The 233338-nt window shown below is 40.3% G+C and overlaps 24 protein-coding genes and 1 long non-coding RNA gene across 37 annotated transcripts in view; 15 read left to right on the plus strand and 10 right to left on the minus strand.

Annotated features, from left to right (window-relative positions):
• The window catches only part of LOC132699083 (exportin-6-B), a 10106-nt gene extending 3509 nt beyond the window's left edge, over window positions 1-6597 (minus strand). Inside the window, exons 1-12 of one of the 2 annotated variants that reach the window (XM_060665555.1) lie at window positions 6434-6592; window positions 6095-6301; window positions 5845-6042; window positions 5608-5791; window positions 5140-5551; window positions 3880-4086; window positions 3717-3825; window positions 3567-3659; window positions 3327-3504; window positions 1924-2068; window positions 1340-1868; window positions 1120-1286 (exon numbers count right to left, since the gene is read on the minus strand). In XM_060665555.1, the coding sequence (XP_060521538.1) occupies window positions 1120-1286; window positions 1340-1868; window positions 1924-2068; window positions 3327-3504; window positions 3567-3659; window positions 3717-3825; window positions 3880-4086; window positions 5140-5551; window positions 5608-5791; window positions 5845-6042; window positions 6095-6301; window positions 6434-6436 (2432 nt within the window). In that variant the 5' untranslated portion in view covers window positions 6437-6592. Of the gene's footprint in view, window positions 1-1119; window positions 1287-1339; window positions 1869-1923; window positions 2069-3326; window positions 3505-3566; window positions 3660-3716; window positions 3826-3879; window positions 4087-5139; window positions 5552-5607; window positions 5792-5844; window positions 6043-6094 lie in introns of both variants that reach the window. The other variant, XR_009618471.1, reaches the window with a different exon arrangement.
• Window positions 6598-15138: 8541 nt separating this feature from the next.
• On the plus strand, window positions 15139-16819 carry LOC132699417 (COP9 signalosome complex subunit 4). Its single transcript, XM_060666106.1, has 4 exons — window positions 15139-15280; window positions 15330-15409; window positions 15456-16388; window positions 16576-16819. The coding sequence occupies exons 1-4, from the start codon at window positions 15189-15191 to the stop codon at window positions 16707-16709; spliced, it is 1239 nt and encodes a 412-aa protein (XP_060522089.1). The 5' UTR covers window positions 15139-15188; the 3' UTR covers window positions 16710-16819.
• Window positions 16820-19577: 2758 nt separating this feature from the next.
• Window positions 19578-23343, minus strand: LOC132699300 (importin subunit alpha-1). Its single transcript, XM_060665937.1, has 5 exons — window positions 23031-23343; window positions 22807-22978; window positions 22604-22751; window positions 22073-22552; window positions 19578-20449 (listed from the first exon to the last, which is right to left on the minus strand). Exons 1-5 carry the CDS (start codon window positions 23082-23084, stop codon window positions 19747-19749), a joined length of 1557 nt encoding a protein of 518 aa, XP_060521920.1. The 5' UTR covers window positions 23085-23343; the 3' UTR covers window positions 19578-19746.
• A 240-nt stretch (window positions 23344-23583) lies between these two features.
• Window positions 23584-25358, plus strand: LOC132699301 (rRNA N6-adenosine-methyltransferase ZCCHC4). Its single transcript, XM_060665938.1, has 4 exons — window positions 23584-24421; window positions 24474-24767; window positions 24819-25050; window positions 25105-25358. The coding sequence occupies exons 1-4, from the start codon at window positions 23682-23684 to the stop codon at window positions 25222-25224; spliced, it is 1386 nt and encodes a 461-aa protein (XP_060521921.1). The 5' UTR covers window positions 23584-23681; the 3' UTR covers window positions 25225-25358.
• Window positions 25359-25736: 378 nt separating this feature from the next.
• On the plus strand, window positions 25737-35268 carry LOC132699298 (vacuolar protein sorting-associated protein 18 homolog). 2 transcript variants are annotated; one of them, XM_060665934.1, is made up of 14 exons: window positions 25737-25953; window positions 26005-26188; window positions 26242-26573; window positions 26625-26672; window positions 26741-26945; window positions 27001-27107; window positions 28017-28421; window positions 30978-31137; window positions 31188-31462; window positions 31515-31741; window positions 31795-31930; window positions 33409-33613; window positions 33667-33821; window positions 34796-35268. In XM_060665934.1, the coding sequence occupies exons 1-14, from the start codon at window positions 25879-25881 to the stop codon at window positions 35264-35266; spliced, it is 2985 nt and encodes a 994-aa protein (XP_060521917.1). In that variant the 5' UTR covers window positions 25737-25878; the 3' UTR covers window positions 35267-35268. The 2 variants fall into 2 exon arrangements, with proteins under 2 accessions (XP_060521917.1, XP_060521918.1); XM_060665935.1 differs by lacking the exon at window positions 26625-26672.
• A 1411-nt stretch (window positions 35269-36679) lies between these two features.
• Window positions 36680-43825, minus strand: LOC132699297 (uncharacterized). Of its 2 annotated transcripts, XM_060665933.1 has the most exons (11): window positions 43740-43825; window positions 43612-43684; window positions 43395-43540; window positions 42961-43333; window positions 42457-42908; window positions 42138-42404; window positions 38595-38938; window positions 38338-38542; window positions 37523-38286; window positions 36958-37230; window positions 36680-36895 (listed from the first exon to the last, which is right to left on the minus strand). In XM_060665933.1, the coding sequence occupies exons 3-11, from the start codon at window positions 43522-43524 to the stop codon at window positions 36689-36691; spliced, it is 3015 nt and encodes a 1004-aa protein (XP_060521916.1). In that variant the 5' UTR covers window positions 43525-43540; window positions 43612-43684; window positions 43740-43825; the 3' UTR covers window positions 36680-36688. The 2 variants fall into 2 exon arrangements, with proteins under 2 accessions (XP_060521916.1, XP_060521915.1); XM_060665932.1 differs by having other exon boundaries at window positions 43612-43799.
• Window positions 43823-46479, plus strand: LOC132699299 (glucose dehydrogenase [FAD, quinone]-like). Its single transcript, XM_060665936.1, has 7 exons — window positions 43823-44093; window positions 44145-44513; window positions 44587-44712; window positions 44770-45114; window positions 45174-45416; window positions 45709-45978; window positions 46032-46479. Exons 1-7 carry the CDS (start codon window positions 43946-43948, stop codon window positions 46358-46360), a joined length of 1830 nt encoding a protein of 609 aa, XP_060521919.1. The 5' UTR covers window positions 43823-43945; the 3' UTR covers window positions 46361-46479.
• A 203-nt stretch (window positions 46480-46682) lies between these two features.
• Window positions 46683-49167, minus strand: LOC132699302 (ras-related protein Rab-40B). 2 transcript variants are annotated; one of them, XM_060665941.1, is made up of 4 exons: window positions 49011-49167; window positions 48749-48896; window positions 48238-48690; window positions 46683-46821 (listed from the first exon to the last, which is right to left on the minus strand). In XM_060665941.1, exons 1-4 carry the CDS (start codon window positions 49153-49155, stop codon window positions 46737-46739), a joined length of 831 nt encoding a protein of 276 aa, XP_060521924.1. In that variant the 5' UTR covers window positions 49156-49167; the 3' UTR covers window positions 46683-46736. The 2 variants fall into 2 exon arrangements, with proteins under 2 accessions (XP_060521924.1, XP_060521923.1); XM_060665940.1 differs by having other exon boundaries at window positions 49005-49167.
• A 544-nt stretch (window positions 49168-49711) lies between these two features.
• On the plus strand, window positions 49712-50715 carry LOC132699303 (translational activator of cytochrome c oxidase 1). The gene is made up of 3 exons (XM_060665942.1): window positions 49712-49874; window positions 49931-50171; window positions 50237-50715. Exons 1-3 carry the CDS (start codon window positions 49721-49723, stop codon window positions 50610-50612), a joined length of 771 nt encoding a protein of 256 aa, XP_060521925.1. The 5' UTR covers window positions 49712-49720; the 3' UTR covers window positions 50613-50715.
• A 690-nt stretch (window positions 50716-51405) lies between these two features.
• LOC132699887 (small ribosomal subunit protein uS2) lies at window positions 51406-55333 on the plus strand. Its single transcript, XM_060666850.1, has 6 exons — window positions 51406-51493; window positions 51781-51842; window positions 52020-52301; window positions 53116-53342; window positions 53543-53683; window positions 55065-55333. Exons 2-6 carry the CDS (start codon window positions 51809-51811, stop codon window positions 55290-55292), a joined length of 912 nt encoding a protein of 303 aa, XP_060522833.1. The 5' UTR covers window positions 51406-51493; window positions 51781-51808; the 3' UTR covers window positions 55293-55333.
• Window positions 55334-56006: 673 nt separating this feature from the next.
• LOC132699779 (uncharacterized) lies at window positions 56007-63928 on the plus strand. The gene is made up of 7 exons (XM_060666665.1): window positions 56007-56275; window positions 56332-56534; window positions 57905-58035; window positions 58092-58648; window positions 60016-61148; window positions 61207-61351; window positions 63375-63928. Exons 1-7 carry the CDS (start codon window positions 56050-56052, stop codon window positions 63716-63718), a joined length of 2739 nt encoding a protein of 912 aa, XP_060522648.1. The 5' UTR covers window positions 56007-56049; the 3' UTR covers window positions 63719-63928.
• On the minus strand, window positions 63756-65191 carry LOC132699780 (uncharacterized). Its single transcript, XM_060666666.1, has 5 exons — window positions 65015-65191; window positions 64789-64959; window positions 64524-64697; window positions 64099-64275; window positions 63756-64034 (listed from the first exon to the last, which is right to left on the minus strand). The coding sequence occupies exons 1-5, from the start codon at window positions 65144-65146 to the stop codon at window positions 63756-63758; spliced, it is 933 nt and encodes a 310-aa protein (XP_060522649.1). The 5' UTR covers window positions 65147-65191.
• A 222-nt stretch (window positions 65192-65413) lies between these two features.
• LOC132699781 (uncharacterized) lies at window positions 65414-66571 on the plus strand. The gene is made up of 5 exons (XM_060666667.1): window positions 65414-65557; window positions 65608-65805; window positions 65863-66027; window positions 66079-66237; window positions 66293-66571. The coding sequence occupies exons 1-5, from the start codon at window positions 65510-65512 to the stop codon at window positions 66542-66544; spliced, it is 822 nt and encodes a 273-aa protein (XP_060522650.1). The 5' UTR covers window positions 65414-65509; the 3' UTR covers window positions 66545-66571.
• Window positions 66572-66671: 100 nt separating this feature from the next.
• LOC132700048 (midasin) lies at window positions 66672-113234 on the plus strand. Its single transcript, XM_060667135.1, has 27 exons — window positions 66672-66831; window positions 66889-67133; window positions 67188-67418; window positions 67474-68002; window positions 68055-68218; window positions 70669-71431; window positions 74429-75511; window positions 75567-76332; window positions 79408-80636; window positions 80689-81639; window positions 82351-82501; window positions 82560-82777; window positions 85279-85490; window positions 85543-86638; window positions 89387-90210; window positions 91943-92450; window positions 93907-94325; window positions 96921-97671; window positions 97729-97955; window positions 99320-99731; window positions 101279-101572; window positions 101629-102006; window positions 103263-105164; window positions 105222-105587; window positions 105636-105834; window positions 109737-110326; window positions 112740-113234. Exons 1-27 carry the CDS (start codon window positions 66742-66744, stop codon window positions 113223-113225), a joined length of 15084 nt encoding a protein of 5027 aa, XP_060523118.1. The 5' UTR covers window positions 66672-66741; the 3' UTR covers window positions 113226-113234.
• Window positions 113235-113744: 510 nt separating this feature from the next.
• On the plus strand, window positions 113745-124511 carry LOC132699738 (SWI/SNF-related matrix-associated actin-dependent regulator of chromatin subfamily A containing DEAD/H box 1 homolog). 3 transcript variants are annotated; one of them, XM_060666610.1, is made up of 13 exons: window positions 113745-113905; window positions 113960-114189; window positions 114241-114554; window positions 114631-114802; window positions 117718-117902; window positions 117961-118154; window positions 119805-119943; window positions 119999-120134; window positions 120202-120552; window positions 120604-120831; window positions 122286-122497; window positions 122546-122832; window positions 124311-124511. In XM_060666610.1, exons 1-13 carry the CDS (start codon window positions 113773-113775, stop codon window positions 124415-124417), a joined length of 2688 nt encoding a protein of 895 aa, XP_060522593.1. In that variant the 5' UTR covers window positions 113745-113772; the 3' UTR covers window positions 124418-124511. The 3 variants fall into 3 exon arrangements, with proteins under 3 accessions (XP_060522593.1, XP_060522591.1, XP_060522592.1); XM_060666608.1 differs by having other exon boundaries at window positions 120202-120831; XM_060666609.1 differs by having other exon boundaries at window positions 113745-113899; window positions 120202-120831.
• A 926-nt stretch (window positions 124512-125437) lies between these two features.
• LOC132700137 (sialin) lies at window positions 125438-133541 on the minus strand. The gene is made up of 8 exons (XM_060667266.1): window positions 133120-133541; window positions 132387-132598; window positions 132094-132327; window positions 129499-129586; window positions 129056-129429; window positions 127800-127932; window positions 127506-127747; window positions 125438-125643 (listed from the first exon to the last, which is right to left on the minus strand). The coding sequence occupies exons 1-8, from the start codon at window positions 133226-133228 to the stop codon at window positions 125506-125508; spliced, it is 1530 nt and encodes a 509-aa protein (XP_060523249.1). The 5' UTR covers window positions 133229-133541; the 3' UTR covers window positions 125438-125505.
• Window positions 133542-134086: 545 nt separating this feature from the next.
• LOC132699192 (F-box-like/WD repeat-containing protein TBL1XR1-B) lies at window positions 134087-135822 on the minus strand. The gene has a single exon (XM_060665768.1). The coding sequence runs from the start codon at window positions 135627-135629 to the stop codon at window positions 134157-134159; it is 1473 nt and encodes a 490-aa protein (XP_060521751.1). The 5' UTR covers window positions 135630-135822; the 3' UTR covers window positions 134087-134156.
• Window positions 135823-135932: 110 nt separating this feature from the next.
• On the plus strand, window positions 135933-144520 carry LOC132700136 (serine/threonine-protein kinase/endoribonuclease IRE1). Its single transcript, XM_060667265.1, has 9 exons — window positions 135933-136333; window positions 136724-136909; window positions 137028-137264; window positions 137320-137557; window positions 137615-138176; window positions 140128-140599; window positions 141915-142108; window positions 142189-142464; window positions 143661-144520. Exons 1-9 carry the CDS (start codon window positions 136147-136149, stop codon window positions 144363-144365), a joined length of 3057 nt encoding a protein of 1018 aa, XP_060523248.1. The 5' UTR covers window positions 135933-136146; the 3' UTR covers window positions 144366-144520.
• A 2055-nt stretch (window positions 144521-146575) lies between these two features.
• Window positions 146576-150840, minus strand: LOC132700139 (tax1-binding protein 1 homolog). The gene is made up of 4 exons (XM_060667269.1): window positions 150619-150840; window positions 147567-147684; window positions 147316-147514; window positions 146576-147262 (listed from the first exon to the last, which is right to left on the minus strand). Exons 2-4 carry the CDS (start codon window positions 147612-147614, stop codon window positions 146748-146750), a joined length of 762 nt encoding a protein of 253 aa, XP_060523252.1. The 5' UTR covers window positions 147615-147684; window positions 150619-150840; the 3' UTR covers window positions 146576-146747.
• LOC132700138 (low density lipoprotein receptor adapter protein 1-B-like) lies at window positions 147620-160430 on the plus strand. The gene is made up of 5 exons (XM_060667268.1): window positions 147620-148383; window positions 152182-152286; window positions 155737-155923; window positions 158192-158564; window positions 160070-160430. Exons 1-5 carry the CDS (start codon window positions 148338-148340, stop codon window positions 160139-160141), a joined length of 783 nt encoding a protein of 260 aa, XP_060523251.1. The 5' UTR covers window positions 147620-148337; the 3' UTR covers window positions 160142-160430.
• Window positions 160431-161670: 1240 nt separating this feature from the next.
• On the plus strand, window positions 161671-183830 carry LOC132700142 (beta-1,4-N-acetylgalactosaminyltransferase bre-4-like). 4 transcript variants are annotated; one of them, XR_009618602.1, is made up of 7 exons: window positions 161671-161847; window positions 174588-174782; window positions 174837-175141; window positions 179672-179930; window positions 180785-181168; window positions 183249-183713; window positions 183780-183830. XR_009618602.1 is itself a non-coding variant. In XM_060667273.1 (6 exons), exons 2-6 carry the CDS (start codon window positions 174655-174657, stop codon window positions 183379-183381), a joined length of 1209 nt encoding a protein of 402 aa, XP_060523256.1. In that variant the 5' UTR covers window positions 161671-161847; window positions 174588-174654; the 3' UTR covers window positions 183382-183830. The 4 variants fall into 4 exon arrangements, 2 of the variants coding, with proteins under 2 accessions (XP_060523256.1, XP_060523257.1); XR_009618603.1 differs by having other exon boundaries at window positions 183249-183496; window positions 183556-183830; XM_060667273.1 differs by having other exon boundaries at window positions 183249-183830.
• A 129-nt stretch (window positions 183831-183959) lies between these two features.
• Window positions 183960-206943, minus strand: LOC132700140 (uncharacterized). The gene is made up of 8 exons (XM_060667270.1): window positions 206424-206943; window positions 206155-206374; window positions 201562-203211; window positions 198017-198386; window positions 196611-196885; window positions 195159-195350; window positions 191041-192061; window positions 183960-188333 (listed from the first exon to the last, which is right to left on the minus strand). Exons 1-8 carry the CDS (start codon window positions 206880-206882, stop codon window positions 188054-188056), a joined length of 4467 nt encoding a protein of 1488 aa, XP_060523253.1. The 5' UTR covers window positions 206883-206943; the 3' UTR covers window positions 183960-188053.
• Window positions 206944-207097: 154 nt separating this feature from the next.
• LOC132700141 (uncharacterized) lies at window positions 207098-214559 on the plus strand. Of its 2 annotated transcripts, none has more exons than XM_060667271.1 (8): window positions 207098-207207; window positions 207372-207697; window positions 207813-208020; window positions 208191-208935; window positions 210250-210417; window positions 210478-210749; window positions 211097-211475; window positions 213137-214559. In XM_060667271.1, exons 2-8 carry the CDS (start codon window positions 207553-207555, stop codon window positions 213230-213232), a joined length of 2013 nt encoding a protein of 670 aa, XP_060523254.1. In that variant the 5' UTR covers window positions 207098-207207; window positions 207372-207552; the 3' UTR covers window positions 213233-214559. The 2 variants fall into 2 exon arrangements, with proteins under 2 accessions (XP_060523254.1, XP_060523255.1); XM_060667272.1 differs by having other exon boundaries at window positions 207181-207305.
• Window positions 214560-215428: 869 nt separating this feature from the next.
• Window positions 215429-231263, plus strand: LOC132699386 (inositol polyphosphate multikinase-like). Of its 3 annotated transcripts, none has more exons than XM_060666053.1 (5): window positions 215429-215666; window positions 224432-224758; window positions 226550-226848; window positions 228396-228531; window positions 230393-231263. In XM_060666053.1, exons 2-5 carry the CDS (start codon window positions 224515-224517, stop codon window positions 231046-231048), a joined length of 1335 nt encoding a protein of 444 aa, XP_060522036.1. In that variant the 5' UTR covers window positions 215429-215666; window positions 224432-224514; the 3' UTR covers window positions 231049-231263. The 3 variants fall into 3 exon arrangements, with proteins under 3 accessions (XP_060522036.1, XP_060522037.1, XP_060522038.1); XM_060666054.1 differs by lacking the exon at window positions 215429-215666 and adding an exon at window positions 217059-217363; XM_060666055.1 differs by lacking the exon at window positions 215429-215666 and adding an exon at window positions 217369-217387.
• On the minus strand, window positions 224768-231382 carry LOC132699387 (uncharacterized). Its single transcript, XR_009618504.1, has 3 exons — window positions 231258-231382; window positions 227270-227671; window positions 224768-225597 (listed from the first exon to the last, which is right to left on the minus strand). It is a non-coding gene; the product is annotated as an uncharacterized LOC132699387 (long non-coding RNA).
• Window positions 231383-233338: the final 1956 nt, after the last annotated feature.

Genomic DNA, 233338 nt, shown 5'->3' on the forward strand with positions numbered 1-233338 from the left:
GTTATTAGGTGAAGTAATATAACTGTAAACTGTGGAAGTTGTTAAAAAGCTCTGTAGTTTTTTTTTACACAAATGGTACAATAGAAAACATAATGAAATCACAGTGAGTATGTTTAGCACCCCTCTCTTATTGGAAAGATGGCTAGTAACCAATATTAAATGATTTCTATTCTGTGGAGGAACATCAAAACCAAGCAGCACCACTAAGCTTTCGCAAAAAAATGCCTCTTGCAAGCAAAACAAAAACCGCATATCCCGTCAGTACTAGAACCTAACGAAATCGCTCATCCCCACTACCTGTGATAGCTTCTGGTGACCGGTGGGCGGGATCTGATATCACGCCTTACTTGGTCTTCGCGCACCTTTAGATCATGACGAGACAACACTATTTTTTTGTTTAACCAAAACCAAATTTAAAAAAACTAATAGTGCCTTGTGCCCCAAGTTTTATGACTGACCATCAGTTTACAGAGCCGAAAAACTACCTCAGCCTGAGTGACTGAACTCATAATGAACATTGGCTCTTCTCTCTAATAATTTCCGCATTAGAGATTCCGTCACAAAATACACGTCGCCGCAAGCGTCCGAAAACAATGAGTCTGACAGCAACCTCACACTTGCTACGGCGGTCTCCTTTCATTCAAACCACATATCATGAGTTTTTAAAAAATAGCGATTTACAGATTTACCACTGGTCCAAAAATCCGTCCAAGACAAAATTCCGTTTGAGATTTGCCAGGAGTTTACAGCATTCCATGCATATACGGCAAAGAACACGAATAAGCCTTAAGACTACGAAAAATAAACTAATAAGCAGTTACAGAACACAATCACGAAACCCGACATCAAATTCTTCTTCTCCCAATGAAAAATCTATAGAAATCAATAAGCAATCAAACAATATTAACTGCGACTCGGGTCGAGACAATGTTCAGGCGCCCTCATTCAGCTCCACCCACCTTAAACAATATATAAGTAAGTATGATCCAAAAACCAGCGAAGCAGGAGGAATCCAAACTTAGCACCGCACCATATATACTTAGTGGATACTAAGTTGTTCGACGATCGTGGCCTGCCACATCGATAAAATAGTCTGTGCCTCCTCCTTAAAGAACTTACCTGATAGCGACCTGGAGGAACACCTGTATGGCGTTCTTGGTGAACTCGAGCCCGATCTGCGCCTGCAGATTCTTCAGTGCCGCGATGAAAAAATGCGAAAACTCCTCGTGGACAGTCGCGTACTTGACGTACGTCGGGAATAGGCTCAACGCGTGGTCCAACGTCGGCTGAAACCGACCGCGTAAACACCGAACGACACGGGGGCGGAGTTGGGACTCACCCCGAGTGCGCACGTCAGCTCGCCCTTCGCCGCCACCGAAAATCCGCGGCAATACTCGACGACGTGCGCGAGCGACGGAAGGAGGCGGCGCACCACGTCACCCAGCCTGTTTTCGGGCGTGGTCGGCGTCAGCAGCCTAAAATCGCCCGTAAAATCGTTGAAGAAAGCCGCGATGACCGCTCGTTTCGCCTCGATCCCGACCTTGTCGGTTGACTTCAACGGTTTCAGCAAAACCTCGCAAACCACCGAGCATACGGTGTTGCCGGTGTCCCTGTCGGCGTATCTTAGATTGGGCGCCGCCCGGATAAACCTCGCGACGCCTGGGTGGCCCGCGACCGCGTTCGGTTTCCTAGCAATTTCCAGCAGGAGGTGGGCGGCCGAACGGCCTATCTTGACCGGCACCCTCGCGCCGTCCTCGAGGAGCGGCAACACCGCGTCCAAGATGACGTCGTGACCGGCGGTCACGTGGTTTTTGCCGCCTTCGATCCAACCGAGCCACGTCTTGAGCGACGCGAGCAGCTCGCTGTGCCTGCAAGAGGTCACGAGGTAAGATCGGATCGGGAGCGGTGGGGCGTGGCACTCACGCGTCAACGAAGCACTGGGTCAGGCGCGCATCCGCCACCTTCAGCTCGTAATACCGCACCGTGGCGGACTTGGAGGCACTTTGCAAGATATGGTCTATCAAAATGTATACCGTCGACGCCGCTGTCCTCTGCAGCTGTTCATCGTCTGTACGTAACAAATAAGTGTAAAACAACTATACCAAAAGACTATCCAAAAAGATGCCTAATGAAAGTCAAATAAATTGACACCTGAACTAACACTGATTCGAAAAAACATTTTTACCGACAATTTGGCGCTGTACGGGCGTAATATAAACGAATTTTTGCGCCGATTCATCACGACACTACTGAAAATAAGGAAGAGTCAAAACTTTGGGTTGCAAAAGGGAAACCAACTCTAAAGAAGGCTAAAACAATTTTATCGGCAAACAAGGTTGTGGCTACGGTTTTTTGGGATGCGAGAGGAATTATATACATTGATTACCTTGAAAAGGGTAAGACACTGGTTGAATTGATGCCGCAACCCCCTCCTCTCCAAACTTAGCCCCCAGCGACTATTACCTGTTTCCCAAAAAATAGCTTGGCGGTAAAAGATTTAACGGCAAGGAAGAAGTTGTCGATGCTGTAAATCAGTACTTTGCGGAGCTTGACGAATCTACGTTTAAAACTGGTATAACCAAATTAGAACACCGTTATGAGACATGTATCAGTGTTGATGGAGATTACGTTGAAAAATAAAGCAACAAAAATTAAAAAACATCGTTTTTAACAGTCGACGGCTGTCCGGCCTCTTACCTTGGTCAAGGTGTGCTCGGGATTGCTACTTAACTGCCGAAAAAGATCGATAAGACTGGCGGAATATAATTCTGGCAATCTGGTATGGGTACACTCTTATTGACAGCAACGAAATGGCAGAGAAGCTCAACCGGATCAGTTCGTTGGAATAACAGATAGAGGGAAGACATGTGGGAGTAGGTCTGAATGCAGTGCCCTAGGCACAAAAGACAAGGACGCACCACATATGGAAAACTAATAGGAAACCCAAAGCTTTCAAGATCGAAGGGCTTTCCATTTTTCATATTATACCAGGAAATGACCGTGTAGAGTGTTATCTACACATTATTTAACAATAATACATATTTTACAATAACCAAAAACCCTCTTCAAGGAATACCCGAATACGTTACTTTCTCCATTTAGTTCTCAGAACGACGCGATGGCGACGTAATGCAGAATATAAATAAACATAAATTTTGACACAAAAAAAAATTGACCGGACAATTCCACAACCCTTGGTTAACGCAAGAAGAAACCCGTAAAGTAACGAAAAGTAACTACTAACAATAATTTTCCAAATATCAAAATGGACGCTTTTTAGAGGTCCCTTTAACACAAAAATTATAACACTTGCAATTTTCACTTACCGGTGGTGTAAAAATGGTGGGCGAGGCTCCCCAGTGTAAAGCACGTGGTAGAAAAGTCCCTAAGTATATAATACAGTTGCTCAGTCTCAGAAGTTTCGAAGTTCAAGGCGCGCGTGCGCGCGTCCGCCGCGTTCTCCAGCTGCCGGTAGACGGCGTTGCACGCGTTCCAACCGTTTAACTGCGCAAGCGCGAAAACAAATGAACAACGGCTCCGTTTCACCCCACCCGCCCCCTACTCACAGCTTGGTTGAAGAGGTCGAGGAAGGCGTAATGCGCTGCCCGCGATATTATGTCGATGGACGCGTCGAGGAAGCGCTGCCAGTCCGTCTTGTCCTGCAAAAAAATAAGGCAATTAACAGGAAATCCGATAGGCTAAAACCCGCCCCATACGTCCTCGTCAGGTTCGGTGGTGTTGATCTCGATCAGCTGGGCGCAATTGTAGGTAAACTGGATCTTCTTGATCAAGGCACTACCCAGTCCAAGAAATACTTCCGAGTATCTGCAAAAAGTACAGTTACAGAGGGCGCCACTTGGAAGTGGCAAAATGTCGCACTTTTGCGCGTTTTCCGGTTTGATCTGCTTGAAAAAAGCCGTCCACACCGTCAGGCAGCGCAGGTAACACGGCACCGACGGTAGATGCATTGTGTATTGGAAAAACAAGGAGAGGAACTCAAGGGAGGAGAACGTTGGGTCCTTCTCGTACCTCCACAGGTGCTGTTCGATTATCAGCACCAGCAGCTCGCATAATTTCTTCACGAACCTACAAGCGCGCCATATCTTAATAGAAGGACGCCTTTTATGGTAATGTAAGATTTTCAGGTTATGGTGTACCAATGAGAATGATCTTTAAAAAAAAAACTGATCTCTCTTACCAATGTTGAAAATGCAACAAGAATAGTAAGAAAAAGTTAAAGAGGGTAAATTGAACTATTAGAGGGGAAGAAGTTACCACAAACGTTTCTCATTCAACAGAAAATATAATATTAGCATATGCAAAAGAGCATAAATAGGATAAATATAATTGAACGTTTTCAGCCTATACTTGGTGAAAATTAAACTCCATAATGGTTTTTAGAAAACAAAATGTAACTACCTCACAAAACCCACATAAACAGAAAATCTATAATCATTAAATCTAGATCATTTATAAAGGACGCAAAATTCCAGCTGGGCAATTAATAAATAAATTGATGAGTTATTAAGATGTAATTGATTATTTAAAAGGTCACTTCAATGTTTTAATTTACAAAGCCCGAAGTAAGTTTAATTTGTGCCGCCTACTTTTAAAATTTGAGAATCTAATCAAAATTTTCAATGATGACTGAATTATGATGTCCTTCCTGTTTGACCTATATTCTTTTTGGGATAAGTAGTACAAGTAAAGTTATATTCCCCTGATAGTAATAATTCTTTAGGAAAATTAAAAAAAGTGCTTTAAAAAAAAGTTAAAGAAAACATTAGAAGTATCACAATCCAATAAATAAAACGTAAAAATAAAATTTCAAATATCTATCTCTTTTTCAATTTATAAAATTATAAAAAAAGAATAGAAAAAGAATAGTAAGTAGTTGTAAGTTATTTTAAGGCCAACCTATCTAGGGGCAGTATTAGACCCCAATAGGTCTTTTACTATAAAAGATTTTTATGTAAAAGGAATTTTTGGCAATATAAATATTATTATTGTTATTTATTAGATAAAACACGCGACTTTTAGCCATTTCCATAGTTAGAACATAAATAAAAATCACCGGAGTTACGATTGCTGCGAAACTGGAAAAGCGCAATTTAAGGTTAGGAAACGCGAAAGCCTTACGTCTCGTCATAACTGTCGATACGGTAGGAACAAGAGTTGGCGAGGTTCCTCAGCAACTCGATCACGTGATCGTAAATCTCTTTAAAAAACGTCTCGCTGCCTGGCGGGCTGCATTTTCGGTAAAATATTTCGTTTATCGTCGACATCGCGCACACGCAAAGGTCGTCGTCGTCCTGGGAGTAAGTCGATACGTTAGTGAAGCAAAATATGGCCCTGATGATGCGAGCGGGCACGCTCTCGATCGGTACCCACGCGAACATGAATTGTACAGTGTTCAAGACCTCTTGGCTGAGGGCCTTGACGTCTGGTCGGAAAGTGGCAGTGGCGAGTTGCTGTTCCAGGCTCGGGCTGGTCGTCGGGTGCGTCGGTGAAGGCGGTGGCGTAGCCGTGGCAGCATGACGGGAGTTGGTGCCTTGGAAACGTCAACTCGCTAACCGAGCGGGGCCTAAATTTAGTGAACAGTCTTACCAAACTTCTCCAAAATATTGGTTAGTAGCATGAAAACGCCTGGAATGTAACCGTGCAGCAGTCTTGTTAGTTCTTTTTTTCTAGGACAGTTTTCAAACGTCGTATTAAAGCCGATTATCTCCTCGCAGGCGGTCCTTAGCATGATCAACCCGATGAGTTGATTTTGCTCAGTCGATTTTAAAAGCTGAAACGTTCGTGTCGGCGTAAGCATCGACTGGCGCGCGCGAATACAATTACCTCCAGTATATTAACAAAAAACTCCGGATATTTGGTCGGCCAATCGTACTTGGCAATTTCGACCAGGAGCTTGGCGTACTTGTGCTTTAAAAAGTGTGGGGTGTTGTGGCTTTTGAATATAAGATTCGTCTGCAAGGTGGACTTGATCTCCTCCTGCGTCGGCCAATCGGTATTGTTCCAATTTAGTTTTATCACAGACTAAAAAAATAGAGCAGTCACGCGGCATTTTTCAGAAGCGCTAGCCGTCTACCTCCAAAGTTTGTAAGGCAAACATCGTCACGTATTGACTAGACGTATGAGAAATGAAGTAAAGGCAGAGGCCGCACAGATGGGGCGTCGTTTTGAAAGAGTTAAGCTGTGCCTCGATATCATGTTTTCGGCCGTTGCTCGTGTACGGACTAAAGAATTCCTCGAGCAGTTTCTCCACCGCGAGCAGGGACCCGTTTTCGTTAAGGTCCTGCGCCAACAAACGCGACATTTATTAAACTTTCCGTTTGGAAAAAGTGCGAACGCGAATCGAAAACTGAGGTTATATAAATGTAAATCGCGATTTTCATGGGTGCAACGCCGTTGCGAGGGTTATACTTGCCATAGTTTTACGCGCGACGAATTGTTATTGGCATGACTCGCGGAATTTTTCGAATTTTAAAAGAATTTGTTAGAAAAATTTAGTAAAATATGAACATTTTGACGTTTCCGTTCGTTTCTTTGGGTACACCGTTGTGGTCGATGCGTGGCCTCTGTCGTCCGTGGAACCGAAACTCCACGATCTTTGGTCTACACCAAGAATCGGCAATATTTTTCGGATGGCAGACCATGCTCATAGTAAAACTTTTTATGCGGGCCCAACACCCAAATGTGTATATCATATACGAGTGTAAATATTAAAAATAAATATTAGAAAAATATATTTTTTGTTGACATATAACAATAATGCCAGGGCATAAAAATGTTAAAATTCTTTAATAAAGGAAACATAAAAAGAATATACAATCTCAATTACATGTATATTGTTGGAATACAATACTTTGCGTGTTAGGTACATTTATTTGTATAAGTAATATGCAATACATATTGCGTTTACGTCTCTTTATCTTTGCCTCTCAGTACCGTAGATATTTTGATTCTCTTGTCTCTGTACTTGACTGTCGTGTGCGCGTCTTGTAAAATATTGTGTGTTGTAACTTCTGTATAATAAACGGCCGGTTATTTTGTACGTACTTATTTTATTGGCAAACGTTGATACACGTAACGAATTCCGCTTGTGCTTATCGCCCTGCAACAGGTTATGGGCCCAGGGCTTTGAACTATTGCGTTGCCAATTTTTTTTTGTCGTTTGTGTCGTTTATTCAAAATGGCTGCCGATGTAGGTTCCGCATTTTCTGCGATCGAAAAATTGAAAGGTCGAGAAAATTATAGCGACTGGCGATTTCAAATCACTGCTCTGTTGAAACATGATGGTCTTTGGGAATGTGTGATGGGGCAGATGGTTACTTTCGCGACTATTGACGAAGCTCCAGCAGCGGTTGCAGCACGCCGGGAGGCAGCACGTAAGGAAGAAAAAGCGTTATCCAAAATAATTCTTTCCTTGGACAAGTCAACGTACCCGCACGTGATGCAGGCGAAAACATCGATAGAAGCTTGGAAGGCTCTCGAAAAAGCCTTTGAAGACAAGGGACTTCATCGACGTCTGCGCCTTTTAAGGAATCTGTGTTCCATTAAGTTGAGTAATTATGATACAATGGAGGATTATGTTAATGAAATTATGTCTCTCTCGCAACAACTTAATTCGATGGGTAGACCTATTGATGATGAGTTTTTAGGTGTTGTTATGCTCCAAGGGCTCACTGAAGATTATGACCCGATGCTGATGGCACTTGAAAGTTCTGGAACTGACATAACCTCAGATTTTGTAAAGACCAAGCTCCTGCAAGATAAAAAATGGCAGAATGGTAAATGCTCAAATGGAGGCACAGCACTGATATCAAAAACAGGTAAAAGGACTCCTTGGTTCTGGAGATGTCGCTCTAAGGGGCACTATAAAAATCAGTGTACCCAGAAACAATATAACCATCAAAATAACTTTCATCATGCAAAAGTTAAAAACATGAATAGCGACAAAGCTTTGTTTGCAGCTTTTAATATAAGTGAAAGACATGTTTTACCAAATGTATGGTATATTGATAGTGGAGCTACTTCTCATATGACTGGTAATAGTGCATTGCTACCTGTGCTGTCTGACAAAAATAAAGGACAGGAAATTATAGTTGCTGACAATGCTAGGTTGTCTGTTGCCGGAACGGGAGATGCAGTTGTCAAGTTGCAGCAAAATGGCAGCGAAAGACGCATTTCGGATATAAAATATGTTCCTAACCTGGCTGTGAATCTATTAAGTGTTAATTCACTAATTTCAAAGGGTTTTAGTGTATCTTTTGATTCGCAGGGTTGCCGAATATTTAATTGCAAATAATTCACCAACAGGGAAGAGTTGATAGCAACAGCAAGTAATGTGGATGGTTTGTACAGACTTGATACAATACCAGAAAGTGACATCTGTGCAAATACTGCAGAAGTCATGGAATCGCAAATGCTGTGGCACAAAAGGTTAGGTCATCTTAATCATTTTAGCATGAAGTTGTTGAAAGAAGGTTTGGCCTCAGGAATTAGCTATTGTGATACTCGACCTCCATCCTTGTGTGAAAGTTGCATTAAAGGTAAGCATTCGAAGAAACCGTTCCCCAAAAATAAAAATAATGGGGTTGCTGCGAATAAATTAGACTTAATCCACTCAGATGTAATGGGACCTATAGAAATAAAGTCCTGGAGTGGTGCTAGATATATTTTTACACTAATTGACGATAACACAAGAAAAGTTTTCTGTTATTTTCTTAAAAGTAAAGATGAAGTTGCAGATTGCTTTAAAGAGTTTTGTGTTCAAGTCGAAAATGAAACAGAAAGAAAAATAAAAATATTACGAACTGATAATGGTGGTGAATACTGCAATCAGAATTTGGACAAGTTTTTAAAACAAAGAGGTATAAAACATGAGCTGACGGTTCCTTATACACCGGAACAAAATGGTGTAGCCGAACGTTACAACCGCACAATAATGGATAAGGTGCGCTCAATGATGTTTGATACAAATTGTCCAAGCCAGATGTGGGCGGAGGCGGCGAACACGGCTGTCTATCTTATAAATAGATCACCAACTAAAAGGATCAAGGGAGAAACTCCAGAAGAAAGATGGACAGGCAAGAAGGTTGATCTTGGTCACCTTAAAGTGTTTGGCTGTACAGCCTTTGTTCGTGTCCCTGATGGAAAACGAGGGAAACTGGAACAGAAAAGCAAGAAATATATATTTGTTGGCTATTCTGATGTAACTGCAGGATATAGATTAATTGACCCCATTACTCACAAACTTCGAATTGCAAGAGATGTGATATTTTTGGAACAGAAAACTGTGAGTTTAGAACATCAAGCAAGTTCTCAGAACATCGGCGTTATTACCATGCCACTGGAGGGTGCAGAAGTTGGAATGGACCGCAAAAATGGTAATGTAGAACTTCTTCGGCAGACTAATGATGCGGCAAGTGATGTTTCCGAGAGCGAACTTTTTGAAGATGCAGAGAGAACTCTAGTTGACAAAGAAGACAGTTCTTCAGCAAGTTCCCCAGAAAAATTGGAGGAAAATGGTGTACCGTATGATGACGGGACAGTTGCTGTAATTGGACAGGCAGGTGCTATGGAACGGCGAATGAGTGATGTGCAACAGGTTCCTGATAGTGATGTGAATGTTACTGAGGACCGAAGGTACCCAAAAAGAATCTCTCGTAAGCCGACGTTTTTTAACGAATATGTTTTGACCGACTCATCTGATTCAGATATTGATTTTGCTATGTTATCTTTAAATGTAGAGTCAGAGCCAGAGACTGTTTCCGGAGCATTGTCTGCACCAAATAAAGATCAATGGATTCTAGCTATCCAAAGGGAGCTTAGTGCTTTTAGACAGAATAATGCTTGGGAATTAGTTGATAGGCCTGCTAACACCAATATTGTTAGAAATAAGTGGGTGTTTAAAATAAAAAGAGATCACAGCGGCCAAATTGCAACATATAGAGCTCGTTTGGTGGCAAAGGGGTTTACTCAAAAATATGGAGTTGATTATACTGAAACCTTTTCCCCTGTTGTCCGGTTTTCTAGTTTGAGACTTTTGTTTGCAATGGCAGCTGAATTGAATCTTGAAGCTGATCATCTTGACGTTGAAACTGCATTCCTTAATGGTGACCTGAATGAAACAATATATATGTGTCAACCTGATGGCTTCGAGGAGCCTGGTTTAGAAAATAAAGTTTACTTGTTAAAGAAAGCTATTTATGGACTCATGCAATCATCTCGTTTGTGGTATGAAAAAGCCAGTAGAGTTTTGAAAAAATTAAACTTTGTGCAGTCTGAGATTGAACCCTGTTTGTATTTTAAAGTTACAGATAACTCCATTGTCATTGTGGCTCTGTATGTTGACGATTTTTTCTTGTTCTATAATAATTTCGAAGAAATTAAAGTGCTAAAATCGGAATTGCATAAAAACTTTGAAATCAAAGACTTGGGGCCTATATCTTACTGTCTAGGCATGAAAATAGAAAGAAATCGTACCAAAAATGAATTAAAATTAAGTCAGGAGCAATATATAACTAAATTGCTTGAACGTTTTCAAATGACTGACTGTAGTACTGTGAGCACTCCTTTGGAGAAAAATAAAAAATTTTCTAATTGTAGAGACTACTATCATGCTCCCTATCAACAGTTGATCGGTTCTATTATGTATCTGGCTGTTTGTACTCGACCTGATATTTGTTTTCCTGTGTCTTATCTGAGTCAATTTAATATAAATCACACTAAGGAACATTGGCTAGCAGCTAAGAGGGTACTTAGGTATTTGAAAGGCACAAGGAATGTTGGTATCGTGTTTAGACAAAGCCGCACAGGTTTGTTAGGATTTGTTGATTCTGATTGGGCCAACGATAGTCTAGATCGTAAGTCATACTATGGTTATGTATTTTGTTTAACCAGTGGCCCAATATCGTGGGAAAGCAGGAAACAAAAGACTTTAGCTCTCAGCTCAACAGAGGCAGAATATATAGGTATGTGTGAGGCTACAAAAGAGGCATTGTATTTAAAATCTTTGATTCATGAGCTCTTCACTACTAATAGTGAGTGTCAATTTTTAAATGTATCACAGGCATGCAGAGTATATAATGACAATCAAAGTGCCATAAAATTAGCCCAAAATCAAATATTTCACAAGCGTACAAAACATATACATGTTAAATACCATTTCTTACGAGAAAAAGTTAGAGATGGTACTGTTACTTTTCTATACATGTCAACTAATGACTTGGTAGCCGACTTACTTACAAAAGGTCTGGCTAGTAATAAACACTTATATTTATGTGGTAAACTAAGCTTGCAATGATTTAGCTGTAATTTAGCTTAAAATGGGACTAAAATGTGGTATCTTATTGTACTCGCCTATGTAACGCAAATATTGAGGGAGAATGTTGGAATACAATACTTTGCGTGTTAGATAATCAAAAATTTCTTAAATTTTCACCCGTCAACCGCGTTCTATATTTTGATTTTATAAAATTCGGTGCTTGAAAAAATACAAAAAATATATTTTTTGGTAGATTTAAATAAAATGGAATTATTTTCATCAAAATCATTTACACATACACTGTTATCTGGTGCTATTACAATATAAAATTTTTAAGGATTTTTAAATATTAATATATGTTCATTTCTTTTGCATAAAAATCTTGAAACCGATGACAAAAATTTTCATCCGGTACTTTTAGTGACTCAATAAAAATATTCGAAGGACATTTTTTGTCGTTTTTGATTGAAAATGATCTTATTTTAAGCTGGAAACTTTTGATTTCTGTAAATAGCTCGTTGATTGGCTTTCCTTTGTCTGGTAATGTAAGTCTACAATAAAAGCTAACTCGCTTATTTATCCATTTAAAATTTGATAATTCTGGAATATCTGGCCTTTTTCTGTCAAAAACATTTCAATCTCGTCTTTCATCTCGAAAAATCTTTTTATAACTTTTCCACACCTGAGCCAACTTATTTCAGAAAAATAAATGTTATTTTCATATTCTGCGTCAATTTAATTTAAAAAATTACGGAATTTTCGATGGTTCATACCGTTTTTGCGAATATAATTGATCGATTTTATTACAATATTAATAACATTTTCCAAATTTACAACTTTTGCGCAAAGTGCATGTTGATGGATAATACGTTGAAGTTGTAAAGGACAGTGTGTAAAACTTTTTATTAATCAAACCCATCAAGGGAATATTGTGACCCGCCATATTCTTTTTCTACTCCCGTCTGTAAAATACCTAATTACGCACCGATCTAGCGTGCGGGAAGCGTCGCTTTACCACGTCAGTTTCGTTTCCCACGAATCCGAGCCACTTCGGACGTTTCCGGGATTTTACCGCACGGGTTTTGGAGCAAGCTTTGAATTTTGACGTTTCTCAATTCTGACGGTCACGTCAGTGAATGTATTCGTGTTGTTTTGCGAAAATGGACCCAAAAACTAACGGTCGTAGAAAAAGTATAGTATGCAACGCGTTCGGTAAACTTTTCAAGTCACTCGTTTAATAAACACTCGCTTCGCTGCGCTCCGTTCGTGTGAAATAGACTCTTGAGTCGAATGCCGTTTACCGCACTTGTTGCATAATATACTGTTACACCGTCAGTTGTCACATTTTTTTAATTTTTCCTACTTGAGATGGTACATATTTAAAAACATTTAATAGTTTAAAAAATAAAAAATAGCTCTTTATTGTAATTGTTAATAAAGAAATAATTAAAAGTCCACTTTTCATTAAATCCGCGTTGTTACTCATCAATTTTTGTTTTCTTTGGTATTTTATTCATTTTGTCTACGATGAAATATGAATTATTTTATTGATATATGACCCCATGGTATAAACCATAATCTATTTTCACGCTTCCGTGTGGCATGACGGAATCGCAATTTTAATACATTATTAACAATGGAATACCGCGTTTGCGTGGGTCAAGCTTTTACGCCGACCGATTCGGACCCGGCCGTTTTCTCAGATGGCGCGCGTTAAAAAATTTTTCCAATTTCAAATTGTTCACGTAATAATCTAATTTGATTGATGCAGGGGAATCCGACAGCTAACATATTGTCCGGTTCCTTAATGTCAAAATTGGATGTAGGTGCATTTATACGACATTTTTACGACCCTGAGTATATCCATCTGGTTCGATTAGAAGTTCAAATACGGTCTCGGGGGACAAGTGAAATATTATGACAAATATTCCTCGACTTGTAATACCTTAATATCGTGTCTGGGGTCATTTTTCCTATCGGGACAATAAATAAAAACCGCCCAAATTGAACCTATCAATTACGTCAATTTTCGAAACACACATTTTGACGCGACAGCGTTTCGGCGCGTAATTCGCCCTTCGAACATGATCCGAGCGGTCGTCGCACTTATCGCCGTCTACGGGAGGTGCGTGGCCTCCACCACCGACTTGAAGGACTTCCTAGTGTACACGTCCAGGTCGTCTAACGACGCGATCGTAGTGCGCGAGGACGCGAAATGCGAAAACCTAACCGACTGGTTCATCCGCAGCGCCTCTCCCACGTCGACGAAGATCATCATCGTCGACGAGAACGACCTAGACGTCGCCGTCACCGATGCGACGCGCGTCGTCGTCTTCGCCGACGACGACCGCGATCTCTCGACGGTCTTCGTTAATTTAGCCACGGCACCGTTTTTCCGCACCTATTGCGAGTTCGTGTTTGTGCTCTGCGACGAAGTCGTCCAAGACGACGAGCTACTCGCCCGCATCTTCGACGAGCTCTGGGACAAGAGAGTGATCAAATTCGTCCTGGTGTACCGTCGTCGCGACGGCGACGACGTCCAGGTGGTATCGTACAGCCCCTACGCGGAAGGTTCGAAGCTGCTAAATTTCAGCGGCGCTCAGAAATACGGCCCCCTTTTCCCCCAAAAACTGAACAACCTCCACGGCTACGCCGTCAATGCAGTCATCTTCGATGTCATCACGGGGAAGAGCGTCGACAGTACCCACGCTGACGAGCGCATGCTGTTCACGTTGATCGAATCGCTCAACGGTACCATCAACATGACGCACCTGGCCGGTAATCAGGGCCAGTCGACTAAAGCTATAATGCTCATCGCCAGCGGCGAGGTAGAGTTCTGCCCCATCATGGTGCCCATGTTGTTCTCGCTCACGCCATCGCTCGAGTTTTCGTATCCCAACACCTACAATGACATCGTGGTCCTGGTGCCCAGACCCCGCCTCGCGACCAGCTGGAAGTATATACTCGCGCTGCTGACAAAAAAGATTTTCCTCTCCTCCATTGCCATGATGGTCGCGATGACAGCGCTCGATTTCGCGTTATTTAATAATCGAAACGTTATCGACACTTTGCTCATGTACTACGGCAGTTTCATGACGATGCCGTTCAAAGAATTCGACCGTCGAAAATCGCCGATCGCATTCGGTTGGTTCGCTTACGTCATCGTCGTGGGCGCGGCCTTGCGCTCGATGATGATGACGGACATTTTGACGCCGCAATACGAGAACCCCATCGAGACGATCGACGATCTCGACGCTAGTGGGTTGGCGATTTATTCAATGATCGACGCGCAGATATTCCCGGAACCGCTTCGCGACCAACTCGTCATCGTCGACGGTAAGCAGCTCGGGGATAGCGTCCTCGCGCAGGTGCCCGGCGCATCATTCGTCGTCCCCGAGAGCTTCGCGAAAAAATTTTTCACGTATCACCGCGACCAGCGCAAGGAATTCCCTTACGAGATTATGCCAGAGCCGGTCATGCCGACGTTCGGCGGGTTCATTTTTCGCAGGAATTCGCCGTTCTTGGGGAATTTTCAGAGGATTTACCTGCTGAGCGCGCAGTCGGGTGACGTCGACAACGATCACACCGTTGACAAGTTTAAGGCGCAGTTCGCAGAAGTCAAGGTCGTGTTTACCGTACGTCACCTCGCCGGACAATTCGCGCTGCTCGTTGTGGGCTGGCTCGTTTCGTTCGTCACGTTGTTGATCGAGCTGGGGATATCGAAGAAAACCGCGCCTAACAAACACCAATAAAGTTGCTTTTTACCGACTATTTTTCTGCACTGCCCTTGTCCTTTACGTTTAACGGGAAAAGATGAGAATATACTTGGCCGTTGTCATTTGACTTCGTCTTTCTGTGACCAGTATAAACTTTAGTGTTCTCTGATTAGAAAAAAAATTCTTTAAACAAGAAAATGTCCTTAGCCGCGGGGAAAGCGGCGAATATACGCCTCACTTTGCAAAATATAATCCAGTCGGGAGGTTCGCACAAGGACCAAGCGGAGAAGTACGCTTTTACCATTTTCCGTGTCATTTCAATAAATTTATTTTCGCAGATACCGGCTTACGCTGGAATCGATCCTGAGGGGTCACGGCGACGAGCTCATTGAGTGTTTGCAAGGGTTTATCGAAGCCAGTAAGTTTTGTCGCCGATAAAACGCTATCTAACTTAGCCCTTTCAGTCGTCAATGAAAATGTCAGTCTGGTGATATCGAGGCAAATCCTGACGGAAATTAGCAGTCATCTGATGAAGTTACCCGATGAAGTGTCAAAAGCCGTCTCACATTACATGTTGGAAAAAGTTCAGCCCAGAGTAATTTCGTTTGAGGAACAAGTGGCAAGCATTCGGCAGCATTTGGCGGACATTTACGAACGGAATCAACAGTGGCGCGAGGCGGCCGCAGTGTTAGTCGGGATTCCTCTCGAGACCGGCCAGAAACAATACTCGGTCGATTACAAACTGGAGACGTATCTCAAAATAGCCAGGTTGTACTTGGAGGATGACGATCCAGTACAAGCCGAGGCGTTCATTAATAGAGCGTCTCTTTTACAAGCGGAATCGAGAAACGAGCAGCTCCAAATATACTACAAGGTTTGTTACGCAAGAGTGCTCGATTACAGGCGGAAATTCATCGAAGCTGCGCAGAGATACAATGAATTGTCATACAGGAGCATCGTTCACGAAGACGAACGCATAACCGCACTGAGAAACGCTCTTATATGTACCGTGCTTGCTTCAGCAGGCCAGCAACGTTCCCGAATGCTCGCGATACTGTTCAAGGACGAACGTTGCCAGCAACTTCCGGCGTTTGGCATTCTGGAAAAAATGTACCTCGAAAGGATCATTCGCCGGTCGGAACTGAGAGATTTCGAGGCCCTGCTGCAGCCTCACCAGAAGGCGACGACCGTCGACGGATCGACCATTCTAGATCGCGCCGTGATCGAACATAACCTTCTATCGGCGAGCAAACTTTACAACAATATCAGTTTTGAGGAGTTGGGGGCGCTGCTCGAGATCAATCCGACGAAAGCGGAGAAAATCGCTAGTCAGATGATCACGGAGAGCCGTATGCACGGCTACATCGATCAGATTGACTCAATAGTGCACTTTGAAAGTAAGTAGTATATTTTATTTATAATCATATTTGGATATTTAAATTGTGACCCACAGGAAGTATGAGGAATTAAAAGTAGTGATGGGCATTTCAGTATTAGTATTCGATGGTATATTCTAAAATATATTTGAGTTGATTTTGATTATTTATTTATTGAAGCCCTGCAGCGATTTTTGTGTTGTTGCAGCCCGAGAAACCTTGCCGCAGTGGGATAAGCAAATTCAGTCGCTGTGCTATCAGGTTAATTCGATTATCGAGTCGATATCCAAGAGCCATCCCGACTGGATGCTCAAAGTCATGGAAGAACAAATGATTTCTTAAGTGTTGTTTAAAATGTATTTATCCCAACTCCGCAACGTGTTTTTATTCTCCGTTCCTTGTTTGAAATTAAAATGCCCGTTTTTACACCGCTACCTTGTTTTTTCATGTCTTTTTTCGAAAACACAAAATTTTGATTTTTTTTATCAACAAAGGAACTAAAATAAACTGTACGGTCTATGAGACAATCACAAAACTTTTTTAGTTTTCGTTGGACGGTCACAAAAATTTGTTAGATCGTAAAACCCAAACCAAAAAAACAAGATTGCTTCCGAAAAATCCTGGCTGTGCAAATCGTCTGCTCCATACTATGCGCTGCGGAGTGTATAAAGTCACTACGCAGCTTTGTATTTTAAAGACGGTTTGTCCTAGAGGGACGCATTGTTTTTCTATCGTGCTGCTGCAGACCCCTATGGAACTTTCGCAAAATCGATGTAATTTGATTTTGAATACACCCTGTATAAAGTCTCCTTCATATCTCGTCAGAGTTTTATTTTGTGTACTTCTGGTTTTAGATTTAGAACCGGGAATAAATTACGAAGTTACCTGGTCGATACCAATCCATTGCAGTATCATTAACATTTTTATGGATAAGCAATTAGTATTATTTCAATTTTTTGAAAGAAATATACATTTACTATTTATTTTGTAGGAATGAAAAATAAACAAATAGAATTTTGCTTTACATGAAATAATTTTGAAATTTATTTGGTTTGGCTTTCTAAACGCAAACTGAAATTTACATTTCATAAGTTAACAAACTTTTTATGAAATTTTGAAAAAAAAGTGCGAACATCGTAAAATTCGTCACTAAAAATTCACACTTTTGAAAGAATAGTTTCTAAATCAGTATATAGCTTTGATCTTCACTTTTCTCTATTGTTTCAATTTTGACTTTTTTTGATGTCTCTTGTTTTCTATTGAAATTCATGTAGCGGAGGCCAATTTCATTGCAGCGGGATATTGACAACACTGTAATTCGCAACGGAATAAATCGTAAACACCAATTTTCCGATCGTCATTGTGGGAAAATTATTACGTCGGGAAATTAATTACGTCAAAGAACCCACGCGACTCGAATCTCAATTTATCGCTGCGGAAAATAAGTAGTTGTTTGCTTCGAATTTCGGGTCGCATGCTGATTCCGGGAAAGTGTACACAATCAAATATGTTTTGAGGGCCTTTTTGGGATAAATGATAACGTGGAAACGATCATAAGTAAAGACGAGAATGTTTTGTAATTTTCAAAATTTGTTACTTGGAAATTAACGCGAAAAGTTACCACTTCAAATCAATTTTATAATATTTATATACTTGTATAATACGACCAAAAATATAGTGCATTTATTGACGTTTGAAGTATTTTACAGTAAATTAACCGGCGACCTTCGCAGGGCCGGCAGATGTTTATTATGCATTAGGTAGGACTTTATCCTGTACTCGACACACCAGGTACATCATTGAAAACATGCTGGAAAAAAACGTTTCCTGGTAAAAGAATTTTTCCAATAGAGTACATGGTTTTCGAGAAAATATATTTTTTATCTGAAACTGTGTGTGGGTGACGTTATCACTTCCAGACTAACCGCGCGCACAGTGATTTTCATATGGATTTTTTTTTGAAGAAATGGGCTATATTTTTTACGACTAATAAATTACTCTGGAAAAGAACAATTTTCAGGGTCTTAGGTCTTAGATTTAAATTCTGTCAAAATATGACAGATAAAATTTTTGATTGCAGAATCGGATGGTTTAGGAAGAATGCTCCAAATTTAGGAATTTAAACTTTATCGTAGCATCAATATTAACAAAGTTATCCATTTAGTAATTTATAATGGGACACCCTATACAATTTAAAAATATTTTCGCTTTTTAATGTCCACCTCCACACATTGGTCCTACACTTCTCCGCCATCTTAGTCGCAAAGAAGAATAAAAAGTGTGATATGTAACCTTATCTTGGATACACTGTAGCAAACGTGTCTTTTGAAGCTCGAAATTGTTACAAAAATAATAATTAATATCTAGTAAAGGTCATAACTAATTTTTTTAATCATTTTATGATAATATGACAAAATTTATTTTTTTGTGAAGACCTCTATAACAGTAATTTGTTTGTTGTATTAAATAATACGCACTCGCCGAGGTTGAAAAGAACTGAAATGGTAAGCGGACAAAAAATGTGATTGGGTATGTACAATAACACTGAAGGTTAGCACACAACCAGTGGAACTTTCGTTCGTAGTTAAGGGCTTCTTTCCTTTACCTAGTTGGTACGTAAATTTTTGCGCAAAAACGGCAATTTTCAGGGTCTTTTTAATTTTTTGCGCATAACCGACACCCTCTATATAATTGAACAAATGAAGGAAATAGAGGGCCCTGGATCTCCCACGATTCCTGGTTCAAGAATTTTTCCAATAGAGTAAGTCGTTTTCGATAAAATAATTTTTTTTTCTGGAACTATACAGTGCGAGTACTTTTTCAAGTTATGTGATAGACGCAAACCGTAAATACAAAAATTGTAGCTCTTGACGCGGCCTATAGTACTGTAGCAACCAATCAGCCATATTTTTTACCAATTTCGATTTACATGCATACTGGAATAGAACAGTTATCAGGGTCTTTTCGATTTTTGCCTGTTACTGAAAAACGCTTTACATAATCCAAAAAATGCTTGCTTTTATTGAGCTATGTGTCTCATGGACTGCTTAAAGGGAGCCAAATGTGAAAGTTGTGGCCCTTTAATGCAGCGTTCAGAGAAACGGAGAAACAGACAAAAAAATAAACACTTTTTTGTTTCGTTGCCAATCGATTTCATCGATTTTTCGACGAGGAAATAAAACGCGCCGAATCTTACAAAATATAGCGTTTATTCATTATCAAATAGTAATTCAGTATAAGATGAAAATGGAACGACAAAAAAAACATTTCTGGCACTTACAAAGAGTAAAAAATGTATTCGGAAAAAAATACTAACAAGTGTATATAAAAAAGGGTACAAAACAAAAAAAAACATACGCAGAACTCACGTGGACCACCTTCAGAAAGAGAACCCGCCGCTGGGCACGTGGGGGGCCGGGCTGGAGAACTGTATCTGGCCGTCTTCGGCTTGGGGCGCGGGCATGTCCTCCGCCTGGTTGTCGGAGAAAAAGTTCTCGATGATGCTGAGCGCCTTCTCGTAAATCTTCTCGTTGTCATGGGTCTGCAGGGCTTCGATGCTGTCCAGACCTCCGCACTCTTCGACCAATATCGCCACCTTCTCGACCTCGCCCGTTTTGTTCGCGGCCGTCAGGATGTTGTTGAGGCCGTCGAGGACGACGGCGACCGTTTTAAAGTCCTTCGAGTTGAGGAGGTTGCAGAGCGGTTTGATCGCGCCCATCTCCACGAGTCTGGCGAGTTGCCTGATAGTGCCGCCGCTCGTGTAGTTTGTCACCGCCCACGCGGCCTCCTTCTGACTTTTGTAGTCGCCGGTCTGCAGGACGTGGAGCAGTACGGGCATGATGTCCGCGTCGAGCACCTTTTGGATTTGTTCGCTATTGCCCGCGGTCACGTTCGAGATCGTCCACGCCGCCTCCTTGACGATGTTGAGGCGCGGATGCTGCAGTAGTTTGGGCATCGCGAGGAGCGCGCCCGCGTTTATCACCGCGTCCGTTTGGGTGTCGTTGCCCGTGACGATGTTGCCCACGGCCCGCAGGGCCGGCGTTAACACCGTGTTCTCCGCGCTATACAGCAGCTGGACTAGGCTACGAAGTAAAAAGAAAAATAGATCTTTTTTATTGCCGATTTAATAATCTATATCGGACTGATGTGGCTTTTTCTTGATGAAAATCTACAAACACAAATTAAATTGGAACAAAAAATGTTCAGATTTTTAGTTTTTAATACTTTATGACAGCTGTTTCGCCAACACCGTGCCTTTATCAAATACAAAATATTACCATATTCTCACAATTATGTATGTTGTACTCAATCGGCGAAAACGGTCACTACCCGAAATGTATAAAGTCTGTTCATAGATATAAGAAAGTGACTAACTGATACGAATTAAGGAAAGACCCGGGAGAGCTTGCATTGTCCATTACAATGCCGCTAATAAGAGGAATGTTTGGAACTAGTTTGTTTTTAAACCAACTTTCAAATAAATCAGCGTTGGTGTCTTAATGGTAATCCAGAGAAGAATCTTTAATATTTTATTTATCGATTGAGGCAGTACGAAGTCGGCCGGGTCAGCTAGCATATAAAAAGAATGGACATAAAGGCGTAATAATCCAGTAAAAATAAAGCCGAAATTTGCATAGAACTGAAAATTGGCAGAGACGTTAAATACACCATCATACTCTTACTTACTTAAATGACCAAAATCCTTTTTGATTCGACTTGGGCAAAAAAAAATATATTCAAGGTCAAACGCACAAAATTGAGTTTTTTTTCATTTTGTATAAAAATAAAAGTTCCGATTCTAACAATGCCATTCATTTAAATTCAGAAACAGACAAGTTTGAGGATAATTTGATGTTCTACATAATGAAACAAAAAGCAAATTGGACTTAAATGCTTATAAATTATATATATATATATATATATATATATATATATATATATATATATATATATATATATATATATATATATATATATATATATATCATCCGTTGGCACACAACACAATTCAACTGGCTTGACGACACTTCCATCTACCATCCTTAATAAGAGGAAGAAAGGTGTCTGGTGCCTTGAGTTTATATAAAATAATTAATTCTAACGAAGGCCTTGAGTTTATATAAAATAATTAATTCTAACTAAGGCCCTATCGTTGGTTCTTCTAAATATACCTCAGGTCAATCTACAATTCAGTAAAATTCTTGGCATTCCTTTTAGAAAAAAAATACTGTTATGTCCAATTGCAAGAAGTGCATGACAATTGCACGCACTGTTCAAGTTCAACAAAGCCTAAAAAGTCAACAGCTTGAATGAAGTTATTAATATTATGATTATTTATTTTTATAAGAATTTGTTACAAGCAATAATTGTAGCTTAATATCTTAACTTCAGTTATGGTTAGCTATATTTTTTATAATATTGTACATATAATCATCCATAAGATGATATGTACAATGTGTGCAAACGTGCAGTATCCCTCTGGATCACCAAATAAAAAATTGTAGAGGTTTTAATACAAAACAGTTTTGTATATGGCAGAGATTTCAGCTAAAAACTTAAGCAATAACCTAACTTAACCTAACCTAAATTATATTAAATTATTATTTTAATGTTAAATTTTATTGGGTCTATCAAGGGACCACTTCACCGATATGGTCCTTAATTTGTCGTTTTCCCGCCAAAAAGTAAAATCAAATAATTGTTACCGATTAATGAGCCCAGTGTCCAACACGGCCTGTATCTTCTCGTTGCTGCCATCGGTGAGGTAGGACAGCGCCCAACACGTGTCTGTCAGAACATCCTTGTCCGAATAGGCCAGCAATCTGGCCAGGGTGGGGAGGGCGGGGCGCACAAGCTCGAAATCCGGCGATGGATTCTTGTTCCGGCACAGGTTTGATATCGCCCAGATTGCGTTCCGTAACAGCGACACATTCGTATCGGGCTTGATCAGTTTGAGCACGTCCGGTAGCACTTTGCTAGCCAAAACCAGGTCCCGGGTGGAAGGACCATCGCCCGCGATATTCCCCAAAGCCCATACGGCCTGTTCAGCAACTTCCATCTTGGACGAGTTGAGCAGCAGCTGCAGCCGCGGGATAGCACCCTCTTGCACCACGGCCGCTGTCTGTTCTGACGTGCCCGACGCTATGTTGGTCAGCGCCCAGCAAGCCTCGAACTGTAAAGCTGGACTGCAAGGAAATCATTACCACCACCTTCCTTTGCAAGCTAAACGGCTATACTTATGATTTTTGGAGAGGAATTCCACACATCTCGGTACAACACCCAACCTGATCATGTGATCGATTGGCGGGTTTTTCTCCCTGCTCAAAATTTTCCTGCAGGCTTGAGTGGCCTTGAATTGGATGTCCTCGTCCTGATTAATCATCCCTGTGAAGCGGAAAACAACGCAATGGTCTACCCAGGCGCCCCGCCCAGTACTTACCGAACATGATTTCCTCTGCGGACATCGTTACCGGGGACGTGGAGTTGTTTTCCTGGAGCGGCGACACCGGCTCCTCGGTGGCGACGGAAATGTTACGCCGTTTGAGAAGCTGGTCGTCTTTCTTCGCCTTGCGGAGTTCCACCGCCTGACCTATTCGCCTCCTCCGCATTTCCTAATCGGATTTTCAGTTACTAAAACGAGAGAAATATGCAAGCAAAACGTACCTCCGTGTCTTTGCCTTTGTTCTTGAACGAACGGATCCTGTTCTCGTCTCCCATGACGCTAGATTTTATCGTTTAAAAACGTGGCCCGGCTACGAGATCGCGGCCGCAAAACAAAAAAAAAGCGATCCACCAAAAAAAAAAAAACGAAGGAAAAACGTGTTCGTCGAGCTACAACGGACGAGCGAAATGAGTTCTTGCGTGATATCGACTCTCGAAGCGCGATCGAACGTTTAAAACATAAATTAACGACTCTAAGCCACCGAAACACAAAACCTTTTTCGAAACTGTCCGTTGACTCTCGGAGCCCAAGGAAACTGACCGGCAATTTTTTATAGAAGTCACTTGTCATTCGGCGGCCAATCCGAATCGCGCATCCGCATTCTTTTTTTCCATTGGTCAACTTTAAACTTAGAACCGTAAGACTAATAATAAAATTATAGTTTTTTTATGAACCAAGAAATTTAAATACGGTATACCAATAAAATGGTTTCTATATTTTTAAATCGCGGACAGCACCTTCTAAGACATTGGCAAAGTATAATTCATTCTGTGACATAGGAACAACATGAGAACATAACCTACTGATAACGCATAACCTCAATACATATAAATAATTCATCATTACGCATCTAAATAGGTTGAAAGATTATTATGCAATCTAAATCAAACGCCTGCAGTGATGCGGGCGTGGAAGTGATCCTTCCGATCGCGAGTGGGGCCCCAAGTTGTCCCCACGGCCCCACTTTGTTGTTTTCAAAGTTTTGCGGTAACGAGAAGCGGAATTTTTTTGCGTGTTCCGCGTGCAGGGATAGAAAGCTGTGCGGCTTCTTCCTTTGGCAGGACGAGAAGGAAAAGGTGTCTGCGAGTAGGCAAAAGTTGTGGAACGAAAGCAATCTCAAGTTTTTAAAAAATATCAGGCGTCGAAAGTCAATTACGACATTAAGTAAGGTAAAGCGCGTGCCGTGCGATAAGCGAATCTACTGCCAGACGTGTTCAAGGTTTTTATTAAAATATGTACACGAGAGGCATGAAAACCATTCTGTTTTAACGAACATCACAGACCATCAACTGAACCATCCGTCGGAGATTCTGGTACCCCTAAATAATCCAAAACAGGAAGCGCAATACTTGTTTTCCAAAAAATCGGTTGCAGTGTTGGTAGACATTTTAAAACAACTGAAATTCGAGTATGTCATATGCATAGGCACGCCGAGAATACATGAACGTATTGGGTCGGAACCCTCGCTCATGAAAAGCATCCTGTTGGATTTTGATAGCAGGTTCCACAATTTTTTCGGTCCGTCGCAATTTTGTTGGTATAACTTTTTCAACCACCATTTCTTTTTCAAAAATAGTAAATCCGTGTTTGGGGAATTCCTGAGATCGACAGGGTTAGTGTACCCTTCTGGCGATGTTAGATAATTTCATTTTACGACCTTTCAGAGGCAACAAGACAGTGTTAATTACGGATCCACCGTTTGGAGGTAGGGTGGAACCTCTCGCGTTCACAGTTAAAAAAATCAATCGCCAATACAAAAAACTGACAGGCGCCACCAGTGACTTACCCGTTTTTTGGGTATTTCCGTATTTTATGGAACCCCAGATAATTAATTCGTTGCCAAATTACCGAATGTTAGACTACAAAGTTGAGTATGACAACCACCCGCTGTTTCAAAACGGCCCCAAGGGCAGGAAGCAGGGTTCCCCAGTTAGGATTTTTACGAACCTGGACCCAAGGTTTACATAGCCTTTTGGTTTGCGTTGGGAATACACTCCGATTCGTTTTAGCATTATCAAATTGCCTAGCGACGATTACAGGTACTGCAAAATTTGCAAAAAGTGGGTGGCCAAAGAAAACAAACACTGTCAGGACTGTGGGTCTTGCACTTCGCGAAACGGTGAAACGTACGTCCACTGCGATTTATGCGGGAGGTGCGTGAAACCCAAGTGGAAACATTGTCGAGAATGCAACAGATGCGCACAGATAATACACAACTGTCAACAAATTCCATTTACCAAGGTATTGTTATGATTTGGACCCACGTTCGATAGAAATTCGCGATTATTCTTCCAGGCCTGTTTTAATTGCAACCAGTTGGGTCACAAGAGAAGTGCCTGCCCAAATTTGGAAGTGGCTCCCAGTAAAAGAAAAAAACCTACTTATAAAGCGACCAAGAAAATAAAGTTATCCTGATGAACATTTCTAAGGCCTTTTATTTTCAATTCCTTATAACTAGCCCCAGATATTGATTTTCAAAAAACACATCCCTGATGCTTGAATTTTCTGTTACATATATGCGTCGGAACTCACGAAAACTATTAGTGGGGTGTTACATTACATGAACTAAAAGTTGATCTAACCTTATTCACATATATCCCCTTGGCGATGTGGCAAATTTTTAAGTTAAGACGTGCCAAGTATTCACAAGTTTTGCAAACTATTTGACAGAACGAAGTAGACTGTAAACCACATTCAAATATACTAAAATCACATTACATTGAAACTAAGATATACTTATATCTAACATTGTTGAGTAGTGAAAATTTTACCGTTGATGACCAGGTAGCGAATGAAAATATTTAAAAAAATCTTTAATCCTTTTATTCGCCATCTGAGTCAATCAAGAAACGATAAAAACTAACCAAAAAATAAATACTTTCCAATTCGGAATCCCAGTACAATATGCAATGTCAAATCACCCATTCGGCTGTTTTAAAATAGAACAAACCGCCAATTTATAGAAGTGGCAGTGACAAATGTTTTGCGTTTCATAACCTCAATTTCGTTAAACGTCAACAAGTTTGTTTCATTAAACAAATCAGATTATTTTGCTGGTATACGCAAAAAATGACTTCATTGTTCGATCAGTTCGAGCAGGCGGCGTTTAAAAAGATGAGCAACAACGTCAGTTCAGCTGAATTGGTAATAAACTACTCCGGATTCAGTTGAGCCCTCCTGAATAACTCTTTGTAGACTAACTTGGGTTACATTAATATGGCTCTCGATCAAGAGAAGCCGATATTCAGCAAATCGAAAAAAGATTTTACGCCAGCGGATAAAATTACCCACGTGGCAATCGCCAACAAGTATTTGGTGGCGGCTATGTGCAACGGGATGTTGTTCAGGATGAATCTGAAGAATCCCCAGGAAAGAAACGGTAGGGTCTAATTCCTATTTCCAGTCTCCTCCCGTTTGATTGTGGAATTTCAGAAATTACTTTATCAAAATACACCAGTGGCAAATTAACCAACCTGTTTTTGGATCCCACTGGGAACCATTTGCTCCTCACGTTCAGTTCGAAAAACAAAGGGGCCGACAGCTCGGAATTGATGTACTTGTCCAGAAAGTCTGACAAGTTAAAGTCGAGCACGAAATTTCGAGGATACGAGTTTACAGAAGTAGCTTGGAATTACCAAAACGAATCTGAAGTCACCACGGGCCCAATTTTATTGGGCACGTCCAAGGGATTGATATTTGAGACCGAAATCGTCCTGGAAGGCGACAAATTTTTCTCGTCCAGTTTGGAACAGTACTGGAGGCAGGTAAGGGGTTAGCTTTCAGCACTTCTGTATTTATTAAAATGGTATTTCAAGCTGCCTAATTACCTGCCCTTGTATGGCAATCGGGAGGTTGAGGGTTTGGTAAGAATAACAAATAATTATAATTAAAGAAACGAGTCCTGAAAATTAACGCCCTTTTGTGTAATTAGGTCTTCGATGTCGGTAAGAATACCAATACACCAATCACAGGTTTGGAATATTTTCAAGTTACGGGCTCTGATAGGTACGCGATTTTTGCCGCTACTCCCTCAAAATTATACTATTTTGTGGGCAAGGCGGACGGCGAGGAGAAGCCGCTGTTGCAACAGGTATTCAATAAATATTTGAATGTGCCGGAGTCGGAGACCTTCATAGGTGAGCGAATGAAAAAATTTGCAAACTGAAACGCTCACTGCGATCGCCATTTTAGAGTGCGAAAGTAACCTCAGGTATTCGCGTTTACAATTGTGGTCGGAGAATTTAGTTATGCCAAACACTTTCGCTTGGATTACCGAGAAGGGTATAACCTACGGTTCCGTAAGTAACGCAACCGCGACTTATAACCTACAAAATTGACGTGGCAATTAATTAAAACTGTATAAACGTGGTCCTCGATATAACTGTGAAATTTTTTATTTTTGTTATTTAAATGTTTCATCGTTGCCACGGCTGTCAGCATGTTAATACTGCGAGATTATTGCGCATGCGCATCTGTATTATCAAACAGACTTACGTGTGCCTCATATTATGAGGATTTTTCGGATCAAATTTATAGTTACACAAGAAACAGCGTCTAATGGAAGGCGTTTTCACAAACCACAAAAATCAAAACAAAAATGGCCACGGCCCATAAGTTTCAGCTGACAGCGCTGTTGCCAATAACTGCGAAAGTTATAAATATATAAAGTTCTAATTCAGAACTGTCAACCAAAAAAATAACTGAAAATCTTTATAAATACAAATTATTTCTGATTAAATAAGCCTGTGTTGCTTTACTGTAAACTATATCTATAGGAGTTTATAATTAATTACAGTCTCATTATATATAGTCCGGCGCAGACGCATTATTAAAAGCCAGACATGTAATTTTAATTGAGTGTGCTACATGAACCGGCAACTTAAAGGACATATTTCCAGTATGCCTCTAATCTAGCAAAACTTAAAGCTAATTGTTATTTAATATTTCTTGAGTGACATCCAACAACAGAGCAATAAAGGCAATGAATCGCGATTCCAAACGATCATTTTTTTAAACACTATCAACTCATTGAATTGTAAAATCCGTAATGGCTGTCAATATTTACAAACGTCGAATCATCAACGTTGCCAAACTAAATTTTAGTGCGCTCACAGACCCTTGTCATTTTTGGTGCAAGTAGCGGTCGATTTTGTCGGTTATAGGTGCGCGCGCAAACCTCAAATTTAACAACTCGTGCCGTATCGTAGATCGATCCGCGCGTCGACGATTCGATCGCTTCCATCAATACCAAAGCGAAACTAATCGGTTACCCTAAACCGTTGTACGAGGATTATTCCCAATCGCCAAAGTACCCGACTTCGATGGCGTTGACGCAATTCCACGTGATTTTGGCTTACGCGGACAGCACGAAAGGCGTGTGCCTTCTAAATCAGGAAATCGTCTACGAGGATCATTACAACGAGGCGTTCGGCAAACTAGTTAACGTAATCAAGGATCCTCGAACCGGCGACATATGGGCCGTGACCGAGTCCGCGGTGTTCCGCTTCAGGGTTTACCGTGAGGAAAGAAACATTTGGCAGATCTACTGCGAGAACAACGAGTTCGAACTGGCGAAAAAGTATTCCAGGAACAACGAGGCCTGTTACAATCAGGTTATTGCTTTCATCATTCATAAAATATATAGCTCTTAGACAATATAGTGATGGATCTAAGCATATTTTGAGAAAATACTTCCGCAAAAATGAATCCGAACTTATTAACGATCGGTCAGCGGTCATGTTGCTTGTTGAACACCGCCATATGGCACATGCGCATGTTTAATTTAATTTAACAAGTTAACAAGTACAAATATGTTCCAAGTCCAAGGAATTTTACACTTAATTTCTTCTTAAAAATAAGATAATAATTATGTTAACACGCGCTCTCTTACCCTATTATATAAACTAACATAGCGTAATGCAGTTCAGCCACCGTCCAACTAATCCAACAAAATAAACCAGTTAAAAACAACGCACTATAAAGTTCCCTATTTTCAAATATAAATTTACGAGTTCCGTTTTTAAATCTACCTATTTTATTCATCATTTTATTTTTAATGGAAGGCTATTTTATAATGAGGTCCCAAATATTGAAAATTATTTCTATAGAATTCACTTCTAGCCATCGGTACCTGTACTTGTCTATTCATTATTGTTAAATGTATAATGATCGAACATCACAAACCTTTTCTCTATTAAGACGATTTGTTGGATATAAGTGAAGTTTTGTAAATCACTTTAAGGATTCTATTCTGAACCACATTCAATGGTCTCAACGCAGTAGTGTACCTTCGGCCCAAACTATTATCCCATACCTCAAAATCGACTCAACGAGACTATATAGTATTAACAGAAGTTGCTGAGTTAGACATTGCATAAAATTTGAATATTAAATACCTTAGCTTTTTTGTTAATAAGTTAATGTGACTCTCCCACTTCAAATTTTCAAATATTAAATGCCCGAGTATTTTACAGTTTTTGCTTCCAAAATTTGTTCATTTAAATTTTCAACACGTATACTTTTAAAAGTAGGACGATCAACAATAGTTTTCGAAAAAGCCATATAGTTAGTTTTATCTACATTCAGAGAGAGTCTGTTGCAATGTAACCATTCTTTTAGCCTGTGAAGTTCGCCGGTTGCCTGGGCTATCACTCCTGAAGAGCAAAACAGTATCATCGGCGTATGGAACAACTCTGTCCTTTATATTATCAATGTTAGTCCCTTAGTATACAGATTGAAGAGTGTCGGTCCCAGTGCCGTGCCCTGCGGTATACCTATATGTATAATCTCAGGTTCGCTTATTGCATCTCGAATTCTTGTCTTTTGTACCCTACTTGCAGGTAGCTTTTAAAAACCCTCAACACAGTGCCTGTAATTCCATTGCGATCAAGAACATCCAATAGTCTCATGTGATCACAGCGATCTCATCAATCATATATAGCTCCCGCATTGCATCGCTGGTGCTATGTCCCTTAGTGAGCCCAAATTGGTTTTCTGAAAGGAGGTTATTGATTTTTAAAAACTTAGTTAAGTCGTTCATTTAAACATTTTTCGAAAATTTTCGCAATGTTGCTTCTCAAACTGTAATTTTTAACCAATTTGGGATCACCCGCCTTAAATATTGGTGTAATTGGTGTAATAATCGACACTTTAAATTGTGGAAATTTTATGTGTTTTGAAACATTTTAATATCTTAATATATATGCCGTCATAGCCGGGGGCACTATCGGGCTTTAAATTATTAGTTGATTTTTGACTATCTTCATTAGAAGCATCTGAAACTAATTAATATATTTTCTTAAGATTATTCTTTTCGTCGATTTTATGCTTATATTAGTTATTCTTTACATTAGACAAAAAGTTTATTTCTGTAGTTCTTATATTGATTCTCTTTAGCAATGCTGTAATTTTTCTGAAGTTTGTTTTTAGTTTGTCACGAGTTTTAATAAAGTTAATCAAGGCATTAGAAATCCAAGGCTTCAATTTATTACGTACTTTTATTTTAACTTCTGTTCTACATTGATTTAAATTTGTTACGCACTGATTCAACTCTGACTTTATACACACAAGCACTCCATCATTTCTATTATTCGGACTAAAATTATAATGCGTTTTGTAATTAGGAATATTAAAATGTGAAACAGATTCAAGCTGAAAACACTGACACACAAAAATGCATTTTAAATGTCTCTAAAAATATGAGTAACTCCTCAATTTTTTTTTAACGTTTCTCATGTTAAACTTTGTTCCTTTTATTGCACCTACTCCTTCTGAAATATCAGCTGCACCAATCACATGTCTTCACTTGTAATGTCAAACAACTCTGCTGAATGGACCTTCTCAAGATTTTTTTCATAGTCGCTTCATAGGTTCCCTTGGCCCCTCGCTATCATTTTTCTTTTAGAAAGGTGTTGGACGGTTATTGTAATCGAGAGTGGGTGCTTTTTGTCACAATTTGATTAGTGGTGTAAGCCATGAAATTATATTGTTGACAAATAAGGGTTATATTGTAAGTTCATGTATGATCGGCCTCTATATCTCTAGTAACTATAGGGTTGTCGGCATTCTCGCCGACGACTGTCAAAAGTCGAAACCCGGTCTGTTGCCAACCAAGACAACGGCGGGAATTTTGAAAGGCGCACACGTCAGACGTCGCCTACTACTTTCAGGTGCTGATAAAAGAGGCGGACGTTTTGTTCGATGAGAAAAAGTACGAGCTCAGCGCTCAAAGGTACGCCGAAACGCAGTCGAGCTTCGAGGAGATCTGTTTAAAGTTCATCCAGGTGAACCAGGCGGATTCGTTAAAAATTTTCTTGAGGAATAAACTAGGTAGGTTGGCAATAAATTCGTGTCCCGCGGCTTATTTTCTGGGTTTTAAGACGCCCTCGGGCCCCAAGACAAGACCCAAATCACGATGGTGGTGATTTGGCTTGTCGAGCTGTACCTGTCGAAATTGGAGGAGATCCGGCTGAGGGGGTTGGAGAAGAGCGCCACTTACGACGACATCCAGAAAGAGTTCGAGACGTTTTTGGCACTGCGCGAAGTCGCGGATTGCGTGCGCAACAACAAGGGAACGATGTACGAGCTGATGGCCAGTCACGGCGACAAAACTAACCTCATCAAACTGACCATCGTCAATAAAGATTTCGAACAAGTAGGGGGGAGAACAATCGCTCCGAGGGCTTTTCCTTCTTTTTGCATTTCAGTTGATCCGGCAGCACATCTTCAAAAACAACTTCCACGAGGCGCTGGACGTGCTCAAAAGTCAAAACAACCTCGAACTGTACTACCAGTTCGCGCCGATCCTCGTCCAGGAGGTGCCCAAGTACGCGGTCAAAATGCTGATCGACAAAGGCAAGAAATTGGTCCCGCTGAGGCTACTGCCGGCTCTCGTCACCTGCAACGGCGACATGCACGCCCTCGAGGTTATTAGGTAAGGGGGTGCTGTTAGTATACCGATCATCAACTTAAGCCGTAACGCCTTAGATACTTAGAATTTTGTGTGGACAAGCTCAAAAACACGGACAAGGCGGTGCACAATTTTCTTTTGTCGCTCTACGCGAAGCACGAGCCCCGCAAACTGATGGATTATATCGCCAGCCAGGGCCAGGAGGCCAGCCTGGTGAGTTGCGCTTCAAACCGTCTCCCTTTATTTCCAATGGAATCATAAAACATGACCAGGAAACGTCAGCGAGGCATCAGGCATTACAAAGAAATAGCAAAACTTTATACATACTAAAAAAACTAAGCAATTGACAAAATCCAATTCTAGTAAAAGCATTTGCGATTTTAATGTTGGGATCATCACTCGTTTAAATTTCTCTTTGCAACTCTACCTACGTTGCAAGGCAAAGACTGATGCCCAAAGTGTCAGAATACGGTTTGCAGGAATTCTTTTCTGGGTTGATTGCATACTTGAAAAGATCTCAGAAAAGTATGAAGTGTGAGACTGGACGCAAGCAATATTAAACGAAATAACCTAATAGCATAAGATCACAAAAAGAAATAGCAAAATTGTATACATACTAAGAAAACAGGACAATTGACGATATGCGTACCATTAAAATTCAACATTCAAAAAGTAAAAGCGTTTGTGATGTTATTATTAGTATCACCACTCGTTTAAATTTCTCTTTGCAACTCTACCTAAGCTGCAAGACAAAGACTAATGCCCAAAGCGTCAGCATATGCTTTGCAGGAATAATTCATTTCTGAGTTGATTGCATACCTACTTGAAAAGACCTCAGAAAAGTATGAAGTGTGAGACTGGACACAAACAATATTAAAATAGCATAAGATTACACAAAGAAATAGCAAAATTGTATACATACTAAGAAAACAGGACAATTGACAATATGCATACCATTAAAATTCAAAGAGTAAAACCGTTGTATTCCTCCTGCCAATCATCCTGTTGGCTTCTTCAGAGCTTCACTGAAACTGAACTGAAACTGTTTCAGTTCTTCTTCAGGGCTTAACTGAAACAGTCTCAGTTTCAGACTCCTCGAACTGAAGATCGGTTCATCAACAACTGCCGGAGGAGGAACTCAGAAGATTTGTAAATAATATATAGAGTAATTCTTAAAAACAATGCGATCTGTCTTATCTGTGTTCAACTTCAGATAGTTTTGCTTGCGCCTCACCACGAAAAGAGAGCGGATTATTCGCGAAAAATGTCGGCACTTAACCACACTTTAACACCGTTAAAATGTAAAAATTCTACCGTATATTGAAATGTGTTATAAAACGCATGCACATTCGAACTTGAGTTTTCGCAATGACAGAAAAGAATTTCGGTGAGCGTTGCCAACTTTGGCAATCAAATTACTTATCCTATTGCGAAATAAAAAAGGTTTCTAAAACCAAGCCAAATTACGTGATTATATTGTTAGGTAACTGGGTTCAATTTAAGTCATCGTCGTAAACTTTTTTTTTACACAATTTACGCGATTCACTTTATTAACTGTCGCGTCGAATTGTCACTTCTAAGCGGTCCGTGATCGGCCGTAAACGTGACAACGCCGGCCGTACAAATGTCACTCGACAAGTGCATGGAATATAGACTGCTTCGAAATTTACGCGTGTCTTTTCCGTTTCGAGGTAAACTACGACGTGTACTTCGCGCTGCGGCTATGCCACGAGCTCGATCTGAAAGAAGCGTGCGTCCAGCTCTCTGCTTTGCTCGGTCTGTGGGAGTCCGCGGTCGAATTGGCGCTGAAGGTGGACCTCGATCTCGCGAAGAAAATCGCCGACATGCCTCCCGAGAACGAGGTCGAGTTGCGTAAAAAACTGTGGCTAAAAATCGGTGAGGTTACCGTGCGTGTGAGGTTCGTGCGCATGCGAACGCAGTTTTTTCAGCCGAGCATGTGATCAGCGGCAAGGACGACATCGAGCTGGCGATGTCGTTCCTGAGGCGGCGCAGTGACCTCATCAAGATCGAGGACGTGTTGCCGTTTTTCTCCGATTTCGTGACGATCGATCACTTCAAGGGAGCCGTATGCGATTCGTTGAAGGTGAGTGGGTGCCCGAAGTGTGTAATTGGTATATAACGCTTATAAGATGCACCAAATAACAATTTTTGACATCTCATAAACAAAACTACAAACTTCGCAAGATACCCCGTAAGTCTCTTCTTGAACACTCTTGGGCAAGGCGCGCCGTTAATATTATCCGGCAGTTTTCTGTAAATTTGTTGTTTTTACTATACAAACATTGAAGTGCTGATTGGAACGTATATTATACTGATAAAAGTTTTACCTTTTTTCCAACCATAATTTAAGATAGCCTGGTTGGTGATCGTGCGCAATTCCATAAACCAACATTATACTTACTTTTCTAATGAACTGCCCGACATTTAGCCAATTTAGCTGGTCTAACCTACTCTTTATACGAGTATATCTATCACAGTTCAGGATGATTTCATAACCCTATTTTGTTGTAACTGTAACTTATTTAAATCTTCTTTTGTGCAAGATATAAGCAATGAACAAACATATGAAAAATGAGGCAAAATTATACTATTATACACTAATATCCTAGTCCACTGCGATAAAAACCGCGATACACGGTTAAAAACCCCTATTTTCTTACCAATTTTTTTGCATAGATATTCAACATGATTACTAAAGCATAATTGTGGATCCAAGATCACCCCTAAATATTTAATTTCGGAAACAAACTCAAATGCACCAAGTTCTATCAAAAACTAATAGAGAAGCGAATCTGGGGACTCATTGTACCGGCCCTTGCTTTAATTTCGGTTTTCCCTTTAAGCGACCACGCCTCCTAAACGCCCAATATTTGATTCCCCAATTGTTCATTTTAAATTTTTCAAAGAAACATCGACAGTACGTTTACAAAACCTCTGGATTCCTACAGAAGTTTTGTAAATAGCGTTGAACACTGTTGATGTAATTGGGGCAACCAATGGCGATCAATATTCTAGTTTAAGGCGGCAGAGGTCTGAGGACCATGTGTTTCGTTTCAGGAATACAACAGCTACATCCAAACGCTCAAGGAGGAAATGGAGGAGGCGACCCGGAGCGCCGAACAGGTGCGCGAGGAGATCCAGTCGTTTCGCAATTGCTACGCGTACGTCCGAAGCGGAGACGCGTGCGAGATCTGCGGCCTCGCCCTCCTGGCGCGTCCGTTTTACCTTTTCCCGTGCCACCACAGGTTCCACTCGGACTGTCTGCTCGCCGAGCTCGCTCCTCATTTGGGGCCCCCGCGTCGCAACCGACTCGCCGATCTCGAACGTCAGTTGAAAGGGCTGACCGCGCGGGCCGACAACGTCAGCACCGGATCGGGGGGCGTGTCCACCCGAGATCAAGTCAAGACCGAGATCGACAACATTATAGCATCCGAGTGTTTGTACTGCGGCGAGAACATGATTCGGAACATCGACAAACCGTTCGTCGAAGATCGGGACTACGAGAGAGTGATGAAGGAGTGGGAGTAGACGTGAAGTGTACGCGTAGTGACGGTGAAGTTTGTGAAACGTTTGCAGGGTGTTTTAGTGTGCCGCTCTACGGATCTGGGATTAAGTGCCATCCGTTTCGAAAAAAACTCCCGTTGTGATTATTGGCTGCAAGTTTCTTTCCATTATCTTAATCAGAAGTTAAATATCGCAGATGTACCGAATTTTTGAGTCCTTATTACCCCTCCCAGCATCGCGTTGTTGTGTTGTGTGGTTTGATACTGCGATATAATCGTTAGCGACGATAAGAGAACCACGAACTTTAATCCGCTTTGATTGTTTGGTAATACAAATGTACAAATGAATATTAGTTTTCTTCGTTACGTTTGAACGTCTTATATTCAAAGAAAGTTAGTAGCGCTAAGCGAGAGCGCTTTAAACGGACGAAAAATTGACCTGGGACTCTGGGATAGTGTAAAGAGAGAGTGCGGGTGCTGAAAAATGAAGTGGACAAGCTACAAGCCGATTGAACAGGAGCCGTCTCTTGAAATTGCGGACAGTGTACTGAAGAGCGAGCTGCTGGGAAGTTTAGTTTTGTCTCCATTACGAGAGTTAACTAGATCTGAGACAGTCTAGGGTTCTACAGGACGCTGCCGTCTAAAAGGGCACTTCTAAATCGTGCATGTTGTCGACGGCAACAAATGTAGGCTGTATTGAGAAAAGTAGGAAACCCAACCATTAATTGGACAGGAGCCGTCTCTTGAAATTGCGGATAGTATACTGAAGAGCGAGCTGTTGGGAAGATTAGTTTTGTCTCCATTGCGAGTGTTTGCCTGGTCCGAGAGAGCCTAGGGTCCTACAGGACACTGCCATCGAAAAGGGCACCTCTAAATCGTGCATGTTGTGGATGGCAATAAATGTAGGCTGTATTTAGAAAAGCAGGAAACCAACCAATCATTGAACAGGAGCAGTCTCTTGAAATTGCGGACAGTATACTGAAGAGCGAGCTGCTGAGAAGATTAGTTTTGTCTTCATTGCGAGAGTTTGCCAGGTCCGAGACAGTCGAGAGTCGTACAGGACACTGCCATCTAAAAGGGCACCTCTAAATCGTGCATGTTTTCGACGGCAACAAATGTAGGCTGTATTTCGAAAAGCAGGAAGGCTTTAATTCATCGTCTAAGCGGCACGTTTCATTAAGACCTAGCCGAAAAAGTCCATCACAAGTGTCCAGGATTTTAGTGTTGTGTTATTTCCTTAAAAACTTACGTTATCGGCTTACCGGAAATAAAACAACGTACAACGAACTAAACCGCATTTACTCATAATCCAACAATAAAAAAAACAGTTTGCATGAGATCTCGCGATCGATACGAATCGATACCCGCGCGACACAGGAAAACTTAACAAAGGCCCGACCACCAAGGCCGGAAATATGGCAACGCAGCTTCTTCGTACAAATAAATGTTAATAGCAGTCCATGTCGTTTACGTCGGCGCCGTCGTTATAGTCGCGTAAAATGTCGTCCAACAATGACCCGAACTCGTCTAGACTGCTCAGCCATTGGGCTCTGTCTTCGACGTGCGTGTCCACATCCTTGTATGCGAACTCTATAAACTCGCCGGGTGATAAAACCCGCCTGGTCCTCATCGAGACCGTTCCTCCAATGCCGGCCTAAAAACACACAGCTACATGACCTATGACCGCGCGCGCGAGTGAGCGTGTCTTCAGTTTACCCGCTGATCACTAGGGTCGTATATGCTCTGCAACAAATTGATGTCGTTGGCGTTCACGATGTCGTCCAAAGCAGCGGGGTTCGAAGGTACGGCGAACCCGTTTGCGTAGAGGCTAGTCTCGTCGGAAAACTCCGGGGTAGACCCGACCCCCGGAGAATTAGAGTCCGACGAGACCGAAGGATGCGGGTCGAGGTTCAGCGAGGGACTTATGGGCGGTGCGCATTCTGGACTCACCGGCTCGAAAAATGAGCTCAACGTTGAGTGGGGCGTCACCTATAATGGAAAATCCGTTTTTACCCAGGACTGGATAAAACCCTGTAACTAGAGGGCAAAAACTCCATCGAACTAAAAGGTTAATGTTCGCATTACCGTACAAACTTCACATTACGGGACGTAACTTGATTTCCCCGACCCCAAATTCTGAAAATTACTTAAAAAAAATTACTCTACGGCTTATGTGTAGGGCAAGAGTACCTGAAGAGTGCATAGATCACCAACAATAACACCAAATCTCGAAGTATACGGTAGGAATTGGTCATTAACTTAACCAAGCTACGCAACATACCTCCAGTTCCATATCGGGTGACACGTCGGTTGGGGTACCATCGGACGACGTCATCGGCGCGCTGGCACCGCTCCAACAGTTCGGTGATGTCACGTTCGTAAGCCCGTTCGAGTTGACGTTCTCGACGGATACCTCGTACTGTTTAAGTAATGTGACGAACTTTCCTGCGATCCTGGTGGCCGTTCTCGACACCTCCAGGTCGCAGTCGTCTTGTATGGCGGCTACGAATACCGCGAGGCACCCGTTCGCGCTCAGTACGTCCAACGTTTTAACGAGGCGCCTGCGCACTTCGGCCGCGTTCAGCGTCACTATTTTCCGATTCTCCTTGGAGAACGTGACGCTGGGGAACGTGCCGTCGATCATACCCTGGTGGTGCAGGTGCCGGTTGACCACCTTCTCCCAGAAACTAAGCGCGTTCACCTTCACCTCCCAGTGGAGGTCGGCCGTGGCCGCGTGCGTCATCACGTCATATATTTTGGGATGGGCGTGGTCAGCGACTGCGTGCTCTTCGTAGATTTTGCACACGAGCAGGGCGGCCTCCTTCCGAACCACGCCCTCGGTTTCGTCGCGGAAAATGCCGAGGATTTTTTCGTAAAAGTCGCCCAGCTCATTGAAAACGCCCCATATGGTCGGCACCAGGATCGATTCCTGCAGGCACCTCAACGCCGTCGCCCTAACGAACGATTCGCCGTCTTTAAGTGCCATTTCGAGTATTAACTGAGGCAGACCGGCGTCTAACAGGATTTTCTGAAACGACGGATATCCTGGAAACAAAAGTTAGTCGCGTTCGTTGCGTTTGCTGACGGCACACTCACTCGTGTGGGCGTTGGAGCATAGGGTGTAGATGACTTCGAGGGCGCTGTCCCTAATCTCCCAGTTGGGGTTGTGACATTTCGCGTACAGCACGGGCCCGATGTGGCCCAATATCGAATCCCTCGGGGTGTCGATGAGCAATACCATATTGGGCGACATGTACTTTGAGATCGCGGTGTTGAGCAGCTTCAAGCCCTGCACCACCAGCTGCGAGAGAAGAACCATGCAATAGGTGGTGAGGGCGATGAAGATAACTCACCCTCGGCTCTAAGAGCAATTCCGAAATATTTAGAAACTCATAGGCGAGGTTCATGACGCATATGGTTTCGATGCTGTCCTTCCACGTCAAACTGAACGTTTCGATGTACACGACGATCGCTTCCAATAAGGAATCCAACAGCAGTTTCGATTTGGGCGAAGACAGCTGCCGATTTTTGCTGCAGTACTGCAGGCAATCCTGCAGGCAGTAAATCAGCGGCTGGAAAACGAGGGCGCCCGTTTCCCGAGAGTAAAACTGCTTGGATCTGAGGAGAAACTGGAGGGCGTAGACGGCGTGGTCGATGACGTTCGGTAGCGCCAGCAAACGGTTCTTGAAAGAGTACGCTAAAAACGACGTCCCTTATTTTTTTCTGACAACAAGAGGACATGGCCGATCCAAAGATCTATTGGCATAAAGCGAGCTAAAGAAAGCATAGAAAAACATTCTCCCAGAGAGAGGGAAAAATAAAATGGCGGACCCATAGCGCTCCTTTACTGAGAAGAATTTGACCACAACGGGTAGCATCTCAATGGTGGTATGGAAGCAAGATAGAACAAAAAAACGGGTTCTAGGGCTTCAGGGATGAAAAGGAATGGTATAGTTTTCCAAAATACATACCGTTTTTGCATCCTGTTATGGTTTTGACTTTGGAATGAATTTAAGACCCGCCTGTTGTAAAGCGGAAACGACCACAAGCCAGGGCCGTATTTAAGATGTGAGTCGACAAGAACGGTGCCGTGCGGACTGTTGTGTTTTAAGGGTAGGATTTAAAAGTAAGAATAGATTTTGCACTGCATGGCCTGATAATAATCGAGGTATCGCACCGATAAAACTCTATACAAATCCGTCGGCTTTCGGCATTTGTATGCACCAAGTACCGAAGTACGGTTCTGTCATTGTGGAATTGCGAATCTATTTATTGGGTGTTCCAAAGAGAAACCCAAGCGAGGTAGGCCTGCGGTTAGATCTTGACCAAAGTTAAATACCGGATTGTCGAAAAAACGAGATTTAGTTTGGAGAACTCTACCGTGCGTTCAGTTTATCGTGGTAACATTTTAATTGGCTGTAATTTTTTGGTCTTTAGAAATATCAAGATAAACAAAACAGAATGTAGGGATAGTAGCCAAGTGTATTTCCGAGTGACGTATAAAACAAAACACTACCAATTTTCTGACATATAAGCCTATATCATATTTTTTAAATGGAACACCCTGTATATTATAGGTGTTTAATAGAATAACTTATTTCGATTACAATGATGTGACACTTGCTATTTTAGTCCACTCGTTTTTGACAAATCGACAAAAATTGGAAATTTTTATATATGAGACTGACTGCAAAAACAATAATTATTTACAAATTGAAGTAGAACAAAAACACTAAAAATGACACACTAAAATAAAAAATCTTTAACTATTCTAAATACCGCTGTATGTGACTATAATTTTCCTGAATAAATTTCTCATTTAATAACGTTTCTTATTTCTTAACTGATTGATTGCCTCTGAAATCCTTTGCCGAAGTTTCACGACATTATTACAAGGAGTTCTGTGCAGAAAAAATCCATTAAAGTTAAGTCGGAGCTGTTGGCTGGCCAATCCATAGTTTCACCGTTTCCTATCCAACTCCTGGGATATTCCGAGTTAAGAAAATTTTTAACTTGCACAACATTGGTAGAAGAGAAACGCTGGATGGTGTGAACGGCCAAAGTTCTCCTTCGTATTCTGTAGTAAAAGAACGGACAAAACGTTTTCGAATGGGGCAGGAGTCCTTTGAAGATGATTCAAGAACTGGTCGACCAGTGGAGATCATAACGGATGATATTGTTGCGATTGTGGAAGAGGTGGTATTGAGTGATCCACGTTTAAAGGTCAAGTAAATCTCAGAAATTACTAAGCTTTTGATACAAGTGCTTGTCGAATCCTGCATGATCATTTAGATATGCATAAGGTTAGTGCAAGATGGCTTCCTAAAAACCCTGCGGCTATTCAAAAACAGTCGTGTGTGCGCTGTCTTTTTTGGAACTGTGGGTCGGAACCGAAGCCTGTGATAGAAACTATTGTGACGAAACTATGGTTCTCTATTATGACCCTCTATCGAAAAAAGAGTCAATGGAGTGGCGTCGTAAGGGTGAAGCACCTCCAAAAAAATTCAGAGTCTGCCAGTCAACAAAAAAGGTGATGGCCACGATCTTTTGGTATTGTGAAGGAATTCTTTTGATAGATTTTAAAGAAACTAATACCACCAAATATTACGCAATATTATTATATAAATTGCGAGACTGTATACGTGTAAAACGTCTAGGAAAACTGACCAGAGACGTGCGACTTTTGCACGCTAATGCGCCTGTCCATACTGCTGCTGTTACACAAGCTGTCATTTTAGAGTGTGGGTTCCAACAGATAGATCACCCTCGCTGCAGTCCAGATATGCCCCCCAGCGACTATTACTTGTTTGGATATTTGAAAGAGGACTTACGTGGCCGGCGGTTTAACGACGAAGTTGAGTTAAAAGAGAGTGTTTTAGCTCATTTTGCAGACAAACCAAAAGAATATTTTTTTAAAGGGATTGAGTTGTTAATAAAGATAATAAGTGTATTAAAGTTAAGGGGGATTATATTGAAAAATAATAAAAAATTGTTACTCTACTTTGTTTCTTTCATATTCAGGCCGGCAAAGAGTTGCAAATAATGTTCTCTTTTGATCTATAAATATATGATCCAGAATATGCCCTTCTATGACACCACACCATAAATTAATTGATCCCCTGGTTTGTATTTCGTGTATTTGTCTTGGAAGACGAATATCACGTATTTTATCTATTACAACCCTTGTAGAGAACGAACTTTCAATCCATATAATGTTTTTCAAAAAAATTTTCTCATTATATTTAAAAAATCCAAACAAAACTGCAACCTCCCTGGATATTGTTCTGCACTTAGTTTTTGAGTTTTACGAAGTTTCAAAACTGAGTAAAAATACAAATACTCTAGTAATAGAGGAAACTGGATGTGCTTCATATCCTATTATGTTTGCCTCATTTCCTTCATTTAAAACATTATGATCCCGGCATACCTTTTTAGCATTTTATACGTTACCGTTTTCTACAAATCTTTTTGCCGGCATTGGAAATATCTGTTTTGAAGGAGCTCTAGTTGAAGCACATCATTCCTTTCACGAATGCTAAAACATAATTTTAATTGCCAGTCATAAAAATTTCCTATTTTTGCCGATTTGCCAAAAACGAATGAACTAAAATATAAAGTGTGTTACGTCATTGTAATCGGGATAAGATATTCTATTAAACACATATATAATATACAGGGTGTTCCGTTTAATTAAATATGATGTCGGCTTATATGTTAGAAAGTTGATAGCGTTTTGTTTTATACGACACTTGGAAAAAACTTGGCGACTAACCCTACATTTTGGTTTTTTGTTTACCTTGATATCTCTAAAAACAACAAAGTTACAGCCAACGCATGGTACACCTGTACGAGCAAAGAACAAGGGTTTTTTTTGCACCTCCACCATTCAGACTCACCGAGCTGGACAGTTTGCGCGGCACTTTTTTTCAACAACTTAATCATGTATTCTCTCTTGAAGTCGTCGTCGTTCAGGCTGTTGGCCGAATACTGCTCGCCGATCGTATTAAAGCTGAACACCATAATAGGCAACAACTGAAATATCACCATTTGGTTTTCGAATTCGATGAGTTCGCCTTGGCGGAAGCAAACAGGCATGTTTTTGTCGATCTGCTTCCAGTAATAGACTCCCTGATGGCATAACTTTATTACGGTCCTCGGGTGATCTGAAAAACTTCCGTACTTAGAAGGTATTTAGACCCAGACCGATTTGAATACCTTTCACGATTTCCGACGATAACAAATTGAAAATTCCCATCACCTCTTGGCTGGCCTTCGTTTCCTGGATAACTTTTAACCCCCTCAAGTCTACGTGCAGCTGGTAAAACATCAGCAAAAGTTTAATTTTTAATAACTCAAACGAGAACTCCTCGTTTTGAGACAACAGAAGAACACTATTGATCAACTCTTTTATTTCCTGTTCGACGAACAATTTGAGGACGTCCATGTTGAGGTTGCGGAACAGCACCTCAAGCACTTCCGTAACGAACGCCAATGCCGGGTGTAGGGTGTCATACGTAGGCTGGCTTTGTATTTCCAAGTCCTGACTCGATTTCGGTAAATTTTTTATGAATTCTTTTATCGGATTCAACATGGAGCCGACGATACACAAGCCAAAATGCCGATTGAAGGAGATGGTTTTCTCCAAGAGCTTAATGAAAAATTGATACCTGGAATGTGTTGCCCTCTTATACCTATCGTTATGACGTAATTTCCGCTTACCCCTGTTTCCTAATATACAGAGTCTGGGGCTTCAGAATAAGACTTAGGATGTCCATCCAGTAACTGGTGGCTACTACCCATTGCACCCCTGACTTGTGTTCCAACAAAGAGTACAACAAATTTATAAATCCTAGTTTAACGATAGCTTCCCCGTCCAGTCGCACGACACTGATAAGGTTTTCGTAAGTGTTGGTGGTATTAAACTTAACGAATATTTGCTCGTCCTTGGACAGGCTTCCGGCAAGGTTCAAGGCGAACGAAAGAATGGAGGGCTGGGGTTTCACTTTTTTTTCTTTCCAAAGAGTAACAGCTTTAGTAATCCAAGCGTGGAATATTTTGTGAGATGGGATTGTGACACTCGAGTCTTTTCCATCTATAAATGGTTGTTTTCTTGGAGCCCGTTAGACATTTCACTTCATTTCATAATCGATTACCTGGAGTTCCAGTCAGATGAGTGAGCAGTAAATTCAAATATACATCGCTATTTATTTTAAAGCCCGGGTCAAGAAACCTCTCGAGTACCTGGTTAATTTTACCGCTGTAGGATGGCGTCTCGACATCCATTACTTCAGGGTCACAGCTGAGAGTAACGAGTAGGTAAACATTACGGAAAAATTAGACGCGAGTAAAAAAGAACACGGATGCACTTACCTTGTTATCGCCTGTGTGGTATTCACATTTTAACGTTGTTACAAATTTATGTATACCATTTTGTCACACAAAACTACAACATATGTCGATGCATTTCTTGTATATTTCCAATTCAATTAAAAAATTACTTATAAATAAAGTTAATAAATATGTACCACGAGAAAGAGACACACTTATCATAAAAACATTCATACGCCAGACGCATGGACCATTGAATGATAATACGTAAACAAGTAAGGCAGTTGTTAATTGTATCAATATTTTTAAGAAGAAGATAGATTGAGAAAGAGTGGTGAATCTAACCTCTACTAGCGTTTTAAAAAATCGAACAAAAATGTATTTGAATAAACGGTTCACGAGAGTTATTTATTGTTTAGTGGTATCATTATTCGCATTGGTGATCAAATACGTCCACGTTTTGAACGATTTGTATTCTTACTGGGCCCCGGAGGAAAATTCCCTTATTTTCGACTACATTGTGGGTGCGTAAATTGTTTATTGCGTTAACTGGGGTCAACGTTAATCGTAATCAGTCGGAGGTGGCTCGGCCGGATCTATAGTTGCCAGAAGGCTCTCGGACAACAAACAAAACAAAGTCTTAGTTCTGGAAGCGGGGCAAGACGCTTTCAGTATACTAAACGTCCCTTGTTTGGGTTTGTTGTTGCAAAAAACATCGTACGATTGGCAACATAGCACTGTGCCGCAGTACAACGCTTGTCTGGCGTTAGACAACAACGAAAGTCAGTGGCCCATGGGAAAAATTGTCGGGGGAACGGGCATGTTTAACAATCTAATATACGTCAGAGGTCACCGGGAAGATTTCGACGAGTGGTTCGAGTTTAAAGAGTGTTACGATTACGACGCGGACGTTTTGCCCTATTTCGAGAGACTCGAAAAACAAGGTAAATTAAAGACAGGCAGAAATTCGCCAACCTGTTTTAATTTTTTCTTAATCCAGTTTGTTTCCTCACGCAGTTGAATCTGGCGGATCTGTTTACGTAAGTAGCTTACCATTTATCACAGTGTTGCCGAGGTTTATCGCGAGGGCCGCGAAAACTTTGGGATGGCCGATCGTTGACAATACCGCTGAATCAACTATTGGTCAGTTTTAGTCGGTATAAGCGAACGTCGTTTTTTTTCCATTGCGTATTTTTAAAGGGATGGGTGTGCCGAGGGTAAACTTACGCAACGGCGCTAGGTGGACCACCTCTTCGACGTTAAAATCTCTCGGTAGATCGAATTTGATTTTGAAAACCAACAGGGTCGTGACAAAAGTTCTATTCAGCCACGATTTCGAAGCAGTGGGGGTAAAATACACTTACTCGGGCAGAAGCTATTTCGCGAGAGCCAGAAAGGGGGTGGTGTTATCCGCGGGCGTTGTCGGATCTCCGAAACTATTGATGTTATCGGGGATCGGCGATAAAAGCCATTTGGATACTATTAATGTTAGAACCAAAGTCGACTTGCCCGTCGGGGACAATCTGCAAGATCATGTTACTACAGGTGACCACGGCCAAAGCAATGTCTTTTTCCGTTATTCGTGGGGGGGGGAAAATTTGTAGGATTCGATCTAGTTTTGTTAAACCGATCGCTTGATCTCGGCATCGGGAGCATGTTTTCGCCAGTCTCCGCTCTCAGATATTTTTTCCATGGGTCCGGACCGTGGACCACTCTAGGATGCGAGGCTGTTGCTTTCCTCCGCACGGCTGTCGAAAATGCTACCTCCCAAAGGCCCGATTTGCAAATGATGGTGATGCCGTTAGCCATCAAGGAGGACGACGGGATCCATTTAAGAAGACTTATAGGTCAGTCGGTGTTTTCGTCATAACCTACGAGCGTTTGAGCACGGAAAACGCCAAGTTCGTTTTAAGGTCTGTGATTGTAATGGTTAACACTAATGGCCGATAAGTATGATAAAATATTGTTTATGTTCTCAATTTGGGTATCTGTAAGTATGAATTTATCGGTAAATAAGATAATCAACAATTCATATTCATATAAATGAGCAAAAGAAAGGGAATCCCCTGTCTAGCCTCACTTTTCTCGAGTTGAAAGGTGGCTGAGGTGTATTTTTTTTTATCTCGGCGACGTTTCTAGGCATATCCGACGAAACGTGGTCTCGCTATTTCGCGTTGAACAAAAGCCCCGCCCTGACGATCTTGCCTGTATTGCTCCACCCCAAGAGCAGGGGGAGGGTGCGGCTAGCTGATAAGAACCCCGCGTCGAGACCCCTTATCGACCCCCGATACCTGTCCAGCGACGAAGACGTCCGGACACTCGTTTTGGGCATAGAAAAAATCAAGCAGCTCACGCGTACTAAAGAAATGGCCGAATTGGGCGCCAAATTGAACTCCATACCTTTTCCGGGTAGGCTTACAGGCGTTTCACAACTCGTCAGATTAACCGGAGCCGGGTTTCAGGGTGCGAAAGTTACGAATTCGACTCCGCCCCCTACTGGGAGTGTTACATTCGTCGATTAACGGTGACCGCGTACCATCCGGTGGGCACGTGCAAGATGGGCGCACTGGAAGACCCGACGTCCGTGGTCGGCTACGATTTTCAAGTGAAACGGACCAACAACTTGTTTGTGGTCGACGGGTCGGTGTTGCCAACGTTACCGAGCGGGAACGTCAACGCGCCTATCATGCTGATGGCGGAAATCGCCAGCGACGTCATCAAACGCGTTGACCATTGGCGCGTGGGCAAGTGTCTGCGTGTTGACGCCTTGTTGCCAAAGAATATGTGTTAATTCCGTTCCACCAGTTCATTTGGTGGGGTGGTGGCGATCGCCAAGTATATAAAATTTATTTTAAAAAATGGATGATACTTTGGAACCTACTACATGTTATAATACTTTTCGGGTGGTACTGAAATAAACCTTTTTCAAATCCGATGTCCTGCCTTTGTTTTATTTTTCTATTAAATTTGTTTATTTATTAGATATGGCGGGTTTTATGTACACAATTAAATTGCCCGCGACGATAATGGATTACAAAAGTTGCCGCGGGGATGGGGAAACGGAAGAGTTATTGCCAAAAAAAAACGGTTCCTTAAAAACTAAAACACTGTACAAAACATTAAAATATAACGATATAGACACGAAAACAAGAGCCGGTCGCCGTTTATCAAGAAAGCACGCAAGAGTTTCGAGGCACGCAACTCGTTCGATCCTCCATGACGGTACCCGGAGAAGTAGGTGTGCTGGTGAACCTTAAAAAGTGAAAAGTTTCGTCACAACCCTATATATTTCAATCGTCAAAAATATCTAACAGTCCCTGTGACGTCGACTAAAGCACTTGCGTCAATACATTGACTTGAGAAGTGAAAAATTTTGAGAAGTGTCTTTAACGCAATATTTTCGCAAAACATGTCTAGATGTCATGAAAAGTAGTAGAACAACTATATTATTTTATTTAGATACACTGTTCAACAGGATAAACCCAACTACAGAACAGGAACGTAAGTGACAAATGAAAAAAAAAAAAAGAAAAAAAGAAAGGACAGCAAAATGCTAATACAACGTAAAATGGAACAAAAATAATTATATGCTATTTAAAAAAATATATTTTAACGTCGCATACAGAGGAACTAAACATATCAAGCTGGAAACTGTGTAACGGGGAAAATTTTAAAATATTCTTACGCGGCGTAGAAAGGTAAAAGGTTTGATCTACTCCTAAAGTTACCCTCGAAAACACCGAAGTTCAATTTTGATAAGAGGCCTGGATCCACAACCTGATTATGAATAATTTTATGCCTATTACGGAGCGAAGTATTGCTTATCAATTGGGGGATACTTATTATCATGCCTGAAAGACAAGAGTTTCGCGAATTTACATTGTACAGATTCCAGCTTCCTTGAATTGACTTGGTAAGACAGAATCCATATAATATCACCGTATTCTAATTTAGATCTAGCACACAATCTGTTAAGTCTCAGAGTTCCGCGCTATAAACGCGTACCTTTTATGCGCGTCTGACACAACGGCGTCAACATGTGGAATGAAAGAAAGTTTAGGGTCAAAAGTGACACCTAGATCATCAATAGTAGCTGGACGCTGAAGTACGATGTCATTGATGTAATCATATCGGATAATATTACTCTCAAGCGATTACGTCATGACATTACATTTGATGGGATTTAACAACAAGTTATTATGGGCACACCACGTTTCAATACTCTTTACATTCAACGATAGGTTTTCGCAGTCCTGAATACTATCAATTTTGCAGAACAACTTTAGAACGTCAGCGTATAACAAGCAATTAACATCAACCCTTTCGACAATGTCATTAAAAAAACATTAAATACAATCTAATCTCTATTTGAGATGTAGCAATCTGAGTAGGAATTTTAAAATAGTTAAAAATTACCCTTTTAAACAACCTATAAGGCAGTTTTTTGTGTTATGTCAGTGTCTGACTTTCATAAATCTAAAGCCTGGTACACAAGATGCAATTTCCGCGATTGCAAGAAATTTTGTATTTTTGCGAGTCAAATAAGTTAGATCCACTCTTTTTCAAAACTATGGGACGTGTTAAATATCAAGCGGAACGATCAGCAGCAGAGAACAAATGTAAAGAGGAATAATGCCGCAAAGAACCCGGCAAACTCTATCCACCCACCTCAGTTTCCTGTTACCATGGGCTTTCTTCTGACTCTGGGTGTACTTCAGCTGACCGGAGGTCGAGGTCAACGCGTACGACTTCAGGTGCGACTTTACGCACGTAGGTAGAGGGAGCTGCTCGATACTGTAGACTGTCGTGCGCGCAACTATCGCCCGACAACACAACTCCTGCAGGCTCAACACTTTGTTCGACCTCCAGAGTCGTTCCATGCCGTTCCGTTGCAACGCCATGCGCGACAACTCGCAAAAACTCTCGTGGATGTTGAAGTTGCACAACGGCGACACCTCGAAGAAAGCCATTCCGTGCTTGCTGGCGTAAGTTTCGGCGTCGCGCTGCCCCACTTTCCGCTTGAACGCGAGGTGCAGCCGATTGCCGACTAGGACTTTTGGTACGCCCGGGGCGTGGCTGTCCACCTCTTTGAGCCAACGATCGAGACCGTCGAACGACCACCTACCTCACGAGAAGTTCTTTTATGCGCCGGTTCAATTTACAATAGCGTTAAAACTACCTATTGGTTATGTCGTACACCAGCAACACTCCTTGAGCACCTCTCGAATAGGACCGAATAATTGTGCAGAAACGTCCCTGTCCAGAAGTGTCCCACAACTGCAGTTTCACCCGTTTGCCGTCCAGCAAAATAGTCGTCGTTTTGTACGCTACGAAATCAATCAAATAGTCGATAAACGCACCTTAAATAGAACTAACAACAATACCCGTTCGAACCACCGCAAAAGCGTTAGCTTGGGTCTAATAAAAATACGTACACTTACCGCTACCGCTACAAAAGGGGCTCTCGAGCGCCCCATCGTCTAGGTCCGATAATATCTCCTGTTTACCAACGTCGCTGTCTCCCACCAAGAGAAATTTCAACAAGTAATCGTATTGCTTTTGAGGTTTACAAACGTCCTCAGCCATAACAATGGAGATTGTCCAATTGTAACCATAATAACTTCGTAATTGGATACGCGCGAACGTTTACAGGATCTTCGTGATGTTAAATATTCGCCACCGTGGAGAGGAACCGTGTAAAAATAACTCGGCTAGTTTGTTTTAACGGCGATTCGCGTAAACGTTTTTCGCCAACTGGCAACACTTGCGGCGAAACCCGAACATTACGTTTCACTCGACTCGAAGTATTTGCGGGGAGGTTTTCCAATTGAACGCAACGTTTTTTGAAAAAAAAATAAACGTCAGTTGCAAAATGGCGTGAATTTTGTGGGCGCCACAGACCACACCAAGGTCGTATAAATATTTTGGCCACCCTCTCTACTCATTAAAATTGACGTGAAGTATATAACTTCCGAAGTAATAACTTTTCAAATAAGACGGAAATGTTAAAATAATTTCCTCAAGAATATTTGTGCTTTTTGTTCTATGCTTGCAATGCAATGATTTCGCTACGTTTTTTTCAATAATTTGAGACACTACTATTTTGCCTGTCATAAATTTAGGTTATGTCTGAAAACGAACGTTGTTCGACATGTTAAAGAAATTTTTAAACCTCAATATAATAATAAGACGGAACGCGGGACATTCCAAATGGCAAAATATCAGGCATACCAAAGGTGCCAAAGACGCCGAAAGGGCCACCATGTTTACGAAACTGTCCAGACAAATGAAAGTAGCTATACAGGGTAAAATAACTGGAAAGCTGTTTATGAATGTAACGTAAAAGAAAGTAATTTTGCAGAAGGTGGTTCTGCGGACCCACAACAAAACATAAAACTTTCTCACGTAATTGAACAAGCCAAGAGGTTTAATATGCCTGCTGCAAGCATACAAAATGTGCTGAAAACTACAGATAAGTCCAATGCCAAAACATTTCTTATCGAGATTAGAGGACCTGGAGGCTGTTTAATATTATGTGAAGTATTTACTAGCAACTTGCAGGGGTTAAGAATGACCGTGGCATCCATTCTAAAGAAACACCAGTAAGTTTATGATTGTGTTGTGCAGGTGCAAAATTTTGTTGGTTACATAATTCCGTTTGTTTAAGGGCAAAATTAAACGACAGTGGGATTGGAGCCCAGTTTACCGAAAAGGGCATAACCTACGTTGAGCCTAAAGACAAGGACAAATCTGAAGAAGAAATTTTGGAGGCCGCAACTGAGCATGCAATCGAGTGTAATGCCGAGGATGTACAATTTGTTGATAAAGATATTTTGCAATTCACCTGTGGTGCTACTCAATTCAGACCACTTCAGCAAAAACTGGAAGAGTTCGGATATAAGATTATTGACGCGAACATTGACTTTATTCCCACGAAACTACAAGAAATTAGCCCCTCTGAACAAGAGACTACTGAAAAATTATTAAGCAAATTAGAGACCTTGCCTGAAATAGTTCGCGTGTTTGATAATGTAAGCGCTTAAACAAGCCTGGCCTATATTTCTGTAAATATATTTTAAAGCGAATTAAAATAGATTGTTCGACTTGCATTTTTATACTACAAACTTTCAACCCAGCTTCTAATCACGTCAATCCTAAAAACAAAACCCATAGATAAAACATCCGTGAGTTTGAAGTCGTCGTATTAATTCACTCCAGATTTAATTTCCGAATATTTAAACTGTTCAACTTTTCAATTAGTCAAGTAATTATGTTAATTATATATTTCTCTTTGACACAAAATAAAAGATAAATAACTTAAGTTAATTAAATTAATATAGCGTTTCACAAAAAATGTTGGGCACAATTGCTAGGATCATTCGCCCATTGCCGACTTCCGTCGAGGATCTTCGCTTTTGATCATTGACCAACACGTACAAAGAAGGCATATAACCCATATTTGCTCAAATAGCAAAAAACAAATTTGACCGATACCAAAAAAACCGACACTCCCCGCTTCCGCTTAGGACGATCCGACCTCCATACCGGCGTGAACGGGGAAAAACGACGGGGCCGACGACGATTATCACTTTAAGACGTACACTGAACACTCAAAACACTAAATCCACACCGTGAAAACCGATATCAAACTTTTTGGGAGGAATACATGGGATTCTGTCAGGAGCGAACAGAGGTTAAACCGCCGCGTGCAATACTCCACCACAGAATCGATAAATAACTTTTACGCAGTGACTAAATATTCATTTCTTCATAATTTAAGCTGATTGGACTTGGTCGAATGGGTTTTACGCATTTTGCACAAAACGAGAATAAGAAGAATTATTCACTGCTTATAATACGGAATTTCACAATACCCTTCTTGACAGAACTCTGACTAGAGTCGTATCCCTGTGGCATTTTTCACGTAAGTTTGATGTTCCAATAATTCCAAAATATTGAAGACATCATATAAATTTTTGATGTTTTATATATTAATCACATGCCGCCGATGTTTTTTAACAACACACCAGTAAATATTTTTTTCATTTTGTGGTTATTTTGACCAATATTTCCAAGGTAGTGGTGTTCTTTGGGCAAAAAAGTTTTTAGATGGTTCAATTCAAATGTTTTTACAAAATAATCTTGCATTAACGTTTTTTTTATCAACAATTTCCGCTAGCGTGTCATTTTATTGAGAGCATGTTTTTTCAGGTAACTCGTTACGCAAATATACGTAAAGATGTCGGGAGGTTTAGAGGTCCTTAGCCTCAAAGGTGAGTGCCGACTACGAAAAACGATTTCGCCCTGTTTTGTAAGCGCGAATGATGACAAATTCAGCACTGGGTTATGAACCACCCTGATTACTTTTTGACATCTGATAGTATTTGCCGCGTAATCTGCCATAGAAGCGTAAAAAAAAGAGATTTCTGACGATTTCTTTTTCCACACAGAGGAGGATGTTACCAAAATGTTGGCCGCCTCCACCCATCTGGGTACCCCAAACATCGACTTCCAAATGGAGCAGTACATCTACAAGCGCCGTGCAGACGGAGTCCATATCATCAACCTGCGTAAAACCTGGGAGAAACTCCTGTTGGCCGCCCGCGCCATCGTCGCTATAGAACATCCCGCAGAAGTTTTCGTCATCTCATCTCGTCCGTTTGGACAGAGGGCGGTGTTGAAGTTTGCTGCACACACTGGCGCTACACCAATTGCTGGCAGATTTACTCCTGGTAAGTGATTGAAAGATTGTTCATCTTAATTTCAGCAGAGACCCTTATAATATAAAATAATGGCCTTTATTTATAAAAATTAAATAAATAAATTATTTCGTAATAAAATAGAAAAACACATAATTTAAAAAAAACAAGAAAAATAATAAAAACAATAGAAAAATGCATCAATGGTGAAGTTGATGTGCTATTCTTAATTATTTTGAGGTACTCACAACTAATTTCTAGTGAGGAAAACAAAACATGGTGGGAAAGTTGAAACTAAATACATACACGTTATATTATGGCATAAAAACTGTTTAATGAAAATGATGATTTAATAAGGTAAATCAATGATATGGAAAAGTTTTGGTTAGTTAGAAGTTACCATTCGTAAAAATACTTAGCCTTTTTCAAATATATGATGGTTCGAATTATAATTGAGAAACTTTAAGTACGCATTCAGCAGATAAAAATAAGTAAAAAAGTTCATATGAGCTTATGTTCAAAAATGCTTATTTAATAAAAATCTTCCCAATGTTTTGACATTTAACATAATGTGTTTATGATTTCGAGTTATTGCAGTACCATTTCTAGGTCTTAGATCTGTTTATTCTTACATGGTTATATGGTGTCGCTATGATCGTGCAGTTTGTTGAAAACTACCTCCGAAAGTGTATTTTCAGAGATCTGTTGGAATTTTGTGCCTGATGACAACCACTAAGGAACCTATGAGTGCCCGTGATTTCGTTTCAGTACTGATCGGTCGATCCGCCGCCATTTCCGTCTAGCGCGCTCGCTTCAGCCGCGTTTAATTTTATTTTTCTCCCGCAAGGCGCGTTCACGAATCAGATTCAGGCGGCGTTCCGTGAACCCCGCCTCCTGATCGTCACCGACCCGGCGTTCGATCACCAACCGATCACCGAAGCGTCTTACGTTAATATCCCCGTCATCGGGTTATGCAACACCGATTCGCCTCTGAGGTTCGTCGACATCGGTATCCCGTGCAACAACAAGGCGCCTCACAGCATCGGCCTGGTGTGGTGGCTGCTCGCTCGCGAGGTTAGTGTACCGAATCACGCCCATACCCTCGTTTTTATATGTTATCGGGACGCCAATGATGAGCCCGTTTAGTTCCCAATGTTTGTTGAACGACCGTGATTTGTCTAAAAAAAATTTTTCCACCTGACGCGTCTCGAGCGACGCGCGCTCGTCGACGCAAGTGACTAGGGGCGGTGCTAACTTTTTTTTTTTCCTGGAAGGTACTGCGGCTGCGCGGAATCATCCCGCGGGAGACCAAGTGGGACGTCGTGGTCGATCTGTTCTTCTACCGCGAGCCCGAGGAGGCGGAGAAGGAGGAGCAGGCCGCCAAGGAGGCGGTCGCGCCCGCCAAACCGGTCGAGGTGAGTGTAGCTACGCGCGCATGCGCCGAAGTCCTTTCTAATGCCGCGAAATGGTACGCCAAGCTTTGCGGTTTCGCTTAAGGACGAAATCATAGCGATACTTTACCATAGACTAACCACACCCCCGTTGGTAGTTTACAAAAGGGATCGCCACAGTTACATTCAAATGTCACGGGAATATATATATATATATATATATATATATATATATATATATATATATATATATATATATATATATATATATATATATATATATATATCCTTTTTTTTCGATGGTGTGGTATTTGTTGTTTGTTCAAATAATCTGTCGTCGTTCATACGCTGAACGGGGTGGCTTGTTTAAGAGAGTCTTTTCAAAAACAAATTCAAGCGATATATATGAGTATGGGTCTGTGATGCATCTTTTCGAACTTATCAGTCAGGTTATGTTTAAACCATCATTGTTGGGTTGCTTATTAACTTTTTTAACTATTTTCCACCTATTATTTTTACGAAAATAATGCTTTGCCTTAGGCAGTGATAAAATGTAAAATATTTTCTTAAAATGCGCGGTGTTGCCACGTTTCGCAAAATGATGCCTTTTTCAAATTTTCTTAAATGAGACACCCTGTAACTATTGGATTTTCGAATAGCCACTTTAATAGCAATTTCAATTAGATAATATAGTACGGGTCTCCGAAAACCTCGAACATAAAAGGGTGTATAAAAATAAGCCGGATTCTAACTATGCCATTCATTTAAATTCAGAAATGCACAACTTTGACGATAATTTTGATATTTTACATAATGAAACAAAAAGCAAAAAACTAAATTTGTTGGAAGCTAAATCTTCTAATACTTAATGACGAATTGGATTTAAGTGCGTATCCATTGTTAAATTTAAATTTATAACCCTTGAATGGTGATTAAAAATGTATTGCTACCGTTTTATATATATATATATATATATATATATATATATATATATATATATATATATATATATATATATATATATATATATATATATATATATATATATATATATATATATATATATATATATATATATATATATATATATATATATATATATTCTCACGTATTGATTCACGGATGGAAAAATATGATGACACTATATTCCGGGATATCATCCGTTCGCTCGTTGAACTCCGACTGGAATCCTGCATCCGACTAGAATCCTGCAAATCCTGCATCCGACTGGAATCCCGCAGACGTTTCGCCAAAATCTCACTTGGCATCTTCAATGCTCGCGCTCCGAGTGTTCGAAGTGTTTTCGCCCTCTTTTATATTTAGCGGATAGTTGTCATTAATGCTACACCGACTTCGTCATCAATCTCCGGTCCCGACGTGTTTTAAATATTTTGTTTGACGATAGGTGGCGCACGAAGCGCCCGACTTGGAATGGAGTGCCGGCAACGATCAGGATTGGGCGGAACCGGCGGCCGCGGCGGCGCCTGTAGCCGCGGCCCCGTTCGCGCCCGCCCCCGCCACCGAAGATTGGGCCACGGAAGTGGCGCAGGCGCAAGAACAGTGGACCGCCACGAATCAGGCGGCAGCACCCGCCGCACAACCCAACTGGGGCGGTGCCAGCGGCTGGGATTGATTTTGTTTTACGCGTTTTGACGAAATAAAGAACAGCCTTTACTTTGTCGCCTTTTAATTACCTCAATCCTCTGTACATATTTTTTTTAGTTAAACTCGCATCTGGAAAGGTGGCAGTATGGTTTTGGGATCGATTTATAAAGGTAACCAACCCATGGAATGTGTACCACGTGGTGTCTTGTGGTTCCCGGTTAGTCTTTGTTTTTTTTTTAACATCTCGTAGTTGCAGTGATTTGGCTTCTTTGATAATGACGTCATACGTAAGTACAACTAAAAACGTACAGGTACCACTTTCTTATTCTCATCTCAAGATTAATTTTCTGTTTTAAATTCTATTGATATAAAATAAGTAGAGCCGGAAGATTTTTTAAAATACAAGGGGTATTCACAAAATTGAGCAATACATTTGTAAGCAAAATTCGATATGCTCTTGCAATTATCAAATGCATTTAAAATATGCCTTAGAAAGACTTGTCCTAAATCTAAATTCGACAGGAACGGGGTTCCGAACAAAGAATTAGCGTGTATCCTTTTTTCTCGTAGATTTACCCATAAAATTAATGCCGGATTCAGAACTTAAACATAGAAAAAGAAACAAGAAATTTGGTTCTGAACTTCGCTATTAGTTTCTCGCATGGCACTAGATGGCGCTAGCGATGTTGTTTCTATTCTCCCAGTAAAGTTTCAAAAAATATCAAAGTATTTGTCAAAATTCGCACATTATCTGGACGTCATCAGCCTAAATTTGCGGTAGGGACATGTCTGTGTGCGAGTACATGCTTCGTGACGTGTCGGCGTCGAACTCCGACGATTCGAACCTGCGCAACGAACTGATTTGGGGTCGCAAGTACCGCAACCTGCGCGAGGCCGATAAAAGAAGACCGTTGGCGCCTTTGCGGGCTCCGGCGGACGTCCCCTTCCGCTTATGTCGCGCCCGAGCCACGAAGAAGCGTAAAAAGAAAACGAAATTACAGGGAAGCGCAGGTAAGCGACCACAGAATATAGATCGACGCTCGTTTTTCGGTCGGTTGCGTCGCCAGGCGGCAAGAAAGGCGCAAGCGACATCGAGAAACCGTCGTTGCTGGACAGAAGCATCATGTCCCAGAACGAATACATGGAATTTTTGTCGATACCGAGCCCGCGGTTCTGCGACAAGCCGGCGGTCAAAAAACCGCCGCCAAAATGCGAACTGGAACCGTGCCCGCCCAGATTGGTCAAGCTGGCTGTACCGAACAAGAGACGGGTTCGTAAGTTTTTACGTCACGCGCGCGCGCATTCACGATGGTCCTTTTACGACCGTTTCCAAGTGCAAACAACAACAACAACAACAAAACAAAAACAAACAGAAATGTCAAAGTTTGTTTATACCTTAATGCGTAAAAAAAAGATTGTGGTGTCATAGCCAACTACATTTTTAAATATTTCGATATTTCTTTATTGTTTCGATGCCAGACGAAACGAGCATTTTAAGAGGAACATTTTCAACGAAACTTTATGGATCGAATTAACGAACACTCTTTATTTAACTTTTTGTTTATTTATTTATTCAAATGTGTTACCTTGGTTAGTTAGCTTATAAACTCTAATTACTTATCTTTGTTATTTGTTATTTTCAATCAAGCCAGATAATTAACCATTAAATGTTTCTTTAAATTCTGAAGTTAACAATAGGTTTTATTCGTATATAAATAAGTAGGATTTTGTCTTTGCTATTTAAAAAATACCTAATATCTAAACTTCAAAAAAATGCAACAAGAATTTATACGGATGTTATCTTAAACCTCGAATATCTCAAAAGGTAAGTAAAATTTAAATATAACATAAATTACAAACTTACCTCGTTTTTTGTCCTAAAATTGATATCTGAATAAAAATATAGGGTGTTCCAATTGAAAATGTTAAGATTTTGTTAATTAGATTGGCCAAAACGGCACCACCTACTTGGGACATCCTGTATTAGCTGAGGCGCGTCTGTCAAACTGATCGAGTAGCGCATCATCTCCTTGGTCTGTGGTTAAATTTTCGTTGCAATACCTTAATCCGTAGCGTCACAAAACAATTTTATATGGGGCAATCAAAATATAAAAAAAAACATAACCTCAATTTCTGCCTAAACTATGCAAAATTCGAATAGGACTTTCTTAAGAAAGTGACCCTTATTTTAACCAAGGATTCAAAAAATATCGATATATACAGGGTGTTTCATTTAAAATAACATAGTTTATGTCGGAGGGGACACCCTGTATCAACAAAATTATAATATTTTAAATGTTCAGGAGAGTCCAAGAAACTTTATAGGTCGTGAACATATACAAGTTATCCTATTTTAGGGATTATTTTGTGTAGTGTAATTTCACAGATATAGAAAAATCTTAGATGGTTGATTAGGTATGATAACGAACAAGTTATTTTTCTCAATTGAAGCGACTTTAAGGTGCATCGGACGATATAAAATGACATCACTTGTGTATAACCGCGAGTTGAGTTTCTTCTTCTTTACTTATCTCGGCCAAAATCGCCACGACCGTCGGGTCGGTCGATTTCACATGTTTCGCCAATAAAAATATTGCGGTCTTTTTGATTCTCGGTATATTCCACGAAAAAAAAAAAAAGGTCTTCGCCAATTGGAAGGACTACCAGACACTATTGCCGGCCGAAATGCTCTTGAGGTACGAGCAAATACTGCACACTGACCACAATCTTGAACCCAGAGAGGCCCGGTACTACTACAAAACCCTAGACAGGTTACCAATGATGGTACCATAAATATTCGCGTGGTCCTCTTCGAACTCGGTTTCAGGCAACACCGTAAAAAAATGAAGGAAAAGAAACGCTCCGAAAAGACCAAAGAGCTGGAAAGGGGAAAACGCCCTAGCTGGACGACAACTCAAATCGACGCTCTGGCGTCGGCCGTCGTCGATTACGTCAGAGACGAGCCGCTGTTTGCTCTCAACTACAAACAAATGCTCATCTCGGATGGCGTTCTCGATGGACTAGACGCGTCCCGACTGTTGAAGAAACCGAGCAGGAAGACAGGCAACTGTTACAAGAAGACCGTCATCGAGATCGCGGATAAAATGGCGGTGTGGATCGACGCGATGACGCGTTTCGTCGACGTTCAGGCCGTCGAATCGGACGAGGACATTCCCCCACTGTCGATATCGTCGCTGTCCGAATACGAAGACGATGACGCAGAAGGGGAAGAGGAAGAAAGCGAAGAAGAATCGGAGAGTGAGATGACAAGAGAAGAATTGATGGAACGGGAGGAGGAGTTCGTGTTCAAAGAAGACGTGTGGATTGAGGAACACTTGGAAGGATTGGATTTGGAAGAGATGGTTGGCGAAGATAAACTGCCAGGTACTGGGGGGGTAGTCGGAACGACGTTATCTTCAAGTCATAAGTGGTCGCAATACTCTGCAGTGATCAAATTGTCATCCTTATGGAAACCACAATTTCAAATATATGGTTTAAGTTACAATGAAAAGATTGACGACAACAAAAACGCTAGTAATGCTATTGTTAAATGACCGCCATATGAGTTGAAATTAACGACTTTGATTGAAGAAAATGAGACTCACTCACTTAAATTGGGCCATGCTATGCAAAAAACTTCCGACCCTCAAATCGATAATATTGAGATATTTGTAAATGAAATTTTTTCTAAATAAGAAAATCTACGGCCAACGCATAAAAAACTGAATACAAAAAAACTGTAACAATAGTACAAGTACCATCTTACTTTGTAGTGTAATAAGGTATAATTTATTTTTTTTCAAAAATACCAAAAGTTTTGTGGCTTTGCAGGATTTTGCAAAATGAAAAACAGCAATAGGAAGTATCAACAAATTAGTACAATAAAGAATTTCTCTTCAGAGATTGGTTTACCATTTGGCCAGAAAGGCACTAGAGATGTGAAAGGTTGTGGACGGTCTTCCTCTTATATATTTTTTTTATATTTATTGCCTGGTGTTCATTTCCGAAATTATTTCCTAACATTATGAACGGGTCATTCTTTTGTAATTTAATCGACCTAATATGTAGGCAGTTTCTTTTCTTCCGCCTGTTTCGGTTTGTTGTCTCATTACAATATTTTTTCAATATTTGAAACGCCATAAAAATTATGGGGTATTTTGTAAAATATAAAGAATAAGATGTTTCGCTCCTTAGGAAATGTATGTTTGACTGTGCTTTAATATACATGATCCCCACTTCTTGAGACTGCCGTTTATAGAACACAATATTTGTGGGTATTCGTGGTAAAGGTAATTCTTTTCGAAGATCAAAAGTGAAGCACTCATATTCATCATTGCCTTTAGCTTTTTCAAAATCTTCTTTGCGCACTGTCCGAGCTTCATTGGTCAATTCTAAATGTTGATATTTAGAAATCTTCTAGATTCGAACTTGCTAACGTTTAGGCCATCATCCTGTTGGCTTCTTCAGAACTGAACTTAACAGATCGCGAAATTCAAATTGTATAATCTAGTGTGTCAACCAAGTGGATTGAAAGTTGAAAGAGTATGTATTGTTATTCCTCTTTTTTACGAATGGAAATTTTGAAGGTCTAGAGTCGACATTGGGTTGGAAAGATTTTGCAGAATAAAGAGGTATTAATTATTGACCACATACCCGTTCATCTAATTTTGTCATATAATGTTGGTCATCAACGTTTTATATCACGTAATTTCTTGTCCTTTGACGGTCAGCTAATAACGTCAGTTTGTTAGCTGAGCTAGAGCATGGTTTTGGTACTGAACGTGACGATCGGTTTGATGAGGAGGAGGTGTTTCTGGACGAAGAGCTGTTGGCTAAGCTCGTCCAGATACTCGCCCAAGGGCCGGAAGACTTCTTAGATAGTGAGGTCGACGCGGGGAAGATGCCGGGACTGAGGTACCGCGACATTTTGGCCAAGCTGGAGGAGTTGAGGCTCGGCGGTGAGGTGCCCAAGACGTTCCTGGAGGAGGTCGTGATGGAGTGGGCACTGAAGAACGACCCGGACAAGGTGGACCAGAAAATGATGGACAAAATCCGGGAGGTGTCGGCCATCTTGAACGATTGGGTGTCGGCGTTTCGAGGCGGGGTCGATGACGACGACGGTGCCGCGGAGGATACTGAAGGTGCAGTAGATCAAGACAAAAAAGAACGGGGAGAAGAAAAAGAGGAAGCGCCCGGCAACGTCGCCGGCGCAGAGGGCGAAGATGCAGAAGAAACTACAACGCAAGAAGCAAACGACGACACGACCGAAGATGTGACGGAAGAAACGAACCTCGGAACCATCGAAGAAGCGGCAAAAGGACCGGACCAGGAACCGATCGAGCAGGAAGATCTCGGGACCACGGAAGAGACGGAAGACGTGAAGCTGGTGGAAGGCGCGACCGACGAAGAAGTCGTTAAGAGCGTAGAAGAAGAGGAAGAACGAGATGACGACTACCGAATTTCAGAAGAAGACGATTTGTACGAGGCGGTTGCTACCGAAGAGGAGTTCGACGTTCAAACGGAAGAAGAAACGCCGAAAGTCGATGACTTGGCGGTACTGGATAAGGAACCGTCGCGGGTAACGCAGACGTTCGACTTCGTGGAAGATGTGCCGACCGTGGGCGACGACGTCCACCGCTTGCCGCCGTCGGTTCACGAAGAGACCGAGGAGGAACGGGAATCACCCCCCACGCAAAAACCAGAGATGGTGGCGCCCTCTAAAGTAGAGCCGGTAACGTCGCAAGACCGGAGGGGCGTGATCAGAGGTCATAGACCGGCGAAGGTGTACGAGCACTCCGCCGATGCGGTCTGCTGTCTGTCTCTGAAGACTTGGGCGGTTTGGTTGCTGGAAATCACCCACAACGCCCATAACTGGACCAGATGGGTAAGTTATCCGCCGATGAAATGGGCCTCCTTAACCTGGAACGTACCGAACGTTCTAGATGGGAAGCGTGATCGCCCACATCAAGGAGTTCGCGTTGACGTTGCGACGCGGAGGCGCCCTGAAGAAGTCCGAATGGCGGAGGTTCGCTAACGAAACGGAAGAGAACGTCGTCGCCTGGCGACAGTACAGCGCCCACGTCAAAGGTAAATTCCGATTGCGTAATAGTTTTATTTGTATTTATAAACATTCTCCGTTTTTCTGGTTATTTGTTTCTTTTTTTCTTATCTAGCTCCCCTTGTTTCTTATAATTTATTTTCGTTCATTTTATTTGTTCTACTTGTAGTTCCTAGTTTTTGTTTTCTGTGTCGTAATTAGTATTGGGGCTGGTCAATTGACCACTTCTTAATTGGTTAGTCAGATTCTTGCAATTGTAGAGTGTTATCTATCATTATTTAATAATATGTTCTTATAATAAATTGTTATGCGTTACACCCAGAAAGAAAAAATGATTTTAAAAAGAAAAGAGGGTCTGCTGTCGGGTGACTTCTACCAGCTAATAGAATAAAAGGGTGTAAGGTAATTTATTTTAAGTAATACTGTAAGTATTACAGGGTGCGTCCGGTATTTGAGGACATCCATATATGTGGCTGTAATTTATGGAGAACAATTTTTTTTGTTTTTTTTTTTTTCGGAGATCATCACTGGAGGACTATAAAGTAACGTAAGAAATGAAGAGACATGCAGTTATCGACGCTCGATACGCAAAAACCAACGATTTAGAAATCTCCAATTTTCTCAACTAACTAGCATCATCTAACGATGTAGAAACTATCGCGAAACGGAAAAGACATGAGGAACGTTGGGACACTACTAAAAATACCCAATTTGTTCAACAATTACAACAGATCGTCCATGAAATCCCTTCAAAGTCTCTGAGGGTCTAATCCGTCGAGTTGTCCACGAAGACGTCTCCTATAAGTCCTATGTTATGCACAGAGGACAGTTTATGTCTTCACAAACCCGGAGTTAGAGACAAGACACAAGATTGGATGGCCGAAAATTTGACGACGTCACCCCAAACTTATAGCCACCTAGCTCCCCAGATCTTAATCTTGATTATTACGTATAGGGTGCAGTTGAGCGACAGACCAATTAACATTCCCATAACACTATTTCATCGCAGAAGGATGCTATAACAGCCATGATTATATATAATGATTTCCAATAATATTTTGTTATGCTTATTTTATTATCTGCTCCTTTTCAATCCACATGCAGTCAATATTTTTGTTTTAATAAGAATAAGTACGGAATACCAGAACACGGTATTTAGCCATTCCATTTAGTTCTCAGAACAACGTGACGGCGACGTAACGCACGACATAAATATCAATTTAATTGTTTTTTTTTTAAACGATTTCACACAAAAAAACTTTCAAATAAATCTGCGGTGGTGTCTTCATGGTAATCTAAAGAAGAATCTTTAATATTTTTAGCAGACAGAGAAAATCCATTTGGAATCCAACCATCTTTAGAGCCAGCATGCAAAATAGTTATTCTTTTGCCTAGTTTTGATGGCGCGTTTTTTTTTACACTTATCAGTTTAGTCAACCCAACCCTTTTCTGGGGTATTACTTCACTTTCATCTACACTCGAGAAATTGTCAGCATCGCTTCTTTTTTTCCTGGCTGAAGTGGGATTATTCGCAATTTTCGATAGAGTAGATGTTGGAATTTTCGTCAATGTGGCCGTTATCTTCTAAAGATGCTTGCTTGCTGGCACCACGTTCAATGAGAGTCAAATAAACATTCTTTATAAGTTCCTTAGTCTCAATAGAATAGTGTTTTCTACATGTGGGCGGGAGCATCTCCTGAGATACACTAGATTCGCACATATTTTGCATAATTCGCACACGCTGTATTACAGCGAAATAAGAATGATTACTAATAAACTTAAACTAAGTAGTATACCAAACCAAAGAATATTAAACACAGGTAGGTATAAAATTATTTTTATTACGGACCACAATTTTACCTGAATTTAAATTCCGAAACTTTAGGTAATAATCTTGTTGCATTGTATGTTAATGCCAACCCTTGGTTAATCCCATTCAAAAGCAATTGGTCACTTATATCTATGAAGGAACCATACCGCTCCCTACTACTGCCCTCTCCACCTTATTCACACTTATTTTCGGGCAAATTAATGTAAATCTAATGCGAACAGAGCTGTCCCAGAGTATCGTCGACAACTTCCGCGGCCGCAGGGTAAGGTGCTGCCCCAAGTGCGTCGATGATCACCTGATCTCTAACGTGGCGACGGCGCACGAAACGTTGCGAGCTCTGACCGAGGCGATTAGCTGCGCGGAATATTGGCAACGGAGTCTGGACACTCTTGTGGAGAAAACTTCGCGTCTTGCCGGTACCGAAGCCCGCTACGATCCGGCTCGAAGGACCGTATCGTTGGAGGTCGTCCCGTCTCCCGAGCCATCCGGCTCGGCCAGTTTGGAGGCGCTTGCGGAGGAAGGAGAGTCGACAGGGGAGTCGGTTTACGAGATCGAGGCGATTTGAATAAATTAAAATGAAAAATAAACACAAAATGGCGTTTTTATTGAGTCCTCGCTTTGGAACCATAGACGGTGAATCGCCAGTCGTCGTTCAGGTGGTAATTTACAGTCAGACTGAAATCTTTACTTACGTAAGCACCGTCCGGTTCGTCGTCGGTGACGTAGAAGATGGTGGCGTCGTGTTTTTTCATAAGACTAGCGACGAGGCGGCTTGGCACCTCGCCCCGAGTTTTTGCGGACGCGGCGACCGCCGCCAGTTCTTCCAGGACGGAATTGATCATTTCCGCGTCCGGTTCGTTGTATTCTTCGTCCACCGAGGTCTACAAACGCGGACGCAAAACCCACGTAAACGTACGATTCACAAAAAAATATGTACGGACTTACCAGTAGTTCCGGTACCAACGTGGACGCGTCTTTTAAGAACTGACCGTCGGAGTCGTATCGTAAAACAGACAGAAGGGAAGAATCGATGGCCAATTCTTTTATGCGGTCCTCCAATACGCTTCCGTTAACCACTCTCACCGTTTTATTTACGAAATGAAGTCCATCCGCGTACTCGTACTGAAATGCCAAAGATATCGAGATTGGTTAGTTTAGATGTCGGTAAATGACGCACTGCAGCTTAGGCCTAGATCCACAGACCATAACAAGAAAAAACAGAAGTTGAACTGAGGTGGCTTTTACTTGATGAAAATCCATTTTTCAAAATAAATAAGAACTAAAAGTTCAGATTTTCACGAAATTTTAGTTCTTATTTATTTTGAAGAACAGAATTGTCTAACGTTTAAGGTCTATTATGATAAACTAACCACTAGGTTCTTATCAACGTAGACTTCTTCGATAACGTCGCCGCTTTTGCTCCACTCGTGGTGGCTGATTTCTGTCTCCAACCCAAGAACAGACAACACTTTTAGCAAATCCCTCAGTTGTGACGCCTTGTCGAAGTCGAGTTCGTCGTCGGGAAACAGAACTGTGGGTTTTTTCTGCGGGGAAACACTTAATTAAACAGACGACAGAGCAGGATATGGTTTCAGCAAATAATAAGTGAGATAAATAAATAAATAGTGATAGTACTGAGGATGTGGGAATAGACAGCTCAATTGTCCGAACTTCCGAAAGGGAACGGTCCAAGTCGTACACATTCTGTGAAGCTACAAACGACAGGTTGGTTTCTTCTTCTTTCGAAAATTTTTGGGCGTATTCATATATAAACTTTAGCCTGTTCTTCTCGTAACCACGTAGTAACTAAAATACCCCAAGGCCGAAATTAAAATTATGTCTTCGCAGTAGCTTAACTCACCATTGCGTGAAAATACTGAACCGAGTCTTGAATCTCCTTCTCCGTTAATGACGGAACTACCTGGTCGTTGCCGCCGGCGGAGGCTCCCGATAAAACGGTCATCGTCAGAATTAGAGATTTAGCCCAATTCATGTTGATTCCCACTCTTACGAATAGAAGATTTGTAATGGAAGCTTCTTATTCAAACTCGCTGCTAAATTATCACAGGCGTGAAGAGGTCATCGGACCCATTATGGGATTTATCTCTGTTTATAAAGTATGGAGTTAAAAATGTAGTCAAATGTTGTTTACTAACGCGCGAACTGAAAAATTATATAAGTGGGCATGATAAAGACTTGATTGGGGTTACCACTTACATGTGACCTTTCGTACAAATATATTTAAAACAATTATCGATAAATACTCTTATAACCCTACACAACTATAAGTTATTCAATATCGAATAACCTCTATAGTTTATATAAATCCGCCGTATTCTTTGTTTATTACAAAATTATGTCGAAATTTTGGATTAACGCTGTTTTGGGCATTTATTTGGCCGCGGTAATAAGAACTGCTCGTTCTATAGTAGAAAATAATAATTGCGTTTGCAGACAGTGTCGGCAAAGTCTGTATCGTCGGAAAGCAGCGAGGAAAGCAAACGCGACCCTCCGGAATCGTTGAAAGAGTTCGTCAAGATCGTCGAAAAATACAACCTAAATGTCACCCTCATCGGCTCCCAGAAAAAATACGCTCCCAAAGGATGGATTAAGGAACAGTTTGCCGTCACTCTGCATATGCCCACCAACGACGTAGACGTTTAAAGTGTTCATTTTTTTTAAACGTTCGCGTTACTTTTTATGTTTTAGGCATTCGTTACTCAGGCCACTTTAACCGACGAGAAACAAGCCAAGTACCTCGAAAAAATAAAAAAGATTACGAGAAAGGAAAAGGTGGGAGCCGTGGCGAGGGTGGTCGCAATCAAAGACGGCCGCGATGAAATTTTGAAAGACGACAGTGTCAATGAACAATACGTGAGGGAATTTAAAAGCGGCGTCTCCTAGCACAGACAATTTCTTTTCTAGCGCATTTCTTCCGCTAATTATAATTACTTTGTCGGCTATATAGGAGGCAAACGAGGTTTCCAGTTCCTGGAAAACGAAACCAACGCCGTGTTGCACAATTATTTGATTAAGGACGGGGACGTAGAGAGACAAGTCAAGGTTATTACTGGTCACGTCAAAGTACGATTTTTCTTGGGCGATGCTGTTGGATAAATAACTTTCCGATTCCATTCAGGTGAAAGTCATCGATAAGGGAGTCGATTTTCCAGAGGAAGAGTTGACGGAGGTGGATAACGTAATCCAGAAGCTTTGGATGTCGATCGACGACAACGTTCTGCTCGCCAGATTGTTGGTCCAGCATATGGATAAAAAGTTTCCTGCTAATAATCACCAAGCAATGATTGGCGTGAAAAATTTCGCGATCGGAACGGAAAAGTTTGCTAATTTTAAAGTGGCTGACAGCAATTTACTCTTATTCTCTTTGTAAAAAAAAAGTAAATAAACACTTGTTTGGAAGCCGTTTCTGTTAGTTTGCCTTATATTAAATAAGAAGAAGAGAGTTTCGGTCCCACCAATTTCATATCTGTGGTCGTCCTAACCTATATATTTTTCAAATGTTTTTTTGGTTATATTTTTCGCACGTTCTATATTTTTGGAGTGCCTTCAAGTCTTTTTGTTAATAAAATGGCCGTTAGGGCTGCAAAAAATGGTTCGCTGTACGAAAAATTGCACGTTTTTGCTAGCATAAACGAGCAGTTTAACGTCTGCTTCAAAGTAACATATAAACTCCACAATATTTCTCGTTTTCCGCAGTAACTAGTCTTGTTTTAGCAAGTAGACGTTCAGAAATTGAAGGAGTCTGCTAAATGCGACGTGCTTGTGGAGTACATCGCTAGAGAAATGCTCGTTATACCATATTACTTTGATATTATAATTGAACAGTTTCCGCGCGAGCTGCCAAGGATATTGCACGACGCTCTCACGTTCAATGATGAATACGAATTTAGTCATTCCAGACACTTGCTAAATTGCATTCTGTTGTCTAAAATCGTCCGACAGAGACGGGATTTGTCTAGGTTTAACCCAAGAGGTTCCTAACGCTTTGTAGATTATTTGCGTATTTTTCTTAGGTTTGCTTTAACGTATTTTACGTCGTATCCGGCTCCCTTCGAGACGGAAGACAAAGCGCCAGAAAAAGTTCGCAAAATTTCTTCGGGAAAGGTGCAGGTCGAATGCATCGATATCGTGGAGGCCACTTATTTCTTATTAAAAAGCAACCCCGAATTCTTCAGAGTGCGGTGGGAGTGGACTCGTTTCATCTCGGCGTTTATCAGTTCATCTAGAGATGTCCATGTTCGCTGGTAGTATTTTATATGGTCACTTTTATCCTTAACACTCACCGTTATTGTTTTATAGGTTAATGTATCAAACTCTAGCGCTTGCCTTGGGTTTTAACGAGCGCCGCCTGAAGCAACTGATCTTCAACCGAATTTCCGACGACATGAACCTAAATTTGACTTACCAGTTCCACGCAAATTCGGGTTTCTCCAAAAAAAAATGGGAAGCTCCTCCCGTCCATCCCGTTCCGCATTTGGCTCCAGGAAAACTAAGTAAAAACGCGCTCGTTCGCGTGGCCGACATTTATGTCCCGTCAGTCGGACGCGAAACAAAAGAGTTGCTAGTGGAAGTCCCCTCTACCCACCGCAATTTGCAAAAAATTGCTCTCGGACTCTTTTCCAACAGGGCGTTGTGCCTTCAAGGTGCGGTGGGGAGCGGCAAAACCTCGCTGGTGACCCACTTGGCGTTCAAGACGGGTAGAAAGTTGGGCGAAACCTTTATCAAGCTGCAGCTGGGTGATCAAACTGACAGCAAAACGCTGCTCGGCACTTATAAATGTACCGGTGCGCCCGGCGAGTTTGTGTGGCAGCCCGGAATTCTGACTCAAGTAAATTTTGTACATAAAGAAAATTCACAACGAACATTTGTTTTTTATTTAGGCGGTAACGGAGGGTCACTGGCTACTCCTCGAGGACATAGATCAAGCTAACGTGGACATAGCGTCGGTTCTCGGCAACCTACTAGAGAACCATGCCCTGACTGTGCCAGGGTACAGGGACGCCATCCCCGTCTCTCCCGGGTTCCAACTTTTCGTCACCCAAAGGTTCGTTTCTGTTTATATTTAGCAATGCATTATGTAGGTAACCTGTTACCAATCGCAATAAACAATTACATACCAAATAAACATTGGCTAGGATAAAACAAAAAGATGCAAAATTATGATATTACCCACAGACTGCCTGAACATTACATGTTACACACAATTACTAAACATGCATAATTCTTCTAGATAATTTTATTATAATTTTAACGATATCGCGATTTGAGTCTATGAAAATCACTGAAATAAGATAGCGGCTTATATATATATTATATATATATATATATATATATATATATATATATATATATATATATATATATATATATATATATATATATATATATATATATATATATATATATATATATATATATATATATATATATATATATATATATATATATATATATATATATATATATATATATATATATAATTTCACGTATTGATTCGCTTGTTGAACTCCGACTGCAATCCTGCATCCGACCGGAATCCTGCATCTGACTGGAATCCTGCAGACGTTTCGCCAAAATCTCACTTGGCATCTTCAATGCTCGCTCTCCGAAAACACTTCGCACACTTATGTTGCTATGATGTTACTGAGTTTAAGTGCGGACACGTACGAGTGACATGGACGCGCGGCCTCTGAAGATGCCAAGTGATATTTTGGCGAAACGTCAGGCGAATGATCCTACTCCAGGGTCAAACAACGAACGGATGAATACCCGGATTACCACCAATACACATAGTTCCATCCGTGAAGGACTAAAGCAAAACATATATATATATATATATATATATATATATATATATATATATATATATATATATATATATATATATATATATATATATATATATATATATATATATATATATAATTCTCTTGGGTATTCGGTCTCTCAAAAACAAATAACGTAATTCCTTTAAATATCTATTAACATTTCGATCGTGATTTCGATCTTTTTCAAAATATTCTAATTTTCTATAAGTGACATTTAAAAAAATTGATGCAATTTAACGTAGCGTTAATATATTACTTATTTAAAATAAACATAAGTTGTCAGCGAATATTTTATGCGAATTGGAATGGCATGCAAAGCAGGTACGGATGTTTTTTTTAAACAATATTGAATAATTTAATTTTGTTAGTTTAAAATTGAGTTATATATTTTGTTAAGGCGTTTAGAGTCGGGTTTGTAATTAATTTATTTTTTGGGTTTCTATACTTTCATAAAATTCTCTTTTTTTGGTGTTAGGTTCTGTTAGTAGGACTTTAACTTTTTGAAAATTAAATGTGTGTTTGGTGTTGTCACAATGGGTATGAAGAGCTGTTTTGTGTTTTTTGTTATACTTATGTCCTTTGATTCTATTTTTCAAATACTGACTTTGTCCTATATACATACTGTCATATACATATACCACATTACTTCTTTTTTCAACTGGAATTTTTGCTTTGAGTTTAGTGAAGAGATATGTTTTTCGTAAATTATAACTTTTGTGCCCTATTTGAAATTTGAAAATGGTTTGGAGTTTTTCTGATAAGTACATATAGTAGCGATATATATTTGCTTTGAGAATTTTGATGTTGGGTTTTTTAATTAAGTTATTATAAAATTTGTTGGTACGTGTACTAAAGATATTATTAATTAAGTTTTGGGATAATTATTTTCTAGAAGTGCGCGTTTTGCTTTTTCAATTGCGTCTGGTCTAGATTCTGGATCGGATAACATTATTGCTTTCTCTGACATAAAATTTAGATATGATGATTTTGTTTCCTTGGTATGGCAACACGTCATTTCATTTTGTAAGTCTAAAAAATTAATAGTATTTAGGTTTTCAATTTCAATCGTGAATTGTAATTTTTTGTGGAATTTATTGAAGGAGTTTAGTAATAAGTCTGTTTTTCCTTTTGAAACGTCAGCGCACGTGACGTCAATATTCTTCATATCTAGCCCTCGTTACTTATTCGGTTTAATATGCTCGTTAGCTCGACGTTAAAGTCAGCGTTGAACAACGGACGAATCCCGGGTTCGATCCTCGGTAGCAAAAAAAAAAAAGGTGAGTCATCACGGTTTCTTGAGGTTATGTTCGTCCGAACTTCCTACAACGGGGCCCCAGGGGCGGAGAACACAAGCATCGGTGGCGGAGCACACCCTACAAGCAATCGGGGGCGGAGCACCCCTTAGAAGGGGATTGTGTTTTGAGGTTATGTTTCATCTGAACTCTTGTTATTTATCTACTTATGATGTCGTGGACATATCGATAAAAAAACGATAAATTGAAATGAATGTTTTTAATACATTTCCTTCTAGATACTCCATAACAAGCTGTGCTACAAGCCTGTCTAAGAGTGAGCAATAATCATTACAATTGAATTATTGACAAGTTCTGACTTTTTTATGAAGAATTCGATCCAATTTTGAATTGTTTTCGTTGTGGTTTTTCAGACTTGTAACGACGTACAGCGGCCATCACAAGAAACAATCGAACACTATGGGCCTGCTGGAGAAGCACATCGTGCAGATAACCGTCGATCCTCTCCCCGACCACGAATTGAAACAGATCGTGACCGCCCGTCACCCGCAATTCGACACCATAGCGGATCGCCTCCTGAAGGTGTTTCGCTTATTTTCCGACGAAACGTCCTCCCCGGTCGCGTCTAAAGGCAGGCGCATATCGACCCGCGATTTTTTCAAGTGGTGCTCGCGCACCGCCGTCAATTTCGACGTCAAGAGCCAAGCGACCGCTCTCGGAGTGCTGCAGCACGCAATCGACGTGTTTTGTTGCTCCTATCCGAACCCCGTCGAAGCGCTCGACTTGGCCAAACAAATCAGCACTTATTTGGGGATCATTAACGAGAAGGCCGACTATTACTTCAACACGTACAAGCCCAGTCTTCAGCTTACGGCAACGGCGTTCGTCTCCGAACGGGTCTCGTTGCCCAGGGAGCACCGGGTCTTCAATAAGACCTCTAAGTTTTGTTTCACGAGACCCGCTTCGGTTTTGCTCGAACGCGTCATGTGTTGCGTCCGCCTTAAGGAGCCGGTACTGCTAGTAGGCGAGACCGGTACCGGCAAAACCTCCTCCGTACAGTATTTGGCCCAGGTCCTCGGCCAGAAGTTGGTCGTCATCAATATGAACCAGCAGTCGGACTCCACGGACCTTTTGGGCGGTTTCAAGCCCGTCGACCTGAAGCTCGTCATAGCGCCGGTACGTTTCTTTTTCGAGCCCGTCCAAAGTCGACGAAAATCCATTAAACGCAATTAAATTAGAACAAAAAAATTAATGATTTATGACAGCTAATTTTTCAAAGAAACTTGTGTAATACTATTTACGAAACTTCTGAATGCCTCCTGTTGCCTTACGAATTCGAATACTTTATTAATATTACTATCACAGGTGATTTACATACGTCGAACAAAAAGGAATAAAATAACATATACTTAAAATGCGCCCGGTACATTATAATTGAAATACAAATATTCATCAAAAGAATGAAAATGCTGATTAATCAAAAATCGTCTGACCGTTTGTTTATACATTTCAAATGGTAAATTACGAACAGTATTTGAAAGATAAATGACGAGGGCAATGTAAGAATTTCCAAGTCTCCAAAGGCATTTTTACAGTCCTCCCGATAACCAAGTCCACTAATAATTCGAATTGCTTTTGGTTCTAAGCAGCATGGCTCCATTATAAGGTCGCATATAGGAGGTGTGAATGAAAAAGTGCAAAATATGCAGTCCTTAACACAGGAGACACATTTTCCGTCAAGCGTCGAAGCTAATACAAATTTTTGGTCAGTTTCTGAGCAACAAAATCTATATGGGAGCCCCACTGAAGTTTTAGGTCAATATAGATACCACGAAATCTGGTATTTAAGTTATTAAAATTAACTGTACTTAAATTTCGCATGGAAAAAAAACCACTCTCTCCGTTTTATCACTATTTAAAACTAATTTATTTGCGCTAAAGCAGTGTTCAACCTTCAACGTGTCTTCTAATGAATCCCCAGAAACAGACACAGTGGTGTCATCATCAAAAAGTGTATAAACAGATGTCGGATCCACAAGGGGAATGTCATTTATATATATTGAAAATAGTATGGGTCCCAAAATTGAACCTTGGGGCACTCCAATGTTCACCTCACTCTTTGCTGTCACTCCAGAGCAGTTGATCACCTGGCATCTATTGCTAAGGTAAGATTGCATCAAACTAAGACTGCTATCTAAAAATTATAAGCATTTAACTTGCGAGTGCTTTAATGAAATCACAAAATTATACAGTGTTATATTGAGAATTCTGGAATGCATCTGTAATGTCTGAAACTAAATTGAGAATGCCTGAAAAAGTATTTTTATTTCTTCTAAAACCAAACTGATTATTATTAAAAATGCCATTAATTTCAAAATATTGAACTAATTGTTTGGCTATACATTTCTCTACAATTTTTGAAACAATTGGAAGTAGGTTGATAATTTTCAACGACATCAGGGTTACCTTCTTTAAAAACTGGGATTATTAGAGCTTTTTTTAAAATGTCTGGAAAAGTGTTGGCTCGAATTACTTAAGTTTATAAGTTTTGTGAGAGGCAGTAATATTTAATTCTGTCAAAAACGCACTAAAACCTTATATTTCTTATTACATCAACCTGAAGTCATGGCTAACTGGGACCGATTTTTTATGTCAAATATCGAGAAGGGATATTCGAGATTTCTTTAAGAATAAAACATAAATAAAAGTTAACTATACCAATTTCCATGGAGTTCTAATGCAGGGTGCTCGACATATCGCGGTCGCCTTGCTTAAGCATTACTCCTGTAGAACGTTTGTTTATGGCTCAATTGTGATAATTCTTTTTTGCTGGATAGATCGTAGTACAGAGAAATGAAACTGCTTTTTCATATCGTTTGACTAATATCATGGCTAACTGGCAGTTTTTCGAAGCGGAAAATCGAGAAGTAGTTTTAGAGATTTGTTCAAATTAAAAATGACCACCGATTCGCGTTCAGGACTACCTAAAAGTTGTTAATGTTTTAAAAAAATAAATATTGTAAGCCTTGTAAATAACGATTATTTTGTATGTGATTTTAAGATCTTGCAGATTTTAATTATACAAATTTTTAAAATAATGATAAAAAAGACTTTTTACCATTAATAAATGTCAGCATTCGAAAGATGTAAACAAAATTAAAATATAAATTAGCCAGCAAATTTGACTGGACTGACAAAGGAAACAGTATGGCGACGTCAATCAATTATTAATATTTCTGCTATTTTCATTATTAGATGAGAATCAAAAATCCTTTTTAATAAAAAAAAAATCAGCGTTGTAAAGACTGTTTAGTTCGTATCTAATCCTCTCTGATCTCTAAATTGTGAGTCTTGAATAAAAATTCGTTGACACTTCATTCTTAAAGAAATCCCTAATAGGTTTTAGTGCGTTTTTGAGAGATCTATCAAAGATTTTAGAACGATGTACAGCCTTAAGCTGGCCCAAACGATATTTCAAACATTATAAAAATTGGTATAATTAGGTTCTAAGTACTCCTGAATAAGAATTGGTTGCCAATTTGTTATTTAAAAAATCCCTAATAGTACTTCTCTCTTCTCTTTCGTGTGTTAAATAGTCTCAATTGGCAATGACTTTAAGTTGAAGCAATAAGAAAAACAAGGTTTTAGTGCATTTTTCAGAGACCTTTCCAGCAAAAAAAAAAATCAAAATCGAACCATAAACAAAAATTTTACAAGGGCGTACAGATTTTAAGCATATACATTTGGTTTTAATATTACTTTTAAAACTAAATCACGAAAAACTCAAAAATCTGGAATCTACAAGTTTCAATGTCGATCATGACCCAAAATTTATATAAAATTTATAACATAAACTGGCTTATAAAAATAAAAATGTACAAGTATGACGATAATTTTGATATTTTACATATCAATCAAAAAGAAAAAACTGAATTTGTTGGAAGGTATGGAGATTACGAAAGTGAGGTATTCGAATGTATTCCTTAAGGACCATTTGGATTTAAATGGGTCTCCGTTGTTAAATTTGTTGTGGTGTCGGAATATTATCATATCTTGCCATTTGAACAGCTGTCATAAATCTGGTCATTTTTTCTTCTAATTTAATCGTGTCAGTAGTTGTCGTAACGCGGTTCGGCGTACCCCGTCCCAAGCCACGCCCATTTTTCGTTTCAGATCCGGCAAGAGTTCGAGGAGGTATTCCGCGATTATTTCAACGTCGCGCCTAACAAGCAGTACCTGTCCAACGTAGCTCAATGCTTCAACAAGCAACGGTACTCGGACCTGGTGAAGCTGATGTTCAAGAGCACGAACGCGGCATTGCGTCGTCTCACTACGGAAACGGAAACGGAAACGGCCAAACCGCAAAGCGACGTCTTCCGCGAGCGTTGGCAGAGTATCAGGGACAAACTCTCCGCGATCGACGCTCAACTGAAGCAAAAGAACGCGATGGCTTTCGCGTTCGTCGAAGGCGGTCTGGTCAAGGCCGTACGCGAAGGCTATTGGATATTACTGGACGAGATCAATTTGGCGAACGCCGAAACCTTGGACTGCCTTTCCGGCCTGCTCGAGGACGCGGACGGCACGTTTTGCCTCCTGGAGCGCGGCGACAAGGTTCCGATTCCTCGACATCCCGGCTTTACCATGTTCGCTTGCATGAACCCGTCCACTGACGTGGGCAAACGCGATTTACCGCCCGGACTGAGGAACCGTTTCGCCGAGTTCTACGTCGACGAGCTCGTGTCCAAGTCGGATCTGCTGTTGCTGGTGCGCAGTTATCTGGAAGCGATGTCGCTGAAGGACAAGGACGTCGAGAATATCGTCGCGTTTTACACGAGGATCAGGCAGGAGGTGGCGACCACCCTGACGGACGGTTTGGGACACAGGCCGCATTTCTCGCTGAGGTCTTTGTGTCGCGCGTTGACCGTCGCATCGCGCAACCCCTGCGGCGCGTTCCGGAAGAGCCTCCACGAGGCTTTTTGTTTGAGTTTTTTGACGCAGCTCGACTCGGCGTCCTACGAAATCGTCGAAGCGTTGGTCTTTAGGTATTTGGTGGGGGATAAAAACAAAGCCGCGTTGGGACAACCGATCCCCAAACCGGACGGCAAGGAGTGTTTGCAATTCGAAGGGTACTGGGTGGAGGTGGGTACCGAGGAACCCCGTCCGCCATCCGACTACATCCTCACGCGTTCGGTGAGACGGAACTTGAGGGATCTCGTGCGCGTGGTATCCGTAGGGAAACTTCCCGTACTCTTACAGGTGAGCCCGCCTCCCGCACTTCTCCGCATTATCGACCTTTTCGAATCCATCGTAGGGCGACACTTCTGTGGGAAAAACGAGTCTCGTCACATATTTGGCGGCCGCGAGCGGAAACAAGTGCGTCCGCATTAACAATCACGAGCACACCGACCTGCAGGAGTACGTCGGTTCGTACGTCGCCGACCCACAGGGTAAACTCGTGTTCCGCGAGGGCGTCTTGGTCGAGGCGATGCGCAAAGGGCACTGGATCATTTTGGACGAGCTGAACCTGGCCCCGACGGACGTCCTCGAAGCCCTCAATCGCGTCCTCGACGATAACCGGGAGTTGTTCATCCCGGAGACGCAGGAAACGGTCCGCGCGCACCCCGGTTTCACGGTTTTCGCCACTCAGAATCCTCCGGGCGCGTACGGCGGCCGGAAGATGTTGTCCCGCGCGTTCCGTAACCGTTTCGTCGAGCTTCATTTCGGGGAAATCCCGGCGGACGAGCTCGAACACATCCTGCAGAAACGGTGCCAGATGGCGCAGAGCTACGCGAAGAAGATGATCGCGTGCATGAGCGACCTGCAACGTCGCAGGAGGGAGTCGGCCGCTTTTGCCGGCAAGCAGGGTTTCATCACTCTAAGGGATTTGTTCAGGTGGGGCGAGAGGTACAGGTTGGCGCCGAACCAAGAGGGTCTCTACGATTGGGACCAGCACATGGTCGACGAGGGATACCTGGTGCTCGCCGGGAAGGTCAGGAAGGAGAACGAGAAGAGGGAGATCGTGGACGTGTTGCAGAAACATTGGAAACGGGACGTGGTGCTGGAGAATTTGTTTACGCGTGAGTATATATAATTATAAATTTTGGTTATTGGTACATTTCTGCAATGCCAGGGGTAAAATGGACAGTTTAAAATTTCAAAAAAAAAGCTATTCCTTATTATTATTACCGAACGAGAGCTTCCGAAAATATTATAAATACCGATAGTTTTTTTTTATCTATAGAAAAATAGTTACTAATCAGAAACGTTTTTTTTTATTAAATACTTTTTAATAAATAATTATAATTATTATATACCGGGTGACACAAGAAAGTGGGAACGCTCTATAACTTTTAAACGGCTCGAGATAGCGATTTGAAATTTTGAAGGGTTAATATAGACCGAATGTCCATTTTTTCGACGATATGTACTCAATGGTTGCACTGCCGTTTTGAGCGGAAACGACAGTAATTTTTTTTGCATTTTTGGATTCGTAGGATAGGGCAGTTTTTTTTTGTTTTTTTAAATTTCAAAATTATTTAATTTTTGAAAATCGTGTTCAGCTGTCTGTGACCATCATAAAAATTGTAAATGAAACTTTTCTTTACTTGTCATTTAATGTAATGAACTATTATTTTTTTAGGATAACCTAGTTTTTTCAAATAGCACCCTAGTGGGAACAAAAACTTTTTTTTGCAAGATTTTGACATCAACATTTTCAAAATCCATTAAAAACTAAGCTCATAGGAAGGAAAAAACCAAATAAGTAATAGTATAATATGCAACAAGTGCGGTAAACGGCATTTGATAATAAACGAGTGAGTCAAAAAGTTCACCGAACGTGTTGCATACTATACTTTTTCTACGACCGTTAGTTTTTGCGTACATTTTCGCAAAAAAAATACATTCACTGACATGACCGTCAAAATTGACAAACGTCAAAATTCAAGGCGTGGGAAATATCTCCGAAAACATCCGATTGATCCCGAACCCGTGCGGTAAAATCCCGGAAATGTCCGAAGTGGCTCGGATCCGCGGGAAACGTAACTGACGTGGTAAAGTGCCGCTTCCCGCACGCTAGATCGGAGTGTAATTAGGTATTTATACATTTTTATAAAAACGAAATATTACTTAGGCGGCTTTGCGTCTATTCATCAAGTCGGCGCGATTGAAAATTCTGACAGTTTGTACATTTTGATCTGAATATCGATTTTGTCGTGTTATCGATTTGGATTATCATTGAACACAATAATCAATTTTAATATATTTCTGATATACGTGGAATGCAGAAAAAACTCTCGACAGGCCGAACGTCGCGTTCCTGCGCAATTCTCTCGTTAGAAAGCTTTAATTGAAAATGAGAAATCCACAAAATAATCGACATGATAATTTTATTATAAGTTGTGTGGCGTCAACCTAAATCCAGCTGAGACCCTAAAAGTGGCATTAGAATTAGACATCTCAAGAGAATCTTACGAGGAGAATTTTAAAATAATGTCATTCTTTTAAATATTACCTTCATCAACATCTTTATGAAGTTGACTTTGCAAGAAGACTTCGACATTGTAATTGGCTGTTAGATAAACATGACGAGAATAATAACCGACAGAACGACAGATACTGGTCTTTAAATAATCAAAGAATTATTCGTCCCGGACAGTTTCGAGAATGGTTCGGATTCAATGTTTGGGCAGGAGTGATAGGAAGGCGAATTATTGGACCTGTTCTTTTTTATGGTGCCTGAACTGGTGCACGATATTTACAATTTCTAACAAATGAAAATGAAGCCTCGTTAGATGATTTACCTCTTGTCGTGACATTAAATATGTATTTTCAGCAGGATGGGGTGCATCTCCATAATTTTAGAGATGTCACAGAACACCTATGTGATGTTTCTGGGGATAGACTAATTTAAACAAACGGTCCAGTCAATTGGCCCCCACGGTCACCGGACTTGACACCGTCAGATTTTTTGGTTAGGGGGCACGTGAAAGACCGTGTTTATGTAATTCCAATGTTCGACCTATAAGAATTACAGCAGATAATATCTGCTGCATTTGATAGTATAATCCCAGAAATGTTAGGAAAGTTTCCAGCTAATTTCTAGAGCCAGAGAATGTCGTACACAAGGAGGACATGTTGAAAACATTTTCACATCTTAAAATAAATTGTTTATTAAGCAAATATCTATCGCATTTATTTAATTCCAATAAATATAAAACTCCACTTCCAAAATAAATGAATGTGGTGTTTTGTATCAATGTAAAACTTGTCTTACAGTAAACACACGTTAATATACCACTTTCAAATCGATTCTACCGACATGTTGAGGTTTTATTTTCTGATTTTCAAAATATTATGTTGAATTATTCCAAAAAGTGACAGATTTGAAAAAAAAAATCCTATTGTCTTGTTCTTCTGAGTTTCCGGTAAAAAATGCTTGTAGCTTAAGATGTACATACAAATACATACAATACTTACGTTAGTGTTTGACTGTATCCCCGTATTCCAAACGCATATCAACTTTTTACCATAATAAAACACAAAAAAATTACAATCGTTGAATCCCAGAAGAAACTGTCTCTTGAATTTTTTTTAAAAAATACTAATCTGTTTTTTTCTTTTCACTGCATGAGCTTGTCGAGAGTTTCTTCTGCATTTAGCGACTTGACAATTAGTAATGAATATTTTTTAACGGATGATTGAAAATGTTGGTGTCAAAATGTTGCAAAAAAAAGTACCTGTTTTAAAAAGTTTTTGTAGCCACTAGGGCGCTATTTGAAAAAACTAGGTTATTCTAAAAAATTCATTACATTAAATGCTATTTGCCTTAGATGAGAAAGAAAAGTTTTATTTACAATTTTTCAAAAATGCAAAAAAATATAGGTAGTGCCAAGTGCAACTACATTTTGTTAAAAAATTGGACATTAACCCTTCCAAATTTCAAGCCGTTTAAAAGTTATAGAGTGTCCCCACTTTCTTGTGTCACCCGGTATAACATTATAAATAGGAGAGAGTGGGGAGATGGTTGAAAGTAACAAAATCCAATTAAAAACTTAAGTGGGCCGCCTTGCCCTACCCTAAGACGATTCAACCTCGATGCCTTTCTATTTCGTATGATTTGTTATCCCCCTGTATAAACCGCGTTTTTGCAGTGCACCAAAACACGTCGACCGTCACGCGGCACATTCTCGCTCAGCTAGAGCGAGGCGGCAACCGCTACCCCAACCTGGTGTGGACGTTTAATATGCGCCGTCTCGCCGTGCTCACTCAGAAAGCTTTCGAGTTCAAAGAGCCGGTCCTGCTGGTCGGCGAGACCGGCGGCGGTAAAACGACCGTCTGTCAAGTACTCGCCGACGTTCGCGGTCAGGAAATGCTCACCGTCAACTGTCACATGCACACCGAGAGCAGCGACTTCGTGGGCGGCCTCAGACCGGTCCGCGATCGTACCGCGGGCGCGCTATTCGAATGGGTCGACGGACCCCTCCTCGAGGCCGTCAGGCTCGGTCGCTTGTTCCTCGCCGACGAAATCTCTTTGGCCGACGACAGCGTGCTCGAGAGGCTCAATTCGTTGCTCGAACCCGACAGGTGTCTGCTGCTCGCCGAAAGGGGCGCCGACCTAAGCGTGCGGGACAACGCCGAGCTGGTCCGGGCCCATCCGGACTTCCTTTTCGTCGCGACCATGAATCCCGGCGGCGATTTCGGCAAGAAGGAGTTGTCGCCCGCGTTGCGTAACCGTTTCACCGAGATCTGGTGCGACCGGCATACCCGCAGGGAAGACATGGTGCGGATAATCGAACGGAGCGCGACGCGTCATCCGAACGCGGGGTTCGGGGACAAGATCGTCGATTTTTTGGAGTGGTTCGGGAGTACGCGGATCGGGCAGAGGTTCGTGGTGACCATACGCGACGTGTTGACGTGGGTGGAATTTATAAACAACGTGGACGCTTTGTCCGCCTCCGCGGCGTACTATCACGGCGCTCGCTTGGTGTTCCTCGACGGTTTCGGTTCCGGATTGACCGGTTCCGAAAGCGTCGAGACGCTGCGCGCGTTCGAGACTGCCTGCGAGAACTTTTTGGAGAAGCAGTTCGCGCCGGAAGCGTTCCCGCGCGTGCCCGACCCTCTCGACGTCACCGTTACAGAAACTACGTTCGGGGCGGGGCCTTTTTCCGTACCCTTCGGCTCCGAGAAACCCCAGGATGCGAAGTTTTCGTTCCGCGCGCCTACCACCCTCGCCAACGCCGTCGCCGTTCTGCGCGGTATGCAGCTCAATAAACCCATACTCCTCGAGGGCAGTCCGGGCGTGGGGAAAACGAGTCTCGTCACTGCCCTGGCTAAGATGTCGGGACATAAAGTGTTCCGGGTGAACTTGTCCGAACAAACGGTAAGCGTTAACTTTTTCTCCGGCTCGCAGGACCGTTTTATGTCGTTTCAAGGACATATCCGATCTGTTCGGCGCGGACCTTCCAGTCGAGGGCGGCGCCGGCCAGTTCGCGTGGCGCGACGGTCCGTTGCTACGGGCGCTGAGGGAGGGCAGTTGGGTGTTGCTGGACGAGTTGAATTTGGCATCGCAGTCTGTCCTCGAAGGGTTGAACGCGTGCCTGGACCATCGCGGCGAAGTCTTCGTCCCCGAACTGGGCAGAACGTTCCGCGTCGGCCGCGGCACCCGGTTCTTCGGGTGCCAGAACCCGATGAGGGAGGGCGGCGCGCGCAGGGGACTCCCCAAATCCTTCCTCAATCGATTCGTCCAGGTTTACGTACGATCGTTGACCGCCGACGACACGGAGGCGATCCTGACGGCGGAATTTCCCCTTCTGCCTCGCGCCACCATCGAGAAAATGGTCGACTTTGGTCGCAGACTAAACGACGAGCTCGACAAGAGAAGATTGGGTCACAAGGGGGCGCCGTGGGAGTGCAACTTGAGAGATTTGACCCGCTGGTGTCAAGCGCTCGAACACGGCGACGAAGCGGACTGCCGCGACACGTTGGAGATGATTTTCGCGAATCGGATGAGAGAGCCCGAAGACCGGCGAAAGGTAGTCGAGATTTTCGGTCGCGACGTAGTGAGGTACTCGAAATCGGTGGTCTACGTCGACGACGACCACGTGTACTTGGGCGGGGCGCGCCTCAAGAGGGCGGTCGACGGAGTCAACGAGCACGTGCTCCGAAACCCGAGGGAATCGTTGATCTTGAGACGGCAAGTGGACGCGTTGCGAAGTCTGACGTACTGCGTCAACCTCAATTGGATGGCGATCGTGGTGGGCGGGGCCGGTTCCGGCAAATCGCACCTGGTGCACACGTTGGCGGCCCTCGCGGGGAAAACACTGCGCACCCTTCCCGTAACCACCGCGATGGATACGACCGATATTCTCGGCGGATTCGAACAGGTAAAACCGTTTTACGTTCCAATTTCGACCTTAGGTCATATTTTCAGTAAAGCAAAGAATTACCTGTGTATTTGGGTTTTATTAGTTAAATCAACAACCAAAGTAAATTAAGTTGATCGGAGAGTAGGGGTGGATTATTGGGCGCCACTTGTCTGCGACGGAATGTACTAGAATTCCTCCTGTGTGGTATTGGGTATTTCGTTACACCCCTGAACCTTACTTACTGTAATCTCTAATAAAGAAAAAAAAAAAAAAAAATATATATATATATATATATATATATATATATATATATATATATATATATATATATATATATATATATATATATATATATATATATATATATATATATATATATATATATATATATATCTTTATTAGAGATTACAGTAAGGTTCAGGCGTGTAACGAAATACCCAATACCACACAGGAGGAATTCTGGTACATTCCGTCGCAGACCAGTGGCGCCCAATAATCCACCCCTACTCTCCGATCAACTTAATTTACTTTGGTTGTCGTCGAGCTAGGGCATAAATTTGTACACACCTAGACATCCGTAACGACCTGGTCGCTGCTTTACCGAGTGTTCCTTATATACATTTTTCTTTTTTTTTAATATTCCAATTTTCTAATTTAAATTTTCAAAAAAAACGTGGCAACCGTCCGTATGGTTTAGATTGGTTCCGATGCGTTCCGTTCGATTTGCAGACGGACTACGGCCGCCACCTGGTGGACATCGCCAAAGTTGCGGAGCGTCGAACGTTGGAAACGGTTCAGAACCTGCTGCTCGAGGAGAAGATCGGACGGGCGGGTCAGCTGCTCGGATTCTTGGAGGCGTATTTGACGGCGGACGCTCCAAGTAAGTCGAGAAGGTCGAACGTATTGCGGACATCGAATTTGTCCGTTGAATTTGTCAGATGTCGAAGCGAAAAAGGAGGTGGATTCGTTCCTGAATAAGTGCAGCAAGCTGGAGGCGCTGCTCAAGGAGCTTTATTTGAAGAGCGAGGATCCGGCGGAGGGCAAGCACATTCTGCACCTCATAGATCGTTGTGCGCAGATACAGAAGACAGTCGCCGCGGACGGATCAGTCAGCGCGGGGGGCAGGTTCGAATGGGTGCACTCCGTCCTGGTTAAGGTAAGGACGGAAGTCCTATAGGGATTGGAGGAAACCACCAAATTTGCAAGATTGCAATAACAATTCTTTTGAATTAACCAACAAAATTAAAGATATCAAAGTCCCTTCTAACGCCACATAAAACTTACTTCTCAGTATTCCACTTATGGATGTGATAGATTTAGTAGATTTCACCCAAATTCGGGAACAGGTTAACCCATTGGTGAAACAAGATTTATTAGATTGTTTAATAGTATTTTTAGACCAAAATTATTGTGAATTTAATGGACAGATTTACATCTCTAAGGAAAGTTTGATTATGGGAAACCCACTTAGTCCTTTGTTAGCCGAGATTTTTATGGATAATCTGGAAAATATCATACTAGAACATCCTTTAAGTGAAAGTTTTCTATGGTGGTATAGATACGTGGACGTTGTCTTTGCTTGCTTTGTTGGAAAGGACAGACAATTGAATTCTTTTTTAAATTACATTAACTCATTACATAATCGTATAAAATTCACTATCGAGATTGAAGAGGATAACTCTATTAATTTTTTAGACAACTATTACGAAAGCGCAAAACAAATTTATTTATCATAAACCTTCACACACGGACACAATCATACATAACAGCTCAAATCACCCTTATACACACAAAATGGCTGCATTTCACTCTTTTATATACAGACTTCTTAATACGCCACTTTCAACAGAAAATTACAACAAAGAAGTTAATATGATTAAACAAATTGCACTGAACAACGGCTACAATCCGTCTATTATAGATTAAATTATAAATAAAAAACAAATCGAGACAACAGTAAACTCTATTTATCCGAAACCTAATACAGAACACGAACAATTTAAATCAATTACATACATAGGAGAACCTGGTGAAAAAGTTTCAAAACATTTGTCAAAATGTGGTTTAAAAATAGCTTTCAGACCTAACAACACAATAGGAAATTTTTTAAAAAACAATAAAACGAAATGTCCAAAATCTCAAAAATCAGGTGTCTACAGGTTGAAATGCGGATCTTGTCCTAAAATTTATATTGGACAAACAGGTAGATCCTTCAAGAAACGCATTAATGAACATAAAAGAGCGTTTAAAAACAATAGCTTAGATTCTAATTATGCTACACACTTAAACACAGAAAAACACATTTTTGACGACAATTTTGATATTTTACATACAGCCACAAAAAGTAGAAAATTAAATTTATTGGAGGCCATAGAGATTAACAAAATGAGACATTCAATTGTATTGCTTAACGATCAATTAGATTTAAATACCTCTCCTTTATTGAAATTAAATTCTCACAATAACATTAATTAATGTTTTATGGTCATTTTTCGGTATATATAGTAGCACTTAGTTTGTAAATATTACATTTGATAAAGACACGGTGTTGTCGAAACAATTGTCATGTAAAAATATATAATTTCGTGAAAATCTGAACCTTTAGTTCATATTTACTTTTTTTTTTTTAGGTATTAATTCCCAAACAACTCAAAATGGCAAAATTCTCCTAAAAAGTATTAATTTTCTGAAATTCAAAAGAAAAGCGAAAAAGAATCAATGTATGTGCAAAAGGATGCCCACTATAAGACAAACGAAACATAACTCTACTTGGATGTTTCAAACAAGTGTTCAGAGTTTTGTCTAAGTCTAAGTTCTCCTCATCGAATTCTTCGTGGATTTCTTTGACTTCTTCCTGAGATTTAAAAACTCGTACATTCTTGGAAAATAGTTTAGGACTTTTTTTTAGACTGGATATTGTGCCGAATCTACAGCGATATTACGATATTTCGGGCTCCTTGAGCGTCCTCAGATAATTGCCAAATTGGAAATTCTACTTGGGAGATTATTTGGTGGCCGTGCATTAAAATTTTGGTAATTTTGGGGTGGGGTGAGCGACCTAATTTTCCGCTGTATTTATACAATATATACACGTTTACTTCAAGCACTTTAGCAAATGAACATTTTAAAGTTTTATAAATAAGATGGCGTTGAATTTCCTTTGTTCAAGTTTTACCGGACTGATGTCTTGTTCATAATTTTAGTTGAAATTATTTGAAATACGTTAACACTTAAGTGTACTTATTGTGAGATTTGTTTTTTATTATTCTAAGGAAATTTTAGTGACGGGTTACGACGAAAATGACGTTACTTCGACCTTGGGAAGATTTCGGAAACTTATTTTAACATATGTATATAATTACACATTTGCAAACATTGTTTGCTTAAAATTAGACTGCAGTCAAGCGCAGTTTTTTTTGTAGCCCCTTATTACGATCGAAATTGTTCGATATATTTAAATCACCATGTTGAGCATCAAAAGAGAGAGATAATAAATTTCGTTTTCATACCAAACTGACTTAAAAAGGGCGTGTTTACTATCTAAACAAAATAACAATCTAATACAGTAGTAGGTAAAGGTACCATCGCTAGTAGTGTAATATACAATTCGGGCGACCCCCGTAATGCCATTATGTTTATGCCCCGCCTCCGTTGCAGTGCGTGGAGGATGGCTCGTGGCTACTGATCGACAATGCGAACCTGTGCAACGCTGCGGTCCTCGATCGGCTCAACGCGTTGCTGGAGCCCGGCGGGATACTGACCGTGTGCGAAAAAGGCGCCGACGCCAACGGGAAAATGTTCGAGCTGAAGCCCCACCCCGAATTTCGCCTCTTCCTGACGATGGACCCGAAAAACGGCGAAATCTCGCGGTATAACAACAACACGGCGTTATTACTAACCTGCAATTCGTTCGTTTTCTAGGGCGATGCGCAACAGGGGCCTGGAGATTTACGTGGAGGAGACCGTCGACGAGTACGACGTTAAAAGTCTGCTACATTTGCGGGGGTTGTCGACGAACTCGCACCTCGAGCGCGTCCTCGACGTTCACCGCTTCGTTTCCGGGTTGATCCTTACCGAAAAACCGGGTTTGTCCGATCTGCTACGGTACGGGTCGCTCGTCGCCGCCCGTATCCTGCAAGGATTCCGCGTCCGCGACGCCCTCTACGAGTCCTTCGTCGAAGTGTACTTCAAGACGCGCTCTCGTGCGGAGTTCAACACCGCGGACGCGGAGCGGGAGGTCCGCGATCGGATCGAAAGATTTTCCGAAGGCGAAGTCAGTCGCTACGATCGTCACGTGACGTTGAACGTCGGAGATTTGGCTGGGCGGTCGACGTTGGCGCAGGTCATGCACCAGGCGGCCTTCTTCGAGCAGGCAATCGCGTCCTTAAATAGCCGTAAACGTCCGACGGCTCGGGTTCGCGCCAAATCGTCCCTGTTGATCTGGTCCGACCTGGAAAGACTCCGGGGCGTCGACACGGGCGAGTTTTACTTCGTCGCGAACCTGGTGGCGAACATTTTCACCGTCACGTCGAGGAACGACCTGCCTTACAGGCTAACACACCTGCGGTCGAAGGCGGGGTCCGACGATTGGCTCGCGTTCGTCGACCGCGTCGCCAAAGTGTTGAACGTTTTCGCCAGGGAGTGGGCGAACCTGCCCGTGGACTACAGGTGGTTGGAGGCGTGTCCGAGGACGGTAGCGGACGGCTCGATCGGCGACTCGCTCAATTTGGCCGTACAAATCGAGATACACAAGATGGCCGACGCGATGGAGGCGAAACGCGCCGGCAGAAACAGTCTGCTCGCGTACGTGGCGCAGAGGCAAATGAAGTCGGTGTCGAATGTTCTAGACGCGCCGATACTCGACCTTTATCCGACGTTGCAGAAGGAGTTTTACGTCTACCTCAGGCAGCTCGCGATCGATCTGGGGACGTTGTCGCCCGACGACTACGTCGACTTGGTGCTGTGCTTAAGTTGGCGCCAGTGTCTACACTCGTTCGTGGCGACCGTGGAGTTTCAGGTAGTACGATTTTCGGGAATTTTCGTTTCATTAGGTGACCGGGAAACAAAGAAGTAAGCGCCAAGTGTACTTGTTTTATAAAGCATTTAAACATTTTGAGATTCTGTGCGAAATGGCAAACATGCTTTATGTCTTCCAAGTTGGTTATTTTTTCGTGATTTTTGTATTTAATGTTTTCACAAATTTTACAGCGTGTTCGGTATATTTTGTTCTATATTAAAAAATGCGATAGGTGTCCTAAACTTGAACCTATCGACTTCAGATTTTTCAGGCAAGTACCCAGGCACCCAAACCTTTGAAGTGGTTCGCAATCATGCAAACATCGCAAAGTATTTCTTAAAAACGTCGAAAAAAATTTTTGGTTTATTTTGGCTTCCACAAAAATATTATTTTCTCCAAAACGATTAACCCGACCGGAAAAATTCTAGAAGCGCGGCAGATCTGGGACTAAATCTTTTATTTCATGCATTTTTCGGATTATCTGCAGGGTTTTTCAATTATAGAGACAAATCTAAAAGACTATGAAAATTAAGCTATTATCTTCATTCGGGTTTAAAGGCCGTCGTCGATTGGAATTACTTCCTAACGTTTCGCTAGCACGAGTGGCGAGCTTCTTCAAAGGTCCTTCCATCTCTGATGTTGGACGTAGACTGACCACATTGTGTGTCTACGACGACATTTTTAATGCTGACAAAATGACGCCAGATAAAACTCTTAAATTTCGAAACGAAAAGTGGAAAACTTTCTAAAGAACGTATAATAGTGTTAGTTGCTGCCAATATGAGTGGGAGAGAAAAAGGAAAGCTAGTCGTGATTGGAGAACCAACTAACCCACGATGTTTTAAGAACATCAAGCATTTGCCGGTCACTTACAAGGCCTGGATGACATCGCAAATTTTTAAAGAGGAGATACCGAAAAGAGATGCAGAATTAAAGTGGAGGAAAATATTACTTTTCTTAGATAACTGCCCTGCACATCCCATATTCCAAATCTACGGAATATTGAATTGGCATTTTTTCCAGCCAATACAACAAGTGTATTACAGCTGACGGACCAGAGCCTAATAAAAAGTCTTAAGAGTCAATGCAGGAAAAACGTTTTAATGGAAATGATCGAGTCTGAAGACAAATTTTCCATTAATATGCTAGATGCAGTCAACTTTATTAGTAAAGCTTGGAAAGAGGTGACAGCAGAAACAATTCAACACTCCTATCGTCATGCAGAACTTATTACTGAGACAGAATGCGAACAGGACTTGCCACTAAGCGAGTGGATAAAACAGTTTCAAATTACAATTACGTTTACAAGTGAGGAGTTACAAGATTTTATGGTGGTAGATCCAGGATTTGCCTACAACCGCAGACTTGACGGAGGAAGCCATATTACAACAAGCAAGAAAGGGTGAGGAAGAACACCAAGAGGAAGAAGGACATGAAGAAGTTGATCTGGGACCGCCACCAACATTAAACAAGCCCTATATTCAGTTAAACTGCTAGAGAAATTTTTTATGTATCATGGGGAAGAAGACCCTCTCGAAGAAATGCTGAAAATACAAGCCAAAGTATGAGATGCATGCTAAAAAACTCAAAATAAAATGACCGATTATTTGAAACATTAAATGTAGTTGTGCGAATTTGACTTATAATAAATATCTACTTAGAAACTTAAGTTACACTTTAGTATCAATAAGCTACTTAGTTAATTTTTTGTTTTTAAACGATTTAAATTTTATTTTATTTTTTAGTTCCAGAGGTAGTGCTTTATAAGTTTGTTGACCAGTATAAAAGTAATTTTTTTGTCCAACAGATAAATGCATCTCTTGTAAAATTACATTTTCTCCAAGTTTAAAGCGTGTTTCATACTCGTGAGTTTTTGAATTAACCAGTAAGTTATTTTTATCAAGAACAAATGGGATGATTTATAATATAATTTTTTTATGTGAAGTAGTTGAAATTGAGTAAAAATTAAGTCAGATGGAGTATCGGGCAGATTACAGCATTTACCTATGAATTTGTTATTCTTTCTTACGCTTTCGTACATTTAAATCGTACTCTTAAAATACAAAGTCGGAACGGCACAGTTCTTGTCGGCTAACATCTTAAATACGACCCTGGCTTGTGGTACACGTGCTGAAAAGAACGATCCCGTCCGCTTGACAACAGGCGGATTTTAAACTTATTCCGAAGTCTAAACCATAAAAGGTTGTAAAAGCGGTATATCGTTTGGAGAACTCTATCTATTCCTACCCATATTCGAAGTAATTAAGTTGTTTGATAGTATCGTGTTTTCTCGAATAAACATGTTGCCTTCACTATGGAAAAACAATTAATATTATACTATTATGATGATGATCAAGTTTTAAAAAACCCCACAAAATTTCCATTTTCAAAGTTCAAATATTAAAAAAATATATGTTGTGAATTTTACACAGGATCTCACAATGTAATAATATACGGGGTGTTCCATTTGAGATAGGCAAGTTGACGACAACTTCCGGTTAAACCGGATGTGACAGGACGTCGAAAATATTTAAAAAGGTAGTACACTTGGCACTTACTTGTTGGGTGAAAAAGTATTTAAATATCTTTTAATGGCAGTCATTTTGCGTCGATAAATAACCAATTTAACTCCGACTATATTAAACTGATTGAGACCAGTGGCGTCTCCACACATATGTTAACAGGTTTGATTATTTTTTGTCCCACAAAATTAAAGATACGAAGTTTTTGTTTTGTTGGTCGTTGCAGCCTGGCGGGTACGCGAACAAGTTAGTAGCGTCGAGCAAAACGAACGCCCTCGCTGTCGCCTACCGCTGGTTCTACAAGTACGCCGTGGTGCGCATGTCCGAAAAGATAGGCGGTCGTATCCCCGACTCCTTGACTAGCGTCTTGAAAGTTCTGAACCTAGCGGTTGACAAACATCGTCCGCTAATGCACAAAACAAGCAAAATTTACCGAAAATGCGACCACGTGCCCGCCCATTTTCAAAGCGAGGACTACAGGCACGGCTTGGAGCTGATTGACGGCTTCGAATCAGGGGCGCAGCCTCTGTCGTCGCATGCCAGAACCGAGCTGATCGAATTGCAGCGTCGGCTGCACTCGGAAGAGTTCGACGACTCGCGTTTAGAAACGCTGAAGTCGCTTCTGCGCGACGACGACGTCCCGTCGCTGCGAGAAACCCGAATCGCGCCTGTGCTGAAGGCGTCCACCCACCTGGTGCTGTTGAATGCTCTGGTCCGCATCGAACGCGGAGATCCGTTCGATTCGGAGCGCGTCGTAGCCGATCCCCAGGTGCCTGTCGCTCTGGGTGGCCTGCTAGCCCTTTACGGCCGAACTTTGGACCCGAGACTGCTTCACCAGATCAGGAAGTTGTATTTCGCGACGGGAGTGGGTGAAAAAGCTCCGCCCACAGGTCTGAACCCGACCGCTACGACTGCCGCGTGCACTCTACTGTCGTCCGATCGAATTACGACCTTGGAGAACTACGGAGCCGCCGTCGAAGAACACGGAAAGCTTTCGGCGTGTCTTTGGAAGAATTTCCGTGCGGCAGGAAACGAGTCGTTCGATTTCTTGTGAGTATATAAGTAATAATACAAGAGTGGCGATATTCGCAAATTGCGCTAAGGATATTTTCCAGAGAGTCAAGACATTCAAGTAAAGTTAAAAGTTGGAGGTCTATAAATTGTTCCTAGACACACCGTTTTTCTTTCGATCTTAATAGACAGCCCTATTTGTTCTAAACTATCATTATTAATATATTCCTATATATATATATATATATATATATATATATAGCTCTAACTGCGGTAATAAAAACTCACCCCTCCACCACGTGTTTCACGGTCACGCCTAATAATGCCATTTAGACCATCATTAGGTAGAAGAGTAGCAAGCTACGTTTCCGAAAGATCCACAAAATCAAGGTCCAGAATCCAAAATATATTGGGAAAAAAGATCAAAGATGCGTATACTAAACAACTAAATAGGGAATTTGCACGCAAAAAAGTACAAACAAGTTAGGAGACGCCCAAACAAAAGAGTAAACAAACATGACTGTTGGTTCAAGCAAATATAGTTCAGCATAAAAATGGAGGTCCTCATAAATCCTACAAAAAGAAAAGCACACAAATGAGAAAAAAATAATTAAACCTAGTTCCACAAATACCCAGTAGGGTTTTTATTAACAAATAAGCAAAATAATCTGCAAAAACGAGACGAGATCCCATATATTCCATACACCGAAAAGTATAGAACTCCGCAAGTCCCGTATTAGCAAATCAGTAATATAAATCGCAAAAATTATACCACCTGTTACAACATTAGAAATAAGTCAGTAGAGGAAGAGAGTCAGATCTAACATTAGCATGTTAAAATTTCATAAAAAAATTCCAAAGAAAAGTAGTATTTATAAGATAACTGAGATATCAGCGAATTTGTATGAAATAAGCCATAAGTTTACCGATAAAAAGTAAAATCAAGCGATAAGTTTTTCTCTAGATTTATACCAAGTGCAAACAAACATAGCACTACCGGAGTAATAAATGCGCCACCTGGATCTTCTGCTTCTTCTGGTTCAAAATATTTTACCGTTGACAGACCAGACCTGTCTATGCCCGTATTTAGTCGCTGTGAGTAGTTCATATCTTTAGGGAGACAGATCTGCGCAGACGGGAATAGCTGTACCTTTGAAGGCTCTTCTAACACTAAAAACTTCGTTCTTTTTAATATTTGATATAAACGTAACCAGCAATGTGGGAGATTTTTGGGAGTAATCTTTCCCCTCAAGTCGAAAAACAGAATATATCTCACAGAAACAAGAGATTTTCAGAGTATTCTTTATAAAACAAGTTATATCAGTCAGCAAATCCTCGTTCATACTTTACACCTACTATGCTGCTCCAAATTGTCAAGCCTCTCTTGCAGCTTAACAATTTGCTGAAATTTTGGTTAACGCGGTGTAAAGAGTTACCAGTTTGGGACAATTTGTTATCAAGTGCGGGTAAACTTCGAATCGATTTCTGTTTCGACGTGCGAGATAAAATTTGCACACACCGTGGACACAATCCTTTCCATGTTCTCGTGCTCCAATTACTATAAACTACTCACAACACGCTAATTAGATTTTCTAAGATTAGCCGCTAATTCCGGCACAAAAATCCTCAGGATTTGCAACAATGCATGCGCATATACACTAGCTATAACGGCGGAATAGGTAAAGAATTATTCACTGGCAACGGCCCTTGAAATAGTCTATAAGTCAATAAGCCTATATTAAGATTTAAGTTTAAATAATTAAATATTCAGAGCCCTCCACTTGGAAATATTGACCGCCCACGTACGCACGTTCTTCGATCGCCTGCAAAAGGCGCTAGATACCAAATTCTGTGACTTGGATGCGCCGCACTTCAGCGCCTCCGCGCTAAAAGTGGACGCGGACTTCGCGCTCTGCGCGCGCGACATCTATGACGCGTTTATATCGGTCGCAACCACCTTGGGTATGGATTCCAAGATGCGCGTCGTCGCCGACCTTCACATCGGCCTAGGCTACGCCCGAGCTTACTTGCATTCCCGCCTACCTTCCGTCGATCCACTAGCGAAAAAAGCGATGAAAACTGTACACCTATCCAAAGTCATCGGCATGTTCGGTCAGATGAAGAGGAGTTTCGAGGTGCAACGTGACGTACTGGGCGTGGCTCATCCATATTTGGACGCCCTCCACGCGGCAGCGACCAAACTGGAGCACAAGATTGACGAAATGACCGAGGGCGTGGCCGTCGGCCCGAAAGAGGTTCTCTACGACTACGTCGTCCAGGTAACGTTCGTAAAGTTGGTACTAAAGCAATGTGGGCATTCGGGAAATTGTTTCTTTATCTATCCGCAAGATGTCGGTTCCACCATCGAGACAATTAAACCCGCAAGGTATTATCAAAAGGAAGTTTCCATAAAAATAAAAAAATCCAAGCACAATTTAAGCTGCCTGAAAAATAAAGGCTTCAAATTTGAAAAGTTTTACCTGCTCTTAAAACGTCCTGGTTGTTTGCTTTATAAGTGACATCGTGGGTTAGTTGATTTTCCAGTCACGACTACCTTGCTACTAACACTGTTATACGTTATTTAGAAAGGAAGGTAAGAGACTCTGTTAATGGAGACTTAATAGTACAACAAATTTTGATCGTAATGTAGAGTTTTACGGTATACAGAGTTTCACTATAGGGAGTTTTCACACTTGTTGCATTATATACCATTTTCTTTTCATCAGAAAGTTATTCACTCACATCACATTACTACTACTACGAGCTTCACTCTTACCAAAAATTTACTGTCACCGTCATTTTCATTGAATCGATTTTCACTACTTTTTACACAAAAGAGTCTGCCGTACATATTTTTTAGAAGATTAATTTCTTGGTTTTTCGTGATATCTTATAAAATTTAATTGGAGAACGAAACCCTTATTTGTGGCAAACTGGCATCAACACATTCCACGTGGCCATGTCAGTTATTGGTTGGGGGTTGCTTTGAGGACTGACACTAGTTTGTAGTATTTCTGAGAGTGTTGTAGTAGAACACGAAGCTACTGCTTCATCAATAAGTCTTCTATTTGTCGTTTTAACAGCTGCTCTTGGAAGAACTGGAAATGATTACTTTAGCTTTACATATTTATCCATATCTTCCGCAATGTGATTTAAAAAAAAAACATACCTAATCAGATATTTAGTATAAATAATGGGTTCCTAAGTAATACTTTTACTAGATAGTTAGTTACCTATATCTATTAAAATTAGTATCTAGATATTTTTTATATTTACGTAAGTGCATATGTAATAGTAGATATATATATATATATATATATATATATATATATATATATATATATATATATATATATATATATATATATATATATATATATATACATATGATCTTCACAAACCAGAATATTTGTGCTCTTCGTAGAATAAACCTCCTCTGCGTCCTTTCAGCCATTTTATTCTCGTAAAAAAAGGAACGAGACAGTATTTATAACGAGTAATTTCCACAAATTTCTTAAAATTTAACACATAAAAATCGCGACTGACGATGCAACTTTGGTAAGAAATCAATGCGAAACGCTTGAAATGGCTGTCATACTCGTAACGTGCCGTGTACTTTCCTGCGGTGTGACGTCACACCGGCTGCCGCGCATTTTGCTTCATATTTGGTATAATGTGTTTATGTTTATATTAAAAAAAAAGTGGGTAAGTTTCCTGTTATGTAAACGTTTGCAGCAAATTCGACACGCGTTCGACAACATCTTGAACGCGACGCTGCTGAAAAATAACCGAGAAATCAACGAGTTACTAAACGGGATCGACGATGAGGAGACGAGGAACGGCTTGAAGACGCACATCGGCAAAATGGAGGCTTTGATACCGTGCGTCGAGACCATCGTCAACGATTGGAAGCCGTATCGGTACTCGTATCCGGATGTGTTCGAACCGTTGCTGAGCAACGTCGCTCAGCTTCTCTACGGCTTGAAAATCAAACTGTTCGTTTGCAAGCGTCGCATCCACCGAGCGGTACAGTTCGAAGAGCTCGCGATTGCTTCGTTGCAATTCCCGTCGCCGAATCCGGACGATTCTAGTAGGCGTGGACACGTGTTCGACGGCCCGCAGACCGACGCTTACATCAAAAGAAGACGAATAGGGTAGGTAAAGTCTGTTCATAGATATAAGAAAGTGACTAACTGATACGAATTAAGGAAAGACCCGGGCAAGCTGTAAGAATGAAATATGGCCGAACAGGTCCGTACTTTGCTTAGAATTTAATTATTTGGAGTTTTGTTAGGAAAGATACTAAATAATATTTATTTATTTATGTATGTATTTATATTTACATCTAAAATAAAATTACAAATTATTGGGTTGTTCGGAAAGTCATTTCGTTTTTTTTGGGGAACGTGAAAGACAGTTTTCGTATAATGAATAAATATTTTATTAAATTATATATTGGCCATTCTGGTCCAACACCTTTTGCCATCTTTCTGGCCGTAACATAATTCCCCTCTCATAAAAGTTTTGGTCCTTGCTGGCAAATAACTGGTTCAGGTGGTTTTTGACATCTTCATTTGAGGTAAAGGTTTTGCCATCCAAAAAATTTTTGCAGGGACCGGAACAAATAGTCGGAAGGCGCCAGATCTGGAGAATATGGTGGATGTTGCGGTTCGTCCCATTCAAGCTGTAAAAGTTTTTGGCCAGTGACCAAACTTGTGTGAGGTCCCGCATTATCCTGGTGGAACACTACACCCTTCCTGTTGATTAATTCGGGCCTCTTCTCTTTAAGTGAATCATTCAATTTGTCCAGTTGATGACAATAGACTTCTGAATTAATCGTTGTATTGTCCGGCAAAAGCTCAAAAAAAACGATTCCTTTGACATCCCACCAAACGGAGAGCATCACCTTTTTTTGGTGAATGTTGGCTTTTGACACGCTTTGAGCCGGTTCATCTTTTCTGCTCCATGACCTCTTGCGTTTAACATTGTTGTATACAACCCATTTTTCGCCCCCAGTAATAATCCGCTTCAAAAATGGATCATTTTCTTGACGTTTGAGGAGCGAATCACACACGTCAACGCGACGACACAAATTTCGCTCCGTAAGGACATGGGGCACCCACACATCGAGCTTCAAGGTTAAGCCCGTGCCTTTCAAATGACCATAAACAGTCGAATTCGACAAATTTAATCTCTCATCGATCTCTCGTGTGGTTATTCGCCGATTTGCATCAACTAATGCTTTTATCGCATCTTTGTCAGCTTCGACCGGCCTTCCAGACCGTGGTGCATCTTCGACATCAAAATTGCCGGATGGAAATTTTTCAAACCAGTTCTGGCACTGGCGTACTGTTAACACGCCTTCTCCATACACATCCGTAAATTTTTTTCTCGCTTGGACAGCATTTTTACCTTTTCTGAAGTAAAAAAGTAAAATATGACGAAAATGCTGCTCATTGCTCTCCATATTTAAAAGGGCACCAACCAAAAACTACTGCGTAGAATTAATAGAACTTTTTCACACACAAGCCTTGCAATATCAGCTCTCAAGACATATAATGGTTATGCGGCTTAAGTGTGAAGTTGGTTTCGAAAAAACGTAATTAAGTCCTCTGACGGGAAAAAACGAAATGACTTTCCGAACAACCTTATATTTTTATTTTTCCATTTTCCATACAGTTGATGTTGGAATTTTCGTCAATGTCGCCGTCAAATAAACATTGTTTATAACTTCCTTGGTCTCGTTTATAACTTTATAAGGGTGAGAATCAACTGATTAAAGGAACTTAGTGCTGTGGTATTCATATTTCTTCAAATTCAAATATTAACAAGTGAAGCCAATATAATATTTTGATTTGCTTATATTTGACGTATTATTAAAGCATATGGCGATTTTTCTTTCTTCTTCTTACCAAGAGATAAAAAAAGCAAAATAGTTTATAAAACACCTAAACAATTTCAACAGACACAAAATAAGATAATTTGCTAAAAAAATAACTTTGTTTCTAAAGGAAGATTATTTACTTTGTGTGTTTGCCCTGGGATGCCATATTCAATATAATTTGAGGAACGGATTGGATTGCCAAATTCAAGCCTTCGTTAAAAAAAATCGTCTACGTGCTTGTTTGAAATTGTAATTTTGGAAGCCTCTATTAGATTGTGGTTTGTGTTAAAATTTCTCATGCTTTAGATAAAAAGGAACATATTTTGCCTCGTTATGACGCGAAATTTCCATAGTTTTGTGAATTTGGTCTGTATTAAGGCAGTCTTAGTAAAAAAAAATAAAAAATTGAATTTGTTACGACATTTTTAGTAACTTTAATTATTAATATACGTATTTGGACCATATATTAAAACCCACCGTAACTTACGTCCGCTCTATAGAGGAGAGCTGTAAGAGTTATTGCTCATCTAAGGTATAGGGACGATTGTAGCGAATTATTCCAAACCCCGCGCCTTCTGACAGCCCCATAGTTGCCTATTGCACATGAAAGACAATCTCAGTTATTATACTACGCATGAAAACACACATCCTCATTTTACTCGGAAACGGAATTGATCGCATGAAATGTGGGATAACCTTTTATGGTCCTAAAAATGTTTTGCCACCTGATCTAAACGTATACTAGGTATATCAAATCTGTGAATCACCAACCTGTGTGTATGAATTGGCTATATATTTGTATATATTGACATGTGTAAACATTTCTATGTAGTAACACCAATGAAGTTTGTGTCTACGTTCTCAGACTGTTAAAATGCGCAATCTACGAGAGCTTCAATCTCTGTACGATCGACGCGCGCACTCACGGCGTGTTGACGGATCGCTTGATGACGCACTTCAACCGTCTCGTGGACGAGTTCGTCAGTTCGTGGAACGCGCAGAAAGATGAGGAGGAACGCAAGCAAAAGGAGGCGGAGTCATTGTACAAGACGAGGACCAGGTGCGACGAGAAGTCCGAAGAGGCGGAGTCGCACGAGGAGTTCCTCCAACTGTTCCCCACCACTTTCGAGGAGGATTTTCCGGACTTTCGCAAGTCCGAAGAGCCCGCGGACGAGTCACCCCCGCGGGAAACTAATCACCCATCGTCGGCCATGACCGAAGACGACCTCGCCTGCGTGGTCGACCTTCACGCGAAGCTAGTGAGAAATTTCACGCGGACCGAGTGGTTGGCGCCCGATACGACCGATAAAAAACTCATTCCGGACGTTTTGACGCCTTTAGTTGAGAAATACAAACTGCTACAGGAGTCGTTGACCGATAAGACGTCCCTGATGGGGTATTACGTAGACGAAGCCCTCGTAGGTGGGTTGATGGTAGTCACAAAAGCGTCGAAGGAGGTATACGGTGAAGTAGGACATTTAGGCGAGACAAACAAAGACTTCTACCATGATCCCAACGTCGGCGAAGTCGCTCAATGCCACGGCCTGCTCAAAGAGCTCCGGGCGAAGGTCGCCAACCTTTTGGAGCAGTGGCCCGGGCAACCGACTCTTCATTCCGTAAATGAGCGTCGGCGTTGATGTCGTCCTTCGACGATGACGGTTCGTATTTTCCAGATTCTCGTCATCGTGGATCGTATCTTGAACTTCGAGGTCACGAGCCCGGTGTCCAGGTACCTCGCCGGTCTCGAGCTGCTCCTCGACAAGTGCTACGAGTGGGAACAGGTGGCTCATTCGGGCGTCAGCGTTAGCGAGTTCTGCTCCGATCTCATCGGCCGGATCATCACCTGGAGGAAGCTCGAGCTGAACAAATGGAAAGATTTGCTTAACGGCGCTTACGAAAGGTAAACTGCCACTCATCTCTTGATCGTAACGATATATAAAAGCGACGCGAAATACCTTTTACAAAAGAAAAGAAAAAAAAGAAATAATTATGATAGGAAAGAGGGGAAAAAAGGTAAAAGTAGGTAGACAAAAATAAACTTAAAAGATTGAATTTCTTGCAAAACTGGGCCGCGTATTGCTCAGAATTCTGGAGCGATTGGGGAGGGAGGGCGAGAATAATAAAGAAAATATGGCACTATTTAACCTTAGGGCGCCAGGAAGTAGCAGACCTGAGGAACCCGTTGTTTTGCGATTAAAAAAAAATAAACGATGGAATCTACTATATACTACTACTATATATACTACGTTATTCCCTTAGGTAATCAACCACGGCTAACAAGGACAACATAAATAGCTGTTAATAACACGACAACGATCGTACTCAGTATTACAAGTACGTCAATTTCCCGCAAATAATTATATATACGAAGTATACGAAGTGTTCATACGGAAATAATATTTCGTCACTTCGTTTATTCCCGAGCAGTGCAGCCTACAAGGGGCTTCGTGCAGATCCATTAAGTGAGCCGATGGTGAGGCAATGATGCTCCAATATCCCGATAACACAGGAGGCCGTCTTAAAGGGGGTACGGCTGCTCCAAGGAGAGTATGGGTGCTCCGAAGAGAGTAAGGATGCTCCTAAGAGAGTGCGGGTGTTCCAAAGAGAGTACGGGTGCTCCAAGGAGAATACGGGTGCTCCAAGGAGACTACTGGTGCTCCAAGAAGAGTACGCGTGCTCCAAGGAGAGTACGGGTGCTTCAAGGAGAGTACGGGTGCTCCAAGAAGAGTACGGGTGCTCCAAGGAGAGTACGGGTGCCCCAAGGAGAGTACAGGTGCTCCAAGTTTCCGCTTATAAGCCGACAGCGGCAAAATTCCGAAAACGTGCCGTGAAATGTATTGACACTTTAAAGAGTGAATAGAACGGTAGAGGTAACAGAATCTAAATAAATAAATTATCTCGGTGGATGTTCTTGAGGATGAAAGCTTGATGGGCAGCAGGTAGTCGTCAAATACGAGAGTGATTGTGATTGTGTTCTCCAAAAGAACCAAAAATACGAACAGCAACGGAATTACCAAATAGCTAACCACACAGCTAAGTGAATTTAACCCTATATCCGCGAAAGATGGCTGAAAATACAGCCGGCAGGTTAATCATTTTTTGGCTAGCTACCAAATAACCAACCAACCAAATAACAGGAAAAGGATACGATACGACGCATGTCGCTCGGAGCCAGGAGTGGGAAAGGTTATTTACCTTTGCGAGCTCCTATTTTATTGTATGGATATTTTAAGCCTGAATTAAAGATTTATTTTGTTTGTCTAGATTACAGCGACCGTTGATAAAATGGTGGGTGTACTTGTACAACGTCACCGATCAGTACGCGGCTGGGAACCAGTCGAACACTAGCGAATTGATCGAAACGTTGAAATGTTTCGTGACCACGTCGTCGATTGCCGAATTCGAGGGTCGTGTGGAACTCTTGTTCGAATTCCATTGTCGCGCTGCCGTTTCGGGGCCAAGAGATTTGGCGAACGCGCTCTGGAACTTGTGGAACTACTACAAGCAATTCTACGCAGGCGTCAAGGCTAAACTCAAAGACATGAGGGCGCCGATCGAGAAGAAAATCAAAGATTACTTGAAGATCGTGAGGTGGAAGGACGTCAATTACTGGACCGTCAGGGATACTATTCAGAAGTCGCACAAGACGCTGCACAAGTTCGTCAGAGAGTATAGGGTGAGTGGCCGAAGAAAAAATATTAATTCGGATAAGGGAAAGGCCCTTGGAGCATTTATCAAAATAAATAAGAACTAAAAGTTCAGATTTTCACGAAATTATATATTATGACATGACAATTGTTTCGACAACACTTTGATGAAGAGACGGTGTTGTCGAAACAATTGTCATGTCATTATATATAATTTCGTGAAAATCTGAACTTTTAGTTCTTATTTATTTTTATAAATATATTACTTATACAATTAATTAGAACAAAAAATGTTATGTGAAATGAAAACTGGGCGTGGCTTGGGACAGGGAGCACCGAACCGCGTTACAATAACTACTTACACAATTAAATGAGAACAAAAAAAATGTTTTTATGCTTCCATGTGTAAAATAGCTACTCGCACACCGATTTAGCTTGCGGGAAGCGTCACTTTATCAAGTCAATTTCGTTTCCCACGAATCGGATCCACTTTGGACATTTCCGGGATTATACCGCACGGGTTTGGGTGCAATCGGATGTTTTCGGAAATATTTCCCACGCTTTCAATTTTGACGTTTGTCAATTCTGACGGTCATGTCAGTGTTGTTTTGCTTAAATGTATCCAAAAACTAACGTTCGTAGAAAAAGTATAGTATGCAACACGTTCGGTAACCTTTTTAACTCACTCGTTTATTAAACACTCGCTCCGCTCGTGCCAAACAAACTCGTGACTCAAATGCCGTTTAATATGCCATTAGCTTTTCACAGTTTTTAATGATTTATGACTGTTGTTTCGACGACACCGTGCCTCCATCAAATCAAAGCGAAGGTAACAAAATGCTTATATTCTATATATATACATATATATATATATATATATATATATATATATATATATATATATATATATATATATATATATATATATATATATATATATATATATATATATATATATATATATATATATATATATATTCTCACGTATTGATTCACGGATGGAAAAATGTGATGACACTGTATTCCGGGATATCATCCGTTCGCTCGTTGAACTCCGACTGGAATCCTGCATCCGACTGGAATCCTGCAGACGTTTCGCCAAAATCTCACTTGGCATCTTCGATGCTCGCGCTCCGAAAACACTTCGAACACTGTGTTCGAAGTGTTTTCGGAGCGCGAGCATCGAAGATGCCAAGTGAGATTTTGGCGAAACGTCTGCAGGATTCCAGTCGGATGCAGGATTCCAGTCGGAGTTCAACGAGCGAACGGATGATATCCCGGAATATAGTGTCATCATATATATATATATATATATATATATATATATATATATATATATATATATATATATATATATATATATATATATATATATATATATATATATATATATATATATATATATATATATATATATATATATATATATAATGCTTATATTAAACGGAATTTGACTCACGAGTTTATTGGACACGAGCGGAGCGAGTGTTTAATAAACGAGTGAGTGGGAGGCCCGTCTCAATCTTAAAGCAGCCGCTTTCGTTTCGGCTTCAAAAGTGAAGCACTAAAATTTCAGCAAATCCTGCTGAGGCCCGTTTCCCCGTACCTGGTGTCCGCCTTCGCGGACAGTTCGCCGGAAACGATCGGAATTTGGGACAGGCCGCTGCGTCAGAATCCAAAATTGTACCATTACCTATCAGACATGGACTCGTACTTGGTAAAATCGCCCCCCAAAGATCGCCTACTGACCACGTCGCGCAAACTGTGCAAGGATCTGATTTCCGGCGCTCAATATCCGACTCTTCTGCGTAATCTGGACGCGTTCGTTGGCCACGTGATCGACAACGCAGCACGTCTACGTAATTTAGAGGTTAGCCCCATTGCTCTTCGTCTTTTTGTCTTTGATTTCACGTCGCGTGCGTGTAGGTGGACGCCACCGCATCGCCCGACAAGCGCAAATCCCAAGCGAAGGCGATCCTGCGACAAAAGCAGCTTGCTCTCGCCGAACTGTTCAAGAGTCTGACCAAAATGGGGTTATCGTACAAGGCGGGGCTAGTCGAGGCGAATGCTCGAGACCCCGAAAACGATTTCGTCGCCGACCCCATCGACTTGGAAGCGTGTCTGAGCCACGTCGGTTACCATCGCGGCGACGAGAAGATTCTGACCATCTGGGAGCACTGTGAGACATACTACTACCGATGCCTCGTCCGGTTCGACGTTCTGGCGGAGGCGCTGAAGGCTCCGCTGTCGGAATTCGGGTTGGGGAACATCGAGCGGTGTCGCGGCTACGCCGCCCACCTCATGGTGAGTAAACCCGGAATTATTGCTACGTATTAGTAGGAGCGACTATTAGAACAGCCAAGTCCAACGGGGGCTAACTATTTATTATCTAAAAGTACGACATTGACGTACCACCTTAGTTGGACCTCCTAAAATAGTTTTGGGCTTGGTCCTTTATAACCATGTTTCTCTGTGGTGGCTTGGTTCTCACCACGCCCGTTAAGAATTGGTTCCTAGGGTTGACTAATCGACCGGTCAAATTTTTTTTTTTGTGTCAATTGAGCGAAATAATTTTAAAATTACGACGAAATTTATATTTATTTATTTATATTGTGCGTTACGTCGCCGTCGCGTCGTTCTGTATCGTAAAATGCTTTTTTTTTGCTCAATTGGTGCTTTTTAATAAATCAATCTAGATGTTTTCAAAAGAATCGTCCACTTCTAGAGATAGCCTTTTCAAATATTTCGCTATTATTTAGGGGTTAATAAATTAAATTTAATTAATTAATTAAAAAATAAATTAAAAATTAAAAGGTTGAATTAATTTTTACAAAACTTTTTACAAACATTTTGGCTTCTGAACCTGGCTCGCATTCTATTCTGCTTATTTATTGTTTCGAGGAGGGCGGAGCTAAATGAGACGTGGTTAAGATTGTTTGGCGGCTTATTTATTTCTATGGATTCTCGGATTTTTAGTTTTATCGAATAACACAAGTCGACTACCGAGAAGAGCACGCAGACTTTTTGGCTGGTAAAAATCACAGACCCCATTTTCTTTTTAAAATGTTGAAAAAATCGTTTAGAAGTAAACAACTGGCCCCTTAACATAAAAGTTTGATCAATGTAGTCATCTTAAGAGGGAATGAACAAGTAATAATTTGTTTTGAAACGAATACGCATTACATTAAATATAGGAAAAATGAAAATCGTCGATGTTTTAAAGTCACTAATAATTTATAAACAAATCAATAATCAAATATTTTGATTACTCCAATTGTAGAAAAGAGCTGATTTATTATAAGGTGTGCATCTTAAAACTCATTTTTTCCGAGCGCAGGTAAATAGGACACCACAAACACACAATAATTTATTATAAAATACACATTATTATTAAATAATGATAGATAACACTCTACAATTGTAAGACGTTATTTAAAACATTTTGATCGAATATGACTAGTCAATTAAGAAGTGGTCACGCGTTATTTCCGGCTCTTGGGCTTTTATTACCTTATAACCACGCCTCTTTTGGTAGAACTAACAATTTTTTCTGAATCCAGGCGTCGGTGCGCAAGCAAAAGAGACGACTGACCGCGTCGACCCGCCTCTACTATCGCCTGCGAGCGCGTTCTAAACAATTGAACCAGACGTACGACAAAGTAGAACGCGCCGACTCCGCCCACTTGTCCGACCTGAAAGCGGCGCTGACGCACGCAGCCGTTGCGGCGCGCGAAATAAAGCTCGTACTCGATTCGCGTCCATCGGACGACTGCCTAGCCGACATCGACGTCCCGGTACTGGACCCGAATGCTTGTCAGAACGACGCCTATTGGAAGGAGGCGGAGCGATGCGTGGACGGTATAACATCTTCCGTCGCGACCGTATCTAACTCCATCTCAAAAACTGACCCGGACGTACCCGGTGACGTCTCCGCGACTCGTCTCCGCGCTTTCGTCGACCGTGACGTTTTCGATCGTGAGATGACGTCACTTATCGACTACGTAGGCGAACTCGAACGACATCTGACGCCGTCGACCCCCGCGAGGGGCGTGGCCGTCTTAAAGGACCGATTAAAACGCGTCGTTGCCGATTGTCGACACGTGCCAGAGCCACAAGAGGCGGACCTGACGCGCCTCCACGCGGAACTCACGGCTACCATCCAGCTGGTGTTCCAGAAGTTGTACAAAAAGCACCGGGATGGGCATCCCGACGACTCCACCGATGCGGATCTCCGCGACGACCATCTCAAGACTCTGATCGTGGGCGAGTTGACCTCCGACGTGGCCGATCTCGATCTGGAACGCCTCCTCCGTACTGCGGATAAGCTGCTCGACGCGACCTCGAAGTCACCTACAAAAGGGGCGTGCCCGATGCTCGAGCAACTCCTGCTGCTCGCTCAGTATTTCATCACGCAGCAGGTGTCCGCGTACAGGATCACGTGCAAACTGACTTCGACGCTGCTGAACATTTTCGTCGAGCTCGTCTCCAAGGGATTCTGCGTGCCGCCCGAGCTGTCGTCGGAAAAGGACGGCGAGGGGCAGAGGAAACCGTCGGACGGACTGGGTTTGGGTGACGGTCAAGGCGAGAAGGACGTCTCCGACAGGATAGAGTCGGAGGATCAGCTGGAAGACGCGCGTCCTGCTGGAGAACGTGACGAAGGCGACGATTCCGACTGCGAGGAGGCCGGCGACGGCGTCGAAATGAGCGAAGATTTCGACGGGCGCATGCAAGATAAGCGACACGACGAAGACGACCAAAGTGAAGCCGATTCGGATAGGGAGGAGCAAATGGGCGAGACGGAGCGCGGCGCCGACGAATTGGACAAGGAGATCTGGGGATCGGACGAAGAGAACGAGGCGGACGGTGACGAGAATGAAGGGAGTGGCGACAGGGGTGAAGAAAAAGACAAGGGCAAGCTTGGTGCGAAAGAGGACAAATCGGGCAAAACCGGGGATCCGCAAGAAGACGACGAAGAGGCCGGCGGAGACGACGAGAGGGACGAGTTTCAAGACCAAGGATACGACGACCAGCAAGTGGATCCCTACCACGGGAACCAGCCCGAGCTACCCGAACCGGAAGCGATGGACCTGCCTGACGATCTTCAGTTGGACGACGGCGAAGGCAAGGAAGACGACGGAGAGGAAGTCGCGTTCGAAGAAGGCCCGGATAAGGAGCCGACCAATCCTGACGAACCGGCCGGTGACGACAAGGAGGAGAAACTCGACGACAGAGAGGTAGAATTTAGCAGCGACGACGAGGAGGTTAACGGGGACGAAAAGGACAACGCGGTCGAAGAAGAACGACCGGTCGACGAGGAAGGCGTGTCCGGTAACGAACCACAAGCGGAGGAAGGTGACGCGAACGGCGAGGAGAAAGATAACGGCCACGCCCCCGACCAAAACCCTTCGGGCGAGGACGGCGTCGAAGCTATGGACGCGGAAAATTCCGAAGCCGTCGATAAGGTACGCGCGTTTTAAAACGTCGATCGGACGGCGTTTCAACCACGCCCCTTTTCGCAGACGCAAGCGGCAGCGTCCGAGGATCTCCGGTCCGAAAAACCGGACGATAGGAGGGGCGAATCGAATGACGACGGTCTGGGACAGTCGGAAATGGAGGAGAACGCTGCCGGACATTCGGCGTCGGCGTCGAACGCGCGGCAGCTAAAGAACGCGGAATCCGGTCTCGACGAGGAGAAAAAGCGCAGACCCGGCAAGTCGGATTCGAAGAGGAGCCTGGGGGACGCGCGACACCCGGCGATGAAGAAACGGAAGACGTTGGAAGCGAAGCAGTCCGCGGAGGAGCAGGAGGAGGAGCCGACCCGAAACGACGATAAAACGGACCTTTTCGAGCATATGGCGGACGCGGGCGACGAGGCACCGGCTCAGGTACGGGCGTGGTCAAATGGGAGAGGAAAATAATTAATTACGAATTAGGTGGTAGACGCGGCGACCGACGAGCAAATCGAACAACGACGCGGAGTTTTGCACGACGAAGAAGACGACAAGGAGGAGAAGGACGAAAGCGAGGTGCGAGAAGATCGACCTATGGAAGTCGACGAAGAGGCGGAGACAAAACGCGGCGAGCCCAAAGATTCGAGGGACAAGGGCGGCAAGGCGAAGGACCATCGCGAGAGTAAGTCCCGGTTAACGCTTCCCGTAGCCTAATAATAATATACTTTATTTCCATACGACTTACATTGTAAGTATAGGATAATGTTTTTCAAGGAAACTTCCACAGGCTACTGTAATACTTTTTACAAAACTTCTGGATTATGGAAAATTATGGAACCGCTACGTCGATGATACTTTTGTTATTTGGCCTCACGGTCAAGAAACCCTAGTAGATTTTCTTAGACATTTAAATTTTATACACCCTAACATACGTTTTACCATTGAAATAGAAACTAATAACAACCTTCCATTCTTAGATATTTCAATCAATAGAAAATCAGACCTAACATTGGGTCATTGTGTTTACAGAAAACCTACGCACACAGACCTTAACGCATGGTCGCATCACCATCCGGCCCAAAAATTATCGGTTGTCAACTCTCTTGTTTACAGAGCCGTAAAACTATCTCAGCTCGAGTCACTGAAAACAGAATTAAAACACCTTACCTCTGCTCTTCTCTCTAATAATTTCCACATTAAAGATATTAAGCATGCCATAAAAAAATACACTTCACCACAACCTTCCAATTGCAATGAGACAAAAAGCCTTCCCTACATTCAAAACATCACGGACTACATATCAAAAGTTCTAAAGAAGTATAACGTCAAAACCAGATTTACCACTTGTCCAAAAATCTCTCAACATTTTCGAGAGACCGGACGAAAAATATCAACTAGGCTCAAAGAACACGAACGAGCCTTACGACTAAGACGTATAAACTCATCAGCTGTTGCCGAACACACTCATGAAACCGCCATAAAATTTTATTCTATAAAACTAAAATTCTTGCGCATGTAATCAGTTCTATAAACAACCTAACAATCTTAACCGCGACTCAGGTCTCTACCTGTCACCAATTTGGGAATCAGTCATCCGAGACGGTGTTTATGCCGCTCATTTAGCTCCGCCCCCCTCAAACAATATATAAGCAGGTACAGAGTAAAATACGAGCCAGTTTCAGTCAAGCTCTGAAGAAGCCAACAGTATGATTGGCGAAACGTCAGCAATTTCGACTCAGCAAAAACCGACGCACATACACCACCAATAAAGATACACAGCATTTTTAAAATAACACATAAGAATAATAAAAAACAAACACAAAGTGAAATGGACAAAAGTTGGTTAAAACACGAATTAAAAAGTGCCCTGCAGGTACTCTTGTACAGGATAAAATGCCTTTTGGATAAGCAATCGTTTCGCCTCAGCCTTAAACTGACCGCAGCCCGAAATCCGTCTCATCCCAGGTGGTAATTAATTAAAAAGTTTTATAGGAAGGACGACTGAGCTATTTGCTACCGTTATAATTATAATTCTGTCTGGAACCATAATATTCATTCATTCATAATTTTTGGAGAATTTAGTCCACCTGATGAGACCAATAAAGACAAGAATCGAAATAAACTCCCAGAAATTTCGCAACCCGCCTCTCCTCGATCCTTTTATTATTACACTTAACTAAGATGCTCTTATCTATGCCTCTTGGTGAGAAATGAATCAATTCAGTTTTATTATGATTTAATATAAGACTATTTCTGTTACAATAATCAACAATACCTGCCACCGCCTCATTAGAGTTCTTAGAGAGATCCTCCATGTCGGCACCGCAGGAAACCGCAGCTGTATCATCGGCAAATAGTAATAGATAATTATTATCTGATCCACAGGAAACTATGTCATTACTAAAGATAATAAATAATAGAGGCCCCAGTATCCTTCCCTGTCGAACGCCACTGGAGGTCATCTCATCACTAGAAAAAAAAATCTTATCGTTTTGTTTTAAGACAATTTTTGCACACGATCTTTTTGGAAACTCCCATCCTAGAGCGTTGCGACGAATACTATAATGATTTAACTTAAGAAGCAATAAATCAATGTTAATTACGCCAAAAGCTCGTTTTTGATCGAAAAGATGCCAAGTTGTTGGATTATTATAACCTAAATTACTAGTATTTTATTGTATAGAGCAACAATTGCATCATGTGTTGATACTCGCCTGAAAAAGTTTACTTTCTCTAAAAATTCCAACAGCCTATAGTTAGGGATTTCGTGTAAATTACCCTTTTTGTATATCGGTTGTACTATGGTTTTTTTTTTAATATAGCTGGAAATGTATCATCCGAGAAGGATTCATTAATAAGATAGGTTAATGGTTCGACAAGTAAATCAATAACGGACAACACAAGGAAGCGCGGTATTTCATCAAAAACTTGCTGAATGCTTTTTAGAAGATGGGTATTCCGCAAGGAACTGTGCTAGGGCCTTGATTATTTGATGTATATATAAATGAATCAGGAACGTTGGAAGTGGGGAGCAGGGTAGGGTGTCAAGGTAAAAGTTGAGAACGGTTTAAAAGTATTAAAAATGTATTAGTAAAATCGTAAAATCGTCCCAGCTTTTCAGAAATATATATTAGTAAAACCAATGAAAGAAACATACAAAATGCTATAATTAAAATTATGTTTAAGATATTTGCAGTGTTACCACATTGTCCATCTCGAGTGTGTATGTAGATATGTATGTACGAGGTGTGTTCAAAAACTAAGGTGTTGGTACACACGTTTACTTTTTTGCATAAAGTGTTGTGTAAAAAATGGAATACAGTGCTACAAAGAACTTGAAATGCTGAATCTACGTTCAATTTTTTCCGTGAAACGTGTAGCAGCAAAATTTGTTCCGAAACTGCTTAGTTTTGAACAAATTGAGCATCGGAGATGATCCATTTGTTCAATGTTCAATCAAGAGATGATATGCTCAATGCCCAAATGCTCAGAAAGGTCATAATTGGTGACAAATCATAGTTATAATATTGTTATGACGTCGTCCCCATGGAAGAACCCAGAATCGCGAAGACCGAAAAAAGCATGTCAAGTTCGATCAGATGTCATGGTTTTGCTTACTGTTTTCTTTGTAGTACATCAAGAGTTCTTACCACAAGGTCGTACGGTCAATAAAGACTATTTGAATTGAAGTTATGCGCCGTTTGCGTGGAGCAATACGAATAAAACGTCCGGAAATGTGGGAAAACGATAGTGCACCAGCTCACCCGTTGTTGCTTGTGTCTAACTTTTTGGTCAAAAACAAAACCAAAATTATGCCTCAGCCACTATAATCACCGGATATGCGCCCCTGCGACTTTTTCCTGTTCCCAAAACTCAAGAAACCCATGAATGATTGAGGAGGAATAACTGGAATAACTCAAGAAACTCAAATTTCTGGGAGGATTACTTTTATTAATTTAATTTAATTTAATTTAGCATGATTGCTTTCGAAAAATCATCAATGGGCATGGCAAGTTCGTAACGAGTAGCGCGGAGCAGCTTTTATTAAAAAGGAAAGAACTTCGCGGTTGCGTGTGGTAAAGGCACGCATTGTTTTTCTATCTTGCTCCTGCGGACCACTATGGAACTTTCGCAAAAGCGATGTAATCTAATTGTGCGTGCACCCTGTATAAAATGTCCTTCACATCTCGTCGAACTTCAAAGTTGCGGCATACTTCGGTAAATATTAAAATTTGTTCTGGTATTTACAATTTAAAATTATATTTTTTCAAATATTTGCGTCCCCTGCGACGAAACTTCAAACTCTCTCTCAACACAGTTTATGATACTGTTCATATTAGATACTATTAGAATTTTTTGCCCACAAACGACGTACACTGTATATAATTCCAGCAATGCTCGAAATAGAGGATATAGCTCGGGATCTCCTTAGTTTCCTGGTATCCGAATTTTTCCAATGGAGTAAATGGTTTTCAAAAAACTACTTGTTTTAACACTTGGGCTAGTTAAAAGCAGGTGCAGCCAAATTCATATCCGATATAGGTTTATTGTTATCAGTAAAAAATCGGGGCTCCCTCCTTATAGGTGACGTCACGGGTGAGTTTCAAGACGACGCCGCAATAGAGGGCGAGAGGGTGCGTACGACGACGGTGGCTCGCGGCACCGATTCGTACCATCACACGCGATACGACACCGAGAGAGATCCGGTGACCAGCGTCGATCCTCGGGAAGCGCTTCGGTTACGGTCGGAGGTCGAAGCTCAGCTCGCGGCGAAGGGCTGGTCGCCCACTTCGCCTGACGCCGATAGGGCGTGGCAAAAGATCGCGTCGTTGACGGCGAGCCTGGCGCAGGATTTGTCCGAGCAGTTGCGTCTGGTGCTCGAGCCGACGCAGGCGAGCCAACTGCGCGGCGATTTCAGGACCGGGCGCAGAATCAACATGCGCAAGATCATTCCTTACGTGGCGTCGCAGTTCCGCAAGGACAAGATCTGGCTGAGGCGGACCAAACCGTCGAAACGCGATTACCAGATCGTGCTAGCGATCGACGACTCGTCGAGCATGGACGACAGCCACTCGAAGGAGCTCGCGTTCGAGAGTGTCGCGTTGATATCGCGGGCGCTCTCGTTACTCGAGAGCGGACAGCTGGGCGTGGTCAGCTACGGCGAGAAAGCCAAGGTAAGTGAAAAAGCAAAGCGCGAGGGCAGCGCCAAAATTTCCCGGCCTGAATATGAAAGAAACAAAGTAGAGTAACAATTTTTTATTGTTTTATTAACAACTCAAAAAATATTCTTTTGGTTTGTCTGCAAGATGAGCTAAAACAGCCTCTTTTAACTCAACTTCGTCGTTAAACCGCCGTCCACGTAGGTCTTTTTTTCAAATATCCATACAAATAATAGTCGCTGGGGGCCATATCTGGACTATAGAGAGGATGATCTATCTGTTGGAACCCACACTCTAAAATGGCAGCTTGTGCGACACCAGCAATATGGTCAGGTGCATTATCGTGCAAAAGACGCACGCCTCTGATCAGTTTTCCTCGACGTTTTACACGTATGCAGTCTCGCAATTTATGTAATAATGTTACGTAATATTTACCATTGACAGTGGTATTAGTTTCTTTAAAATCTATCAAAAGAATTCCTTCACAATCTCAAAAGATCGTGCCCTTCGCCTTTTTTGTTGACCAGTTGACTCTGAATTTTCTTAGAGGTGCTTCACCCTTACGACGCCACTCCATTGACTCTTTTTTCGATAGTGGGTGATAATAGAGAACCATAGTTTCATCTCCCGTCACAATAGTTTCTATCACAGGCTTCGGTTCCATCCCACAGAGTTCCAAAAAAGACCGAGCACACTCGACACGGCATTGTTTTTGAATAGCCGAAAGGTTTTTAGAAACCCATCTTGCACTAACCTTATGCATACCTAAATGATCATGTAGGATTCGACGAACACTTGTATCAGAAAGCTTAGTAATTTCCATTCGTAAATACAAAAATTGTAGCCCTTGATACGGCCTATAACACTGTTTGAACGGATTATCTATTGTTTGTACGAATTTTGATTTACAGTTAATAATTTACTCTCTAAATGAACAATTTTCAGGGTCTTTTGTCCATAACTAAAAGACCTTGTATATAATCAAAAAAAATGCGTTATAAAAGTTATAGCCCCGGGTCTTCCACGTATTACGGATGTAAAATTTTTGTGATCGGATGAATGGCTTTGGAGGAAAATAGGTTTTTGTGGATGTCAAAATAACCACAAAAAAAAATCAAAAATAAAAAAAATACTTCGCGTTATTTTATTGCTCCCAATTTAAAGGGTCCAAATGCGGGTCCAGACTTCCACTTCTTTCCCAAGTCTGAAGTCGGTAGCTGAAGTTGGAGTACTTATTATGTTTTTTAATATTGCACGGAATATCGCGAACACCCTGTACAATACTTAAAAACCGTAAATACAAAAGTTTAAGCCGTCTATATGGGCTATATCGTCATGTACAGGAAACTGACATCTAAAACACAGATTTGAAATTATTGCCAATTTTCAATAATAGGGGGACCCATTTTTCAGTTTTTTTGAATTTGCGGCGCACCCTGTATATTTTTGAAAAATCGTCTTGTTACTTCCCGACCCCCCAGCCCACCCATTTTCACTGGATAAAGCTGCATATATGTGCCAAATATGAAGCCGATTGCCTCAAATTTCGGACACTTATCATGTTTCATAGCAGGGTCAAAAAAACAGTCGAAAATCGCGAAAAAAAGATGGATACCGGCTGTAATACACTTGTTTTGGCCGGACGAAATACCAATTCAATATTCCGTACATTTGGAATATGGGGATTTGCAGGGCAGATATCTAAGAGAAGTAATATTTTCCTCCCCTTTAATTCTGCATCCGATTTTCGTATCTCCTCTTCAAAAATTCGCGATGTCATCCGTGCAGACTTGTTTGCCTTGTAAGTGACCGGCAAATGCTTGATGTTCTTAAAACATCGTACTAGCTTTCTTTTTTCTCTTCCACTCATATTGGCAGCTACTAACACTGTGATACGTTCTTTAGAAAGTTTTCCACCCACACACCTTTCGCTTCGAAATTTAAGAGTTTTATCTGGCGTCATTATGTAAAAAATACCATTTTCGTCAGCATGGTGCTTTTCTGCTATTTTTGGCCACGTCTTCTCCAGCCAATCGTTAATGACATCACTTTTCTTTTCTCCCCGTTCTCTCTCCGGTATTAAAGCAACTATATTGAATTTATTAATTTTTTTTTTTAATTCATTAATTTTTTCTTTTACTTTTCTTTTATGTTACTTCTTGCTAGAACTCTTTACTGGCCCGGAAACCCACGATTTTTAAAGGAAAATTTTTGTTAAGCAACCACATGAAATTAGAGTAAAAAACATCAAATTTTTTATCAGTATCACCGGATGCACTGCAGACGTCTGACCAGGGTTCTTTAAATAAATCTAAAATAAAAACACTAAGATTGTTTTTTTTTAATTTCCGTCTAGAAACGAGCGCCTTTCTAGTGGTGCCCTGTGTTAAATAATACGGTATCGTATGTTTTTACGGTACGCTTGCAGGTGCATCACAGCCTCGCGGAGCCGTTTACTAACGAAAGTGGCGTCGAATTGCTACAGACGTTGAAGTTCGACCAGCAGCGGACGTGCGTCGGCAATATGGTGGAATTCGTGACGGAACTGTTCGAAGTGTCGCCATCTAGCGGGAGCGGTCGCAGCGCAAAGCTGTTGCTCATAGTTAGCGACGGAAGGGGTATATTTTCCGAAGGCGAGACATACGTCAGACGAGCTATAAGAAAGGCGAAGCTCGCCGGTATATTTATGGTGTTCGTGATAGTCGACAGTCCCAAAAATAATGACTCAATTTTGGACATAAGGCAGCCGGTGTTTAAGGACGGGAAACTCGTGGAGATGAGGTCCTACATGGACGCGTTCCCGTTCGGTTTTTACGTCGTTCTCAGGGACATCGACGCGTTGCCGAGCGTGCTGAGCGATGCGCTTCGTCAATGGTTCGAAATCGTGTCGAACGTCGACGCTTTACTTTGTTAATAAACGAATTTTTGCAAGTTACGCGTTCGTTTTATTCGCTTCGATACGAAAATAAATACGTGACGTCATAACGTCAACGGTGGATCTAAACATTCTGTGATGAAAAATTGGTACGGTACCATTTGATTACAAATGGACGCAAGTTGCTTTGCTTTTGCTGTCAATTTTTTGAGATTGGATTGGGAAAAATCTCAAATATTTACTTAGTGATTTGATAAATCCGAAATTTCCGACTTCTACACTAGTATGCGAAATTATAAAAGCATTTTTAAATTGTTTCGGCTGGCGTGCGCGACCTCCAAACATGACGTCAGAAATTCACAGACCAGACAATAAGCGGGTATTTTCGCCGGATCTTAAATAAAATCTTTTTGCGGAAATTTTTGCACAAACATTTCACTTATTAAACAAAATTGCCGCCTTTACCCATTTAAGAACAATTTGCGGTTTTCGCGTAAGGATCACTAGCGTATCCACGACAGCCATCTCGGCGACCATTGACCACAGTAACGTGACAGTTATCTCGTCGCGTTGAACACATCGGGTAATGGAAGACGTTCCAAAAATTCTCTCTGACGAAGGCGGTTCCGCTTTCTCCCTTAGGGGTTTCCGGTTCCAAAAAAAACCTCCGTTTTCACACACCGGTTACAGTTCCAACGATTCGCCGGACACCTGTACGTGTTAGTCCTGCCTAACGATTTAAATTTTGGCTAAACTGGCAATTTTAATTGTAGCGTCGGAAAACCCCAAAGTCCAGATGATGGAAGTTCGAAACCGGATCGTGAACCCCTTCAGCGACTCCGATTCCGAAGTGGAATTGCCAAGAAAGCATCCGATCGTGAACCACGAGACTACCGCTAGTACAGTAAGATTGAATGGGTTCCGGCCAAAAAACCCTTCAATTCTTGAGAAGGAGAAGCAAATGAAGTTCTTGTTGGAGATATTCCCCAAGTTGGAAACTATGGTACGTCAGTATTTAACCGAAATTAGTGGTTAGTAATAGCGCCTGTTGCAGAAAGTGCATGATGTGCTATCAAAACACAATTTCAACACGGACGCTGCCGCTGCCGAACTTTCGAGGACGTACAGTGAACAGCAACAGGCTATTTACGGCAGTTACAGCCAGTGGAAAGACAATTACGAGAAGAAGTTCGCCGCAAGACACCACTCAGATTTGATCAACGCACAGAAGATGAGTTTCAAGAGAAGAGCTGTCGGGGAACCGTCCAACCACAACAAGAAGAAGAAGGTTAGGAGGCGGAAATCGTACGACAGCGATGACAGCAACGGTAGTAACAATTACAGAGACACCAGAGTGTTTGATAGTAGGTAAGTGGGACGTGGTGAAATGTCCGATTGTTGTGCTTCTGTCAGCGGCACATTTAAATAACCGTTTCCTCCTAAGCGATGAAGATTCGGACGCTGAAATAAGCGATGAACTGACAGGCGACAAGAAAAAAGTGCTAGATTTTTTCACGACTGCCACACTGAACGAGTTGCAGCTCATGCAGTCGTGCTCTAAGAAGAAGGCGGAGGCGTTGGTCGAACTGCGCCCATTCCAAGGCTGGATCGATTTGGTAATATATTACATAAATTGTTTTAAAAAATGTATGATGAAATACATAAAAAATTAAGAAATATTCGCCTCTATGGCAAAGATAGAAAATTTAAAGTCGAACATGCTGAGAAAAATTATTAAATTTTTGTACATTTTTTATGTATTATTAATAACTGTTATACTGTTAATAACTTGGGAAAGTGTCATGGAAAATCTCAAAATATCAGGGAATTTTTTTGATAATTTGCTGTGCCCCCAACTCTGTAACAGAGCACAATGAAATATACCTGAAGAATTTGAAAATTTAAGTTTTTTATTCTTTTCAGTTTCTTGTTTTGACTATTTGGGATCTTAACGTCAAAAATTCTTGTTTTTTTTTTTTCGAAATGTATTTCCTATGGAATTTTCCCTGTGCTAAAGAAATTATTGTACAGATTGCACCATTTTATGGTACTACCAAGAATTCCATACTTAATTGAACTATAGAAACTAGATTGCTTTCAAAAATCTTAGCTGTGCGAATCGTCTGCTCCTTACTATGCACTACGTAGTCTACAAAGTCACTACGTAGCATTGTGCACTGCGAAATCGATGTAATTTTGCTGTGCATGCGTAAGTGACTTTACACATTTCGCTGAATTTCAAAGTCACGGTGATCTTTGATAAATGTCACTTTTAAACTGAATTGTTTGTCCCATATTTCATAGTTTTTTCATTCTCATATCCATGAAACGTTTATGCCTGTTAAAGATACATCCTGTATGTTATCGAAAAAATGCTGAGGGCAGGGGTAGTAGCCTTGGATCTCCCACATTTCCTGCTTCATGAATTTTTCCAATAGCGTAAATGGTTTTCAAGAAAATTGTTTTTTTCTGAAACCACGGAGTACATTGTAATAGTAAATAACATCATCATCGGCCCGAGGAATAGCGATTTTCATAATGATTTTTTCAAATATTTCGAGCAAATTGTAGCTCTTGATATGGTTTATAATACTGTTTGAAGAAACTGGCCATATTTTTTACAAATTTTGATTTACTCTGGAAAACGACAATTTTCAGGGGGTATATTCGAAAAAATGCTTAAAGTAAAAGTCATAACCCTGGATCTCCTGCGTTCCAGGATTCCAAAATATTGCCAATTTGTTGCATAGTGTTTGAGGAAACCATGTTGCTCTGAAAGCAAAAATAACCAAAAAATAATTTTCATTTTTTCTTTAAATTACTTGCTGTAATTTCATTACATCCAATTTGATGTGGATGCGAACTTCTACTATTCTGCCAAATTTGAAGTCTATAGCTGCTAATTTAAGACACTTATTACATTTCTAATATATGCGGAACACCCTGTACAATAGGTAAAACCTTGAATACAAAAGTTTTAGTTGTCTGTATATAAAATAAATGTCAGCACAGTTATTGCCAATTTTTATTAAAACAGGAACACAATTTTCAGTTTGTTGCGAATACCGAACACTCCCTGTATATTTTTGAAAGTTACCAAGAATAGCGGATCTTTTCGTCTAATAACGTTTTTCTTCGCTGTAACAGTTCTCGACAAATGATTTTTTTCTTAAATCCTTGCAAACGCTATTTTTTATTATTTAAAAATACTTCCCGACCCCCCAATCCGTCCAATTTCAAACTAACCAAAGACTCGCGATTCAATTTCGGCACTCAGCGATGAAAGAAGCGTTTTTTTTTATCTGTTTGTTCTCCGTTCTCTGTTCCAGGGGATTTCTACAATAACTTCCGAACGGTTTGAGCTACACGCTTCAAATTTTGCTCCTTTTTAGAAGTCCAAGATATGTAAAAATGGCTACGTTCAAGTTTCGGCGTCCATGTTTTTTTTTTTTTTTTTCGATTTTCGACTGTTTTTTGGACGTTGCTATGAAACACGATAAGTGTCCGAAATTTGAAATTATCAACTTTGCATAGACAGCTAAAACTTTTGTATTTAAGGTTTTGACCTATTGTACAGGGTGTTCGCGATATTCCGTGCAATATTAAAAAACGTAATAGGTGCACTAAATTTGCAGCTACCAACTTCAGATTTTGCGGAGAAGTAAAAGTTCAGACCCACATTTTAACTATTAAATTCGAGAGCAATTAAGTACCGCAAGGTTTTTTTTTGTTTTTTGGTAATTTTGGCTGCCAGAAAAAGATGTTTTTCTCCATAACCATTCACCCGATCGGTAAAATTCTTTAACTGGCAGACGCGGAGAATCCAGTGCTATAGCATTTATTTTAAGCATTTTTTCGATTATGTAATCGTAAAAAATATGGGTTCAAACAGTGTCATAGGCCGCATCAAGAGCTATAATTTTTGTATTTGCGGTTTTCGTCTATCACACTCACTGCTCAAGAAATTTGCAAAAATCCATATGAAAATCGCTATTGCGGGGGTTGTCAAGGCGCAATGACGTCATTGATTATTACGGCGCACTGCGTGGATTCAGAAAAATCTTATTTTCTCGAAAACTATTTACTATTTTAGAAAAATTCTTGCACTAGGAAACGTGGAAGATCCAGAGCTATAACCCCCATTTCCGGATTTTTTTCAGATATGTACAGGGTGTGTCGATTATGGTAAAAAAAAATCTAGAGAGAGAGAGAGTTTCAAGGTTCGTCTATCATACAGGGTCCGCGAGATACTTGGTATAATATAATTATCGTTATTAAAGTATGTTGTGACCTTGAACTTCGTCGATAAGTAAAAAACGCATTATACAATAAAATTACATCGATTTTGCCAAAGTTCCATAATGATCCGCTGGAACACGATAGAAAAACGATGCGTCCCTTTACCACAAGAAACCGAGAACACTTAAAAAAAAAAAGCTGCTTTGCGCCAGGCGCTACGAACTTGCCCCGCCCACCGACGATTTTTCGAAAGCAACCTTGTTGTTATGACGCAACAAGTCGTGTTTCGTAGGTCACCAAGTTGCAGAGCAACAAGAGTTTAAGTACCGACCTGTTGAATTCGGCGCAGCAGGTACTTGTCACGCGGAATAACATCCGTCATTTGATGAGGCGCTGCACGAACTTGGCGCAGCAAATGGAGCGCGCAGTGGCGGCGGGAGCGAGCGTCAAGGAGCAGCCTCGCAATTTATCGTCGTCGTAAGCAACGAAAATGATTTTCAGAACGTCGCCGGTTCACGTCGCCTTTATTTTTTAGGTTAAAACTGACCGGCTATCAAATGATCGGCCTCAATTGGCTGGTCGTGTTGCACTCGCAGGGCGTCAACGGCATACTGGCAGACGAAATGGGTCTGGGCAAAACGATCCAGATCATATCATTCCTCGCCTACTTAAAACTCACCAACCAGGCCCTGAATACTCATCTGGTGATCGTGCCTTCGTCCACCTTAGGTGGGTTCCCGTTTCGCGTTTTAAATCGACGACGATGCGTTTGAACTACTTCGGCGTTCGGCGCATCCGCCACGCGTTTAGTTTTATTTCGCGCGAGACTCGATTTTCACGCGAAATTGTGGTAATAATGTTGTAGTAATGGGTATATGTAATTTAACGTATACGAGGTGCGGCACAAATTTTAACAAATAAAAATTTAAAAATTACGAACACGAAAAACTTCAAAAACCTTTAATTCAATTTATCTTGATAAGATTAAGATATCGTGGTAAATAAAATAACGAAATGTAGGGTAGTAGCCAAGTTTTTTTTTCCAAGTGACGTATAAAGCAAAACATTTATAAAATTTCTGACATATAATATATTTTTTTAAATGGAACGCCCTGTATATTATCCATGTTTTTAATAGAGTATCTTATTCCGATTACGATGATGTAACACACTTTATATTTTAGTCCACTCGTTGTTGACAAATCGGCAAAAATAGGAAGCACCCTGACTGACTGCAACAATAATAATTATTTACAAATTAAAGTAAAACAAAAACATTAAAAATGACAAGACACACTAAAATAAAAAAAATGTAACTATTATAAATGCTGTTGTATGTGACCGCCATTTTTTGAACACATTTCTCATACACCCTAATTGCACGATGATTGATTGCCTCTGAAATCCTTTGCCGAAATTCCGCGACATTAATACAAGGAGTTCTGTGCACGTGATTTTTTATGTGTCCCCGTAAGAAAAAATCCATCCAAACCCTGGGATATTCCATGTCAAGAAAATTTTTAACTTGCACAATCTTGTAAGAAAGGGGCGGCATCTTGCTGCCATATAATCGGCGCTGATATATTTCGGGGTAAGTCTTCTATATATTGTTCTATTTGGTGCTCTAAGAGTTGCAAATAATGATCTCCAGTTAACTTTTGATCTATAAATATTGAACCCAAAATATGCCCATCACACCATACATTAATTGATTGGTACCTCTGGGTTGTTATTATGTGTATTTGTCTATTTGTCTATTCCCTTCCCCTTTCTTCATCTGCCCATAAAATGTTTCTACAAAAATTGTTATTCTCATTATGTCTAATCGGAATAGGATATTACATTAAACTAAATATAATATACAGTGTGTTTCATCTAAAAAAATATGATGTAGGCTTATATGTCAGAAAATTGGTAGTGTTTTATTGTTTTATACGTCAGTTGGAAAAAATACTTGGCTACTAACCGTACATTGTATTTTTTTGTTTACCTCGATATCTCTAAAAACAAAAAAGTTACAGCCAATTAAAATGTTATCAAGATAAATTGAACATCAAAAAATAGTCCTACCGTTACTGTTCCCTTCTTTAAATAATGCATTAAAATTTTATATAATAACGTGGCCTATAATGTACAATTGTATACAAAGTACGTCAAAAAAATTAAAAATTTGGGCATCGTGGCTGCACTTGGCAAACTTGCAATGAATCATATATTTTTTTAAATCCTATAAAAAAAAATAGAATTTTGTTGATTTACGGAGGGACTTTTATCTGCAAAATCCTTTTAAAAATACGAATACGTATGAAACATCGAATATACGATCAAAAAACCAATGAATAAAATGTTAGTACGAAAACAAGCCGTATTTTAATCCAGACAACTGGAAGAACGAGTTCGCGCGGTGGTGCCCGGAACTGAGGGTGTTTATGTACTACGGCGACTCGAAGGAGAGACGCTCGTTCCGGTTCGACCTCGCCAAGGGCATGCTGAAAGAGTTCGACGTCATCCTGACGACGTGAGTTCGCGGTATTCGAAAGGCGCGCGCCTAACCCCGCCCCTTTTTGCCCCAGGTACACGATGGTCGGCAACAGCCCGGAGGAGCGGAAAATGTTCAGAGTGACGCCGATGCACTACGTCATCTTCGACGAGGCGCACATGCTGAAGAACATGAACACGCAGCGCTACGAGAACCTGATCCGGATCAACGTAGGTGAGAGGCGCGCGCGTAACCTAGTTAATTTAAAACGGGGGTGGGCGGGGTCGTTTCCTACAGGCGAAGCACCGGATCCTGCTCACCGGCACGCCCCTCCAAAACAACCTGCTCGAACTCATGTCGCTGCTGATATTCGTCATGCCGAAGATGTTCGCGGAAAAGACCGACGATTTGCGTAACTTGTTTCAAAAGAACGCGAAAGCGAAAGACGACGAGATCGTGCCGGCGTTCGAGCGCGAGCAGATCGAGCAGGCGAAACGCATCATGAGACCGTTCGTGCTCAGACGCTTGAAACGCGACGTGCTCCAAGACCTGCCGAAAAAAATCGACCACGTGATCAGCGTCGCGATGGCGCCGACGCAGAAGGACCGCTATCGCTCGCTGGTGGCGGCCTACCAGAATATAGGCAACGTGAGTGAACCGGCGAGGTTTCGGGGCCCCATTTTTACGTCGCGTTCGCAGGAATCGAGCGAGCCGCAGTACAACGGCATGAGCATCATGACCGACCTGAGGAAACTCAGCAACCATCCGCTGCTGATGAGGTACCACTACGACCTGGACCAGCTCGGCGAGATGGCGAAGCTACTGGCTAAGGACCCGAATTACAAGGACACGGTGGTGCAGTACATCGTCGAAGATTTGAAGTTCATGTCGGATTTCGAGATACACACCATGTGCCAACAGTTTTCGGTGAGTTTGCTCCGGCGCGTACCCCGCACGTTTGTAGATTTCATGTGTCTATTACACTATTACAAACCTCCTGCGTCTGTTTTTGATGAATCTCGCTTGCCAACGTTTCAGAGCTTAGTTGAAACTACCACTTTATTCTGTATCTGCTTATATATCGTTATATTGTCATATATTGGCGTCTTCTCTATCAGGATCCTTGAAAAATCTGTCACCCCCCCATGAATTTGGCCTTGTCACCCCTTCGACCTATTGTCAGCACCATCAGTCCTCCGAATTATTCTCTAGCAAAATACCTAGCTTCTATACTATATTAAAAGCTATTACATTAGATCCAAAACGATATTCGGGTTGGTTTCTTTCTTTACTAAAGTCCTTGTTCCTGAAACTCTCTCAACATTATTTCAGATATATCAAAATCCGAGAATCTGGAACCAAATCATCTCGTTTTAATTGAAAAATACTTGTCTGGAACATATTTGTCTTATAACAATCAAATTGTTGGACAAACCACTAGTTATTGCTGTTACGAGGGCAGCGCCAAAATTTCCCGGCCTGAATATGAAAGAAACAAAGTAGAATAACAATTTTGTATTATTTTTCAATATAATCCCCATTAACTTCAATACGCTTATTACATCTCTTTATTAACAACTAAAAAAATATTCTTTTGGTTTGTCTGCAAAATGAGCTAAAACGGCCTCTTTTAAGTCAACTTGGTCGTTAAACCGCCGTCCACGTAAGTCCTTTTTCAAATAATAGTCGCCGGGGGCCATATCTGGACTATAGAGAGGATGATCTATCTGTGGAAGTTTCATTGAAAAATTAATGTTTTCGAACATTTGTAAAATTCGTTTAACGTTTGTACATTTTTACATATTTGCTGCAGATTTTAAAAAACTAATTCAAAGTAATTAAAAGCAATTATTTAAAATACATCACAAACATTTGTAAAATCGGCCAAAATATTTCATTAGGCGCTTAAATGTACATGGAAAACATTTGTAAAACCTTGTCCACAATTGTTAATTGAATAATTAATTGATAATTAATTAATTAATTGAATAATCCAAAGTAATTATTAGAAATGCATCTAACATTTGTAAACTCCTACAAGTGTAAGTAATAAATTTCATTAGGCGCTCATATTTATATTTTTATGTAATGCCAAAAATAATTATTACAGGAACGAACTTTATTTGACGTTTACGAAATTTCTGAAAATGGTTTATTTGCCAGTTAATAACTTTCCCGGTTTACCCTGTACATGAGTAAACTTCACTCAAAAGTAATTATTACAAAAGCGTCCCAAACATTTGTAAAATCGCAAAAAACATTAATAATACGTTTTACTCACCGGTTTACGTCGTCCGCAAATGAAAGAATAAAGTTCACGCAAAAGTAATCGTTACAAATGTATGCGGACCATTTTGTGTAAATGTGGCATTCGTTGCCAGTGCTTGGCCCGCTACCAACTTCCGGACAATCTGATCCTGACGTCTGGCAAGTTCCTCTACCTTGACCGATTGCTGCCCGAGTTGCAGCGCAACGGCCACAGGGTATTAGTGTTCAGCCAATATGTGATATTACTAAACGTATTAGAAGTGTACCTGAATTTGAGAAAGTACCGCTACCTAAGGTTAGATGGCAGCACCGCAGTAAGCATAAGGTCAGTACCTGATGACCCGCGGGCGGAGGTTTCACGGTTACTTTTCAGGCAAGATCTGATCAACGAGTACACAGAGGACAAGGGAATATTTATTTTCCTACTTTCGACTCGGGCCGGCGGTCTGGGCATCAATTTGACCAGCGCCGACACTGTCATCATCCACGATATCGACTTCAACCCTTACAATGATAAACAGGCGGAGGACCGGTGTCACCGGATGGGTCAGACGCGACCGGTGACGGTGTACCGGTTGATCTCGCAGGGTACCATCGAGGAAGGCATGCTTGCAATGAACAGGGAGAAGCTGAAGCTCGAGAGGGAGATCACTGCCGACGGTGAGCCTAGCGAGGCATCTACAATAAAAATACGGGGGGGGGGGGGGGCTGCAGCGGCGGCTATGGAATGAGACAATTTTTTTTTTGTGGCTCACGTCCAAAAAGACTAAAAGCAGTGGATTTAACATGATTTAAAATATATAAACTAACAAACTTTAATACTTACATAATAATTTTAAAAATGAACATCAAATCTTTTTTTAGATAGTATTGCCAATGCCGAAAGTCTTTCTTGGCCCATGGTATCTCTTGAAAATATTTTTATCCGTTTGAGTGTTATGATATCGCAATCTTCCTTTGCTTCCCGCCAATATTCCGCAGAGTCATCATTCACGATTTCTAATTTCTGTTAAGTTAGTTTCAGATGATAATATACGTTTTTTTGCGGTAACAGCGTCAATTTCTCTTTTTTGAAGCTTACGAAATAACAAGTCAACATGTGTAAAATCAGTTTAGCAAGAACAATAACCTGATGCTTGGGGCTGGAATTTTTCCATGTCCCAAAATCCTTCTACTGGCGTACCTTTATAATCTATGTAAAAATATAATTGCCATTTGGAATAGTTTCATCAGCAATTATAGATAAGTAATCGATTTGTTCCATTTAGAAATTTCCTCTTGACATACATAAAACATTGTCTGTAAAATTTCATGTTGGGTAGTTTTTAAGGTACCTTTGAATACCGTTGCTTTTTTTAAGTGCTGATTAACAGCACCATCCAACTCAGCACTAAAGTCAATTAGTCCTCGAAAAACCCCAGGATCTTGCAAGCTCCACAGAAACGCACACATTTAATATTCTCTGAGGACTTGTTCGTTGTGCAACTCAATATCACGCCGATAAGCGGTGCTCAACTGGTCAGCTACGTTTACAGTTAAAAAAAGTGTATGCTTCTTGATGCGGTCCCCTGAATGATTTAAGGCGGTAAAACCATTTTTTGTCCATGAATCTTCTCCGCCGAATAACAAACAAGGGAAACAAAAAAGGGCATTTTTAATTTCACAACCACATAAAGTTCTGGTAAAAGTTTGTTTTTAAATTTGGAATAGGCCTCCCAAGTCTCTTTATTTCGTCAGCCTTTTGGATTGATGATCGACTACAGAATGGCTTTGAAAGTAAACTTTCAACAGAATTCATATTTAAAATCACAAGCTAACAAAAAAAATGCGATTACGCAACACATGACAAACTAAAGTCCACCTAAAATCTGTAATCGGCGGGAAAACAAAGGACAAGTTTGCACTCGGTCTGCAACCTCATTGATTGATTGAAATAATTTCAATAATTGAGTATTTCTCGCGTATTGGCGTTAACAGAGAGAGAATTTTGGCATGACTAAGAATTAAAAAAATATGTAATTATTAGCATTATAATTACGGTTTTTGGAGGTTGCGCAAGCCTGCAAACCTAAGGAGAGCCGCCACTGGAAGCACCACCGGTCGTGAATGGGGCCCTTACACGCGTTTTTTTCTTTCAGAGTCAGACAATCCGGATGTGAAGAGCGTCGTGAGGCTTCTGTCTTCCGTGTTGGGCGTCGACGAGGCCAAGGCCACCATACTGGTGTCTCCCCGCAAGAAGGAATGAGGCGGAACGTTGCAGTTGAAATTTTCGTTAGTTTTGATAATGCAATCGCGCACCCACCCCCACTCCCATTTTTATATTTACTGATTACGTGTTGTGTACTTTATAATTAAACTTATTTTTTATTATGCCTCGTGTTTTCGTGGTTTCCCGGTGGGGTAATCGCCACCTTTTTTTTCTGTTGCCTCGACCAAAATTTGTTACTTACAAATAGGAAAACGGCCAAACAAATTAAAAATGCCTAACTAAAGAATACAGATTCACTTTCCCCGCTCAGCGCAACATACAGATTCTTAACCAAAGACGTTTCATCACCACAGACTTTCGAGATACGCTAGAACATACATCACGAAATCTTATCTGTGCTGCCATCTGTAGATGGATGGCTAAACAAAACCGGGTTAGAAATCTGTAATCTTTGTGCTGCCATCTACAAACGAGTAGCGAGACTAAATCCGAATCTTCGACTACTAGGGAATTTTTAATTTTCTTCCTGGGGCCGGAGGACGGTAAAGTAACAAATTCCCACTACTGTTGTTGCGTGTAATTTCGGAGAAAAGTGATCTCTGGAACCGCCGATTTGCCGAACTTCACAAATAACGGCTACATTTTTAAACAAGGGAGGAAGATAGGAGTTAAAACGCAACGCCCGTTGTTAAAAATATCGTTTTAATATTCTCTGAGCAGACACGTAACTGGAGCCATTTACAAAAGCCTGCGGGCAGGCATTAAAGTGCCACGAAAATTAAAAAAAAAACTATAACTATTATTTTTCTAGTATCCTTCGCGATACGACGCTGTTAAACGAGCACCCTGTATACGACCCATTCGTAAAATTGGCTACAACACTGTACACGGCTTAGATGTCTCGCAAAAAACACTTACCCTAGAACCTACGGTAGTAAGAAACGAATTCCGTATTCGGTAAGATCACATAAGTTTTCCTTAGCTATATTATATAAATATAAAGGTTCCTAAATACTTGTAATTATGTCGGAAAGCAAGACCGATTGTGCCTCATCACGCTCGCCGCCACTGGATTAGACCAAAGTCCGTTACGCGTCCACCAGCATGGCGAGGTAGAGCGCCTGTCAGTTAACCGAGCTGACCCTCTGCGATCTCGACCAGGATACCTCCTTAGCGCTAGCGAATGCCACGTAGAACAGGTTCGCGCCCATGTTGATACCGGCGGCCAGGTAAAACACCATCCGCCATTGGCCCAAAGTTTCCTGTAAAGCCACTCGCTCTCACAGTCTCTCATACAAAAAAATATCTCGCGAGGATTATAACTATCAGTAGTATCACATGCATTACCGAACGGAACATAGGAAATCCCACGTGAATTATTAGGTCCCGAAGTATGAGCGCCCCCGTACATTTTACAGCAAAGGGGTAACTCGTGTGCCGATATTGAATAAATTTTTATAAGCCAATCTTCGGTTATTGACTTAAATATGACGGCAAAATTGCAAAAGCTCGACACAACAAACACCAACGAAGGTTGGTTTGCCATAAAGACATACGCATTTAGTTTCGCACATTCAAAAAAAACCAAGGGTGTGGATTTAGGTGGGTAAAAAAACGAAAAAACGATTTTTTTTGGACCCGACACACAAAAACTAGTTGCCAGTTACATCTAGAAAGTACTTAAAATTAATGGGAAGTATCCTCATTATAGTTTTGTACTTTTTACAGAGCTTGACTGAAACTGGCTCGTATTTTACTCTGTACCTGCTTATATATTGTTTGAGGGGGGCGGAGCTAAATGATTGGCATAAACACCGTCTCGGACGACTGATGAGTTTATTTGTCTTAGTCGTGAGGCTCTTTCGTGTTCTTTGAGCCTAGTTGATATTTTTCGTCCGGTCTATCCAATGTATTCTTTGCCGCATATGCATGGAATGCTGTAAACCCTGGCATCTCAAATAAAATTTTGTCTTTGACGGACCGAAGATGTTGAGAGATTTTTGGACAAGTGGTAAATCTGGTTTTGACGTTATACTTCTTTAGAAATTTTGATATGTGGTCAGTGATATTGTGAAGTTAAAGAATGACCACAGTGGCAAGTTTAGGATTGCCTTCGTCCTCATTACTATTGGAAGGTTGTGGTGAAGTGTAATTTTATGATGGAACGCTTAGTATCTTTAATGTGGAAATTATTAGAGAGAAGAGCAGAGGTAATGTGTTTTAATTCTGTTTTCAGTGACTCGCGGGCTGAGATAGTTTCACGGCTCTGTAAACAAGAGAATTGATAACCGATGATTTAGTTTTGTATTTTCGATTTAGTCTCATATATAAATAATCATATCTTATCACCAGTGTGATCATTAAGCCAATGTTATTAATAATTTTTATAAGAAATTATATTTCGAACCATTTCAAAGACATTCGAGGTTAAAGATTGAAGAATTTAAAGAAAAATAACTTTTTGTTCTAAATTTTGTTATTGACTGAAAAATAATTATTGTGAAATATTTTCAATTATTCTTATATAAAATTTAATGATCTACAAAAAAGGACTCTTCTGATTTATCGAACTATTTTGAAGATAATTAAGAAATATTTTCAATTTATTCATTGAATTGTTCACATCATTAATAAAAATTAGATTTTACGTTGACAAGATGACGGTTTGTAAATTATTTTTTACCATTTGTTTGACAGTATACTTCTTTCTAAACAAACTTCAAACGTTATTTTCTTTTATAATTTTACTTTAATAACAACTGAGCATCATAATTGAAATTGAAATAAATAAAAAACCACAACATTCCTTGACCTCTAAAAAACAATAAAACGAAATATCCAAAATCTCAAAAATCAGGTGTCTACAGGTTGAAATAAGGATCTTGTCCTAAAATTTATATTGGACAAACAGGTAGATCCTTCAAGAAACGCATTAACGATCATAAAAGAGCGTTTAAAAACAATAGTCTGGATTCAAATTATGCTACACACTTAAACACAGAAAATCACACGTTTCTCTTTAAATAGAAAGTACGATGGAAAAGGTGGAGAAACAAAATGGTGTGCTGGATGAAAGGATTGAAGCAACCCAAAATAAAACCCAAATCAGAAGTAACACACTCACCCGGCCTTCAATTATGAGCCCTATGACGTAGGGTGCGATAAAACCGCACATATTGGAGGCGGCGTTAGTTATACCGTACATGGTGCCAGCGTACTTGGGACTCAGTGCGATGTGGTTCATCTGATTGCCGGCGTAGGTGGCGCCGCCGAAAGCGCCGGTTATGGCGAGCAATAGCTGCACGGCCAACTTGTCGCAGCCGACGTAAGCCACGCCCAGCAGACCCAGGGAGGGGATCACGGACGCTGGAAGGGGATCCTGTAGCCTTTGCGGGACGGAAGCCGGTCGAAAACTTACCGATCGAATTCCACAATTTGTACGACATAGAAAGTGAGACGTAGCCTTTGGTCAGCAGCCAATCGGCGACCATGCTGAACGCGATACCCGCCCACCAGCTGGTCAAATACGGGATGGCCGATAGGATCGCGTTCTGCAACGAAGAAAACGAGATTGCTTTCGAAAAATCGTCGCTGGGCGGGGCAAATTCGTCGCGAATAGCGCGAATCAGCTTTTTATTTTACAAAGGAGGCGCTTCGCGGATTCTTGTAGGGACGGCATATTTCGGTTAATATAAAAATTTGTACTGGTAATTCATATTAAATTATCACATCTTTAAAAGTTTTTGAAATATCACCAATAATTCACCCAGAAAAGCGGGAATTTCTAGGATCTATTCGAATTTTTTGCCCACAAACTACGTACCCTGTATATAATTCCAACAATATTCGAAATAGAGGATATACCTCTGGATCTCCTTGGTTGCCTGGTATCCGAATTTTTCCAATGGAGTAAATGGTTTTCAAAAAACTACACTTGTTTTCTAAAACCATGCAGTATGTGGTAATTGCAAATGACGACATCGCGTCTAGATTGAGGGCAAGAAATTGTGATTTTCATTTTGATTTTTTCAAATATCTCGAACAGCGTATGTGATAGACGAAAACCGTAAATACAAAAATTGTAGCTCTCGACGTGGCTTATTACACTGTTTAAACCAATTCGCCATATTTTTCACGAATTTTGATTTAAGGCTAATGATCAAGAATAATGTATTTTGATCCGGATCTTGCGCGTCGTTTGGTTAAAGAATTTTTTCAATGGAGAAATGATTTTTTCTCGATATCCTGCAAGTGCGGTTTTTAATTTTTAAAAAATACTTCTCGACCCCCCAGTTTCAATAGGCTTCGTTACGGAGTCAAGCCCTATATATTTGTCAAAATTCAAGGGGATGGCTTCAAATTTCGGACACTTATCGTGTTTAATAGAGAAAGTCCAAAAAACAGATGAAAATCTAAAAAAAAAGATGGGCACCTTGGTTTGATCAGACCCATTTTTTACTGGTTTATGTACCTCGTGCACAGCTTAAAAGGAGCCAAATTTGAAGGTCGTGCCGCAAACCGTTCAAAAGATATAGCCAATTAATGTCAGGTCAACAGAAAAACGGAGAACAAAAAAAAAAATTTTTTTCAACGCTGTTCATTTCTGTACAAATTCGATTTCATCGATTTTTCGAAAGTAACAAGGATAGGGCATTATATCGCTCATAATCTTACCGCTTGTATGTTGAAGTGGAGTATTTGAGCCATGTAGGTGGGCAACTCGGTGAGCTGGGTGTAGAATGCCCACGAGTTGCCGCACTGGGTGACCAAAATGGCCCAAAGCGGCAGGCAAGTGGCCATTTTGAGCCACGGGACGGATGATTTGTCGTCGTCTTGAGGTCCGATGCTCGCCAAAATATATGCTTGCTCTTGGCGGTCGATTCTCGGATGGGAGACGGGCGTATCGTAGACGAGACACATCCAGAACACGAACCAGACGATGCCCAGGGCGCCGAAGAGGTAAAACGCGAGCGGCCATCCCCCGTCCAGCTCTAACGTGCAGAGCCAACCGGAAAGGGGCAGGGAAATGATGGTGCCAAAGTTGGCGCCTGAAAAAAAAAAAGCCACGCCCCCGCCCCCTTAGGTCGACGACAACTAAATGTCGGAGAACATCTTACCCGCGTAGACGTAAGCACCGAATTTGCTCCTTTCCAGCGGAGGCACCCATTTCGCGAGCATGGCGTGCATCGAGGGAAACGTCACCCCCTACGAAATCTAACTTAGGAAACATACAGGGCGCGTCACCACAGACCAATTCCTTTGTAACTCCAGGGTGTTATCGAATTAACATTGTATCATTTGATGAGTTGCTCTTCGCGTGCATTTTAATTTTAGTTCTCACTTACGTATACTAAGCGTGTCGTCTTAGGATCACTGCGCGAGTTCTGGGGCACTTTAACATTCAATCCCAAAAAGTGACAAAATTGAGTCTAAATAAATAAGATTAATGTTGTTGTGAGAATTTAAGTTTTAGGACAAGATTCGCATTTCAACCTGTAGACACTTGATTTTTGAGATTTTGGACATTTCGTTTTGTTGTTTTTTTTTTTTAAATCCTATTGTGTTGTTAGTTCTGAAAGCTATTTTTAAACCACATTTTGACAAATGTTTTGAAATTTTTTCACAAGGTTCTTCTATGTATGTAATTGTTTTAAATTGTTCGCGTTCTGTATTAGGTTTCGGATAAATAGAGTTTACTGTTGTCTGGATTTGTATTTTATTTATAATTTTATCTATAATGAACGGATTGTAGCCATTATTCAGTGCAATATAATTTTCTGTTGAGAGTGGCGTATTAAGAAGTCTGTGTATAAAAGAGTGAAATGCGGCCATTTTGTGTGTATAAGGGTGATTTAAGCTGTTATGTATGACTGTGTCCGTGTGTGAAGGTTTATGATATATATTGAAAAATCTATTTTGTTTTGCGCTTTCGTAATAGTTAAGCCTAAAAAATTAATAGAGTTATCCTGTTCAATCTCGATAGTGGATTTTACACGATTATATAATGATTATATATATATATATATATATATATATATATATATATATATATATATATATATATATATATATATATATATATATATATATATATATATATATTTCTCACGTATTGATTCACGGATGGAAAAATGTGATGACACTATACTCCGGGATATCATCCGTTCGCTCGTTGAACTCCGACTGGAATCCTGCATCCGACTGGAATCCTGCAAATCCTGCATCCGACTGGAATCCTGCAAATCCTGCATCCGACTGGAATCCTGCAGACGTTTCGCCAAAATCTCACTTGGCATCTTCAATGCTCGCGCTCCGAAAACACTTCGAACACACTTGTTGTTTTCGGAGCGCGAGCATTGAAGATGCCAAGTGAGATTTTGGCGAAACGTCTGCAGGATTCCAGTCGGATGCAGGATTTGCAGGATTCCAGTCGGAGTTCAACGAGCGAACGGATGATATCCCGGAGTATAGTGTCATCACATTTTTCCATCCGTGAATCAATACGTGAGAATATATATATATATATATATATATATATATATATATATATATATATATATATATATATATATATATATATATATATATATATATATATATATATATATATATATATATATATATTTGTGAATTTTTGCCGTTTTTAGTTTTCAACTGAGTGGTTCGGGAACTAGTTTGGTCTCGACCGCAAGCAGGTGGATGTTCAGGTCTCACACATCTACTTGTGTCACGCAAAAAGATATTTTCAGCAAAAAGAATTTATGAAAAGCAATGAACAAGGACAGGTAAAGCAATACAAAAAGGCTGACCAAGACTGAGAAGAAAGGTCTAGACAACAAGTACTTTTGGACAATTTTTGAACAGTATGTAGCAAAATACTTATTTAATTTTTTTCCTTCTGAAAGCAATTCGAACGACAGCAATATTTTGCACTTAAGTCGGTGAATTCCATTAAATTCTGCGCGTTATCCGTGTTGAGTAGATTAAATCTGCCCAGTTCAGTTCCCATTAAAATTGAGACTACCGTAATGAACAAATACGAGGGTCACTTGAAAAGTTTCAGATCTTACCCTGAAGATGGCGGCACTTGTTACTGAAAGCTGTGCACCTCTTGATGGTTACTTACCAAAGTTTTGACCATTTGGAAGCGTGGTTTTTAGTTGAGAGTCGTTTAAGTGAGTCGATGTGAGCGTTTTCGCGCAAATGGAAAAAACTGAGTATAGCGCTGTTAAAAATTATTTGTTTTTTGAAACGCAGTTAAGTTGCACTCTGCGTATGGGGATTCTATACCACAGCGAACCTTTGGGCAGCTGAATTTAAACGTGGCCGTATGAGCTTAGGAGATGATGAAAAACTGTAACTACCGACGATAATATTGCTAAAATTCTGAGCAGAATGGATAAAGGTGTAGAAATCCTGCAGGAAGTGAAAAAGTGAAAGCTGCAATATGTCGGCGATGAGAGGTCCTAAATATATATGATATCCTGCAGCTCATAATCCAGGGAAAAATTTTAGGAAAAAGATCTGTTAGGTCGGAAACTATTCAACTGACCCTCGTATGTGTTTGCAATTTTATAATTAAAGTTTGAAATAATCAGGCGTAAAGGTACATTATGCGAGCACTTGACGACATGATTTTAGAAAAACTTTTTTATAAAATTGCGAAGGAAAAACGCTGTGGTGGTGCGAGCCCGATATAGCGCAATTAGTACCTCTCCCATTCCTTCCAAGACCCGCACCAAAATAAACAACGGGAAACTGGTGCGGGCAGCGACAGGACTCAGCAGCGTAAACACGGCCGTTATGAGTACCCCAACTCCGTAGACCAATTTGCCACCAAACAATTCCGCCAAGCGGCCGCCCGGTATTTGGGTGAGAACGTAGCCGTAGAAAAACGAGCCCAGGACGAGTCCCTGGGTTTGTTCGTCCCATGCGAAGGTACCGCTCTAAAAAAAAAAAAAAAACGCGTAGTACCGCAGGCAAGGTTACCGTTTTGAAGACGTACCGTTGGGGTTGTCGCGTTAGTTGCGCTGTTGTTCACCGGACAGTGGTCGTAACTGTTGTTGCTAGCAGGGGGAGGCGGGAACGCGGTGTTGTTTACCATAGCCACGATGGCTACCGACAGATTCACCCTCATCGCGTATACATTCGCGAACCCCAGGAACCCCAGTATTCCCAATATGTGCCTGGATTTGAGGCACTGTCTGCTATCTTCGACTGCAAATACGAACTCGTTTACGGTGGCGACTTTTTCGAATTCTGACGGCCCGTTTTTGGGCTTCGCCTTGTTACGACTGATAGTCACCATTTTGTGCAACACCGACCGCAGAAATAAGCGCGAAAACTGGCCGTCACCAGTCGCAAAATGTCGTTATCAGTTTTATCTAAATGCCCGAGAAACGGGCAGTATAATACTTTCATCGCAAACTGACAGCTGATAATATTTAATAATTTATTTAGTGTAATAATAAATAATAAATGTAATAATTTTTATTTCAATCAACTCCTGACGTCATCGACGGTTCTGTTTTAACCTCGAATCCAAATAATCATGCGCGGAGACCTTGCGCCCGAGTGTTAATACAGTTCTCTATCTTCGAAATCTACAATTTTTTTCATTGGTTAAAATATTTTCAGCGAGCTGCCGTCAAAGCCAACTATTTCCGCGAGAATAAAAATTAAGACGTCACCGCGTAACTTTTAAACGGCTTAAAATATTTTTAGGTCCCTTATAGTACCTGTTGGAGGTAAGATTTTCGTTGTTTCATCCTCGTCTTCGTCGATGTTATCGTCGTCACTCTCGGATTCTTCGATTTGGTCGATTGCGTCTATCCTAGGATCGTACATTGTCCGCACTAAAATCGGGTTAAAGTTCTTAAACGATACGCCTCCCAAAAAATCTTTTGTTCCTTTCCGGAGATGATTCACCAGTTTAAAGCGATGGACTACAATGGCATCTAAGTTCAAACACGGAAATGTTTTGTCTCCATGATGCAACGTGCAGCGCTGATACCAGTAGCAATAAGAAGGCAACCGCGAAAAATAAACAGATTGGATTATCGAATCTGACAAATCAGCTGTGTTTTTGTTTAGCACGTCAACGGCGAAGGTTAAGTTACGCGCGTCAACATGCCTGAACAATAGAAGGCACAGATCACAAACGCCTACCACCCACAGCAACGAAATATGGCCATGGGTGAATTCGGATCTGGCGACACTTCCATGATCAATGTGCATTGAGCATTTATCGACATCTTTTCTTCTGCTTTTTCTAACTCTTTTGTCACCTGCGACACGTATCATAGGTGAATTTATTTTAATTTAGTTAACTACCCATAGATAATAGATATTACCAACCAACTAAAAGCTAAAATTTATCTTTTTCTCTGCCAGTGTTCTAAGCTAAACGCAAACAATAGAACAAAACAAAGCAATTGTGGTGGTTCTAAATGTGGGTTTGTTTTTTTATGGATTAAAATAATAAGAATAAACTGTGTATGTATATTATAATTATGGACAAAAACTTAAATTCAAAAGGAGATGAGCGAGTAACCCTGATGACGTTACGTGATTCTGCTGCTTAAATGACCAGAAACATTTGAAATATGGAACAACTTGGGTAGTCTAAGAAAAAGATTTTTTTTTCCATAAAATGCCAAACTTGTATATTGCCATGTAAGAGTATAAATAAAACACGATTTCCATTCTTTTTTATATTACCAGCGTCATATTTATATATCTAATCTAATCATTAAAAAAAAAAAGAAACAATCTATTACAACTTTCGCAAGTCCAGGACGAATACACTGCCGTCGGAAGCGCTGGCGCCGACCTTGTCACCCCTCGAGTTCCAGCAGACTTCGAAAATGCCCCCCGTACCTTTATAGCTATGGACGAGTTGTCCGGACTGCGTGGACCAAATGTGCACGCACTTATCGAAACTTCCGCTTGCCAAAAACTTTCCGTCGGGACTAAAAGCTACCGAATAAACCGGCTCCGTGTGTTTCGTTAAGGTGTGAATACATGCGCCCCTTTCCACGTCCCAAAGTCTCACGGTCGAATCGAAACTCGCGGACGCTAATATCAGATTCATGTTGGGGTTCTGGGTACCGGGACCCGTCGGAGACCATTTTATCGTGTATATTTCTTTGCTGTGCGCCTGTAAGTCATGAACGCACGTGTCGTGTTTCATGGACCAAATTTTTAACGTCATGTCGTCCGAACACGAAGCCAAAAGGTTACCCTGAGGGTCCCACTTGATGGCGTTTACCTCGTTTGTGTGTCCCTGAAATGATTTTATCGGCTTGTCCATTGACAGTTTGCAAACGTGGATGCATTGATCTGTCGAACAGGACGCGAATGAGGTGTTGGTTTGCCAGTCAACGTCCAAAGCTGGGGCTGAGTGAAAACTAAACTGTTGGGTGCACTGACCGCTGGCCGCGTCCCATATTATGGTAGTTTTATCCACTCCCGCGGATAATATGTAATTCCCGCGTTTGTTCCATTTCAATGCGAAAATGGGGCCCTTATGTTGACCGAGTGTGCTCATAAGCATTCCGTCAGTGGTCCAAAGGCGAGCGTAACCGTCGTAACTACCAGTGGCCAGCAAACTGCCATCGCAATTCCAATCCAATGACGTAACATCTTTGTTACTCGGCACTTCGGTGCCTCCTTTTTGGATACAGTGTCGCAACACCAACTGGTTAGGACTCGCGCTACTATCAGACATATCCCAAATCCTGGCGGTGCTATCCCCAGACCCGCTCGCTAACAAATCCGTAGTAGGATTCCATGCACAGATAAACACTTCGGACTCGTGTCCTCGCAAAACAGTAGCCTTGGAAGGAGGTATTTCTATGGAAGTGTCGACCTCCATGTTCTCGTTCTGAGTAGACGCTACCACTTCCTCCCCGTTGGCCTCGGCACCTTCATTTTTGATGGCCTGTTTCTGTTGATTCTGTTGGTTCTGCCTGCTAGCGACAACGTCGGGCATGACAGCATCTATAAGGCTAAGACTTTCGACTAGTCTCTGCTCGGTACCATCTTCTCCTATGCTTATTTCCGCTTCAGTGTATTGCAGACCCTTTTGTAAGATACTAAGCAAAGCGGCGGGAGGGACGAGCGCCCCATTTATGTTGGATTGAGAGATGTGAGATTCAATGCCGAACGTATAGGCGGAATGCTGGAATCCGGACTCCTGGAGGTACCTATATACGAGAAAGTTAACTTCGTCGCTCGAGAAACTCATCTTTATTCAGTTTTATATCGCTGCCGCATAGGGCCAATGTGAAACGGGTTTAATCGCAAGTGCTCAGGTACTTTATTATTCGTCGGGTCCGCCTGCACCCTAATAAATCACATAAGGAGTTATTTCGCGTACTAAACGTCTCTAAATCACTAATAAGCTGGTAATCTCCGAACAAAACGATCCCGAAACACAAACTAACCATAAAAAAGGAGGTTTGGTCAGTTTCGATTAATATAACGGGAAACGAACGTACGTCCGGATTGCCTACCGACACCGACTGTCCATAGTCTGTGCTTTGACAAGTGTCAGCGTTGTCACCGTTAAACAGTCGTGTTTATCCATCGTAAAATGTGTTATTGGTTATAAAAAAATGGGCTGTTGTCATAACACAACCGTTGCCGTATATTGAAAAAATAGCGCGCGCGAAATCCGTCGTTTTTTCAAATATAACGTAGGTTCGGGTGGCAATTCGCATAAATGCGTACGCTCGGTCATCAAAAATTAAACGCGAAAAACGATGCGACGGAAATTCTGGTGGGTTTTCCAGTTGGCGCTTTGCAGCTACCTGGAAATCGTGGTCGCCGATCCGATCACCGAACTGGCGAAAGAAATTGACGACCGGCTCTTGATTTTTACGACCCTCGACGGCACGTTGGCTGCCGTCGAGAAGTACTCGGGAGAGATAAAATGGAAAATCAAGAACAGTACGTACGTCGAAACGATTGATTGTTTATCGATAAACGTACGCCTCGTTCACCTCCTCCCCTTCCCCCGTACCACGCTTTCTCTAATTTTACGCGAAATTGGTTAGTTTACCAACCATTACCAAAATTGTTAGTGTTACAAACTGGTTTTTTATCGCCTACATCTACCTTTTCATCTTTTAAGAACTTATTTATAAGACAAAAACCGGAAAAAATGCTTTCTTAACTTCTAACTTTTTTTCTGAAAATCTGACCCAAGTCAGAAATTTCTTATTTACTATCCAGTCCATACACATTTTATTTTATTCTATTACATTTTGAAGTTTTATACGGGGTGGCTCCAATTCCAATTTGGGACATTTTTTTTTAAATACGTTTGTTTTTTACTAGAACCCGTGATTCAAGTGCCGTTGGACACGTCCAATGCGGTAATCCCGATATTCCTACCGGATCCGAGGGACGGCTCCTTGTACCTAATGGGAAATATGGGCGATTCGTTAAAAAAGCTGCCCTTCAATATCCCTCAGCTGGTGTCTTCGTCGCCTTGTCGAAGTTCCGACGGAATTCTATACACAGGTTTTGAATTATTAACCATTCTAAAGTGGAGATATGCGAAGCCAGAGCTCTATTGATTTTTTCTATTTATTATTTAAATCGCAATAAACGATGGCGCGATTCAGGACTCCCGTTTTAGGTAAAAAAAAGGACACTTGGTACAAATTGGACCCCAAGACAGGCGACAAGGAACAGGTCCTCGGGTGGGGCGATTACAGCCCCACGTGTCCCGTCAAAGTTGATAATTTCGTGTATATCGGCCGAACCGAGTACAACATAATGATGGTGGACACCAGCAAGGCCCAGAGAAAGTGGAACGTCACTTTTTACGACTACACGGCCGCGTCGATGGCCCCCGACGAAATAAGCCGCTACGGTAAGTGTTTTTTCGGCGCAGAAAAAAAAACGTAACCTCAAATCGCCGTCGTCAGATTTGGTCCACTTCACATCGACTTCGAGTGGCAAAACGCTGACTTTGGACCGTAGGCGGGGTAATTTGCTGTGGGAAGGCGACCTCGGTAGTCCCGTGGTGGGCGTGTACGTTTTGACAGACGACGGATTGCTTAAGGTGCCGTTCACGAGTCTGTCAAATTCGACGCTATACCATTTGGCCCACGAGATCGCGTTGCACAGTAGCCTGGTGGACAATCCGAACCACATGAAACTCTAGTGGGTAAATTTTACGGTGGACGAAACAATCTGATACATTCGAGTTCCACCTTTTAGCCCGACCTTATACATAGGGGAGCACTGCCACGGTCTTTACGCGATCCCATCTCTCGTCGACCAAAACGCGATCACCATAACCGCGTCGGATTCCGGTCCGTTACTGTTAAGCGGCCCGAATGCCCCCAGACAGCCGACGCTGTATACGGAACACCCGCTCCCCGGGTACGACTACCAACTGCCCAAGGATTTGGTCAAAGATGGCGGTATCGATTATCAAAGTCTGCCCAATTTTGACAATCGCATCGTCATCTTCAAGGGGCACTATAACGTGCCCAACTATAGCAAGGCGAATTTCGTGGGGCCCAACAAGCCGACCGCTCACGTGCCCCTGATTACCGACGAGAGTACCGCCGCGCAGTACCCGGTACCCGATCGGCCGGGGGTCAAGTTCGTCAAAGTCAAAATACAGAACCGCGTGGGCAACATCACCGGCTGGTTCAAGCTGACCTACAAGGGGATGAAACAGTGGATCAACCAGCAGGACAACAAGGGGCTGAAGCTCGCGCTGATCGTCATGACCGGGATGGTGTTCGGCATGTTCTGGTACCTTTTGATGCAGGTACGGCGGTTTTTTTGGTTTTGCTAAATTCCCAAACTACTATTTAAGGAACAAGGTTGCTACATTGAAAGAAATAACCGAATCCGGGTGTGCTGAGGTCTAGTAAAAAATGTGATTTTTGCAAGATGAGAGAAATAGTAACAAGCATGTTTCTGTCACAGTACAATTATCCCCATAGGTTATGGTTTTCTAAATGCTCCTCATTTAGTGTTAGGAGGGATTGGGATTCTTAATTTCTAAGCGTATATCGTAATTTTATTGGGTATCGTGGAAGTGGGGCAGTTCTAAACAAATCGCAGCGGTTGTACAATTCCTTAATTAGTAAAGTATTTCTTAAAATATTATCTATTGCGTAGTTAGTCATAGTGTGACATCTTTATCTAGTTCATTACTGGATGTAATAAATTGATGCAGGAATTTTGTTTGTCAGTTTTGAAATCCAATTTTTTTTTTCGAAAATTAACAATATTTTTTAGATATGGCAACCTTATTTTGGATCACTAAACGTAGAAAAAATAAGAAAAATCTGTAAATTTATTCTGATTTATTTGAAATATAAGAGTTTATCGGTAACTTTTTTTGTGAAATTGCATTTTTGGCAAAATGTTCGTGGTTTTGCTGTGCAGTTCATCATTTGACATCTTCTTTGCTTTTTCCTCTTGAAAATAGAGTGGTTTCTTCTGTCAAATTTAATGTCATCTAGCGCAATTGTTTGCCATGGACTTGAAAGATCGAAGGGTCGTCGACGACCAATTTTCAACTCGTGGCCACTTTTCAAATGGGTATAGGCAGTATCCATACGAAATTCCTTGATTGACATCCCCTTTTGCCCATTGTGCATTGTGAAGTATGCAATCATTCACAATAGCTACATCCATCATTCTAGTGAAAAGGCACCAATACCATTTTTTCCCTTTCACAGAAATGTGATGTTTCTCTAGGTGGTCAACACCTTCTTTATAATTTCGAGATCGAAATTTTTACATATGACGCTTTTCACCATTTTTTGCACCATAGTTTGACTTAGCTTGAAAATAACACAAGATCCAGATTTTTTTTATTTATTGTGCCCTTCCATTAATGGTACTGGTTATTAAACGATCTTTTTACTGCGTCTTAATTAGGCTCACGTGAGATAATATTTTCTAGCATTGAGCGTTTGAATATGAAAATATATTCATGGTCGTCCTTTGAGGACTTACGTGGACGACGGTTTAACGACGAAGTTGAGTTAAAAGAGGCTGTTTTAGTTCATTTTGCAGACAAACCAACAGAGATGTAATAAGTGTATTGAAGTTAAGGGGGATTATATTGAAAAATAATAAAAAATTGTTACCCTACTTTATTGGTTTCATATTCAGGCCGGGAAATTTTGGAGCTGCCCTCGTAAATACGTACTTACTAGAAGGATCACAGTAAAATACCTCCTTAATATATACGAACATATTGCAATTTAGATAAAATTTTTGAGAACGGTACATATCACCTGATGTTAAAATAAACGCTTCTACTTATTCGAAAATACCCCGCAGCGCCAATGCTTAATCAAATTTAAAACGGTCCGTTTACGTTTTAAATACGTTACGGTCCATCTGATGCAAGACCTACTTAATACAGAATAAACATCTGTTGGGATGTTAAAGTACTGTAAAATACTTGAAACGTCAACGTAATAAATGCACTATATTTTTGGTCGTATTATAACACTGATTGTTCAGGCCACCCCCACGTATATATTTTGCAGTGAGGACGTTGGACATTAATGGGTTAATTGGCTACGGAATTGGGTAAACGTGTTTTAATATAGCGCATACGTTTACGATGAAGAGATGCGAATTAAAAATGCTTGGTTGGCCTTGGTTCCAAAATTATGAAAATCGGAGTTCATTAACTTTTCGTGGGAAGGGTGCCTAATTTACGTTTAACACGGTCGGTTTTCCGTCATCTTCAGGTACGGGAGGTGCAAAACATGTCGCAGAACGGGTCGAGGGGTAACGCGCAGGGCACGTTCGGTCGAAACGGCCAGGTGACCGCCTTCTCCGAGGAATTGCCCGGCGGCCTGGTCAAGGTGGGCAAAATCGTGTTCCATCCGGAGCAGTTACTCGGCAAGGGGTGCGAGGGCACGTTCGTCTACAGGGGCGAGTTCGACAATCGCAGGGTGGCGGTGAAACGGTTACTGCCCGAGTGTTTCACGTTCGCGGACCGCGAGGTGGCGCTGTTGCGCGAAAGCGACGCCCACCCGAACGTCATCCGGTATTACTGCATGGAACAGGACCGCATGTTCCGGTACATCGCGCTGGAACTGTGCCAGGCGACGCTGTCCGAGTACATGCAGGGCCAATGCGACGTGACGTCCATCACGCCCCTGGATATACTGAAGCAGGCCACTTCCGGATTGGCTCATCTGCACTCGCTCGATATCGGTGAGCTGGTTTTTCAACAATAGCGTTACCACTGACCTGGACAACTTGGAAGTCAGGCAACGGCCCCTAAGTCGCCCGATGTCGATTTTTATAAATGTGTAAATGATAATGGTGGAAAGTGGTTGAATTCGAGTTATAGAAAGCTGCCTAGTATCCCGTCAGTATAGAAAACGGACTTCCAAGTTCACTACAAAAATTTTATCATTACATTTTAAATAGATAAATTAAGCAAACTTGACTCGCTTTTTGGGGTTATGTAGAAATTTACAATAGATAATACTAAGCACTAATATATAAAACAAGAAAAAATAAGTGGTCCCCCTCATGAAACAAATATCGTCTTAGAAAATTGTTTTTTTACAGAGTAAATTATTAGCTGCAAATCAAAAATCGTAAAAAATATGGCTAATTGGGTCAAACGGTGTCATAGATCGCATTAAGACCTACAATTTTTGTATTTGCAGTTTTCGTCCATCACATACGCTGCTCGGGATATTTGAAAAAATCGATATTGAAATCGTTATTTCGGGCGCTGGCAAGACGCGATGACGTCATTGATTATTAAGGCGCATGGTTTCAGAAAAAACGTATTTTCTCGAAAACCATTTACTATTTTCAAAAAATTCTTGGAAATTCAAGGAAGCGTGGAAAATCCAGGGCTATAACTTCTACTTCGAACAATGATTGTGTCATATACAGGGTGTGTGTCGACTTGTCTAGACTTGCAATAACAAAGTTTTGTTTCGCAGATAAAAACAGTGGTGCATTCACGCACCAGTAAATATTTTCAAAAAATAAAGCATAATCAATATAGCATTTGCAATGTATGTTTTCTGCGTTGTAATCTACATGCTATAGGCTTAACAAAAATGACGATACAAATCCAAAATATTTTTTTTTACTAATTTGGATTTACTTGAAAATGTGATACCGCTTTTGTTAACTTTTTAGTAATATAAATAAGATCTTTCCTTCACCCATAAATTAGAGATTTCTACGGTTTTGTGTCCTTTAGTAGTGATAAAAAAATTCTAAATGGATGTGCAAAAATATAGCCTGGATGTGACAAAAAAAATCGTAGAATAGGTGGTGCACCACTGGGACAAAATGGGTTAAGCGTTCATATTTGGTATAACGTGTTTTCATACATAAACACAAACAACCGCATTGAACACAAAAAAATGAGCAAGTTCCCTATTGTCCAACTCAGGGAAAACCTGCAAGTCAGTGAATTATCAATTATTATATTTATCCCCCCTCCTTCAGTTCTTCCGGTTAAAGGTTTTGAATAACTTTTGAAGCCGGGCCTCTTCAGTCCACAGGGACATAAAGCCGCACAACGTGCTAATCTCTGTGCCGAATAGCCGCGGCGAAGTGAAAGCGATGATCTCCGACTTTGGTCTGTGCAAAAAGCTGCAGGTGGGCAGGGACTCATTCTCGAGACGCTCGGGAGTGACGGGCACGGACGGCTGGATCGCACCCGAAATGATGAACGGCGACGGCCGCACGGCAAGTCTTCAGTTTCTTTTTTTTATCTCTCTCTTTATCGGTCGTTTTGAATTTGTCTCTCGTCTCCTCCCACATTGCAGACGGCGGCGGTGGACTTGTTCTCGCTCGGTTGCCTCTACTATTACGTGCTATCGGACGGATCCCACCCGTTCGGTGACGTCCTACGACGTCAGGCCAACATCCTAATGGGCGAGTACGATCTGTGCGAGCTACGCGGCGAACACTGGGAAACGGAACTTCGCAAACCGCTACTAGAGGCGCTGCTATCTTCCGATCCGGAACAGAGACCCTCGTGCGGCACAGTGCTCGCCCACCCCATGTTCTGGACGAGCCAGAAGATTTTGGCGTTTTTCCAGGTGAGCGTGTTTTCACTTCAAATTACGAGGGCAGCGCCAAAATTTCCCGGCCTCAAGTTCAACACACTTATCACACAATCCCTTTACAGAATAAGAAGGAGAACTTTGGCAGTACACACCATCCAGCCTTTTTTTTAATAATTTTAGGTGCTAACCCTTCTTTTGTCAAAAACTTTATGACTGCTGTATACTCAATTTGGGTTATTTGCGACATTTTTTCGGACATCTCTTGTTTAAAATGCTGTCAATAAAAAACTATATCATACAAAAATGGCTCGTGCCAAGCTTTTTTGCCAAACTGTATAACCAAACTAATATCTAGGTCGCTCGCTTGCTCCCAGAACTCTAGTCAAGTCTTTCAGTTCTACAAGTACATTCGATTGCCTCCACCTCTGCCTACAGGTACATACTAAGTTGAAGGAAGTAAGGCACCTTCGGCATTTCTAAAATCACGTTAACATAATTGAAATTTATTAATACTTATGTACACATTTCTACAAATATTTTTATTACTAATAACTTCTTTACTTTGTCGCAAGTCTATTGCCTATATTCTTTTGGTCTCCTTTTTTACACATGTTTGCAACTCCTGTCTTGTATTTGGTCCTTCAAGTGTTCATGACTATTAATTAATTAACTTTTCCTGATGCTTGATATTTTGTTTCAGTGCTTTTGAGATATCTTTTTGCAATAACTCGAATATACATATATTTATTAACCTTTAATCCTATAAACTGAATAATGTTATAAAATACGACGTTTCTGCACTAAACATGCAAAATACCTTTTTTGTGAGCTACTATAATTTTACCTCGTTCCGTTACACCTTAATACATAAAGTCGTCGTGAAAAACTATTTGTTAAGGGGTTATGTTCCTGTTCTGCATTACCCTATGAATACCCTTCCACCCACAATTATCTGAATTCCTGTTTAAAAAAAAGTAATAAAATGTTAACTTAGTAAGATAAATCATTTTAAATAAGTTTCAAACTTGATATCCCTATAAAAATCGCTGGTTCTGACCTAAACATTCTGTCACTCGATCAGCCGTTGACGGATCGGCTTTTACAAACCGCCCTCCCGCCCGAACCCGAACGGCGTTCGGGATTTTCGATCATTTGAACATTCGTTCATTTGCTACCATCTCGGAGAAACGAGACACGTCGGGTTCATCCCTCGTCATATTTCGTCTCAGGACGTGAGCGACCGCGTCGAGAAGGCGGAGTCGGACGACAGGGTACTGCAGGCGCTGGAGGCGAACGGTGCGCCTGTCGTGAAACTCGATTGGCGCGCCCACATCCACGAGGAGGTGGCCAAAGACCTGCGCAAATACCGCACCTACAGGGGCGAATCGGTGCGCGATTTGCTGCGCGCGCTGCGCAACAAGAAGCACCACTTCCGGGAACTGACGCGCGAGGCGCAGCGATCGCTCGGCGAGATCCCGGACGCGTTCACCCGCTACTGGACCGGGAGATTTCCGTTGCTGCTCGCGCACGCGTGGGTCTCGATGCAGTGCGTCGCGAGGGAGAACGCGTTCGGGAATTATTACGACCCGACGTACCGGTACTCGTCGGACAGGTTCCGGCAGCAGGTTAACAGGTACGTGGGGGCGTACCCGTTGACGTCGCCCGGTGACGTCAACCTCAACCATTTCGAGAAGAAAAGAAACGACGCGGATACCTTCAAGGGTTACGGGACGAAGAACGAGGGAGGTTTGTACAGAAACTTGAGCCCCAGGACGGTGGACGCTGGAGATATACACGTCAACGTGGACGCGACGCAGCCCTCGAGGCAGGCGACGACGAGGCGGGGCGGGTTCGGCCTCGCGTACCGCCGTTTCGGCAAAAGGAAGAAGAAGGCGGACGAGCCGCTGCTGTGGGCCATTAGGGACGACAAGTAGCACCTCCGTACTCGTGTTTTTAGGTTAAGTTTCAACGCACTTTACTGTGATATGTGCCTTTTTAAATTTACACACGCGCACGCACGCATCGTGTATTTTTGTCTTTTTAAGTTTTTGGGTGAGCGGCATGGCGGACCAAATAAATTATTTTAAGTAAAAATGGCGTGTTTCGCGGCGAACTCCCCCCCCCCCGGAAAAATGTTTTTTTTTTTTTATGTACAAAATTTTGTAAACTACATATACCGAGTGTTTCAAATTCGACTCTCACCATTTGGATCTCGGTAACGTTAAAAGATACAGGGTGACTTAAATTAGGGCATAATTTCATAATATTCATTTCACGATCACAATAAGAATTACATTTTTTCTTGTTTCCTTCGCAAACTTCTTAAACATGGATGCCCCTCATATTTGTTGGAAAAACTGCTTGAATTGTGAGTATGAAATACCTGAAACCAAGAAGTCCATGACTAAAAGCTCTCATTGTGCTATTAAATTCCATTTAAAAAATATCTCTTACGGGAAACTACCTCGATTGATAATCAGTTTTTTATTGTTTTTCTTTTTTGATTTATTGCGTGATTCATATCTTTGTATGTAAAATTGGTATACTAAATTACATACTCGGTTAACAGCTCAGCTCACCTTCACCGAGCTTAAAATGAAAACGGTTTTATTTATTTATTTATTTAAAAAAATTAAACTTAAAACCAAAAGTTTCAGATTTTCTGTCGTATTTCCTTGAGTAACAAAAATAACTTGATTTTCAAAACAGAACATTTTTGAACTCTCCGATGCGCAACTCTGCCCTAATTTAAGTCACCCTGTATCTTACCGTTACCGAAAGTCGAATTTGAAACACCTGGTATAAAATATTGCATTTTAAAATTTTTAGAACCCCAAGGTCAACTGAAATTTAGAAAAATATTACTTTAGTCTACAATCAAAAAACGACTGGTTAATTTTTCAAAAAACAAAAACTTCCACAGGCTGCTGTAATACTATTTACAATATTTACAATCGAACTTTGTGACGTTCCGCCAATCATCTTGTTGGCTTCTTCAGAGTTTAACTGAAACTGGCTCACATTCCACGCTATATCTGCTTAAATATTGTCTCTGATGACTGATTCCCAAAATGGTGAAGGGTAAAGTCTACAGATTCTCGGATTTTTCGTTAATAGAATTGATTACATGCAAGAATTGTAGTTCTATCAAATAAAATTGGATGCTCGACGAGTTTATTAGTCATAGTCTTAAGGCTCTTTCATATTCTCTGAGCCTAATTGATATTTTTCGTCCGTTCTCTGTAATGTATTCTTTGCTGCATATACATGGAATGCTATAAACTCCTGGCATCTCATACAGAATTTTGTCTTTGAAGAATAGAAGATGTTGAGAGCCTTGAAGAAGGCAACAGGATGATCGGTAAAACGCCAGGAAGTTGGATTCATTAACAACGAACACAGGATAAATCCTGAAGATTTGTCAATACTACATTAGCCCGAGAAAGTTACTTTGAAAAAAAAAAAAAAAGTTAATTTTGATTTAAAATCGAACAAACGTTTCTGACTGATGCAATTTTAGGCAGAGACTTTCTTAAACTATTTTAATAAGAGATAAAAACAACTCAAATATAGTTATTCCTACTCAAAGTGGGTTGAAGGATAGCCGAAGAAACCTAGGTTGAGTTAAGATCTGAAGAAGCCAACGGGATGATTGACGAAACGTCAGCATATAAGCAACCGAGGCAAGAGAAATCCAGAAGTTTTGTACATAGTAATAAAAAAAGACGGTTTATTCTTTACCTGTTCCTCGAGTTTTTAAATTAAATTTCAGACATCCAGGCGACTGATATCTTTAACAGCATAATTGAAAACTTTCTTGAGTATAACTAAAATAAAATCGAAAAACATAGGAAAAAGAACCAAATAATTCACAAAGAACAAGAAATAATAAAAACATGTCTAAATTTTAACGGAAAAAAGCGAAACCCAATTTGAGACCTCAATATGAGGCGTTTCAAAAAAATTTAAAATTCAAGTAATTTTTTTCAGCACATTATAGGCGGGTACATATGAAATCATAATCCTGGTTCTCTGCCAGGTTCCTTGTAAAAAATAATTCTATCAAATAGAATATTTTTTCCATTTAGCAAAAAACGCTTATCTTGCAATTCGTAAAACAATTAAAAAGCGTGACAAATCAAGTTAAAACTTTTATTAAAATAAAACATGTGCTGGTACGTTTGGACAATTTTCTATCAAAAGCGAAACACCTTTAAATGGAATATATTACGTAACACTAATTTAATCACAAACGCTCGCGAATCGCGACAAATTTACACCTATATACAAAATAAATAAGGTACCCACAGACGCAATTACTTGACAAACGAGGGAAACGGGGGGATTGACTTTAGATCGCCAATATCGAAATTATCTACAGTCTTTTCCACCTTCTTAACCTTTAACTTTTCATATTTTTTTTCGACTTTTGCCTTCTCGAGGTACAGTTTCCTGTACTCTTCGCCGCTCTCGCGTATTTTGCCCTTGAGTGTATCGATCTCGGCCTGCTGCTTGACGACTTTCGAATTGATCTCCTCAACTAACCTTTTCAATTCTTTGATATCACTGTCGTGAGCTTTCCAGTGGCCGCCGTGTTCCTGGCCCAATATAGCCTTTAGAGACTGTTTCAGGATAGCATTTTCTTCCCTGAGCCTGCATATTTCCATATCTTTATCAACGTCGTTTCTATCGACGCATTGCGACGTATTTAGGCCGCTGGCGCTGCCGCATCCACAAAAACTAAACGGAGAACTGGCACCATGGACCTCGTTCTCCGCCCCGATGTAACACAGCTGGTAGATTTCCAAGGGGCTTTTCGGCAAATTGAGTTCTATAAACCACCGGCTTTAAACGAAACCCCGGCCGTTACGCCGCCCTACTTACGGTTAAAAGTGACGGAGCAAAGGTCGTCAACGGGCGATACGGGCGCCCACTCGAAAACGAGGTAGTCTTTGACGAAATTCCACCCTAGCTTAAATATGGCCACCCGATCGCCTTCCTGAGGACGGTAGTCGTTCAACTTGTATTTACAAAACAAATCTTTGTTGCAAGGATACTGGTCGGCAACGTTTACAAATTCGACCTGGGAAAAAGAAAGTGAACACCCCAGCCCCCACGTAAGGAAGCTCATTTACCGCTTGCCGCAGCGACGTGAATTTCGATTCCAGGCTTTCGGCAGCCATTACGTCGACACGACACTACACCAGGCCAGCGGAACGATTTCCGCCAATGTTCGCACCACGAAAATCGAACCTTTCTCAATCACACAAAGATGTTTATCAACAACGATAACAACGCAACATGGCCGCCGCACAGATCGAGCGGATACGAGCATACCGCGATTTCACGTTTTACTGTGCATGCGGCGCCATCTGGCACAAATATTTCGAATTATCCGTGCTGCACTGCTCGCACAGAATTGAGTAGCAGAATAAAAATTTAGTAAAAGATCTCGTACGCTGGAAAAAGTTATCTTAACAGTTTAGGATTCTGCCGGCAGTTGAAACATTTAAAAACGACAATTTTCCAAAACCGTTAAAACTAAGCAACCAGAATCGTGCCAGACGAAGTTACAAGCTTATTGGAACCGATATTTTTGTCGAGCAGCTTACACGCCGCGGGGGAAATCCAACCGTTCGAGCGGCGTCTTTAGAAAAGCGAAGAACGCGACAAGATGCAATCCTCGGTGCTGGGTACAGATTCGTACGGGCGACGGCGACCGCCAAGAAAACTATCGTCGCAATATATCCCTCATTCTTCGAAAGCCAGTTGATAAGGATAGGTCGCGCGCGCGCCGCTCGCGTATTTAAAGAAAGTGCGAACCGAAACTTGTTTTAATTCGTCGCGAAGTGTGCTGCGTAGCTTTTCCGTGTCCCGATTGTGCTTTGTCTCGCGCGCGCGCCGACATGTCGTTCTTCAAGACGATGCTGAAGGGAAACTCGAAGCACAAAAGTAAGCGAGTGCGATTTTTTTTTTATTTACGCGCGGTTAGAAACGCGACGGCCGAAATCGAATCGGGAGCGAATGAGGTCGCTTCCTATTCGCGACGTCGACGAAGGTTGAACGCGCGGTCCGACTCGATTGTTTCGTTACTTCATCTTTTTATTTAGAGATCGGCTATCCAAGCTCGTGTCGGACGATCCCGGAATTAATTTTATGCGCGTGTACATAGTACGGGACTTCTTGGAAACGGCGTGCGTTTCAAGTAAAAAAAATACACCCGCGGCTGTTGTCGCGAAAACCGCGGACGTCTCGACCAAAACGTTATTATCTGCGTTTTTAGTCGAATAAATTTACGAAAACATGAAATGTTTATTTGCAAACAGGACAGAGTTTATCAGTACAAGAAAATCGCATTAATATACAGTCGAAACTCGAAATTGAAGGGACTGCTTTTTTCGTTATAAGGTTAATTTGCCAATGCGCATCTCGTGCTTTGGCTTGTATTTTCACCATTTCTTCGAGAAGGGCACCTTCTCCATGATACATACATCTTCTTCTTCCTCTTGGTGGTCTTCCTCACCCTTTCTTGCTTGTTGTAATATGGCTTCCTCTGTCAAGTCTGCTGTTGTAGGCAAATCCTAATCCATCACCATAAAATCTTGCAACTCCTCACTTGTAAACGTAATTGTTGTTTGAAAGAGAAGTAATATTTTTCTCCCTTTTAATTCTTGTCCCAGATCAACTTCTTCATTTGCTTCTTCCTCTTGGTGCTTTTTCTCATCCGTTCTTGCTTCGCCACTTATCTGTCCATAATTTATGCAATGTCTCTATTTGAACTTCCCCAACCATTCTTCCGAAGACTTGAAATCGATAATGTCAAGCTGTTCAGCAAACTTTTCTGCTTTTAGTTTTACGATAGGTCCAGAGAGTGGTACATTTTTAAGACGTTGTTGCTGTTGGAACCACTGCAACATTGCCCGATCCACATCTCAAATTTTAGCGTTTTTCAGTTTTTTACTAGAACTGCCTGCCGCATCAGCCTAAATGATTTTTTCTTTGCACTTCTAAATCGTGGATACAGTCGACGGTGTAAGTCCGTATCGACGTCCCACATCACTTTTCTTTTCTCCCCGTTCTATGGGAATGGGAATCAGTCATCCGTGAATCTGAAAATTGCCGTTTTCGTGGACCAGTTTTTTTTTCATTTTAAATAATATCGTAAACAGTGTCGAGAGAGAGAGAGAGTTTCAAGTTTCGTCTATCAGTGGAAATCACAATTACTGGTGCAAATTTTTATATTGACTTCGAAGTTCGGCAAAACGAAAATTAAGTTTTATAGTGGTCCTCAGGAGCGAAGCGGCCTTTTTTAAAATATGAAAGCTGCCCGTCACTACGCAGATGCCCCGCTCAGCTATGAGATTTCAAAGCAATCTTATTTCGTTTTCAACGAAACTTCCACGGGCTACTGCAATACTATTTACAAATATTCACGTTGACACGTAGTGTTGCGACATCTATGACGCGAACCGCCAAGCTTCTACGCATTTCAGTTGTCCGTGACGATTGGAGACAAACGTCGTTGTTCTCGGAAGCGAAAACCCGAAACGTTTCGCTCGTGTCCATGGGCGAATCTCTGATTAATTTTAATAATTATCGTTTTTGTAATTACGAATGCTGAATGTGTAGAGACCGTGTCCGACCTTTAAACGATTTTATTGTTAGGCGCGGATTTTAATATGCACTTCCTTGAAAAAGGATCGGGTTCTGCTTGGTACCATTGTCTCGTGCGGGCGGCCGAAACTCCAGTGGCGTAGATTCTCCGAACGTTAAAAATGGCGACGAGAAAGGTAGCGTTTCGAAATCGCACGTCCCCGCAAACAAAAGTTTATTGTTATTAACTGAACAATATAATTACGCGCCGACAACGGCTTTTATCTGCGCCATAAAAAGAATCCCATTAAAAAAATATACTTATGGACGTAAACAATGTTCTTGCATAGAGTTTAAACAGATTCTAAAACATCTCGTGTCGCAGCTGAACGGATGACGTTTACAAGGCCAATAAACAAAATAAAAGTGAGGTTAGATTACTTCGTTGCTTAATAATTAGATTAAAAATGGTCTCGCTGCTTCGTTGTTTTTCTTCAACTGGCGGCCCAATAAAACTCGAGCTCAATCCAGTCAAAAAATGAAAAAAAAATTATATTGTGGGAACCTCCCAGATTATCAATTTCTACAACTTACCAATTAAAGTTTTCGGACGCTTTTATCTTTCGCTTGTTATTGCATCAAAACGCAAATAACAACTGTTGCTATTTACGAGCACACATTCGCGATTTGATGTGCAAACATAATGCCCGATGACGAACCAAAAGCTGACCTCGTGATACCCATTAGCAACTCGTTTCGCATTTGTTTGTTTTTGGACGAAACCGCTTGAATCCTATGAGCGATTTCGGCGCACGGTATGCAATGTCAAGAGGTTACGGTCTTCACAGATACTAAGATTATCCAGAGCACGGACCACGGAAACCAGTGGGTCTAACTGTCACCGCAAATGACAACTAAACAAAAGTCTATGACTTCATATTTTTGGTCTGCGATTACCAGATTTCTTCGGTCTGCGGCGAAGAACTATTGTCTTGCAATGGACGCCCGTTTATTAAAAAAAAAAGTTTAAAAAATATTAAAAAAAAAAAACACAAAAAAGACATACGTTTTTTGAGTTCACTGATAATTTTGAAATATTTGTAGGTATACAGGATGTTGGTATTTTCGTGGACAAGTAACCACTTTTGTATATTAAATGACACACCGTGTATATGAAGGTATTTTTAAAGTTTTCTTAATATTCATGGTTTTTGAAGGTTTTTATCCATTACGATAGTTTGGATCATATTTTTTTAAATGGAACACCATGTATATTATAAATGTGTTTACTGGGATATCTTATTCCTATTACAATGTTTTAACACACTTTATGTTTTAGTCCACTCGTTTTTGACAAATCGGCAAAAGTAGGAAATTTTTATATAACTTCAAAGAGTGCCCTGACTGACAAATAAAAATATGTTTATGTTTGATATATTAGTAAATAACGTTGGTGGTTGAATTATTTTAAGCATACGTAAAAGGAGTGATATGCTTCAAGTATACTTTCTGAATAATAAAAGTGTAACCGCAACACGTCGTCAGAATATTTTATGTCAGAAAATTGATAGTGTTCTGTTTTATACGTCACAAAAAAATTTGGCTACTAACCCTAGATTTTGTTTTTTGTTTGCCTTGATATCTTTAAAAACAAACAAATTACAGCCAATTAAAATGTACATGGGATTTAATGTGATTCGTTCGGCAGAATATATATATAAAATGCACCTAGATAGTTGTCTCTTAATATGCATATAAAAATTTTAAAAAAAGTTTGTTTGTGCAAGAGCTTTTAACTGTAAGTTTTTTCCTAACAGGTTTTTAATTTGTAGGGTTCCTTTTTTCTTTGGGAAAAAAAAACGTTGTTCTAAAAGCGACCATTAAATCACCTTCCGGGTCGTTTTCTGTCGCGAAAAACCCTTTTTCTCAACCCGATATCGATAAATACGAACCACGGCCAACTTTTCTGACGCAATCGCGAATCGGGTTGTCGCCAGGCCTCACTTACCTGCCCCAACGACTTAATAACCGAGCAATTTGGCGGACTTTTTCTTTTTTCGAAATGGGACCGGCTTACGCGCGGGCTCGGCTGTTGCGTCAGCCGGAATTTGGTGCGAAAACTGCTAATTTTAATTCAATTTGAATTTTCAATTGCAGAACTATCGGAGGAGCAGGCGCTGCAAAACGCGAAGGAGACGGCGGAAGCCGAACACGTGGCGGAAAACGACGAAGAAGTCGTCACATTCAAACTGAAATATTTGGGTAAGCCGCCGAAGGAATCTAATGGCGTAGTTTTCGTAGTTTTTTATTTGCTATAACAATTGTTTAGTTATGAAGCAAACATACATATTTCTTAAGCTTTTCGAAAATATATATTAGTATAAAGTTACTTTGAAAATTAAGCTGAATTTTTTTTTCATTTTTTACCGTATTTGCAACAGTAGGCTATAGTAAATCAACTAAATCAACTAACTATACCAGAGTGACCTAACTTAATTTCGAAAAAAGAGGATGAAAATATATATTTTTAAAATAATAATGTCTTATTAATATGGTACATATAAGTTGGCTCATCTATTAAAAACAAAAATGTGTCAAAAACTTAGGTGACTGTCAGTTTTTAATTATATTTTTATTACTTGTCTATGTGTTCTTTCTGTTTTAATTTAATTAATTTTCTGTAATAATGGCAGCGTGTGAACGTTCCGAAAAATATGACATGTTGGTATGTTCCAGCTGAGAACATGTAAGTTTTTTTTTCAAGGAAACTTTGACAGGCTACTGTAATACTTTTTACAAAATTTCTGGATTCCTCCTGAGTCGGTTTTTGCTTATACTTCTTTAGAACTTTTGATATGTGGTCAGTGATGTTTTGAATGTAAGGAAGGACCACAGTGGCAAGTGTAGGAATGATTTCGGCCTCATTGCTAAAAAAAAAGTACCACATGTAAGTTTTATAGTTAATATAATTTTTATATTATAGAAAAGTGTTTTGTCTATATTAGATAGTTTCCAGATATTGTCGGTATACAAGCGAAAGTGGCCATGTCCAAATTTTTATTTAATTTAAATTTAAAATATATTTTACAGAAATTATTGACCAGTCCCATTTTTTTATAAATGAATTCCATAAGTTGATATTTTGCAATTGTTCAAGTCCATATGTAAAAAAAAACTTACAAGAGAAAATGACCGAGTTCTCCTGATGTTATTACTTCGAAACTCCGAATACATAGCTGCCCTTTTTTATTTATCGTTCAAGTTTTTTCTATAGGAATTATAACACATAACTTTTTAAAAAAAGGCCATTCACACATGGAAGCAGATTCGATGCATAGTGCAATACAACCGACCAAAAGGTATATCCCTGTCTTTTATTTAAATGACTAGAAAAAAAAATAACCAGAGACGTAAAATCAATGCTGTATGACTCGCTGGTCCAGTTAAGGGTAGACCCAGTAGTACGGCAGATTTAAAAAAGTGCTACTCAGAACCATTGCCAATATCCAAAAAAGGATGACTGAGTTAAACTTTACCGAACTGTAGTTATTCCCAATGAGTATCATGGCTGGCACATGAACTTAAAACATAAAAGACAAAATGCCCCGAACCTGCACAAGATGAAAGCAATGATGATGATCGGTCCGGCCGATGTTACTTTTCAAGTTCGGGAATTTTTAATCTTCATAACACGTAGAATTTTAATTTAATTTTCGAAAAGACTCAACAAGGACCCTCTGGGGTTGGGATATCGTGTTTTATTTTTGGGGGCAACGAATAACCTACCGAATTTATGAACGAAGTCTTACAGCATGTAAGCATGACATTCTCGAGGAAGTCATTCCAGAATTACTCTCCCTTAGTATATTATAATTGCTTCAGCAAGATGGTGCCCCCAGTCATAACTCTGGACGATTTTTGGATGACAACTTCCTCAAAAATGGATAGGTACCAACGGACCTGTAAGATGGCCTCCACGATCCCTGGATCTTTCAGTTTTAGATTTTTTTTCTGGGAATAGATGCAAAATAAAGTATATAAAACAATAAGTCGAAAATTATTACAAATAGTGGTCCATAACGTATAAAACACATTTAAATAACGAATTTTAAAGTAGGGAGTTTCATGTGCTTAATTTTCAAAACAACTGTATACACTATTATATATATTTTTGAAAATATTTCCAATTAATGTAAAAAAATAATATACAGGGTGTTTCATCTAAAAACATATAGGTGTGCTTCAAAATTAATAAACGGTTAGGGCAAGTAAAAAACAACAAACTACGCCACTGGATTCTACGGAAAAGTTCTATAAGAACGTTTTTTAAACTCTTCGATAACTTAAAAGACAAAGGAGATACTATGGTGGTCCCAGTATCGATCGTTTTGGATTTCACCCTGTATCTCAAAAACCAAGACGGCCATGAGAATTTGGTTGACGGCATCTTTAATTTTACAACAAAATAGCACAGTGTCCGTTGACTTGAATGAATTGAATTAATATAATCATAGTTATATATGGTGTTTCACGGTTAATGGTACTTAGACCTTTGGATTGCTAAGATATTATATATTATATTATTACATATATGCTATAGAACCAATTTCGATATTAAGAAATAATGTATTAACCAAAAACTTTAACTTTCTTCTGGCTTCAGCGCCGTAGCAATAAAAATCAATTGTTTCGGTCGAAAAATGAAGAAAAAAATTAATTTCTCTAAAAATAAGTATAGGAAAACATTATTCAAAAACAATCATAAAGCGTTAAATAGCTGATCGAAAATTTGGATAATATATATGGTGTCCCATTTAAAATTTCAATGTTAATGCTACTTTTTCGGAGAAGCGGCAACGTCGCAGCGGCCAAAATATTTTAGATCGATGGAGCATCGCCGCTTATGAAACTCCCCGTACACAGTGTGCCATTTAAAAGTTCAATATTCAATTTCGATTCAAATTCGGAATCGCTGCGTCAAATCCGTCGAAAACTTATATACAGTGTTCGCATTTTTATGTTGAAATAATCAAAAAAGATATAAACTTTATTTTTCAGAGGTGCGATTCCTTGGGGGATTTTAAAAAACAACATTCGGTTTATTTGTGACACACAAAATACAAAAATAAATGTGGTTTTTAAAATCCCGATTCATTTCTTAAAACGATGATAAGAATGATCTCTTGACTTTGTTCCGTTCGACTCATTATAATTAAACTAAAAGTTAAATAATCGTCATTTACTATAAAATCTAAAAAACTAGCAAACCTAATCGACTGTTGAATGTGACCATTTCTTATCGAATCTTGTTCCCTTTGAAAAATCGCTTTTGTTTTTTTTTTACGTAAAATTGTTCCCTAATTATTATTTAAACCATTACAACATTATTAATTAAACTATTAGTAGGTATTCTACGTATACAAGATTTCCAATGTAAAAAAAGCCAAAATACAGCATTACCGATTAGTTTCCCAAACGATTTTGCCTCAAATACGCCCAAAAGATAGAAAAATTCAGATATAATATAAAAGAATCTTTTATGACAATCTGCACCTGCCAGTGCAGATTGCGTTCGCTGCTAATCCACCGTTTCCCATACGTTGCGGAATTTCTCGTAAATATGACAACGCTGTCCGAATCAGGTCGATATTTTCGTCGTTAATTTTTAGTTTTTCGAGTTTGCGAGGAATACGAGACGTTTTCTTTTCGCAGGGAGTACCGTGGTTGAGAAAGTGAGTGGTGATATCAGCACCGATGCGGTGAAAAATATCATCAAAACGGCGAAGGCGTCGAGGAAACAACAAAAAAAGTTGCAGAGGGTGGTCGTCGCCATATCCGGCAAGGGAATCGCGGTCTCGGACCTCCAAGGCAACGACATCTTCAAAGTTTCGATTTACCGGTAACCTATCACCTTCCAAAAAATTCAATTTTAGCGAAACCTAAGTAGTCCGGTCGAGAAGTGCATTTCCTGCGAAATTTAGTTGCCCGTCTCCTAAAAATATGGTTGGTGGTTCATTCGATCGGGAATATCATATAGAAAAAGACCTTTTTTGGATTTTTTTCGCCGATAAAAACTACAATTGTTATTAACAAAAAACTAAGAAAAGAAATAGGCGTTCAGCTTTTTGACAAAATCCCGAAAACTGTAAGTGATTGCTCAAATATTACAAACGATTCTGAAGGAGCAAGAAAATTCGGTAAGGAAGTTTCGGACACCCGAAATTGTGGGACGAATATTAATAATTTTTATTTATCGTTGAAAATCTTTAAATTAATTTTTGTATGCAATGAATTATTAATTTTAAAATGTGAAAAAATTCAGGTGCTACCTACAGACTTGAAAGAAAAAGATTCCGCGGTAATAAAAGTTGCATCGTTGTTTTTCAAAAAGTTATTCAATTGTTAATCACCGTTTTTTTTTTTTTGAGGGGTTTCTATCGTCATAAAAGACCGTATAAAAATTTAAATAATTTTTCTATAGATTTTTCCTTTCTTGGAGCCCTTTTCATTAATCTACTTAAGATGATGACATCATGAAACTTTTAAAAAATATTTTGTTTCATTAATTATTAATTTTTAAATGAAAAAAATTATGATTAATTAAGATTATGTTGATTAAATGATCTTTTTTTATTAATTTTAAACTATTGCTAGTTTCAACTTAGTGTTAGGCATCATATTATTATTTTTTTAATTTTTTCTTGCCCTTTGTTTAAAAATTGTTTATAAACAAATAGATTAATTTACTATTAAACTTTTTTTAGCATATTGTTCACATAAAGAAATAATGATTTAAAATAAAAAAATTCTTAACAATATCTTACTGTTTATAATCACTTTTATATTTTTATTTAAATAAATTAATAATAATAAACATAAAAAAAATTGTTGATAACAAATTGTTAAATGAATAAATTGTTGATTTTTTTTTTCTTTAATTATATTTAGAAATGCAAATAATGAATTAAAAAAAAAAGATTCCTTAAAAATTTATTTAAATAAAAAAATATAAAAAAGCAATTATAAACAATAAGATATTGTTATTAAGAAAAAAAGAATAAAAAAAAATCATTATTCCTTTTTGTTAACGATATGGTAATTTTTTTTAATAGTAAATTAATCTATTTGTTTAAAAACAATTTTTGAACAAAGAGCAAGAAAAAAATTAAAAAAATAATAATATGATGCCTAACACTAAGATGAAACTAGTAATAGTTTAAAAATTATAAAAAAATATTATTTAAGCAACATAATCTTATTTATTCATAATTTTTTAAAGTTAATGAAGTAAAATATTTTTTAAAAGTTTCATGATGTCATCATCTTAAGTAGATTAATGAAAAGGGCTCCAAGAAAGGAAAAATCTATAGAAAAATTATTTAAATTTTTATACGGTCTTTTATGATAATAGAAACAAAAAAAAAACGATTATTAACAATTAAATTTCTTGCTCTTTCAGAATCTTTTGTAATATTTGAGCTATCAATTATAGTTTTCGAGATTTTGTCAAAAAGTTCAACGCCTATTTTTTTTTCAGTTCTTTGTTAATAACAATTGTAAATTTTGTAGGCGGAAAAAATCCTAAAAATGTCTTTTTCTATATGATATTCCCGATCGAGTGAACCATCAACCATATTTTTAGGAGACGGGTAACTACTTTTCGCAAGAACTGAACTTCTCTACTAGATTAAAGGAGGACTAACCCCAAAAAAGCCAATAAAAAAATTCCAATCAATTAACGCACGCTTTTGCGTCTAACCCGACGCTTAAGGTTGCGACACCCAAGGCCGGTCCGCGTTGCGCGTTATACAAATTTTCGGGAGAATTTCGTCATTCGGCGACGAAAAAAATGACGCCGTAGAAAAAGCGGCCGCCGCGCCGTCGGCAGAACTTTTTGCGTCTCGGGGTTATCGTTCGCGCGATGTGGAAACGGCCCGAACTTTGCCCGCCGAGCGTTTCCAAATTAAATTTAAATGAAACATACGCACGCATCGCTAAAACTATAAATAGCGCGTCTCTACACTGTCCGATTATCGATAACTCGACCGAAAGTGTTTTAACGGAACCTTATCGGTAAAACAGAAACCTCTTTTACCTCATATCGCGGTTGCCTGGCAACGCGATCCGTGCCGCTTTTTTGAGGTTAGCGGTCGATCGTATTTTGCAGGATATCGAACTGTGCGTCAGACGGCACGCACCGGCAAGTGTTTTCCTTCATTTCCACCGACCAGAACGACATCAAGGAATGCCACGCGTTCCTCTGCTCCAAGAGGAAAATGGCGGAGACGGTGACGTTGGCGGTGGCGAAAGCGTTTAGCGCGGCTTACCAAGCGTGGCGAGTGTCGCCGGCCACGCAGGAGTTTCAAAACAACTTCAAGAACGCGCAACAAGCTCCGACGCACGCCGATCGCACCGACGAAAGTGGCAAGAACGCGATCGTCGAAGAGAAACTTATCAATTTCGATAGCGACGGTATCGACGATGACGAAGACGAGTTCGACCAGCTCTGCAAGAACCGAGCGGTGTCCAACAACTCTTGGGCGAGTATTATTTTGTTAAATAAAGTGTGTGTCGGCTTCATTACTTCGCGAATAAACTAAAACCAAATCCCACCTTGTTTGCCGCTTTAAGATTCCGATGCAGGCATAATATTATACTTCGACCAGAAATATAGTGCTTTTACAACCAACCCCGCGATTAACTTTGCCTACTGTTTATAACTCCGAAACCGCAGCACCCTGCCGAGCAGACCCTTACCCGTAACCATTACAGGACCGTCCAGGAAGTTCTTGTTTTTGTGTTCTTGGACTGTTCTGTATATGTTAAAATCAAGACTTTTTTCTTGGGTATATATTATGGTCCCTTACGTAAAACAAAAGAAAGTTTCAAATTCATAATAAATTTATTTAAGGTTTCGACCGGTGTATTCGGTCTTTTTCAAAAATATCTAAAAAATTGATAGGGTTTTATACCCTAATTTTGAAATCGATGTAGAAATAAAAACATTTAGATACAACACACGACGGCACGATTTAAAGTTGTAGAAATAAAACTGTAGATATAAAATTATAAAACAGAAATATAAACGGTGTAAATATTGACAATAACAATTTGTATGCGCGTGTCTGCGAATCTATCGTGGGATATCAATTGAGATTTAATTTTGTGTAACAGCTACCCTTATTTATTTAGTTTTTAGATTATACTTTATATTTAAATCAGAATTGTACGGTAAATTTTACTAAGGCCTTTTGCGTCGGTTTTAAAGTTTACGGATTTTTTGGCTTTTTGAATTTCTGTCGATTCGTAGAGTTCTCTTTTTTTAGTATTAGGCTCAGTATCTTTACATTTTTAAAATCGAATGAATGTTTAGTTTCACTACAGTGTGTATGAATAGCTGTTTTGTTGGTTTTGTCAAATTTGTGGCCATTCAAAAATATAAGAAGAAGAATGTCGTTAATCGATAGACACACAAGACAAAAATGATTATTTTCAAACTTACCTGTAAGTTAAATAGAGTGAAAACAGCCTCACACGGTCAAAGCTCGAGAATCATGTACATAAATACATACTTAATTATTGGAAGGATCGCAGTCGAATGCCTCCGTAATATGTTCAATATTGCAATTGAAATTAAATTCTTAAAAACGATACATATCATCTGATATTAAAATAAACGCTTCTACTTGCATCAATGCTTAATCAAATTTAAAATGGTCAGAATAAAAATTTCTCAGGCAACACCTACTTAATGCAAAATAAGCTTCTGTTGGGATGGGTGTTACCACGGTCATGGCAAGGACTGCGGTTAAGGTACTGCAAAATACTGAAAACGTCAAAGCAATAAATGCACTATATTTTTGGTCGTATCATACTACTTGAATGACATAACAAACGGTCAGCATTGAATGACAACGTTAGTGTTTGATCAGTTTCGTTTATCTGTGGGATCACAGAGAGAACTGTCCCGCCACAGCACAGAACAAGAGCGTTATAATAAATACACAAACTCGCAACTTTCATAACAAATTGTTTTCTTTTGCAGGTGTGTTTTGACGACGACTTCGTGAACGGCAACGCCAAACTAACTCATAGAAACGAACTGATACTAGTTTGAATATCTCTTTGGTCCGAGATTGAAATGCATTTAATAGCAATAAAACTGTAAATGTCTGTCGCGAAATCAACATTTATATTTGTATATAGGCGAAACTAAATTGGATACTTTTCGGGTGAAGAGTCCAAAAAAATATTTAACCCAAAAATAAATCCAGCCAAATAGGCGCTCGCACCGTTCGCTACAATGCTGGCGGACCCGTCGCTCATCTTAATACTCTAATTTTGGGACAGAATAAATAATTATTATGTTTAGTTGTTAATGTTTACAATAAATATACAAAAATGCCTCCTGTCTTTTTTTTATCTGCATTAATTGTATCTTAACATCAGCAAGTGTCATGTGGATTCTAATTACAACATGGATGGGATCTGGGGATTTTATTTGACTAGTTGTTCTCTTTTGTACCTCACATTACTACAATGGTTTCCACTGCAATGCAAATTTTAGGATTCGTAATAATTGCAGGCATTTTTGTAGTTCAGCTACTGTTAAATTGTTATTTAACTGACTATGACTCCCTGATATCGTCACCAATTTATAACTGCCACACTCAGTCCATTGAGAGTGTGCAGAGAAGGTTATTAAAGTATCTAATGTTCGGGGAGGACGGTTCCTATCCTGAGAGGGGAGTTGATCACGATCTTCTACTAAGAAGGTTCGCTATACTGCCTCTGAGCTTGCGCAGAGACTCGCAATCTGTTTCATTTCTCTATAAGTTAGTTCATTACGGAGTCGATTGTCCGTTTCTTCTGGAACAATTATGCTTTCATGTGCCGCGGCTGGAAGGGACACATCAATCAACTTTCTTACCTCAGTTACCCAGGTCCAATAGAACATAGAATCGTGATATTTGTATATAATCAAACGCTTTTGTTAGATCCACAAAACACAATTTATAATTATAATAACCAAATAAGAAATCAAACTTTTAAAAGCAATGTCAAAAGTTAGCGCGTATTTCCAGATACGGTTTTATACGTCCCTACATATCCGCCCATGCGGTTTAGGCTTGAAAAATCTGACCCAGTTTGTCGACCGTTTCGCGTAATCGTTTTATCGACGACGACGACCACTTGTCGTAATTCTCGCGGCCACCATAATTAATTAAAAGCTCGAAAGCCCTTTTTATACGCGGCGGCAATATTTCAGCGCTTTAAACAGCTCGCGCACACACACGCGCGCACACAACGCAACCCGATTAAAATGACAAACCGAAAGACGTGATCGTCACTAAATATCCGACGCGCGTAGCACGGACGTACGTCCGCCGGCTCTTCTTCGGTAGGGACAGCAGCAGCTGTTGCACGACAGGCACGTATTGATTAATTTTACCTGGCGGCTTGTTTCGGGAAAGCTCGTCTCGCCCGTGAGAAGAAATGACTTTTCCCGCGACGTAAACGATTCCGACGATATTTTCAAGTCGCCGTTGTAAACACGCGCCGTGAAGAAATAAAATAGTTCGGCGGTCGCAAGGCACGTAGGTCGCGATTTGGGTCGTGCCGCAGCGCGGCGCCAGTCGAGCTTGGCCGGCTTGCACACGCTGGAAGCTTCGCCTCGAAGGATCCAGTGAGCGGTGCGCGACTCTAGGGGTTGAATGTGTAGTTAATTCGCGAGAGTTTCGAAAGGTTCGGCGGCATGTAGCGCGTTCTCGATTCGTGCTTGTTTCGAAGCCTCCTGCCCTCTGGCGGAAACGACTGACCCAGGTAATTAAGGGATGTGCGGAAGGGGTGAACCCGGGAATAGCCGCAGTCGGGCGTCCCACGCGAAATTTGACGCCGACCGGCTCGAACGCGTATCGTTTATTTTGTTGCGGCATCGATAGTCGCATAGCCGGGGGATCGCGCAAAACCGAAAAACAGTGTCGGGAAGTCGATAAACTCGTTCGTAACGAATTCGATTATTACGATACTTGGAAGAACGTATTTTTTTAGGTTACGTTTGAAATTCGGAGTTTTCAATGCCGCCAGATTTTTTTTTCGCGTATCTGTCTACCCTGATGTCCGAGCCACGCGGTTGGTTTTCGTTTAACCTTGGCTGCCGGATTTCTTCGGGCAGCGAATTTGCGTTCACTATTTCGCCACGACAATTCGACCCGTTCGAAATGACTCGGAGAAATCAAAGTGTGATGTCGTTTAATGCTGAAACACTGATATTTCTCTCCGTTCGTTTTTTATATGGAAAACCGGCTCGAAATTTTGCACCGTTTTTTAATTAATTAGACTCTCCTTAAAATTAATTTATGAATTTCGTTTGGCAAATGTGACTTTTCTGACATCAAACGTCACACTATTTGTCAATAATTCGTTATTATTTTACTCGAGAATATTTTTTACGTTTTCCATATTAAGACACATACTAAGGGTTTCGTCTTCGTGTCACAGACCACAGACCTAATGTTACATGTAAACCGGTCGCAATGTGGCCAGTTTCCGTTATTTTGGTGTCTGGTCCATATTTATCACCAGTATTAGGGCAGAGATTGTTACTGGCGACAACTTCGTTATTTTTGGCATTTTGTACGCTTCATTTTCAATCAAGTTGAGATATTTCAGTTAAAAAAAAATATATTCGATTTCTGGACAATAGCCATATTGCTTAAAAATGGTCAAGTCTGCCTTGATAGCAACCACATGTTTGCAATTGTTTTAGCAATGTTGACAACTAATCCAAACCAAGGATCTGCAGCGTAAGTTAAATAACTTAAGATATTTGGGTTATACTGAGGAAGAAAAAGGCTAAATAATAAAATTATATTCAAACCGACATAATGTTGCAAGGGTTCAACGAGAATATCAAAAATAAATCCGGGTAGAAGAGTTCCTTCAATAAATACAATTAAAAATGTAATTAAAAAATTTGAGGACCGAAATACTGTCACACGGAAGACCAGGACAGTAAAAAGAAATTTTGGTAGACCTCAATATATTACTTTAATTTTACTTTACGACACTTGACATCATCACTTTGAGTTCTACTTTCTTAATTCATATTTTTTAGAAAATCCTGAATATTCTATACCTGACAATAAAAAATTACCCGCAAAGTCCTATAGTCAAATTAAAAGAACACTAAAATATCATAAGTTTAACTCATATAAGTCCCTTACAGTGCAAAATTTAACCGATGAACATAAAAGCCAGTGGCTCAAATTTTGTACTGAAATGTATAGAAGATACATGGAAATGTTCTAAACAAAATAATATTTACACATCCACATCCCCACAAAATTCAGGCAGTGAAAATCAATAAACAATATGGTGGTCGGACCAATTATGTACGAATGGCCAACGATATTTAAATTTCCTCGGCACAGAAATAAAACAGTTGTTCGAAAATGTGTTAGGAATTATTTAAATTTAAATTGGCATCAAGATGGCGCACCTCCACATAATATCCAACGGTTTACCGATTATCTAAATAATAAATTTGATAGGTAGGCAAGGAACTAACCAAATGGCCGGCCAACAGCCCCGAACTGAATCCTTGTGACATTTTTTTGTAGGGATACTTAAAAGATAAAATTTGTTATAATCGGCCTGAAAGTTTACAAGTGATGAGAGAAAGATTTAATATCTTTTATAAGATTTAAACAGAGAAAACCCTGATTTTATCACCTCTTGTATTAATAGAAAATTGAAAGCAAATATTGTCCGATGTATAGAAAATAATGGAGGTTATGTGGAAAATGTTTAGGATTAATTATTGATATTTTTATTGTTTGAATAATACAATTTTATTATTTGGCCTTTTTCTTCCTCAATATTAAGTTATTTAACTTACGCTGCAGATCTTTAGATTTGATTAGTTGTCAAAAATAGAACATTGTTAAAACAATTGCAATGCAGACTTCACCATTTTTAGACAAAGACAATTATTGTTCAGAGATCGAGTGATAATTATTTTTGAACTGAAATATCTCAAAAACAGCTAAATGAAAAGTCAGTAAACTATATGCTTTTGAAATCGGGAATCAGGAAAAAAAGACCTACGATTTAGGCTAATAACATTCTATTAAAGAAAAAGATGTTGCTGTCACTTTGACAACCTGCGATAGTCGTTTGTTTTTTCTGACATTTGCGTAAAAGTCAAGTTTTAATGGAATCTTTTGGAATTCGGAAATGGAGACTGGAATATTTAGAAAAAATTAAGATTTATAGAGAACAACAAGGGCCAATTATTTACTTGGATGAAACCTGGTTCGGCATTTATGATACCCCGGAAAAGGGTTAGGATGACTCAACTGATAAGTGTAAAATAAACGCGAGATCAAAAAGAGGTAAAAGAATAACTATAAGGTTGTTCGGAAAGTCATTTCGTTTTTTCCCGTCAGTGGACTTAATTGCGTTTTTTCAAAACCAACTTCACACTTAAGCCGCAAACCATTATATGTCCTGAGAGCTGATATTGTAAGGCTTGTGTGTGAAAAAGTTCTATTAATTCTACGCAGTAGTTTTTGGTTGGTGCCCTTTTAAATATGGAGAGCAATAAGCAGCATTTTCGTCATATTTTACTTTTTTACTTCAGAAAAGGTAAAAATGCTGTCCAAGCGAGAAAAAAATTGACGGATGTGTATGGAGAAGGCGCGTTAAAAGTACGCCGGTGCCAGAACTGGTTTGCAAAATTTCGATCCGGCAATTTTGATGTCGAAGATGCACCACGGTCTGGAAGGCCGGTCGAAGCTGACAAAGATGCGATAAAGGCATTAGTTGATGCAAATCGGCGAATAACCACACGAGAGATCGGTGAGAGATTAAATTTGTCGAATTCGACTGCTTATGACCATTTGAAAGGCATGGGCTTAACCTCGAAGCTCGATGTGTGGGTGCCCCATGTCCTTACGGAGCGAAATTTGTGTCGTCGTGTTGACGTGTGTGATTCGCTCCTCAAACGTCAAGAAAATGATCCATTTTTGAAGCGGATTATTACTGGGGACGAAAAATGGGTTGTATACAACAATGTTAAACGCAAGAGGTCATGGAGCAGAAAAGATGAACCGGCTCAAAGCGTGTCAAAAGCCAACATTCACCAAAAAAAGGTGACGCTCTCCGTTTGGTGGGATGTCAAAGGAATCGTTTTTTTTTTGAGCTTTTGCCGGACAATACAACGATTAATTCAGAAGTCTATTGTCATCAACTGGACAAATTGAATGATTTACTTAAAGAGAAGAGGCCCGAATTAATCAACAGGAAGGGTGTAGTGTTCCACCAGGATAATGCGAGACCTCGCACAAGTTTGGTCACTCGCCAAAAACTTTTACAGCTTGAATGGGACGTACTGCAACATCCACCATATTCTCCAGATCTGGCGCCTTCCGACTACTATTTGTTCCGGTCCCTGCAAAATTTTTTGGATGGCAAAACCTTTACCTCAAATGAAGATGTCAAAAACCACCTGAACCAGTTTTTTGCCAGCAAGGACCAAAACTTTTATGAGAGGGGAATTATGTTACTGCCAGAAAGATGGCAAAAGGTGTTGGACCAGAATGGCCAATATATAATTTAATAAAATATTTATTCATTATACGAAAACTGTCTTTCATGTTCCCCAAAAAAAACGAAATGACTTTCCGAACAACCCAATACTTTGTATGCTGGCGATAAAGATGGTTGGATTCCAAATGAACTTTCTCTGTCTGCGAAAAATATTAAAGATTCTTCTCTGGATGGCTATGAAGACACCACCGCTGATTTATTTGAAAGTTGGTTTAAAAACAAACTAGTTCCAAACATTCCTCCTAATAGCGCCATTGTAATGGACAATGCAAGTTATTACAGTAGACAGTTGACTAAAACCCCTTCCTCATGTGACACAAAAGAAAACCAAAACTACATGTATAATAACGACATTTATGTTCACGAAGATTATATCAAAAAGCAATTAATTGAGGTTCTACAAAGCTTGAACCTACAAAAGGAATACGTCTGCGATAATTATGCAAAAAATCTAAGGCGTACAGTTTTAAGGCTTCCACCTTATCACTGTATATTTAATCTAATTGAACATGTTTCGCACCAACTGAAATCTGCCATTCGTCGTAACAATGTTTTCCCCGTGTTAACTCCAATTTCCTCAAACTTATGCAAATCGAAGTTTTTAACATCCCTCCACAAAGTTGGGCAGATTCTGTTAAACATATAGAAAAAGCAGAACAATCGTATATGCATATTGCAAATAATATAGAACAAATAATAATTAGAACAGGCGATGATAGCGATAGTGATACTGATATATTATGTGAATCATTTTAAGTAATTGAAGTAGGTAATAAAAATAATTTGTAATTTTATTTTAGATTTAAACATAAATACTTATATAAATAAATAAATATTTTTTAGTATCTTTCCTAACAAAACCCCAAATAATTAAATTCTAAGCAAAGTACGGACCTGTTCGGCCATATTTCATTCTTATAGCTTGCCCGGGTCTTTCCTTAATTCGTATCAGTTAGTCACATTCTTATATCTGTGAACAGACTTTACCTTTTTAACAATCGAGGCTGCTCGTTCTGGTGAAAGTTCCGCTAATATTTAACGCGCGATGTTTAAATACCGGCGAACTGTTTACTTTCGACGTATTTTTATAGCCAAGCGTTTATTGCCGAACGGCATACCGCACTTTTTTTGCTTGCAGTCGCATTCGTGAACTTTTGGTTACGCAATGACTTTGCTCAGCCCACGAACCGAACCCCATTTTTTGTCAAGGCTCGTAAAGGTATTCGCTATTTATATATCTATATATTGCTTTTGAAAAATCGTCGCTGGGCGGGGCAAGATGGTAGCGCGTATCAGCCTTCTATTTAAAAAACAAGCCGCTTGGAAGAAATATTGGATAGGAAATGGAGAAACTTGAAAAGAACCTACACAGGCGTCGAAGACAATATAGGGAAAACCGGAAGCGGTAGAATTTACTAGAAATATCACCAGTTTGATGAAATACATAGGGAGGACAAAACAGTTAACTTTCCTAACCTAATAAGGGCGACAGCAGTTCATGTTATAAGGAAAAAAGTCCCTTGCAGAAAATAAGAAAGATTCACCCGCTATCCCAGTGGCTCCGTCCCTCTAGGACTTACCATTACCCAGATCTCAGGTTTAGTGAGGAGCGCTTTCGAATAGAATCGATGTTAGCACCACCAGTCAACACTCGCCCTCCTGGCTGTTCGGCAACGATTCGTAAGAGGGTGCCACCGTCCGCGAACAACAACAATGATCCGTGAGAGGACGCCACCGTCTACGCATAACGCTCGCTGAAGCCTGTCAGCCGCCGGGCATTCACTTGCTCCGCGTGTGCCTGGCATAAGCAGTTGTTTACGTCAAATAAACCCCTTTTTACAGTTTAAGTTTTGTGCAATTATTAAGTTTAACGCCCTAAAGACATATTTTCTATCAATCGATTTCATCGATTTTTCGAAAGTAACATGTGACATGACCAAAGTTCCCAAGTCAACTGTAAGAAAAATTGTTGCAAATGGGACACTCAAGAGGAAAGTGAGAGAAGGTTCTTCGCCAATTTTTAATGATCTAATTAGGCGTATAATCTACTACGCTTCTAAAGTGTTTCAAACATAGAAAAACTGCATAAAAAGTACTGACAGACATAAACATTAGTTGTGCCAAAGAGTAGTTGCGTACTTTTTTGAAGAACACTGATTTTTGTGTTGTGTCGGATAATGCTTCGTATCATTGAGCCCAAATTAGAAAAATTACAAATTGAAAAACGAGTAATAGAAGAAGAAAACATTTATCGAGAACGATTAGTGGCTGAGGTGATCATTGAATTAGGTGACGAGAGTAGCGATAGTGACGATTTTTTAAGTGACTGATACTTATAATAGAAGAAATGTACTGAAATAGAACGTAATAAATTGTTACTTTCTACTAATTTTTATATGTACATGTTTCAAGAATTGCTAGGCGAAAAAGATTGAAAACATACTTATATCCAGCTTTACGGGTTTTGGAGTAATAAATAGTACGCAAAGTTAATTACGGGGTCGTTTGTAAAAGCACTATATTTCTGGTCGAAGTATAACAATAAAATTAACCATAACGACGGCAAACGACACGTGATGCGTAAGCCACGCGGCACACTCGATGAGATCGTTGACGATCCAATATCCTCCAATCCTCGAATATTAACTTGCCGCTCATCCTCAATCGACGGACTTTGCTTGCCGCGAAAGTTTGTTTACCTCACCGTTATACCGAATCGTATTTTACAAGCGACGATAAAATTTGACCCCAGTTTTGAATACGCCCATTCATTAAAGTTTTGTCAGCTGGCTTTCGTCGCGTACACACGCAATCGTTTTTCACCTATCTGTGCTTGTCATCTTTCCGCGCGTACCCTCTCGATTAATTTATTTCGCCGCGTTCGGGCAGGTCAGTGTTCCTCCTCGAGACACGCAAACCGCGCGATCGCCGAAAGGTACTTTCGGTGGTCCGTGTCGGTTATTTACGAGCCGATAGCGCTTGCGGCGCCGGCGCCATCTGGCGACGAAAACGCGAACTGTATCGGGCAGTAGAATTGTGCTGTGAAGTGACAGTGGGGGAAAGTGCGTTTTATTTTGTATACGCGTAGGTTATGAAGGACGTTCGGGCCGTTTTGCCATATAATTATACTTCGACCAGAAATAGAGTGCTTTTACAACGGACTACGTGATTAACTTTGCCTACTGTTTATTACTCCATAGAAGACCCTGCCGAGCAGACCCTTACCCGTAACCATTATAGAATCGTTTTTTGCTAGCTGAGCAAATTATTGGTTATTTTTCTTCTTTGTACGTGGTGGTCATTGACCAGAAACGAAAATCCTCGACGGAAGTCGGCAATGGGCGAATGATCCTAGCAGTCGAGCCCAACATTTTTTTGTGAAACGCATAATTGAATTGAACTGAAGTGCTGATAAAGAAGAAGAAGAAAAAGAAGAAGTTTACCCTTCAGTATCCCCTGAAACAACGTCCAGTATAAACGAGACGCAGCAACGACTGTTTGTCGTTAATTTCAAGGCCCCGTGTCCCCACCAACCCCCCTTTTATTCACGCTTTTAAGCCGAAAGTGGGTTATCTTGAAATAGCTTCCCGTCCGGAACGGAGTAATTAAAATAAAAAAAATGTCAAAGGGTATCTCGCGCTCCAAAGGGGCTTTTTTTCTTTTGTGCTCTTCGAGTGCGGCCGGTCAAGTGTGCTCTTTCGCAGATAGGACAGATGCGAAGCGCACGAGTGATTTATTATTCAAAACGCGATCCGGGCGTGTCGACCATATTACGCGACCGTCGGAAATTACGTGGATGCAGGAACTGCTGCAACGTCCTTCCGTATGCACGGGGCGCGGTATAAATAGATTATCGAATGCTTCGGATCGAAATCGGACATTCGTCAACTGTGCGAGTGACTAACTGATACGAATTAAGGAAAGACCCGGGCAAGCTTTAAGAATGAAATATGGCCGAACAGGTCCGTACTTTGCTTAGAATTTAATTATTTGGGGTTTTGTTAGGAGAGATACTAAAGATATTTATTTATTTATGTATGTATTTATGGTTAAATCTAAAATAAAATTACAAATTATTTTTATTACCAACCTAAATTACTTAAAATTATTCACGTATTATATCAGTATCACTATCGCTATCGTCGCCTGTTCTAATTAATATTTGTTCTACATTATTTGCAATATGGATATACGATTGTTCTGCTTTTTCTATATGTTTAACAGAATTTGCCCAACTTGGTGGAGGGATGTTAAAAACTTCAGTTTCTATAAGTTTGAGGGCATTGGAGTTAACACGGGCAAAACATTGTTACGACGAATGGCAGACTTCAGTTGGTGCCAAACATATTGAATGGGATTAAATATACAGTGGTAAGGTGGAAGCCTTAAAACTTTATGCCCTAGATATTTGCATAATTAAATGTCGTTATTATACATGTAGTTTTGGATTGTTGCTTTTGTGTCACACGAGAATGGGGTTTAGTCAACTGTCTACTGTGATGACTTGCATTGTCCATTACAATGACGCCATTAGGAGGAATGTTTGGAACTAGTTTGTTTTTAAACCAACTTTCAAATAAATCAGCGGTGGTGTCTTCATGGTAATCCAGAGAAGAATCTTTAATATTTTTCGCAGACAGAGAAAGTCCATTTGGAATCCAACCATCTTTAGAGCCAGCATACGAAACAGTAATTCTTTTACCCCTTTTTGATGGCGCGTTTGTTTTACAATTATCAGTTGAGTCAAATCAAATTTACTTGTAAATCTTTGTATTTTACGGCATTTTACCGTTTTAAATATACAAAAATCAACAAATACTTGTAAACTAGAAGCCCCTATTTTTGGATATATTAAAGAACATTTATATTTATAGGTGGTAGGTAAATAATATGTATTTATATGTATCCTCGTATGTATATAATATAAAAAATATATATTACCACATATACTTAAATCTTTATTTTACAATTTTACCATACTTTCTAATTTTTTTTCTGCGGCTATCATCACAATTTATTATTTGGGGTTCGGAGATGGGTTCTGGCCGGGGTTCTGGCATGGGTTCTGGAGATGGATTTTTCTCTATAATTTTACTTGTGGCATTCGATGTTGTTGCTAAAAGCACAGACGATACCTGCTGAGCTTCTTTTTGGGTATTTTTGGAATGAAGTCTTTTTGATCTAGATAATCCTGCTTGTATTGGTGGTTTCTGGTTAAATAATAATAGGGTGGGAACAGCAGTTTTTTTTAGAATCTTTTTTAAAGGTAAACCTAAAATTTAAAATTTGTGGTGAATTTAATGTTACTCAAGACAAAAAAAAACCTAATAACTCATTTTGTAAGTCTCTTTCGTAATCATTTTCAGTATAATGCACTGAGCAGACATAGCTTTTATCTGGATTAAGTTTGTCCTCTCTTCTACATCGAACTATCCACTCGGTCCGAATAGTTCAGGATACTAGATCTTTCCCTTTGGGAAAGCGATGAAAATTACATTTTCCAGAACTTGCTTTTTCATCAAAATAGTTGTTATTGCACCCATATATTGCACATCTCATTCCAGGCATACCTAACTATTTTTTGACGTAACTTCTCCAACTAAAAAAGATAAAAGAAATGTATTTCTTACCTTTACCTATATTATTATGTGTAATATTTTGAGCTTACCTCTTAACTAATAACAACGCTCATAAGCAACACGAACACATAACTTTTAAGTCTTTGTTTAAGGTTAAAAATACTGTTTTTCTTAGTTCTCGCCACTCAAGCACATACAATTTTAAAGGATTTGTTAAAGCTTAAAAACACTGTTTTGTCCAAGTTTTTTTTTTACAGAAATACAATTAACACAAACATAAGCGCTCTACTCACTAGTTTAAATAATTTTAATTGTTCAAAGAACACAAAATATAATGGTTTAATACGCCTTCAAATGCTTTGACACAATACACAAAAACCGTTAGAGGACTTCGCTTACGTCACAAGCGACCACGCGCGATCGATAATATTAGCGAACTTACGTCTTATGGGATTGGGCAATCCTATTAGGTTTACGATTCTTGGGTCAATATATATGGGACAAACAAACGTCACAATCGTAGACGGCGTCGCTCTCTTCTCTTCCTCTTCTTTTGTAAACCAGGCCCTGTGCACAATCGATACGAACGTCGCGTCAAAAGCAACGACGTTATTTTTATTATTTAGGCGCCTTTTTTTTCGTATGACGCGCGGGTCAGTTATAATTATCACGCGACAAACGTTAATTGGTTAATATTTTCGCCTCCAATATTTTTATTTCTGGCTCGTGCAGTCGTCCGCGCGTAGCGCTCGTGGTATATTAGCGGTCGACAAATAATTTGATTATTTGCGTCCCAGCTGGCTGTCAGCTTCAGGAAAACATTTTCTCTCCGATAGTTCACTCTTGGACGGGAGTTTATATCCGCCGCGAGGGAAGCAGCGATGACAACAGAAGGAACGCTTGAGAATTGAGGGTTTTTCGTTTATCTCAGGCTTCTCAAGGCAAAATAGTTTACGGTATTATTACTGGCGCTTGCGACATACTAACTTATAAGTTTATCGTTTGCAATAAAAAAAACGATTTTTTTTCCTAACACACAAAAACTAGTTGCTAGTTACTTCTAGAAAGTAGTTATGGTCTGTTCATAGATATAAGAAAGTGACCAATTACTTTTTAAATTCTAAGCTTAGAGCTTGCCCCGGTCTTTCCTTAATTCGTATCAGTTAGTCACTTTCTTATATCTATGAACAGACTTTACCACGTTTGAGCTCTTCATATTAATGGGAAGATTGTCCTCTTTACAGTTTTGCATTTTTGATTTAGTTTAATATATAAATAATCATACCTTATCGCCAAGCCAATTTTCTTAATAATTTTTATATAAAATTGAACGCTTTACAAAAATGATAAATCGAACCATTTTAAATATATTCGAGGTCAAAGATTGAAGAGTTTAAAGATAAATAATTTTTTGTTCTGAATTTTGCCATTGCCTGAAAAATAATTAATAATAATAATAATAATAATAATAATAATAATAATAATTTTATTCACGTATTAATATACAATGAAAAAGACACGGTTCAGATGAACAAAATAAGATATTTTGAGGTTCCGTTTTTAAACCTATCCTACGAAGAAGGTAGCAGCGCTAGGCAGGAAAAATACACATAAAAAAAATAAATACCTACTACGATCTGTGCAAATAGAGGGATTTACACTTTGGAAATAGTTTACAGTAGACATTACTTAAATATTTTATGGTAATAACGCAGGTGTGTGGAAAAGGTATTGTTTAGCAATTTACAAGACTGATCTAATGCATTAAATGTTTTAGCCATGTCATATGTAAAAGATCTTTCAAAAATTCCAGAGGTGTGACGTGGAGGGGTGAGTAGGCCTTTAAATCTTAAATTTAAATTGTGAACATCCGTGCGAAAGCTGATTTGAATGAATCTTAGACAGTATTTCTGGATTTTTTGAATCTGTTCCGAGGCAGCCGCTGTCGGACATGGGCCATAGACGACATCACAGTGGTTAAAAGAAGATAAAACTATCGAATCACGCCAGACATTTTTTAATGATTGACTTAAAATATTTTTAGAACCATATAAGCATTTTAAGTGAGCAATGGATTTTTTAATACATTGTGTAAGGTTACCATTAAATCTTAGCTTACTGTCGAGCATAAGCCCAGCGTTTTTTGCCTCGGTTTTCAGAGGAAACCACACATTCGATATTTTTATTTCAACTAGTAATCGATCAACATCCACGGGCTTGTCATAGAACATTGCTATAGATTTTTTTGGATTTAGATCATTATTTATGATTATCTCCCGAAAATGAGTAATAAACTTGTGTATCATCTGCATACATTTGGAAGTTTCTTTGAAAAAAAAATTACTTTTGCATAAATTTCTGCTACAATCCAAGACTCAAGTTTTACAGCCTTAATCAGCGCACAAAAATTAATTGTTAAAATTTGGTACAACAAGACATATGCAAAACTGTTTCTATTAACCCCATCTTACGGTACTAGGCCACTCGATGCCACTAGGTCCCGGAGATCTTCTTCTTCTTCTTCCAGTGCCTGCTTCACTCTAGTGAAGGTTGGCAATCATCCTTTGGAATTCCTCGCGATCTTCAGTCATGCGTATTAGATTTACGGCATCACGTACATGGAACCAATCTCGAAGATTTTTCAACCATGAAAATCTTTTTCTACCCAGGCCGCGCCTGCGTTCTATCTTTCCTTCCATGATCAGCTGTAATAAGGCATATTTTTTATTTCTAAAAATGTGACCAAATTAGGAGGCTTTCCTTCTCTTGACAGTGGTTAGTAATTCTCGTTCTCTGTTCATTCGTCTTAGCACATCTTCGTTGGTCACACGATCCGTCCATGGTATTTTAAGGATCCGTCTAAAGAGCCACATTTCAAAAGCTTCCTTCCACCCTTCGCATGCTGGAGACCTTCAAAGTCCAGCTCTCAGCACCATAAAGTAGGGTAGTCAAAACATAGCATTGAGTTATTCTCCAGCGTGTTTTCAGGTTAAGATCATTACTTGTGAGAAGCGACTTTAAAAAACTTGCTCCTGGCTATCTCTATTCTTGTCTTAATTTCTTCATCTGGGTCCCACTCGTCATTTAGCCAGCTTCCCAAATACTTAAAGCGGTGTACTCTCTGTATGGGTTGGTTATTAATTGACAGTGACGCATTGTTAATACCAGTTTTAGACATTACCATGAATTTCGTTTTACTGTAGTTTATTTTAAGTCCGTAATTTTCACCCGGAGATCACATACCAGAATTCCGTTGTACGTCTCAAAGACTACAGACACGTGAATGACGGCAGATTGACATTTGTTTCACGGAAAACGAAAAAACCTGTGTACCGCGTATGTATATATTTCCAATTTGACTTTTGTTTGCAGGACGCGCCCGCGCGCCCAGACGCGAACGACACCATGAGAACGACCAAGGAGAACAGGTGAAAGGGTTATGCCCTCTTCTCTGATATCGAGCACCCCTTACAAGGGGCTCTTCCTTTTGATTTTGCTCTTCGTCGCCCTGGAATATTTCTTCAACACAGTTTCGGAAACAAAATCGGCCATTTTCAACTCCACCAAGTGAGCGCCGCTGCCGGGAAGCAGATTGGACGGTGGATCGTTTTTCTTTTCTAGGTCAACCCTCCCGTCAAAATCTCTCGGCTACGGGCCTCTCTTGAAAACGCTCCTCTTCAAAAACAACCAGTCGGTCGGCTCCGACGCCGCCCCCATCTCGCCCGCGCCGACCCCGAAAACAACCGGTTTGAGCTACATAGTTACGGTGTTGCCAATTTTTCGCCCAAATCTCACGACCAATTCGGCCAACGTTGCGGCGTTGTTCGAAGTCGGCAGCGTCTCCGCGTCGCCTGAGAACGCGTCGACGACGTTTGGCGCGAAATCTACCGACGCGCCCCCATGCGGCGACGCCACCCCGAATCTCCGTGAGTATAGTTCGCCCGACGATATACCGTTTTTACGACGAGATAAAGTAAAACAACGCCGAAATAAGAAGTACAAAATACACCCAATGATTAAAAGTTTGAGATAAATGATGGATTTGTGTAGAGTTTCATCAGAAAGATTCCTCGATTATTATTAGTCCATCCAGTGAAAAATCCATTATTACTTTAAAATGTTCGTTATAAATATAAATGAAGGAGTAAGTTTAGCTATATAAGCTTATTCTACATCAAAATAATCACTATCGTCACTGGACTCGTCCCCCACACTAGTCGACTTCTGTAAACATTTTCTTCTTCGATGACATATTCTACACTTTTTTTTCCTGCTAGAAGCAGATACTTTTTCTAATTCACTTCTAATTAATTCTGTTGCCGCAGCGCTATCGGATTAAAATTGCAGTGATATCGTGGAAGACGGAGAGCTTTGAATCCCCGCTCTATGGCCAACTTGTCCACATTATAATTCTTATCAACCGTTCCCGTCTTGAGAATTTCCAATAACTGCTTCTGTGTGTAGGAATTTTCAAAATGCGTACGAGGGCAGCGCCAAAACTCCGCGGCCTGAATATGAGTTAAACAAAGTAGAGTAACAATTTATTTTTTATTATTGTTCAATATAATCCCCCTTAACTTAAATACACTTATTACATCTCTTTATTAACAACTCAATCCCTTTAAAAAAATATTCTTTTGGTTTGACTGCAAAATGAGCTAAAACAGCCTCTTTTAACTCAACTTTGTCGTTAAACCGCCGTCCACGTAAGTCGTTTTTCAAATATCCAAACAAATACTACTCGCTGAGGGCCATATCTGGACTATAGGGAGGATGATCTATCTGTTGGAACCGACACTCTAAAATGGCAGCTTGTGCAACACCAGCAGTATGGACAGGTGCATTATCGTGCAAAAGACGCACGCCTCTGGTCAGTTTTCCTCGACGTTTTACACGTATACAGTCTAGCAAATTATGTAATAATGTTGCGTAACATTTACCATTGCCAGCGGTTTAGTTTCTTTAAAATCTATCAAAAGAATTCCGTCACAATCCCAAAAGATCGTGGCCATCACCTTTTTTGTTGACGCAAGACTTCTTTTTTTTTCGCACCCTACTACTATATTTAAAAGAAGACAAGCAAAGAATTTCTTCTTCTTTGGTCGATGATGAATTCGGTATTTTTTCCGCTTGTGCAGAATTGTCCATCATTACAACACTGTTTGCTGCAATATTGAGAAGCAATTTTTCAGAAAACCATTTTTCAAAGATGCCTGCTCTGATATTCAGAGCAGATTCTTTGACATCTTTTGCATCAAGCAACAAAGCGTTATCTTCCCAACCAGCTTCGGAGCCCGCATTTGGTAAGATAATTCATTTGCCCCGCAAAACTGGAACATCCAATGAACATTTCCTGCTGTTACCATCATCCATCCTTTCTTGACGGTATCGTTTCTATCAAACGAGGTTTCATATAAATATATGACGTTTTTTTCTTGTATCCATAAAAACTTGTCCCATATTTATGGTTTTGTAATAAAAACTAATTCTTCGTACGAAGGCAGGAAGGCCCCATGTAAATTTTTAATTCTTAAAACAATATTCTTCTGATATGCATATTAATCGTCTCACTATACAACTTTAGACGTGGACTAACTCAACAACAATGCATCGATGAACTTAATTCGATTTTTGCAGTTAAAGCACCATCTTCAGTCGTGGTCGTAGTTTTCTTAAGGAAACATTGATGCAGTGCGGAAACTGATTTTGCATGATCGTCATATGACTTACCATGAGATTAAGGTATCTTTGGACATTAGTGGGACCAGCATACATACAATTTTGCATGAACATTTGGTCGCTAAAAAAATTTGTTCGCGTTGGATTCCACACAATTTCACGTCACCTGAAAAAAAGACTCGTGTCGAAGGAAATGCTAAAAAAATACGATGCGGTGATCGAAGCACCTCGAAACAAATGTTAGCCTGTTTTTTTAGGAACTTCAACTGTTCCTTTGGAGAAAGGTAAAACAATCAATTCGGAATGGTACACAACCATTTGTTTGCTGAAAGTCTTCGAAGAAATTAGAAAAACCAACCGCCGAAGACGAATCACTCTCCACGACAACAATAAGTGCAAACAAATAACTTTTTGAGCATTAAAAACGTCGATTTGTTGAGCCATCCACCATATAGTACTGATTTAGCACCTAATGACTTCTTTTTATTCCCATACATTAACAACGATTTTTGACACCAGAAGAAGTGATTGATTTGTTTAAAAAGCATGTTTTTTAGGTGTCCGACTCGATGTGGGACAAGTGATTTGATGATTGGTTTTATCGAATGCAAAAGTGTATCATCAGGCTGAATATTTTGAGAAACAATAATGTCGTATCTGTTGGTACCTTATAGTTTTTTATTACAAATCCTGAAATATAAAAGGTGTATTAGAAGCTTATCTTTTGGAGCTTGAAACTGACAACGACGAGCAGTAGAAGTAACTATTTCCTTGGAAGAACTACTTGGTAAATTGTTGATAGAAGATGGGTGATATGTTTCTTTGATAGTATGCAAAGTCTTTCAGTATATTAAAATTGTTATTGCACTGTGTACACTGATAATATTGTTTTCTTGGGGCTATAATGTCAGCTGAATCTAAAAATTGATTAGTGAGTTTAAAGACAATTGTAGCAACTGTTACTCCGGGCGTGTAATTAAACACGAAACCGAACTTAAACAATTTACTATTCAAATGAAGTGGGTACCAATATCAAAACGTAATTTAACATGTCACACGTATTAACACTCGCCAACGGCCATCTTCTCATCTTCCACTGGCTCCCCCTCTTGTTACTTTTATTTGGACCGTACGTATCTACTTCAATGAGGCGGTCTGGTCGACGACTAATTCGTTTATGGGCGGATAGATGGTAGTGAGGGTGTTCATTTGTTACGCAATACTTTTAGTTTTGTCTTTTCTGGATGAAACTTTTTTGCGTGTTTTCTCAAACAGTGAGAGCTTTTAATGCCAAGCATTTTCAATAAATCAAACACAAATAAAACGAAAACGCCAGAGACCACAACGGTGCAAGGAATTACAGTCAAAAGAGTCAGAAGCCGTAATAAAATCGTATCAAACAATATCAAATCATAACAACGGTCATGACCTTCAAAACTATCTTGATATAGCAAACTAGTCTACCCGTTTCGTTACAGTTATGTTAAAGCCGTAAATTGGAAATCAATTTTTTGTGTTTTTAATATAGGAGATAAATGAAAACGAGCTACTTCAAGTAAGGATTGTTTTAGGAAGATTTATAAAAAGCAAACTAATATGAATTGATATGAACAGTTTAATCAAAGAAAATTTCCCTACTCTTAAAATACAATAGTCCGCACGGCACAGTTCTTGTCGGTTAACATCTTAAATACGGCCCTGGCTTGTGGCACACGTGCTAAAAACGCAGGTCTTAACCTCATTCCGAAGGCAAAACCATAAAAGGTTGTAAAAACGGTATAGCGTTCGGCGAACTTTAAAAATCGTTTTATTGTACGAGGGTCGCTTGAAAAGTTTCCGACTCAACAATGATACAAGACATTTTCTCTATTTGCGCAAAATTGTTGCCTGCTCATTTGACGAAAATCGTAATCCTCCTAGCGTAATTTTCAGATGAGTGAATAAAAATAGGTCACATGGGTTTAGATTTGGTGAAGTAAGACGGATGGTCAAGCTCTTCAAACCGTAATTCAAGCTAATGTATGGCTTGGTGAAACAGGATTTTTTTTTGCAAATGTGGCCTTTTTTCCCCAAATTCTGCCCTGAGCTTGACAAATAATAATGCGTAGTATGGTCCTGTAATGATTTTCCCTTTTTGAAAGTAAAAAATAGTCTCTCTCTCTCTCTCTCTCTCTCTCTCTCTCTCTCTCTCTCTCTCTCTCTCTCTCTCTCTCTCTCTCTCTCTCTCTCTCTCTCTCTCTCTCTCTCTCTCTCTCTCTCTCTCTCTCTCTCTCTCTCTCTCTCTCTCTCTCTCTTTCGACGGTCGTTTAACGCCACTCGATGAAGTTTTGCGATATTATCGTCGGTAGTTACAGTTTTTGGACATCCCGTACGTTGATCATCTCCAAAACTCTTACGGCCACGTTTCTTTAGCTGCCCAAAATTTCGCTGTGGTAAATGACGGTGCAGAGTCACACAAACAAATATTTTATAACAGCTCTATACTCAGTTCTTTCCATCACTAACTCTCACCTAAAAACTACGCGTCCAAAATGGCCGAAACTGTGGTAACTATCAAGAGGTGCACAACTACGATCGCTAGCTTTCAGTAACTAGCGCCGCCATCTTCAGGGTGGGGAGGGAAACTTTTCAAGTGACCCTCGTATATGCGCATTGGGCGAACGGCCCTGGTTTACTGAAGTCTGTCGGGTTGACACTGTGGTATGATTGATTTCCGTTTGGTGTTTATGGACATTATTTAGCACTAACGGCTTTTTACGTTTTTTTTTTCTGGCCAGTGGGTAGACTGCAGGTGATCAAAAATCGCGTGCCTTCTATCCGCGACTTGGAGAAGCGGTTCGCGTGGCTAAAACCCGGCGGTCATTGGGCGCCCGACACTTGCACCGTCTCGAGAAAGGTCGCCATCGTCATACCGTTTCGGTGCAGAGGCGAACACCTGCTCGTCTTCCTCCAGCACATGCACCCCTTCCTCAAGCGTCAACTACTGGACTACACGATCTTCATAGTCGAACAAGACGGCGACGGACCTTTTAACAGGTACCACCGCCTCCTACGTTCCGAGACTCGCGAGCGCGTTCTTCTTTTTCTTCTAAATCGAGGACAATGACGCAAATGACAAATGACACAGACAACAAAATGTCACGCAGGTAGAAACATAGAGATCGCTTTAGAAGTTTTTAGAAAGGAACGCTGTTGATACAACAAATACAGACATTTCTAGAATTGATTAATCATTTCTGCAAGCACTCTAAAGCTGTTGAAAGCTTTTTTGGAAGCTATTAGTGTTATTAAATTTGTCACTCGACTCTGCAAGGAGGTAGAAACATCGAGATCGCTCTAGAAGTTTTTAGAAAGGAATGCTCTTGATACAATACATACGGACATTTCTAGAATGGATGAAATATTTTTTCAGCCAGCACTCTAAAAATTTTTAAAAGCTCTAGTGGAAGTTTTTATTGGTATTAAATTTGTCAACGCTCTAAAAGCTTTTAGAATCTAATATTCTTCGTTCGATCAATAGCTCGAATTGCTAGAATTGTTGAATTATTTTTTCTGGAAGCACTCGAAATTTCTCTAATTGTAGTTAAGCTGGTTAAGGTTTCCGTTTCAATACAATTCCTTTTAATCTCTATCATTTAAATAAAAAAAGGCCAAGGCCATGACGCTCTTGTGCTTCTGCGTGGGACGAATACCAATCGGAAAACGTGTTTAGCTGCCTGGTTCTTCTTTGCGCCGAGTAAAGTATCAGAGAAATGAGTCGTTTTGGTAAGGTCGAGTTTCGTCGGGGCCACACTGAAAGATCACTCGGCCAAAATCGATCTACTAAAAACTCGAATAGGAAATAGCGCCAAACAGGGCGGAGTCTTTTACCCGGACACCCCTTGTTTTAGGGCGATGCTGATGAACGTCGGCTACGTGGAGGCCCTGAAGGCGCGCGCCTTCGACTGTTTCGTGTTCCACGACATCGACTTGTTGCCCGAGGACGACCGTAACCTGTACACGTGTCCCGACCAGCCCAGGCACATGAGCGTCGCAGTCGACATTTTCAAATACCGATTGCCGTATCCGGCGATATTCGGCGGCGTCTCCGCCATCACGACCGAACACTTTAAACTGCTCAACGGTTTCTCGAATTCGTTTTGGGGCTGGGGCGGCGAAGACGACGACATGTCGAACCGTATACGGTACCACCACCTCCACATCTCGCGGTACCCGATCAACGTCGCTAGGTACACGATGCTGACACACAAAAAGGGCAAGCCCAGCCCTAACAGGTGACGCTCTAGAAGTTTTTAGAAATACAATACAATAATTACAGACATTTCTAGAATTGATGAATTATTTTTTCTGCTAGCACTGTAAAATTTTTGAAACCTCTATTGGAAGTTATGTTATTGGTGTTAAATTCATGTCACTCGACTCTTCACGGATATAGAAACATCGAGAACGCTCTAGAAGTTTTTAGAAATACAATACAATAAATACAGACATTTCTAGAATTGATGAAGTATTTTTTCTGCCTGCACTCTAAAATTTTTGAAAGCTCTATCGGAAGTTATTACTGGTATTAAATTTGTCACGCGACTTTTCACGGAGGTTTTTAGAAAGTCTTCCTACAATCAATACACACGTTGCTCGAATTGATAAATCATTTTTTATGCTAGCACTCTAAAATTTTTGAAACCTCTATTGGAAGTTATGTTATTGGTGTTAAATTCATGTCACTCGACTCTTCACGGATGTAGAAACATCGAGAACGCTCTAGAAGGTTTTAGAAAGGAATCCTCTTGATACAGTAAATACAGACATTTTTCTAGAATTCATGAATTATTTTTTCTGCTAGCACTCTAAAATTTTTGAAAGCTCTATTGGAAGTTATGTTATTGGTGTTAAATTCATGTCACTCGACTCTTCACGGATGTAGAAACATCGAGAACGCTCTAGAAGGTTTTAGAAAGGAATCCTCTTGATACAGTAAATACAGACATTTTTCTAGAATTCATGAATTATTTTTTCTGCTAGCACTCTAAAATTTTTGAAAGCTCTATTGGAAATTATGTTATTGGTATTAAATTCATGTCACTCGACTCTTCACGGAGGTAGAAACATCGAGAACGCTCTAGAAGTTTTTAGAAATACAATACAATAAATACAGACATTTCTAGAATTGATGATGTATTTTTTCAACCTGCACTCTAAAATTTTTGAAAGCCCTATCGGAAGTTATTACTGGTATTAAATTTGTCACGCGACTTTTCACGGAGGTTTTTAGAAAGTCTTCCTACAATCAATACACACGTTGCCCGAATTGATAAATCATTTTTTATGCTAGCACTCTAAAATTTTGAAAGCTCTACTGGAAGCTATTATTGTATTAGATTTGTCACGCGATTGTTCACGGAGGTAAAAACATCGAGAATACTCTAAAAGCTGTTAGAAACTAATACTCTTCGTACAATCAATGCACACATTACTAGAATTGATGAAATATTTTTTTGCAAGCACTCTAAAATTCTTAAAACCTCTACTGGAAGCTATGATTATATTAAATATGTCACGCGACTGTTCATGGAGGTAGAAACATCGAGAACGCTCTAGAAGTTTTTAGAAATACAATACAATAAATACAGACATTTCTCGAATTGATGAATTATTTTTTCTGCTAGCACTGTAAAATTTTTGAAACCTCTATTGGAAGTTATGTTATTGGTGTTAAATTCATGTCACTCGACTCTTCACGGATGTAGAAACATCGAGAACGCTCTAGAAGTTTTTAGAAATACAATACAATAAATACAGAAATTTCTAGAATTGATGAAGTATTTTTTCTGCCTGCACTCTAAAATTTCTGAAAGCTCTATCTGAAGTTATTACTGGTATTAAATTTGTCACGCGACTTTTCACGGAGGTTTTTAGAAAGTCTTCCTACAATCAATACACACGTTGCCCGAATTGATAAATCATTTTTTATGCTAGCACTCTAAAATTTTTGAAAGCTCTACTGGAAGCTATTATTGTATTAGATTTGTCACGCGACTCTTCACGGAAGTAAAAACATCGAGAATACTCTAAAAGGTGTTAGAAACTAATACTCTTCGTACAATCAATGCACGCATTACTAGAATTGATGAAATATTTTTTTGCAAGCACTCTAAAATTTTTAAAACCTCTACTGGAAGCTATTATTATATTAAATATGTCACGCGACTGTTCATGGAGGTAGGAACATCGAGAACGCTGTAGAAGTTTTTAGAAACTAATACTCTTCATAGACAAATTGCTAGAATTGATTGATTGTTTTTTTGACAAGCACTCTAAAATTCTTGAAACCCCTATTAGATGCTATTATTCCAGGTACGACATGTTGAAGCAAGGTCTCAAGCGGTTCGACACCGACGGCCTGGTCAATTTGAAATACGACCTGGTCCAGAAGAAACGAAAACTGCTCTACACGTGGCTCTTGGTCGGTATTCGTCCGCCCAGTTGATAGAGCGCACGTGACGCCACCGTTACCTCGTCGCAATCTCCTGTGGGACGTCGTTATATCCGCGTTGTTGGGACATGCGTCATATTGACGTTGGATCAACGTCGTTTTTCACAATGTTTGTTTAATTCATTTGTCTCGGTCCGTTCGAAAGTGCATCGAATCTTAGCGTTTCAGGGATAGATTCTTTTGAAAGGAAATTTTGTTTTCGACTAGTCGAAAGCCGCGTCCCCATCCATCCAGTAGCGCGCGTCCTGTGATAAACCGCAAATCACGTCTTCGTCGCATTAAAGCTTCAAGATATTTTGCGACGTCGTACAGTGCTCTATACCATGGTAAAAATGAGAAATTTTCGCTTTTTTTTTACATTATTTCCTGATAAAGGGCTGTCTGAATTGTAGAAAGGAATCTTCAATTGAAATCAGGTCGTCTTGTTTAAATTGACAGTCAAGGTACGTAAATGTACCACTTGACATTTGACGTTTGTAATTTAGATAGAATCCAAAAATAAATTTTCCATAACGGAAAATCTGGATAACATTTTAATTGGCTGTAACTTTTTTGTTTATAGAAAGAAAGATTTATTTAGCCATTTTTTACATAAAAAGTCTTTACAACAAAATGGCGCGTAAGTAGTATAAAAGAAAAAAGATTTACGCTGATAACTTGTGGTTTTGGATAAATAAATCGTCTAAATAGAAAAATTACATGCGTCATCCTCATGCCATCCTCAGCAAAGGATTTAAGATGCCTCAGCAGGTAAAGTCTAGTGGACAATCTGTTACAAAGGGGTTCGATATGTGATTCCCATGTCAACGATCTATCCAGTGTGACGCCCACTGGGACCTGATTCAGATCACTGACTCCAAGGGGAGATCATTAATGTATATGTCGAAAAGTAGGGGGCCGAGGATAGAGCCTTGCGGAACACCGTACCTGAGATATCAAGGTAAACAAAAAATTTAAATGGATCGCCCTGTATATTATATGTGTTTAATAGAATATAACCAGCACCTTCACGGGAACGAAATTATAGAAAATTTCGAATTATCGTTCGGGCGATTATCGAAAGACGCGCTTGAAGCTCGCCATAAAGTACGCAAATATCGTTTAGAAGTCATCCTGTGTAAACGCAACTCCAGATTTGATAAGACACTTAGCTTTAACTTCAGATGCTCTTCCAGCCTCCAAGAGAAATATTTATGTTAAGAAGAAAAGCGTTTTAGTTTCAGATAAGCAGATTCAGATGATCATAAAATTAACCTGAGTGAATTAAGCTCCTCCGATTCTGATGATTCCAGCTAAATTACAACTATTAAGATACAGATATTGATAAAGGCAACACAAATTAGAGTTTTGCTAATTTAATATGTTGTATTTAATTTTTGTTTTGTTTTTTGTGTTTGTATTACTTAATTTTTACCTGTGGAGATTTTTGTCGTATCAATCCAGAAGTAATAGAAATGACACAATCGGCACTGCATATTTTATATTTAAGATATCTTATATATTGCTTACGCTTAGAACTTCCTAAAGTACAACGGAAAGAGGATTAAATAATTTGAAGAAAATACATACAAAATGTCTTTTAAGAGCTCTGCAAACATTTCTCATATCTAATTTTATATTTCATGTCCGTTGAAATCTATTTTGAACCCACAAAAATGATTCATTCCTTCATAATGTGGAACTGTGTAGAAATTTAAGATTATTTCTTAATTAATAGGTCGGGTTTAAACTTAATTTACTAGAAAAAAATCCAAGTCACATTTGACTTAATTAAATTTTTGGAAAAACTATGATTTTTTCCGGTTTTTCTCTATGTCGTGGAGCACTGTGCGTCGTAGCGAAAAGGCGAGACTTATAAGATGGTTAGGCGTTTGCCGACTACATTTTTTCAAAGGTGCCAAATCCCTTTCGTTTTGGCCGTCAGTTTGGCAACGATGCGCGAACGTCTCGTTTCGGCCTAAACACAAATGCGTTCGCGTCCCGACGTTTCAGTCATCGTGGTAGAAATATTATCTTCAGTTCGAATGTCGGTAATGCGCGAATGTCCTCAGATGACGTGCCCAACGTAGTAAAAAGTAAGGAAGAAGTTGTCTTCGATTGTATTACCTCAGTAGATACATAAAGAGAGTTCAGACGAACAAACGCACGTTGCAACGTATTACGTCACGGGCGACGCAGCATTTTCTACGTACATCTACGTACAGGGTGGGCACTTTATTAGGGGCTTGTACCTTTTTTCAGTAATTACCGATTTTAGAAAAAAAAAGTTTATGCAAAACTTTATGGTTTAATTAATTTTTAAAATTTTTATATTATTTAATTTTTACATATACATGGTGACCGATAAGTGCTGGAACGATATTAGTTTTAAAAATTTAAATGGAACATGGAACAGCCTATATATTTTGATATTTTTAAAATCCTTAGCAAGAATAAAGGTAACTTTTATAGAAACTACTTATTCGAATTTTGTGTAGTTTATAGAGAAATTGAGATTATATATTTTTTTATGAAAATTATGTTCTTAGTTAATATGGTCTTCCTGGGCTGGCAGTAACGACTACTTGATCAAATTTTAAACACATTTTTAGACTAACGATCGGCGATGACTACCTATTTTTAAATTATGCAGAAAATTAAAGGTAATTTTTTAAAATTTCAACTTGCGGTATTCTTTTTTTTTAATGAGACGTCCATGTTTTTGATGTTTTTTCTCAAAGCGAGTCAAAATACCTATAGTTTGGTGTATATATATGTCCCATACCCAAACCTTACTATGCTCTTGTACCTAAATCTTTGAAGTTTTTAGGAAAATTATTTTAAAGGATTTTATAATGGCATATCTTTCTTATATTTTATTTAGTTATATTTTATATTTATATTTTATAATAATTGTTTTAAGTGAAATTATAATGAAGTTACATTATTATTACTTAAGTTATAAATGTATAAGCTACAAGAAAAAACAGATATGCTTGAATGTTTTTTATAGAATTCGAAAAGTCCAGCTCTGGCTCTTAGAGAGTATCAAAGAAAATTTCCTGTAAGGCGGGTTCCACAGAAGAAGCTATTTCGAAACATTTATGCAAAGTTTAGGCAAGATGATAGCCTTCTGCCAACAACCAAGAAAAGACCACGACAAGTTCTCATAGAGGGGAAGCAGTTGGATGTACTACTACAAACATAAATAGTAAATGAAATACCAGCTTGTGAACGTGCTAAAATTAATATGGCAGCAAGACGGCGCTCCGTACCACCGGGGAAACGATATCACTGAATTTTTAAACCAAAATTACAATCTTTAGATAGGACAAAATGAAAACATCTGGTGGCCACCTGGAAGTCTAGATCTTACCCCACTGGACTTTTTTTTATGGGGGACAATTAAAAATATGGTATATAAAGAAAGATGCAGTAAGGTAAATGAACCACAGAGCTGTATTAGAGAAGCTGTAATGCAGTTACAGTTACTGTTGTTTGTTGCTTTTACTGTCACTTGTTTTAAATTTTTAAAGTTCTATCATAATTATACATATTATTTTACATGGTTGACGATATAAAAAATTATGACGTTTTAATTTAATATTACCTTACCCACAGTTGAAGTTGAAATTTTAAAAAAATGTCATCGCAGATCGCGGAAGACCATACTTATTAAGAACATAATTTTGCATAAAATAATTTAAATTCTCAATTTCTGTCGAAACTACACAAAATTCAAATAAGCAGTCGCTGTTTGGTAAGGATTCTAAAAATATCAAAATGTATAGGATGCCCCGTTTAAAATTTCAAAACTGATGTCTGTCCAGCACTTTTCGGACACCCTGTATATATATAAAACTTTTGTATAATTTTTCTTTCTAAAATCCTGAGAAAAGGTACTGGCCCCTAATAAAGTGCCTACCCTGTAGGCGTTTTAAAAGTTGCGCGTGACGTATTACATCGCCACGTGTGTTGGTCTGAACTTCCTCGGTTTAGGTTATGTTCGACTTTATTCTCTCTTTGCGCATCTACTTACCTCTAACCTATTGTGTAAGTTTGTTTTTGTTGGCTGTGAGAATGCATATTAATAGGTCGAAGTCCGCCATTTATATTTATTACGCACACCTTCATACGTCGCACAGCGGCGGCGCGTCACGTTTTCGTTCCATTCAATTTGTCGTCGAACGCAGAGAGTAAAATTGAAACGACGCTCTCTATCTCCATCACTACGTGTTTTCCCTGTGGAATATTTGGCTGGGGGGGCCACCCGCAAATTATTTATTTTAATTCTAATTTTTAAAAATGCCTCTGCGTTCGTTTCGAAACGGGGCGTAGTGATCTTTTCGTTCCTTTTATTTATACAGGGTGTTATTTAAATGCTCGACCAAACCTATACGGCTGGATTGTGCGTGAACATGTAAACAAGATGTTTAAAAACTTTCGAGGAAATATCTTAGTCATATTAAGCGAAACATCGTTTTTTTTCTCGATAATTTTTTTTGTTTATTTGGTCAGCCGCGCAATAACCTAACCAAACTTTATACTTTGGGTATCGCGTTTGTTCGTACTGCGTTTCAGTCGCTATTGTATGGTCCCGCAGCTTCACAGAATCAGAGCCCTCATTCAGATTGTGATATTTCCATATAAACGTGAATAAAAACGCGTTTTTTGCAACGTGCGTTTCTTATTTCTTCGTCGCCTGGGCGGCGCGTATCGCGCTCGTCACATCGACCGCCTCGAACCTCTTCGTCGCGGCCAGGAGCTCCAAGAACGCGTCGTCCGTCACCAACTCGTGTGACAAAACGCGCCCGTCGAAATCGGGGCGACGGAGGCGCTCGTAAATGCGGGTCGCTTTCTCGACGATGCTGCCGTCGTCTCGACGTACGGCACTGGCGACGACGGTCATCACAGCATCGAGAGGCGCGAAAAAGGCGACGCTAGCGTCGTCCGGTACATTGTCATCGCTGCAATGCAGATGCAATTGTAGAGAAGCAAAAAGAGTTTACGCACGGCGTTATCCGCATAGAAGAGTCCCCGATGCAAAAACCTTTTCAAGTTTATGTAAAAACTTAAGAGAATATGGCAGCTTCATAAAACCTAAAAGAGATAGGAACAGGACGGCTACAAATGATGAAAATACTGCTGCTGTAATTCAGCAGGTTGATAATAATCCCAAGATATCCCTATCAGAGATAAAAGAAAATACCGGTGTTAATATAAGTTCTTCGTGGAGAATTCTACATAGAAACTCTTTTCACCCGTACAAAAGTAAACTAGTTCATAAACTAGAACCAGGCGATTATGCTAGAAGAATGTATTGCTTAGCGACATTGTCCGATTTGTATAGCCAAGATGCAAATTTTCTCTCGAAAATTTTATGGAGCGACGAAAGTCGATTTCAAAATAATGGAATCGTTAATAGACACAACTGTCGTTTTTGGTCCGAAAACCATCCTCGTTGGATTACAGAAAGAGGTAACCAACGAATTTTTAGTATCAATGTTTGGTGCGGCATATTAAATGGATTCCTTATTGGACCTTACTTTTACGAAGGAACTTTAAATGCAGATCGCTATTTAAGATTTCTTCAAACTACACTTCCGGAACTATTAGAAGAAGTGCCTTTTGACACTAGAATGAATATGTGGCTACAGCAGGATGGAGCGCCTGCACATAATGCCCAAATAGTAACGAGGTATTTGAACCGAGAATATCCCAATAGATGGTTTGGTACTAATGGACCGGTAAGGTGGCCGGCGAGGTCCCCGGACATTACACCACCAGATTATTTTGTTTGGCGCGACCTAAAAAACGTTATCTATGAAGAACCTATCGAAGATATGGCTGATCTCATTAACAAAATTAGTGCAGCGTGTGCCGCTATCACAAGAAGGACTCTCCTACAAGTGACCCAAGCTCATCCGTTAAAAGTTTTTGATAGTTGTGTTCGAGCAGATGGACATAATTTTGAACAAAATTTTTGAAATGTCTTATTATGTAGTTAATTGCAATAATAATTTTGGTTATTAACTTGTAGGTATTTTACTGTTTTTTCACTTATTTATCATGTTATCAGAACTAAATCGATAAAAAATAATAAATAAAATCATACTAAAATAGTTGAAATCTATTGTTTGTAATTGCACTTAAAACAACTGCGATAACAATGGCATTCATGGCATACTTGTAAAAATAAGCGTTAATCACATTTTTTATTAATCAAGAAATTTTTTAAATTGGTATAACTTAGAAACGGGTAAAGTAAATAAGTTTGAGTAAATAACAAAAAAGTTTTTAAATAATATGTACTTTTGTATGCGCGTATTTCCAAAGTCTCTGCAATCGAATAATTTTTCGACGCGTCGCGACGCCCAGCTCTTTGCAGGCGTCGAATTTTTTAAACTTTAGGAAATATCTACTTGACCCCAGACTTTGACTACTTTTTACATAAATTAAATATTTCTTTTCGTTTTGGAGTTATTGGCGTGCGGAGTTTTAAGTGAAAAACCCTGTATACCGAAAAATTACAATAAAACCTTAATTAATATTGTTGTGAGAATTTAAGTTTAATAATGGAGAGATATTTAAATCTAATTGATGGATAAGCAATACATTTGAATGTCTCATTTTGTTGATCTGTATGGCTTCCAATAAATTTAATTTTATTTTGTGGCTGTATGTAAAATATCAAAATTGTCGTCAAAATGTATTTTTCTGTGTCAAAGTGTGTAGCATTATTAGAATCTAGACTATTGTTTTTATATATAAATATATAAATTTTAGGACATGATCCACATTTCAACCTGTAGACTGATTTTTGAGGTTTTGGGCACTTCGTTTTATTGTTATTAAAAAAAAATTCTAATGTGTTCAAAATCTCAGGTTGAAATGCGGATCTTGTCCTAAAATTTATATTGGGCAGGTAGATCCACATTTTTGACGACAATTTTGACATTTTACATATAGCAACAAAAAGTAGAAAATTAAATTTATTGGAAGCCATGGAGATTAACAAAATGAGACATCATCAATCCACTCAGTTTGGAAAGAATATAAATATAATGCATTTAAATTTCGTAAAACTAAAAAACTTTTGTTTTGTTTGGATTTTTGAAATAGACATAATCAACACCATTAATAACGAAGTCGTCGAAAGGGTTGAGAAATTCATTTATTTAGGAAGCAGGCATGAGAGCATTCTGTAGAGATCAAATGTCGCATAGAAAAAGTTCGAAGCACTTTCACTACCATGAAAATCCTATTCACCTCAGTTTGGAGCTGAAAAAACGAATAGCAAACTGCTACATCTACCCGATACTTCTGTATGGAATGGAGAGTTGGACAATGTCGAAGGTCACGGAGAAACGAATTAATGCCTTTCAGATATAGATTTGCGGAAGATTCCCGAAGCCACCTGAGATCGATCGCACAACAAATAACGAAGTTCTGAACAGAATGAGATGCCAGCCGCAATTAAAAAATTAAAATAAATATCGCCTATTACTAAACATCATGCAGGGCAAGGGAGATGGAAAAAGTGGCCCGGGTAGAAGGCGAATCTCCTGGTTGGCAATGGTGTGGTGCTACCTACTAAAGTTTGAATAACGACGATGCCTGTCTTAAATCATTAAAACCGTCGACATAGGGTGATCTACATTAATGTATATTGACCTGTCGGCGTCCGGTACCGCGTCGACCGAGTGGGCGTCGTTGCCGTCGCGGACAACGTCCTCGACGAGGCGATCCACGAGCCCTCGGGCGGTCTTCAAGATACGCTGCCGCGCTGCGCAGTATCTCCGTCCCACGTCCGCGTCCCGACACACCCTCTCGCCTATAACCAACGCCAGCGCTTTGGCGAATCCCGCCCCTACGGATTCGTCCTTGCAGAAATCGAGCAGCAGCTCTTGGTACTTGACTGCGCGTCGGTCGGGTACGCGGTACACTTTACGCAGCACCTCCTCGGCACCGCTCCACAACTTTATCCCGTCGAAATCGCGCTCCGTCACTGTCAGCGTCGCTTCCGGATCGCGCTTCCGGAACCACACCATCGCCCGCATCAGTTCTTCTTCGCCGGGGTAACCCAAGTTGTGCACGACGAAGTCTTTCCAATAAACGTACTCGAGACCTTCTCCGAACAGTCGTTCGATGACTTTTTGCAAACATTCAGCGTCCAATCGGGACCACGGGGTCGGAACAGACGGCTGGCACCACACCACGTCCTGCAGGAGGTACGTGAAGGCGGCGGAAGGCATATATCCGGTCGGGCTCAGATCGAGCAACACGTCCACGAAACGAGACAACTGGGCGGGGGTGAAACACGCACTTTCCGCTTCCCGTTTGGGTTCACGCACGCGTTCTCGGGCGACGTACACCGTACGAGCGTTCCTAACCTCAAACTGCCCGTCGACTGGTTCCGTAGCTTCGACGGCGGAAGCGAACGCGTCGCAGACATACGTTACGTTCTCCATCTCTGTCGCGTACTCGGCACGGACGTCTTCGAAGATGGCGCGATACGCGTCGCGCACCGTCGCGATAGTCTTGTCGATATCGCGAACGGCGACGCGTTTTAAGAGGTCGAGTCGCAAGGAAACGCGGGCCGTTTCGCCTTTGACGCAGCGTCGCCACTCTTCGAGCATCACGGCGGCATTATCGGCGATCGAGACGTCGTCGTGGTCGGCGGCGGCCGCGACGCCTAAAGTCGGGTCCATACGGGTTACTGAACCTCGTAATAAACAGTGGGCTATGGTCTGTTCATAGGTATAAGAAAGTGACCAATTGCTTTTGAATGGGATTATCCAAGGGTGGTCATTAACATACAATGCAACAAGATTATTACCTAAAGTTTCGGAATTTAAATTCAGGTAAAATTGTGGACCGTAATAAAAAATAATTTTATACCTACCTGTGTTTAATATTCCTTGGTTTGGTATACTACTTAGTTCAAGTTTATTAATAACCATTCTTATTTCGTGTGTAATACAGCGTGTGTTGAATCGTGTGCGAATTATGCAAAATATAATATGGCGTAAAATTTACCAGTTATACGAGGAACAAAGCGTGTATACATTAGATATCTTAGGAGGCTTGAAAAAGATGAAACCGGTGTTAAACGTGGCAGAACTACCTTACGGAAGTGTGTATTCAACTCATGGGCTTTATATTTAAAAAAATTGACAAAAGGCAAGTTTTAATGGAATATTTTAGAATTCGGAAATGGTGACTGGCCAATTATTTACTTGGATGATACCTGGTTCGGCATTTATGATACCCCGGAAAAGGGTTAGGATGACTCAACTGATAAGTGTAAAATAAACGCGCGATCAAAAAGAGGTAAAAGAATAACTATTTTGTATGCTGGCTCTGAAGATGGTCGGATTCCAAAAAATATTAAAGATTCTTCTCTGGATTACCACGAAGACACCACCGCTGATTTATTTGAAAGTTGGTTTAAAAACAAACTAGTTCCAAACATTCCTCCTAATACCGTCATTGTAATGGACAATGCAAGTTACAGTAGACAGTTGACTAAAACCCCTTCCTCATGTGACACAAAAGCAACAATCCAAAACTACAGTAGATAGATAGATAGATAGATAGATAGATAGATAGATAGATTATTTATTCACAAAACCAGGTGATACAATGGATGTTTCGTCAATAAATACAAATAATAAATTACAAGTTTCATTGTAAAAACAATGTATATCATAATCTTAAGTAATGTGTAGAACGAATACGAGTATATATTTATATAACAAACATGACAAACAAGTTAATGTAATTTAAAATAAAAGAGAGTTTACATTAGAAAAATCTCGGTAAACTTTTGACGTTATTTACGATGCTCTCAGGTACGCTTCAAATTCTTTCAGGCTGTAGAAAGCATTGGCCGTCAGGAGCCTCTTGATGTGTTTTTTAAATTGATTTATAGATAAATTTTTTAAGCTTGGAGACAGCAAATTATAATAATATGGTCCCGCGTAACTTAGTGATTTTTTATAAAACATATGGTTGAGTTTTGGCTTCAGCAGATGTTCTCTGTTGCGAGTATTGTAACTGTGGACATCAGTATGCTTCCTATGTGAATATTTATTTTTATGTGTGATCAAAAGTATTTTAAATAGGTATATACAAGGCATTGTTAATATTTTGAGCCGTTGAAATGTCTCTTTGCATGATTGCCTCGGAGGAAGTTTAAGAATCAGCCTAAGTATTCTTTTTTGCTGTATAAACACTCTCTCAGCATCATTCGCTTGTCCCCAATTCACAATATTGTGTGAAATGGAAGAGTAAGCTGACGCGTAGTAAAAAGCTATTAGTGCCTTCTCAAGAAATGAATCTTTAATTGTTAATATTGCGAAAAAGGTTTTATTTAGTTTATTGCAGACATTGTCAATGTCCCGGTCCCATCTCAAGGAGCTATCAATATAAGAACCAAGAAACTTCGTGGTCTGATTCATTTCCAATGGCGAACCAGCAAAACTGATCGATAAGCCAGCTAAACGTTTAATGTGCTGACCAGAAAAACTCAACCACGACCGTCTTTTCTACATTCACGATCAAATGATTTTGCCTACAGAAGTTATTAAACTGTGAGACAACAAGAGATACATCATCCATCAGCACTTCTGCATCTCTTCCAGAGACAAAGACGGACGTATCGTCCGCGTACATAAAGACACGACAGTCACTGTTGAGAAATTCCGGCAAATCGTTCACATATAAAAGAAATAATAATGGACCCCAAGTTCCCCCCTGAGGCGTGCCCAGGCTGACGCTATAAAGGTCTGAGTACGTTCCATTTATTTTGACACTTATTTTCCTATGATTCATATACGATATGATCCAATCATTGATAGGCCCCCTGATTCCCAAGCACTCCAGCTTCTTTGCCATTATACTGAAGGTTAAGGAGTCAAAGGCGCGCGATAAATCGAAAAAAACTCCGATTACTGTCTCTCCGATATCTAGTTTATCATAAATATGCTGAACAAGTTCATTTGACCCCGTTTCCGTAGAGTGACCAGCGCGGAAACCATGTTGCACATTTGTTATTATATCTTCTTGCTCTAAGAAATGTGTCATTCGATTGTACATGGCTTTCTCTAGGACTTTGGAAAAACAACTTGCGATTGTTAGTATAATAAAGACATTCATTTTCACGAAGATTATACCAAAATGCAATTAATTGAGGTTCTACAAAACTTGAACTTACAAAAGGAATACGTCTGTGATAATTATGCAAAAAATCTAGGGCATGCAGTTTTAAAGCTTCCACATTATCACTGTATATTTAATCCCATTGAACATGTTTGGCACCAACTGTAATCTGCCATTCGTCGTAATAATGTTTTTCCCCGTGTTAACTCCAATGTCCTCAAACTTATAGAAACCGAAGTCTTTAACAAAGTTGGGCAAATTCTGTTAAACATATAGAAAAAGCAGAACAATCGTATATCCATATTGCAAATAATATGGAACAAATAATAGTTAGAACACCCGATGATAGCGATAGTGATACTGATATATTATGCGAATAATTTTAAGTAATTTAAGTGGGTAATAAAAATAATTTGTAATTTTATTTTAGATTTAGACATAAATACATACATAAATGAATAAATATTGTTTAGTATCTTTCCTAACAAATCCCCAAATAATTAAATTCTAAGCAAAGTACGGACCTGTTCGGCCATATTTCATTTTTATAGCTTGTCCGGATCTTTCCTTAATTCGTTTCAGTTAGTCACTTTCTTATATCTATGAACAGACGTTATCCAATACTACACCTTTTCCACGTTTTCGCGACGACGGTGCCCTCTTCACGGTATCGACGTTCGCGATGTCATTCGTCGAAGTCACGTGGCACTTTTTGACGTGGGACTTCGCCTTTTCGACCATACCGTCGAGCTCGGATTCGAAGTAGGCGAGATCGGGCTCGCGATCCACGTCTTTCAGCGACGGATCGATGACTGCGCCATCTATCGTCGATAGAAAACGCAATTATGGAATATCTACACGTAATTACATTTTTATTCTAAATTTCACCGTCAGCGTCGCCATCGAGATTAATTATAATAGGATTTATGTTGTTTTGTATAGAAGTGCAAGAGTCTTCAATTTTTATATTGTGCTCTACCGAACTCCATCTCTCAATTGATTTGTTATTAATTACATTTTTCATCAAATCTATGACGCTAGAACGTAAAGTAACGTTTCTTGCTCTGACCTTGGATTTTACTTGGTTCGTAAAACAGTATGTCAGCCAAATCATCGCATACTTACCGTTTTTTAAATAGAAAATAAATACCATTATCTAACAAATATTCCTGGATTTCGCTCTTGAACTTGATGAGGCTGGTGCTTTGCGTAGCAAACACCTGTGGTAGCTTGCGTCATCCATGACAATACATTGACATTGTTTTGAAACCAATGTTCAAAAAGTTCGGCACTTGTATCATCAAGCAGTTTGAGGTAAATCCGTCTTCTGAGCCAGCGTGTATTATGCTGATGCGTTTTCCTTTATCTGAAGGTCCTCTCGATGACCTCGGTGTTTTATCAAGTTAAATTATGGATCTGTCGTCTAATCTATATCTTTTAATTTCTTGAACTTAATAAAATCTCCAGTGTGATTCCACCACTACTTGCTTTTTGTCTGTTTCGAGGTACTTAAATCTAATAGAGGGTGGCACGGCTTATTTTGATATTAAATATAATTAATAATATTAAATTGTTAAATCCTGATCGCTATTGTCGATACGGTGAGTTTAAATATCACTATGCTTATTTCTTTTCTTCAATTCTCCACTATTAAGAATATCCCTTGTCGACGATATTGGCGTTTTTGTAAGTGGGCAAGTTTCTTTATGTGAATAATGTTAGGTAATTTAAGTAGGTAATAAAAATAATTTGTAATTTTATTTTAGATTTAAACTTAAATACATACATAAATAAATAATATTGTTTAGTATCTTTCCTAACGAAAAATCAAATAATTAAATTTTAAGCAAAGTACGGATCTGTTCAGCCATATATCATTGTTATCAGTTAGTCACTTTCTTATATCTATGAACAGACTTTACATAGTAAAATGCGAGCCAGTTTCAGTCAAACTCTGAAGAAGCCAACAGGATGATTGGCCAAGAGGAATCCAAAAGCTTTATAAAAAGTATTACAGTAGCCTGTGGAAGTTTCTTAAAGAAAAAAGGTAATAACGGTCCGTCGAAGGAGACAGACTATACCTATGGCCGCGTATTTCACGAACGGCAGCTCCTCCTTGAGTGAGTCGCGCGTACGCGCTCTCTTCGTGAACACCCCCGAGAAATAGTCGCCGACGAAGCGCACCGTTTCGACGAATCTGCCCATCTCTATTTGAATCATCGACACGTAGACGTTCATCAGTTCGCGGAGCAGATTCCGAACCCAACCTGATTCGACGAGGGCGCGGCGTCGTGCCTCCGACTCCATCATGCTACGGTCGCACATCTCCGACAGTCTCTCTCTGAACTCTTCGATTCTAGAAGAAAAACTGGGCATTGCGTATATTTGGTTTCATCTTAAAATTAATAAGCTACTGCTACTAATGAACAAATGCATGCAGTGTACGAGGTTAGCGCCAAAATTTCCCGGCATGACATACATGCAGCTCCAGTATCACGATAAAACTTTGTCTTCTTTTAAATATGTATCTTAGTAGGCTGCGAAAAAAAATTGAATTCTTGCGTCAAGTGGTGGTCAAGAGGTGGTATTGAGTGATCGACGTTTAAAGGTCAAGGAAACCTCAGAAATTACTAAGCTTTCTGAGACAAGTGTTCGTCGAATCGCGCACGATCATTTAGGTATGCATAAGGTTAGTGCAAGATGGGTTCCTAAAAACCGTTCGGCTATTCAAAAACAACGCCGTGTCGAGTGTGCGCGGTCTTTTTTGGAATTCTGTGGGTCGGAACCGAAATCTGTGATAGAAACTATTGTACTATTGTGACGGGAGATGAAACTATGGTTCTCTATTATGACCCTCTATCGAAAGAAAATTCAGAGTCTGCCAGTCAACAACAAAGGTGATGGCCACGATCTTTTGGGATTGTGAAGGAATTCTTTTGATAGATTTTAAAGAAACTAATACCACTGTCAATGGTAAATATTACGCAACATTACTACATAAATTGCGAGACTGCATACGCGTAAAACGTCGAGGAAAACTGACCAGAGGCGTGCGTCTTTTGCACGATAATGCACCTGTCCATACTTCTGGTGTTGCACGAGCTGTATGAACTTAAATTCTCACAACAACATTAATTAAGGTTTTATGGTCATTTTTCGGTATATGTAGTAGCAGGTAGTTTTTAAATATTACATTTGATAAAGACACGGTGTTGTCGAAACAATTGTCATGTCAAAATATATAATTTCGTGAAAATCTGAACTTTCAGTTCTTATTTATTTTAATGTTTAATTTAGTTTTCAACTTAAACATTTAAGAAGTTAAATGGAGTAGCTTCTGCTATACTCCGCCTCTTCGCTACTGTATATTTGTATATAACAATATACAACAATAAAGGCAATTTATTATTATTATTATTATTATAATGCGGCGATTTTTTGACGGTGTGGTCTGTGTACGCCAATCCCACGGACTGTAGATGATCACCTGCAGTGCATCTCGACCTTGAAATCGTCATCGCCGCGACAGTCCATGTCGAAGTTGTTGAACGCCGTCTGAAACCGTCGCAAATACTCGAGCTTGGGGTCGGGATCGGTCCCGACCTCCGCCATGCGGTCTTTGACGAACCGAACGTACCGCGGTACCGAATTCAACATCAACCGCCGCGCGAACAACGCCTGTTTCAGGTCTTCGACGTAGATTTCCTCGACGCACTCCCATACCGTGGCCAACGCGATTTGGAGCTCGACTGGAGGTGTCGGAGTCGAATACCGCCAGCCGGGATCCCCGGCGATCGCGGGGGCACTTTCCAGTGCTCGTTCCGGTACCGACGGTATCTCAGTAGGTACTTTGAGGTCTGTCAAGCGGAAAGAGTGCTTAGAGCTGCGCGGTGACGTACACCACTATACGATCCGGAAACCCATAGGAGACACGAAAAAAGGTTTTTAAAATATTATAATTTTGTCGATACAGGGTGTCCCAAAAGTGTCCCCCGACATCAACTTTGTTATTTATTTATTTATTTACAACGGCAAGCGGTTTACCCGATGAGGATGACGAATAAAATTTACAATGTCTAATGAACTGTGTATACAAATTGTTAATGTATATATGTAATATATTTTATTGTATATAGTGCATCTTCAATGATATCACAAAAAACAAAAATTGAATGGTGTAATTCTCCGTCCAATTTGTTTTTGAAAAAATTACTACTTGTTGGGCACACTGCGTCTTCCGACAAGGCGTTCCAGGTATACACCACTCCGTTGCACAGGAAGTTTTTTTCTCGGTAGTTTGGCTAATTTTTTGGAGCGACCTCGTAGATGGATATTCGGGTCATTTTGAAAGATGTTCAGTTCACACGAATAATAGTCTTGCATCATCTTGTAAGTCTCAATTAGATCGCCACGTAATCTTCTTTCTTTCAAGGTTGTTAAATTAAGCTTTACAAGTCGTTCCCAATAGGAATCATTAGATAAATGGATTCGAACTTTTGTTATTCTTGCTTTAATGAAGTATTGTCTGACCATATTCTAATTTTAGACGAATGAAAGGCTTATAAAGTTTTACTATAGCCTGAGATGATCTATTAAGAGAGGCCTTCTTCATACAAAACTCAAAAGAATTAACCTGTTTAACTACTTTTGAAATAGGTGTCCCCGCATTTAAAATGGAACACCTGTAGATATCGACATTTTTGGAATCCTTGTTTAAAATCAATCAATCAATTTCTACTCGAATTTTGCATAGTTTGGGCAAAAATTGAGGTTATGTGTTCTTTTTTCATATTTCGATTGCCCCATATAAAATTGTGTTGTGACGCTACTGATCCAGGTATTGCAATGAAAATTTAACCACCAACTAAGGAGATGATGCACTACTCAATCAGTTTGATAGATGCGCCTCAGCTTATACAAGGTGTCCCAAATAGGTGGTGCGGTTTTGGCGAATTCAATTAACAAAATCTCAATATCAATTCCAAAAAAAATGTACTTTTTGAGATATTCGAGCTTTAACATAACACCCGTATAGATTCTTGTTGAATTTAAAGCTGCCCATATTAGGTATGTTGTTGGCAAAGGTATTTTTTAAATAGAAAAGACATGATCCTACCTCTTCTAAAGATAAGATAATAATACTTCAGATATACGAATAAAACCTAAAGCTGACAATATAGACTTTATAAGTTTATAGGCTCACTAACCAAAGTAACAAATTTGAATAAATAAATTAAATAAAAAAATGTCCGTTAATTTGGTCCATAAAGTTTAGTTAAAAATGTTTCTCTTAAAATGCTCGTTTCGCCTGGCATCAAGACAATAAAGGAATATCTAAATATTTAAAAATTTAGCTGACTATGACATCACAATGTTTTTATGACGCATTCAAGTATATAAGATTTTATCGTTTTACATAATTACTATTAATAATAATAATAATTACTATTTAAAAAGTTCATAGTTGTCAATTTTTTTTAGTTAATTATAAAATGTTTCTTTAAATATGAATTCTGCAGTTTTATTGCACCTGTTAAAGTGTGTAGTATAGAGTTGATTTTTCTCAAAATCTCCACGTATTAACGGACACCCTGTATTTTTAGCAATAAGTTTCACTCTTATATCTGGAGTAGTATCGTGTCTTCGCTATTTAAAAAATATCTTGTTTTTTGTCGTAGAATTGATGCCTGAATAAAAATATATCGTGTGCCATTTGAAAATCCTGAGATTTTGTTAATTGAATTCCCCAAAAAGGTACCCTATATAAGCTGAAGCGCATCTGTCAAATTGATTGGGTAGTGTATTATCTGTGTTCCATTTAAAATAACAAAGTCGATGTCGGAGGGGACACTTTTGGGACACCCTGTATCAACCAACCAGGAGAGTCCAAGAAATTTTTGTACGAAACTTTTTTTCGCATGCCCTGTGGGTTTCTAGATCGAACAGTGGATGGTTTTGTTTGGCACACGGTGTACACTGCGTCCCGAGACTTTAAGGTGGACTCAGATGACAACATTGAAGCTCTAGATCCTCGCATTTCTAACCGTAGAGCACAAATATTAAGAATAAAAAGTAATCCTTCTTTTACCACTCCAATTTTCACTACTAGGTTTACTGACAAAAATTTGAGTTTAAACATTTGCTTCCGAAAACGAACTGGTGTTTTTTTTTATTCGAATTACGATGTTTACTACCTATCGCAAATTCTATGCACTACTTTTACTAACCTTATTCACATATTGTTCTCCCCTAAAAAGGTTTCCGGGACTGAATGGAAGGCCCCGGAAAGTTGGTTTACCGAGTCAGTTCGTAAAAGAAGAGATCTCCTATCGGCAATTGTTGCCCCTTTTCAACTATGTACGTTAGACAGAGAGAGATGTATTATTGAATATGTTTTAAAACGTTGTGTTGTTTATTTAACTTTTACAATTGATCATTAAGTAGTTGATTTAAAGAAAAATACTGTAATTGGAAGAAAAATCATCCAAGGATGGGGCTTTTAAGAGGATTCTATTTTTAAGATTAATTTTGACATGGATAGTTGAAAATCGTACAATTGGTCTTTTAAATATATTAATATAAAAACTGTAAAAACCACTGAAGTTCATGGGAACGCTATGTAAAATTTCTATGGGAAAATTAAATTATAAATGTCACTGTAGCATTTAAATGGTTTGATATATTGCATAACATTTTTCTGTGTATCAGTTTCTGGGTATATTTTTGCAAAACAACATGAATACATTCACTGACATGACCGTGCGAATTGACAAACGTCAAAATTCAAACCGTGCGGTACAATCTCCGAAAACATCCGATCACTCCCGAACCGGCGCGGTAGTATACCGGAAATATCCGAAGGGGCTCGGATCCGTGGGAAACGAAACTCGCGTGGTAAAGTGACGCTTCTCGCACACCAGATCGATGTGTAATTAGGTATTTCGCGAAAGGGACAAAGAGACTTTTCCTCGAATTTTAATTATGTTCGCGCGCGCGCTTGTTTATCGGGACCTCCAACCGTAAAAATCTTACCTTCCGTAGACGACTCTCCGAGGATCAAGTTCCGTAGCCGCGTCGCGGCGTCGTCGTTGAACGCGTCGCACCGAAACGAGTGCCGCACCCCGCACCCCGCGTAAAACCGATCCAAAGGGTCGTCGTCGTCGTTCGTAACCTCCCCCTGGCCCACCACCTTAACGTAGGCGGTCAAGAATGTGCCCGCGGCAACTTCCCCGTCGCCGGGCCTCGGCAACAAGGTGGACCTAGTGCGGGAGTTCACCTCGGCGCCGTCGCCGTCGTCGTCGTCGCAAATACTGCACTCCTCGCGTCGTGCCGCGTCCGGCACTACGACCCCGGTGAACGTCTCCTCCATAACCGACGCTTGCGCGAAATCCGTCGGATAATTCACCAGGACCCAACCGCGCGTCGGCGCCGGCGTCGAGGACAAATATTCCGCTAGCATCGCGGCCACAAGGTAGTCGGTGAGGTGATTCCCGGCGGTGAGCACCTCGTAGGCCGTCTTGCCCAGCTGGGCGCAATGCGAAAGACGCGTGTCCTCCGACGGAAAGTGAGCCGGCGTCTGCACCGACTTGCTCTCGTGTTTTGGGCCGGCGTCCTCTTCCGCCACCCCGCGGTGGCCCCTTTTGGCCCCTTTCCGTGGCCTATCTGCCACTCGGGGTTCCTCGACCTCCTTCTCGCTCGGCTCCGCCTCCTCGACGTAGGCGGCCACGCAAGCCTCGACGACGCGGTCCACCTCGACCACGGAGACGGCGACGTCGTGTAGCGAGCGTCGCAACGCCGACACGGCGGCGACGTCGTTCAAACCCCTAACGGACGCCCTGACCGGGACGTGGGGCAGGCGGGGGGGCTTGAGACGCCGCGCCGTATGCTTGGCTTCGAGCACGCGGTGCACCAGGTGCCCGAGGACGTTGAGGCCGCGTCCCACGTCGTCCAATTCGTCGCGGCTGTTCCGCACGAATTGCCCAATCGACCACGGGGGCTCGAACGCCACGTAACGCTCGAACTCGACCCGGTCTATAACGTTCTGTCTCGCGATCTCGTCGGCGACGACGTCCACGGGGATCGTCGTCGTCGCGTCGACTATTTTACCGACCGGCTCCACCAGGTCGAAGATCGGCTGAGCGGCGACGAAGATCGTCTTCAACGCGCTCGTCTCCATTTCAGTTAGGTCGCGGCCGTACGTGCGACGGTATTCGGCCATTTTGAACGCGACGTCGATCATGTCGTTTAGCGCGTCGGCCGCCATTTTCTCACGCATCTCCTCCTTCAGTCTGCGTTTTTCCTCGCGCAATTGCCGGTGGAGGCGAGCGACACGTTCGCGTTCCAGATAGTACGCGACCTTCGATTCGTCGGCGGCTTTGTCCTTCATCAGGGCGGCGCTCGCGACCTCCGAAGCCCTGAGGTCGTTCAGTCGGCCGTCCTCGGCGACCTTCTCGTCCAGCAGGATCTCTTTTTGGTGTTTGATCCGGCCCAGTTTCGACACCACGCGTTTCTCGAAGTCGCTTTGTTTGGTTAGGATTTCGGCGAGGTCCTCGTCTACGGCGCGAGTTTTTTCCACCATCGTTCTGCGGTTGAAATCGGAAATAGTCTCCGCGTAAAAGTCGTCGCGGTTTTTGAGGGATTTTGCGCGTTCCGTCGATTTTTCAGTCGTCACTGGCCTGGCCCCTTGGAAGACAACGCCACGGTTACGATACGTGATATTATACGACCGAAAATTTTGTGAAAATAAATAAGAACTAAAAGTACAGATTTTCACGAAATTATATAATTTTACATGACAATTGTTTCGACAACACCGTGTCTTTGTCAAATGTAATATTTACGAACTATGGTCTGTTCATAGATATAAGAAAAAATGTAGAAAACACTATTGAGACTAAGGAAGTTGTAAACACTGTGCCAGCAAGCAAGCATCTTTAGAAGAAACCGCCACATTGACGAAAATTCCAACGTCAACTGTATGGAAAATTGTGAATAATTCCATTTCAGCGAGGAAAAAAAGAAGCGAGTGTAGATGAAAGTGATCAAGATATAATACGGCGTAAAATTTACCAGTTATACGAGGAACAAAGCGTGCCTACATTAGATATCTTAATTAGGAGGCTCGAAAAAGATGAAAGCGGTGTTAAATGTGGCAGAACTACCTTATGGATTTTAGATTTAAAAAATTGACAAAAGGCAAGTTTTAATGGAATCTTTTAGAATTCGGAAATGGCGGTACTGGAATATCTAGAAAAAAAAATAGGATTTACAGAGAACAACAAAGGCCAATTATTTACTTGGATGAAGCCTGGTTCGACACTTATGATACCTCGGAAAAGGGAAAATGTTTTTGCACTGGATCTTCCGCGTCTGCTGGTTAAAGAATTTTACCGACCGGGTGAACGATTATGGAGGATCTTTACTATCAAATCTTTACTGTTCAAATGTAGGCACGGACTTTTACTCCTCTGCTAAGTTTGAAGTTTAGATCTGCAAATTTAGGACACTTAACATATTTCTCATTTAGCACGGAATATCGGGCACACCCTGTACAATAGGCGAAAACCTTAAATACAAAAGTTTTTGCTGTCTATGCGGGCCACATTGCAATATAAAAGAAAGCGAGATCTGAATCATAGTCTTTCAGTTATAACCAATTTTCAATATACGGGGACCCATTTATAAGTTTTTTGGAAATTGCGGCGCACCCTGTATATTTTTAAAAAATTATCAAAAATAAAAGTTTATGGAGCCGTATCTTCTGAGTCTTCTGGTTCAAGATTTTTTTTTATCTCAAGCGGTTTTCGAAAAATAATGTTTTTTGTAGACCCTTGCAGTCGCGATTTTTTATTTTTTTAGAATGCTTCCCGAGCCCCCAGCCCCCCATTTTCAATAGGTTCCGTCAAGGGGCAGAGCTGCATTTTTGTGCCAAATATGAAGTCGATTGCTTCAAATTTCGAACACTTATCGTGTTTCATAGCAATGTTCAAAAAACAGTCGAAAATCACGAAAAAAAGATGGATACCAGCGTCAGATAAGGGCCATTTCTTATAAGCTTATGTGCTTCGTGGAGGGTTAAAAATAAGGCAAATTTTAATTTTGTAGTTCCAACGTTTCGGAAGTTATTCAGGAAAAACTAAAAGACGAGAATGGAGAACGGAGAACGAACAGTCAAAAAACATTTTTTTTTTATTTCGACGGTAATCATTTCTGTACCAACGGCGATCCCGTAGGACTTACCGTTACCGAGATATAATTTTTTTATACGAGCGTAGATACTTTCGAAAAATTCGATTTCATCGATTTTCCAAAGTAACAAATGACATGACCAGAGTTCGGAAGTAAAGTGTACGAAAAATTGTTGCAAATGTCAAGTCAATTAGGCGTATAATCTACGACGCTTATAAAGTGACTAGTGTTTGAATCCTAGGAGAACTGCATAAAAAAGTACTGACAAACTTAAAAATTAGTTGTGCCAAAGAATCGTTGCGTACTTTTTTGAAGAAAATGGTTTTTCAGTTGTGCACCATAAACGTCAAGTGCTAATGGAATCTCAAAGAATTTCGCAACTGATACTTTATTATTATTACATATAATATTTTGTATATTAATAATGATACTAAGTAGAAATGTAATAAATTCTTACTTTGTACTAATGTTTTTATGTACATGTTTCAAGAATTGCTAGGCGAAAAAGATTGAAAACATACTTATATCCCGCTTGTTAGTGTAGGTAGATAAATTACAAGGACGGTCCTGGATTAGTTACGGGTTTTGGCGTAATAAACAAAGTTAATCATTGGGTCGGTTGTAAAAGCACTATATTTCTGGTCGAAGTACATAACAAACAAAGATATGACATGTCGCCGTTGGAAATTGGTCCGGCCTGCGCATGATGTCACGTGCAGATAAAAATTTTAATTAGAACATCATAAAGCCTTTAATCGACAAGGTTAAAAACATAAAAATTCCTCAAAGTTTCCTTTGACGTCCATTTCCTAGCACTCCACCGATTGATACAATAAACGTAACATACAATATTCTTACCCATAGACAATTAACCCGATCATAAAACGAGTTCTACAACATGTGAGAATAGTAAATGCATAAAATGGTAGCTCAGATGACCGTCTACAAAACAGTTAAACCCAAATTGGCCCATCCGTTACACGTTATAACACGTAACATGTAAACTTTCGAAAAGAGTTAATATTTTGGGTTATAAATGTAAAAATAAAATAATTTGGTGTATTAAAAGTCGTACCTTTAAAATCAGTTTATTTTACTAGTTTGTTTTGGTTTTTTCTACAGGACATAGCGCCCACATCTTATTTGCTAACCAAATTTCATGCTATGGCGTGACTTTTTGAACAAATTACCATTTCAACTACTTAAAATTCAAAATATTCGAAAACCAAATTGCGATCTGGCGATATAACAACGATCTAGTACTGCTTCACAAGATTGTAGGCTTAAATGCTTCCTAAAATCTCAATCTGTGAGGTGTAATTCGGGCATACGTAAGGTTATACTAACAAGGCACAGAATATAAAGCGATTGCAGCGCGCGTAGTTAGAGAGAACAAAAAAATCTCGGACCATAAACAGAATTTTCCAAGGTACACACCGCTACTATCCCCGAGGCGTTTTCGCGAGTCGTCAACTACGGTCCCGCGCTCTCTGCTACTCAAAAATACTTCCCTTGCTTCTAGGCACCGCTTTTGCAAAGACTGCAACCTGTCTTTGTACCAATGTATGACGTCGCCGCTCGACAACAGCGGTGCCGCTAAAGCGTTATCGAACGACTCTTCGGGTTCTGTTTTTTCCGTACGGTGAACACTTCTGACCTTAGAACAACAACGAAAATTCGTTGTTACGCCACTGAATTACGGTTACCTTGAACCTTCCAATTTTGCTCTCTGTCCAGCGCGTGAGAAGGCTGTCCGCTACGAAATCTAGAGCGCCGCGTTCCCGCACTTCCAACAGCACCTGATAGAATAAGTGCATCGAAGCCGTCCCCACCCCGTGGGCAATTTCGTAAATTTCATCTTCTTCGATCGCGATGTCGAATTTGTGCCTTAGCCAAACGGCGATCCTTTTGAGATTATCATAGCATTGCTTGATAACATCGGAATCTTCAATCGTCTTCAGTTCCTCTTGGCCGATAATGTTGTAACTACGCAGCAGCTCCGCCAGGAGGCGCCCGTTAGCAGTTTTCAAAGCGAACGCGTCTGGGCTCGTGTCTAGGATTATACCCATTCGGTGTTGGATCCATTTTGAAATAACGTCGCTCATGTTCAATTTTTTGACAACCGCTACGGTTTGAGATAAATTTGACAAGTCGATTATTACCATTACACTCGTGGCTCAGGATGACGTAATATTTTGTGCACCTGCATTATCGCAGCGTTAACCATTCGAGCGTAAAACAATAGATTTCGATAGAAAAAATAAAAAGGCATGTCAGAATATTTTTAATTTTTTGTTTGCCATTTGAAATTACCGGCACCCGGCGCCCAGATCGATTGAATTGCAAGTTCAAATTTAGTAACTTTTTATGCGGTTGGTACTCACTGCGGAAGACTCATTCGGCCAAGTAGTCATGTCAAGTCTCCTTGAAACGGAAAGCATTGTTGTTTAGTTGGTTCAACAATATCCTGTTCGCGTCTGTAACGGTGCGGTAAGTGAGACAGTTTAAAAATAATTCGCTTGTTCTAAAAATAGAGTCGGTTCGTAAAACACGTAGCCGTCCGACACGAACGCGGCTGCAACGTCGAAGTAATCTCCACCCCGATTTGGCCAATATCAGAGACATACTAACGCGCGATTTTGTTAACTTTCTAGGCGATAATCGCAGGCATAGTGCAGGTCGAAAATACCCTTGTCGATTTATGCATTGTCCATCGCGGTGGGCGGGTGCAAAAAAATGTTGGCACCTGTTTCCTTGGTAGTGTTTTGACTGTTACCGAATTTCGAGGAGGATTGCGTGTCAGCTGTCAATACCCCCTGAACAACAAATCCGAAAATGTCTGATGATGGGTTTCCGGACTGTCCCGAGCAGCCCAACATGGAGATCCAGATCAAGACCCTCATGGGAACCTCATTTGATATCAAAGTCTCTGGCAGTGACACCATCGGCGATATCAAAAAGAAAATTTTCAGGGTGGAAGGTAGGCTTACGCTAATACCACTCCTACCCGTTGTAAAGTTTCATTAACGTGTGATGGATCTGTTAAGAACAGTCGCCATAAAAGGCCCGTTATTGTGCAACAACGCGTTTTTCAGGTATCCCGATTTATCAGCAAAACTTAATATTTAAGTCCGAGGAATTGAAAGACGCGCACCGCCTTTGCGATTTGGGCATAAAGAACGGCTCTACTCTTACTTTGGTTTCGGCGATGAGGGGAGGACCGATATCGACCAGGAGGCTTTCCGTCACCTGCGAACTCCATCTGATGATGAAAGAGTTAAAGGATCTGTTGGAAAACGCGAGGTTAGAGATAGTTTATTGTTCTGTTTTTGGCAAACACGTTTTTCTAAAGTTCGAAGCGTTAATCTGATATAAATTATTTTTCACTTGTTTTTTGAATGAAATGCCATTTTTCTTAAATTATTTTGTTTTTTTGTTGCTTTTTCTTTGGGCGGTGTTTCCCCTCGCCGCAGGGAGGAAATCGGTCCCGGATCGAAGGTGTCGGTGCTCGTCTTCAAGGAGGGCGAAATAATCAACCTTTTGCGCGTCATCGAGAACGAAGACGGCTCCTACTCGCCCTATAGCGAGAACAATTCCCCGATATCCCCGCCCACGAAACACTTGCCGAAAGATTCGGCCGCCTCCTCTTCGTCCTCTTTCAAAAATGTCGTCGAAGACACGGAGATGTGCGCGAAGATCGCTGGCCTGCGCAAGAAAATGGCGGACGCCACCGCGCGTCGGCGTAATCGGGCCGGTGGCGGCGGCGCCGCAGTGGACTGCGGCAGCTCTTCGTCCGCCTCCGATTTGCCCTTTAAATTCCTCGAAGACATTACGGGCGGCCTTTTGGACGCCGTCGACCTCACGGTGTACGAGAGGAGTTTCACGGACGAGGGCAACCAATCGGAGAGCGAAGAGATCGCGCTCAAGGACAAGCACCGTACCAAACTCAAGCCGAAGTCGCTATACAGCGAACGTAAGGGGGCGTACTCCCGTACTAAACAGAATTACGCGTGGATGCACAACAAGAGAGACTCGAGACTGTTTGAGCGGTCGGCACGCGACGACCGTCCTAATTTGAGGTTAGAAAACTCGGACGCGGGCGTTGTTGCGGCCGCCGCTCGGAGCCCCGCCGTCGAGGAGGTCGGGGCCAAACTTGCGGAGCAGCTCCACTTCATCGACGACGATGACAACCAAAATGTGTTCGGCGAGAGTTTGTCGGTGAGTCGTGGGCGCGAGGCGGGCGTGGTCGGGAAGTCGCATTAAACCGACAGATCTGGGACCGTTTTAAGGCGAAACGCCATGTAAAGTTCGCCGAACGATATACTAGTCGACTTCTGTAAACATTTTCTTCTTTGCTGACATTTTTTCCAATTAGAAGCAGATATTTTTTCTACTTCACTTCTAATTGTGTTGGGTTTTAGCTATCTCCATGCTAGTTCTATCGGATTAAAATTACAGTGATATGGTGGAAGACGGACAACTTTGAATCCGCGTTCCGTGGCCAACCTTCAAGCGAAGCATTTTGAATGACTTCTTGTTTGTTGGATTTCTCTCAAACATCTTGTCTTCCACTCGTAAATTATTCTTAATTCCATCAATATTTGTCTCATATTTATGGTTTTGTTATAAAAACCAATTCTTCGTATGAACGCGCGCAAGGTCTCTTGGCAATGTTCAAAACGCTACGCAACTCTTTGTAATTGACCGACAATTGACTAGTCAAATTGGATCAAAATGTTTTAAATAATAATTGCACAGTGTTATTTATCACTATTTAATAATAACATGTATTTTATCATAAATTATTATGCGTTTGTGATGTCCATTTTACCTATAGCCATCTTCAAGGAATACTCGAATAAGATACTTAGCGATTCGGGGAATCCCAATAAAAATATCCACTCCATTTAGTTCTCAGAACGACATAACGCACAATATAAGTAAATATAAATTTCATTGTATTTTTAATTTTTTTTTTTCGTCAATTGACACAAAAAATTTAACCGGTCAACTCCACAACCCTAATGGAGCGTTTCAAGTAGACTTTTTGGAACCCCGCGATCTTTCTAGGACGCCATTCACAACTATGTCGCGTCCTGTGGTATGTTTTAGTCATTTCGAACGTTAATTTTATGGCTCCAGTTTCCCCAGCTGTCGATTTCGGAAACAGAAACACATTTAAAATTATAATTTTGGCAGCAACTGGCAAAGGTGTCCGAGTCTTTGGTCCATCGCAAGTGACTAACAAAATTCAATAAGTAGAAACTGTTTTAGGAAGATTAATAAAAAGCACACCAATATGAACAGTTTAATCAAAGAATAATTTCCCTAGTCTTAAAATCCAACAGTCCGCACGGCACAGATCTTAAATACTGCTCTGGCTTGTGGTACACGCGCCGAAAAGAATGGTTCCTTCCGTTTTTCAACCCATTCCGAAGTCAAAACCATTAAAAGGTGTAAAAACAGTATATCGTCGGGCGAACTGTAATAGAAACGGGGGCTCGTGAAGACCGAGGGCGGGTCTGTTTTCAGGTATCCGCCGCGCGGAACCGGGTCCACCTGACGCGTCTCGTGCTCTCTGAGGGGGCGGAACGGCCGAAAAGCTCACCCGACGGCATCGAACTCGAAGAGCACGGCCAAGACCTGTGGGAGATCCACGAGCCCGCCACCGAACGGCTGAAGCACAGCGCCACCTGCAAGGTAGGCGGGGCGACGAATTTTTCACGCGCCATTCCGACACGGGGGCGTGGTTCGTTGCAGGTGGGCGTGCTGAAGCGGCGCCAGGGCCTCGAGTACAACTACGAAGGTCTGGAAAACGCGTCGACGTCGAAGATCAAACCGGAGATCGGCAACTACGGGGGAAAAGCGTCGACGACCGAGTTCGGGGTTTATTCGGGCGCCAATTTTTACATGCCGCAGTTTATGTCGACACCTAGCGCGATACCGCCCCAGTACGCTCCCAAGGAGCCCGACTACTGCGACCTTTTTTTTGCTCGCGAGCCCCGCTCGCCACTCTACAGCAGGAGAAACAGGTGAGTCAGCCGTTAAGCACACCCTCCTTCTCTAACTATAATAAGTAGTCAACTATATTCACTCCTGCAAAGTAATAGTGAAACATACAATCTATTATAATATAAGTAAACTGTGAGCGACCAAGACAAAAAACGTCAATATCATTACAGAAGTCATTAAATCAACTGATAGAGAACCCCTTTAATAAAAAAAATGGTTCTTGGAGATACTAGGGAAAATAGAGCTGATTCCCTTATAGTCTTTGAAGGGACATCAAAGCTCAGCCGGCTCAGCAACTCAGGAACCTTAACACTACTAATAAAAAATAAAAAATTTGATTTGTTTTTTCCACGCGGCACTCTTACAGGAAAGAAGCAGAGGAGACGTCAGCGTCGGGCGCCAAAGATTCGGCGACCGACTACGGTCCGGGCCTTCTCGGCGACTGCGCTAGCATTCAACGGCTGAAGAACGAGTGCGGTGGCGAAGCCGAAGCCATCTTCGGGCCCGACAACGAACTTGCCGACGACCTCTATGGCTACTACAACCTGGGTTGTTCCGCCGACCGATCGGACGAGCGGACAGGCGGGGTCGAACCGCTGCCGCCGCCGCCTCCGCCGCCCCCTCTGTTACCGCCCGTTGCGAAGAAAAGGTCGCGTTGCGGCGAGTGCAACCGCCGCCTCAACATCACCAACATCTACAGCTGCCGGTGCGGCCGGATGTTTTGCTCCCAGCACCGGTACTCCGAGGTGAGTGTTCACCATTTTCTTGCTTTAAATTTACCAGTCGGATTTCCTTTACAAAACTAGATAATATCCATATTTTCAAAAAAATCAATTTACAATTTGCGGTGGTATTTTTAAAATTTTACAAAACGTTATGTAAATTTGTTTAAGGAGGACAGTGACGTCACTAACTAACCACACTCTAATTCGTGTAACCTTCCTCTTTAGTTTACTGTGCTCTGCTCCTAAAGTCGGGACAAAAGTTTAAGTTTTTATATGCCCCATTGAATAACTATTTTTCTCCATTGACTTTTGACTTTTTTTTTTTTGTTGCTTTATATAGGTTACGTCGAATTTTAAATCAAAAATTAAATGCCAAAAAACGGCATCAAAACCTCTTGCGAGGGGGATAGGTGACGTAACTAAGCGCATCTTCCTTGGTTTAAAGTACCCCATATTAAAGTAAGGGTACCCATCTTATTGGATTTTTTACGTTTTGATTTTTTAATTGTTTTCCAAAAAAACAACCACGGAATAGTCAAAAGTTTAATTTTGCTTTAATGTCCCTGATGTTAAAGTGGGTACAAAAATTCTGACTATTTTTGTTTTTGTAATGACGAGGAATGGACAAACCTGGGTTTTCTTCAACACACAGCAGTAGTATTCGCGGTTGCTCTTGAGCCACATCACTATTTTTCGTATTGCGGACCCAAAAGTAGTTTTACGAATTTTCACCATTTTTATCGTGAATTTTCATAATTTCAATGCATTGTTGAAGCGTGTTCCGTTTTTAATAATGACGTAGTTTCTGCTTGTCAAATGTCAAAAAATTACAGCTTCAAAAGTGACATCTACCGAAATATTTAAGAGAATTCGAAAGTAAGTTGGATGCGGAGCTGGGTTTGATATTTCTTTAACCTTCCTCGTACCGTGGTCAAAAAGTTACGCAGAACACCATGTGGGGTATAATTGTACCCCATTCTAATTTGAATGCTTTGTGATATAAAATATGTATAGTGCATATTATATTTATTGAAAAAGTTGAACAAAATAAACAATTCTCACAAATGTAAAAAAAAGTTAGACGAATTCCTCTACTCATATTAATTCTTACGTTTTTCCATATATATAATCTGCAAATTATCTGTTTTACACTATGGTCGGTGCATGTCAATTTTTTGCAGTCGCAACATTGTTGTCTGGACTTGCGATCTTTTTTTCTATTGCACAAATAACATCGTTCATGGTGCTTTTCCAATTCCATATGATTCGACACTGTTAGGAATTCTTGGTTCTGTTTTAAATCTTCTTTTTCCCTAATCAATGACTCTCGCCAAGTCCGAAAGAAATTTTCTTCTGTTGTCTTTGCTTTTTGATTTTTCGTCTGGAAATTTTTCACTCCATAAAATAAATGCATTTAGTGACGCCTTCGGCTAATTCTAATTCGACGAGCTGAATATTATTTTACCATTTTATCGGTAGTGCCTACAGCACCTTTTGTTTTATTATAATGAAGTATTATGCCAGGCTTGTACTTCGTATTTTTTTCTCCCGCAACCGAATCGTCATGATGATTCGTAGACAACATAAGGACATGCATGTTTTATGTGGGGTACAAGTGTACCCCCGTAGCCGTGCTGCGGTGCCCCCAGCGCTCGGCTATAACCTTAATCTTTGGCGTGTAGGTACACAGGTGCACGTACGACTACAAGACGGAGGGCAGACGGCTGCTGGAGCACCAGAACCCGCTCGTCGCAGCAGAGAAGGTGAAGCGGATCTAACCGGTGCGGGGCGGCGGCAGAGCTTAGCGAAAAAAAAATTAACGGAGTGCCTGTGTATAGAAAAAAAAGAGTTTTTTCCTTTTCATCATTTTTGCTGTATTGTCGATAACGTGTAAAAAATATATATTATACATGTGCCGTTTCGCTGGGTTCCTTTCCACAGCGCGGTAGTGAGGTTATGTGCACGCTCGTTAATTTTTTATTTCCTTTGTGATCTCTCCCAGGTCACAAGGGTCCCTGTTCGTTTAGGTATTTATTTATTTTTTTTGTAGGGGCCGCATTTTGTTTTTTTTTTCTTTTTCGGGACGGCACATAACCTCCGAGCAGAGTTTTCCGCGGCGGTTGCGGAGAGGGAGGGCTTCGGGACCGCCCCTCTTACCGTTTATCAGGCGTCCCGCAGGAATCGGCTCCCCTCTCCCAGGTACCCGCTTCCAGGGTCTACTCGACCCCTTTCCCATGCCGCGCATTAGTCGTTCTGCAGCCAGATGTCGCGACAGGTCCTCAGATCGAGATTTTTTCCCCGTTTGGGTGAAATCGCGTGCGCGGCAATAAAACGAATTTTCTTTGCATGGTGCGCGCGTGAGGAGAGCGAAAGGGAAAACAAATCTATTCTTTTGACCACGAAACCACATTATAAAAAATATGATTTTTAAAGGTGTGCCGAAAACTAGTCAGTGGCGTATTTTTTTTCTGTTAATATTAATAATTAATAAAAAAAACTTTAAAATATAATAATACTCTTGAGTATTTTCGTGGCGAAGCGAATAGACTCTTTCGTTCCCATCCGTGAACTATTTCATCCGCGGACACACACGATTTAAAAATTATGTATAAAATACGCACTCGTGTCGAGTGTCCCAGTGACTTGGTTCCTACGCTTGAAAATTTCCTCCCCCGTTGCCATAGACGGACAAACGAAAAATTATTGTACCGCGGCCGACCCTTTTAGGACTGACGTTTTTGATATTAGGCGGGAACGCCCATCCCACCCCACGTTTTGTTGTTTGCGCGGCCTTCATCGCCGGTTTTACAGAATTTATCCCATATTGGGGCTTCGTCTTAATATTTTTATCCAATATTTCTAAATAACTTTCGGGTAACTTTTATATAGGAATATAAAAATATTTTCTTTTTAATCTGGAAAAACGATATAAAAACCGTTCAAATATTGTTATATATATATGTGATGTTTGGACTGTCCTATAAAAAGCAAATAATCACGAAAACACAAAAAAATCCTTTTACCATTACTTTTTTTTGTGATTAGACTGTGTTAAATAATAGTAATCCCTGTAAATATACATATATTTTAAAATATAACCCCTCCAAAGCCACGTCTGCGTTTTATTTCGTTTATTTAAATGTGTCCCTTGACATTTCCTATTAATTTAAGCATTATGTTTTTCACCTAAGTATTTTTAGCTACTTTTGTCAGGTGACAAATTTTTGGGAAAGCCTATTTCAATTTTTACTTCTTCGAAGTTACCTGGTCTTTCCCATTGTGGCCCCGAGAAGCCCATCATTATGTCCATTTAAATAAATCGCAATTCTGTTTTTTTCTACTTTTTTGAAGCAAACCGCCACAACTCAACCTCACTTTTCCAGCTAATAATGGAATCATTATCTTAATAAACGCCCAAACTTCGCCACTTAACTAATGGTTTATAAGTAAAATTCCGTTAGTGGATAAAAACCCCAACTACTTGCTAATTAAGAACCACTGATTATTAACATTGTGGACACAGACATTAGTTCTCCAGCAAATAAAGTTTTTTTTTAGTGGTTGATTACGTCCGTATGTGACACAAAAACTACCAATTAAAAAAAAAAGCCAATAAAATAAACATTCTTCGTTGTTTTACTATAAGTTTTGACAATAAGTATCGATTTTTTTTTACCACAGATCGTAAATTGGTTGAAATTTTCCGGCGCTGCACTGTCGCCAAATCTAATACAATTATTGTTAAATGCCGTTTTTCACAGTGTTTTGGTTTGACGGTAGTGTAAGGCCTTTTAATTTTCTATGAAAAAACGAACCAGCACCGCTCAAATGACAAAAAAATCCGATCGTCTGATGCACTCATCGATTTCGTCAGGGAGGTTCAGCTCAATTTGGCAATTTCGCATCGACACAAGTCCCGGGCCAACAATCCGTCGTTTCGTCGCTAATCTGTGGTTTTGTTATTTTTGTTGACGTGCTCGATCCGTTTAGTTGACTGCTACGTCTGTAATTGTGAGGTTGTGCTGTGTTTGACGCGGAAGCGCGTGGATGTGAATTTTGGTGTTGGACAACGTGCACAAAGACATCCTGCATTTGAGTAGAAAATGAACAGTTTTGGTGGGAGTTTCAGTTTTCAGCTTGCCGAGTCGAGGCTGAGAAAAGTGCACTTTTCTTTCGAAGTGGAGTAGGACGCAATCAGTCTGCCCGTGACAGGTCAGTTGCCCATTGAAAGTTTTGAGTGTTCTTTGGTGCGCCATTATTTAAATTAGGAAAAGAAAACGGGGGTTGTGGAAAAAATTCGTCCTTTTAACGAAGCGGGACGGCGTTTTCGACTACAAAATTATTTTTAATTCAACAAAAGTGCACCGTGGCTGGTTTTTATAGGCTCGCAAAAAACCCATCGCTGGTGAAAGTGTGTATGTTTAAAAACGCTTCGGAAGAAAGATCGAAAGTTGGAAAACATCTATTTCATTTTTTTTATCGCGCAGGTATGTTACGGGCTCGAACAGTTGGTGCGATTTATCAGTTCCAAATGACAAAATCGTTTGTTTAGTTACTTATTACCATAATGTAAGTAAACAATAATTACAGACCCGCGAATTATCGTTAAGTTCGACAATATTTGCTATGCCCGTTCAAACAGATACGAGTTCGAGGCGGTAGAATAGAGCGCGTTGAATATAACAATTGCCCTTTAAATGTTATCAAAGTGCGGAAATACTCTGCGAGATTAGGGGGATATTGCGGAATAAATATTTGCGGACGTCACTTTGGACGCTACGTCATTATTCGTTCGCATCGGTTACCGCGTAGACAAAAATTATCGTTACCCAGCCGTTGTCCACGAAACCATTAGTGTATTTTGGGTCACACCCACCGACAATGATATTATTAGATTTACTATCGTAACTAGTACGCCATTTGCAACGAAGTTGAACGTTAATATCGTCGGGATCGTTCTAATTATAGTACTCACTTTTCCTTTGTAACAGAACTGAGAAACAATTAGGTTATTTTTGTAAAATAATTACCCTCCATCTCGACCGCGTTGAGCCTTTCGTCTTCTTCTTTTTTATCCGAGTGGCGGCTGCCAGTTTTTCTTGTTGCCGATGCATGCATAATAGATGCTTAATTACTTGCATTATATCCGATAACAACTTGCGAATTGTGTTTTACACACCGCACAGAACTATTATTTTCAAATTAACTTTTTTTTTTTCAAAAAAGGTTCACCGGTAAAAAATCTACTTTAACGGCCGGCAACGGCCTTGGGAAAATATTCCGCCAGCTCGTTTGGGTATAATGGTTTAACGACGTTTTATTTTCCTAACGACCCTTGCGAAAAAAACAACAAGCGTAATGTCAAATGTGGGAAAACCCAGTTCGCGTTGCATTTTTTTTTTATTTGCTAGCGCGTATGTACCCGGATCTAGACAGACGTAATAACGAAATCCACGCGTTGTTTGTCTACGGCCTTGCGCGCAACAAAGGCCCGGGTTGCCATTTAATTCCCGTCGCAACCGGAGTTATTTTGAGTTGCGAAATTTATTCGAATCGATACGAATAATAATAATTTGCGTATGTCTCGCGGGCGCGGACGAGTCAAGTTATTTCGGTTTGACCTACTTATCGCATTTTTTTCGTGTCATATTTCAAGAGACAAGTTGAATATGTTGTTAAAAGTCCAGATTTTGCAACGGTCGTTGTAACTCGTCTACCTTTCGATAGGCGGCGGGCCCAACTAAACTTAATCACAGAATGATAACGCTAGTTGGCTTTCAACGCATGGATGTTGCGCGTAATTTCGATGGACCAGATTTTTGTGGTTATTGCTTTGTGTCCGTTAATTTTGTATTTATGAAGGTGTTTATTTATCGTGCCTTATTTTTGGCAGTTGCTTGGAATATCAGGTTTGTGTTTCATTTTGGCTAAAGGTGGGTATTTAAATATTTTTGATGTTTTAGGGAATGAGACGTTGTGATGAATATAACGAATAACGATGAATGAAGCATATAAGTAATGCCTCAAAACACTACAGTACTGTTTTTAAAGAAGTTAAAAATAAAATACAAGCATCAAATTGATAAATTTATTGTTGTCGGCAGCAGTAATTTTCTCGTTAACAATAAAACTCAAATTATCTTTTATTTGTTTGTTTAGTAAGTAATTCATATAAAAGATATTTTTTCACAAAGTCGTTACAGGACAGTCACTTTTCTTGACTCTTTTTGAAGCCTAGAGTAGGTTGATTTGGTAGCAGCCTGAGTTTTTGCTCTGTAATGAACTATTTCGTTTGCATAACAATTTTTTCATAAATTGCAAGACATTGTTATTGACTATGAAATATTAATCATTTCTAGCCGATTTTTCAAGATAAAAATATATCTTCAAATAACGTTGAACATTATATGCCAACAAAACTACCCCTGAACGATTGCTAAGAAAGTCGATCGAACGCGATCGTATCTCATTGTCGCAATAAATTACATAGTAATGAGTGTTTTAAATTATTACGTACTTGATACCAAAGTAACGATTATTATCCAGTACTCAAAAGTGCCTTTCTAAGTACAGTCGAAACTCTATGTAACGAAATTGAAGGTACTGCTTTTTTTTTTCATTATAAAAATATATATATAATTATATTATATTATATACATATTTTAACATCTACTTAGGAACATTTTATATAAATATATAAGAACTATATTTAATGTTTCAAATAATCGGTCATTTTCATTTGAATTTTTTTAGTATGTCAATACGCATCTCGTACTTTGGGTTGTATTTTCACCATTTCTTCGAGAGGGGCATCTTGCCTATGATACGTGAAAAAAATTCTCTAGCAGCTTAACTGCATATAGGGCTTGTTGAATGGTTCGTGGTGGTCCAAGATCAACTTCTTCATCTTCTTCTTCCTCTTGGTGCTCTTCCTCGCCCTTTCTTGCTTGTTGTAATATGACTTCCTCTGCCAAGTTTGCCGTTGTAGGCAAATCCCGATGTATCACCCTAAAATCTTGCTACTCCTCACTTGTAAACGTAATTGTTATTTGAAACTGCTTTATTAACTAGCTTAGTGGCTGATTGATCATCTTCCAAGTAGGCATTCTGTCTCGGTAAGAAGTCGATGACGATAGAAGTGTTGTTATACAGAGTGGATTAATACATAGCTTTGTATGGAGATCTAATAGTAGAACCATTTTTGTTCGTAATACAGAGTTTCGCTATTGGGAGTTTTCACTGTACTTTGGTTCTTGCCAAATCACTTTGTTAGTGCCATTAACACACACGGCTTTCGTCGCCGTCACGGAAATTGCCCAGGTGTAATAATTATCGATTAGTTAGTAACGTTTTGATGGAGTGGCGAATTAAAAAAAAAACTAATTAAGGCGGCTGTCTTGTCTTGAACGTCGTGAGGTCCGGTTGCGGCCAGGCACAAAACCCGAAAATATTAAACATAAGAAAAACCCATGAAATCGGGTCGGTTGTGTATGCCGTGTTTCGCGGAAACTCGGTGGGTATTTTGGGCTTCGGTAGAAGATCACACAGAGAGGCGCTGCGAGTGACGTGTGGTGACAGAGCACAATCGTAGCGTGCCTTAAAACCAACGAACGCGGCTGTTTTCGAGAGAGAGATCGTCAGAATCAAAGCGACGGGAAAAGGTTAATGACCGGGGATCGGTGACGTACAATGGTCGCCTTCCAAGTTTTGAAACAGTGCGAGATGGCTGAGGGTTGTGGGAGAGGGTGAGGGTTTACGACAGTGAACGAGGGTTAAGGGAGGGGGTGAGGGTCGAGGGTGACGGTAGGTAGGTTGGTGGTGGATCGAATGAGCTTGACCGGATCAGTGTTCGCTAATCATAATAATAATATAAAAGCCGTTTACCGCATCCCAATCTCCACGCGTCTCGATCGGTGTGAGACTTCCCTTTTGCATAGCATAGCACAGATTTGCCGTGGTCCGCCTATTTTCCTTCCTTGTGGTGGCCCCCACTCATAATTTTTTTTGGGTATTCTGTCTTCGCTCATTCGACTCGTATATCCAAGACACATTAGTCGTTTTTCTTCGATAGTATCTAATAGTCTCTTTTCAACATTCATTCTGTTCAAAATTTCGTAATTTTAATTTTGTCCATTAACGTGATTTTGCAGCACATTCTCCAACACATCAATTCTGTAGGAGCTACCTTTTCTCTCATAGCCTTTGACATTTTCCAAACCTCTGACCCATACTTAATTATACAGGGTTATTATTTTCGATGTATGTATTGGCATTACTGTTCAAGATGGCGACCGATTTAACAGCTGTCAAGTGATTTATTCTCAGTTTGGTTCGGCAATTCATCATGACTAGACTCACGCCTGAACAACGCTTGCAAATAGTGCAATTTTATTTCGCGCACTACGTTCATTTTATCGTCGACAAAATCGTCCATCACAGCAGTTAATTCGATTAACCATGGAACGTTTTCGCAACCACGTTTACTCTTATTGATAACTCGCATCCCCAGAGACGTCGTACGGTGCGTACAAAAGAAGTTATTGCTGCTGTAGAGCGTAGCATTGTGGAAGACCCGAATGAGTCCATCCGCCATCGAGCACAGGAATTGGATCTGTGTCCATCCACTTTATGGAAGATTTTGCGGAAGGATCTTGGTTTACGTGTTTAGAAAATCCGACTCGTGCAAGAATTGAAGCCAAACGATCATGAAGTAAAGCGTACATTCGTCTAATGGGCGCAAAACGAGATTGCCGTTGTTCCCGATTTTCATAAGCGAATTTTGTTTAGGTTGAATGGCTACGTCAACAAATAAAACTGCCCCATTTGGAGCGAAGCTAATCCTCAAGTTTATGTCGAAACACCGTTACATCCAGAAAAACTGACTGTTTGGTGCGCTTTATGGGTTGGTGAAATCATTGCTCCGTACTTCTTCAAAAATAGTGGAGAACCCATAGCTGTTCCCGACGAGGTCGAAGGGGTAATCCTGGTTTGTGAATCTTTGGGAGTCCGTAGACGAGGAATTTTAGAGTCATGGGGGGTAACAGATTTTTTCACCGAGTCTGATAGATGACGTAGAATCTTTTTTAAGCTAACGATATGATCCGTCTGTAAGAATATCAATCAATCAGTATATAACAATCTTAACCTCAACTCAGGTGGAACGTGTTCAACAAATTCTGGAATCGGTGCAGGGATTTTTCCTTCGGAACCAATTGTAACCTTCAATTTTATTAGTTACGGTTTTGTTTGGCCGAGGTGCGACGTTTGGCAGAGTAGAAACACATTTTATTTGTCTAAAATAATGACAAGACGAGAATTACGGTTAAAATTCAATTAGTTAATTAAATTAATTCTACTTTTTAAGCTCAAAACAGTCTGACACGTTATCCTTAATGTTCCAACTTCGTGTAATTTTTATGATTTAATGATTCTTCATCCAAGCCATTTTTATTTGGTAAATGGGAACCTAAATTGATCATTGTTTAAGCATCAATCAAGTTTAATATAAAATTTGTCGATATTCAATGCACTAAATGTCAAATTAATATCAATGGGCCACTTACACTCACGGTTCTGATTGGGTCGAGTGACGTCACCGTAGCAGTACGTGCTGTGTGTGTCCCATTATAAATTACCAAATGGATAACTTTGTTAATATTAATCCTACGTTGACGTGTAAATTACCAAAGTACGAGCATTGTTCCTAAACCTTCGGATTCTTCAATTAAAAATTAATTTTTTTTTTGTCAAATTTTAACATTTTCTCTAATATTCCATGTCCATAACGATTGTTTCAAAAATCAAGTTAGCCATGTCATGGAAACTGACGTTGTTAAATGTCATTATACAGTGAAAACTCCCTATAGCGAAACTCTGTATTACGAACAAAATTTGTTGTACCGTTAGGTCTCCGTACAAAACTATGTATTATGTATTATGTATAAAGTGATGTGGGATGTCGATACGGACTTACACCGTCGACTGTATCCACGTTTGGAAGTGCAGTTCTAGTAAAAAACTAAGAAAGCCAAAATTTGAAGATTTGGATCGGGCAATTTTGCAGTGGTGTGGGTGGAAAACTTTCTAAAGAACGTATAACAGTGTTAGTAGCTGCCAATATGAGTGGGAGAGAAAAACGAATATTTTCTACTAGAGTTAAATTTGATTTTCTCCTAATTTGTCCATAATAATCGCCAATAATCAATTATAGTTAAAAAATGAATCGTCAATATAATTTATTAATATATTACATGTTATTGTCAATATTGGAGAAAAGATTAAAATAACCAAGTAGCGGTTGGCATGGTAACGGCACGATGAAGAAACCAAAACAAAAAAATCCGCTTAAACTAAGTTTTTTTTTCCGTTCAAAATGCTTTTAGAAAACGAAATCGCTTTCGGTTTGCTTGCGGTGTATTTTGAATGCATGCAAAATACAACTATTGCTGCGAGACTACACGCCGCAAGATATCCAGAGAGACGCCCTGTTTTATCAAGATAATTTAGGACAAAATCTTATTTAACTCCAGTAGAAAATATAACGGTCCCACGTCACGTCTGTCGTCTCCAGTACTATTACTATGGTACGGTTGAAACATATGTTTAATAATAATATGTTGTGCAACAAGTGCCGGTAAACGGCATTTGACTCACGAGTCTATTTGACACGAGCGGAGCGAGTGTTTAATAAACGAGTGACTACGACCGTTAGTTTTTGGGTACATTTTCGCAAAACAACACGACATTCCCTGACATGACTGTCAGATCTGACAAACGTCAAAATTCAAAGCGTGGGAAATATCTCCGAAAACATCCGATCGCTCCCAAATCCGTGCGGTAAAATCCCGGCAATATCCGAAGTGATGTTTCCCGCACGCTAGATCGATAGATAGATAGATTTATATCTCAAAGGGGAAAAAAGGAACTCTCATGACGTTTCCACTATGTTCTGAGTGTGTGCTAAAAATATTTATACATTTAGAATGTTGGAGAAAATCATAAAACCTGCTGTTTTGACACGAAGCGCCCCCTACGGACTCGTAAAAGAATTAATACCGTAATATCGACATGCCAGTCGAAGCTCCTATAAATAAATACTCTTTAAAACTAAACGAAGTTCGTCGAAATCGGATTAGCCAAAAAAAAAAAAGTGATTCAACTTTTTCTAAACTAATGTTTCCCCATTCTAAATTCGACGAGATAGAAATAATTCAAACAAAAAAAGTTTAATTATCTAGAGTAGATTTCCGCCTTCAAAGTTTTGTTCGTGATCGATTCGTAAAATGTGCAATCGTCCGCCAGAGCGATAGCGAAAGTTTTGTTATTGGTCGGTCGTATACTATGTACGTATTAAAAATGGAATTACGATTTCGCCAAATGAATCGACGACGATAACATTGAACGGTTATCGTCTCGCCAATTTTCGTTTATTAAAACAAAGAGACAGACGCGTCGTTCTCGAGTGTGGGTTATGAATAACTTAGAAAAAGAAGAACGAACGCTTCATGCTTGGATATGGTGTTTTGAATGTTGCCTGCATATATCCTAGAAAATAACAATAAAGAAGTGGCAGATGCGAGAAGATGATGAGAAAAATATCGTTAAACAGAGAAAACAGGAGATTATACAAAAAATAGGAGAAAAAATATCGCCAGAAAATTTTCACGGAAGTATTCCGTTACGTCTGCGATAGCAGGTTTTGATGAAGAATTTTTGAAGCGATTATACGTCATATTGACAACAATGTGTCAACAAAATAGACGTGGACGCGTTTACCCAGTATTGCACGGCAACAGCTAAATTGCAGCACCTCTGGAATGTTTCCCGCTGCGCTCCGCTCATGTCAAATAAACTCGTGAGTCAAATGCCGTTTACCGCACTTGTCGCATAATATACTAATTACCAAACTTATTGCATAATATACTTTTTCGACGAGCGGCACGAAAAACTCACAATTTAACAAATTAAAAATAATAACAGATTATCAGATTACTAAATTTCGCACCAGTTAAATAACAACAACACATTGCACAGTTGCCGTTAAACTTACTCTCCGATCTGCTATTGTTGTCTCTTTTTAACTGTGTACGTTAGACGGGGAGAGATGTATTATTGGATATGTCATATAAACGACGGAATAAATACAAATTTTAATATTGTAATTGTAAAAAAAGAATCACCTAAGGATAGAGCTTCATGAGAATTTGTAAATTTGTAAAATATCTGTGAGAAACTTAAATTATAAATGTCACTTACCGACTAGTCCACTAGATTGTCTGATATATTGCATAACATATTTCTCTATTAGTTTTTGGATACATTTTTGCAAAACAACACGAATAAATTCACTGACATGACCGTGCGAATTGACAAACGTCAAAATTCAAACCGGAAATGTCCCCGAAGTGGTTCGGATCCGTAGGAAACGAAATTGACGTAGTGATTAGGCATTTTACAGATGAGAGTAGTACCGGATAGGCATACAATTTTGTAACAAATAAGAAGGTTGAAATATGCGTTTTTTTGTGTATAGCATACATTTTTTCACAATAAAACTTTTATTTCTACAGAATAGGAATACACATTTTATTATTGTTTTTAGAGGAACGAATTGGGAGAATGTTTTTATGGCGAAATACGCGTTAGTGTTTAACCACCCTGTACGAAATACTTTTATGTTGCAATAAAACTTTAATTTGCATTTCAGGCGTAGAAAATATTTGAATGGAATAAATATATAAATAAATAAAATAAATAATAAAATTAAAATTACGTCGTTACGGCTGTCACCCGTTTCCGGCATTTTTATTTTGCATATTTACGCGACACTTTTCGGACAGATACGGCCCGCTAATCTAATCGATCGATTAGTTATTAAGGGGGGGGGGGGAAGTTATTTTTCGACCATTTCGGTGATTTATTGGTTTTTAGCGCGCTTAATCCGCCTCCGAATAATAATTTATGTTATGTCGTTGCAGTGAGACTTTAATAACGGGATTAAGCGAAATTGCGCACGTCAAAAGTGACGTGCCGCGTGAATCCGGCGGCGAGAGGCGCAACGATGGGCAAGTTCGAGATACAGTCGATGCCGGTCGCGCGACCGGAAAACAGCAGTGTGGTCTGCGCGCATACTACCTGCAAGGGACTGTACCGTTTGAACGGTAGCCCGCCGGGAGCCGACGACGAGCCGGACGGCCTGAAGACGGTCGAGGAAGCGGCCGAAACGTCCGACGAGTTCGCCGACGACATCGAGTTGCTGACCACGCAGGTGGCGGGCCACACTTTCGACGAAACCGTCGGCGTAGGTGAGAGTACACGATCGGGCTACTTACTAAAGGCGGCTTCACGCTCGGTATACTTGGACCAGAAATATAGTGCTTTACAACCGACCTCGTCATTAACTTTGCCTACCGTTTATTACTCCAAAACCGCAGCCCCTTATAGAACACCCTGCCGAGCAAAATAGCCTGCTACCATTAGCGAGGTGAACTAAATAAAAGTACAGTCGAAACTCTATATAGCGAAATTGAAGAGTTATAGACACTTGAAAAAAAAACAATACGCATATGTGTTCTGTGATATTTAATTATATTATATACATATTTTAACATCCACTTAGGAACATTTTTAAAATATATAAGAACTATATTTAATGTTTCAATAATCGTACATTTTCTTTTGAATTTTTTTAGTATGTCAATACGCATCTATTTCTTCCAGAGGGGCATGTTCCAAATTTCTCTAGCAGCTTAACTGCATATAGGGCTTGTTGAATGGTTGGTGGTGGTCCCAGATTAACTTCTTCATCGTCTTCTTCCTCTTGGTGCTCTTCCTCACCCTTTCTTGCTTGTTGCAATATGACTTCCTCTGTCAAGTTTGCCGTTGTAGGCAAATCCCGATCTATCACCATAAAATCTTGCTACTCCTCACTTGTAAACGTAATTGTTATTTGAAACTGCTTTATCCACTCGCTTAGTGGCTGATTGATCATCTTCCAAGTCCTGTTCGCATTCTGTCTCGGTAATGACGATAGGAGTGTTGAATTGTTTCTGCTGCTGCTCCTCTTTCCAAACTTTACTAATAAAGTTGACTGCATCTAACATATTAATGGAAAATTTGTCTTCGGACTCGATCATTTAGCGAGCTAAACAAAACAATAGAATGTATGGTTAGTAGCCAATATATTTCCCAAGTGATGTATAAAACAAAGCATTATTAATTTTCGGACATATCAGTCTACGTCATATTCTTTTAAATGGAACACCCTGTATATTATATATGTGTATTCGTCTGGACTACAAAATATTTTTAACCGTTTTTTAAATAGACAAGGGTTTAATTTTTTGTCTGTTAACTCCAATGGCAGATTGTTAAAAATACAAACACGTAAATAATCAGGTGACTCCGAAGCCGTCGACAACCTACAGAAGGGAACTTAGAATGATTGACAATGACATTTTAAAAAATCCATAAACTAGTCAGTGTGAGAATTTTGTACTGGGCAAATAAACCCCTACAAGATGTAAACTTGGAAATATGCGCAATACTCCTTAATATACTTTATCGGCTTTTAGAGATGCTCACCAAAAATCGTAATCGGGAGACCACCCTCGCATAGTATAAATTGAGCAACTGTTGCCTAGTTAAAATCTCACGAAGATTTATAAAAAGGTAATTTACACTATTTAGAGCTGAAATAAGAGTGTCACTGAGACTTGCAGTTTCAACATTCGTCCAAACTCAATCCTAGAAACCTCGCAGTATCCCTACTTGCCTAAAACCGAACCTTGAGGGACACCCATCTCTATGCGTCGACTAGCAGAATTTACACTTTCCATTCTCTTACTGTCATAAAACTTAAGTGATACAAATTGAAAACGACATGTTGACCAGGCTTGGGCGTCAATAGCGTATCGTAAAAATAGTGAACGAGAAGGATTATCGCTTTTAATTTTCTAGTTACACTCGAACTGATACCTAAGAAAATCAAGACACGCGCGGTTCGTCTGCCAGCCGTCAGGCGGCGCGCCAAGTTCATCTGTGCTCTCCGATTGGTTAGTTTAGGCGCGCGTGACGTTTTACACTTTACGTTCCAGGCATGCTCAAGCAGAACGGTACCGTGCTCAAGCCCCTTATCAAAAAGGAGTGTTCGGAGAACGAGGTCAGCCTGTACGAGCAGCTCGAACGTTCCGCGGATAGTTCGCTGGTCGAAATGAGGCAGCTGGTGCCGAAATTTCACGGCATCAAAACGCTAACGATCAAAAACAAGGACCTGGACTTTTTGGTGATCGACGATTTGACGAAGGACTTCAAGGAGCCGTGCGTGATGGACGTGAAGATCGGCAGACGCACTTGGGACCACAAAGCCAGTTACCAGAAAATAGTCGACGAAGAGGTGAGTGAGCGCGGGCGGGCGCACAGTGGTCTCAAAAATTAAATTCTTAAACTACCAAAATTGATATATGGGGTTTGACAAACCTCTCTGATCCCTAATATGCTCAAAAAAGACATTTACAAGATGGCGGCAGTTTGTCAACAAAAAAATGCCTTCTGAATTTTTTCGAACTGAACCGTGTAACGTTGTAATAATAAGTAATAAAAATAATGGGAGGGGGGGGGGGAGGATTAATTATATGGGTTATGTTGGGAAACAAAATTTAAATAATATTTACAAATTGTGCCTTAATTGCCTCGCTACCTCACTTAAAATTGTAAAATAAGATAATGCCATTCAATATATTAAATATGTTGATTGTTACCAGGAAACCTAAGACATTTAAGTACTTCTAATTAAGGTAAATTTAAGAACTACTTACTAATTATTACTCTGAATCACTCTCACTCAACTCGGAATCAATTTGAAAGTCGTTATCTTCATCTGAGTCAGAGTAGATAATCTTGAGAACCGTTGGATGTTAGCATTTCTAGGGCCTCGGCTGAAAATGGTATCAGCTTTTTCAGCATTTTCTACCATGTATTAATACTTTACGCACAAATTTTTGGTCGGTCCTGCTGACAGCAAGCAACTTTTCTCTGATTTTGAAAAATACAGTAGAAAACGATGCCTTCATGTCTTCACAAATATCTATCGTTTTTCCACTACGTCCAGTCATCCCCGTTTTCAGATAATTTAATAGATAACCCGTCTCTTAGACCGTCTTTCAGCATTCCATAAATGTCCTTTCTAGTATAAACTAGTTCCTGGCAGGAGGAGGAGCCTGAAACAAAGAAACATATCTGGTTTAATTTTCTATACAAGCTATCACTATTGCATGTATTATATCATATTTTGTTAAATCTGTATTTGATTTTAGGACGAGAAAATCATTAAAGTATAATCTAATTCTCGCTTTATTCTTTTACATACAGGGTGTTTAACAATATTTTAATTGTTTTTAGTTTTAAAATTGAACCTGTGTACAAGGTTGTGATTTAGTTACTAATTTTCTCAAAATAAAAATGTCGGTCGATACCAACAATTTTCTGTTAGCTGTGGCTGGAGTGGCAGCTAGTGGCCGCAGAACTACACCAAATTTAAAAGATAATAAGTCGTTCTGTTAGTTTGGACCTAATGAATACGTATTAAGTTACCCATTTTAAATAACTAAAAATAAAATTTACATACCGGATGGAGTTGGTTCCATAATGCCAAAGTACTATGAAATACTTGAGTTCAAATTTATTTATTTTATAAAAAAAAGCCACAATCTAATAGCCTCTGAACACTACCACTCTCGAAAAACAGTAAATTACAACTGAAATTAAGATGGTAAAAGGCAAATATTTAAGGACTGGACCCTCTACTACCTGACCCTTCCATTGGAATTCCCAGAATAGGAATTTGGTTTTTACCTATTGTGACCAGTTTTCAGGCGACTTGGACCATGGGTGGCGCGGGGGGGGGGGGGGGGGGCTATCCTGACTACTGTTTTATTTTTGCAGAAAAAGTACCACGACTGCAAACGGGACCTCGGCTTTTGCATTCCCGGTTTTCAGGTGTACAAGCTGCGCAACAGTCAACTCGTCAAGCACGGCAAAGAGTTTGGCAAAACTTTGAACAAGGACACTGCCGAAGATGGTACGTAATGCTGGAGTAATAGAATTCAATTTGAAAAAAGTCATGTCGAGCCAGTTAACAAAAAGGTGTAGATACCTATACAAATATTTTTTCTACATGGATTCAAGTAATTTCTTCTTTTTCTATCTTTTGGTCTTATCCCATGAGCGCTTTCTACTCCATAGGATTCAGATCCTGTGAACAAGAAGGCCAGTCTGAAACTGCGACGTCTTCCATTTCTCAGGCAGATTTTTACAACTCGGATAAATAAAAAAAAAACGCCAGAACTCGACTGGACTACAGGTTTCAAAACCAAGCTAACATACTTTTTTGACATGTTGTCAAATAGCAATTAAAGGAGTTTTTTCACCTACTCTATAACTCCATCCCCAAACATTACTTCATTATTACCACCATCACCAATTTAAACAGTAATTGTTTTTTTGGTAAATAATTTCTGAGCGTTCTCTAATAAGTTTCGACAGAAACGCTCAGACATATAGCAAAAGTTGCCTTTGAATCCCATGATTAGATACTATTCCTGCGTCGGTTGTTGTTGAATCGAACTTGCTGACGTTTCGCCCATCATCCTGTCGGCTTCTTCAGGGATTAACTGAAATTGGTTCGCATTCTACTCTATACCTGCTTATATACTGTTTAAGCGCAGCAGAGCTAAAGGAGGGCCATGCGAAGATTGCATGGTTGCAGATTCTCACAAATTTTATGTTTCGTCCGGTGTCTCCAATGTATCCCTTGCCGCATCTATACGCATGGGATAACCGGAATTTTGTCTTTGTTGGATCTAAGATGTTGAGAACTTTTGATACGATGTTTTGAATGTAAGGAAGAACGACAGTGAGAAGTGGGGGGTTGCTGTTAGTCTTTGGAAGGTTGGAAATTACTAGGGAGGAGAGCAGATATAAGGTATTTTAGTTCTGGGCTCAGTGACTCGGGCTGAGACAGTTTTACGGCTCTGTAATCAAGAGAATCACCCAATGTCAAGCCTGATTTCCTGGAAATCCAGAATTAAAACATCTGCTCTTCTCTGTAATTTCTATATTAGCGATATTAAGCGTTCCATTACAAAATACACTTCGCCACAACCTTTCAAAGGCAATTTCTCTGTCTGAAAATCTCTCAAAATTGTCGATTCGTCAAAGAGAAAATTCCGTTTGAGATACCTGGAGTTTACAGCATGCATATGGGCAAAAAAATTTTACAGAAGAGCAGATGCAAGGTGCTTTAATTTTGGGTTTAGTGACTCGATTTACGACTCTGTAAGCAAGAGAGTTAATAATCAATGATTTTTGGGCGAGATGGTAATGTGACAATTCTATCAATTCTATCAACGAAAAATCCGAGAATTTATGGATGCCTAAAGCAGACAATCTTAACTGCATCCCAGGTCATTTCACCAATACGGGCATCAATCATCGGAGACAATGCGAGCCAGTTTTAGTTATGCTCTGAAATAGCCAACAGGCGAAATTAGGAATCCAGAAGATTTGTAAACAGTATTACAGTAGACTTGAAAATTTAACTCACTCGTCTCTTGGTGAGATGTGAGTTTCTTCTTGCTATTGGAGCCCTTCCGTAGTTAATATTCTACGACTTCTCCTCGATTTGTTCATTAGGGTTCCCAATTCCAGAAACTTTGACTGGGTTTCTGCAATATGCCTTTGTGACATGCCCCATAACTTCACGTACGGGTTTAGGAATAAAGTACAACTAAACTCAATGGGACTTAAATTGACATTTTCAAGACCTTCCATTTCCAAATTTCGGTCGCAGGCACCGATATATCCCACGGATTCCGCATTCTAAAATGTTCCCGGCAAATTGATTATTGTGTTAATTGGTCGTCTGTGGTCTTCTTTTGCAGCGATTAAAACGTTTCTGAACGCGGACGGCAACGGTTTCTGTCGCAAACTTTTGGTGCAATTTCTCGCCTGCCTGTGGCGTATCCAGCACTGGGCGCGAAAACAGAGACGCCTGCGGCTGTACGCGTCCTCCATTTTGTTTGTTTACGACGCGCGGCGTCTCAGGGAGTGCGTGGGCGACGACGTACCCGCCCAAAATCCGCCCCCGAAACTAGTCAGAAATCGGAGCTTGTACAGGCCGCTCAGTTTGGCGGTGCTGAACAAAGATTGCGAGCGGATACCGACCGGGTTTAGCGGACAGTTGACACCCGACGGGCCGAATCTGAGGCCGCGGTCTACGAAATTGGTCGGTTTGGACGTGGCCACGCCCTCTACGATAAACAACAACAACACGTGGCACAAATCCATTCACACGCTGAAACGCACCCACTCGTTCCAAAACAATTACGACAAAGACGTGCAGAACAAGAAGCAGACGTATTCGATGATGTTGGACGATTTGTGTTGCGAGCATAAATCGGAGGTGTGGGCGGTCGCTAAAATGATAGACTTCGCGCACGTCCACCCGGCGGACTGTTGCGACATCGATAAAAATTACCTGGACGGGGTCGAGAGCTTGGTGGGATTGTTCGAAGAGTTTCTCGCGGACAGCGATTAATTAGGTGTCGAATAAAAAATAACTTTGACCAGGGGGAGTTGTTTTTGGCCGTGCGCTCGATGCGTTCCCAAATATTTAGCTCTTGTCGCGACGATAAAGCGCAATTCGCATCGTAAAATGCAGACTCCAAATCGACAATGGATATTCAGTATTTGAATGTCGTTTAAGCATAAATTTAAAGGAACAATAAAGGTGGATAAACGTATTACCTGTCTTTTTTTTTTCGACGTTCTTGCAGTATTTATTTATTTACGACGTCGTTGAGGTTATGCTGGTGCTACCTATCTATCTTAACGATAGAATACGACCTTTCTGCTCAGCAAACGATTTAAAAATATAAAACCATCTAGAAAACTGAGCAATTCAATTCAATTATGCGTTCAACCCCGGACCATCCGGCCTCCATGCCGGCGTGAACAGGGAAAAACGACGGGACCGACGACGATTATCACTTTAAAACATACACTGAACACTCAAAACATTAAATCGACACCGTGGGAACCGATATCAAACTTTTTGGGACGAATACATGGGATTTTGTCGGGAGCGAACGGAGGTTAAACCGCCGCGTGCGATGCTCACCACAGAATCAAAAACTTTTATCCACTTGTAATACTTTTAGTACTTGTCTTTTTTTTGTGGTTTTTGCAGTATTTATTCGTTTATGACATCATTGAGGTTATGTTGCTAGCTATTTATCTTAGAAGAAACTATAAAACGGTAGAATACTGAAGTGAGCAGAATGACTTTTCTGCTCGGCGATCGATTTAAAATTATAAATCCATCACGAAAACGTTGCTGGTTTGTCGCTAACCTATATGCGTTTCACTAATACAGTTGGGCATAATTTATAGTAAATAATTTCTTCTTCGTCAATTTTGCAACTCTGGGCAAATCCTCAAAAGGCATACGCCCACTACCACTGTTAAGCTGTGTATCTCAATTAACTTAAAGTGTGCGCGAAAATCGAAACAAAACTATATGTTTTAAATGTGTATTGGCACCAGTTCAAAGAGGTAAGTGTGTCGAGATGTAACGACATGTTTTTGAGTTGATATTTCAAAAAAGAGCGCGGGATCGGACAACTTTGCGAGGTACACAAATGTAGAAACGGAAAACAAAAATATTATAAATTTCTTATATAATAATACTTACAGAACTTGTTTTTTTTTTCAAGTTTTTGCAGTATTTAATTTACGGCGTTGTTGAGAATGTTATGTGAATACCAGGCTTGTTTATTTTATATGAGGTTGTCAGTCGGAAGGTGAATATAATATTTTCTTGTTCAAAAAGAAAAATTCCAATCAGAATTAAATTACGTAAAAAATAAATGTTTAAAATTTGAATAAATTCACCTGCTCTGAAAACGTGCTGCCATTGGTTATGACCGTTGTATTTTGATAATCAGAAAATTTACCCGAAGTTGATATTTAGTAATTCGGAGCATTATTCTCAAGCTGAAGTTCGTGGTTTAAAAACTAGCAAGTAAGTATAAATAGTTCGATAAAATAAAGCAGATTAAAAAAGTTCGACAATTTAAATGTAAAAGTGGTGTATTTGCAAAAATGTAATTAATTAAGATTTAATTTTAAAGTGGACCGATTTTTAATTTTGACATTAAATTAAGTTTAACTTCACGTTACTAGCTTTTAATCAGCTGATTTTTTTAAATATTACTGTTACTTTATCATTATTTTACGCTAATTTTGTATACATTGATGTTCAAATGCTTAACTTTTGTGTAAGTATTTCTATATATTTTTGATGAGTAAAATTTAAAATTTTAGGTGAAATTAAATGTCTGTTGAAAAGCCCTTACGTTAAATGTTAAATTACATTCAGTCCTGTACAAACTCTGCTGATTTATGTCATTAGTAAACACATAGGTACACATAGGTAATTAAAAATAGATCAATAAGCAAGAAAGAGATTAAAAAACCTTCATCTTATAATTCATTTTATTATCCACTTATGATTTATTCATTTCGATTTAATAACGCCAGAGGATAATGTGAAAAAAGCAATATGGAGTAGTTTCCACAATAAATGCAAAAACTGAACATTAAACACTTAAAAACCGAGACTAACGATGCAAATTTGGTAAGAAATCAATTTATTGTGAAATAAGTATTGCGATTGAAGGGTTCATATTTAACGTACATGTTAGTAAATTAAAAAAAAAAACAAAACAAAATAAAACGGGGCAGGGTAATATTAACAGCAGAACGAACGAATCGTTAAACATTGGTAAGTTGCAAAGAGTTTCTTCATTAAATTTAGCAACTTAGGC

Source organism: Cylas formicarius, unplaced genomic scaffold (assembly GCF_029955315.1).
Source record: "Cylas formicarius isolate icCylForm1 unplaced genomic scaffold, icCylForm1.1 PGA_scaffold_3__17_contigs__length_32017465, whole genome shotgun sequence".
Lineage (NCBI taxonomy): Eukaryota > Metazoa > Arthropoda > Insecta > Coleoptera > Brentidae > Cylas > Cylas formicarius.

Bases quoted from the DNA above. Each gene is read 5' to 3' on its own strand.
- LOC132699386 (XM_060666053.1), top strand. From the start codon at position 224,515: ATGGGCAAGTTCGAGATACAGTCGATGCCGGTCGCGCGACCGGAAAAC. The intron at 226,849-228,395 runs GTGAGTGAGCGC...TTATTTTTGCAG, and splicing joins AGAAAATAGTCGACGAAGAG to AAAAAGTACCACGACTGCAA. The intron at 228,532-230,392 runs GTACGTAATGCT...CTTCTTTTGCAG, and splicing joins CAAGGACACTGCCGAAGATG to CGATTAAAACGTTTCTGAAC.
- LOC132700048 (XM_060667135.1), top strand. From the start codon at position 66,742: ATGGCCGTTAGGGCTGCAAAAAATGGTTCGCTGTACGAAAAATTGCAC. The intron at 80,637-80,688 runs GTAAGCGTTAAC...TGTCGTTTCAAG, and splicing joins TGAACTTGTCCGAACAAACG to GACATATCCGATCTGTTCGG. The intron at 85,491-85,542 runs GTATAACAACAA...TTCGTTTTCTAG, and splicing joins AAAAACGGCGAAATCTCGCG to GGCGATGCGCAACAGGGGCC.
- LOC132699301 (XM_060665938.1), top strand. From the start codon at position 23,682: ATGCAATCTAAATCAAACGCCTGCAGTGATGCGGGCGTGGAAGTGATC. The intron at 24,768-24,818 runs GTTTACATAGCC...GATTCGTTTTAG, and splicing joins TTTACGAACCTGGACCCAAG to CATTATCAAATTGCCTAGCG. The intron at 25,051-25,104 runs GTATTGTTATGA...TTATTCTTCCAG, and splicing joins AACAAATTCCATTTACCAAG to GCCTGTTTTAATTGCAACCA.
- LOC132699302 (XM_060665940.1), bottom strand. From the start codon at position 49,155: ATGGCTGAGGACGTTTGTAAACCTCAAAAGCAATACGATTACTTGTTG. The intron at 48,691-48,748 runs GTAGTTTTAACG...CTCGTGAGGTAG, and splicing joins GTGTACGACATAACCAATAG to GTGGTCGTTCGACGGTCTCG. The intron at 46,822-48,237 runs GTGGGTGGATAG...TCACTTTTTAAG, and splicing joins CATGGTAACAGGAAACTGAG to GTTCACCAGCACACCTACTT.
- LOC132699297 (XM_060665933.1), bottom strand. From the start codon at position 43,524: ATGGATGTCGAGACGCCATCCTACAGCGGTAAAATTAACCAGGTACTC. The intron at 42,405-42,456 runs GTATTCAAATCG...GAAGTTTTTCAG, and splicing joins ATCGTCGGAAATCGTGAAAG to ATCACCCGAGGACCGTAATA. The intron at 37,231-37,522 runs GTATGTTGCGTA...TTTCCATTATAG, and splicing joins CACCCGATATGGAACTGGAG to GTGACGCCCCACTCAACGTT.
- LOC132699781 (XM_060666667.1), top strand. From the start codon at position 65,510: ATGTCGAAATTTTGGATTAACGCTGTTTTGGGCATTTATTTGGCCGCG. The intron at 66,028-66,078 runs GTGAGGGAATTT...TTTCTTTTCTAG, and splicing joins ACAGTGTCAATGAACAATAC to CGCATTTCTTCCGCTAATTA. The intron at 66,238-66,292 runs GTACGATTTTTC...GATTCCATTCAG, and splicing joins TTATTACTGGTCACGTCAAA to GTGAAAGTCATCGATAAGGG.
- LOC132700141 (XM_060667271.1), top strand. From the start codon at position 207,553: ATGTCTGATGATGGGTTTCCGGACTGTCCCGAGCAGCCCAACATGGAG. The intron at 207,698-207,812 runs GTAGGCTTACGC...CGCGTTTTTCAG, and splicing joins GAAAATTTTCAGGGTGGAAG to GTATCCCGATTTATCAGCAA. The intron at 208,936-210,249 runs GTGAGTCGTGGG...GTCTGTTTTCAG, and splicing joins TGTTCGGCGAGAGTTTGTCG to GTATCCGCCGCGCGGAACCG.
- LOC132700140 (XM_060667270.1), bottom strand. From the start codon at position 206,882: ATGGTAATAATCGACTTGTCAAATTTATCTCAAACCGTAGCGGTTGTC. The intron at 206,375-206,423 runs GTAACCGTAATT...TGTTGTTCTAAG, and splicing joins GCAAAATTGGAAGGTTCAAG to GTCAGAAGTGTTCACCGTAC. The intron at 203,212-206,154 runs GTGTGTACCTTG...TTGTCTTCCAAG, and splicing joins ACGCCTCGGGGATAGTAGCG to GGGCCAGGCCAGTGACGACT.
- LOC132699417 (XM_060666106.1), top strand. From the start codon at position 15,189: ATGTCCTTAGCCGCGGGGAAAGCGGCGAATATACGCCTCACTTTGCAA. The intron at 15,410-15,455 runs GTAAGTTTTGTC...TAGCCCTTTCAG, and splicing joins GCAAGGGTTTATCGAAGCCA to TCGTCAATGAAAATGTCAGT. The intron at 16,389-16,575 runs GTAAGTAGTATA...GTGTTGTTGCAG, and splicing joins CTCAATAGTGCACTTTGAAA to CCCGAGAAACCTTGCCGCAG.
- LOC132700138 (XM_060667268.1), top strand. From the start codon at position 148,338: ATGTCGTTCTTCAAGACGATGCTGAAGGGAAACTCGAAGCACAAAA. The intron at 148,384-152,181 runs GTAAGCGAGTGC...TTTCAATTGCAG, and splicing joins GGGAAACTCGAAGCACAAAA to AACTATCGGAGGAGCAGGCG. The intron at 152,287-155,736 runs GTAAGCCGCCGA...TTCTTTTCGCAG, and splicing joins ATTCAAACTGAAATATTTGG to GGAGTACCGTGGTTGAGAAA.
- LOC132700136 (XM_060667265.1), top strand. From the start codon at position 136,147: ATGCGACGGAAATTCTGGTGGGTTTTCCAGTTGGCGCTTTGCAGCTAC. The intron at 136,910-137,027 runs GTTTTGAATTAT...CTCCCGTTTTAG, and splicing joins CGACGGAATTCTATACACAG to GTAAAAAAAAGGACACTTGG. The intron at 142,465-143,660 runs GTGAGCGTGTTT...ATTTCGTCTCAG, and splicing joins AGATTTTGGCGTTTTTCCAG to GACGTGAGCGACCGCGTCGA.
- LOC132699887 (XM_060666850.1), top strand. From the start codon at position 51,809: ATGTCGGGAGGTTTAGAGGTCCTTAGCCTCAAAG. The intron at 51,843-52,019 runs GTGAGTGCCGAC...TTTTCCACACAG, and splicing joins AGAGGTCCTTAGCCTCAAAG to AGGAGGATGTTACCAAAATG. The intron at 53,684-55,064 runs GTGAGTGTAGCT...GTTTGACGATAG, and splicing joins CGCCCGCCAAACCGGTCGAG to GTGGCGCACGAAGCGCCCGA.
- LOC132700142 (XM_060667273.1), top strand. From the start codon at position 174,655: ATGCCCTCTTCTCTGATATCGAGCACCCCTTACAAGGGGCTCTTCCTT. The intron at 179,931-180,784 runs GTACCACCGCCT...CCCTTGTTTTAG, and splicing joins GGCGACGGACCTTTTAACAG to GGCGATGCTGATGAACGTCG. The intron at 181,169-183,248 runs GTGACGCTCTAG...CTATTATTCCAG, and splicing joins GGCAAGCCCAGCCCTAACAG to GTACGACATGTTGAAGCAAG.
- LOC132699303 (XM_060665942.1), top strand. From the start codon at position 49,721: ATGTTAAAGAAATTTTTAAACCTCAATATAATAATAAGACGGAACGCG. The intron at 49,875-49,930 runs GTAAAATAACTG...GTAATTTTGCAG, and splicing joins AATGAAAGTAGCTATACAGG to AAGGTGGTTCTGCGGACCCA. The intron at 50,172-50,236 runs GTAAGTTTATGA...CGTTTGTTTAAG, and splicing joins TCCATTCTAAAGAAACACCA to GGCAAAATTAAACGACAGTG.
- LOC132699300 (XM_060665937.1), bottom strand. From the start codon at position 23,084: ATGGGAGACGAGAACAGGATCCGTTCGTTCAAGAACAAAGGCAAAGAC. The intron at 22,979-23,030 runs GTACGTTTTGCT...AAATCCGATTAG, and splicing joins ACAAAGGCAAAGACACGGAG to GAAATGCGGAGGAGGCGAAT. The intron at 22,752-22,806 runs GTAAGTACTGGG...TCCGCTTCACAG, and splicing joins CGCAGAGGAAATCATGTTCG to GGATGATTAATCAGGACGAG.
- LOC132699780 (XM_060666666.1), bottom strand. From the start codon at position 65,146: ATGAATTGGGCTAAATCTCTAATTCTGACGATGACCGTTTTATCGGGA. The intron at 64,960-65,014 runs GTGAGTTAAGCT...GGGGTATTTTAG, and splicing joins TTCAGTATTTTCACGCAATG to TTACTACGTGGTTACGAGAA. The intron at 64,698-64,788 runs GTACTATCACTA...GTTTCCCCGCAG, and splicing joins TGTCTATTCCCACATCCTCA to AAAAAACCCACAGTTCTGTT.
- LOC132699192 (XM_060665768.1), bottom strand. From the start codon at position 135,629: ATGAGTTTCTCGAGCGACGAAGTTAACTTTCTCGTATATAGGTACCTC.
- LOC132699299 (XM_060665936.1), top strand. From the start codon at position 43,946: ATGTATTTGAATAAACGGTTCACGAGAGTTATTTATTGTTTAGTGGTA. The intron at 45,417-45,708 runs GTCAGTCGGTGT...CGACGTTTCTAG, and splicing joins CCATTTAAGAAGACTTATAG to GCATATCCGACGAAACGTGG. The intron at 45,979-46,031 runs GTAGGCTTACAG...GCCGGGTTTCAG, and splicing joins GAACTCCATACCTTTTCCGG to GGTGCGAAAGTTACGAATTC.
- LOC132699738 (XM_060666608.1), top strand. From the start codon at position 113,773: ATGGAAGACGTTCCAAAAATTCTCTCTGACGAAGGCGGTTCCGCTTTC. The intron at 114,555-114,630 runs GTAAGTGGGACG...TTTCCTCCTAAG, and splicing joins ACCAGAGTGTTTGATAGTAG to CGATGAAGATTCGGACGCTG. The intron at 117,903-117,960 runs GTAAGCAACGAA...TTTATTTTTTAG, and splicing joins CCTCGCAATTTATCGTCGTC to GTTAAAACTGACCGGCTATC.
- LOC132699298 (XM_060665934.1), top strand. From the start codon at position 25,879: ATGACTTCATTGTTCGATCAGTTCGAGCAGGCGGCGTTTAAAAAGATG. The intron at 26,574-26,624 runs GTAAGGGGTTAG...TGGTATTTCAAG, and splicing joins TGGAACAGTACTGGAGGCAG to CTGCCTAATTACCTGCCCTT. The intron at 26,673-26,740 runs GTAAGAATAACA...TTGTGTAATTAG, and splicing joins ATCGGGAGGTTGAGGGTTTG to GTCTTCGATGTCGGTAAGAA.
- LOC132700137 (XM_060667266.1), bottom strand. From the start codon at position 133,228: ATGTACGATCCTAGGATAGACGCAATCGACCAAATCGAAGAATCCGAG. The intron at 132,328-132,386 runs GTACGTCTTCAA...TTTTTTTTTTAG, and splicing joins CTAACGCGACAACCCCAACG to AGCGGTACCTTCGCATGGGA. The intron at 127,933-129,055 runs GTAAGATTATGA...TCTTCGTTGCAG, and splicing joins TCCACTTCAACATACAAGCG to AACGCGATCCTATCGGCCAT.
- LOC132699779 (XM_060666665.1), top strand. From the start codon at position 56,050: ATGTCTGTGTGCGAGTACATGCTTCGTGACGTGTCGGCGTCGAACTCC. The intron at 58,036-58,091 runs GTTACCAATGAT...ACTCGGTTTCAG, and splicing joins TACTACAAAACCCTAGACAG to GCAACACCGTAAAAAAATGA. The intron at 58,649-60,015 runs GTACTGGGGGGG...TCAGTTTGTTAG, and splicing joins TGGCGAAGATAAACTGCCAG to CTGAGCTAGAGCATGGTTTT.
- LOC132700139 (XM_060667269.1), bottom strand. From the start codon at position 147,614: ATGGCTGCCGAAAGCCTGGAATCGAAATTCACGTCGCTGCGGCAAGCG. The intron at 147,515-147,566 runs GTAAATGAGCTT...TCTTTTTCCCAG, and splicing joins TCACGTCGCTGCGGCAAGCG to GTCGAATTTGTAAACGTTGC. The intron at 147,263-147,315 runs GTAAGTAGGGCG...GGTGGTTTATAG, and splicing joins TTGCTCCGTCACTTTTAACC to AACTCAATTTGCCGAAAAGC.